Raw genomic sequence first — 241,255 nt, forward strand, 5'->3', positions numbered from 1 at the left:
ACGCCTCTGCAACGGTTGTCGATCTCCTCCTCCGTGGCTTCGACGACACCACAATAGCGCCTCCCTCTACTTCACATCTTCTCCTTATCGCATCACTACCATCACACGCAACCACCATTACGATATCTCTCTCTCTCTCCCACTCTTTCTACAACTGTTGCAATCACCATGATCGTCATCGAAATCTGCCATCACTGCAACCCTCTAGACCAGATCGCAACAACAAGCTCCTCAGATCTAGGGTTTTTGGCGGTGGTGGAGGAGATGGATGAGCCGAGAGAGGGCTTCTTGCAAGCCACGAGCGACGGTGAGGGCTTCTTGCAGATCACTGATGGTAGCTAGGGTTTTGCAAATTTGTAATGAAAAAAAAAAAAAAATTGTTTCAATTAACTTCTATTTAATTTTAAAAAAATCCATTAATATTGAAATAAATTGCACAATTTATTTCACAATTATTGATATAAATTGCACAATTTAAATAAAGAAATAAATTGCACAATTTTATTTCAATTAAATAACTTCTATTAAAAGAATCTTATAATATAAAATTCTTTCGTATTGTAATAAAAAAACAATTGTTGCTAATTGATATTAATGAAAAAAAAATGAAATAACTTATATTAAACGAAATAACATTTGTTGTATTAATTGATACTAATTATATTAACTTCTATTAATGAAATAATTTTTAAAAAAATTAAAACTGAAGAAAATGAAAAAATAACAATTTTTATATCTTATAAGGGCAAAAAGGACATTACATAGCAAAAAACTATTTCACAACTTATTCAACCAACTACTACTTTGCTGATTAAATATATAATCTAACAGTTACACCAAACAAATTAACAGCTTCTGATTAAAATCATAATCTATAATCTGTTAATTTATAATCTGTTTTAACAGTTACACCAAAATGGCCATTCAATTTCAAGGGTTATGTACCAGAAAGACCCAACGCTTTCCAACTTCTAAAACAAAATGAGCATTCATCAATTTCTTACAATTAGGGGCGTAAACAATTCTGTTTGGTTGGTATTAAGAGTATATTTAGCATTGTTAGAAATGGTTTTGGAAGTTTTGAAAAAATCTGATTTTCCTTAACTTTGGTCTGATTTTTAGGTGGGACCCATGCGCCAAAGTTGGTCGGTCTAAGTGGTAACGCGTTTTGTGCCGCGTTTTGATTCACATGGTATATTTGGTTGCTCAAAACCATTATCTGGTGAATGAGAAATTGAAGCCAAAGAGAGCTCCATGGAAATGGTGTTTTTGGTGAAATTTCCTAAAGGTTTGAATAAAGGCTTCTCCTACATTGATTTAGTGGGAAACTTTGAGTGGGTTTATAAGACTTGGGGTTGAAACTTGGGGTAGGCACCCAAGTTTTGTAGAGAGGGAGGTTATGGTCAAAGTGAGCTAGACCCATTGGATCCAAAATAAACACACATGCGTGTGCCGTTGCCGCCACCGTCCGTCTGATCGGTCTGGCCTGGTCTTGGGTACGTTGTTGGGTTGGGCTTGTCCGGCCCAATACCTATCTTTTGGGCTAAAAACATTTAAATTTTATTTTCTAAAATTAAATTCTAATTTTTTGGAATTTGAATTTCGAAAATTAATTTCAAAATTGGCTCCGATTTTATTTTTCCCGCCCGAACAGATTCAAATCTATTCAATATAGGTTTTATCTATTCAAAATTTAAACCCAATAGATTTGTATCTGTTTATTCAAACTGAACAGGTACCATACCTGTTCATTCAAATCTGTACTTGTTTACTTCAAATTAAACAGCCATCACTCCATCCATAAATAGGCAGCCCCTCATTTGATGTTTTTACTTCAGTTTTCGTCCAAAATATTCTGCAATTTCTCTCTACATGTTACTGCATTATTTTCTTATGAGAAAGAGTGTAAACACAAAATGTGTTCGTTGTGCAAACAATGTGTAGTGCTGCTATTGTTTGCTGTTGATCATTTTATCCTAGGAGATAAATGTCCACAATCTGAAAGTACCATGGAGAGGACGAATCGGTCTTAAAGACACAGTGTTAAACACTGGACTTGATCAGAAAATTTGTTCAAGAAATTAATTTGGTAAATAATTAATTTATTTTCTGTTTTGTTATTTTTCTGTTTCAAAATTTCATTTTGTTTTTGTAACAAAATAAAAATCTATTTTATTTTCTGGTTTGATTTTTGTAATCAAACAAACTCTCTCATTTCCTTTATTTCTTCTGTATTTCGTTTGTTGTTAAGTACACAAACAAATTTTATTTTATTTTTTTTAATATACAGTGAAGATTGTCCAACAAGCACCGTACCAATCTTTTCAATTTTTATGATTAAGAAACTAACACAAACCGTATGTTACGGTTCGATTTTGTCGGTTTGATGTAGAAAATCAATTTATATGAAATTTTAAAAAAAAAATTATGGTAGATTATAGAATTTTACATTAAAAATAAATGCAGAAAATATATAAAAATTGCTCTATAAATGTTTTTCTTTCTAATTTTTATCACAAAAGTGTATTATATTAGTTATTTCTCATAAAATGTTACAAAAATAAAAGAAGATTTCAAGGTCTCCTAATGTATATCATCTATAAATAAATAAATAAATAAAATTAAGATGATTCCATAATGGTAACATCTTCATTTTATCATATTTGTCTCTAAAAAATGGAGAAGTATATTTTTAAAAATAAAACATGGGTAAATTATTGATAAATCCCATTTAGAAGTGTTTTAACCCAAGAAGCCCATGAAGGAATTTTTTAACCCATTTAGTCCCATGTATGTATAGTTTTATTCCATAAAGTCTTTTTTCTTGATTTACACTATTTTCTTGGACACTTATGCCCTTATATTTAATTTTGATACCCTTATAAATATTTTTTGAACGGTTAGCAATTTTATGATGTGAACATTCATATTTTAAAATTCACATTGGTAGGAATGTAAAATTGGCCCGTGAGCGGCCCGAAACCTACCCACGAGCCGGGGCGGGCCCGGCCCGTTGACAATGTGAATATTCACATTGACATGTTAACATTCACATTAATAGGAGTGTAAAATTGGCCCGCGTCCCGTGGCGGCGCGAAACCTGCTCACGGTCCATGGGCGGCCTGGGACAGGCCCGGTCCGGCCAGTTGACAATGTGAATATTCACATTGACATGTTAACATTCACATTGATAAGAGTATAAAATTGACTCGCGGCCCGGGGCCGGCCCGGCCCGTTGACAGTGTGAATATTCACATTGACATGTTAACATTCACATTGATAGGAGTGTAAAATTAGCTCACGCCCCGTGGCTTCCCGAAACTCGTCCACGGCCCGTGGGATGCCCGGGGCGGGCCCGGCCCGGCCTGTTAACAATGTAAATATTCACATTGACATATTAACATTCACATTGATAAGAGTATAAAATTGGCCAGCGGCCCAGGGCGGGCCCGACCGGGCCCGTTGATAATGTGAATATTCACATTGACATGTTAACATTCATATTGATAAGAGTGTAAAATTGGCCCGCAGCCCGTGGGCGGCCGAAGCCCGACCGCAGCCCGAGGCGGGCTTGGCCCGACCCGTGACATTGTGAATATTCACATTGACATGTTAACATTAACATTGATAGGAGTGTAAAATTTGCCCGCTGCCCGAAGCTTGCTCGCGGCCCGGGGTAGGCCCGGCCCAGCCCGTTGACAATGTGAATATTCACATTGACATGTTAACATGCACATTGATAGGAATGTAGAATTGGCCCGCGGCCTGTGGGCTACCCGAAGCCTGCCCACGGCCCGGGGCAGGCTCGTTTGGGTCCGGGCTCGAGCCGGTGGGTTGAGCCTCGGGTCGGGCCGATGGGCTGGGCCTAGTCTCAGGCTTGGGTTGGGCTTGGGCGGGCCTGGCCATTTTTTTTAATTCTTTTTAATTTTTTCTACCAAAATTTTATTATTTCCCACAAAAAAAGACATTAGGCCTCGGCGCAGGCCGGGTCTCGGACCGAGCCTTGAATGGGCCTTAACCGGGCCGAGCCGGACCGGGCTTCAAAGTGATGGCCCAGGCCCTAGCCTAGGGTCTCGGACTAGGCTCGAGCCCGGGCCCAAACGAGCCTTTCCCGGGCCGCGGGCGGGCTTCAGGCAGTCTATGTTCTTTTTGACTATTCCATTAAGTCCTATTTGAGGTAAGAAAACCAAAATACCATTTTCATCTACTTATATTCTATTTACTCCACATTATTTTCTTATGTTTCAATAAGTCCTATGGGGACATAATTACCAAAATACCCATAATGTGAATGTTCACAGCATCAATGTAAATGTTCATATCATTAATACGTAGAGGCCCGGGCCGGCCCATATCGAGCCTCGTGGGTGTCTAAAAAAATCCGGCGCGGCCTACGGGCCAAAAAATTAGGCCCAGGCCCTAACTCTGGCACAAAGGTATTCAGGCTTTGGACGGGCCGATGGATCGAGCCTCAGGTCGGGCCGGTGGGCCTGGGCCTAGACTCGAGCTTAGGTCGAGCTTGAGTGGGCCTGGCCATTTTTTTTAATTCTTTTTAATTTTTTCTATCAAAATTTTATTATTTTCTACAAAAAAATACATGGCGCCTCGAGCGGGCTGGGCCTCGGATCGAGCCTTGAATGGGTCTTAAGCGGGCTGATGGGCCGGGCGGGGCTTCAAAGTGATGACCTAGGCCCTAGCCTAGGGTCTCGGACATGCTCGGGCCCGGACCCAAACGAGCCTGCCCCGGGCCATGGGTGGGCTTCGGGCAACCCACGGGCCGCGGGCCAATTCTATATTCCTATCAATGTGCATGTTAACATATCAATGTGAATATTCACATTGTCAACGGGCCAGGCCGGGCCTACCCCGGGCCGCAGGCAAGCTTCGGGCAACGGGCAAATTTTACACTCCTGTCAATGTTAATGTTAACATGTCAATGTGAATATTCACATTGTCACGAGTCGGGCCAAGCCTGCCTCGGGCTTCGGGCCGCCCACGGGCTGCGAGTCAATTTTACACTCTTATCAATGTGAATGTTAACATGTCAATGTGAATATTCACATTGTCAACGAGCCGGGTCGGGCTCACCCTGGGCCGCTGGGCAATTTTATACTCTTATCAATGTGAATATTAACATGTCAATGTGAATATTCACATTGTCAACAGGCCGGGCCGGGCCGCCCACGGGCTGTGGGCAGGTTTCGGGCAGTCACGAGGCGCGGGCTAATTTTACACTGCTATCAATGTGAATGTTAACATTAACATGTTAACATTCACATTGTTAACGGGCCGGACCAAGCCACGGGCGGGCTTTTGGCCGCCCATGGGCCGCGGGCCAATTTTATACTCTTATCAATGTGAATGTTAACATGTCAATGTGAATATTCACATTGTCAACGGGCCAGACCGGGCCCGCCCCGGGCCGCCCATGGGCTGCGGGCGAGTTTCGTGCCGCCACGGGACGCGGGCCAATTTTACACTCCTATTAATGTGAATGTTAACATGTCAATGTGAATATTCACATTGTCAACTCGATTTTTTTCAGGCACCCACGAGGATCGACATGGGTTGGGCCCTTACACATTGACGATATGAACATTCACATTGACGCTGTAAACATTCACATTAGGGGTATTTTGATAATTATGTCACCCATAGGACTTATTGAAACATAAGAAAATAATGTGAACTAGATGGAATATAAGTAGATGAAAAGGGTATTTTGGTCTTCTTATCTCAAATAAGACCTAATGGAATAGTAAAAAAGAATATGGGTTGGATGGAATAAAGCTCTTCGAAAGTGGATTTATCAAAAAAGCTCCCATCTCTAGTCGAGATGAGGAAGGGAGAGAAGCATACCCCAAGCTTATTAATTTCAAGGGTTATATACTAGAAAGACCCAACTCTTCCCAACTTCGAAAACAAAATGAGCATTCATCAATTTCTTACAACTAAGGGTGTAAGTGGTTCGGTTTGGTCAGTATTAAGAGTATATTTAGCACCGCATCAATCTTTTCAATTTTTATGATTAATAAACTGATATGGACCGTATGTTATGGTTCGATTTTGTCGATTTGATATAGAAAAGAAATTTATATGAAATTTTAAAAAGAATTATAGTAGATTATAGAATTTTACATCAAAAATAAGTGAAGAAGATATATAAAAATTGCTCTATAAATGTTTTTCTCTTTAATTTTTTATCATAAAAGTGTATTATATTACTTACTTCTCATATAATGTTCAAGAAATTATAATATAAAAATATTTAAATATAATATTCGATCAGTTCGATTTGCATAAGTACAAAAAGTTTCAAAATCGAAACAGACCGTATATTATGAAAAAAGACCAAAAATTAAAATTTTGGTCGGTTTCGATCGATCAACTCAGTTTTATTGATTTTTCTTACATCCCTACTTGCAACAAGTAGCCACTGGCTATTTGACCGTGAGGGTGTAGCACAACTTTTTTTTTCTTTTTTCCTTTTCTTGGGAGCACAAATTATGAGTCCAACAAAATCTTAATTATTATCTATATATCAATCTATGACCATATGTAAAAGGTATACGCAACAATGAGAGAATAAACATACGTAAATATTTAATAAATAAATGAAGAAAAAATGCTCATAATGAAATTTAATGAATGCTCACAAAATTTGTGTCTAACCCATCCATTACATCCAAAACACAAGATTTTGGAAGCTTCGATTGCCAGCTCGGCGAATTCCCTGTACCCCTGCTCAGTGCCCAAACTTTGGTTCCTCTCTTCTTGGCCAAACCAAATTCCTGACTTTTGCTTATTCCAGGACCCAACTTTTTCCGGTTCATCACTTTTTCCAATAAATTTCTATCTTCTAGTGACAATTGGGCATTGTGGGCCTTTGGGGAATCAATCAGGGATGGGAGTTGTTGCATCATCACTAGCTGCAGATTCAGTCTTTTGCTGGTTGGAGATCGAACTGGCAAAGCTCTGCAGATTCCATTATCTCTGTGTCTTACAACACTGATTAGACGGTGAAGCCTTGTTGCCGTTTTGAGGACGTAGTGGTCTGTCTTGTGCATATCTGTGTGATGAAGTGTCTGGGGGCAAATCACTTTATTATGGGTGTCCTCCTTCTTGCCAAACTCATTACTGCAAGAAAAGAACACATGCGGCTAAATGTCATTGTTGAGGAAAATGAAAATATGAGCACTAAGTAAGAGAAAGGTGAATAACTAACCAGGTGTTCACCCACTCACCAACCCACCCAAAACGTTGATGAGTCCTGTCGGCCAAATAAAAATGAAAAAAGATGTAAATGCATGTATGACCACATTATGGCAGCTAAAATCTTGAGCAAGAAAATATTAATGGATTTCAAATTCAAGCATAGGCAAAGCAGAAAGCTGACAGATTCATTAAACAATCCCATTCAATATACTTGGAAGTATTTGTAGCCACCGGAACAAGCCATTGGAGTGTCTTCTCCATTTCAGCTTTAATTTGAGGAATTGAAAGCTGCATAAAGGCCAAAAGTTGAAGTGCCTAAGTTACTTATGTAAATACACATTGAATTTGTACACTTGAAGAATACAAATTGAATCATTTAAAGAAGTCCATGGAAACAAGCATGCAAAGCATTACAGAAACTACACTATTTTATTTAAGGCATACTTTCTCCTTGGTATCAATTGTTTGACACCGAGAACTTAGAGCAATCTTGATCCTGCTTGCAACCCATGATATAGTTGGTCTCTCATGTTAGGAGGAAGAGAGGTAGGCCGAGATGCCTAAAATAAAAAGAATTTATATTTGAAAATCAACATAAATTTGGTTAGCAACACCATCTATGTGGAAAAAGGGTAAATTATGGCCCTCTTCAGCAATGGCTTTTTTGGCTGAAATGGTCTGTAATGAAAAAATAGGTTAAAATAGTCAATAAGATAAAATATCACATCCAAATCATAAGTCTATTTGGTAACTATTTCGTTTTCAGTTTTCAGATTATATTTATAAAAATTTAAAAAACTGCCATAAAAACTTGTTTGATAATTTTTTTGATTTATAAATGGTTGTCTCAGTTTGAAAATTTGAGAAAAACGTAAACTAAAAAGATGACTTTACATTGGTTTCTAAACAAAAATTTAAAAATTTGATTAACAATTTTTTTTTTTCAATTTAATTTTTTTCCAATTAACTTTTTTTGTTCAATTATTATTTTTTTCAAATAATTTTTTTTCCTAATTAATTTTTTTTCAATTAATTTTTTAATTAATTTTTTTCCCCAATTATAATGTGTATGATCTTATTGTCATAAATAATAAAAAATAAATATAAATATTTTAGACCTGAATAAACATATTTTTTAATTTATGTTTTAAATTTTTTCAAATATTTTATTTAAATCAAACGCGTTTGTAGTTTATGTTTTTTCTAAAAATAAACAAAAATCAATTTATAAAATGTTTGTAAACATAAACAAAAAATATAAACATTACCAAACGCTACCTAATTATTTCACTTTTTCTCTCACAACCATCAAATTAACTACACAAAAAAAAAAACCAACCAACTTTTCAAATATAATTTTTTTAGCCAGACAAAAATAACTAAAAAGCCAACACCCTTGAGGTTTATCAATAACACACTTGCAACCCCTCGTGTTCTGAAAATTTACTCTTTCATGCAAAAACTTCCGTAATAAATTATTTCTTTTTAAAAATAAGACTTCAAAAAAAAAATTCCAACCTCCTGTTAGTGACACAAGCATATTATGATGATATGTGATAAATTATTTAAATGCCTACTTTGCCCTTGATAAATTTGGTCCAAGTCTATATCAAACAAATAAATAAAAATATAAAATTTTTAATCAACTTTTGTGGTGGTTTGGTGGTGGAAGAAAGTGTATTTATTGACTTTGCCCAAAAATTATTATATTTAAATTAAATTATGTTGTAAAAAAACTAAGGGCAATAGCATGCATAACTGAACAAAGTAAATTAACACTGTTACTTGCAAACAAGCAGTAGTGCGGGAGAGGTCATTATAATTTCTAGAACACAAGGGATAGTATATGTAATTTCACCAAAGATCAGGCTAGCCTGTGTAACGCCCCCAAAATTATATAATAAATACAACCCATAAGCGGAAAAATAATAGAAATAATATACGTTTATTCATCAAAGTTCGTATACAAAAGATAACACATGTAATATATATTCACAAACTGTTCATCCTGAATCTACATGTGTTACAATGATAAGAGAACTAAAAACTTAACAAATACTCATATGCCCTATAGGCTTATATCTTTCAAAGTCATTGATTGGTTATAACAAAATGAGCCTAGCTTAATACAGTTAAAGCCCTTAGCTATACAAAAGAATACAAAAGCATACACAAAGAAAGAAGCTTTTGCTCCCAAATATCCCCCCAAACTATTGTCTTGGCGGAGACATATCACCAATAACTGAAAATGATTTTTTCCCAAATAGGGTGAGCTAAAACTCAGTAGAAATAATTTAACACAATATGTGAGATTTAACAAAGATACAAGTACAACGTACATATACAATGTCTATGACAAAACATTCACATCTTTATATAATCATAAAATACCAAGTTCATATTTTATTCCATTTTCCTTCAATTCATGAGCCAATTTCATTATCTTTCAACAACCTAACTGAGACTACAACTCAGTGGTTATCTAATCAACACAATTACCATACAAACATTTCAAACTGTCATTTTACGAAAATTTCGTTCGCGGGATCGACACCCATGTATACGCGCGGCTTTGGGACTTTCACCCAGAACACTGCGGCCAACTTAATTTTAATGAAATCCATCCCCTATCTCCTCCCAAACATGAAATATATTCCATTTCTCCTCCCAACCCTCATACATATACAAGGTATTTAAAACATAATCATATACAATGACAACCAACAATAGATTAGTTTTAATTCCCCTAATCCTCGTGCAATTTCTACAACAATCATAGTTATTCTCCACCGATAGCCTAATACATTTATTTCTAAACAGATATTCAATCTCAAGACAGATAATTTATTCAAAATTTCCAAAGGCGTGAGATAATACATATCCAACTCCATCTATTTTAATAATCGTCCAATTTTATATTTACAACACTAATTTCATTTATTTATACAAAATAAATATTTGAATCACTTTAGGGCAAACTCTCTTTTTCCAAATATCAACCCAAGGCCAAAATCAACTATTTTGTAACCATACCACCTTATATCTAACCTCATAACCATTTCCACAACATACACTTAGAAACCTCTCTTTTGATTTTACAACCCAAACCCTAGGTTTGTCCATAATACACCCAAAGCCCACCATTGTTACACAATCATCAAATAACTAAGTTAAAAACCATATGAAAATCAGACTTAGAAAACCAAAGCAACAAAGGAGAAATTTCAAAGACGTCAAAACCAACTTCTACTCGAATCAAAATGGAGCTCTTGAGACGCTCAACCTTTTTCTCAAAGGCACTAGGGTGAAGATCCCAAAGATCTAGGTGAAATTGTAGAGAGAAAATGAGTTTTAGAGAAACTCAAGATCTAGGTTTTTGGAAAGTTTTAGAGAGAGAAAGGAATGCAAAAGTGATGTGAAATGTCATTTTCGCGATCTGTTATACACACAGTCCGCTCGAGCGTGAGAAGTGACGCTCGAGCGCAGAATACACACTTCAAAAGTTTTGCACACGAAGGACACCCCGCTCGAGCTCAAGATTGGCCATTCGAGCGTCCACCCACTCGAGCGTAGGAAATGCAGCTCGAGCATAGAATACACTCATCTAGGATTTGCAAGTCTGCAAAAATACTAAGAGTTTGCAAAGTCCGCTCGAGCGGAGGAGCAAAAATTTGGCAACAAAAATTTGGAAAAACAAACAACCAACCTGTTCCAAACACACAACTGCAATCCAATAACCAAATTTAAGAGGGATTAAGGGGAAAAACAACAATAAACAACACTCAAAAACTATAAGCCCGAGTTCGAAATGCAACAAGAGTCAAGTCAAAACCGGAATAGCTATAACCAGTGTAATTTACCCTATGAAAAGTATTACCAATAAAATAAATACAAGAAAGAGTTAAACTTACAATGTTGTCTATCTGATTGATTAAGTTGGCATAGTGCAGTGCAAGACTGGCTACACCTAGTCTTTCAAGTTTGTTATCACGCTCTGTGCCAACCCAAGCCAAACCTGCCATGAAATGACCGCACAATGAAAAGTGAATATAAACACCAAATACACTTTAGTGACCAACTAGAACAAAAAATCACAATCTGAAGGCCTAGGTGCTAAATGATAACATTAAATGTCTTGTACAACCAATTAGAATTGGGAAACAGCCAGCAGATTCGCTGGTGTGTTGCATTTGCTTAACGAAATTTCGAGGCTCAAGTGAAATATTCTTCTAGCGTGCATGGGCATTCAATGACCCCATGTCATTGTTTAGGTGCATATAATTAGTCTACATTTTCTCTTTTAAATTATAATTTATCTGGCCATTACAAATTATGAGATACCAAATGAGGAAGCATGCGATGGAACAGGTGAAGGGGCTTGTTTCAAGAAAAAAAACCGTAAAAAGCAAACTATGACGGTGGCTGATATATATATGTATATATATTTAAATATATCAATTCATGCAATTAATATTGATTATTTTGTATTTAGTACTATGTTGCTCATACCATTATCTTCAAATGCTTCTGAGATCTCTTGATGTAACAAAGTAACAATATCAACAAGCTTCTCCACGACCTACAAAAAATATATAGGTTAAAAGAAGTTTTGACTGTAAACATCAAAACCGCAGAAATGCGTTCATTGCACCATATCCTGTGGAACAATTAACGAATAGAATCCAACATATATACACACTGCCATCGGCATCAAGAAAGGCAGTAGAATGTCAGTTCGAGAGATGGAAAGAAGATTAAATCAACCATTGACAGAAAAGACCCTTGATTTATAGCAAAAATCGCTTCAAGATTAAATTATAGAAACAGATCAAGAAATCCAATCCATCTTGAAGATCATCAATACTTTTGCATTTTCAGCCGATTGATAAATAGAAGTGATGCACAATTATGTACCTCCTCCAAACTCCTAGCGCAAAGAGATTTATTTTTCAAGCTCCTCACAAGTTTTCTTTGGTTTTTTTATCTCACTTTGTAAAATCATGACACTCTCTCCTACAATTACAAGAAATGCCAGTTAATCAAAAGAATCCAAAGAAAATTATCATACATGAATTGCATCACAGTCAGTTAATGAGAGAAGCAGATGGACATAATTGAAATGAACATGTATTGTTGTTAATATAAAAACAAAAAATCCTGCGAAGTATGTCTACAAATAGAAGGTGTATGCTGAATGACAAACCCTTCTCGCCTAACATAGCAAAAAAAGAATTTAAAAAATTAAAAAACTAGTTTTTTCTATTAACCAATGCCGTTGAGCATTTACATCTTTGATATAAAAACCTTTCAAAAGATATCCAGAAGTTTCATCTAACTTATAATTTGCACATGGGTTACACTTATTCACAAATGCACCCTAATAATGCAAGCATGCATACCACATCAGTGCCACTATAAATTGAATATCTCATTATATGCATTAGAACACTACCATAGAGTTCTGGGAGAGACAGTAACATGGCCTTGCTGCACTTGTTTGTGAAACAACAAAATCCTAATTTGCACCCTGAATATGCTCAAAAACTTATAAGTGTGCTCCACTACAAATACGGTATATTTATAGCACAAAATGCCACAACCACTAAAAAAATAAAAATAAAAATAAAAACAAAAATAAAAAAATGTGGACGACAGTATCAACTATAGCATGAGAGAAATAGTGAGTCCATTAATCCCTTTTTATTTTATTTCATTTATTTTTGGTAATTATAAAGGGGTGACCATTGGTTCAATAGTAAACCCTTGGGCCTAATAACCTTGAGGTGATGGGTTCAAGTCTCAGGGAAACCACTATGTGCCTTATGCCAATGGTTAGGTGTGTACCCAATTTTTTCTCTCCCAAATACACATTAATGTGTACTAATTTGGTGTTGTCTATGAAGCACGGACATAGTCACGGACACGGACACAAGACACAAGACACGACAATTTCCAAAAAATAGGGACACAGACAAGGCGGGGGACACAACGATTTTTTTTTATTATATATTTTTATGTGTTATGTGGATTCATATTACATTCATCCTAAATCAAAATTAACAAATACTAACATAGTAACATTAATTCAATAGATATAACAACCACATTTAAACAAATTAAGAGATCCATTCACAAAAAAGTCATAATAACCATTATAAATTAACATTAACATTAGAAGGAAAAAACAAAATAGAAAGTTTTACATACTCTTTGTGTGTGTGTGTATATATATATATAAACCTATAATTTTTATAAAAAAATTACAATTTTAGATATATATACATATATATAAACATATAACTACAAAAAAATAAAAACAGTCTTACATACGTATATATATTAATGTAAATAAAAAATAAAAATCAGTTTCCTCTCAAAGTCGAGAGCCACAGAGAGAGAGAGAGAGAGAGAGAGAGAGAGAGAGAGGGGCTTACCTTCGTAGTCTCGTCTAGATGGAAGACGGCTGGATAAAGCACGACTGGATGGAAATCGACTAATAGAGCTCACAATCAACTGATGGAGGTCTTCGATGCTCGACTGGTTCAAGTCGGCAACAGGTGCCCACAATCGCACTCTATTCCTTCACTCTCTCGTTTGTTATGATTAGGGCTTTACATCGGTGTTTTTTTTTTTTTTAACTTTTTAAATATTACACTTTGACCCCAAATATATATATATATATATAACAAAATTCAAAATAAGACCCGCCATGTCCCATGCCGTGTCCCGATATAGACATGCGTGTCCCCTACAAAAAAATTCATTAAATTAATGGGACACGCCATCTAGCATGTCCTGTACATGTTCTCGTGTCCCCTACAAAAAAATTCATTAAATTAAAGGGACACGCCATCTAGCGTGTCCCGTACGTGTTCCCGTGTCCCCGGCATGTCCACTCGTCGGACACCGCCACGGCACCGATTTTGGAGTGTCCATGTTTCATGTTTTTGTTTTTGGTAATTATAGCCCTATACCTTGATGAGATTACTAAATCATGCCATGAAGTCTAAATGGTATATGTCCTCATATATCAAACTATTAATAAACAAACACCATAGGACAACTTCTTACAGTAAAACCAAACCACGAAACTACAATCAATTCCATCTAAAAGTAAAAGCTCTGCACAAAACAACAGATCCAGACAAATGCCATTCAGCATTTCGAAATTGAAATGAGGCTTTGATCCTCAACCTCCAAACTAAAAATAAAACAATTTAACTTTTTGCACCCCATTGCTAGAATGGGCAAACAAAATATAACCAAAAAATGAACACGATAACCATTTCTCATAAAAATAGGACCAAAGAACTACAGAAAAACCTGGCCTTGTTTCATGATAATGTTGAAAAGCAGAGAAACAATAAAGCCAGTGAGGAAAAAAAAATCATTAGTTTGAGAATTTAAAATTATATCATAGCATATCCACTTAAAGACAATTACAAACATGAACCAACTTCTAACAAATATTTTTGTTAGTCAGAAGTTACTTACACAAGTGTAATTAATTAATTAATGTATATTAATATAGCTCAGACAATGTAATTAATTAATTAATAAATATTAATATAATTGAGCCGAGCCTAAATACACACTTATAAAATCTCTAATATTGATTTACTAGTTTTAATAATTATTTTAGTTGTTTAAACTCACTAACCCATCCGACTAAACTATTACTAGTTTTAAAAATTATTTAAACTGTTTAAACCCGCTTCTACCCACCCGACTAAACTAAACTAGTCCCGATGCCTCCTTTTTGACCCCCATTGACCGAGTCATGACTCTGCCACTGAATACAAGTGTCCAACTTTTCTTTCATTCACCATGTGAAGGGCGATTCTTAAATATCCATTATAACTCCAATTTAGACCCCATGATTTCTAAAATTATGAAAAAAATTCTAAACTTTACTTCACCACAACCGTCTACAACAACTGCATGGCAAATCAGCTATTTCATTAGAATCTTCTCCTTCATATATTTGATTGCCAAGAAAATTGAAAATTTTCGGACGAACTTCCATTAGAACCTTCTATTAAAAAACATTTAATAAAAGAAATAAAAAAAGTAATGCAATGTTACCAAATTTTTACAAAATCCATTACTAGGAAGCAATTCCATCTTGGATTGGTGCTTGCTTCAAATTATAGGATCTGGTGTGATGAGTAAGTTGGCTTGCAGGCAAAACACAACCTTCAAGACATCATTGAAATATCGACTAACGGTATATCCATTTGTTTTTGCAATCGATTGTGACCTCTAATAAGGTTATGGGGATACTTAGATAAATACTTTCTTCAAGACAACCTCAATGACAACAAAAGCTATGGCACACAAGGCATGTACTTCTTGCAGTACAGCTTGCAACACTGTATAATTCAAGCTCATCGTTATTCTCATTGTCAAAATCATTGATATTCTGATCTATCTCTATACACAAGAAACCATTTAGAATTACAAATAAATTAAAGAAAGGAGAAAACATAACAACAAATCATAAACAACTATACTAAACAATTGATTACACTCAATAAATGTTTACAATCCACAAAAATTAAAAAATCATTAACAATAGAATTATGACTTTCAATTTATATCCTTCTTTAAAAACAAAGAAAAAGTATGTGATTAAATATCAGGACAATATGATTTTTTTTTTTTTAAAAGAGAAATAAATTGATGTTGTTATAAAAGTAATCCTAATAATAAGCAAAAATTCAAACACATGAATCTAATTGCTCTATTTGATGTTCAATCTGAGTATATACAACATAGATATATATCCATATTAGTCCTTCAAGAACCCATACTAACTGAAACATCATTTAAAAAAAAAATAAACAAACCAGAAACTCGTGCTACTCCCTATTGTCATTCCATAAATCATGCACCAAGCAGCATTAAAAATGCATCCCATAGAAAATCAAAAGCATATGGAGAGCTACTGAATAACTAATACTTGATCAACTATCAGGATACATGTAAAGATGAGGCCAGTAAGATCTTTTTCTCTGTAAACAGAGCATAGATTTTTCATTCCGTACACACACACATACACACAAAAAAAAAAAAAGATTTTTCTTTCTTTAAACAAAAAACAGAGCTAAAAATGGGCTATAAGAATTTTAAATAATTTAATAGTTCTTTCTTTCCATCTACCATAGATCCAAGGTACATAAAAAAAAATATTTAAAAAAAATAAAAAATAAGAGCACGAAACAAGACCCAATGGCCACAGAACATCTAAGTAAATATATATATATATATATATAATAAAAAAAACATTGAGCCTAGATTTTTCTTTTTTTAAACAAAAAATAGAGCAAAAAAAAAGTTGTAAGAATTTTAAATAATATAATAGTTCTCTCTTTCCATCTACCATAGATCCAAGGTACATAATAAATAAATAAAAACAAAGCACTAAATCAATACCCAATGGCCACAGAACATCTAAGTGTGTATATATATATAAATAAATAATAAAAAATAAAAAATAAAAATGAATGAAAAATAAGACTGAAAACAAAAATTAGAACAAGCAAAAATAATCCCTCATATCAAAATGAAAAAATAGTCAAAGGGAAAGAAAAACAATATCATACAAAAAAATCTCTAAATCCCTCATATTGAACAATCAAAATCGAAATAAAAAATAAATAGCAAACAAAATCAAAGATGTAGAATAAGTTTCAAACCTTAATGAAGATTTGATATTGGGGATCTAAAGTTGATGCAAAGGTTCTGCTGCTGTGAAGGAACGAATGTGTTCTCCACTGCTGTGAAAGAACAAATGTGGAAAAGATAAGGAAAAACATATTAAATAGCAGAGGGTTAAAAATGTAATTTGACTATCTAATCCCATGGGATGAGTTATCGCGTCACCCCCCGATAGAACAATCCAATAGATTTGGGATTAATAGTTAGGTGTAAAAAATTTGAATCAAACAATGGTCTATTCCATCCACTAGATTTGGAATCCTATCCAATGGTTGAATCCCTCCAAACAAACACTACCTAAGTGCTTACAAGGAGAGAGCTTAAGTTCAACACCCCTAAATGCTAATCTAACAACTATCATTAAACTTCACCAATCAAAAATAAAAAATAAAAAATCATCACTAATAATACTTGTTCGTCGTACTTAAATCATAACAAACATGAATCTCATATGATCTTTTACTAACTTACATCACTCGTAGATTCAATTAGGTAACGAGGCGCGATTCCATCACTAAATTTATAACATGCAGGTAAGAAGCCCATTCTAGCTTAATAGTACTTATCACACTCAACAAACCTTGGTAAGCATTTTCCCGTCCCGGCCCAAGCGTATGCTAGGCCTAAGTGTGGCTATATCACTCTGCTAGGTTGCAAATGCTCAACCTTGTTGGGCTTTGCCCGGCCCAACACTTGTGCTATAATCCAAGTGTGAAATATCCTGGTATTGCTAGATTGCTAGGGCTAGGCCTTGATGGGCTTTGCCTGACCCACCAATCCGGTGAAAATCTCCCTCTCAACTTTCAATATCTAAATTCACCATTTTGGAACAAAAATACACTATATTTTGGAAGATGTGTAGAGTGTCACCTTCACGTGGTGGAAGTCATTTGATGATATAATCAACCGAAGAATTATGACAATGTTATTCCATCACTAAAATTCATCCAGTCAAAGCAACTAAGAACTTCGAATTGGAGTCGACCCCTTGGACGATAAATGGCAAGAGAGAAGGATTCACCGTAGATATTATCATACTTCCAATTGATTATCTTCCCATATGACCCAACAAATATCATCTATACATTCTCCAAAGTCATCACATATTTCAATCCAACCCTTTGCCAATTAATATCATCCTCTATTCCTTCTAAAAGATGAGAGTAAATGGACATAGGGAGTAAAAGATAAACAAATTTCCAAGGCTTGAACATGGCACACATACACAATGTGCATTTTTTGGATAGTGATTCATAGTTAGGATATTGTTTATGATTTCCATACAAAAGGAAAGAGCAAACTCCAAATAGCATACCACTCTTCACGCCACTTTAATTTATACTGGACACAAAGAAGAAGAAAAACCATTGTGATGGCGAACACATGCGGAAGCCCGAGATTCATTGCACTTACATGAAGCAGGGCAAGATGAATTTCTTTAAGCTTGACTTATTTTGGGACATTTAATTTACGGAATCAATTTTGTGTCCTATACTTATTCAGGATTTCTTTCCTTTGTTATTTCTTTTAGTTAAGGCTACAAATATTGGGATGATGGTTAACTAATTATACTTTTGATATTGAATACAAATAGATAGTTTAATTTTCTATTACAATTTGCTTTAGTTTTGCATTTATTTTTTCCCCACCTTTCACCTGCAAACCGATGGTCAATAATTCTACGGATAAGAGCCCTTTTGAGATCATGACATCATACCAGATCACCAGCACTTGAACCATCATTACGAAAGAGTTCATGGTGGCAGCATTTATTTGCATCACTCAAGCTTGATTTTAGTGAATGGGTAATAAGAACATCCTTACTCTAAATCTGAGCATTTGTAAGGGATGCCACCTTCTCAGTATAAAACTTAAGTTTTTTTTCCATTGGGTGCCTACAAAAAAAGTGTTTCTCCCTCCTACAAGATTTTTTATGTTCCATAACCTTTTGTGAACAATTAAAAGAACATAAGGACATATCCATCCGCACACATGGACTTCATTTAGAATATATAAGTAACACAAGGTATAGCCAAATGGTAGACTAGCGCTACACAAACAAAACTTACCAAACCATACCTTGGGATAACAAGGGCAAGCGTAGGGACAAGATGATCATTTGGAAGAGGGAGTTGCATCATGACCCTCTCACGATTAAAAAAATTTGTGTAGCTAATCTATTTAGGCAACTATAGATATGAATCAAAATGAAAAGTTCTATATAAATACATATAATAATAAATGGTAAACCTCATCATGAGTGTATCAAAATCGAACAACCATTCATTCATAACTAGATGCATGGCAAACAAATACGACTGTCAAACTCCTCTCTCATGTCACGCATGATTCCTACGAATTTTGAATTACAAAAAACTCTCTAAAATTTCTTGTAACCAATTATGACAACTACATGGCAAAACATTTATTCGTTACGTCCTTCATAAAATACATTCCTATTAGACCGGAAGAATTTCGAACCAACCACCATGGTTGCTAGTACCGGTTGAGTAGTCACTGCCAACCTAAGATATTCCTCATTATATTGGGATATTTTGATGAAACCATCAATAGTTTGTTTATCGTATTATTACTATTTCTCAACATTACATTATATATCATTACGAACTCATAACAATAGTCAAACAAACCTCCCCTTCCATTCGCTTTTGCGTTTGGATGAAAATTTATCAAGTCTTGCCAATTTACCACAGATTCAATTTATGCAACAATCCTACCCATAGTTTCAACCGTAGTTGTTGTACTTAAAGCATAGCAAATATGAATACCATTTTAATTTTTTATTTCTGACATCCATGAAAACCAACTATGATTTGCAAGAATAATCCACTTACCATTGTCAACTTTTTGATGCATTGAATTCTGGATAAAAATAATAATAATAATTAAGCAACAAAATAAATAAGCTATAAGTCGTATCTATTTAAAACAAAAGCAACAGAAAAGAAAAAAAAAAAAAAAAAAACTTGCACCAGTCGCTGATTCAATCTATTGACTAGTTACGAATCTATGTTAAATTTATAAAATGCAAATAACAAACTTCTTAGCCTTCTATTATCATTTTGATTAAACTTCTCATCGCACTCAACAAATGCCTTTCGCATTACTTCAGAAATAATAATGTTTCACACTGATGAGATTCTCTTAAACAAACAAGAAGCAATTACTGATCAAAGAGAGCATGTTGAGGTGAAGAGAGGAGAAACAAAACAAAAACCAAAACCTAACCCGTTTGCCAAAAAAAAATAAGGACAAAACCCTCTCTACATCACTTAAACCCTCGCTAGAGACATTGATTGGAGAAAAGGAAGAAAACGGCAAAAACAAATCTTTGAATGAGCAAGACCCTATTCCTTTCTATCCAAAAAGATCCGTTTTTGCTGCTTCCCTCCCTTTCCCCAATAAATGTCAGTAGCGAGGGTCTTGTTGATGTAGAGAAAATTGTCATTTTTTTTTTTTTTTTTGGTAGATGGATTAAATTTTGATTTTTCTTTTTCTTTTTCTCCTCTCAACATTTGAAACTTGAATAGTGCCCTCTCTCATAAATAATTTCTTTTTGTTTGTTTAAAACATGCCAACAATGTGAAACACTACTATTTCTGAAATAATGCGAAAGGCATTTGTTGAGTGTGATAAGAAATCAAATGAAAATGATAATAGAAGGTTAGAAAGTTTGTTACCTACATTTTACAAATTTAGCAACAAATTTGAGAACTTTGTAGGTGGTCAATAGATTGAATCAATGAGTGCACATTTTTTTCTGTCGATTTTGTTTTTAATACATAAAGACTCCTGGTTTATTTATTTTTTTACTTGATTATTATTTTATTTTTTTTATACAAAATTTCATACATTTAAAAGTTGACGATAATAAATGGGTTATTCCTGCAAACCATAATTGGTTTCCATAGATGACAGATGGAAAAAATCATAATGCTAATCACATTTGCTAGGTTTTAAGTACGATAACCACCATTGAAACTATGGGTAGGATTGTTGTAGGAGTTGAATCTATGGTAAATTGGGCAAAACTTAATAAATTGTCATCCAAATGCAAAAGCTGACGGAAGGGGAGATTTGTTTGAATATTGTTATGAGTTCGCAATGATATATGTTGTAAGGATGAGAAATAGTAATAATACAATAAAAAATAGAACCATTGATGGGTTCATCAAAATATCTCAATGTAATGAGGAATATCTTATGTCGATAGTGACGACTTAACCGGTATTAGGAACCATGATGGTTAGTTCGAAATTATTCTGGTCTAATAATGATGTATTATATAAAGGAGAACAACCAAATGAAGCAATTGCTTGCCATGTAGTTGTCATAATTGATTACGGCGAAAAAAAATTTAGAAATTTTTTCGTAATTTGGAATTCATAGGGTACAAAATGGGGGTACAATGGGTATTTAAGAATCGCACGTGACATTGGGAATGAGAGGAGTTGGACAGTTGTATTTGTCCGCCATGTATCCAATTATGAATGAATAGTTGTCTGATTGTAACACAGTCATAATGAGGTTTACCATTTTTTATTATTATATATATTTATATGAAACATTTCATTTTGATTTATACCTGTTATTGCTTAATAGATTAGCTACCCAAATTTATATAATCGTGAGAGAATTGAAATGCAACTCCCTCTTCCAAATGATCCTCTTGTCCTTGTCTCTACCCTTGTCCCAAGGTATGGTGCGGTAAATTTTATTTGTGTGGTGCTGGTCGACCATTTGGCCATATCCCGTGCTACTTATATACTCTAAATGAAGTTCATGTGTGCAGAAACGTATGTCGTTACATTTTTTTCTAATCGTTCACAAATGTTTATAGAACAAAAGTGGAGGTAACTAACCCCTTTTAGGAGAGGGTCTAAATCTAAAAGTTTGTAGTTGTAGCAGGATGGAAGGAGTTAGTTGTGCAGCAAAAAGTATCTTAGCAAGTTGTGTTATTTAACAAATATTAATGTCTAAATGGTTGTTTGTCAATACTCATAAAATAAAATCCAACTTGATCCACTGGCTTGGTAAGGTAGCAAGCTAAGTTTTTGTTTTTCTGGTTGGGGGGTTTCATTTATGGAAGAAATCTTTTGGACAGTAACTTCAGTCAAACTGAATTGACTGCTAATTACAGATTTTTCTAGTCTAATAGGAAAATAAAATTTAACTTGATCCAATTTTTATGTACTCGTATATGTGTCACAATAAATATCTAATTCGAAGATTCCTACTTACACGTGATGCTCTGTTTGTAGTTGACTCACATTCTTCAGTTTGGGGGCAGGGATGGACGCAGACATATCTCCTACATGCAATTCCAAGTTCTCTTGCATATAGTTCTGTAGATTCTATCTGAACTGTTCAATGTTGAGCTTGATTGTAGGAATGTCATCAGGATCCTCATAGAAGCCGTCCTCAATGTCACTTTTTGTTACTTCAGTGGTTTCTGGTTCCGGTGTTGTTGGTTCCTCAACAATAGGTTCATACTTGCTCACAACTAATTGCACATCTTTAGGTTCAGTGCTATCAGCTGGAGATAGTGACATGAGCTTGATTGCCACAGAAGGGCTTTTGTCAGTGGCAAGTTCCTCATTGCAAGTTCTTGGGTCTTGAACACTACGGAGGTGACGATAAAGCTTTTGGTTGTCACTTAAAAGTAGGAATCAATCAAAGCTTTCAATGCATAGCTTGCTAATGATCTAGCAAAGTGTCTACACCCTCCTCTCATTGAACATGCGCTAGTGCAGAAAACCTGTAAAACTATAAAGAATGATTTGTCATGGAAAAGTGCTTATCTTATGGTTAGTCAACTACATTTAGTCAACTACACCCTCTCTCATTTATTTCAATTTTTTTTTTTTTTTTAAATTAAGGATATATCTTGATTATAACAAGTTCACAAGAGTTTTAAGCATGGCTTTAAACCTGCCTATTGGCACAACAAGTGTGGCAGATGAGCCCTTTCCTATTGTGTTCTCAGTTGCGCTCTTGTTTTGATTTTCCCCATTGGTTTTGTGAGGTTGAAAGCTTATTTGATGACACAGGGGGGCTTTCTGTGGCTTTGTGTTGGGGGTTGTGGACGTCTTGTAACCAAGTCATTTTCAATAATGATTGCAGAAATGTAGGGGAAATTGTTTGAATGATAAGTGATTTGCTGATGGAGCTTAGTCATGTGCGTGCTTGTGTTATCGGTGAACGATGGGCTTCTTAGTTGCCCTCAGTAACTCGGTAGAGTGTGCTCTTAGCAGGTTGTTATAAAATTGATTTTGATGGAGTAGTGTTTGGCGGCCATAAGGCGATTGGAGTTGTTCTTATTGTTCACGGTCGGAGTTGGTCTTATTGTTCACGATCTAATTTCAATTTGTGGTTTTTAATAGCTATTGGAGTTGACTTTGAAATCTTATTACAGCTTAAATTTCTATCTGCTATTTTGTTTTTAGTAGGTCAATTTAAATTGTTGATGATGTTGGTTGGACTTTTTTTGGAATGGTCTCAATTGCCAATTGTCAGTATGAATAATCTGCTTTGTCATATAAACAAACTTTGTTTTTCAATTGAAAATTTGTTTTTGTTTTTAAATTGTGTTTTAGTTGCATATATTTTGCTGTAGGGGCACCACTTTTCTATGTGATTTTCTGATTTGTGTACAACTAATAATTGCATTAAACACACTTTGCTGTTTTTTGAAATCACTTCATCTTTCCATTTAATTAATTATGTGTTTTGTGTTTCCCCGTTACGTCATCTCATAGTTGTCAAATCGGAATTTGTATCGTGAATCGAAATAGCCTCATACCGAATCGCGCATTGAATCGAATCGTGAATCATAAAGATTCGGTCACTTTTTTTAAATTACTTAAAAATATATAGCTACATATTTAGATGTTAAATATATCTTATGAATATAAAATATTTAAACTTAAATCAATAAAAATATTATTTTGAATGATAATCACGTAGTTTAAAACTTATCCAAAAAAAAATCACGTAGTTTAATAGATAAGAAGTTAACAAAAGTTCCCATGTAAAATCACCATCTTATCTTTTTTTCTTTTTAGATATTTCTTATCAACCATTCTGAATAAAAATAATAACCAAATAGACAAACTATCAATTTCTAAAGTAACAATAATTATCAACGATATTGATATTTGAACAATAAGCATACATACTTTTCTAAGTAACAGTGAGCAAAAGATAGCAATAGATAATTCACAGTCTAACTTTAAAAGGTATAACTTACCTCACAAATGTAATATTCAATTTAATAAAATAGCAATAGATAATTTATAGTGTAACTTTAATCTTAAACATCTTTAGAAGATATATTACGATTTTTTAAAGGGAAAAAAAATGAGAAGAAAAGTTAAAAACATGTTAGGTCTAACTGAATCTGATTGGATGCTATTAAAAACTCCATGATCACTAAAATAACAAAAAATCATGTATATATGTTGGTTATTTTGGTACTAAACGCTATTAGAAATTGTATGATGTCATTTTCACTAAAAAGATGGAGAAAAAAAGAGTCGAAAATATGTCGGACACAATAATTTCAAAAATTGCATGAATCGTAAAAAGTGAATCGAATCGTGAATCGTGCGATTCATTAAAGACTTCACTTCCAAAATAGATTCACTCATAGATTCGTATCGATTTTGCAAAAATTGCAAATCAAATCGTGAATCGAATAACGAATCGTAAGATTCTAATAACAGATAATATACAAGTTATGTTTGTGTGCATAAGAAAGAAAGAGAAGGGCATGGAAAACTGAGTAGGGGAATTGAAAACCTTGATTCAAGGTGCTAATAAGACAGGATTTCATAGTGGCTGATTAAGGCTAGGTTTGGCATAACCTATATAATCCATCTTTTTATCTTTTTATCTTTTTTCCATCACATCACATCACATCTCTACTTTTCTGCACATTTTTTCGTAAAAAGACAAAAAGTGCACTTTTTTAGGACACCCCAAACCAACCCTAAGATTTCAGCTTTTAAATCGTTGAACGAAACCAAAAGAGGTATGATTATTGGATGGTTGAAGGTTTTTCCTTTTCTATGCCATAGCCATCATCTTCAAAATTGATGGCTTTTTGTCATAAACGAAGCATGATTTTAAAGGGAAATATGCTAATTGAAACACAAATTATCACAATGTGGTATTAGTGCTTGGGCATTATCACAATGCATTTGCAAGCACATGTCACATGCAATTTTCAAAGCGGAAAAACTTTGGCAGACGTGAGCAGTCATACTCGAGTCTCAAGCATGCACACTTAAGAGCAAGTGAAACCTGCTTTTCGAAAAATCAATTAAACATAAGTATTGAAATTTCCAAATCAAATATTTGAATCAATCAATGGATTTTGTTGATATTAATGGTATAAATTTCTCCACTTTGGGATGTTAGTTGCATGCGATGGACTCTTCTCAACCGTTGGATCATAACAGAGCTCATGGATGACAGAGCTAAAGAAAGTAGAAGGAGAATGATTAAGATCAAAGATATCAAGGCACTGCTGCAACCATCAAACCACTGTGGTGATGATGTAATAAATCATTTTTTTTGGTTTTTCATTCTTCCTCATTAAAATAACTCTCAAAATTGATATTGAAGCCTGTTTGGAAACCTTAACTATTAAAATGATTATAGTTTTGATGTAATATTTTATTTTATTAACTATTAACTATTTTAATTTTTTTTGTCTTTATTGACTATTTTAGCCAAACTTTGGATCCCAAATGGGGCATGATTTGATAACATTAGCATAGCTTTATTGTATAAGAGATTAGAAATGCTATGTACTAAACCAAATGTTTAGTAAAATATTCACAATATATAGTGTAGATCTGAATTTAGTAGATCATGGTTATAGTATTTTATGTATGTAATATTATTATTATTGTATCATTTAATTTTAATACCTAGAATGTAAATCACAGGAGCTTTATTGTCTGACTTTCCACCCACGTTATTTCAAGGGTAAATTACACTAACCTCCTGTGAAAAGTTTGGAGAAAATATAATGAACTTCATAATTTTAATATAATTAAATTAGGCTGCCTTACACTTAATTCTTTTTTTATTAATAATTTATTAATCATATTGATAAAGAAAAAATGATATTTTCATTTTTTTTATGCAAACAACCTTAGACTAGTTTGCATAATACTTGGGCTGGGTCTGGGCTTGAAATTTGGATCTTAGCCCACATTTTAGTCTGTGAGTGATCACCTGAAAAGCCCGACCATTAAGCCTGCCATGTTAGCACTTGTTAGTATTATTAGCCCCCCCAAAAACAATAAATACTACTAATTAGCCTTGGCCCCAAAACAAAACAAAACAAAACATATATATACCTTGGCAACCAGATGCCCTTTTCACTTAACCACACCACACACTGTTGTAATTGGAAACACCAACATATTCAGTAAACAAATAATTCACCATCACCATTTCTTTTTGCAAAAATAATGAAATTTACATAAATTTTGTATATAGAAAATTCTTTTGCACACAAATTTCAATGCTTGTTCATATGTTTTTTTTCGAGGTTGAATTCTTTTTTTGTTATTATCTCATAAAATACCTCTCCATCCATGGAGTTGAAAGGAAAAAAATTCCCAAATTAGAAAGTAAATGTGATATATACTAGGGGGTGGTTGTGGTCTCGGAACCCCCAATCCGTCATCTGTCCGAAACTTGACGGATTGAAGAACATCAATCCGCAATCGTCTACCGGATTGGCGGATGTGGCTGTGGATTGAGCGGATTGATGCAAATCGGTTTGGCGGTTTACTATAACACATGTACTACAATAATCAACAAAGACTGGGAAAAAATAGTCTCATCACATGTTTGGGAAGTTTATATATTATATATTTTTTCTGTTTATACTCTTTATATGCTTGAAAATAGTTCATTCCCATTACAAATAATCATGGTGTAGTTCTCTTCAATAACTGTCAATAGAAGAAACTATATTTTCAATAAACTTTCCAAGTACGTTTTTCATAATCATGATAAAAAGCCAAAAACTACACAGAAATACAAAGAAGGAATGATCTCTCTTTCAAAGCATCTCAAAACAGACAAAGAAGGCAAACACATTGCACATGAGGTGTGAAAACAAAAAAAGAAAGAATGATCTCGCTTTCAAAGCATCTCAAAACAGACAAAGAAGGCAAACACATTGCACATGAGGTGTGAAAACAAAAAAAGAAAGAATGATCTCGCTTTCAAAGCAACTCTTTCATTGACAATAACCACCAAAGAGACTCAGAAACAAGAAATCAAATACTACCCAGATAGCAAGTCTCTCTTCATCAAATAAGTGCCAAAATCCCAAAAGATGCAAACTGATGACAAAATTCATATAAACAAGCAGGGGAGAGTAGTAATAAAATAATTTGACACTTCTGAAAGGCAAAGTTATTCATAATAAAAAGATTATCAAGTAAATTTTCAAATACCAATAATAAAGAATATCATAAAATTTTAACACACCAACATGAACTGAAATTTGGGAAAAAAATATCAACAGACATATATATATTCACACCCAACATGAACTGAAAAAATATGAAATAATGATTCTTCATCAAAAATAAAACTAACAGACAAATATATACATTCACACCCACACATTTCTAGTATGTTTGGTTTGAAATAATGATTCTTTAAAATATTGTCACATTGAAATTCTTAATCAGTGAAGGTGAAGTGTTTTGAGTAGATGATAGTGAACTGAAAAAATGGGGATAAATCAACAATGCACAATCACTCACTGCAACCCCTTTCAATATATAATAACTAAAAATCATTTTGATGAACACAACAACATGGCCTGAAAAAATATCAAATAACGATTTTTGAGAAGGGAAGAGAAAAACACAGAGTAGAGAAGAGAAACGAAGAGAACAATACCTTCGATCGCTACTGCCAGCGCTCGCTACAGATCAGAAGCCCTAATTACTGAAAAAATAAAAATAAAAAAAACACAGAACACACTCACAGAACAAAGGTTGGGAAGAGAAGATCCATCAAAGAGAAGATCAGAGAATAAAAGAAGAGAAGAATACCTTCGAATCGATGCTTCGATCGCTGCGCGCCGCCACTGTCGCCAATAGTCGATCGTCGCTCGCCACCACTATCGCCGATCGCCGATCGCCGCTCGCCACCACAGTCGCCAATCGCCGCTCGCCTCCATTCAAGTGCAAGCGAGAGAGAGACTGTTGTCTAGGGCTACAAAACGTAAAATAGAAAAAGGGAGGGGCAGGACATAGGGAAAAAGGAAAAAATCTCTCGGGTGTTCCACAAAGTTTGGAGGGAGGGAATAATATATACACTTCAAAAAATAAAAGAAGATTTTCCGAATTAAAAAGTAAAAAGATTTCAAGACCTCCTCGGGCGTGTTTGGCAGAACTTAAAATAGCTTATTTTAGCTTTCAGTTTAATTTAAGCTATTTTGATGTGTTTGATTTAGTTTATAGCTTATAACTTATAGCTTTTTAGAAATCAGAAATCAGCTTATTCTTTGAGTGGGGCTGGAGATGCTTAATTTATAAGTCAGAAATCAGCTTATGTTCATAGTTATAAGTTATAAACTGTTTAGGCATAAGTTATAAGCACTTTCCCACAGCTCTACCAAATATGTATCATCTACAAATAAAATAAATTATACAAAAAAAAATTAAGATGATTTCATAATAGTATTTTTATTTTTTGATATTTGTTCATAAAAAATAGACAAGTATATTTTTAAAAATAAATATATTTTTTAAAGACAAATGCGAAATAAAATAAGTATATTATAATTATTGAATCAATTTAATTTTTTTTAATAAATAATATACTCTAAGAATCCTAAAAAATGATTAGATAGCACTTCTCTAGTCAAGATGAGGACGGGAGGGAAGCATACCCCAAGCTTATATTACATTCAATTTCAAGAGTTATGTACCAAAAAGACCCAACTCTTCCCAACTTCTAAAACAAAATGAGCATTCATCAATTTTTTACAATTAAGGGTGTAAACGGTTTGGTTTGGTAGGTATTAAGAGTATATTTAGCACCACACCAATCTTTTCAGTTTTTATGATTAAGAAACTAATACAGACCGTATGCTACGGTTTGATTTTGTCGGTTTGATATAGAAAATAAATTTATATGAAATTTTTAAAAAATTTATAGTAGATTATAGAATTTCATATTAAAAATAAATGAAGAAAATATATGAAAATTGCTCTATAAATGTTTTTTTTCTCTAATTTTTATTACAAAAGCGTATTATATTAGTTACTTCTCATATAATATTCTTAGAAGATTTCAAGGTCTCCTAATGTATATCATCTATTAAAAAAAAATTAAAAAAATAAAATTAAGATGATGCCATAATCGTAACATCTTCATTTTATCATATTTGTCTCTAAAAAATAGACAAGTATATTTTTAAAAATAAATCATTTATTTTTTTATGGACAAATGCGAGATAAAATAAATATGTTATAATTATAGAATCAATTTAATTGTTTTTATAAATAATATACTCAAAGAATCCTAAAAAATGATCAGACAACACCTCTCCAGTCAAGATGAGGACAGGAGAGAAGCATACCCCAAGCTTATATTACATTCAATTTCAAGGGTTATATGACAGAAGGACCCAACTCTTCCTGACTTCTAAAACAAAATGAGCATTCATCAATTTCTTATAACTAGGGGTGTAAGCAGTTCGGTTTGGTCAATGTTAAGAGTATATTTAGTACCGCACCGATCTTTTCAATTTTTATGATTAAGAAACTGATACAAACCGAATACAACGGTTCAATTTTGTCAGTTTGATGTAGAAGAGAAATTTATATGAAATTTTAAAAAAATTTATAGTAGATTATAGAATTATACATTAAACATAAATAAAGAAAATATATAAAAATTGCTCTATAAATGTTTTTCTCTCAAATTTTTATCACAAAAGTGTATTATATCAGTTACTTCTCATATAATGTTCAAGAAATTATAATATAAAAATATTTAAATATAATATTCGATCGGTTCAATTTACATCGGTACAAAAAGTTTCAAAACTGAAACAGACCGTATGTTATGAAAAACCGACCAAAAACTAAAATTTCAGTCGGTTTTGATTGGTCAGCTCGATTTTATCAATTTTGCTTACATCTCTACTTGCAACAACAGGCCACTAGCTATTTGACCATGAGGGTGTAGCACAGCATTTTTTTTTTCTTTTTTCCTTTTCCTGGGTGCACAAATTATGAGTCCAACAAAATCTTAATTATTATCTATATATCAATCTAAGACCATATGTAAAAGGTATATACAACAATGAGAGAATAAACATATGTAAATATTTAATAAATAAATGAAGAAAAAAATGCTCATAATGAAATTTAATGAATGCTCTCAAAATATTGTATCTAACCCATTCCATTACATCCAAAACACAAGATTTTGGAAGCTCTGATTGCCAACTCGGCGAGTTCCCTGTACTCCTGCTTAGTGCCCAAACTTTGCTTCCTCTCTTCTTGGCCAAACCAAATTCATGACTTTTGCTTATTCCAGGACCCAACTTTTTCCGGTTCATCACTTTTTCCAATAAATTTCTATCTACTAGTGACAATTGGGCATTGTGGGCCTTTGGAGAATTGATCAGGGATGGGAGTTGCTACATCATCACTGGCTGCAAATTCAATCCTTTGCAGGTTGGAGATCGAACTGGCAAAGCTCTGCAGATTCCATTATCTCTGTGTCTCACAACACTGACTAGACGGTGAAGCCATGGTGCCATTTTCGAGGATGCAGTGGTCTGTCTTGTGCATATCTGCGTGATGAAGTGTCTAGAGGCGAATCACGTTATTATGGGTGTCCCCCTTCTTGCCAAACTCATTACTGCAAGAAAAGAACACGTGCGGCTAAATGTTAGTGTTGACAAAAATGAAAATACGAGCACTAAGTAAGAGAAAGGCGAATAACTAACCAGGTGTTCGCCCACTCTCCAACCCACCCAAAACCTTGATGAGCCCTGTCGGCCAAATAAAAAGGAAAAAAGATGTAAATGCATGTATGACCATATTATGGCAGCTAAAAGCTTGAGCAAGAAAATATTAACGGATTTCAAATTCAAGCATAGGCCAAGCAGAAAGCTGACAGATTCATTAAAAAATCCCATTCAGTATTTGTAGCCATCGAAACAAGCCATTGGAGTGTCTTCTCCATTTCAGCTTTAATTTGAGGAATTGTAAGCTGCATAAAGGCCAAAAGTTGAAGTGCCTAAGTTACTTATGTAAATACACACATTGCATTTGTACAGTCAAAATAAAACACAAAATCATTACTGCACATCAAGTCACTGTTTTTCCCTACCTCCACGACTAGCCTGGTCTACCTATTTGTCTAGCTTACACACATTGGAGTTGTTTGAGAATGTACTAAATGCGTGTACTTGGTTGATAAGTGTATTTATTTAGATCATATTATTTTTTTAATTTTTTTAGACATTTTTTTGTAAATAATTAAAAAATGTATTAAATAAGCAAACTCCAAATAATCTTATAAAATCCTAAGAAAATTTAACTTTTAATTATTATAGTTAAATTCTAATTAATTTTAAATAATTATAATAAAACTCCAAGTTCTTCAGTTTCTTCAATATAGATTTTCATCTGCTATTTTTCTATGCAATTGATCTTTCTAATTTGTGTGTACTGACTTTCAAGTTGACTTGGAACCTGAGAGACCTTCCCACCTAGTAGATGATGTTTAAATAATATACTAATGAATTTGAATTCCCTTAGCTGTTTGAGAATTACAACGTATCAATTGTCTTGATTTGTGTGTATTTAGGCCTGATCTATTTTTTTGAACTGTTAAATTATGTATTTTATTAGTGTGCCTTGTCGCCATTTAATCTTTTGAGGAGAAAATTAGAGAAATCTAACTCTATTTTTATTGAAGCCATTGATCTGTCATAACAAAATATCTTGATTTGGAAGGTTAGGTACAAAAGAAAAAGGCACTGATTGAGCACCATTTTTGCCCAATATTTGATTAACCTTTTATCTTGGTAAGATTACTAATTCTTTTTAAACATTTCTTTTTATATTAAATTTATATTCAGATTAAATTCACCTCGGCTTTAAACTAATCTTAACCATCTATGTGGTTGGTGGGAAATTCTAACATATATTGTTTTAAAAATGATGTACCCTATGTATCTTAGTTATACTATTTTTTTCATTAATTATAACTAATTTTCTTCTTTAATTATGACTCATGAGTTCTTTACTAATGCCTCATACTGTGTTTAGTTATGATATATATATATTTTTTAAATTATGACTCAAAAATTTAAAATTATGCTATTTTTCTTCTTAATTATAAAGTGTATACGATACACCATAATGTTTCCTATGATTGGTTCATAGAAGAATGAGTTTTATCACTTCTTTTATTAGATTGCTTCCATAAAATTCTCTTTGTATTTTTAAAATCATTTAATTTTTTTTCTAAATTTGAAAAGTTATCAAAAATAAAAAAAATTCAAAACTAATTTCTAAAACTCTATTGTTTGAATACATGAGTTTTATCACTTCTTTTATTAGATTGCTTCCATATTGATTGTCTTTTTATTCTTAAAATCATTTTTTAATTTTTTTTTCTAAATTTGAAAAGTTATCAAAAATAAAAACGTTCCAAAAATAGGAAACTTACCAAAACAATTCTAAAACTCTATTTGTTTGAATAAAATAGAAGCAACCAAATTTAAGCAATAAAACCTTCGAACATGGATTTGCACCATAAGAGAATTTTCATTTAAAATTTTTACAAGCATACTATACCCATGTATTAATGTCATATAAAAATACCACAAAATTTTGAGATGTAAAATTATTTAAAATTCGTTGAAATAGGTTTCTAAATCAGGATACACTTGTGTATAGAACTCAAAAAAATTTCTATTTAATTTTCAAATGGCCCACTGAGCCCATTCAATTAAGGGAAAATTGGTCTAACATTCCTCTTCACATACAAAAAATTAAGGTTTTAGAGACCAAAATTGTAGCGATCCCAATTTCGATCATTTTTTCATGTTTTGCCACTTCGACTGGCCCGGTCGAGGATCAAGCTGCCCGTTCAGCTCGCGGGGGTCCAGGGGGCAGCGCCCTGGCGGGGTTGAGGGAGAGTGCCCTCGAAGCAAAAATGCAAAATGCATTCAAAATTGCTTGTCCGCTCGAGCGGCCGTTTATGCGCTCAAGCGGAGAATGTTTGGCTTCAGAAGTTTGACATGTCTGCAAAAGTACTGGGTTAGTGTATTTGATGCTCAAGCGGGGCTTTCCACGCTCGAGCGGACCATGTTATATCAGTTTGTGAATCTGATATTTCAGATCACTTTTTCAGCCCTCTCTCTCTAAAACTCTCCAGAATTCCAAATCGGGAGCTTCTTTCTCTAGAAGTCATCTTCTCTCTTTGATTTCTCCAAATCCATTGGGATTTAGACCCAAGTTCTTCACCAAAGTTGGTTATCATTTCGAAGGTTTCGTTGTGTGCGGTGAAGATCGAGTTTCGACACCGTTGATTTTGGGGGTTTCATCTCATTTCTTCTTCAAAATTTGAGGTAGGGATTTTCTTAGAGTTATATATTCATTTTTGCAAGATCTATATGATTTTTGAAATCATCTTTCGATAGCTTTGAAAATTGATTGTTGATTCAAGAAGTTGAGTGATTTTGAAAGTGGGTTTGTCTCTTGTTCATTTAAAATAATTTTATGGGTTTTGATCTTCGTTGATTGAAAAAAAGATGATTTTGGAAAGTTTTCTTCAAAAAATTTGAGTTGTATAGTTTTGGTGAGAAAACTTAGAATTTGGGATTTTTTTTAAAAAAAGACTGAAAATCCATGAATGATATTGTTATTGTTATTGTTATTTTGTGTGTCAAAATAAATGGATGTTTGGAAAATTTCTTATTTATATTTATATAAATAATGAATTTCAGGGAATATTAGAATTGTTATTCATTTTGAAAATTATTGTTCAAAACGTTGAAACAGTCTAGAAATAGCTAATTGTTAAGGATACTTGAAAAGAGGGAATTGTGTTATTCCTTGGATGATGAATTGGAATAAAAGTATTTATATTTATCTTGTGTTATTGGCATAACAATTCATTTGATTACATTAAACTTTGAAAGTTGATTTGAAAACTTACATTCAGAAAAGAATGTTGAGAAACAAGTTTTCTTGAAATAGTTTTGGAGTAAATACGTTGGTAAGTCTTAATAGGTGGTATAGATGATATTGAATAAGTTGGCCTGAGAGTCCGGGGTGAAAGACCGAAAACCCGCGCTGATAGGTGTCGAGCCTTCCGGTTAACACCAGTAAAAATGACAATTTGGTAGTACTTGTATAGTCTACTCGCAGACACCGGCCTAGGGATTACCAGAGTCGTATTTACTACCCTTGAAATAAATTGTTAAGTTTTGAACAATTGAAATTGCATGACATCATTGAGCATGATGGTTTTCAAACGATGAAAATGTGATTTATCTTCAAAAAGGGCATAGCATGACATGTGCATTTCATCTTTTGAGACTTGTATAAAAATGTATATACTTTGTTAAGGATTTTCTACTGGGCTTTATGCTCATCCTACGGGATTTGTGCAGGAAAAGATGTAGTGATGCCACCTAACTAAAGGCGAGGAAATGTGTGTTAAGAGTACGAGACTCTCATTTTGCTGTGACTCTGTGTGTAAGCCAAGGGCTGTATGTGTGTGGGTTTGAATAACCATTTTGTGTAACTAGACTCAAGCCTTGGAAACTTGTAAACCCTTGGGGGTAGTTATCTGTGTATTTACTTGTTGTTGGATTAATGTATTGTTGCATGAAGAACTATTGTATCATGTGATGTAAGTTTGGAGATTTATATTCGGTTTTCCTTGAAAGAGCCATGATTGTTGTATTATCATTTGGGCTAGAAATTTAGGGCGTTACAAAAATTTAGGGACAATGTGATGACCTGTAGCGATCCCGGGTTTACCCTTGTTGTACAGTGATCCGGACATGTGTCTGTGGATGTTGGTAGTTGTTTATTATCTTGTTTACATCCTTTTACTTCGTGTTTGAGTTATAGGATGTGTTGGGCAGGTTTGTTACAGGTTGGTTGAGTTTAGAAACCAAAACTAGTTGTCCAGATTTTGGCTTGTCCGCTCGAGCGCCAAAACCCCCGCTCGAGCGGGAATTGCACCCATCCAGTATTTTATGTGCAGTGTTGGACGCTCGAGCGTGGTATTGGCCGCTCGAGCAGGGTTGTGTGAGTTCCGCTCGAGCGGGGAGTTGGAAGCTCGAGCAAAGACCTGGTTCTGTAAAAGTTCTGGGAGTGTGTATTCGCCGCTCGAGCGGGTTTGTTGGAGCTCGAGCGGGAGTCTGTGAGTGACGCTCGAGCGGGGTGTTTGACGCTCGAACGGGTCGACTGGGTTTAAGTTCCGTGTTTTGACTTTTCAAATCACTTTTTCATTTTCTCTTCTCTCTCCTACTTTTCCAAAAACACCATTGTTGAGCCTCTCACTCTAGAACTCTACCTTCTCTCTAGGTTTTGATCTAGTAGGAGTGATTTGCTCACCTTTGGCCTTTACAAAAAAGTTGTTGATCGTCGAGGGCTACATTTTAATCTGAAAATTTCGAGACTTGGAGCACGTTGGGTTTTGTCTTCTTCTCCCTTGGAGCTCCGAATTTGAGGTAGGGATACCCTACTCCTCTCTATGGATTTTGTCTTTAAATTTTAGTATTTTGAGATGTTGGGGTTGGTTTGGTAATTTTGTGAAAGTTTGGGGCTTTTGTATTATTATACAAAAGTTGGGGTTTTATTTATAATAAACCTAGATGTATGTTTGGCATAGAGAATTGGAATAAATGTTGAATCATTGATGAAAATGGGACCTAAGGGTTGAAATGGTAATTATGGAAATGACCTAATTACATTGTTTGATTAATTGAGATAATTAATTGTGAGAAATGAGGAAATGAAATGGAATTGTTGAGATTGGGAATATATGGGAAAAAGGGGTGTAGTTGAACTATTTATCACTCACCGAATTGAAATGTTGATTGAATATCCATTGTGCATTTATTTTCTATATAGAGATAACTGCTTTGGGCTATCGGTGGAGGATAGTCGTGATTGTTGTAGACAATGCATGATGATTAGGCAAACGAAAACTAATCAATGGAATGTGTCATGGAAGTTGACGGTTGATAGAATACATTAACTGTATGTATTGAGTGATTGTATATAGAACCAATGTGTTTGTATACGTTATGTGTAGAGGAGGAGATGGGGGATGTACTCCGCGGTTTAGGGGAAGATGGGGGATGTACCTCTAAACCGGATAGTGTTGGGAGAAGATAGGGGATGAACTCCGTAGATACAGCTCATATGCTTGTCTAGAGAAGTGAAGATAGAGCTCATATGCTTATCTTTGTGACGTATAGATATAGCTAATATGCTTATCTGTGAATGTGGGATATTGTTATTATACATATCTGTTGAGAATGTGGATATAGCTTATATACTTATATGTGAATGTGGGATATTGTTGTTATACATATCTGTTGAGATGGTTATAGAGCTAACATGCTTATCTGTTGAAAAAGAGAAAATGAAAAGTAACTTGGACTCATAAGTCGTATGACATAAATATGTGATTTATGTGAATGTATCAGTGTTGGCCATCTATCAATTGCTAATCTTTTAGTCATTGTTCATGGTTGGTTTAGTGTATTTCTACTGGGTTGTGGCTCACCCTATATAGGAATATCATTTTCAGGTACAGGTAGCATGCCACCTCCAAGGACATAGCTTGGGAGGCTAGAGGCGGACATACTTTTGTCGTTTTATTTTTGATGTATTACATGTAAATTCAAGCCAAGGGCTAAATATGTAAATGAGTTAGTACTCTTTTGTTGTAACCAAGTGTTAACTTGGAAAGCTGTAAGCCCGTAGGGCATTTTGCTTTTGTTGTTGACATGTAATGCTTTTGTAATGAAACTCTGATGAATGTAAGGCAGTGGGACTTTTATATATCAATGCATATTTATTTGATGGGTTTAATGTAGTTATTTTGAGGGCGTTACATGACCGGCTGTCCTATTCGTCTTTTTTTCCCCTAGTTTAACCTTGGAATTGTCTCGTTGGGGTGTCGGTTTAACTTACGACTTGTAAATCGTTGGGTTTATTGTGTTTGGGAGTTTTCAGCAAGGTTTTGTTTGTGTTTATTCCGGTGCAGAATTTCTCTTGTTCCGGATAGTGCGAGGTCAGGTCTGAAGTCCCTAGAGTAGAACCAGAAAATTTCTGGGCTAGAGGACCAGGGCCGCACGTGCGGGGCCTTGGGTTGCACATGCGGGAGATGAGGTCACACGTGCGAGGAAGTGGGGATTTCCAGCCTTGCATACTGCATTATATGCAGGTGCGGGGTGACGTGCGGATTGGAGGGCCGCACGTGCGGGGATCAGCGCCGCACGTGCAGGAACCAGGCTCCGCACGTGCAGGACGAATCTAAGTCCGAAAACTCTGTTTTCCTCCTTCTTTTGTGCTGTGTATATCACTTTTGGGATATTTCTCTCTCACTCTAAATATCATTTTGCTCCTCCTTCTCTCTAAAAACTCTCACCAAACACCAAGAACCTTTGATTTCTTGCAATCCATTGAGTTTTGATCTATCATTTTTCACAAATCTTGGAGAACAAAGCAAGAACTTCACTTTGTACGGTGGAGATCGAATTTCTTCAACTTTTGATTCTAGGGTTTCATCAAATCTCTTCATCAAGCTTGAGGTAGGGACTTCTTTGAGTTATATATACATGTTTTGCAAGGTTGATGTTGATTTAAGGGTTTTCTTGAAGTTATTATGTTGGTTTTGATTTTTGGCTCAAGAGAGTAGAGATTTTCAAAAGAGGGTTTCAATATCTCAAATCTTTTTGGATAAATCCTTGAGGGTTCCACTCTCATTGTGTGAGAGATGATGTTTGATGTGTGTGTTCTTTTAAAAAGGTGGGGAGATGCCTTTGTTTTTGAAATGGGTGGGGGTTCAATGAAATTAATCAATTTGTTGTTATGCCGAAAAAGAAATAATGCACGGCATGGAATGTGTGAAACATGGGGACGGAAATTTATAGTTAAAATTGTAGACAAAGTTATGAGATGGCATTCGTAGATTAAACACGAAATGTAAAAGTATTTAATTGTGATGAAATTAGATAGAAGTATGGGTATTATGTTTGATAATGTTGAAAGCGGAATGGAAAGTTCAATTATGACGAAATATCGTTGAGAGAGTTGATGATGGAGAAATGTTATGTAGTGATGATGACTATTGCATGGCATATCCATTTAATTGATTGTTTCAACATTATTATTGAGTTTTGGCATATATATCGTATTGGCATTGCTATCATTACATTGATGCAAGTTGTGAATTGAAATTTGAAAATATTTTCGTTGTGAAAGAAATGTTATGAAATGAAACTATAGAAATGTCTTTGGGGTAAATATGTTGGTAAGTCCAGGTAGGAGGTGTAGATGGAAATGATTAAGTTGGCCTGAGTGTCCGGGTGAAAGACCGAAAACACGCGCAGAGGAGATACCATTTCCCTTCCAGTTAGCAACCGGTAAAGTGGGGTTTTTGGTAGAGCTAGTTAAGCCTACTTGCAGACACCAACCTAGGGACTACCTGAGTCGTATTTACCGTCCCATTAAATTTCGAAATTGTTGAGATTTCAAGCTATTGTTGAACATGGTGACTTTTAAAAAGGCATGAAAATGAAATCTTCTTTTAATTGGCATTGCATGGCATTTGCATTTAATATTGAAAATCTTGCATAACTGTATATACTTTGTTAAGGATTCTCTACTAGGCTTTATGCTCACACCTATGGGATTTTGGTACAAGAAAATATGTGGTGATCTCGCCGAGTTGAGGGTGTGGATATAATTTGTGAAGAGTAAATAACTCTATTTTGTCGTGATTTATCTTGCTAGCCAAGGGCTATTCATGTATTGGTTCGAGAGACCATTTTTGTGTAATCGGGCTTAAGCCTTGGAAATTGTAAGCCCTTGAGGGCATTTTATTTTTGGGATTTGATGTTCTACATGCTATTGATTCATGTATTTTATATCCTTGAATGCATAATTCGCATGTGGGACCTTTTGTACAAACCTTATGGATTAATGATGTAAAGTTTGGAGTATTGCTATTATTTCTTAGTGAATGTTGGCTGAGGTACCTAATTTATGTTGGATTATTTTTGAGGCGTTACAGACAATTATTTTTTAGGGACCAAATATTTTTGTTGTGAAAAGTGTTGTTATTGTATTTTTAGTAACGAAAATTGGACATTAGTGATGAATAATTATCCTTTTGCGACCAAATTTTGTGTCAAAAAATAAACCATTTTCAGACGAAATTATTGTCCTTAAAAGTCTGTTTATTAGTGACATTTTCAAAATTTTGTCGCCAAAAGCCTTGTTTTTGACTTTTCGGGACGACTTTTTAGCGACTATCCTCATGACGATAGAAATTGGTTCCTCAATGTCTTTTGCAACAAAAATTTCACTTTTAGAGACCAAAAAATTTGGCTCTAAAACCCTTATATGTTGTAGTGCCAACTTGTAGTAATGGGAGTGGTCCACAATAATTTTTTTTGTAGCCTAAGGTACCTTACCCACACCCATATATAACACCCACTCTCTCATTCTCTCTCATCAAACACACACACACACACACACACACACACACACACACACACACACACACACACTCTATCTCTCTCTCTCTCTCTCTCTATATATATATATATATAAATGGATGATAACACAGACATCCATGGTGATACACAAGAATAAACAGAGGAAGCAGAGGCACTCTTTGAGTGATTTTCCAATAACCACCACTGATGATCAATCTCACTGTAACGATAGCATCTCCATCTCCAAATCCAAGTAAGAAGATCATAGATCATTCTCTGAACCAAGTAATTTCTTCTTCAACAATCTCACCTCCAAAATGTCTCACCCACTCTGAATCGATCGAGTTATTTATTTCTCGACCGATCGATTGATCGATCTTCGAATCTCAAAAAAAATGAGAGAAATCTTGCACATTCAAGGTGGACAATATGGAAAGCAGATTGGATAAAAAATTTGGGAAGTTGTTTGTGATGAACATGGGATAGATCCAACTGGAAGGTATGTTGGAACTTCATATTTGTAACTAGAACATGTCAACGTATACTACAATGAGGCTTCTTGTAGGAGATTTGCTCCATGTGCTGTCCTCATAGATCTTGAGCCTGGCACTTTGGACAGTGTTCTCACTGATCACCAATCATAGCTCGGTATTTCTTCATCTCTCTGTATCTTATTATTGATTTTTATTGCATTGGATTGGAATCATCACTCTCTTATTTTTCTATACAGTCCAGAGAATTTCTCTGGTAAGAAGAGAAATGATTGGTGATCGAAAGAGAGAGAGTGATGATTTGTGCTAAAATTTCTCTGATTTGGTTAAAACAATTTTCTCTAGTTTAAAATTGTGAACAAACACAGAAAAATTTGTGAACAAAACCAAAGAAATTCTCTGTGAAAAAAGCTAGAGAAATTTCAATTCTCTGTGAATAATGCTAGAGAAATTTGTGAACAAAGTCAGAAAATTTCAATTTTCTCTGGATTTCTCTAGTTTGAACCCAGAGAAATTCTCCTTTTAGTGTGTCTCTCTCTCTCTCTCTCTCTATATATATATATATATATATGTATATGTATATTGGTTGTTGTTGTTGCTTATTTTGGTAGAAAAATTTTCTAGTTTGAACCCAGAGGAATTCTTGCAAAAACCAGAGAAATTCTTTGGAAATCCAGAGAAAATCTCTAGACTAGAATCTAGACCATAATTTCTCTGGGAAGTCCAGATAAATTTCCAGAATTTCTCCAAAGAAAAATTCTCTAGAAAGTGCATAGAAATTCTCTTGATCAAATTTTTTCTGGATCGATATTGAGGGACCTTAGACATTATGAAAATATTGGATGTCCTTTATGTTATAAAATCTTAATATCAGAGACCCAAAAAAAATCTCCTTCAATTAATTCATGCAATTTAATTTAAAACTATTTGAGTTAAATAATTTGGAGAATTCTATCATACACACTTCTTATCACATGCACCCTTAGTTACGCCCTTTTTTTATTTAATTATAGCATTATTTTGAGATGTTTGCTTATGCCTCATGTATTGTTTGTTATAATTTTTATTTATTAATTTATTTATTTTTATAGTTATGACTTAAAAAGTATGTAATTATGTCATTTTTTTTCTTTAATTATAAGGTACGTATAGTACATACTCCTCAAATCATACAGTACACACACCTCGATAGTCTTTCCCTAAATCATATGCTAGATTAATCATTAATAACAAAATATATTTTTTGGGAGAGAGATTGCAATATGCACTCTTAAAATGGTGCTCTTTACAACTTTTTTACAAAATTTTACACACTTTCATAACATAAACCATAAAAATCATAACCTTTTTCACCACAAAAATCATAACTTCCTTGAACATAAAATGTCATAACAAAAATTACATATTTAACAAAGAGCACAAAGTGCCATAATATTATCATCCCTAACAAAACACTCAATAAATTTACTATTTATAATTTTATCACAAAGTGTCATAACACACTACAAACAAATATAATTTTTATCACAAAATATCATAACGTCCTTACAATTTACACAATAGATTTTCGTTTTTGGAAGGTCATTATAAACGTGATATGATTTGAAAACCACTATGGGCACATCCTCTACGATGCCCCTTAAACAACCCTTCTTTATGCATGCAAATATTACAAATCAAAGTCAATCTATATAAATATAACAAAATGAAAAGTTTTATATAAATATAAAAAAATGGTAAATCTCATCTTGAGTTTATCAAAATTGGATAACCATTCGTATATAACTAGATACATAACAAACAAATACTACCAGGGCGGACGGAGGGGGTTCAAGGAGTCCTGGCCTGCAAATTTTGCTAAAGCCTTGTGTTATTGTGTATTTATATAGGAATGTTTATCTAACTTCTCTATACTTGGCCCCTAGGTTGCAAACAAGCCGAACTGAGAAGATTGTTCAAGCTCAAATTGAGTCTAAATAACCAAGCTCGAACTCGACTTGTTGGGTTAAAACAAGACTCGAGCTCAGCTCGGGTGGCTCGATTATACAATGGCCAGCCACTTGAATAACTTCTGTTGTTGGCATTATCCACCTATATAAAGTTTTTGTAACTATTCAAAGCTTTCAGAAAGCGAGAAGCTTTAAGCATTGCAAACATTTTGTGTGAAGTCCATTCAGTGTTTGTCCAGCATCGAAGAGTGAAGGAAGGTTCAACCATTCCCACCCTTCGTATACCTATTTCCATTCTATTGCCTTCATCTCCTTTGAGGATAATTTATTTGCTGACTTGGAGAATGGGTTGCCATTTACTCCTAACAAATATATATTTTTTGATAAATACTCCTAACAAATATTTTTGTTAGTCAGAAGTTACTCACTTAACTAATTAATTAATGTACATTAATATAGCTTAGACAAGTGTAATTAAATTAATTAATAAATATTAATATAATTTAGCCGAGCCTAATTACAAACTTATAAAATCTCTAATATTGATTTACTAGTTTTAATAATTATTTTAGCTGTTTAAACTCACTAACTCATCCGACTAAACAATTACTAGTTTTAATAATTATTTAAGCTGTTTAAACTCGTTTCTACTCACCTGACTAAACTAAATTAGTCCTGATGTCTTCTTTTTGACCCCCAATGACCGAGTCCTGGTTCTGCCACTTACAAGTGTCCAACTTTTCTTTTATTCACCATGTCAAGGGTGATTCTTAAATATCCATTATAACTCCAATTTAGACCCCATGATTTCTAGAATTACGAAAAAAATTCTAAACTTTACTTCACAGCAACCGTCTATGACAATTGCATGGCAAATCAGCTTTTTCATTAGAATCTCCTTCATATATTTTGTAACGCCCTCAAAAAAAATAACATTAAACCCATCAATATAAACATGCATTGATATATAAAAGCTCCACATTCTTCTATTCATCAAAGTTCCATTACCAAAAGTATTACATGTTAACGACAAAAGCAAATGCCCTAAGGGCTTACAGCTTTCCAAGTTAACACTTGATTACAACAAAAGAGTGCTAACTCATTTACACATTAAGCCCTTGGCTTGAATATACATGTAATACAACAAAGAAACTAAACAATAAAAGTCTGCCCGCCTCTAGCCTCCCAAGCTACGTCCTTGGAGGTGGCATGCTACCTGTACCTGAAAATGATATTCCCATATAGGGTGAGCCACAGCCCAGTAGAAATGCACTAAACCAAATATGAACAATGACTAAAAGATTAGCAATTGATAGATGGCCAACACTGATACTTTCCCTTAACATACTTTACGGTTTCATGACATACAAGTCCATGTTACAATCCATTTTCCAATTTATAACCATGGCTCAGAACCTGGCCAAACAACTTATATGAGACAGTAACTCATATTAAGCCCTTTCTCATTTCATAATAGATAAGCATACTAGCTATATCACACACCAACAGATAAACATACAAGCTATATCATCACTTCCATAGATATGCATAAGAGCACTATCACACTTCCAAAGACAAGCATATGAGCACATTACTAGATAAGCATATGAGCTCTATCTATGGAGTCCATCCCCTATCTCCTCCCAACAACATCCTGTTTAGAGGTCCATCCCCTATCTTCCCCTAAACCGTGGAGTACATCCCCTATCTCCTCCAACACGACACAATGCATATAAACAATAATTATACACATCATCACACAACACATAAATTTAATGTATTCTTTCAACCGTCATACTCAATGACACATTTCAGTGACTAGTTTCAGTTTGCCTAATCATCATGCATTGTCTACAACAATCAAGACTATCCTCCACCGATAGCCCAAAGCAGTTATTTCTATACAGAAAATAAATGCAACAATGGATATATAATCAACATTTCAACTTGGTGAGCGATAAATAATCCAACTACACCCTTTAATTCCATACCTTTCCAAATCAATTCCTCATTTCTCATAATTAATTATGCAAATTAATTAACCAATGTAATTAGGGCATTTCCCATAATTAACATTACAACCCTTAGGTTCCATTTTCATTAATGTTTTAACATTAATTTCACTTTTCCAAGCCAAACATGCATCTAGGTTTTATATAGCTAAAACCCCAACTTCTGTAAATTTACACAAGAGCCCCGAACTTTCACAAATTACCAAACCAACCCCAACATCTCAAAATACTAAAATTTAGAGACAAAGCCCATAGTGAGGAGTAGGTTATCCCTATCTCAAAAGATGACTCCCAACCAAGAAGGTGAAGAAGACGAAAATGCTCCAACCCACGAATTTCTCGGATCAAAAGATAGCCCTCGACGATCAACAACTTTTTTGTAAAGGCCAAAGGTGAGGAAATCACTCTTACTAGATCAATAGCTAGAGAGAAGGTAGAGCTCTAGAGTGAGAAGCTCAACAATGGTGTTTTTGGAAAAGTAAGAGAGAGAGGAGAAGTGGAAAAAGTGATTTAAAACTGTCCCACAGCCAACTGATATACGACACTCCCGCTCGAGCGGAAAACAGAACGCTCGAGCGGCAAGAACAAAAACTAGGTCCGCTCGAGCGCAAAAATCCCCGCTCGAGCGCCAAGACACAAGAATAAAGCACATCCGCTCGAGCGCGAAAACTAGTCTGCTCGAGCGTAGATTTCCCCCTCCCAGAACTTATACCTAGAAAGTACTACCCGCTCGAGCGCCAACAGACCCGCACGATCGCTACCGCTCGAGCGTAAAACAAACCCGCTCGAGCGTAAAAATCACATCTGCAAAGTTTTGGAAGAACACGAAATACTGGAGGTGTGCAATCCCCGCTCGAGCGCAAGAAGACTCGCTCGAGCGGATCGCCTAAAAACTGGACAACAAGGAATTGAAACCAAGGCCTAACCAACCTGTAACAACCCTGCTCAAAACATCCTAAAACTCAATCAAGTGGAATTAAAGGACGGCAACAAGATGGATACCACTACCAACTTCACGGAACCGAGTCCGGAATACAACAGAACAGAAAAGGGACAACCGGGATTGCTATAACCTCCCCCCTTAAAGAATTTCGTCCCCGAAATTAAACACAAGTTTTTCAAAAACAGGTTTTCTCCATTCTCAACAATATTACGACATAATATTAAACACTTCGACCCATTACCGGTCAATTCCATCTCTTTTCAAGAGGCAAAACACAACATATATTGCAAATGCATTATCAACATGCAATTTTCTTCCATTTCCAACCATTTCCAACATACATGGTTCACAGTTCATATCATAATCAATATACATGATACAACCCCAATTCTACAATATAGCCAACATATGCAATATCATAATCAACTCCCATATCAAGGTAAGTTCTACAACATACTTCCATTAAACCAAAACATTACCAATATTTTACAACTTAAGACACATATAAAGCTCTTAAGTCCAATAACATTACAAAATCTAAATACAAGATTACTTATCAATAAACAAGTCCGGATATTTCTCACGGACCTCCAACTCACGTTCCCAGTGGCTTCCTCCACTCCGTGATGTTTCCATAAAACCTTTACCAAAGGGATGGTCTTGACACGCCGGACTTGATCCCGCCTATCCAAGACTCGAACCGGTCTCTCCTCATACGAGGCATCCTCATCTACCTCTAAGTCGGTCCAATCTAATACATGCGATGGATCCGGCTCATACTTCCGAAGCATACTCACATGAAACACGTCATGAACTCTTGACAACTGCGGCGGTAAGGCTAAACGATAAGCAACCTTGCCAATCCTCTCAAGGATCTCAAAGGGACCAATAAATCGAGGGGATAACTTCCCACTCTTCCCAAACCTCATCAACCCCCGCCTAGGTGATATCTTCAGAAAGACATGATCACCTATCTCAAATGCCAAAGGTCTCCTCCTACGGTCAGCATAACTCTTTTGGCGACTCTGGGCTGTAACAAGTCTCCTACGGATAAGCTCAACTTTCTCCGTCGTCTCTCTAACCAACTCCGGACCCAACAAAGGGGCATCACCCACCTCGGCCCAACACACTGGAGACCTACACGATCCGCCGTACAAGGCCTCAAACGGTGCCATACCGATACTAGACTGAAAGCTGTTGTTGTAGGCAAACTCTACCAATGGTAAGTGCCTCTCCCATGTCCCACTAAAGTCAAGGACACAACCCCGAAGCATATCCTAAAGGATCTGAGTAGTACGCTCGGACTGCCCGTCAGTCTGAGGATGATAAGCCGTACTAAAGGTCAACTTAGTGCCTAAGGCACTCTGCAAACTCTGCCACAACCTAGCAGTAAAACGAGGATCTCTATCTGAGACGATCGTCACTGGGACCCCATGCAATCTCACTATGTCCCGAATATACAAGTCGGCGAGATGATCTACTGAGTCTCTCACGCGCATGGGAATGAAGTGCGCCGACTTAGTCAACCGGTCTACAACCACCCAAATAGCATCATTACCCCGCTGAGTCCTCGGAAGACCTACAACGAAGTCCATAGTGACATGCTCCCACTTCCACTCGGCAATAGGCAAGGGTTGCAACAAACCCGCTGGCCTCTGATGCTCGGCCTTCACTTGCTGGCAAGTAAGGCACTTCGATATGAAAACAGCCATATCTCTCTTCATACCCCGCCACCAAAACTGGCGACCCAAATCCCGATACATCTTAGTACCTCCGGGATGCACCGCAAGACGTGAATGATGAAACTCTCGGAGTACTTCCTCTCGGCAAGACTCCGGCACACACAGACGGTCTCGGTATCTCACACTCAGGTCGGGATACAACGTCAAACCCTTCTCAGCCTTTCCATTTGAGATCTTCTCTCGGAGGGATTCTACCTCAAGATCACCTCTCTGCGCCTCTAACACTTGAGTCACAAGTGTGGGCTGCGCAACAACAAAAAATAAGGCCGCAGCCTCAACAGATTCGCCCAGATGAAAATCAAACTCGCCAAGTGCACCCAACATCTCCCATTCTTGGATGGCTATACAAGCTACATCACTAATAGATTTTCTACTAAGGGCATCGGCCACAACATTGGCCTTCTCCGGGTGATAGTGCAACTCAAAATCATAGTCCTCAATGAACTCCATCCATCTCCTCTGCCTCAAATTCAAGTCTCTCTGTGTAAACAGATACTTCAAACTCTTGTGGTCCGAGAACACCTCGAACCTTTCCCCATAAAGGTAGTGTCTCCAAATCTTCAAGGCAAAGATCACTGCTGCTAACTCTAGGTCGTATGTAGGGTAGTTCTTCTCGTGTATTTTCAACTGACGTGAGCCATAAGCCACCACTTTCCCCTTTTGCATCAACACACAACCCAAACCCTCTCGTGAGGCATCACAATAAAACGCATAACCCAACCCTCTCTCCGGAATAATCAAAACCGGGGCGGTGGTCAATCTAACCTTCAACTCTTGGAACGACTTTTCACAAGTCTCACTCCACACAAATTTGACTCCCTTCCGAGTCAGTCTAGTCAACGGCGAAGCTAGCCTGGAGAAATCCTTCACAAACCGACGGTAATACCCTGCTAATCCCAGAAAACTGCGGATCTCAAACACACTCTTAGGCCGTGCCCAATCTTGCACTGCCTCAACCTTGGATGCATCAACGGACACCCCTTCCCCGGATACCAAGTGGCCTAAGAATTTGACTTCCCTCAGCCAGAACTCACACTTCCCAAACTTGGCATACAACCTATGGGCTCTAAGCAACTCAAGCACCACTCTCAAGTGTTCCTCGTGCTCCTCCTCTGAAGGTGAGTAAATCAGGATGTCGTCCACGAAGACGACTACAAAACGGTCTAAGAATTCCCGGAAGATCCGGCTCATCAAGTCCATAAATACTGCTGGTGCATTGGTAAGCCCGAATGGCATCACCAAAAACTCATAATGGCCATACCACGTACGGAATGCCGTCTTAGGAATATCCTCCTCCCTGACCCTCAACTGGTGGTAACCCGATCTCAAGTCTATCTTAGAGAAACAATGGGAACCCTTCAACTGGTCGAACAGATCATCTGTACGGGGCATAGGGTACTTATTCTTGACCGTAGCCCGATTCAACTTTCGGTAGTCGATACACAATCTCAAGGCACCATTTTTCTTTTTAGCAAAGAGGGTCGGTGCTCCCCACGGCGAAACACTAGGGCGAACAAAACCCTTATCTAGCAATTCCTGGAGCTGAACTTTCAACTCAACCAACTCTGCTGGAGCAAAACGGTAAGGTGCCGTAGAAATCGGCGCCGTGCCGGGCACTAGATCAATAGAGAACTTTATCTCTCAGTGAGGTGGCAAACTAACAAGGTCTTCGGGAAAGACATCCGAATACTCACAAACCACCCTCGGCAACACAAGCTGGGTCTCACCACACTCACCACTCTCAAAGCTAGCAAGTAGACCACTAAGCTCACTCCGCCCTCGCGAATCAAACCCCGGTGGCAAAACACTACCAACCCAGTCTCCCAAGAAATGGAACCACTCCCCGCTCAAGGTACATAGCGTGACCCTTTGGCGGTAGCAATCGATAAAAGCCCGGTATGACGATAGCCAGTCCATACCCAAAATAACATCAAAACCCTTCATGGGCATGACAACAAAAGGAAAAGGAAGCCTATGGTCGGTGACCTCTATATCACAACCTCTAACACCTTGTTTCAAGATCAACTCACCACCAATAGGCGATACCACACAAATAGGAGATGCTAACTGTGCCAACTCCAATTCCAAAATAGATGCAAATGCAGCAGATACAAAAGAATGAGATGCACCCGTGTCAATCAACACATTAGTAACCGAGTTGCAAAACAGAAAAGTACCTCTCACTACTGATGGAGCCGGTACTAGATCCTGCGCGGTAACAGCATACACGCGCCCCGTAGGCCCCTGATCCACCTGCTCGCCCCTCGGAGCATACGACTGCTGTACTAACTGGGATGACGAAGCTCCCGGATTGGCCCTCGAGGCCTGCACAGCTGACCCCCTCCCTTCTGCGGGCAAACCGAAGACTTGTGACCCAGCTGGACACACGCAAAACAAGTCAAGCCTCCCTGACTGCCTCACCCAAAGCCTGCACTCGGCACCGAAAAGGTCGATCTAGTAACTCCACCCTGAGACTGTTGAGGGTTATAACCCCTCTGTCTCCTGCCATCACCTTGACCCTCCTAGCTTCTCTTGGAGCCTCTGTGTTTCTCCTCGTCCTCCTCCTGCATCATAAGCTCCATATGAGCTGCAGCATCCACTAAATGTCTATACTCTCGGATGTAAGATCCACCAACCCTCAACTTGAGGCCCCGCCTCAACTTCCGTTCAAACTCATAGCAACGGCATTCTTCGGACGCCACCAACTCAAGTGCAAACCTGGACAAACTAGTAAAAGTGGCCTCAAACTCTGCCACAGACATACCCTGCTGATTAAGCCGGCTAAACTGATCCCTTAGCTTCTCCCTAGCCACTGTAGATAAGAACCTCTCCTGGAATGCATTTACAAACGCCTCCCACGTACCACCAACACGAGCCTTCTCGTACTTCCACCATTGACCCGCATCTCCCTTCAGCTGGAAGGATGCTAAGGTCACTTTCAATGCTCCGTCCTCGATGCCAAGCATCTCGAACGTCTTACTCATTTGTTCTAACCACTCGTCAGCCTTCAGTGGTTCCTTCGGATCTCCAACAAACTCGTTCGGATTAGACCGGCAGAACTGCCTCTTCAAAAAAGAAGGCCCTACCGCAGCTGCCTGATTCCCTGCTCTGAGAATACCCAAAGCTCCTGCTATCTCTCGGGCCAAGGCACTCATAGCCAGTTGACCCGTTGGCTCGGCCACATTGGCCTGGCCAACTTCCTCCTGCACTGCCGGAATATCATCCGGTAAAGGTACTTTCTGCCTCGCAGGCCTACCATGCCTAGCACCTCTTCCTCGTCCTGACATCCTAATAAAGGTAATACAGAACGTTAGCACATTCACAAATGTGCCAAAACTATAACACTCGCGTCCTAATGCATGGACAACTGTAATTCATTCCATGTAAGCACATAAACACATAAGCACTTACGAATTTCATTTCCGGATAATGATAGTCCTGAGGCGTTACTAGAGTTCCGGTTAGAAACAGCATTGATCAAGTGGCTTTCCAACAAGACTCACAGAAACCCAAGGATCCAATCAACATCCTAGAAACTAAATCCCATACCCATATAGTCACATAAGCATGTTATCAATTAAGCACATAGCATATGACACTACATCTAAGTCTCTATCAAGCGAGACAAGCCCATTGTGATCCTAATCACTTCCCACGTACCCAAAGTATTCGAACCCGGTACGCTCTGATACCAAGTTGTAACGCCCTCAAAAAAAATAACATTAAACCCATCAATATAAACATGCATTGATATATAAAAGCTCCACATTCTTCTATTCATCAGAGTTCCATTACCAAAAGTATTACATGTTAACGACAAAAGCAAATGCCCTAAGGGCTTACAGCTTTCCAAGTTAACACTTGGTTACAACAAAAGAGTGCTAACTCATTTACACATTAAGCCCTTGGCTTGAATATACATGTAATACATCAAAGAAACTAAACAATAAAAGTCTGCCCGCCTCTAGCCTCCCAAGCTACGTCCTTGGAGGTGGCATGCTACCTGTACCTGAAAATGATATTCCCATATAGGGTGAGCCACAGCCCAGTAGAAATGCACTAAACCAAATATGAACAATGACTAAAAAATTAGCAGTTGATAGATGACCAACACTGATACTTTCCCTTAACACACTTTACGGTTTCATGACATACAAGTCCATGTTACAATCCATTTTCCAATTTATAACCATGGCTCAGAACCTGGCCAAACAACTTATATGAGACAGTAACTCATATTAAGCCCTTTCTCATTTCATAATAGATAAGCATACTAGCTAGATCACACACCAACAGATAAGCATACAAGCTATATCATCACTTCCATAGATATGCATAAGAGCACTATCACACTTCCAAAGACAAGCATATGAGCTATGTCAACACATTACTAGATAAGCATATGAGCTCTATCTATGGAGTCCATCCCCTATCTCCTCCCAACAACATCCTGTTTAGAGGTCCATCCCCTATCTTCCCCTAAACCGTGGAGTACATCCCCTATCTCCTCCAACACGACACAATGCATATAAACAATAATTATACACATCATCACACAACACATAAATTTAATGTATTCTTTCAACCGTCATACTCAATGACACATTTCAGTGATTAGTTTCAGTTTGCCTAATCATCATGCATTGTCTACAACAATCAAGACTATCCTCCACCGATAGCCCAAAGCAATTATTTCTATACAGAAAATAAATGCAACAATGGATATATAATCAACATTTCAACTCGGTGAGCGATAAATAATCCAACTACACCCTTTAATCCCATACCTTTCCAAATCAATTCCTCATTTCTCATAATTAATTATGCAAATTAATTAACCAATGTAATTAGGGCATTTCCCATAATTAACATTACAGCCTTTAGGTTCCATTTTCATTAATGTTTTAACATTAATTTCACTTTTGCAAGCCAAACATGCATCTAGGTTTAATATAGCTAAAACCCCAACTTCTGTAAATTTACACAAGAGCCCCGAACTTTCACAAATTACCAAACCAACCTCAACATCTCAAAATACTAAAATTTAGAGACAAAGCCCATAGTGAGGAGTAGGTTATTCCTACCTCAAAAGATGACTCCCAACCATGAAGGTGAAGAAGACGAAAATGCTCCAACCCACGAATTTCTCGGATCAAAAGATAGCCCTCGACGATCAACAACTTTTTTGTAAAGGCCAAATGTGAGGAAATCACTCTTACTAGATCAATAGCTAGAGAGAAGGTAGAGCTCTAGAGTGAGAAGCTCAACAATGGTGTTTTTGGAAAAGTAAGAGAGAGAAGAGAAGTGGAAAAAGTGATTTAAAACTGTCCCACAGTCAACTGATATACGACACTCCCGCTCGAGCAGAAAACACAACGCTCGACCGTCGAGAACAAAAACTAGGTCCGCTCGAGCGCAAAAATCCCCGCTCGAGTGCCAAGACACAAGAATAAAGCACATCCGCTCGAACGCGAAAACCAGTCCGCTCGAGCGTAGATTTCCCCCTCCCAGAACTTATACCCAGAAAGTACTACCCGCTCTAGCGCCAACAGACCCGCTTGAGCGCTACCGCTCGAGCGTAAAACAAACCCGCTCGAGCGTAAAAATCACATCTGCAGAAGTTTTGGAAGAACACGAAATACTGGAGGTGTGCAATCCCCGCTCGAGCGCAAGAAGACCCGCTCGAGCGGATCGCCTAAAAACTGGACAACAAGGAATTGAAACCAAGGCCTAACCAACCTGTAACAACCCTGCTCAAAACATCCTAAAACTCAATCAAGTGGAATTAAAGGACGGCAACAAGATGAATACCACTACCAACTTCACGGAACCGAGTCCGAAATACAACAGAACAGAAAAGGGACAACCGGGATCGTTATAACCTCCCCCCCTTCCAGAATTTCGTCGCCGAAATTAAACACAAGTTTTTCAAAAACAGGTTTTCTCCATTCTCAACAATATTACGACATAATATTAAACACTTCGACCCATTACCGGTCAATTCCATCTCTTTTCAAGAGGCAAAACACAACATACATTGCAAATGCATTATCAACATGCAATTTTCTTCCATGTCCAACCATTTCCAACATACATGGTTCACAGTTCATATCATAATCAATATACATGATACAACCCCAATTCTACAATATAGCCAACATATGCAATATCATAATCAACTCCCATATCAAGGTAAGTTCTACAACATACTTCCATTAAACCAAAACATTACCAATGTTTTACAACTTAAGACTCATATAAAGCTCTTAAGTCCAACAACATTACAAAATCTAAATACAAGATTACTCATCAATAAACAAGTCCGAATATTTCTCGCGGACATCCAACTCACGTTCCCAAGTGGCTTCCTCCACTCCGTGATGTTTCCACAAAACCTTTACCAAAGGGATGGTCTTGCCATGCAGGACTTGATCCCGCCTATCCAAGACCCGAACCGGTCTCTCCTCATACGAGGCATCCTCATCTACCTCTAAGTCGGTCCAATCTAATACATGCGATGGATCCAGCTCATACTTCCGAAGCATACTCACATGAAACACGTCATGAACTCTTGACAACTGCGGCGGTAAGGCTAAACGATAAGCAACCTCGCCAAACCTCTCAAGGATCTCAAAGGGACCAATAAATCGAGGGGATAACTTCCCACTCTTCCCAAACCTCATCAACCCCTGCCTAGGTGATATCTTCAGAAAGACATGATCACCTATCTCAAATGCCAAAGGTCTCCTCCTACGGTCAGCATAACTCTTTTGGCGACTCTGGGCTGTAACAAGTCTCCTACGGATAAGCTCAACTTTCTCCGTCGTCTCTCTAACCAACTTCGGACCCAACAAAGGTGCATCACCCACCTCGGCCCAACACACTGGAGACCTACACGGTCCGCCGTACAAGGCCTCAAACGGTGCCATACCGATACAAGACTGAAAGCTGTTGTTGTAGGCAAACTCTACCAATGGTAAGTGCCTCTCCCACGTCCCACTAAAGTCAAGGACACAACCCCGAAGCATATCCTCAAGGATCTGAGTAGTACACTCGGACTGCCCGTCAGTCTGAGGATGATAAGCCGTACTAAAGGTCAACTTAGTGCCCAAGGCACTCTGCAAACTCTACCACAACCTAGCAGTAAAATGAGGATCTCTATCTGAGACGATCGTCACTGGGACCCCGTGCAATCTCACTATGTCCCGAATATACAAGTCGGCGAGATGATCTACCGAGTCTCTCACGCGCATGGGAATGAAGTGCGCCGACTTAGTCAACCGGTCTACAACCACCCAAATAGCATCACTACCCCGCTGAGTCCTCGGAAGACCTACAACGAAGTCCATAGTGACATGCTCCCACTTCCACTCGGCAATAGGCAAGGGTTGCAACAAACCCGCTGGCCTCTGATGCTCGGCCTTCACTTGCTGGCAAGTAAGGCACTTCGATATGAAAACAGCCACATCTCTCTTCATACCCCGCCACCAAAACTGGTGACCCAAATCCTGATACATCTTAGTACCTCCGGGATGCACCGCAAGACATGAATGATGAAACTCTCGGAGTACTTCCTCTCGGCAAGACTCCGGCACACACAGACGGTCTTGGTATCTCACACTCAGGTCGGGATACACCGTCAAACCCTTTTCAGCCTTTCCATTTGAGATCTTCTCTTGGAGGGATTCTACCTCAAGGTCACCTCTTTGTGCCTCTAACACTCGAGTCACAAGTGTGGGCTGCGCAACATATAGCGATCCCGGATTTACCCTTGTTGTACAGTGATCCGGACATGTGTCCGTGGATGTTGGTAGTTAACTATTATCCTGTTTACATCCTTTTTACTTCGTATCTGAGTTATAGGATGTGTTGGGCAGGTTTGTTACAGGTTGGTTGAGTTTAGAAACCAAAACTAGTTGCCCAGATTTTGACCTGTCCGCTCAAGCGGGGGTTTTGGCGCTCGAGCGAGAATTGCACCCATCCAGTATTTCCTGTGCAGTGTTGGACGCTCGAGCATGGAATTGGCCACTCGAGCGGGGTTGTGTGAGTGCTGCTCGAGCGGGGAGTTGGAAGCTCGAGCGGAGACCTGGCTCTGTAAAAGTTCTGGGAGTGTGTATCCGCCGCTCGAGCGGGATTGTTGGCGCTCGAGCGGGAGTCTGTGAGTGACGCTCTAGCGGGGTGTTTGACGCTCGAGCGGGGCGACTGGGTTTAAGTTGTGAGTTTTGACTTTTCAAATCACTTTTTCACTTTCTCTTCTCTCTCTTACTTTTCCAAAAACACCATTGTTGAGCCTCTCACTCTAGAACTCTACATTCTCTCTAGGTTTTGATCTAGTAGGAGTGATTTGCTCATCTTTGGCCTTTACAAAAAAGTTGTTGATCGTCGAGGGCTACATTTTAATCTGAAAATTTCGAGATTTGGAGCACGTTGGGTTTTGTCATCTTCTCCCTTGGAGCTCCGAATTTGAGGTAGGGATATCCTACTCCTCTCTATGGATTTTGTCTTTAAATTTTGGTATTTTGAGACGTTGGGGTTGGTTTGGCAATCTTGTGAAGATTTGGGGCTTTTGTGTCATTTTACAAAGGTTGGGGTTTTATTTATAATAAACCTAGATGTATGTTTGGTATAGAGGAATGGAATAAATGTTGAATCATTGATGAAAATGGGACCTAAGGGTTGAAATGGTAATTATGGAAAATGACCTAATTACATTATTTTATTAATTGGGATAATTAATTGTGAGAAATGAGGAAATGAAATGGAATTGTTGAGATTGGGAATGTATGGGGTTAAAAGGTGTAGTTGAATTATTTATCACTCACCGAAATGAAATGTTGATTGAATATCTATTTGTGCATTTATTTTCTGTTTAGAAATAACTGCTTTGGGCTATCGGTGGAGGATAGTCGTGATTGTTGTAGACAATGCATGATGATTAGGCAAACGGAAACTAATCAATGGAATGTGTCATGGAATTTGACGGTTGATAGAATACATTAACTGTATGTATTGAGTGATGGTATATAGAACCAATGTGCTTGTATACGTTATGTGTAGAGGAGGAGATGGGGGATGTACTCCGCGGTTTAGGAGAAGATGGGGGATGTACCTCTAAACCGGATAGTGTTGGGAGAAGATAGGGGATGAACTCCGTAGATACAGCTCATATGCTTGTCTAGAGAAGTGAAGATAGAGCTCATATGCTTATCTTTGTGAAGTGTGGATACAGCTTATATGCTTATCTGTGAATGTGTGGGATATTGTCGTTATACATATCTGTTGAGAAAGTGAATATAGCTTATATGCTTATCTGTCAATGTGGGATATAGTTTTTATACATATCTGTTTAAATGATGATAGAGCTAACATGCTTATCTGTTGAAAAAGGGAAAATGAAAAGTAATTTGGACTCATAAGTCGTATGACATAAATATGTAATTTATGTGAATGTATCAGTGTTGGCCATCTATCAATTGCTAATCTTTTAGTCATTGTTCATGGTCGGTTTAGTGTATTTCTACTGGATTGTGGCTCACCCTATATGGGAATATCATTTTCAGGTACAGGTAGCATGCCACCTCCAAGGACATAGCTTGGGAGGCTAGAGGCGGACATACTTTTGTCGTTTTATTTTTGATGTATTACATGTAAATTCAAGCCATGGGCTTAATGTGCAAACGAGTTAGTACTCTTTTGTTGTAACCAAGTGTTAACTTGGAAAGCTGTAAGCCTGTAGGGCATTTTGCTTTTGTTATTAACATGTAATACTTTTGTAATGAAACTCTGATGAATAAAAGAATGTGGTTATTTCATATGTCAACGAATGTCTTATTTTGAGGGCGTTACAACTTGGTATCAGAGCGTACCGGGTTCGAATACTTTGGGTACGTGGGAAGTGATTAGTATCACAATGGGTTTGTCTCGCTTGATAGAGACTTAGATGTAGTATCATATGTTATGTGCTTAATCGATAACATGCTTATGTGACTATGTGGGTATGGAATGTAGTTTCTAGGATGTTGATTGGATCCTTGGGTTTCTGGGAGTCTTGTTGGAAAAGCACTTGATCAATGCTGTTTCTAACTAGAACTCTGGTAACGTCTCGGGACTATCATTATCCGGAGATGAAATTCGTAAGTGCTTATGTGTTTATATGCTTCCGTGGAGTAAATTACAATTGTCCATGCATTAGGACGTGAGTGTTTAGTTTTGGCACATTTATGAATGTGCTAACGTTCTATATCACCTTTATTAGGATGTCAGGACGAGGAAGAGGTGCTAGGCGTGGTAAACCTGCGAGGCAGGAAGTACCGTTACCGGGTGAGATTCCGGCAGTGCAGGAGGGAGTTGGCCAGGCCAATGTGGCCGAGCCAGCGGTTCAGCAGGCTATGGGGGCCTTGGCCAGAGAGATAGCAGGAGCTCTGGGTATTCTTAGAGCTGGGAATCAGGCAGCTGAGGCAGGGCCTTCTTTCTTGAAGAGGGAGTTTTTCCGGTCTAATCCGGATGAGTTTATCGGGGATCCGAAAGAGCCACTGAAGGCTGATGAGTGGCTAGAGCAAATGAGTAAGACGTTCGAGATGCTTGGCATCGAGGACAGAGCACTGAAAGTGACCTTGGCATCCTTCCAGCTGAAGGGAGATGCGGGTCAATGGTGGAAGTACGAGAAGGCTCGTGTTGGTGGTACTTGGGAGGCGTTTGTGAATGCTTTCAGGAGAGGTTTTTGTCTGCAGCAGCTAGGGAGAAGCTGAGGGATCAGTTTAGCCGGCTTAAATAGCAGGGCTTGTCAGTGGCCGAGTTTGAGGCTACTTTTACCAGCCTGTCCAGGTTTGCACCTGAACTGGTGGCGTCTGAGGAACGCCGTTGCTATGAGTTTGAGCGGAAGTTGAGGTGGGGCCTCAAGTTGAGAGTTGGTGGGTCTTACATCCGAGAGTATAGACACCTGGTAGATGCGGCTGCTCATATGGAAATTATGATGCAGGAAGAGGAGGAAGAGCAGAGGGGCTCCAAGAGGAGCCAGGATGGTCAGGGTGATGGCAGGAGACAGAGGGGTTATAACCCTCAGCAGCCTTAGGGTGCAGTTTCTAGATCGACCTTTCCAGTGCCGAGTGCAGGCTCGGGGAGAGGCAATCAGGGGGAGTTTGCTTGTTACAAGCGTGGCCAGCTGGGTCACAAGGTTTCAGTTTGCCCGCAGAAGGGTGGAGGTCAGAGAGCTGCTTCTTCTTCAGCTAGACCGCAGAGTCAGAGTTTGGGCAGGGGGCAGCCCTTGTCTTGTTATCAGTGTGGACAGCCTGGGCACCTGAAGAGGTTTTGCCCACAGTTGAGTGCCACTTCAGGAGCGTCTGGTTCTAGACAGACGCAGGGATTTCAGCCAGCTCAGTCTGTGCAGGCCTCGAGGGCCAATCCAGGGGCTTCGTCGTCCCAGTCAGTGCAACAGTCGTATGCTCCTAGAGGTGAGCATGTAGACCAGGGGCCTACAGGGCGCGTGTATGCTGTTACCGCGCAGGATTTAGTACCAGCTCCATCGGTAGTGAGAGGTACTTTTCTGTTTTGCAACTCGGTTGCTAGTGTGTTGATTGACACGGGTGCATCTCATTCTATTGTATCTGCTGCATTTGCATCTGTTTTGGAATTAGAGTTAGCACAGTTAGCATCTCCTATTTGTGTAGTGTCACCTCTTGGTGGTGAGTTGATCCTGAAACAGGGTGTTAGAGGTTGTGATATAGAGGTCGCCGACCATAGGCTTCTTTTTTCGTTTGTTGTCATGCCCATGAAGGGTTTTGATGTTATTTTGGGTATGGACTGGCTATCGTCATACCAGGCTGTTATCGATTGCTACCGCCAGAGGGTCACGCTATGTACCTTGAGCGGGGAGTGGTTCCATTTCTTGGGAGACCGGGTTGGTAGTGTTTTGCCACCGGGGTATGATTCGCGAGGGCGAAGTGAGCTTAGTGGTCTACTTGCTAGCTTTGAGAGTGGTGAGTGTGATGAGACCCAGATTGTATTGTCGAGGGTGGTTTGTGAGTATTCAGATGTCTTTCCCAAAGATCTTGTTAGTTTGCCACCTCACCGAGAGATAGAGTTCTCTATTGATTTAGTGCCCGGCACGGCGCCGATTTCTATGGCACCTTATCGTTTTGCTCCAGCAGAGTTGGTTGAGTTGAAAGTTCAACTCCAGGAATTGCTAGATAAGGGTTTTGTTCACCCTAGTGTTTCACCATGGGGAGCACCGGCCCTCTTTGCTAAAAAGAAAGATGGTGCCTTGAGATTGTGTATAGACTATAGGAAGTTGAATCGGGCTACGGTCAAGAATAAGTACCCTATGCCCCGTATAGATGATTTGTTTGACCAGTTGAAGGGTTCCCATTGTTTCTCTAAGATAGACTTGAGATCGGGTTACCACCAGTTGAGGGTCAGGGAGGAGGATATTCCTAAGACGGCATTCCGTACGCGGTTTGGCCATTATGAGTTTCTGGTGATGCCATTTGGGCTTACCAATGCACCAGCAGTCTTTATGGACTTGATGAACCGGATCTTCCGGGAATTCTTGGATCGATTTGTAGTCATTTTCGTGGACGACATTCTTATCTATTCGCCTTCTGAGGAGGAGCACGAGGAACACTTGAGAGTGGTGCTTAAGTTGCTTAGAGCCCATAGGCTGTATGCCAAATTTGGGAAGTGTGAGTTCTGGCTGAGGGAAGTCAAATTCTTAGGCCACGTGGTATCCGGAGAAGGAGTGTCTGTTGATACATCCAAGGTAGAGGCAGTGCAAGATTGGGCACAGCCTAAGAGTGTGTTTGAGATCCGCAGTTTTCTAGGATTGGCTGAGTATTACCGCCGGTTTGTGAAAGATTTCTCCAGGCTAGCGTCACCGTTGACTAGGCTGACTCGGAAGGGAGTCAAGTTTGTGTGGAGTGAGACTTATGAAAAGTCGTTCCAAGAGCTGAAAGTTAGATTGACCACCGCTCCGGTGTTGATTATTCCGGAGAGAGGGTTGGGTTATGCGGTTTATTGTGATGCCTCACGAGAGGGTTTGGGTTGTGTGTTGATGCAAGAGGGGAGCGTGGTAGCTTATGGCTCACGTCAGTTGAAAATACACGAGAAGAATTACCCTACACACGACCTAGAGTTAGCAGCTGTGATCTTTGCCTTGAAAATCTGGAGGCACTACCTTTATGGTGAGAAGTTCGAGGTGTTCTCGGACCACAAGAGTTTGAAGTATCTGTTTACACAGAGAGACTTGAATTTGAGGTAGAGAAGGTGGATGGAGTTCATTGAGGATTATGACTTTGAGTTGCATTATCATCCGGGAAAGGCCAATGTTGTGGCCGATGCCCTTAGTAGAAAATCCATTAGTGATGTAGCTAGTATAGCCATCCGAGAATGGGAGATGTTGGGAGCACTTGGCGAGTTTGATTTGCTACTGGTCGAATCCGTTGAGGCTGCGGCCTTGTTTTCTGTTGTTGCGCAGCCTATACTTGTGACACGAGTGTTAGAGGCACAGAGAGGTGACCTTGAGGTAGAATCCCTCCGAGAGAAGATCTCCAGTGGGAAGGTTGAGAAGGGTTTGACGGTGTATCCCGACCTGAGTGTGAGATATCGAGACCGTTTGTTTGTGCCGGAGTCTTGCCGAGAGGAAGTACTCCGAGAGTTTCACCATTCGCGCCTTGCGGTGCATCCGGGAGGTACTAAGATGTATCAGGATTTGGGTCGCCAGTTTTGGTGGCGGGGTATGAAGAGAGATGTGGCTGTTTTCGTATCGAAGTGCCTTACTTGCCAGCAAGTGAAGGCCGAGCATCAGAGGCCAGCAGGTTTGTTGCAACCCTTGCCTATTGCCGAGTGGAAGTGGGAGCATATCACTATGGACTTCGTTGTAGGTCTTCCGAGGACTCAGCGGGGTAGTGATGCTATTTGGGTGGTCGTAGACCGGTTGACTAAGTTGGCGCACTTCATTCCTATGCGCGTGAGAGATTCGGTAGATCATCTAGCCGACTTGTATATTCGGGACATAGTGAGGTTGCACGGGGTCCCAGTAACGATCGCCTCAGATAGAGATTCTCGTTTTACTGCTAGGTTGTGGCAGAGTTTGCAGAGTGCCTTGGGCACTAAGTTGACCTTTAGTACGGCTTACCATCCTCAGACTGACGGGCAGTCTGAGCGTACTATTCAGATCCTCGAGGACATGCTTCGGGGTTGTGTCCTGGACTTCAGTGGGACGTGGGAGAGGCACTTACCCTTGGTAGAGTTTGCCTACAACAACAATTTTCAGTCTAGCATCGGTATGGCACCGTTTGAGGCCTTGTATGGCCGATCGTGTAGGTCTCCAGTGTGTTGGGCCGAGGTGGGTGATGCACCTTTGTTGGGTCCGGAGTTGGTTAGGGAGACGACGGAGAAAGTTGAGCTTATCCGTAGGAGGCTTGTTACAGCCCAGAGTCGTCAGAAATCGTATGCTGACCGTAGGAGGAGGCCTTTGGCGTTTGAGGTAGGTGATCATGTTTTCTTGAAGATATCACCTAGGCGAGGCCTGATGAGGTTTGGGAAGAGCGGGAAGTTATCCCCTCGGTTTATTGGTCCTTTTGAGATCCTTGAGAGGATTGGTGAGGTTGCTTATCGGTTAGCTTTACTGCCGCAGCTGTCCGGAGTGCATGACGTGTTTCATGTGAGTATGCTTCGGAAGTATGAGCCAGATCCATCACATGTGTTGGATTGGACCGATTTAGAGGTAGATGAGGATGCCTCGTATGAGGAGAGACCGGTTCGGGTCTTGGATAGGCGGGATCAGGTCCTGCGTGGCAAGACCATTCCTTTGGTGAAAGTCTTGTGGAAACATCACGGAGTGGAGGAGGCCACTTGGGAACGTGAGTTGGAAGTCCGTGAGAAATATTCGGACTTGTTTGTTGATATGTAATCTTGTATTTAGATTTTGAACTATTGTTGAACTTAAGAGCTTTTATACATGTCTTAAGTTGTGAAACATTGAAAATGTTTTGGTTTATTGGAAGTATGTTTTGGGAACTTGCCTCATATGGAAGTTGAATGTAACATTATATATGTTGAATATATTGTTGAAATTGGAAAGGAAATGCGTAATGTTGATACATGTTGAAAGTACATATGTTGATTACATATTGTGAAATGTCTCTTGTTAAAGGGATGGAATGACCGGTAATGGGTCGAATTGTTGAATGTTAAAATGTAACATTGTTTAAAATGGAGAAAAACTTGTTTTTGAAAACTTGTGCTTAATTTCGGGGACGAAATTCTTTAAGGGGGGGAGGTTATAGCGATCCCGAATTTACCCTTGTTGTACAGTGATCCGGACATGTGTCCGTGGATGTTGGTAGTTAACTATTATCTTGTTTACATCCTTTTTACTTCGTATCTGAGTTATAGGATGTGTTGGGCATGTTTGTTACAGGTTGGTTGAGTTTAGAAACCAAAACTAGTTGCCCAGATTTTGACCTGTCCGCTCGAGCGGGGGTTTTGGCGCTCGAGCGAGAATTGCACCCATCCAGTATTTCCTGTGCAGTATTGGACGCTCGAGCGTGGAATTGGCCGCTCGAGCGGGGTTGTGTGAGTGCCGCTCGAGCGGGGAGTTGGAAGCTCGAGCGGAGACCTGGCTCTGTAAAAGTTCTGGGAGTGTGTATCCGCCGCTCGAGCGGGGTTGTTGGCGCTCGAGCGGGAGTTTGTGAGTGACGCTCGAGTGGGGTGTTTGACGCTCGAGCAGGGCGACTGGGTTTAAGTTACGAGTTTTGACTTTTCAAATCACTTTTTCACTTTCTCTTCTCTCTCCTACTTTTCCAAAAACACCATTGTTGAGCCTCTCACTCTAGAACTCTACCTTCTCTCTAGGTTTTGATCTAGTAGGAGTGATTTGCTCATCTTTGGCCTTTACAAAAAAGTTGTTGATCGTCGAGGGCTACATTTTAATCTGAAAATTTCGGGATTTGGAGCACGTTGGGTTTTGTCATTTTCTCCCTTGGAGCTCCGAATTTGAGGTAGGGATATCCTACTCCTCTCTATAGATTTTGTCTTTAAATTTTGGTATTTTGAGACGTTGGGGTTGGTTTGGCAATCTTGTGAAGATTTGGGGCTTTTCTGTCATTTTACAAAGGTTAGGGTTTTATTTATAATAAACCTAGATGTATGTTTGGTATAGAGGAATGGAATAAATGTTGAATCATTGATGAAAATGGGACCTAAGGGTTGAAATGGTAATTATGGAAAATGACCTAATTACATTATTTTATTAATTGGGATAATTAATTGTGAGAAATGAGGAAATGAAATGGAATTGTTGAGATTGGGAATGTATGGGGTTAAAGGATGTAGTTGAATTATTTATCACTCACCGAAATGAAATGTTGATTGAATATCTATTTGTGCATTTATTTTCTGTTTAGAAATAACTGCTTTGGGCTATCGGTGGAGGATAGTCGTGATTGTTGTAGACAATGCATGATGATTAGGCCAACGGAAACTAATCAATGGAATGTGTCATGGAATTTAACGGTTGATAGAATACATTAACTGTATGTATTGAGTGATGGTATATAGAACCAATGTGTTTGTATACGTTATGTGTAGAAGAGGAGATGGGGGATGTACTCCGCGGTTTAGGGGAAGATGGAGGATGTACCTCTAAATCGGATAGTGTTGGGAGAAGATAGGGGATGAACTCCGTAGATACAGCTCATATGCTTGTCTAGAGAAGTGAAGATAGAGCTCATATGCTTATCTTTGTGAAGTGTGGATACAGCTTATATGCTTATCTGTGAATGTGTGGGATATTGTCGTTATACATATCTGTTGAGAATGTGGATATAGCTTATATGCTTATCTGTGAATGTGGGATATAGTTTTTATACATATCTGTTGAAATGATGATAGAGCTAACATGCTTATCTGTTGAAAAGGGGAAAATGAAAAGTAATTTGGACTCATAAGTCGTATGACATAAATATGTAATTTATGTGAATGTATCAGTGTTGGCCATCTATCAATTGCTAATCTTTTAGTCATTGTTCATGGTCGGTTTAGTGTATTTCTACTGGGCTGTGGCTCACCCTATATGGGAATATCATTTTCAGGTACAGGTAGCATGACACCTCCAAGGACATAGCTTGGGAGGCTAGAGGCGGACATACTTTTGTCGTTTTATTTTTGATGTATTACATGTAAATTCAAGCCAAGGGCTTAATGTGCAAACGAGTTAGTACTCTTTTGTTGTAACCAAGTGTTAACTTGGAAAGCTGTAAGCCTGTAGGGCATTTTGCTTTTGTTGTTAAGATGTAATACTTTTGTAATGAAACTCTGATGAATAAAAGAATGTGGTTATTTCATATGTCAACGAATGTCTTATTTTGAGGGCGTTACACAACAACAGAAAATAAGGCCGCAGCCTCAACAGATTCGCCCAGATGCAAATCAAACTCGCCAAGTGCACCCAACATCTCCCATTCTCGGATGGCTATAAAAGCTACATCACTTATAGATTTTCTACTAAGGGCGTCGGCCACAACATTGGCCTTCTCCGGGTGATAGTGCAACTCAAAATCATAGTCCTCAATGAACTCCATCCATCTCCTCTACCTCAAATTCAAGTCTCTCTGTGTAAACAGATACTTCAAACTCTTGTGGTCCGAGAACACCTCAAACCTTTCCCCATAAAGGTAGTGTCTCCAAATCTTCAAGGCAAAGATCACTGCTGCTAACTCTAGGTCGTGTGTAGGGTAGTTCTTCTCGTGTATTTTCAACTGACGTGAGCCATAAGCCACCACTTTCCCCTTTTGCATCAACACACAACCCAAACCCTCTCGTGAGGCATCACAATAAACCGCATAACCCAACCCTCTCTCCGGAATAATCAAAACCGGAGCGGTGGTCAATCTAACCTTCAACTCTTGGAACGACTTTTCACAAGTCTCACTCTACACAAATTTGACTCCCTTTCGAGTCAGTCTAGTCAACGACGAAGCTAGCCTGGATAAATCCTTCACAAACCGACGGTAATACCCAGCTAATCCCTGAAAACTGCGGATCTCAAACACACTCTTAGGCCGTGCCCAAACTTGCACTGCCTCAAACTTGGATGCATCAACGGACACCCCTTTCCCGGATACCAAGTGGCCTAAGAATTTGACTTCCCTCAGCCAGAACTCACACTTCCCAAACTTGGCATACAGCCTATGGGCTCTAAGCAACTCAAGCACCACTCTCAAGTGTTCCTCGTGCTCCTCCTCTGAAGGTGAGTAAATCAGGATGTCGTTCACGAAGACGACTACAAAACGGTCTAAGAATTCCCGGAAGATCCGGCTCATCAAGTCCATAAAGACTGCTGGTGCATTGGTAAGCCCGAATGGCATCACCAAAAACTCATAATGGCCATACAGCGTACCAAATGTCGTCTTAGAAATATCCTCCTCCCTGACCCTCAACTGGTGGTAACCCGATCTCAAGTCTATCTTAGAGAAACAATGGGAACCCTTCAACTGGTCGAACAGATCATCTGTATGGGGCATAGGGTACTTATTCTTGACCGTAGCCCGATTCAACTTTCGGTAGTCGATACACAATCTCAAGGCACCATCTTTCTTTTTGGCAAAGAGGGCTGGTGCTCCCCACGGCGAAACACTAGGGCGAACAAAACCCTTATCTAGCAATTCCTGGAGCTGAACTTTCAACTCAACCAACTCTGCTGGAGCAAAACGGTAAGGTGCCGTAGAAATCGGCGCCGTGCCGGGCACTAGATCAATAGAGAACTTTATCTCTCGGTGAGGTGGCAAACTAACAAGGTCTTCGGGAAAGACATCCGAATACTCACAAACCACCCTCGGCAACATAAGCTGGGTCTCACCACACTCACCACTCTCAAAGCTAGCAAGTAGACCACTAAGCTCACTCCGCCCTCGCGAATCATACCCCGGTGGCAAAACACTACCAACCCGGTCTCCCAAGAAATGGAACCACTCCCCGCTCAAGGTACATAGCGTGACCCTCTAGCGGTAGCAATCGATTAAAGCCCGGTATGACGATAGCCAGTCCATACCCAAAATAACATCAAAACCCTTCATGGGCATGACAACAAAAGGAAAAGGAAGCCTATGGTCGGCGACCTCTATATCACAACTTCTAACACCTTGTTTCAAGATCAACTCACCACCAATAGGCGATACCACACAAATAGGAGATGCTAACTGTGCCAACTTCAATTCCAAAACAGATGCAAATGCAGCAGATACAAAAGAATGAGATGCACCCATGTCAATCAACACATTAGCAACCGAGTTGCAAAACAGAAAAGTACCTCTCACTACTGATGGAGCCGGTACTAGATCCTGCGCGGTAACAGCATACACGCGCCCCGTAGGCCCCTGATCCACCTGCTCGCCCCTCGGAGCATACGACTGCTGTACTGACTGGGATGACGAAGCTCCCGGATTGGCCCTCGAGGCCAGCACAGACTGAGCTGGCTGATAACTCTGCGTCTGCCTAGAACCAGACGCTCCTGAAGTAGCATTCAACTGCGGGCAATACCTCTTCAGGTGCCTAGGCTGACCACACTGATAGCAAGACAAGGGCTGGCCCCTACCCTGACTCTGGCCCTGAGGTCTAGCTGAAGAGGAAGCAGCTCGCTGACCCCCTCCCTTCTGCGGGCAAACCGAAGACTTGTGACCCAGCTGGCCACACGCAAAACAAGTCAAGCCTCCCTGACTGCCTCTCCTAGAGCCTGCACTCGGCACCGGAAAGGTCGATCTAGTAACTCCACCCTGAGACTGCTGAGGGTTATAACCTCTCTGTCTCCTGCCATCACCCTGACCCTCCTAGCTCCTCTTGGAGCCTCTGTGTTTCTCCTCGTCCTCCTCCTGCATCATAAGCTCCATATGAGCTGCAGCATCCACTAAATGTCTATACTCTCGGATGTAAGAGCCACCAACCCTCAACTTGAGGCCCCGCCTCAACTTCTGCTCAAACTCATAGCAACGGCGTTCTTCGGACCCCACCAACTTAGGTGCAAACCTGGACAAACTAGTAAAAGTGGCCTTAAACTCTGCCACAGACATACCCTGCTGATTAAGCCTGCTAAACTGATCCCTCAGCTTCTCCCTAGCCACTGCAGATAAGAACCTCTCCTGGAATGCATTTAGAAACGCCTCCCATGTACCACCAACACGAGCCTTCTCGTACTTCCACCATTGACCCGCATCTCCCTTCAGCTGGAAGGATGCCAAGGTCACTTTCAATGCTCCGTCCTCAATGCCAAGCATCTCGAACGTCTTACTCATTTGTTCTAACCACTCGTCAGCCTTCAGTGGTTCCTTCGGATCTCCAACAAACTCGTCCGGATTAGACCGGAAGAACTCCCTTTTCAAGAAAGAAGGCCCTGCCTTAGCTGCCTGATTCTCTGCTCTGAGAATACCCAAAGCTCCTGCTATCTCTCGGGCCAAGGCACTCATAGCCAGTTGACCCGTTGGCTCGGCCACATTGGCCTGGCCAACTTCCTCCTGCATTGCCGGAATATCATCCGGTAAAGGTACTTCCTGCCTCGCAGGCCTACCATGCCTAGCACCTCTTCCTCGTCCTGACATCCTAATAAAGGTAATACAGAATGTTAGCACATTCACAAATGTGCCAAAACTATAACACTCGCGTCCTAATGCATGGACAACTGTAATTCATTCCATGTAAGCACATAAACACATAAGCACTTACGAATTTCATTTCCGGATAATGATAGTCCCGAGGCGTTACTAGAGTTCCGGTTAGAAACAGCATTGATCAAGTGCCATTCCAACAAGACTCACAGAAACCCAAGGATCCAATCAACATCCTAGAAACTAAATCCCATACCCATATAGTCACATAAGCATGTTATCAATTAAGTACATAGCATATGACACTACATCTAAGTCTCTATCAAGCGAGACAAGCCCATTGTGATCCTAATCACTTCCCACGTACCCAAAGTATTCGAACCCGGTACGTTCTGATACCAAGGTGTAACGCCCTCAAAAAAAATAACATTAAACCCATCAATATAAACATGCATTGATATATAAAAGCTCCACATTCTTCTATTTATCAGAGTTCCATTACCAAAAGTATTACATGTTAACGACAAAAGCAAATGCCCTAAGGGCTTACAGCTTTCCAAGTTAACACTTGGTTACAACAAAAGAGTGCTAACTCATTTACACATTAAGCCCTTGGCTTGAATATACATGTAATACATCAAAGAAACTAAACAATAAAAGTCTGCCCGCCTCTAGCCTCCCAAGCTACGTCCTTGGAGGTGGCATGCTACCTGTACTTGAAAATGATATTCCCATATAGGATGAGCCACAGCCTAGTAGAAATACACTAAACCAAATATAAACAATGACTAAAAGATTAGCAGTTGATAGATGGCCAACACTGATACTTTCCCTTAACACACTTTACGATTTCATGACATACAAGTCCATGTTACAATCCATTTTCCAATTTATAACCATGGCTCAGAACCTGGCCAAACAACTTATATGAGACAGTAACTCATATTAAGCCCTTTCTCATTTCATAATAGATAAGCATACTAGCTATATCACACACCAACAGATAAGCATACAAGCTATATCATCACTTCCATAGATATGCATAAGAGCACTATCACACTTCCAAAGACAAGCATATGAGCTATGTCAACACATTACTAGATAAGCAGATGAGCTCTATCTATGGAGTCCATCCCTTATCTCCTCCCAACAACATCCGGTTTAGAGGTCCATCCCCTATCTTCCCCTAAACCGTGGAGTACATCCCCTATCTTCTCCAACACGACACAATGCATATAAACAATAATTATACACATCATCACACAACACATAAATTTAATGTATTCTTTCAACCGTCATACTTAATGACACATTTCAGTGATTAGTGTCAGTTTGCCTAATCATCATGCATTGTCTACAACAATCAAGACTATCCTCCACCGATAGCCCAAAGCAGTTATTTCTCTACAGAAAATAAATGCAACAATGCATATATAATCAACATTTCAACTCGGTGAGCGATAAATAATCCAACTACACCCTTTAATCCCATACCTTTCCAAATCAATTCCTCATTTCTCATAATTAGTTATGCAAATTAATTAACCAATGTAATTAGGGCATTTTCCATAATTAACATTACAACCCTTAGGTTCCATTTTCATTAATGTTTTAATATTAATTTCACTTTTCCAAGCCAAACATGCATCTAGGTTTTATATAGCTAAAACCCCAACTTCTGTAAATTTACACAAGAGCCCCGAACTTTCACAAATTACCAAACCAACCCCAACATCTCAAAATACTAAAATTTAGAGACAAAGCCCATAGTGAGGAGTAGGTTATCCCTACCTCAAAAGATGACTCCCAACCAAGAAGGTGAAGAAGACGAAAATGCTCCAACCCACGAATTTCTCGGATCAAAAGATAGCCCTCGACGAACAACAACTTTTTTGTAAAGGCCAAAGGTGAGGAAATCACTCTTACTAGATCAATAGCTAGAGAGAAGGTAGAGCTCTAGAGTGAGAAGCTCAACAATGGTGTTTTTGGAAAAGTAAGAGAGAGAGGAGAAGTGGAAAAAGTGATTTAAAACTGTCCCACAGCCAACTGATATACAACACTCCCGTTCGAGCGGAAAACACAACGCTGGAGCGTCAAGAACAAAAACTAGGTCCGCTCGAGCGCAAAAATCCCCGCTCGAGCGCCAAGACACAAGAATAAAGCACATCCGCTCGAGCACGAAAACCAGTCCGCTCGAGCGTAGATTTTCCCCTCCCAGAACTTATACCTAGAAAGTACTACCTGCTCGAGCGCTAACAGACCCGCTCGAGCGCTACCGCTCGAGCGTAAAACAAACCCGCTCGAGCGTAAAAATCACATCTGCAGAAGTTTTGCAGGAACACGAAATACTGGAGGTGTGCAATCCCCGCTCGAGCGCAAGAAGACCCGCTCGAGCGGATCGCGTAAAAACTGGACAACAAGGAATTGAAACCAAGGCCTAACCAACCTGTAACAACCCTGCTCAAAACATCCTAAAACTCAATCAAGTGGAATTAAAGAACGGCAACAAGATGGATACCACTACCAACTTCACGGAACCGAGTCCGGAATACAACAGAACAGAAAAGGGACAACCGGGATCGCTATATATTTGATTGCCAAGATAATTGAAAATTTTCAGACCAACTTTCATTGTTGCTAGCTATGGGATTGTAACATGGGCGACTAGCATTTGACTACCAAGTTTTTCTTAAGGGAAGATCTTGGTTTCCACTCAATGAAATAGGAGTAGTGTTGTAATTATTAGTTAGTTAGAATTAGATTTATAAAATTACATAAAAGTCCTTATTGCATAAAAAAAAAGAGATTTTATTGTGTTTGATAAATAGAGAGAAAAATGGACATTTTGCATCAATCCAAGGGGACTGGATTAACAATCCTACCCCTCCATAACTCTTTGAAAATTGCATATAACATGTGCTTGCAAATGCGTTGTGATAATGCCCAAGCACTAATACCACATTGTGATAATTTGCCTTTCAATTAGCATATTTTCCTTTAAAATCATGCTTAGTTTATGACAAAAACCCATCAATTTTGAAGATGATGCTATGGCATAGGAAGGGAAAAACGTTCAACCATCTAAGTAATCATTCCTCTTTTGGTTACGTTCAGTGATCTAAAGGCTGAAACCATAATCAGCAACTACGAAATCCTGTCTTATTTGCACCTTGAATCAAGGTTTTCGATTCCCCTACTCTGTTTTCCATGCCCTTCTCTTTCTTTCTTCGTATGCACACAAAAATAACTGGCTTGTATATTATCTATTATCAGAATCTTACGATTCGCGATTCGATTCGTAATTTTTGCAAAATCGATATGAATCTATGGGTGAATCTATTTTGGAAGTTAGTCTTTAGTGAATTGCACAATTCACGATTCGATTCACTTTTTATGATTCGTGTAATTTTTAAAATTATTGTGTCCGACATATTTTCGACTCTTTTTTTCTCCATCTTTTAGTGAAAATGACATAATACAACTTCTAATAGCGTTTAATACCAAAATAACCAACATATATACATGATTTGTTGTTATTTTAGTGATCATGGAGTTTTTAATAGCATCCAATCAAATTCAGTTAGACCCAATATATTTTTAACCTTTCTTCTCATTTTTTTCCCTTTAAAAAATTGTAATATATCTTCTAAAGATGTTTAAGATTAAAGGTACACTATGTATTATCTATTGCTATTTTATTAAATTGAATATTACATGTGTGAGGTAAGTTATACCTTTTAAAATTACACTATAAATTATCTATTGCTATTTTATTAAATTGAATATTAAATGTGTGAGGTAATTTATACCTTTTAAAATTACACTATGAATTATCTATTGCTATTTTATCTATTGCTATCTTTTGTTCACTGTTACTTAGAAATGTATGTATGTTTATTGTCCAGATATCAATATCGTTGTTAATTATTGTTGTTTTAGAAATTGATAGTTTGTCTATTTGGTTATTATCTTTATTCAGAATGGTTGATAAGAAATATCTAAAAAAGAAAAAAAATAAGATGGTGATTTTACATAGGAACCTTTGTTAACTTCTTACCTATGAAACTACGTGATTATCATTCAAAATAATATTTTTATTGACTTAAGTCTAAATATTTTATATTCATAAGATATATTTAACATCTAAATGTGTAAATATATATTTTTAAATAATTTAGAAAAAGTGATCGAATCTTTGCAATTCACGATTCGATTCAATTCAATTCGCGATTCGATATGAGGCCATTTCGATTCACGACACGAATTCCGATTAGACAACTATGAGATAAAGTAATAGGGAAACACAAAACATATAATTAATTAAATGGAAAGAAGTGATTTCAAAAAACCACAAGTGTGTTTAATGCAATTATTAGTTGTATACACAAATCAGAAAATCACATAGAAAAGTAGTGCCCTTATTGCAAAATATATGCAACTAAAACACAATTCAAAAACAAAAAACAAATTTTCAATTGAAATTCAAAGTTTGTTTATATGACAAAGCAGATTATTCATACTGACAATTGACAATTGAGCTCACTCCAGAAAAAGTCCAAACAACATCATCAACGATTTAAATTAGCCAACTAAAAGCAAAATAGTACATAGAAATTTAAGCCGCAATAAGATTTCAAAGTCAACTCCAAAAGCTACTAAAAACCACAAATTGAAATTAAATCACGAACAATAAGACCAACTCCGATCATGAACAATAAGAAAAACTCCAATCGCCTTATGGCTGGCAAACACTACCCCATCAAAATCAATTTTATAACCTGCTAAGGGCGCACTCTACCGAATTACTGAGGGCGACGAAGAAGTACATCGTTCACCGATAACACAAGCACGCATGCGACTAAACTCCATCACCAAATCACTTACTATTCAAACAATTTCTCCTGTATTTCAACAATTATTATTGAAAATGACTTGGTTACGAGACGTCCACAACCCCCAACCCAAAGCCACAGAAAGCCCCACCCCTGTGTCATCAAATAAGCTTTCAACCTCACAAAACCAGTGGCGAAAATTAAAACAAGAACGCAACTGAGAACACAATAGAAAAGAGCTCATCTGCCACACTTGTGCCAATAAGCAGGCTTAAAACCATGCTTAAAACTCTTGTGGAGTTGTTATAATCAAGATATATGCCTAATTTAAAAAATAAAAAAAATACAATTGAAATAAATGAGAGAGGATTCAACTAATAAAATTAGTAAATAGAGGATCTAAAAACTAACATTGATTTACTTCTTTCACATATTTCTTAACGTATTCCTCTTGAGAAGGCCATTTTTATATTACTAAACAAAGTTCTGAAACATTTTTATAAAAAACTTCTAAAGTAAATTTAAACGTATTACCGAACTAAAAATAAAATAATTTTCACCCATTAACGAACAAAAACAAACTTGGGCATGGTGGAAATAAATATTGTAATCTCCAAATCTCTACTCGACTATTTCAATTTCACTTGCAACATCACATCTTTGTTCCTTGTCACCCGCTGAAGTCTCCACCTCCACATTAGCATTCTCAGTTCTATCACTCACAGAAATTTCAGGTATCTCCTCACATGTATCGTGGTATTCAGTTAGAGGAGTTGGAGAGTGAATTTGGATATCTAAAAGATCATTGTCGGGAGAACTTTCATGAGTCATTCCTCATTCCAAGAACAATATTTTTTTTGGATAAGTAAGACACATTATAACCAAAAAAGAAAGATATACAATGAAGTGTAATAATCCAAGAACAATCTTAGGATTAAAAGACTCAAACACCCAATATATGTGTAATAAATAATCAGGAATGATGGTTTTCATAAGCTCTCTTGAATGTTTGATTAATCATCAAACTATACAACCCAAAATCGGTAGACGGCTTATAGATTTGAGTGTTTAAGAGAACTATGGAACATGAAGAAATTAAAAGACCCACTGTATAGGCTGATGAATAGAAGTGATATGAGGCAAATATTTCCAATCCATTTTCCAAATAGCCCATATTTTTTAGCAATTGATTGATAAATTTCCTTCCTTAGAACATACCCGGCTCCCAAAACAGTTCCCAGTAAGAGATTGTTAATAGTTAGTGTAAAATTCAGTTGGATACAACTAAATTTAGAGAAAAAGTGGAGAAGATCAAAACATGCTAGGATGTGTTTTGATAATGCAGTTCAATCGGCAAGGTATGGATCAGATTGATCCAAGCCCTCCATGGGTTGACGAGCCTTCGTCCTCCTAATCGCACTTCCAACAAGTCCAATAGGAAGGTTCCGAAATGGAGGTGGTTCCTTCCTGTGGACCCTTCGACAACCAAGTTAGATGAGGATATGGTCGGAGTCACAATTTAAGGAGAAAGTTCAAAGTAGATAGAGAGAGTGAATTACTTGTGGTCAAAATGTTCCTCAAAAGCTTCCTTATATCTCTCTTACTAATCATTTCCTTGTCCATTCATGTTGTCTCATTGGCTAAAAGCCTGCAACCTACTCGCCGTCGGCCATGGCGGTTTCATCACGTCCTACAGCGAGAGGTCTTGTTGCATTTAATGCTTTGACAATCTAATTTAATGCTTGGTGCGTGAGCTCAATAACTCTACAAAATCTTTGTCTACCAGGTGGCTAATTCCCTACTCGACACGTGTCTAGCTGCAACTAGCTTGGACCATTGTGGGTTCTTTGTTCTCTGCTAGACTCCCTGTTGGGCCTTATTTGGCAGGCTTTGTAGTGATAACTAGCCAAGTAATTATCTGGGCCACCTAGGGTAACCGTGGGATGGGCCCTCCTGGGTTATGCCCATCATGTTTAATCTGTAGTGTGATTAGTTTGGCTGTTTGGGTAGCATGTTTTGATCTTCTCCACTTCTTCTCTAAATTTAGTCGTGTCCAATTGAATTTTACACTGACTATTAGCAATCTCTTACTGGAAACTGTTTTGGAAGCCAGGTATGTTCTAATGAAGGAAATTCATCAATCAATTGTTACAATATATGGGCTATTTGGAAAATTTATTGGAAATGCTTGCCTCATATGTCACGACCCCAAACCGCCCCTAGTAGTTTGGTGCCGTGATGGCTAGTAATCCGAGATTACCGAAGGCCAACTTACAAATTTCACACACCACAGAGTATAAATAAATGGGGCTCACAAGTGCGGAAGCGATTTATACAAACAGATTAGTCCATAAGAGCTGTGCATAAGTCAAATGAGATAGCAACCATTTACATATGGGTTACAACTTAATTACAAACAAAGCAAGGTACAACTTTCATTTTTCTCATTGGCAAAGGGTTCCACAAGTCGGCATAAACAAATTGAATGAATTACAGGTCCAAGAACACAATCTGCCAGATTGCCGACACCTTCTTTGCCGACATAACAATCATACAAAAACATACATCTTGATCAAAAGGCTTCTCAGCCGACGTATTCGAAATACAATTATTACAAGTCGAGAAGCATGATTTTCAAGACTGCCGACATAAATGCAGGTTAAGCCAACATAATCAAAACCCAAAACAAGCTCCAGAAATCACATCTAGGCGTCACCGCCTTCTTGTTCATCATCTACATATATATATATAGAGAGGGTGAGCTTGGATACTCAGGAATGGTATAAATAACAAAGGGGTTTGCATGAATAATAGCTGAAATCCTTTCAAAACAATACAAGACAAACTCTATATATATAATAAGGAATGGACCACGCCCATCAAGCAAATCTTCGAAGTTTGAAGGGATACTTGCTAGCAGCATATATTACAAATGATAACATTTCGGCAAACATGTCCACGCGGTAAACCGTCCGTGGCAAATCAAGACAAAGCAAAAGGGGCATCTCAAACAAGGGTGCTACAAAAGTTTAGAGTCCTCTAGCACAAGGGACTTTCTAGACAAGATGTGCTGCGAAAGTTTAGAGTCCTCCAGCACGAGGGACCTATGTTACAAAGGCCTGTAGCCCTTTAACACTAGAGTACAAATCAAGGGTGCTACGAAAGTTTAGAGTCCTCCAGCACAAGGGACTTTCAAAACAAGATGTGCTGCGAAAGTTTAGAGTCCTCCAGCACAAGGGACTTTCAAAACAAGATGTGCTGCGAAAGTTTAGAGTCCTCCAGCACAAGGGACTTTCAAAACAAGATGTGCTGCAAAAGTTTAGAGTCCTCCAGCACAAGGGACTTTCCGAGAAGGTCATCCAGACAAGGTCATACTTGATATACAAAACAGGGACAATTATTCATGCTTAACAAACACTTTCAAAACAAAGCAAAGCAAGGTCTTTATCAAAACGTATAACATAGCTTTATTAAAAATACCACTCACCTAGTTCTTCAAACGACGGGGTCAAGGCCAGTCTAAGTCCTGACAACACATGGCAAAGTCCATTGAATGCACTACTCAAAACAAGTCTAGCACACATGCAAATGACCTCGGCATTCCTCAAAACTAAGTCAATCAAATCGAAACATAGTTTCTTATCTTTGGAAAAACTTGCTGGGCAACTACTAGGTCTAGGCCGAGGTCCCACACCTCCTTGCCGAGGTGTAGCCTCGATGGCCACATTCAAAAGCGAAGTCGGGAAAAATCTGGGCTTCCCTCTTGATAAACATGAAGAACATGAGCATGAAGAACTTGAAGAACATGAATATGAGGAAGACGAATGCAAAGATCAAAACTTGCTATTACAACAGCTAGGACTTCATGCTATGAATTCAAAAACATGGACCTGGGTACCCACACTCAAGGATCTTATCAAAACAAACACAAATGCATGAGCCTTAATGCAAACTTTTGGATCAAACGAGGCTTTTCTTCAAAAACACATGAAAACCGTTTTCTCTCTCTAAATCCGACTTTAAATCAATGCATGACGTGCCGAACAGGTTCAATCGTGCAATGCAGCTAGATGATCAATAAGAACAACAAGAGTAGGTTAAGATTCTAACCTCAAAACTCGAATCTAACGGTTCAAGCTCCGACGATCAAGCTTGGAAGTTCACTCTCTCTAGCTCAAACTTCTCCTTCTTCTTCCTAGAGTTTCTCTCTCTAAAAGGCAAGATTGATACAAAAAGACATGCTCCTCACGGCAATCACTGACTTAGTCTCTCTGCTGGGACACGTGGCGTCGGCTGATTGGCTCTAACCAAAAAGGTGATTGACATGACAAGACAAGACCAAAACAAAGTGTACTCAACAAGCTAGGCGGCAAGAACACCGACAAATAATGACATCGGCTAACAACAAGACCCCGACACTCAAGGGGGCAGGGACATCGGCTTGGAAGGACAACACTTGACTAAACTGTGCCACACCTTGGCCTAGATGTGCCGCACCTCGGTCTAGGTCATACCATTCCAGGAACAAAATCACTCACGCAAGGATCAAGGATCTAGAACGCCTACATATTAACATCTCGGCCCAAATGATGCACATCTCGGCCTAGCGACGCACACCTCGGCCTAGATAGTGACATCTCGGCCAATATGTCAGGGTGAAGATGGATGTCAACCAACGGGGTTCCAAGATAGTTCTAAGTGACAAAGGTCTCGAAGGTGTCTAGGCTTAAGATGACCTCAGCGACGCACCAGACAAGAACAAAACATGCAAGCAATCATTCGAGCAAAACAAAACAAGATTTGCAAATGCACATATTAAAACAAGATCATTCATAAATGTATGCAAGTATGACTAAGTCAAAATGAGGGTTGTTACATTCTCCCCCCCTTAAAGAAGTTTGGTCCCCAAACTTGAGTTACCTTGTTCCAAAAACAATTCTGGATGCCGGACCTTCATTTTTCTTCCATTTCCCATGTAGCATCCTCTTCGTAATGCTCCTTCCATTCAATTTTCACCATTGGTATCGACTTGTTTATCAACTGCTTCACTTGCCTATCGACAATCCGTATCGGCTTCTCTTCGTAGCCCAAATCTTCATTAATTACAATTCCGAAATAGTCGATCACATGTAACGGATCTCGAATATACTTCCTCAACATCGAAACATGAAATACATCATGGACTTGGCTCAATCCTGGCGGCAAGGCAAGTCTGTAGGCAGCGAGGTTAATTTTCTCAAGAATTACAAAAGGCCCAATGTAACGGGGTGCTAACTTACCCTTCCTTCCAAATCTTGTAACTCCTTTCATCGGTGAAACCTTTAGGAACACATGGTCCCCGACTTCAAATTCTAACTCTCTTCTTCTTTGGTCGGCATAACTCTTTTGTCGACTCTGTGCGGTTTTGATTCTTTGCTGAACGAGCTTAATCTTCTCGGTTGTTACTTGAATTAACTCGGGACCAAGAAGTGCTTTGTCTCCTACCTCGGTCCAACATATCGGCGACCTGCACTTTCTTCCATACAGTGCCTCATACGGCGCCATGCCAATGCTAGCTTGATAGCTGTTGTTGTAGGTAAATTCCACCAAAGGCAAATGTACTCCCCAACTTCCTTGGAGGTCCAATACACATAGTCTAAGCATATCTTCGAGTGTCTGAATCGTCCTCTCTGTTTGCCCATCGGTCTGGGGATGAAAAGCTATGCTAAACCTCAACTTGGCTCCGAAAGCTCTTTGTAGGCTCCTCCAAAATCTGGAAACCAACTTCGGATCTCGGTCCGACACAATCGACATCGGTACTCCATGAAGTCTAACAATCTCATTCACATACAACAAAGCAAGTTTATCGGCGTTGAAGGTGGTCTTAACAGGCAAGAAGTGCGCTGACTTAGTTAGTCTATCCACGATAACCCAAATCGAATCCATACCCTTTTGTGTCTTCGGCAAACCAACCACAAAGTCCATGGAGATGTGCTCTCATTTCCACTCAGGAATTGGCAAAGGTTGAAGAAGCCCGGCTGGCCTTTGATGTTCCGCTTTTACTTGTTGACAATACAGACACTGGGACACGAACTCGGCTATCTCACCTTTCATGTTCGGCCACCAAAACGTCTGCTTCACATCCTGATACATCTTGGTGTTCCCGGGGTGAACAACAAACTTGGAACCATGAGCTTCTTGCAGAATCTTCCTTTTCAACTTTGGGATGTCAGCCACACACAATCTCCCCTCAAACTTGAGCACTTGATTTTCTATGGTATATCCTGATCTCGGTTTCGTGATAATCTCATCAGCTACCTTCTTGAAGAATTTATCCTCCATTTGTCTTGCCTTTACTTCCTCAACAATAGTCGGCTCTACTAAGATTGCGGTCAGACATGCCAAATTTCCAGCCATCTTTCTGCTCAAAGCGTCGGCTATGGTGTTAGCTTTACCTGGATGATATTGGATCTGCATATCGTAATCTTTCAACAATTCAAGCCATCTTCTCTACCTCATATTCAATTCCTTCTGAGTGAACAAGTACTTTAAGCTCTTATGATCCGTAAAAACCTGACAAGAAGCTCCATACAAGTAATGGCACCAAATCTTCAAAGCAAACACCACGGCTGCTAATTCCAAATCATGGGTGGGATAATTCTTTTCATGTGGTTTCAATTGACGAGAGGCATATGCTATAACCTTACCTTTTTGCATTAATATACAGCCCAGACCCTTATGCGAAGCATCACTGTAGACATGAAACTCTTCATTACCTGATGGCAGTACAAGAATTGGTGCTACGACTAATCTCGTCTTCAACTCCTGGAAAGCTGCTTCTCTATCCTTAGTCCATTCATAAGCCACTCCCTTCTTAGTTAGTTGTGTCAACGGAATTGCAATCCTTGAGAAATCTTTTACGAATTTTCTGTAATAACCAGCCAACCCCAGAAAACTACAAACCTCGGACACATTAGTCGGCCTCGGCCAATTCACCACAGCTTCAATTTTACTAGGATCGACCGAAATACCCTCTTCATCAATTACATGACCCAAAAATGAAATAGTGGAAAGCCAAATCTCACACTTGTTAAATTTAGCATACAATTTTCGATCCCTCAGAGTCTGTAAGGTAAGTCTCAAATGCTCCTCGTGTTCGGCTTTACTCTTAGAGTAGATCAATATGTCATCGATGAAGACAACCGCAAACTCGTCTAGATATGGCTTAAACACTCTGTTCATCAAATCCATAAATGCTGCAGAGGCATTGGTCACTCCAAAAGGCATTACTAAAAACTCGTAGTGGCCATACCTCGTCCGGAAAGCGGTCTTCTCAACATCCTCGGCTTTAACCTTAAGCTGATGATAACCCGATCTAAGGTCAATTTTGGAAAAGACTCGTGCTCCTTGCAACTGATCAAACAAATCATCTATCCTCGGCAACGGGTACTTATTCTTAATGGTTACCTTATTCAGCTCCCGGTAATCAATACAAAGACGAAGGCTTCCATCCTTCTTCTTAACAAACAAAACGGGTGCTCCCCAGGGTGAAGTGCTCGGCCTAATAAAACCCTTATCTAGCAACTCCTATAGTTGAAGTTTCAATTCCTTAAGCTCGGCGGGGGCCATCCTATAGGGTGTTTTAGAGATGGGCTGGGTTCTCGGCATGATGTCAACCGTAAACTCTACCTCTCTATCAACTAGGTGACCAGGCAAATCATTTGGAAAGACGTCGGGAAATTCATTAACCACCGGGACGTCGGCTAACTCAACACTTCCCTTCAAATTACTTAATATGCTACACAGATAACCTCGACACCCTTTTTGGATCAATCTATAGGCTTTCATGGTTGAGATTAAGTAAGGTGGGGATACTACCCCTTTTCCCTGAAACATGACCTCGGCTAGGTTTGGGGGTTTTAACGTGACACTCTTAGAAACACAATTTATGGACGAGTGATTTACCACTAACCAATCCATCCCCAAGATAACATCAAAATGAGTTATGTCCAAAGGCATTAAATCAGCTAACAGTTCAACATTCCCAATCACAACAACACATGCTCGATAGATGGATGCAACATTCATAGATCTCCCAAATGGAGTAGATACAGATAATATATAATCAAGGGGTTCCACTTTCCTATTAATCTTCTCGGCAAACTTAGCAGAAATGAATGAATGCGTAGAACCCGAATCAACCAATACATATGCACTTTGAGAGCAAATTGAAAGCATACCTGACACCACTGTCTCAGCATTTTGAGTGTCCCCTGGTACCAGTGCAAAAACTCTGCCTTGTCTCATCGGTCCTTTCCCAGCGTTACCTTTCTGCACGGAGGCCGGAGTATTCTCATCTTTCTTACTTTCCCCAGCCTTCGTTTTTGGACAGTCCCTCACAAAATGACCTACTTCGCCACATTCGTAACAAGCTCCAGACGCCCGACGACAGACCCCGAAATGTGGCTTCCCACAACTGGAACATATCGGCATAGTACCACTCTCTTGTCTTGGGTTGCTTGAACTGCCGATGTTCGCTTTCTTCTTGGTACCAAACTATGCTTGGCGATTGTCATAACTCTGCTTCTTCCGCTGGCTCTCTCCTGAGCCCTGGTATCTGTTCAAATTAGCTTCGGCCAGAATAGCTTTGTCCAACACTCTGGCATAAGTTGGCATGTTGAGCATGTTAACCCGGTCTTGTATCGGTCCATGGAGTCCACTTTCGAACTTCCTAGCCTTCATATATTCATTGTTGACCATGTGGGGCGCGTACCTTGCCAACTCGGTAAAGGCACGGTCATATTCAGCTACTGTTCTACTGCCTTGCGTCAAAGTCTGAAACTCGGTAGCCTTGCGATTCCGAACAATTCTAAAAATCGGGTCCAGGTCAAGTCTGGATTGCTTTCTTGAACCATCATCCACTATCTGCGGGTGTCGTCATCTAGTGTAAAAGTTGCTAATGTCACCATCTGGGCGTCGATGCTGGGAAAGATCTCGAACAGCTTTTCTATTTCCAAAACCCAAGCTTCGGCTTTCATCGGTTCTATACCTCCTTGAAATCTCGGCGGTTTCATTTTCTTAAACTCTCTAATTAAGGCTATCGTGCCATTCCCATATAAAGCTGGCTGTGGGGGCACTTGCGGTACTGGAGGGGGTGGAGGTGGAACTGCATTCCGGCTGTTTGTCTGCTCGGCCTGAGTCGATGTAGCACTAGTGTACTGCTGTCTTGTCTGCCTTAACTGGTGGGCCAAACCTTCAACTAGCCTTTCCAGTCTGTCTATTCTGTCCTCCGCCTGATCTCGGCCAACTGGAGGTCTACCTCTCCTCATGATGCTATGAGTATGCAAAAATGTGGCTTTAAAACAAAATGAGCAATTAATCACGTAGGCAAGTAACAGTTAAGCATGCCGAGACAATGTACAACTTGTTCACATAGCAGGCAATATGATGCAATTCTAACTTCCTCCTAAGGGGAAATCCTATGCTCTTTAGGACTCAAAGTGTGTGAATAACGTATACTAAGGAACTTGGCTCTGATACCATTCTGTCACAACCCCAAACCGCCCCTAGTAGTTTGGTGCCGTGATGGCCAGTAATCCGAGATTACCGAAGGCCAACTTACAAATTTCACACACCACAGAGTATAAATCAATGGGGCTCACAAGTGCGGAAGCGATTTATACAAACAGATTAGTCCATAAGAGCTGTGCATAAGTCAAATGAGATAGCAACCATTTACATATGGGTTACAACTTAATTACAAACAAAGCAAGGTACAACTTTCATTTTTCTCATTGGCAAAGGGTTCCACAAGTCGGCATAAACAAATTGAACGAATTACAGGTCTAAGAACACAGTCTGCCAGATTGCCGACACCTTCTTTGCCGACATAACAATCATACAAAAACATACATCTTGATCAAAAGGCTTCTCAGCCGACGTGTTCGAAATACAATTATTACAAGTCGAGAAGCATGATTTTCAAGACTGCCGACATAAATGCAGGTTAAGCCGACATAATCAAAACCCAAAACAAGCTCCAGAAATCACATCTAGGCGTCACCGCCTTCTTGTTCATCACCTACATATATATATATATATATATAGAGGGTGAGCTTGAATACTCAGTGAATGGTATAAATAATAAAGGGGTTTGCCTGAATAATAGCCGAAATCCTTTCAAAACAATACAAGACAAACTCTATATATATAATAAGGAATGGACCTCGCCCATCAAGCAAATCTTCAAAGTTTCAAGGGATACTTGCTAGCAGCATATATTACTGTAGACACCCCATTTTTGACCGTCCTCAAGACTTGGACGTCACCGTTTGAACACTCGGTGATTATCCATGTTTGTGTTCGTTTGGAGTTCCCGGAGGTCTCGGCTCGCGCGCCTTGCCTCAGGATCCCCGAACTCGACCGTTTAGTGTCTGGTTTTGCACCAAACACTTGCATCTTGCCCTTGAGAGGCAGGGTGGGGCTTGTAGACCATCCCCACCCACCACCGGCAGTGGCTAGAGGCCACCGGCTGGTTTTTGTCTCCGCCGGCAATATAGTTTGCTAGCCGGCACTTTTTGTTGCCGGTCAGCACTATTTTGTGCCGGTCGGCACTCTTTTTGGCCAAGATGGCATTTTTGGCCGGCCGGTTACTGTGCAGTTGCTTTTTGAGATATTTTTAGGCAGCTGTATTGCAGTGACTTTCCCTCCATACACGTGTATGTCTTTTTAGGCAGCTGTATTGCAGTGACTTTCCCTCCATACACGTGTATGGAGGGATGGCCCTCTAGTTTGGCTTAACTTGTAAGTTTTGCAAGTTTGGTTGGATATATAGAGAGAGGCTCTCTCTTGTTAAAAAGGTTAGAGAGTTTAGATATTTTGAGGGCAAAAATAGCCATTGTTGAGCTCTGGTTCTAGGGTTTGAGTTAGATACATTTTCTATCTCTCTTTCCCTCTCATTTGTGCACTAGGTGTTTTGTGTCTTACTATTGCACACAAACATCTAGTGTTTCACCTTCCTTTGGCTCTTGAGGTTCTAAGGGACTGGTTTTGAAGTTTTGGTGTTGGATCCAAGCTAAAGGAGGCCATTGGAGCACCATTTGTGAAGGGATCATCAAGGGTAAGAAACTTACACCTTTATTCCCCATTTTTGCATTGATTTTCTACCTATCTTAGAGCTGTTTTTGTGCTTATTGTATAACATAAAAAAGTTCTGTTTTTAGGCCCTCTTTATTGTTTATTAAGAGTGTTTTGTTGTTTGAGGGTGGTTGACCCCCCTTAGGCCTTGAAAGGCCTCATTTTGGGCCGTTTTGTGCTAGCTCCGGGATTTTGGTGTTGGGGTCTCTTCACCACTGAAATCTTGAGGGATTTCAGTGGTGAAGATGATGCCTTGAAGTCCCAAGAAGGAGAGGGCCACCCCCTCTCCTTGTTGTCCTTGAAAATGGCATGTTTTGGCCTCTTGAGAGAGCATTATGCTTGAGTGTGTGTTGAACATGTTTAGGCTATTTTTCATGCTTATATATCCATAATATAACATGATTTTAAATTGGTTTTGGTACTCCATGCATGCTTAGCATAGTTGCCATGTAATGCCTTGTTTATGCCTTAATGTGCCTTAGGTTGTTAGCCTTTGTGGGAGCATGTTTTAGGCTTAGTCTTGTGAAGATTATGTGCTTATTTTGCCATGTTCTAGGTCTGTCCTAGGTTGCCTGGGTCGAATTTGGCATGCTTGATATAGCTCCTTTGTATTCGGGCTTGTTGGCCTTGAGTATGTGCATGTGTAGCATGACATCTTTGAATCGATTTGGTGATTTGGGGTCCCCCCACATGTTATTTCAGTCCCATTTCCATGCTTGCTTGATTGCCTTGCATGCCTCTTTAATGCTTTGGAAGCTTGTGTAGCAATGCTCCATGTTTTGGTGTTTGTGCATGCCTTTGTTTTTGAGTCACTTAGATGCCATCTAAGTAGTCCTTAGGCCTTGTATTAATGCCCCAAAACTCTGTTTTTAGTTGATAAGCTCATGCCATGTTTGGTCTTACTAAGTGTAGTTCAATGCCCCATTGGTTTGCTTTCAACACTTGGGCTATTTGTTGCATATTTGGCTTGATATATTGCTTGGTTTGGCACCATGTTTTAGCATGATTTCAATGCTTATGTTGCATGTTAATTAGCCCATGATTCTCCCTTTCAAATGTGTTTGAGGGTTGTTCAATTTGTGCCTAAGGTTTGGACCATAACATGTGTATGTGTGCATGTGTGTTTAGCATCCATTTTGGGCATTATTGGCTACTGTTTTAGGCCTATTTAGAGCTGCCTAATTCATGCATAAGTCTATCTTTGCATCCATTTGCATGCCCCTATGTTTGCTTGTATGCTTGCATAAGTTAGTTGCCATGCCATGTTGCATCCGTAGCTTGTATGCTTAGGTTGCATTGCATTTTGCATGCATTCCTTGTCCCTTGATTCGGTGATAGGGATTAGGACTTTGGTTTGATTTGTTTTGCATGCATTTGAAATCAAAGTTGCATACTTGGTTCTTTGGGCCATCATGCATGGAAATGCGTGATTGGTGGTCCGAGAATCGGGGCACATCCTCCTTCGAGTCATTAACATGATAAGGAATGTGATAGGTGCATAAATTGCTTGAATTGCATTGCCATGCAAGATTTTGCCCTCTGCTGCTGTGAGTTGCAGGTTCTGCAGGAGTTTATTGCCGGCCGGCAGTATTTAGTGCCGACCGGCAGTCAATCGATGGCCGGTGGATCTATTTTGTGCCGGTGACTAAATGCTACTGCCGGTGGGAATTCTGCTCAGCCGATGATATCCCCCAGTGTCCTGAGAGGCATCCTTGAGACTTTGGCAGTTTTCAGAGGAGCAAAGCAGGGAAAACAGAGGCAAACTATGCATGGCAGTGCGATTCCGAGCCAGTCCCAAGCATGTGTTGCATCTGGCCCTCGCCCCGAGGCGGTTTACTGTTTTTCTTTAGCTTAATTTAATTTTTTAATTAAATTAATTAATTTGTAATTATTAATTAGATTGCGTAGTTAATTAATCTGTAATATTTATTTGGTCCCTCCGAGCGAGGGCAAATCTGTAATAAGTGTGTGTGGGTGGTGTGTATGTCTTCCAACCTCACTTCTTTCTTCCCTTTTATTTACCTGCTTACGATGGTAGATTAGGGCACGTTTAAATTAGCATACCTTATGCTATGCATGCGTGCATTCATGCATTTGTACTACATGCATTAGGCTCGGTACATCACGCTAACTGCATTTGTACTTCAATTCACAAATTGAATATGTGATAGTTGTGCATTCTCACATGCCATGTTTAGGATAGCCGAGCCTATTCTAGCAACACTTTGTATGCGATGCATTAGGCACTTAACATGGACTTGGATCATGCATGTTTGCTAACGAGTTCCTTGTTTTGGCACGGAGTATGATGTAAGTATTTCCGCTTTAGCATATCGCATGAGTGTGAATGTTGCCATGACAGCATGCTTAACACGTGGCTAGATGCTTATGTGTTATAAACTGCTTGGATGCCTGTGGATGAAGGTTGGATTGTTTGAGTTGGAAAAACTCGTTGAAATCCGTGTTTTAGCCTACTTGCGAGTAGCAAATTCCAAAACATTTTCCAAACAAACGGATATGCAATGTTTCTTTCCAAATTAGGCAATCTAGTCTATACTTGTTTGCTGCGCGCATAACATAGTAATTCTAGGCTAATAAATGGAATAAGAACACATAACGTTTTCAAAAGTAGAGGCCGGTCTTCAGACCGGGCGAGAGGGGGTGCTCATAGCTGACCTTCCCCGATCGTACCTAAGCTCCCGAGCCGAGACAACTCCGGTGATGACGGACATGTGGCCTTCGGCACCGAGTCAGGGTTTCCTAAATTTCCCCATTTTAAAAAATATTTAGGTGGCGACTCTGTATCTGGCAAAGCAGTGCATGTTTGGCACTACTTTTTTAAAAATCTGTTTCTCAAAACAATTTGCCAGATTTGGACTCTTTGGTTCAGATTAAGAACCGCGACACAAATCGCGAGTCCGAACTGCAGCGTGAGCCCCACGCGGGCGCGACTACAATTACAAATGATAACATTTCGGCAAACATGTCCACGCGGTAAACCGTCCGTGGCAAATCAAGACAAAGCAAAAGGGGCATCTCAAACAAGGGTGCTACAAAAGTTTAGAGTCCTCTAGCACAAGGGACTTTCTAGACAAGATGTGCTGCGAAAGTTTAGAGTCCTCCAGCACGAGGGACCTATGTTACAAAGGCCCGTAGCCCTTTAACACTAGAGTACAAATCAAGGGTGCTGCGAAAGTTTAGAGTCCTCCAGCACAAGGGACTTTCAAAACAAGATGTGCTGCGAAAGTTTAGAGTCCTCCAGCACAAGGGACTTTCAAAACAAGATGTGCTGCAAAAGTTTAGAGTCCTCCAGCACAAGGGACTTTCCGAGAAGGTCATCCAGACAAGGTCATACTTGATATACAAAACATGGACAATTATTCATGCTTAACAAACACTTTCAAAACAAAGCAAAGCAAGGTCTTTATCAAAACGTATAACATAGCTTTATTAAAAATACCACTCACCTAGTTCTTCAAATGACGGGGTCAAGGCCAGTCCAAGTCCTGACAACACATGGCAAAGTCCATTGAATGCACTACTCAAAACAAGTCTAGCACACATGCAAATGACCTCGGCATTCCTCAAAACTAAGTCAATTAAATTGAAACACAGTTTCTTATCTTTGGAAAAACTCGCTGGGCAACTACCAGGTCTAGGCCGAGGTCCCACACCTCCTTGCCGAGGTGTAGCCTCGATGGCTACATTCAAAAGCAAAGTCGAGAAAAATCTGGGTTTCCCTCTTGATAAACATGAAGAACATGAGCATGAAGAACTTGAAGAACATGAATATGAGGAAGACGAATGCAAAGATCAAAACTTGCTATTACAACAGCTGGGACTTCATGCTATGAATTCAAAAACATGGACCTGGGTACCCACACTCAAGGATCTTATCAAAACAAACACAAATGCATGAGCCTTAATGCAAACTTTCGGATCAAACGAGGCTTTTCTTCAAAAACACATGAAAACCGTTTTCTCTCTCTAAATCTGACTTTAAATCAATGCATGACGTGCCGAACAGGTTCAATCGTGCAATGCAGCTAGATGATCAATAAGAACAACAAGAGTAGGTTAAGATTCTAACCTCAAAACTCGAATCTAACGGTTCAAGCTCCGACGATCAAGCTTGGAAGTTCACTCTCTCTAGCTCAAACTTCTCCTTCTTCTTCCTAGAGTTTCTCTCTCTAAAAGGCAAGATTGATACAAAAAGACATGCTCCTCACGACAATCACTGACTTAGTCTCTCTGCTGGGACACGTGGCGTCGGCTGATTGGCTCTAACCAAAAAGGTGATTGACATGACAAGACAAGACCAAAACAAAGTGTACTCAACAAGCTAGGCGGCAAGAACACCGGCAAGTAATGACATCGGCTAACAACAAGACCCCGACACTCAAGGGGGCAGGGACATCGGCTTGGAAGGACAACACTTGACTAAACTGTGCCACACCTTGGCCTAGATGTGCCGTACCTCGGTCTAGGTCATACCATTCCAGGAACAAAATCACTCACGCAAGGATCAAGGATCTAGAACGCCTACATGTTAACATCTCGGCCCAGATGATGCACATCTCGGCCTAGCGACGCGCACCTCGGCCTAGATAGTGACATCTCGGCCAATATACCAGGGTGAAGATGGATGTCAACCAACGGGGTTCCAAGATAGTTCTAAGTGACAAAGGTCTCGAAGGTGTCTGGGCTTAAGATGACCTCGGCGACACACCAGACAAGAACAAAACATGCAAGCAATCATTCGAGCAAAACAAGACAAGATTTGCAAATGCACATATTAAAACAAGATCATCCATAAATGTATGCAAGTATGACTAAGTCAAAATGAGGGTTGTTACATCATATCACTTTATTCATGTTTCATCTTTTGACTGAGAATTCAATCTATACAATGGGTCTCTTCATTTCTTCATGTTTCATGGTTCTTTTAAACACTTAAGTCTATAGGCCCTCTACTGATTTTGGATTGTATAGTTTGATAGTTAATCAAACATTTAAGAAAGTTTTAATGTCGTGGAAACAGTCATTTTTGGTTATTTATTACGCATATATTGGGTGTTTGAGTCTTTTAATCGTAGGATTGTTCTTGGAAGAAGGAATGACGCATGAAAGTTCTCCCCACAATGATCTTTTGGATATCCAATTTCATCCTCCAACTCCTCTGACTGAATACCATGATACATGTGAGGAGATACTTGAGAATTTCTGTGGGTCATAGAATTGAGAATGCTAATGTGGAGGTGCAAACTTCAGTGGGTGACGGGAAGCAAAGATGTGATGTTGGAAGTGAAATTGAAGTAGTCGAGTAGAGATTTGGAGATTGCAATATTTATTTCCACCATACCCAAGTCGAGTAGAGAAGTTTTTTTTATAAAAATGTTTCAGAACTTTGTTTAGTAATATGAAAATGGCCTTCTTGCTTCTAATCAAGAGGAATAGGTTAACAAGTCTGTGAAAGAAGTAAATCAATGTTAGTTTCAAATCCTCTGTTTACTAATTTTATTAGTTGAATCCTATCTCTCGTTTATTTCATTTTTTATTTTATTTTTTAAATTAGGGATATATCTTGATTATGATAATTACACAAGAGTTTTAAGCATGGTTTTAAGGCTGTCGGTTGGCACAACAAGTGTGGCAGATTAGCCCTTTTCCGTTGTGTTCTCAATTGCGTTCTTGTTCTGATTTTCGCCATTAGTTTTGTGAGGTTGAAATCTTATTTAATGACATAGGGGTGGACTTTCTGTGGCTTTGTGTTGGGGGTTGTGGACGTCTCGTAACTAAGTCATTTTCAATAATAATTGCAAAAATGCAGGGGAAATTGTTTGAATGGTAAGTGATTTGGTGATGGAGTTTAGTCACGTGCGTGCTTGTGTTATCAGAGAATGATGGGCTTCTTCGTCGCCCTCAGTAACTCGGTAGAGTGTGCCCTTAGTAGGTTGTTATAAACTTGATTTTGATGGGGTAGTGTTCAGTGGCCATAAGGCGATCGAAGTTGTTTTTATTGTTCACGATCAGAGTTGGTCTTATTGTTCGTGATCTAATTTCAATTTGTGGTTTTTAATAGCTTTTTAGTCAATTTGATCTACACTAAGAGGCTAACTCCTTGATTTGTGTGAACTATATCATGCTTTGGATAGATTTGAACAAGATTATCGGCGGAAGCTTGAAGAATTACAGTCCTTAAATCTCCCTCATAAAGGTTAGAAATGGTTATTGTTTTTCTTTTTCTTCTAAAGTGGTCTTAGATCTAGATGAATATCAATTTTGGAGGTAAAATTGTCATATTATCTTCTTTTCACCCATATATATATATGGTTGCCTAATGAATCAAAGGCTGGATAATAATTGGTGAAAGCATTCATATAAATATATTCTAGGCAACCTACTAGCTACTACTTTTCTATTTTTGTTTAGCTTTCATGAAAATTTTGATTTGGTTCATGTTTGTAGTTGTCTATAAGCGGATATGATATGATATTATTTTAAGTTCTCATACTACGATTTTTTTCCTCACTGGCTCTACTGTTTCTCTACTATTCAACATTTTTATGAAACAGGGCCAGGTTTTTCTGTGGCTCTTCGGTCATGTTTTTATAAGAAACGACTCAACTGGTATTAGCAACCATGGTGGTTCGTTCGAAATTCTTTTGGTCTAATAGGGATGCATTATATGAACGAGAAGATCCTAAGAAAGAAATTTTTGCCATGTAGTTGTCATAATTGGTTATGGTGAAGAAAATTTTAGAAAATTTTTCGTAATTAAAAATTCTTGGGTTACGAAATGGGGGTGCAATGGATATTTAAGAATCGCGTGACATTAGAGAGGAGTTGGGCAGTTGTATTTGTTCGCCATGTATCCAATTACGAATGAAAAGTTGTTCGATTTTGAAAAACTCATGATGAGGTTTACCATTTATTACTACATATATTTATATAAAACTTTTCATTCTGATTTATATCTATGGTTGCCTAATAGATTAGCTACACAAAATTTTATAATCGTGAGAGGGTCATGATGCAACTCCCTCTTCCAAATGATCCTCTTGTCCTTACCCTTGCCCTTGCCCTTGTTATCCCAAGGTATGGTGTGGTAAGTTTTATTTGTGCGGCGCTTGTCTACCAATTGGCTATACCTTGTGTTTTACTTATCTATTCTAAATGTTCATGTGTGCGGATGGGTATGTCCTTATGTTCTTTTAATTGTTCACAATAGCTTATGGAACATAAAAGATCTTGTGGATTGAGAAACACTTCTTTTCTGGGCACCCAATGGAAAAGGAAAAAAACTAAAGAAGTTTAATACTGAGATGGTGGCATCCCGTATAAATGCTCAGACTCAGAGTAAGGATGTTCTTATTACCCATTCACTGAAATCAAGCTTGAGTGATGCAGATAAATGCTGGCACCACGAACTCTTTCATAATGATGGTCCAAGTGCCGGTGATCTTGTGTGATGTCATGATCTCAAAAGGGCTCTTATCCATAGAACTATTGACTGAACTGTTATAAGCAAATTCTGCACAAATAGTTGTAAATTCCAGTTGTCTAACTTACCACCCACAAGACATCGAAATAAAATCACTTGAGCAACAGTTTAATAACCTCAATTTGACCATCAGTTTGAAGGTTAAAGGTGGAGAAAAAATAAATGCAAAACTAAAGCACAAAAGCAAAATGTAACAGAAAATTAAACTATCAACTTGTATGCAATATCAAGTGTAATTAGTTAACGATCATCCCAATATTTGTAGTCTTAACTAAAAGAAATAACAAAGGAAAGAAATCCTGAATAAATAAGGTACACAAAATTGATTACCTAAATTAAATGTCCCAAAATAAGGAAAGAAATTAGTCCTGATTCATCTTGGCCTGCTTCATGTAAGTGCAATGAATCTCAGGCTTCCGCATGTGTAACCCATCACAATGGTTTTTCTTCTTCTTTGTGTCTAGTATAAATTAAAGTGGCGTGAAGAGTGGTATGCTATTTGGAGTTTATGCTTTCCTTTTGCATGGAAATCATAAACAATATCCTAACAATGAATCACTATCTAGAAAATGCACATTGTGTTTGTGTGCCATGTTCAAGCCTTGGAAATTTGATTTAGCTTTTACTCCCTATGTCCATTTACTCTTATCTTTTGGAAGGAATAGAGGATGGTATTAATTGGCAAAGGGTTGGATTGAAATATGTGATGTGTTTGGAGAATGTATAGATGATATTTGTTGGTAGGATAGCTGTGAGACTAGTATGGGTACCTCTCTAACCGCTGCCTGAATCACTTCAACTGCGTCTCCTAGAACTTTAAGTAATATGTTCAAACCAATCAACACCGAATTTTCCCTATTACACTGCTAACCATGCTTTCACACAGGTATCCAGCGCTGGAAACAGTTCAGAAATATGTGTGGCCCAGACTGTCCAAGCTAGATTAGCGAACACTGTAATTTAGAAACTCCCTAAAACCACTCATCTCTATGGATGGCATTTCACTTCCCTTTAAAAATTGAAGTAAACAGAATTATCATTATATTCTTCTGTACATTTAACTGATTTCCATATCATGAACTACAGGTATGAGCTACATTACTAGATGATTACATTTGGAAAGGTACGTTATCATGATCCTGCCCTTGCTAAATGTAGTTGACTAACCATAAGATAAGCACTTTTCCATGACAAATCATTCTTTATAATTTTACAAGTTTTCTGCACTAGGAGCAAACCAAATAGCAATGCATGTTCAACGAGAGGAAAGTGTAGACACTTTGCAAGCGCATTCGCAAGGTATGCATTGAAAGCTTTGATTGATTACTACTTTTAGGTGTCAACCAAAAGCTTTATCGTCACCTCCATCATGTTCAAGACCCAAGAACATGCAATTAGAAAGTTGTACACATATTCCATAAATAACAATCTGCAAATATCAAAGACACACACAAGAATATAATACAAGCAATACAATAGTCATTAGAAGGAGATGATGGTAGTCTAAGTCAACAAATACGGCAACTACTAGTGGAATTTCATAGTAACATTGACAAGCACTAGAGGCAGTGGCTTTAAATCCTATTAGCATGGGTAGAAAATTTGTTGATTAGTTTTTATATCAGGTAAAAATGAAGGGAAACTGAAACTATATTTTACTATACTAGATTAGAAAAATACCAACATGCTAATTGTTTGATAATGTAGCCATCGGAGAAAAGTGAATCTGTTCTCTAAAGAACTTCCTAGCTCACGCCCATGTCCAACAATTGAATACACATGCACCCACTCCGCTTGCACGGGGGTTAGATATGCATACAAATATATACACATATGTGACACTGATACTAAACTCATTTTTTGTAGTGCAAGGCTTGCCCTTCCATTTCTTGAAGAGAAGTATAGTTAGTTCAACGAATTCCCATTGCCACTGACAAAAGCCCTTCTGTGGCAATCAAGCTCATGCCACTACCTCCAACTGATAGCAGTGAACGTAAAGATATGCAATTAGTTGTGACCAAGTATGAACCTATTGCTGAGGAACCAACAACACCGGAACCAGAAACCACTTACATAACAAAAAGTGACATTGAGGACGCATTCTATGAGGATCCTGATGGCATTCCTACAATCAAGCTCAACATTGAATAGTTCACACAGAATCTACAGAACTCTATGCAAGAGTACATGGAACTATATGTAGAAGATATGTCCAAAGCTTTAGTTTCTTTAAATCCAGAAGTTGCATCCATCCCTACACCCAAATGGAAGAATGTGAGTCGACTACGGACGGAGCATCAAGTGTAAGTAAGAATCTTTGAATTAGATATTCACCGTGACACACATAGGAGTACATAAGAACTGGATCAAGTTAAATTTTATTTTCCTATTAGACCATAAATTAAACCCCCAACCAGAAAAAGAAAAAATTAGTTTGCTATCTTACCAAGCCAATGGATTAAGTTAGATTTTATTTTATGAGCATTGACAAACAAACCATTTAGACATTAATAAATGTTAAATAACACAACTTGCCAAGATACTTTTTGCTGCACAACTAACTCCTTCCATCATGTTGCACCTACAAACTTCCAGATTCACACCCTCTCCTAAAAGGGGTTAGTTACCTCCACTTTTGTTCTATAAGCATTTGTGAACAATTAAAAAAAATGTAAAAACATATGCATCCGCACACATGAACTTCATTTAGAGTATAAGTAGCACAAGGTATAGCCAAATGGTAGACCAGCACCACACAAATAAAATTTACTGCACCATACCTTGAGACAGGTAGAGACAAGGACAAGAGGATCATTTGGAAGAGGGAGTTGCATTCTGATTCTCTCACGATTATAAAAATTTGTGTAGCTAATCTATTAGGAAATAATAGATATAAATCAAAATTAAAAGTTTCATATAAATATATATAATAAAAAAAAAATGGTAAACCTCATCATGAGTGTGTTAAAATCAGACAAATATTCATTCATAACTAGATACATTGTGGACAAATACAACTATCCAACTCCTCTCTCATTCCCGATGTCAAGCGCGATTCTTAAATATCTATTGTACTCCCATTTTGTACCTACGAATTCCAAATTACGAAAAATTTTTTGAACTTTTTTTTGCTGTAACCAATTATGATAGCTACATGGCAAATAGTTTCGTCATTTGGTTGTTCTCCTTTATATAATACATCGTTATTAGACCAGAGGAATTTCGAACCAACCATCATGGTTCCTAATACCGGTTGAGTCGCTACTGTCAACCTAAGATATTCCTCATTACATTAAGGTATTTTGATGAACCCATCAATGGTTTTATTTTTTATCGTATTATTTCTATTTCTCAACATTACACCATATATCATTGTGAACTTCTAACAGTATTCAATCAAACCTCCCCTTCCATCAGCTTTGCATTTGGATGAGAATTTATTAAGTCATGCCAATTTACCATAGATTCAACTCCTACAACAATCCTACCCATAGTTTCAATGGTGGTTGTCGTACTTAAAACATAGCAAATGTGAATACCATTATGATTTTTTACTTCGGTCATCAATGGAAACCAACTATGGTTTGCAGGAATAACCCACTTACCACTGTCAACTTTTAAATGTATGGAATTTTGTATAAAAAAATAAAATAATAATTCAGTAAAAAAAATAAATAAACTATAAGTCTTATGTATTAAAAACAAAATCAACAGAAAAAAATGTGTACTCCTTGATTCAATCTGTTGACCCGCTACAAATTTATCGCTAAATTTATAAAATGTAGGTAGCATACTTCTTAGCCTTCTATTATCATTTTCATTGAATTTCTTATCACACTCAACAAATGCCTTATGCATCATTTCAGAAAAGTAGTGTTTCACACTATTGACATGTTTTAAATAAACAAGAAGAAATTATTGATGAAACAAAGCACTATTCTTATTTCAAAGGTTGAGATGAAGGGAGGAAAAGAAAAACAAAAATAAAAATTTAACCCATCTGCCAACAAAAAAAATTAAGGTCAAAACTTTCTCTACATCAACAAACTCACTACAGACATTGATTGGGGAAAGAGAGGGAAGCAGCAAAAACTTTTTGGATATAAAGGAATAGGGTCTTAGCTCATTCAAAGATTTACTTTTGCCGTTTCCCTCCTTTTCCCCAATCAACGACTGTAGCGAGGGTTTTGGAGATGTAGAGAGGGTTTTGTCCTTAATTTTTTTTGTCGACAGATGTGTCGGGTTTTGATTTTTGTTTTGCTTTTCCTCCCTTCACCTCAACATTTGGAACTAGAACAGTACTCTCTTTCATCAGTAATTTCTTCTTGTTTGTTTAAAACATGTTAACAATGTGGAACACTATTATTTCTGAAGTAATGCGAAAGGCGTTTGTTGAGTGCGATAAGAAGTTCAATCAAAATGATAATAAACGGCTAAAAAGTTTGTTACCTACATTTTACAAATTTAGCATGGATTTGTAGTTGGACAATGGATTGAATCAGCGGGTGGTGCAAGTTTTTTTCTGTTGATTTTGTTTTTAATAGACACAACTTATAGTTTATTTATTTGTTACTTAATTATTATTATTTTTTTATACAGAATTCCATACATCTAAAAGACGATGGTAAGTGGGTTATTTTTGCAAACCATAATTGGTTTTCATGGATGTCAAAAGTCAAAAATCAAAATGATATTCACATTTGCTATGGTTTAAATACGGCAACCACTATTGAAACTACGGGTATGATTGTTGCAGAAATTGAATCTGTGGTAAATTGGCAAGAGTTGATAAATTGTCATCCAAATGCAAAAACGAATGAGAGGGGAGGTTTGTTTAACTATTGTTATAAGTTCGCAATGATATATGGTGTAATGTTAAGAAATGGTAATAATACAATAAAAAAATAGACTATTGATTGGTTCATCAAAATACACCAATGTAATGAGGAATATCTTAGGTTGGCAGTGACGACTTAACCGGTATTAGCAACCATGATGGTTGGTTCGAAATTCTTCCGGTCTAATAGGAATGTATTATATGAAGGAGAAGATCCTAACGAAGAAACTGTATGCCATGTAGTTGTCATAACTGGTTACGGCAAAAAAAAAAAAAAAAATTAGAAAATTTTTCGTAATTTGGAATTCGTAAGATACAATGGATATTTAAGAAATGCGCATGACATGAGAGAGTTTGACAGTTGTATTTGTTCGCCATGTATCCAGTTATGAATGAATAGTTGTTCGATTTTAATACACTCATGATGAGGTTTACCATTTATTATTAAATATATTTATATGAAACTTTTATTTTGATTTATATCTATGGTTGCCTAATAGATTAGCTACACAAATTTTTATAATCGTGAGAGGAGCAACTCCCTCTTCCAAATGATCATCTTGTCCCTACCCTGCCCTTGTTATCCCAAGGTATGGTGTGGTAAGTTTTATTTGTGTGACGGTGGTCTACCATTTGGCTATACCTTGTGTTACTTATATATTATAAATGAACTTCACGTGTGCGGATGGGTATGTCCTTGTGTTCTTTTAGTTGTTCACAAAAGCTTATGGAACATAAAAGATCTTTTAGGATTGAGAAATACTTTTTTTGTGGGCACCCATTGTAAAAAAACTAAAAAAATTTAATACTGAGAAGGTGACATCCCTTACAAATGCTCAGATTCAGAGTAAGGATGTTCTTATTACCCATTCGCTGAAATCAAGTATGAGTGATGTGGACAAATGCTGCCACCATGAACTCTTTCATAATGAGGGTCCAAGTGCTAGTGATCTGGTATGATGTCATGATCTCAAAAGGGCTCTTATCCGTAAAACTATTGACTGAATTGTTATAAGCAAATTCTGCACAAATAGTAGTAAATTCCAATTATCTAACTTACCACCCACGAGACATCGAAATAAAATCACCTAAGCTACAGTTTAATAACCTCAATTTGACCATTGGTTTGTGGGTGAAAGGTGGAGGAAAAATAAATGCAAACTAAAGCACAAAAGCAAATTGTAACAGAAAATTAAACTATCAATTTGTATTCAATATCAAGAGTGGAATTAGTTAACCATCATCCCAATATTTATAGTCTTAAGAAATAACAAAGGAAAGAAATCCCGAATAAATAAAATACACAAAATTGATTCCCTAAATTAAATGTCCCAAAATAAGTCAAGCTTAAAGAAATTAGTCCTGATTCGTCTTGGCCTGCTTCATGTAAGTGCAATGAATCTCGGGCTTCTGCATGTGTTCCCCGTCACACCGATTTTTCTTCTCATTTGTCTCTAGTGTAAATTAAAGTGGCGTGATGAGCGGTATTGTCACGACCCCAAACTGCCCCTAGTAGTTTGGTGCCGTGATGGCCAGTAATCCGAGATTACCGAAGGCCAACTTACAAAATTCACACACAATCAAAGTATAAATATATATAGGGCTCACAAGTGCGGAAGCAATAATCTAAAATACAAGTGGTCCACAAGAGCAGTGCATAAGTCAAATGGAATGGCATACATCCTTACATAGCTTTACAACTTGAATACAAATAGAAATGAAGTACAAAAATACATTTTACATCTTGATCAAAAGGCTTCTCCAGCCGACATATGTAAATTACAAGCATTATCAGCCGAGAAGCATAATTTTCAAGACTGCCGACATGAATACAAGTTAAGCCGACATAGAAAAAACCCAAAACAAGCTTGCGAGTCACACCTAGGCGTCACCGCCTTCCTGCTCATCACCTACATATATATATAGAGAGGGTGAGCTTGGATACTCAGTGAATGGTACAAGTAATAAAGGGTTTGAATGTATGACATCCGAGATCTTTAACAAAACAATACATAATCATAGTTTATGACAAACGTGGGATAAATCGAGTTCATCTAACAAATCTGTCGAGCCTCATCAATCAAAGTCTTTCAAGTTTCATGGGTGACATTAACAAAGATTGTGCTACAAATGCTTATAGTCCCCTAGCACGTACGGACTTCCAAGAATTGTGCTACAAATGCTTATAGTCCCCTAGCACGTACGGACTTTCAAGATTGTGCTACAAATGCTTATAGTCTCCTAGCACGTACGGACTTCCAAGAATTGTGCTACAAATGCTTATAGTTCCCTAGCATGTACGGACTTTCAAGATTGTCAAGATCAAAGCTAATACTTGATACACAAATAGGGATAGTCATTCATGCTTAGCAAATACTTTTCAAAACAAAGCAAAACTTTATCAAAACTTTATAACGTAACTTTATCAAAAATACCACTCACCTAGTTCTTCAACGTCGGGGTCAAGCGAGAGTCCAAGTCCTACAAACACATGGCAAGGTCTATTGAATGCACTTTCAAACAAGCTTTACATGGATGCAAATGTTCTCGGCATTCCTTCAAAACTAAGTCGAACCAAGACAAAACACTGTTTCTCCTCTCGGGAAAAACATGTTGGGTACCAACCAGGCTATTGCCGAGGTCCCACACCTTTTTGCCGAGATGTGGTCCCGGTGGCCACGCTCAAGGAAATGAAGTCGGGAAACTCTGGGTTTCCCTCTGCTGAAGAACATGAAACACATGAATGTTCAATCTTAACTTGTCACCACGAAATCTAGAACTTCATGCTATGAATTTAAAAAAACATGGACCTGGGTACCCATACTCGAAGATCCTATGAAAACAAACACAAAAGCATGAATCTTAATGCAAACTTTCGGATCAAACAAGGTTTTTATTCAAGAACACATGAATACTACTTTCTCTTTGTAAAACCAAACTTTCAATCAATGCATGGCTTGCAAATCAGGTTCGATCATGCAATGCAGCTAGATGATTAACAAGAACTACAAGAGTAGGTCAAGAATCTAACCTTAATACACGAATCTAACGATTAGATCTCTAAGAATCAAGCTCCAAGATCCGCTTCTTCACTCTAAAACTCCTTCTAGAGCTTCTCTCTCTCAAGGCAAAGATATGATACAAAATGATAGGTTCTACTTACTGCCGGCTGATTTAACATTCAGCTCGGACACGTGGCAACGGCTGGTTGGTTCTCCCCGAAAAGGTGGCTGACAGACCAGACAAAGTATGGCGAAAGGGTGTTTAACAAGTAAAGCGGTATGGCATTCTGACAAGGTACTGACATCGGGTGAAAACATCGGCTCCGGTAGGTGAGGTATCTATGATCCCGGCTAGGATGGACAACACTTGGCCTAGCTGTGCCACACCTCGGTCTAGGTCGCACCAATCCGGAACAAGATCACTTGGGTTCAAAGATAACATCTCGATCTAGATGATACACCTCTCGGCCTTGATGATACACCTTGGCCTAGAAAATGACATCTCGGCCAATATGCCAGGACGAAGGTAGGGGTCAACCAAAGTAGTTTCAAGGTGGTTCTGGCTTTAAGGTGACCTCGGCCAGGCTCACCAGAAAAGAACAAGACTCAACAAGTAAATTTCACATAAGTACAAATCAAGACAAAAATCTCATTCTAGTTAAGACAAGTCAAGAAAATTCACTACCGCAACTTAGCAAAACAAGATTATACAAATGCTCATGCCCGAGGCTAAGGTGAGAAATGAGGGTCACTACAGGTATGCTATTTGGAGTTTACTCTTTCCTTTTGTATGGAAATCATAAACAATATCCTAACTATGAATCACTATCTAGAAAATGCACATTGTGTATGTGTGCCGTGTTCAAGCCTTGGAAATTTGATTTAGCGTTTACTCCCTATGTCCATCTACTCTCATCTTTTGGAAGGAATAGAGGATGGTATTAATTGGCAAAGGGTTGGATTGAAATATGTGATGAGTTTGGAGAATGTATAGATGATATTTGTTGGGTCATATGGGAAGATAATCAATTGGAAGTATGATAATATCCATGGTGAATCCTTCTCTCTTGCCATTGATTGTCCAAGGGGTCGACTCCAATTCGAAGTTCTTAGTTGCTTTGACTGGATGAATTTTAGCGATGGAATGATAATGTCATAATTCTTCAGTTGATTATATCATTAAATGACTTCCACCACGTGAAGGTGACACTCTACACATCTTCCAAAATATAGTGCACTATTGTTCCAAAATGGTGAATTTTGATATCGAAAGTTAAGAGGAAGATTTTCACCAGATTGGTGGGTCAGGCAAAGCCCATCAAGGCCTAGCCCTATCAACCTAGCAGTATCAGGATATTTCACACTTGGATTATAGCACAAGTGTTGGGCCGGGCAAAGCCCAACAAGGTTGAGCATTTAGAACCTAGCAAAGTGATATAGCCAAACTTGGGGCGGGCAAAAGCATCCCAAGGTTTGTTGAGTGTGATAAGAAGTACTATTAAGCTAGAATAGGCTTCTTGCCTACATGTTATAAATTTAGTGATGGAATTGCGCCTCGTCACCTAATTGAATCTACGAGTGATGTAAGTTAGTAGAAGATCATATGAAATTCATGTTTGCTATGTTTTAAGTACAACAAACAAGTACTATGAGCTATGATTTTTATTTTTTATTTTCGATCGGTGAAGTTTTAATGATTAGTTGTTGGATTCCTTGTAAGCACTTGGGTGGTGTTTGTTTGGAGGGATTCAACCATGGGATAGGATTCCAAATCCAGTGGATGGAATAGTCCGTTGTTTGATTCAAAATTTTTACACCAGACTATTAATTCCAAATCTATTGGGTTGCTCTATCCCGCGAAAGGGGGGGGGGGGGGGCAAAAATCATAGGATAACTTATCCCATGGAATTAGATAGTGAATTACATTTGTGACCCTCTACTATTTAGTATCATTTTCCTCATCTTTTCCCCATTTGTTCTTTCACAGCAATAGAGAACACATTCATTCTTTCACAGCAGTAGAACCCTAGGGCCATTTTTGGCTGAACCTTTGCATCAAGTTTAGATCTCTGATCTTCATTCAGGTTTGAAACTTAATTCTGCATCTTTGATTTTGTTTGCTATTTTTTTTTTTATTTCGATTTTGATTGTTCAATATGAGGGTTTCAGAGTTTTTTTTTTTTATGATATTGTTTGTCTTTCCCTTTGATAATTTTTTCATTTTGATATGAGGGATTATTTTTGCTTGTTCTATTTTTTTTTTTTCATTCGTTTATTATTATTATTATTATTATTATTTATTATATATATATATATATATTTACTTCGATGTTCTGTGGCCATTGCGTCTTGGTTTAGCGTTTTTTTTATTTATTTATTTTTTATGTACCTTGGATTCATGGAACATGGAAGGAAAGAACTATTATATTATTTAAGATTCTTACAGCCCTTTTTTTGCTCTGTTTTTTGTTTAAAGAAAGAAAAATCTATGCTCTTTTTTTTTTTTTGTGTGTGTACAGAATGAAAAATCTTACTAGCCTCATCTTTACATGTATCCTGCTACTTGACCAAGTATTAGTTATCCAATAGCTCTCCATAACCTTTCAATTTTCTATGGGATGCATTTTTAATGTTGCTTGGTGCTGATTTATGGAATGATAATAGGGAGTAGCACATATGAGTTTCTGGTCTGTTGATTTTTGTTTTAAACTGATGTTTTAGTTAGTATGAGTTCTTGAAGGACTAATATGGATATATATATATATATATATATCTGTGTTGTATATACTCAGATTGAACATCAAATAGAGCAATTGGATTCATGTGTTTGAATTTCTGCTTATTAGTAGGATTACTTTTATAACAACATCAATTTATTGCTCTTTTTTTAAAAAAAAAAAATCATATTAACCTGATATGTAATCACATACTTTTACTTTGTTTAAAAAAAAGGATAGAAATTGAAAGTCATAATTCTATTGTTAATGATTTTTTTAATTTTTGTGGATTGTAACATTCGTTGAGTGTAATTAGTTGTTTACTATAATCGTTTATGATTTGATGTTATGTTTTCTCCCTTCTTTAATTTATTTTAATTCTAAATGGTTTCTTGTATATAGAGATGGATCAGAATATCAATGATTTTGATTATGAGAATAACGACGAGCTTGAATTATACGTAGTATTGCAAGCTGTAATGCAACAACTATATGCCTTATGCGCCATAACTTTTTGTTGTCATTGAGGTTGTCTTGAAGAGGTGGTATTTATCTAAGTATCCCCATAACCTTATTAGAGGGTCTAATCGATTGCAAAAACAAATGGAGAAACTGTTGGTCGATATTTCAATGATGTCTTAAAGGCTGCGTTGCGCCTACAAGCCAACTTACTCGTCACACCAGATCTTATAACTAAAGCAAGCATCGATCCAAGGTGGCATTGCTTCTAGGTAATGGATTTTGTAAAAATTTGGTAATATTGCATTACTTTTTTATTTTATTTTATTTCTTTTATTAAATGTTCAAAAAAAAAAAAAATCATAACTACTATAATGTCTCTCGAATTGGTTTGTTTAGAATTGTCTTGGAGCACTTGATGGCACCTATATTAAAGTTCATGTACCTGTGGTTCATCAAGCAATGTATAGGACAAGAAAATGAGAAATTGCTACTAATGTTTTGGGAGTTTGCTGCCAAAACATGAATTTCATGTGTTGCTGGGGTGGGAAGGGTCAATGGCGGACTCTAGGGTTTTGAGAGATGCAATCAATCGAAGATAGGGAATGCTTTTTGGGCATCATTTGATGAGTATGGTAGGGAATGTTTTTTGTTAAGTCTATTATAAACTTGTTGGTAGACTTAATTATTGTTTCTTTTGTGTACAAGCACCCATATTTTGTTAACTATAATTGGGATGCTCTTTATATATTTGGTTATGTAATGAATATTAATGTAACACATTGAATGCTAACTGTTATCCAACCTTTTTATATATATGGTTATGTACTGAATATTAATGTGATGTGTTCAATGATAACTTTTATCTTACCGTTTTATTTTCATTAGGACATTTGGGTATCATATTGTTTGTATTATGTTGATATATTTCTCAAAAAAAATAAAAATAAATAAATAAAATAAACAATAAAAAGGGTTAACTAATTGTATATCTGGGATGATGTTCCTACATTTGTGTAGGTGTTCCAAATTCAGTGTCGGGTTTGCTTTGAAGCCAAAAAAATTCATATTTGATGCTTTCATGGTATTAATTATACTTAGTAAAATAAACAAAATTTTAAATTCTCAACTACAAATTAAAAAAAAAAAATTCTGTAATTTTTACTAATATTTTATTTATTTATATTTTTGAAAGTTTTAGTAAAAAAAATTAATAAAACTTATAGCTCAGATTTAATATTCTTATTATTTAGTAAAACAATTCAAAAGGGCAAAATAGTCTTTTGAGTATTTATCCTTCTCTATAATATTCTAAATAAACATAAGATTCACTAGAATAGTCTAATCCAAACATCTAATCTCATAACTAAATAAACATAAGATACAAGACGTGAGCAGTCATACTCTGAGTCTCAGACATGCACACTTATGAGCAAGTGAAACCTACTTTTTGAGAAATCAATTAAACATAAGTATTGAAATTTCCAAATCAGATATTTGACTCAATCAATGGATTTTGTTGATGGTAATGGTATAAATTTCACCACTTTGGGATGTTAGTTGCATGGGATGGACTTTTCTCAACCGTTGGATCATAACAGAGCTCATGGATGACAGAGCTAAAGGAAGGAGAAGGAGAATGATTAAGACCAAAGAGAAGAAGGCACTGCTGCAACCATCAAACCACAGTGGTGATGATGTAATAAGTCATTTTTATTTTAATTTTTTTTTGTCTTTATTGACTATTTTAGCCAAACTTTGGATCCCAAATGGGGCATGATTTGATAACATTAGCATAGCTTTATTGTATTAGAGATTAGAAATGCTATGTACCAAACCAAAAGTTTAGTAAAATATTCACAATATTTAGTGTAGATCTGAATTTAGTAGATCATGGTTATAGTATTTTATGTATGTAATATTATTATTATTGTATCATTTAATTTTAATACTTAGAACGTAAATTACAGGAGCTTTATTGTCTGACTTTCCACTCACGTTATTTCAATGGTAAATTACACTGACCTCCTGTGAAAAGTTTGGAGATAATATAGTGAACTTCATAATTTTAATATAATTAAATTAGGCTGCCTTACACTTAATTCTTTTTTATTAATAATTGTCAAATACTAATAATAAATATTAGAAAATTTTAACACACCAACATGAACTGAAAATTGGGGAAAAAATATCAACAGACATATATATATTCACACCCAACATGAACTGAAAAAAAATCTACTGATCAACACAGCAACATGAATTGAAAAAATATGAAACAATGATTCTTACATCAAAAATAAAACTAACAGACAAATAAATACATTCACACCCACACATTTCTAGCACGTTTGGTTTGTAATAATGATTCTTTAAAATATTGTCATATTGAAATGCTTAATCAGTGAAGGTGAAGTTTTTGAGTGGATGACAGTAAACTGAAAAAATGGGGAAAAATCAACAATGCACAATCACTCACTGCAACCCCTTTCAATATATAATAACTAAAAATCATTTTGATGAACACAACAACATGAACTGAAAAAATATCAAATAATGATTCTTGAGAAGGGAAGAGAAAAACAGAGCAGAGTAGAGAAGAGAAAAGAAGAGAACAATACATTCGATCGCCACTGCCGCCACTCGCTACCGATCATAAGCCCTAATTACTGAAAAAAATTAAAAAAAAAAAACACAGAACACACTCACAGAACAACGGTTGAGAAGAGAATATCCAGAGAAGAGAAGAGAAGAATACCTTCGAATTGATGCTTCGATCGCTGCGTGCCGCCACTGTCACCGATAGTCGATCGTCGCTCGCCGCCACTCTCGCCAATCGCCGCTTGTCGCTCGCCTCCATTCAAGTGAGTGAGAGAGACAAACTGTTGTCTAGAGCTACAAAACGTTAAATGGAAAAAAGGGAGGGGAAAGGGAAAAATTCTCTCGTGTGTGTTGCACACTGATGCTAGAAGTTTGTTAGAAAAAATTCTCAACTAACTCGAAAAAATAAATTTGGGGGAATAATATATATACACTTGAAAAAATAAAAGAAGATTTCCCGAATTAAAAAGTGAAAAGATTGGGGGAGGGAATAATATATACACTTCAAAAGATAAAAAAGATTTTCCAAATTAAAAAGTAAAAAGATTTCAAGGTCTCCATTTTTATTTTATATTTGTCCTTAAAAAATAGAGAAGTATATTTTAAAAAATAAATCATTTTTTTAAAACACAAATGCGAGATAAAATAAATATGTTATAATTATTGAATCAATTTAATTTTTTTTTTATAAATAATATACTTAAACAATCTTAAAAAATGATCGGACAACACCTCTCTAAGTCAAAATGAGGGGGGAAGAGAAGCATACTCCAAGCTTATATTACATTCAATTTCAAGGGTTATATACTAGAAGAACCAACTCTTCCCAACTTCTAAAACAAAACGAGCATTCATCAATTTCTTACAATTAGGGATGTAAACGGTTTGGTTTGGTCATTATTAAGAGTATATTAAACACTGCACTAATTTTTTTAGTTTTTATGATTAAAAAACTAATACAGACCGTATGCTACGGTTCAATTTTGTTGGTTTGATGTAAAAAATAAATTATGAAATTTTAATTTTTTTTATAGTAGATTATAGAATTTTACATTAAAAACAAATGAAGAAAATATATGAAAATTGCTCTATAAATTTTATTTTCTCTAATTTTTATCACAAAAATGTATTATATTAGTTACTTCTCATATAATGTTCAAGAAATTAAAAAAAAAAAGATTTCAAGGTCTTCTAATGTATATCATCTATAAAAAATTAAAAAAAAAATTAAGATGGTTCCATAATCGTAACATCTTCATTTTATCATATTTGTCCCTAAAAAATGGACAAATATATTTTTAAAAATAAATCAATTATTTTTTAAGGACATATGCGAGATAAAACAAATAATTATAGAATCAATTTAATTTTTTTATAAATAACATATTCGAATAATCCTAAAAAATACTCATACATCACCTCTCTAGTCGTCTTCCCGACTTATAAAACAAAATGTGTATTGGTTTGGTCGGTGTTAATAGTATATTTAGCACCGCACCGCACCGATCTTTCAATTTTAATGATTAAGAAACCGATACAAACTGTATGCTACATTTCAATTTTGTCAATTTGATGTAGAAGATAAATTTATATGAATTTTTAAAAAAATTTATAGTAGATTATTGAATTTTACATTAAAAATAAATGAAGAAAATATATAAAAATGGCCCTACAAATGTTTCTCTCTAATTTTTATCACAAAAGTGTATTATATTAGTTACTTCTCATATGATGTTCAAGAAATTATAATATAAAAATATTTTAATATAAAATTCGATCAGTTTGATTTGCAACGGTACAAAAGGTTTCAACAACGGTACCAAAGGTTTCAAAATCAAAACAGACCGTATGCTATAAAAAACAGACCAAAAACTAAAATTTTGATCGATTTCGATCAATCAGCTCAGTTTTATTGATTTTTGTTACATCCCTACTTGCAACAATAGGCCACTGGCTATTTGACCGTGAGGGTCTAACACATTTTTTTTTCTTTTTTCCTTTTCCTAGGTGCACAATTATGAGTCCAACAAAATCTTAATTATTATCTATATATCAATCTAAGACCATATGTAAAAGGTATATACAACAATGAGAGAATAAACAAATGTAAATATTTAATAAACAAATGAAGAAAAAATGCTAGTAATGAAATTTAATGAATGCTTTCAAAATATTGTATGTAATCCATCCATTCCATCCAAAACACAAGATTTTGGAAGCTCTGATTGCCAGCTCGGCGAATTCTCTATACTCCTGCTCAGTGCCCAAACTTTGCTCCCTCACTTGTTGGCCAAACCAAATTCCTGACTTTTGCTTATTCCAAGACCCAACTTTTTCCGATTCATCACTTTTTCCAATAAATTTTTATTTTCTAGTGACAATTGGGCATTGTGGGCCTTCGAAGAATCGATCGGGATGGGAGTCGCTGCATCATCACTGGCTACAGATTCAATCCTTGGCGGTGTTGGAGATTGTACTGGCAAAGCTCTGCAGATTCCATTATCACTACATCTCACAACACTGATTAGACGGTGAAGCCATGTTGCCATTTCGAGGACATAGTGGTCTGTCTTGTGCATATCTGCGTGATGAAGTGTCTGGAGGTGAATCACATTATTATGGGTGTCCCCCTTCTTGCCGAACTCATTACTACAAGAAAAGAACGCATGCGGCTAAATGTCAGTGTTGACGAAAATGAAAATATGAGCACTAAGAGAAAGGCGAATAACTAACCAGGTGTTCGCCCACTCTCTAACCCACCCAAAACCTTGATGAGCCCTATCAGCCAAATAAAAAGGAAAAAAGATGTAAATACATTTATGACCATATTATGGCAGCTGAGAGGGTAATTTTTGGGAAAAGTTGGGCCGAGCTGCGAGTTGGGCTTTGTGGCCCAAAGTGCGAGGGACTAAGTAAAAAGGCCGTAATGATTACTCCGGCCCAGGAGAGGCAAGGTTACTCCGGCCCAGGGGAGGTAAAGTTACTTCGGCTCAAGAATTATAAAGATACTTCGGTCCAGGAACGACTTAGAGTTATGTCGGTCTTGGAGTCATACCGGCCGAAAGTCATTGGTTCGGTCTAAGACCGTACCATTGGTTGTACATGAGAAAACCGAGATAAGGATAGAGTTAAAGGTGGAACCGAACTAAGAATAATTCGGTTTACTCAGTGGCTCTGCATAGCCAAGCTTATTTTGGTCATATGGAAGTTCGGCCATGATGAAAACCATCCCACTTGGTTTAAGCAGTGGGGGGGGGTGTAAAAGGATAAGCATTATCCTTTAGGAGTATGAATCCTAGGAGGACTCTGCATGGAGGAATAAAAGTCCTACTAGGATTGTGCCACACGAAACTTATAAAAAGCTCACAAACATCACCTTGGAGGAGGTAACAGCACACAACTTACAATTTTGCCTCTTGAATACATTGAGCTTTGTCAATTTGTCAAGTTTTCTGACTTAGGCATCGGAGAGGTTTCCGGCACACACCCGCCGGCTAGCTCACGTTTGTGTTTGCAGGTGACAAAGCAACGTCGTACGGAGGAGCGAGGACATAGTCAACAGGATTATACGAGGAGAATTATTTCTTCCCCGTACAATTGGCGCCGTCTGTGGGAAGGACTGAGAACAAAACCTTTTGACTAAGCTTCTCATTTTCTCAATCAATGGCACATATTGAGGAACTACCGCAGTCCGCCGTCGACGGACTAACTCCAGAAGGGGGCGCAAGGCGTGAAGGATTACCTTCTGTCCCTCCCATGGCGGACTTGGAGCCCCAAAGACATACCTCCAGGAGGGATGCTAGGGGGAGACGGACTCACAGCCCCCATCGCTCTCATTCACAAAGTCCAAACAGGCAAAGACGGAGGATTGACCCTCAAGTTCTGGAAGACCGCGTAAAAGAACAAGATGAATTAATAAGAAAGATGGCGGCGGACATGGAGGCCTTGAAACGACAGATGAAGAAAAAAGAAGTGGCGACAGGAGAGGGGCGCAAAAACAAGACGCCCCCTCGCCACTCAGAAAATCGTAGTAGGAATACTACACCCTCGCAAGGAGAGAGCAGAAGCCTTAGAACAGGCGACACTCAATCCTTTTCTTCCAGAACTCGTCACTCCGGGTCTAAGAGGATGAGATCTGAGAGATCATACACTGAAGGGAGCACGTATTGGCCCTCGCACTCGCACCAAACCAGATCTAGACAGACAGAATTACCCAGATCATCCAACTTACGAACCGTGCTCGAAGAGAAAGCACGATGCAAGGAGGATGCCAGGGCAAGGGATCCACACAGAGTTTCTGCCTTACAGCGGTTGGCTCCTCGGACGCATGGAAGCGTCGAGGTTGGAATGCCAATACCGCGCCCAGCCTACGAACCAACGGACAAAGCATTGGCAAGACTACAAACTTCGCCGTTTGTTCCAGCAATCGAGAACGCTCCCCTACCATCAGGCTTCCTTCAGCCGAAATTCACTACATATGAAGGGAAGACGGACCCGTATTCACACTTGAGCCACTTGAGCCAAGTCATGGCTGTGTACAGGCGAAACGAGGCTTTAATGTGCATACTCTTCCCATCAAGCCTTGGCGACCTAGGCTTGACTTGGTTCGAAAAGCTCCCAGAGGGCAGCATAGCCTCCTAGGCCCAATTGGCAGAAGCGTTCGTAACAAGGTTCCGAACAAACACTAAAACGCCGGTGGAAATAGACCAGTTACTCTCCATCGACATGGGTGAAAAAGAGACCCTCAGATCCTACAACAGTCGCTACTGGGAGACATTCAACCAGATTGGAGACTGCCCCACCAATCTTGCCATTGCACAGTATAAAAGAGGCCTTCCAGCCGGGAACAGACTAAGGGACTCGATCACCATGACGCCACCCCTCACCATGGAAGCCCTGATGGAAAGAGTGCATCAGCACATCAAGGTAGAAGAGGATGGCGCACGTGCCAAAGCAAAATCTAGTGCGACCGCAGTACCAGAAAAGAAAACCTCAGCGAAGGTCAACACGGTAGACCGAAGTAATAGGAACGGACATGGAAAACGAGATAATGGAGAGGACCCAGACAAAAGATGGTTGAGAATCCGCACCGCCATAACCACGGTGTTCAAAAAACCAATATATCGGATCCTGAGCGAAATAAGAGATGAGCCTTTTGTCAAGTGGCCAGCCAAGCTAGGAGAAGCTCAGAAAGACTACGATGACAGATCACGGTGCACCTTCCACAAAGAAAAGGGGCACCGAACTGAGAATTGCACGCCGTTAAGACAGCACTTGGAAGAGTTGGTGGCAGCAGGCCACTTGGACAAATATATTGAAGGAGGGACGCAACCAGCCCCCCAAGATCATAATAACCATCCCAATGGAATGCCAATCGACGCACCGCCTCAAGGTATTATCAATGTCATACATGGAGTTTTTGAACCTGAGCGCGTATGCGAGCTCAGAGGATCAATCAAAAAGGCTGAGCACTTTAGAGAAGTGCTAGGTGCCCAACCTGCCACCAAGAAAGGGAAGACAGAGGCAACAAACGTCATGTCTTTTTCGAATAAAGACTTGGATTGAATATACTGTCCTCACAATGATGCTCTGGTCGTCACTCTCCGAGTCAAGGATTTTGACGTCAAGCGGATTCTGATTGACCAGGGTAATTCATGTGAGATCATATACTACGACACATTCAAGCAACTGAAGCTACAAGACAAAGACTTGGCGCCTGCAGTTTCTCCCCTAATTGGATTTAACTCCATGCCAGAGTGGCCCGTCGGCAAAATAATCCTTCCAGTCAGAGCAGGAAGCGTAACAAAACAAGTGGAGTTCTGGGTACTGAAAGTCCCCTCCACTTACAACATCATCCTGGGCAGAACATGGCTGCATGCCATGAGATCGGTGGCGTCATGTTACCACCAAGTAATGAGGTTCCCCAACGACACCGGTATAATTGAAGAAGTCTATGGAGATCAGATCATGTCAAAGCAATGTTTCGCCACGGTGAATGGCAGCCGCGCTGCCAAAGGATATGTTCATTCGGTGGAAGAACCAGAAAGTAATGAACTATTCGCGGACGTCGGTAAAGAGGCTGATCAGAAAGCGGTGGAGGACTTGGTGGAGGTTAAAATAGATGAAAAGAACCCGGATAAGTTCTTCTTGCTTGGCTCATCGTTGTCCAGCACTGAGAGATTAGAGGTCTTGGAATTCTTGACCTCTAACATCGAAGTGTTTGCCTGGACGCCCTACGACATGCCAGGCATTGATCCAAACTTCATCAGTCACCAACTCAATGTCCACCCATCCGCCAGACCAGTCATTCAGCGCACACGCAGATCGGCACTCCACCACACCGAAATAGTGGCAGAAGAAGTAGGCAACCTGCTGGAGGCAGGAGCAATTAGAGAACTGCACTACCCAAGATGGATCTCCAACACAGTCGTAGTGCCAAAAAAGAAAGGTAAATGGCGTGTCTGCGTCGACTACAAAACTGTCAACAAGGCCTGCCCAAAAGATAGCTTTCCTCTACCAAGGATAGATCAACTGGTGGACCTGACGGCAGGACACAACCGACTTAGCTTTCTGGATGCATACAGAGGCTACCACCAAATCGCCATGCATGAACCAGACCAGGAGGTCACATCCTTTACAACACCAAGGGGATTGTACTGCTACAAGGTCATGCCCTTTGGCCTAAAGAACGCAGGGGCGACATTCCAATGGATGGTCACCAAGATGTTTGAACCATTGTTAGGCAGAACAATGGAGGCTTACATCGACGACATGGTGGTCAAAAGCAAGGATGAGAATGACCATCTTAAAGACCTAGGTGAGATGTTCCAGATCCTTAAGAAACACAAGTTGCCCCTCAATGCGTCCAAATGCGCATTCGGGGTTGGATCTAGCAAATTCTTGGGCTTCCTTGTGACCAACCGGGGTATAGAAGCAGACCCCTCTCAGATTAAAGCAATCCAGGAGTTGGAGAGACCAAACTCAGTCAAAGAAGTGCAGCATCTCACCGGCATGGCGGCCGCACTCAACCGATTCATAAGCAGGTCGTCAGACAGACTACGACCATTCTTTCAAGCTTTAAAAGCCAAGTTTGAGTGGGACGAAGAATGTGACCGAGCTCTGGAAAGCTTGAAGGAGTACATGTCTTCCCCGCCACTGCTTGTTACTCCAGTACCTGGTGAAGAACTCTTTTTGTACCTAGCAGTCTCTCAGCACGCAGTTAGCGCAGCATTGGTTCGTGCAGAAGGAATACAACACTTGCCCATCTTTTATGTCAGCAAGACATTGTTGGGAGCCGAAACAAGGTACTTGCCCTTGGAGAAACTAGCATTAGCATTAATGATGGAATCCAGAAAATTGGCACACTACTTTCATGCCCACACCATAGTCGTCCTCACAGCTTTTCCACTAAAAGCTTTGTTTGAGAGGGCAAACTTTTCTGGGCGAATCCTGAAGTGGGCAGTAGAGTTGGGACAATTCGACATCAAGTTCCAACCCAGAACCGCAGTAAAAGCTCAATCCTTGGCAGACTTCGTCGCAGAGTTTACTCCTGGAAGTCATCATATCTGCCTAGTCGACCTAACTGACACAACCGAACTAGGGATGGAAGTTGACGCCGGAATAGCGCAACCCCTAGCAGAAAGCACTCAGTCAAACTCCAAGGCAGACCAAACTAAAAACAGCAAGGAAGAGGCAAACCAAGCAAACCAAGACTCACCAATAGTCCAATCAGATGGCGAGGGGCAGACTGCAAGCATGGACATGGAAGAAAACACCACTCTTGACCCCACGACATCATCTGATGCTTCCACTTGCTGGAAGTTGTTCGTTGGAGAGATGTGGAAGCTCTTTGTGGATGGAGCATCCAACCGGCATGGTGCAGGACTTGGCATAGTCCTCATCTCTCCAGACGGCCTGGTTGTAGAGCAAGCAATCAACCTTGGCTTCCCAGCATCCAACAATGAAGCAGAGTATGAGGCGCTTCTTGCAGGGCTCAAGTCAGCATACTACATGAAGGCCACCGAACTAATGGTGTACAGTGACTCTCTGCTGGTGGTAAACCAAATTTCTAGCGAATACGAAGCAAAGGATGACAGAATGGCCAAGTACCAAGAACTGGTCAGAACAGAGATCAAGAAATTTGATGTAGTAAGGATAGAACAAATCGGCAGGGAGGAAAACAGCAGAGCAGACGAACTAGCAGGCTTCGCCTCAATGGCAGACACATCCATCCCTCATCCATTGCTCACCGACTACTTACCAAGACCAAGCATAGAAGACCCCGAAGCAGAAGAGGTATGTTGCATAGAATTAGGCCCCTCTTGGATGGATCCCATCATCCTATTCCTAAAAGACGGCATTCTACCAGAAGAGAAAAAAGAAGCCAACAAAGTAAGAGCAAAGGCACAGCGATTTTGGCTATCTCCATCTTTGGCACTATACAAGAAGTCATTCTCAGGGCCCTACCTAAAGTGCGTCCATCCCAGCAAAGTGGAAGCATTCTTGTTCGAAATACACGAAGGGGTATGTGGAAGCCATCAAGGGGGAAGATCGCTAGCTTACAGGGCCATTTCGCAAGGATATTGGTGGCCATATATGCAGGCAGACTCAGAAAAATATGTGAAGAAGTGTGAGAAATGCCAAAAATTCGCACACCAAATACATCAACCAGCTAGAGAACTCCTACCATTGACTAGCCCATGGCCTTTCGCAATGTGGGGCTTGGACATAGTAGGACCACTTCCAACAGCACCTGGCGGCAGGAAGTTCTTTCTCGCAGCAACAGACTACTTCACAAAGTGGGTGGAAGCAGAAGCATTAGCATCAATCAAAGAAAAAGATGTGAAGAAGTTCGTTTGGCAGAATATCATTACTCGGTTTGGCATACCAAAAGCCCTAATCTCAGACAATGGTACTCAGTTCAACGGCAGGATATTCAGAAGCTTTTGTGAGGAGTACAAGATAGAATTCTACAATTCTACACCGGCATATCCACAAGCAAATGGGCAAGCAGAAGCATCAAACAAAGTCGTCTTGGATGGACTAAAGAAAAGGCTAGAAAAGGCAAAAGGCAAGTGGGCGGATGAACTTCCTCATGTTTTATGGGCTTACCGCACCACACCTCTGCGATCAACAGGAGAGACGCCATTCTCCTTAGCCTACGGAATGGAAGCAGTAATCCCACTGGAAGTTGGCCTCCCCACAATTCGAAGCGAAAATTTTGATCCAGACTTGAATGGAGATGCCATAACATTGGAACTTGACCTTGCAGAAGAAAGAAGAGAAAGAGCACTAGTTCACATCGCCGCATACCAACGAGAGTTGATCAGAAAATACAACAAAAAAGTGCGTCCAAGACAATTCAAGATAGGCGATTGGGTACTGCGCAAAGTAATGGGAAACACCATGATCCCAGGAGATGGAAAGTTAGGGCCAAACTGGGAAGGTCCTTACAAGGTGGTTGGGTTAGCAGGCAAAGGGGCATACCACCTAGAAGATGAGGACGGCAAAGCAATCCCTAGGCCATGGAACACGGCCAATCTCAAGTTATTTTACTTTTAGCTTTTCTTTTTTCAAACATATGTAATTTTTTCTTTCTTCAATAAAACAAGCAATTCTTTTCCGCACAAGTTGTTCTTTGTAAAAGTTCGCTTTAGTAACGATTAGGCACATTGCAAGCATTTTATTCTAAGTTAGCTGGAAAAACTAACTTAAAAGTTGGCTGAAATAAACCAACTCCTGTTACTCTTCAGCCGAAGTAAGGGTAAGGCTGAAGAGTGGTTTGCTGGATTAAACCAACACCTTCCTAAGCCCAGGAGAAGGATCCAGGCTGCAGGACGTTCGGTCGAAATAACCAAACATTATTCTAAGTTAGCTGGAAAAACTAACTTAGAGGTTGGCTGGATTAAACCAACTCTTGTTACTCTACAGCCGAAGTAAGGGTAAGGCTGAAGAGTGGTTGGCTGGATTAAACCAACACTGGTTACTCTTCAGCCGAAGTAAGGGTAGGGCTGAAGAGTGGTTGGCTGGAATAAACCAACTCCTGTTACTCTTCAGCCGAAGTAAGGGTATGGCTGAAGAGTGGTTGGCTGGATTAAACCAACTCTTGTTACTCTTCAGCAGAAGTAAAGGTAAGGATGAAGAGTGGTTGGCTGGAATAAACCAACTCATGTTACTCTTCAGCCAAAGTAAGGGTATGGCTGAAGAGTGGTTGGCTGGATTAAACCAGCTCTTATTACTCTTCAGCCGAAGTAAGGGTAAGGCCGAAGAGTGGTTGGCTAGAATAAACCAACTCTTGTTACTCTTCAGCCGAAGTAAGGGTAAGGCTGAAGAGTGGTTGGCTGGAATAAACCAACTCCTGTTACTCTTCAGCCGAAGTAAGGGTATGGCTGAAGAGTGGTTAGCTGGAATAAACCAACTCCGGTTACTCTTCAGTCGAAGTAAAGGTATGGCTGAAGAATGGTTGGCTAAACCAACTCTCGTTTCTCATCAGCCGAAGTAAGGGTATGGCTGAAATCGGATTGGCTGGGTTAAACAAAATATGTGTACTCCTCAGCCGAAGTAAAAATATCGGCTAAGGAGTGGTTGGCTTGTAAGCATAGTGTAACCAGCTAAAACCGAAAAAACAGTTGAAATAATAGAGGGCATCACAAAGTACAGACATACATATCAAAACCGGAACAAGAGTTCAAGCAAAATTTTTCATTCATTGAAAGGTAATTACAAAGAAGGGGCATAGTTCGGTTACAAAGACAGAAAGCAACAGAGAAAAAATACATTATCAAGAGAAAAGTTCTTCAATTTCGGCATCAAAAGCTGCATCAGCATCTGCATGAAGACCGGCTTCAGAAGGGAGCTCACTCACGGTCGGAAGAGTCACTTCGGCTGGAACCACGGCTTCACTAGGAAGATCAATAGTTAGGTCTTCCACAGTGGGCTCCGACCGAACTGATGGCTCCGCTCTGACGACCGGAGTATCTTCAGAAGCAGAGGAGTCGTCAGAATCTGAGTCTTCTAAAAACTGTTGTTGCAAGGCATTAGCATACTCCCCAAGGGAGCTCGGTATAAAATAGGCTGGAGGGTTGAAAACCTCAGTCTGTGAATCATGACCGAGCTTCTCAACAGCCGCCCTCCAGCCGTAGTTGAAGAACAGCTCCTTGGCAGCATCGCACTGTTTGACATAAGCGTCCTCTGCCTTCTTATAACCCTTCTTGTAGCCCTGCTTTTCGGCTCCCTTCACGCTATTTTTCAGTTGAATTATTTCGGTATCCTTTTTCTTTTCAAGATTTACCAACTCACGCAGATATTTGTCTTTCATAGCGATGGCGGCTTTCTGCTTCTCCGCTTCAGCCAAATTAACCAGATCGGCAAGTCGGCCGTTCTCTGCTTGTAGCTCGGCCACTTTCTTTTCGGCTTCATCTAGCTCGGCCACTTTTGCTTCGGCTTCCGCCATTGCTTGCCTCGTGGTTTTTCTAAGCTCTTGGACTTTCTTGTACGTAATGTTATTTTTCTGTAAGGCCTGACAAAACAAAGACATCTCTTGAGTCGAAGTAAAAGTTTGGAAAAATCAGACAGAAAAAGCGGACAGAGCTACTTACCAAAATCATGGACTTTGATGTAGACCGGATTGACTTCATTTCGGTGTTTAATTGCTTTAGGTGGTGCTCCATGTCCTTGGGGAGGCACACACTTTTGGCCAGATTAAAGGCCAATTGATGATCTTTTTCAGCAACAACCGAATCAGAAGCTTTGATGTCTCGATCGTTGAAGGTTAGCTTCGGAGCCCATTTTGCAGATTCTGCTCGGTCAGTTTGCTCCGGTTGAAGAGTAAGTTGAGGACTTTGGGGGATGGATTCAACCTCATCAACAAGTTGCTGTTCGGTTGATGCAGATCGGGCGCGTTTAGAAGGGCGAGATGAAGAAGGCTGCTGAGAAGGGAGGGCCACAACGGCAGGCTGCGTTTGTACGGATGGTTCTACTTCGGCCCTGGTTGTGGCGGTCAGAAGGGCCCTAACTCTGCTTTTCTTTGCCATTTCTTCTTCAGCGGTTAGTGGGACAAGTCGTATTTCGGGCAAGGTTGGGTCCGGTTCAGGTGCTTCTTCAAGAAGGAAATCGGTCACTCGGGCTTTTCGACAACCGCTATATCTATAGGTCGGCTCAAAGTTTAGAAGCTTTGACCAACTTCTTTCTTTAATCCGTAGTGCAGCTCGAAGTGTGTTCAGATTTGGATAACTATAATGGGAAGCAAGATGAGCCGAGTCTGCAAAAAAGATTCAAACTGTCAGACCGGTTGTGAAATCTGAAACCGAAGTAACAGAAAAACATGTATAAAACCGAAGTGACTCTACCAGGTTCTTCTTTCTTCCAGTTTATACTTCGGCCTGGGATTGGGGCTTGCTGATCTTCAAAATTGCCCGATACCCAGAAGAAGTCATCATCATTAACGTCTTTATCCGGTGTATCTTTTATTATCTTTTCTCTACGGCGGTGTATCCTAAGGTAATAAACCCAGCCATCGTCTTTGGAACCTATGGAGTACTGATGAAAGATTTCGGCTAAACCGAGGTTGAGGCCTGTTTGGCAATTTAGCTCGGCTATACCCATTATTATCCGGTATGTATTGGTGGATAGCTGGGTTGGGCATAACCTGGTTTGCCTAAGAAATTCACAAATTAAAGGCTAGACTGGGAACCTTAGTCCGGTCTCTATTATTGAAAGCAGGGTGAAAGGTACAAAGCCTGCTTCGCCCCACGGTATGATGTCCTTCTTGGCTAGGGTAAAGTGTACATCGTTTGGAATGCCATAATCCCTTCGGAATTCGGCCATGCCACCAGGGGTCTCTACCAAATATCTATACTTACCCATTTGTTGTATAATTTATGAATAAGTTATATCGGTGCAAAAATTGTGCTCAGTAGCTCGGCTGAGCGCACGTAGGAGTGCCTGGGTAACCTAAGTCTGCAAAGTAGAAAACAAAGGGGTTAAGCACAGATCGTTGGACCGTGCTACAAATTAAAAACAAGGTAAATGAGCCCTACTTCGGCTTTCTGGGCAGGTTCTGTCTTGGTTCGGCAAAATACTTGGTAGTTCGGTTTGAACTTTGGGTACGCAAGATCGGTTTTTGTTATCTCGGGTTGAATAGTGGGTTTTTTACTTCGGTAAAACCACTAGGGGTAGCTTTCTGAGATTGGTTTAGAAACTTAGAAAGCTGGCTTAGCCCCAAAGGCTTAGCTCGGTTGAAAATCGTGGTTCCTAGCCTAATGTATTCAAACTTCGTTCGGTGATTTTATTTCGGCTACAGTGAATCAGGAGTTGGTGATTTGTTAAAACTTCTACAAGTTTTAGTTCGGTTATTGTCTAAAGTGATCTACCAATATTGGACAAACAGTATCCTAGTTCGATTGCTATCTGATTTTGGATCTAAGACTAAGTTTTCTACAGAAGTTTATACACGCATGGGTTCAGCTAATGTTTTTTCATAAAAGTACAAAAGCGAACCAGAAATGGACAAAATGTTTACAAAAAACATACAAAACAAGATATACAGATTTGAAAGCAAAAACAGAGCAAGAAGGATAGACTGGCTTACCAGATTGAAGGAGAGGAGACTGAAGATGGGAAAGTGGCAGCAAAATCAGTCTTCGGAAGCAACGGAAGAACAGCAAGAGCACAGAGAGAGAAGATGAAGAATAGTAAAGGTGAATGGTTCAAAGGCAGGATGATTGTTTTGTGGAAAAAGAGAGAGGGCGGGAACTGTTCAAAAATTGCGAAACACGAAGACGGCGTTGACAGCTGCCTTCTACGAATGGGAGCGTGCCACGTGTATACGAAAAGGGAAGCGTTACAGTCGTGATTGAAGAGACGTTTTAACCGGACAAAGTAAAGCTCGAAGTAAAATTAGCTCGGCTTAAGGGCCCAAGAGTTTTTGGCTCGGCTGGAGAGGCTAAAGGGTTTTTAGCTCGGCTGGAAAGGCTTAATAAACTCTAGCTCGACCAGTAGACTGGTAATCCCAATCATGTTGCGCAGATGGAATTAAGGGGCAATTGAGAGGGTAATTTTTGGGAAAAGTTGGGCCGAGCTACGAGTTGGGCTTTGTGGCCCAAAGTGCGAGGGACTAAGTAAAAAGGCCGTAATGATTACTCCGGCCCAGGAGAGGCAAGGTTACTCTGGCCCAGGGGATGTAAAGTTACTTCGGCTCAAGAATTATAAAGATACTTCGGTCCAGGAACGACTTAGAGTTATGTCGGTCTTGGAGTCATACCGGCCGAAAGTCATTGGTTCGGTCTAAGACCGTACCATTGGTTGTACATGAGAAAACCGAGATAAGGATAGAGTTAAAGGTGGAACCGAACTAAGAATAATTCGGTTTACTCAGTGGCTCTGCATAGCCAAGCTTATTTCGGTCATATGGAAGTTCAGCCATGATGAAAACCATCCCACTTGGTTTAAGCAGTGGGGGGGGTGTAAAAGGATAAGCATTATCCTTTAGGAGTATGAATCCTAGGAGGACTCTGCATGGAGGAATAAAAGTCCTACTAGGATTGTGCCACACGAAACTTATAAAAAGCTCACAAACATCACCTCGGAGGAGGTAACAGCACACAACTTACAATTTTGCCTCTTGAATACATTGAGCTTTGTCAATTTGTCAAGTTTTCTGACTTAGGCATCGGAGAGGTTTCCGGCACACACCCGCCGGCTAGCTCACGTTTGTGTTTGCAGGTGACAAAGCAACGTCGTACGGAGGAGCGAGGACATAGTCAACAGGATTATACGAGGAGAATTATTTCTTCCCCGTACAGCAGCTAAAAGCTTGAGCAGGAAAATATTAATGGATTTCAAATTGAAGCATAGGCAAAGCACAAAGCTGACAGATTCATTAAACAATCCCATTCAACATACTTGGAAGTATTTGTAGCCACTGGAACAAGCCATTGGAGTGTCTTCTCCATTTCAGCTTTAATTTGAGGAATTGCAAGCAGCATAAAGGCCAAAAGTTGAAGTGCCTAAGTTACTTATGTAAATACACACATTGCATTTGTACACTTAAAGAATACAAATTGAAGCATTTAAAGAAGTCCATGGAAACAAGCATGCAAAGCGTTAAAGGAACTACACTATTCTATTTAAGGCATACCTTCTCCTTGGTATCAATTGTTTGGCACCGAGAACGTAGAGCAATCTTGACACTGTTTGGATACCCGTGATATAGTTGGTCTCTCATGTTAGGAGGAAGGGAGGTAGGCCGAGATGCCTAAAAAAAAAAACTTGTATTTGAAAATCAACATAAATTTGGTTATGCAACACCATCTATATGGAAAAAGGGTAAATTATGGCCCTCTTCAGCAATGGCTTGTTTGGCTAAAATAGTCAATGAAAAAATAGGTTAAAATAGTTAATAAGACAAAATGCCACATCCAAACTATAATCATTTAACTTTTTCTCTCACAGCCATCAAATTAACTACACAAAAAAAAAAAAAAAAAAAAAACAACCAACTTCCCAAATATAGTTTTTTTAGCTAGGCAAAAATAACTAAAAAGCCAATTATGCCAACACCCCTGAGGTTTATCAATAACATACCTGCAGTCCCTCGTGTTCAGAAAATTACACTCTTTCATGCAAAAACTTCCGTAATAAATTAATTAAAAAAAATTATCATAGAATAGTGTAAAAATTTGCAAATATCCACAGAAAATTATCATACATGAATTGCATCACAGTCAGTTAATGTATAGCGATCCCAGGTTTACCCTTGTTGTATAGTGATCCGGACATGTGTCCGTGGATGTTGGTAGTTGTTTATTATCTTGTTTACATCCTTTCTTTTTTTTTTTTGTATTTGAGTTATAGGATGTGTTGAGCGGGTTTGTTACAGGTTGGTTGAGTTTAGAAACCAAAACTAGTTGCCCAGATTTTTGGCCTGTACGCTCGAGCGGAGGTGTTGGCGCTCGAGCGTAGATTACATCCATCCAGTATCTTGTTGTGCAGTGTTGTGAGCTCGAGCGTAGGGTTGGGAGCTCGAGCGGAGGCCTGGTTCTGCAAAAGTGCTGGGCGAGTGCATTCTGTGCTCGAGCGGGAGGTTGGCCGCTCGAGCGGAAGTCTGTGAGTGGCCGCTCGAGCGGGGTGTTTTACGCTCGAGCGGAAGACTGGGTTTAAATCCCGAAATTGTGACTTTTCAAATCACTTTTTCACTTTCTCTTCTCTCTCTTACTTTTCCAAAATCACCATTGTTGAGCCTCTCACTCTAGACTCTACCTTCTCTCTAGGTTTTGATCTAGTAGGAGTGATTTACTCACCTTTGGCCTTTACAAAAAGGTTGTTGATCGTCGAGGGCTTCATTTTAATCTGAAAATCTCGGGTTTTGGAGCACGTTGGGTTTTGTCGTCTTCTCCTTTGGGACTCCGAAATTGAGGTAGGGATAACCTACTCCTCTCTATGGGTTTTGTCTTTAAATTTTGGTATTTTGAGATGTTGGGCTTGGTTTGGTAAATTTGTGAAAGTTTGGGGCTTTTGTGTAATTTTACAAAAGTTGGGGTTTTATTCATAATAAACCTAGATGCATGTTTGGCATAGAAAAATAGAATGATTGTTGAATCATTGATGAAAATGGGACCTAAGGGTTGAAATGGTAATTATGGAAAATGGCCTAATTACATTGTTTAATTAATTGGGATAATTAATTGGTGAGAAATGAGGAAATGAAATGTTGATTGAATATCCATTTGTGCATTTATTTTCTGTTTTAGAAATAACTGCTTTGGGCTATCGGTGGAGGATAGTCGAGATTGTTGTAGACAATGCATGATGATTAGGTAAACGGAAACTAATCAATGGAACGTGTCATGGAACTTGACGGTTGATAGAATACATTAATTGTGTGTATTGTGTGATTGTATATAGAACCAATGTGTTTATATACGTTATGTGTAGAGGAGGAGATAGGGGATGTACTCCGCGGTTTAGGGGAAGATAGGGGATGTACCTCTAAACCGGATAGGTATTGGGAGGAGATAGGGGATGAACTCCGTAGACAGAGCTAATATGCTTGTCTAGAGAAGTGAAGATAGAGCTCATATGCTTATCTTGGTGAAGTGTGGATACAGCTTGTATGCTTATCTGTGGATATTGTTGTTATACATATCTGTTGAGAATGTGGATATAGCTTGTATGCTTATCTGTGGATATTGTTGTTATACATATCTGTTGAGAATGTGGATATAGTTTTTATGCTTATCTGAATGTGAGATATAGTATTTATACGTATCTGTGGAAATGATGATAGAGCTAGTATGCTTATCTGTTGAAAAAGGGAAAATGAAATGTAATTGGGACTTGTAAGTCGTTGACATAAATATGTAATTTATGTGATTGTATCAGTGTTGACCAACTATCAATTGGTCATTGTCCATGGTTGGTTTAGTGTATTTCTACTGGGCTGTGGCTCACCCTATATGGGAATATCATTTTCAGGTGCAGGAAGCATGCCACCTCCAAGGACATAGCTGGGAGGCTAGTGGCGGGCATAGTTTTGTCGTTTTACTTTTGATGTATTACATGTAATTTCAAGCCAAGGGCTTAATGTGTAAACGAGTTAGAACTCTTTGTTGTAACCAAGTGTTAACTTGGAAAGCTGTAAGCCCGTAGGGCATTTTGTTATGAGGTTAACATGTAATACTTATGTAATGGAATTCTAATGAATGAAAGGAATGCGGTTAGTTTAAATGTAAATGCATGTCTTATCTGATGGGTTTATTGTTATTATTTTGAGGGCGTTACAACTTGGTATCAGAGCGTACCGGGTTCGAATACTTTGGGTACGTGGGAAGTGATTAGTATCACAATGGGTTTGTCTCGCTTGATAGAGACTTAAATGTGGTATCATATGTTATGTGCTTAAGTGATAACATGTTTATGTGACTATGTGTGTATGGGATTTAATTTCTGGGATATTGATTGGATCCTTGAGTTTCTGGGAGTCTTGTTGGAAAAGCACTTGATCAATGCTGTTTCTAACCGGAACTCTAGTAACGCCTCGGGACTATTATTATCCGGAAATGAAATTCGTAAGTGCTTATGTGTTTATGTGCTTATGTGGAGTGAATTACAGTTGTCCAGGCATTAGGACGTGAGTGTTTAGTTTCGGCACATTTATGAATGTGCTAACGTTCTGTGTTGCCTTTATTAGGATGTCAGGACGAGAAAGAGGTGCTAGGCGTGGTAGACCTGCGAGGCAGGAAGTACCGTTACAGGGTGAGATTCCGGCAGTGCAGGAGGGAGTTGGGCAGGCCAATGTGGCCGAGCCAGTAGGTCAGCAGGCTATGGGTGCCTTGGCCAGAGAGATAGCAGGAGCTTTGGGTATTCTTAGAGCTGGGAATCAGGCAGCTGAGACAGGACCTTCCTTCTTGAAGAGGGAGTTCTTCCGGTGTAATCCGGACGAGTTTATCGGGGATCCTAAAGAGCCGCTTAAGGCAGATGAATGGCTCGAACAGACAACGAAGACGTTTGAGATGCTTGGCATTGAGGACGGAGCACTGAAAGTGACCTTGGCATCCTTCCAACTGAAGGGAGATGCGGGTCAATGGTGGAAGTACGAGAAAGCTCGTGTTGGTGGTACTTGGGAGGCGTTTGTGAATGCTTTTCAGGAGAGGTTTTTATCAGCAGCAGCTAGGGAGAAGCTGAGGGATCAGTTTAGCCGGCTTAATCAGCAGGGCTTGTCAGTGGCCGAGTTTGAGGCTACTTTTACCAGTCTGTCTAGGTTTGCACCTGAACTGGTGGCGTCTGAGGAACGCCGTTGCTATGAGTTTGAGCGGAAGTTGAGGCGGGGCCTCAAGTTGAGAATTGGTGGGTCTTATATTCGAGAGTATAGACACCTAGTGGACGCTGCAGCTCATATGGAGCTTATGATGCAGGAGGAGGATGAGGGTCAGAGAGGCTCCAAGAGGAGCCAGGATAGTCAGAGTGATGGCAGGAGACAGAAGGGTTATAACCCTCAGCAGTCGCAGGGTGGTGTTGCTAGATCGACCTTCCCAGTGCCGAGTGCAGGCTCCGGGAGAGGTGGTCAGGGGGATTTCACCTGTTACAAGTGTGGCCAGTTGGGTCACAAGGTTTCAGTTTGCCCGCAGAAGGGTGGGGGTCAGAAAGCGGCTTCTTCTTCAGCTAGACCGCAGAGTCAGAGTTTGGGCAGGGGGCAGCTCTTGACTTGTTATCAGTGTGGACAACCTGGGCACATGAAGAAGTTTTGCCCACAGTTGAGTGCCACTTCGGGAGCGTCTGGTTCTAGGCAGACGCAGGGTTTTCAGCCAGTTCAGTCTGTGCAGGCCTCGAGGGCCAATCCGGGAGCTTCGTCATCCCAGTCTGTGTAGCAGTCTTTTGCTCCGAGAGGTGAGCAGGTAGACCAGGGGCCTACGGGGCGCGTGTATGCTGTTACCGCGCAGGATTTAGTACCAGCTCCATCAGTAGTGAGAGGTACTTTTCTGTTTTGCAACTCAGTTGCTAGTGTGTTGATAGACACGGGTGCATCTCATTCTTTTGTATCTGCTGCATTTGCATCTGTTTTGGAATTGGAGTTAGCACAGTTAGCATCTCCTATTTGTGTGGTATCGCCTTTGGGTGGTGAGTTGATTCTGAAACAGGGTGTTAGAGGATGTGATATAGAGGTCGCCGATTATAGGCTTCCTTTTCCGTTTGTTGTCATGCCCATGAAGGGTTTTGATGTTATTTTGGGTATGGACTGGTTATCGTCATACCGGGCTGTTATTGATTGCTACCGCCAGAGGGTTACATTATGTACCTTGAGCGGGGAGTGGTTCCATTTCTTGGGAGACCGGGTTGGTAGTGTTTTGCCACCGGGGTATGATTCGCGAGGGCGAAGTGAGCTTAGTAGTCTACTTGCCAGCTTTGAGAGTGGTGAGAGTGGTGAGACCCAGGTTGTATTGCCAAGGGTGGTTTGTGAGTATTCGGATGTCTTTCCCGAAGATCTTGTTAGTTTGCCACCTCACCGAGAGATAGAGTTCTCTATTGATTTAGTGCCTGGTACGGCGCCGATTTCTATGGCACCTTACCGTTTTGCTCCAGCAGAGTTGGTTGAGTTGAAAGTTCAGCTCCAGGAATTGCTCGATAAGGGCTTTGTTCGCCCTAGTGTTTCACCGTGGGGAGCACCGGCCCTCTTTGTTAAAAAGAAAGATGGTGCCTTGAGATTGTGTATAGACTACCGGAAGTTGAATCGGGCTACGGTTAAGAATAAGTACCCTATGCCCCGTATAGATGATTTGTTTGACCAGTTGAAGGGTTCCCGTTGTTTCTCTAAGATAGACTTGAGATCGGGTTACCATCAGTTGAGGGTCAGGGAGGAAGATATTCCTAAGACGGCATTCCGTACGCGGTATGGCCATTACGAGTTTCTGGTGATGCCATTCGGGCTTACCAATGCACCGGCAGTCTTTATGGACTTGATGAACCGGATTTTCCGGGAGTTCTTAGACCGATTTGTGGTTGTTTTCGTGGACGACATCCTTATCTATTCGTCTTCTGAGGAGGAGCACGAGGCACACTTGAGAGTGGTGCTTGAGTTACTTAGAGCCCATAGGCTGTATGCCAAGTTTGGGAAGTGTGAGTTCTGGCTGAGGGAAGTCAAATTCTTAGGCCACGTGATATCCGGGGAAGGGGTGTCTGTTGATACATCCAAGGTTGAGGCAGTGCAAGATTGGGCACAGCCTAAGAGTGTGTTTGAGATCCGCAGTTTTCTGGGATTAGCTGGGTATTACCGTCGGTTTGTGAAAGATTTCTCCAGGTTAGCGTCACCGTTGACTAGACTGACTCGGAAGGGAGTCAAGTTTGTGTGGAGTGAGACTTGTGAAAAGTCGTTCCAAGAGTTGAAAGTTAGATTGACCACCGCTCCGGTGTTGATTATTCCGGAGAGAGGGTTGGGTTATGCGGTTTATTGTGATGCCTCACGAGAGGGTTTGGGTTGTGTGTTGATGCAAGAGGGGAAAGTGGTAGCTTATGGCTCACGTCAGTTGAAAATACACGAGAAGAATTACCCCACACACGACCTAGAGTTAGCAGCTGTGATCTTTGCCTTGAAAATCTGGAGGCACTACCTTTATGGTGAGAGGTTCGAGGTATTCTCGGATCATAAGAGTTTGAAGTACCTGTTTACACAGAGAGACTTGAATTTGAGGCAGAGGAGGTGGATGGAGTTCATCGAGGATTATGATTTTGAGTTGCATTATCATCCGGGAAAAGCCAATGTTGTGGCCGATGCCCTTAGTAGGAAAACCATTAGTGATGTAGCTTGTATAGCCATCCGGGAATGGGAGATGTTGGGAGCACTTGGCGAGTTTGATTTGCTACTGGGCGAATCTGTCGAGCCTGCGGCCTTGTTTTCTGTTGTTGCGCAGCCTACACTTGTGATTAGAGTGTTAGAGGCACAAAGAGGTGACCTTGAGGTAGAATCCCTCCGAGAGAAGATCTCCAGTGGGAAGGTTGAGAAGGGTTTGACGGTGTATCCCGACCTGAGTGTGAGATACCGAAACCGTTTGTTTGTACTGGAGGCTTGCCGTGAGGAAGTACTCCGAGAGTTTCACCATTCGCGCGTTGCGGTGCATCCGGGAGGTACTAAGATGTATCAGGATTTGGGTCGCCAGTTTTGGTGGCGGGGTATGAAAAGAGATGTGGCTGTTTTCGTATCGAAGTGCCTTACTTGCCAGCAAGTGAAGGCCGAGCATCAGAGGCCAGCGGGTTTGTTGCAACCCTTGCCTATTGCCGAGTGGAAGTGGGAGCATGTCACTATGGACTTCGTTATAGGTCTTCCGAAGACTCAGCGGGGTAGTGATGCTATTTGGGTGGTTGTAGACCGGTTGACTAAGTCGGCGCACTTTATTCCTATGCGCGTGAGAGATTCGGTAGATCATCTTGCCGATTTGTATATTCGGGACGTAGTGAGATTGCACGGGGTCCCAGTGACGATCGTCTCAGATAGAGATCCTCGTTTTACTGCTAGGTTGTGGCAGAGTTTGCAGAGTGCCATGGGCACTAAGTTGACCTTTAGTACGGCTTATCATCCTCAGACTGACGGACAGTCCGAACGTACTATTCAGATCCTCGAGGATATGCTTCGGGGTTGTGTCCTGGACTTCAATGGGACGTGGGAGAGGCACTTGCCATTGGTAGAGTTTGCCTACAACAACAGTTTTCAGTCTAGCATCGGTATGGCACCGTTTGAGGCCTTGTATGGCCGACCGTGTAGGTCTCCAGTTTGTTGGGCCGAGGTGGGTGATGCACCTTTGTTGGGTCCGGAGTTGGTTAGGGAGACGACGGAGAAAGTTGAGCTTATCCGTAGGAGGCTAGTTACAGCCCAGAGTCGACAAAAGAGTTATGCCGACCGTAGGAGGAGGCCTTTGGCGTTTGAGGTAGGTGATCATGTCTTTCTGAAGATATCACCTAGGCGAGGCCTGATGAGGTTTGGGAAGAGTGGGAAGTTATCCCCTCGGTTTATAGGTCCTTTTGAGATCCTTGAGAGGATAGGTGAGGTTGCTTATCGGTTAGCCTTACCGCCGCAGTTGTCCGGAGTGCATGATGTGTTTCATGTGAGTATGCTTCGGAAGTATGAGCCAGATCCATCACATGTGTTGGATTGGACTGATTTAGAGGTAGATGAGGATGCCTCGTATGAGGAGAGACCGGTTCGGGTCTTGGATAGGCGGGATCAGGTCCTGCGTGGCAAGACCATTCCTTTGGTGAGAGTCTTGTGGAAACATCACGGAGTGGAGGAAGCCACTTGGGAACGTGAATTGGAAGTCCGAGAGAAATATCCGGACTTGTTTGTTGTTATGTAATCTTATATTTAAATTTTACATTTTGTTGAACTTAAGAGCTTGGATATATGTCTTAAGTTGTGAAACATTGAAAATGTTTTGGTTATTGGAAGTATGTTTTGGAACTTGCCTCTTATGGAAGTTGAAAGTGACATTATATGCGTTAAATATATTGTTGAAATTGGAAGGATAGTGCATAATGTTGATGCATGTTGAAAATACATATGTTGTTTACATATTGTGATATGTCTCTTGTTAAAGGGATGGGATGACCGGTAATGGGTCGAATTGTTGAATGTTAAAATGTAACATTGTTTAAAATGGAGGAAAACTTGTTTTTGAAAACTTGTGTTTAATTTCGGGGACGAAATTCTTTAAGGGGGGGAGGTTATAGCGATCCCAGGTTTACCCTTGTTGTATAGTGATCCGGACATGTGTCCGTGGATGTTGGTAGTTGTTTATTATCTTGTTTACATCCTTTCTTTTTTTTTTTGTATTTGAGTTATAGGATGTGTTGAGCGGGTTTGTTACAGGTTGGTTGAGTTTAGAAACCAAAACTAGTTGCCCAGATTTTTGGCATGTACGCTCGAGCGGAGGTGTTGGCGCTCGAGCGTAGATTACATCCATCCAGTATCTTGTTGTGCAGTGTTGTGAGCTCGAGCGTAGGGTTGGGAGCTCGAGTGGAGGCCTGGTTCTGCAAAAGTGCTGGGCGAGTGCATTCTGTGCTCGAGCGGGAGGTTGGCCGCTCGAGCGGAAGTCTGTGAGTGGCCGCTCGAGCGGGGTGTTTTACGCTCGAGCGGAAGACTGGGTTTAAATCCCGAAATTGTGACTTTTCAAATCACTTTTTCACTTTCTCTTCTCTCTCTTACTTTTCCAAAATCACCATTGTTGAGCCTCTCACTCTAGACTCTACCTTCTCTCTAGGTTTTGATCTAGTAGGAGTGATTTACTCACCTTTGGCCTTTACAAAAAGGTTGTTGATCGTCGAGGGCTTCATTTTAATCTGAAAATCTCGGGTTTTGGAGCACGTTGGGTTTTGTCGTCTTCTCCTTTGGGACTCCGAAATTGAGGTAGGGATAACCTACTCCTCTCTATGGGTTTTGTCTTTAAATTTTGGTATTTTGATATGTTGGGCTTGGTTTGGTAAATTTGTGAAAGTTTGGGGCTTTTGTGTAATTTTACAAAAGTTGGGGTTTTATTCATAATAAACCTAGATGCATGTTTGGCATAGAAAAATAGAATGATTGTTGAATCATTGATGAAAATGGGACCTAAGGGTTGAAATGGTAATTATGGAAAATGGCCTAATTACATTGTTTAATTAATTGGGATAATTAATTGGTGAGAAATGAGGAAATGAAATGTTGATTGAATATCCATTTGTGCATTTATTTTCTGTTTTAGAAATAACTGCTTTGGGCTATCGGTGGAGGATAGTCGAGATTGTTGTAGACAATGCATGATGATTAGGTAAACGGAAACTAATCAATGGAACGTGTCATGGAACTTGACGGTTGATAGAATACATTAATTGTGTGTATTGTGTGATTGTATATAGAACCAATGTGTTTATATACGTTATGTGTAGAGGAGGAGATAGGGGATGTACTCCGCGGTTTAGGGGAAGATAGGGGATGTACCTCTAAACCGGATAGGTATTGGGAGGAGATAGGGGATGAACTCCGTAGACAGAGCTAATATGCTTGTCTAGAGAAGTGAAGATAGAGCTCATATGCTTATCTTGGTGAAGTGTGGATACAGCTTGTATGCTTATCTGTGGATATTGTTGTTATACATATCTGTTGAGAATGTGGATATAGCTTGTATGCTTATCTGTGGATATTGTTGTTATACATATCTGTTGAGAATGTGGATATAGCTTGTATGCTTATCTGTGGATATTGTTGTTATACATATCTGTTGAGAATGTGGATATAGTTTTTATGCTTATCTGAATGTGAGATATAGTATTTATACGTATCTGTGGAAATGATGATAGAGCTAGTATGCTTATCTGTTGAAAAAGGGAAAATGAAATGTAATTGGGACTTGTAAGTCGTTGACATAAATATGTAATTTATGTGATTGTATCAGTGTTGACCAACTATCAATTGGTCATTGTCCATGGTTGGTTTAGTGTATTTCTACTGGGCTGTGGCTCACCCTATATGGGAATATCATTTTCAGGTGCAGGAAGCATGCCACCTCCAAGGACATAGCTGGGAGGCTAGTGGCGGGCATAGTTTTGTCGTTTTACTTTTGATGTATTACATGTAATTTCAAGCCAAGGGCTTAATGTGTAAACGAGTTAGAACTCTTTGTTGTAACCAAGTGTTAACTTGGAAAGCTGTAAGCCCGTAGGGCATTTTGTTATGAGGTTAACATGTAATACTTATGTAATGGAATTCTAATGAATGAAAGGAATGCGGTTAGTTTAAATGTAAATGCATGTCTTATCTGATGGGTTTATTGTTATTATTTTGAGGGCGTTACATAATGAGAGAAGCAGATGGACAAAATTGAAATGAACATGTATTGTTGTTAATATAAAAACAAAAAATCCTGTGAAGTATGTCTACAAATAGAAGGTGTATGCTGAATGACAAACCCTTATCGCCCAACATAGCAAAAAGAGAATTAAAAAACTAGTTTTTTCTATTAAACAATGTCGTTGAGCATTTACATCTTTGATATAAAAAAACCTTTCACAAGATAATCCAGAAGTTTCATCTAACTTATAATTTGCACATAGGTTACACTTATTCACAAATGCACCCTAATAATGCAAGCATGCATACCACATCAGTGCCACTATAAATTGAATATCTCATTATATGCATTAGAACACTACCATAGAGTTGTGGGAGAGACAGTAAGATGGCCTTGCCGCACTTGTTTGTGAAACAACAAAATCCTAATTTGCACCCCGAATATGCTCAAAAACTTTTAAGTGTGCTCCACTACAAATACGGTATAATTATAGCACAAAATGCCACAACCACTATAACCATATCTCATAAAAATAGGACCAAAGAACCACAGAAAAACCTGGCCTCGTTTCATGATAATGTTGAAAAGCAGAGAAACAACAAAGCCAGTGAGGGAAAAAAAAAAATAGTATGAGAATTTAGAATTATATCATAGCATATCCACTTAAAGACAATTACAAACATGAACCAACTCCTAACAAATATTCTTGTTAGTCAGAAGTTACTCACACAAGTGTAATTAATTAATGTCTATTAATATAGCTCAGACAAGTGTAATTAATTAATTAATAAATATTAATATAATTGAGCTGAGCCTAATTACACACTTATAAAATCGCTAATATTGATTTACTAGTTTTAATAATTATTTTAGCTATTTAAACTCACTAACCCATCCGACTAAACTATTACTAGTTTTAATAATTATTTAAACTATTTAAACTCACTTCTACCCACCTGACTAAACTACACTAAACTAGTCCCGATATAGCGATCCCGGTTGTCCCTTTACTGTTCTGTTGTATTCCGGACTCGGTTCCGTGAAGTTGGTAGTGGTATCTATCTTGTTGTCGTCCTTTAATTCCACTTGATTGAGTTTTAGGATGTTTTGAACAGGGTTGTTACAGGTTGGTTAGGCCTTGGTTTCAATTCCTTGTTGTTCAGTTTTTAGGCGATCTGCTCGAGCGGGTCTTCTTGCGCTCGAGCGGGTATTGCACACCTCCAGTATTTCGGGTTCCTGCAAAACTTCTGCAGATGTGATTTTTGCGCTCGAGCGGGTTTGTTTACGCTCAAGCGGTGGCGCTCGAGCGGGTTTGTTGGCGCTCGAGCGGGTAGTACTTCCTGGGTATAAGTTCTGTGAGGGGGAAATCTACGCTCGAGGGGACTGGTTTTCGCGCTCGAGCGGATGTGCTTTACTCTTGTGTCTTGGCGCTCGAGCGGGCCTTATTGCGCTCGAGCGTGTCCAGATTTTTGTTCTTGACACTCGAGTGTTGTGTTTTCCGCTCGAGCGGGAATGTCGTATAACAGAGGGCAGCTAGGCATTTTTGAATCACTTTCTACACTTCCTCTCTCTCTCCTACTTTCTAAAAAGATATTTTGAGAGCCTCTCTCTCTAGAAATTCCCTTCTCTCTAGGGTTTGATCTAGTTAGAGTGCTTTCCTTCCCTTTGCCCTTTGTAAAAGTTGTGTTGATCGTCGAGGGCTTTGTTTTGATCCATGAATCTTGGAGTTTGGAGCATTTTAGTTTTCTACATCTTCTCCTCTTGGGCTCCAAAATTGAGGTAGGGATTCCTACTCACTTTTATGGTCTTTAACATAGATTTTTGGTGATTTTGATTAAGTGTTGAAGTTGGGAAATTTTGGGACTTAGGGTTTCAAAATGTCAAAGAGGGTTTTGTTATTTTGATGCTAAAATGAGTATTTTGACTTTCAAAATAGTGGTATTGATGTTGATTTTTGATATATGGACCATTGGGTCAATATTGGAAAATAGGGGAGAAAGCCCTAATTCGTTGTGTAAATTAATTGGTATAATTAATTCGGGAAAAATGTTGATATTTGGAATTGAGTTGGAAATAATGAAGTTGACTCATTATATGGTAGAATAGTGGAGTTGGATTTGTTAATCGCCCACTTTGAAAACATTGATATTTTATCTGTTGGAGCTTTCATTATCTGTTTAGAAATAACTGTTTGGGCCACCGGTGGAGGGTAGTTTTGATTGTTGTAGACAATGCATGATGATTAGGCAAACTAAAACTAATCAATTGGATATGTCATAGAGCATGACGGTTGATAGAATACATTAATGTTATGTATTGATTGATTGTGTAAATGACCTTTGTGTATATATGCATTGTGTATATGGGAGGAGATAGGGTATGTACTCCACGGTTTAGGGGAAGATATGGGATGGACCTCTAAACCGGATGTTGTGTGGGAGGAGATAAGGGATGGACTCCACTGATACAGCTCATTTGCTTGTCAGATAATGTGTTGATACAGCTCATATGCTTGTCATTGGAAGTGTTGATACAGCTCATATGCTTGTCATAGGAAGTGCTGATATAACTAATATGCATATCTGTTGAAATGTGGATATAGCTTGTATGCTTATCTGTTGAGATATTGATATAACCTGTGTGTTTATCTATTGTAAAAATGGAAAATGTTTAATATGAGTCTTGGTCTCATATAAGTGGTTGGCCAGGTTCTGAGCCATTGATGGAAATTGTGAAATTGATAAGAAATGGAAATGGATTTATGATTTGGTTTATGGAAATTGAACACTTATCAATTGCTAATGTCTTAGTCATTGCTCATACTGTGTTTAGTATATCTCTACGGGGCTGTGGCTCACCCTATATGGGAATATCATTTTCAGGTACAGGTAGCATGCCACCTCCAAGGACATAGCTTGGGAGGCTAGAGGCGGACACACTTTTGTTGTCTTATTTCTTTTGATGTATTACATGTAAATTCAAGCCAAGGGCTTAATGTGTAAATGAGTTAGTACTCTTTTATTGTAACCAAGTGTTAACTTGGAAAGCTGTAAGCCCTTAGGGCATTTGCTTTTGTCGTTAACATGTAATACTTTTTGTAATGGAATTCTGATGAATAGAAGAATGTGGAGTTTTTATATATCAATGCATGTCTATATTGATGGGTTTAATGTTATTTTTTTTAGGGCGTTACAACATGGTATCAGAGCGTACCGTGTTCGAATACTTTGGGTACGTGAGAAGTGATTAGGATCACAATGGGTTTGTCTCGCTTGATAAAGACTTAGATGTAGTGTCATATGCTATGTGCTTAATTGATAACATGCTTATGTGACTATGTGGGTATGGAATGTAGTTTCTAGGATGTTGATTGGATCCTTGGGTTGCTGGGAGTCTTGTTGGAAAAGCACTTGATCAATGCTGTTTCTAACCGGAACTCTAGTAATGCCTCGGGACTATCATTATCCGGAAATGAAATTCGTAAATGCTTATGTGTTTATGTGCTTACGTGGAGTGAATTACAGTTGTCCATGCATTAGGACGCGAGTGTTATAGCTTCGGCACATTTGTGAATGTGCTAATAGTCTTGGTTACCTTTATTAGGATGTCAGGACGAGGGCGTGGTAGGCGTGGCAGGCATGGTAGGCAGGAGGTACCTGTACCGGATGACGTTCCGGCAGTGCAGGAGGGAGTTGGTCAGGCCAATGTGGCCGAGTCAGCGGGTCAGCAGGCTATGGGCGCCTTGGCCCGAGAGATAGCGGGAGCTTTGGGTATTCTCAGAGCTGAGAATCAGGTTGTTGAGGCAGGGCCTTCTTTCCTGAAGAGGGAATTCTTCCGATCTAACCCGGACGAGTTTGTTGGGGATCCAAAGGAGCCACTTAAGGCTGACGAGTGGTTGGAACAAATGGAGAAGACGTTCGAGATGCTTGGCATCGAGGACGGGGCTTTGAAGGTGACCTTGGCATCCTTCCAGCTGAAGGGAGATGCGGGTCAATGGTGGAAGTATGAGAAGGGCAGTGTTGGTGGTGCATGGGAGGCATTTGTGAATGCTTTCTAGGAGAAGTTCTTGTCTTCAGCTGCTAGAGAGAAGCTGAGAGAGCAGTTTTGCCAGCTTAGACAGCAAGGCTTGTCTGTGGCCGAGTTTGAGGCCACCTTTACTAGTCTGTCCAGGTTTGCACCTGAATTGGTGGCGTCTGAGGAACGCCGTTGCTTTGAGTTTGAGCGGAAGTTGAGGCGGGGCCTCAAGTTGAGGGTTGGTGGATCCTTCATCCGGGAGTATAAATGTCTGGTGGATGCGGCAGCTCATATGGAGCTCATGATGCAGGAGGAGGATGAGGGGCAGAGAGGCTCCAAGAGGAGCCAAGATGGTCACGGTGATGGCAGGAGACAGAGGGGTTCCAACCCTCAGCAGTCTCTGGGTGGTGTGGCTAGATCGACCTTTCCAGTACCGAGTGCGGGCTCAGGGAGAGGTAGTCAGGGAGGCTTGACTTGTTTTGTGTGTGGCCAGCTGGGTCACAAGTCTTCAGTTTGCCCACAGAAAGGAGGGGGTCAGCGAGCTGCTTTTTCTTCAACTAGACCTCAGGGCCAGAGTCAGGGCAGGGGCCAGCCTTTGTCTTGCTATCAGTGCGGTCAGCCTGGGCACCTGAAGAGGTATTGCCCACAGTTGAGTGCCACTTCGGGTGCGTCTGGTTCTAGGCAGACGCAGAGTTATCAGCCAGCTCAGTCTGTGCAGGCCTCGAGGGCCAATCCGGGAGCTTCGTCATCCCAGTCTATGCAGCAGTCGTTTGCTCCTAGAGGTGAGCAGGTAGACCAGGGGCCTACAGGGCGCGTGTATGCTGTTACCGCGCAGGACCTAGTACCGGCTCCATCCGTAGTGAGAGGTACTTTTCTGTTTTGCAACTTGGTTGCTAGTGTGTTGATTGACACGGGAGCATCTCATTCTTTTGTATCTGCTACATTTGCATCTGTTTTGGAATTGGAGTTGGCACAGTTAGCATCTCCTATTTGTGTAGTATCGCCTATTGGTGGTGAGTTGATCTTGAAACAGGGTGTTAGAGGTTGTGATATAGAGGTCGCCGACCATAGGCTTCCTTTTCCATTTGTGGTCATGCCCATGAAGGGCTTTGATGTTATTTTGGGTGTGGACTGGCTATCGTCATACCAGGCTGTTATCGATTGCTACCGCCAGAGGGTCACGTTATGTACCTTGAGCGGGGAGTGGTTCCATTTCTTGGGAGACCGGGTTGGTAGTGTTTTGCCACCGGGGTATGATTCACGAGGGCGGAGTGAGCTTAGTGGACTACTTGCTAGCTTTTTGAATGGTGAGTGTAATGAGACCCATGTTGTGTTGCCAAGGGTGGTTTGTGAGTATTCGGATGTCTTTCCCGAGGACCTTGTTAGTTTGCCACCTCATCGAGAGATAGAGTTCTCTATTGATTTAGTGCTCGGCACCGTGCCGATTTCTATGGCACCCTATTGTTTTGCCCCAGATGAGTTGAGTGAGTTGAAGATTCAGCTCCAGGAATTGCTAGTTGAGGGTTTTGTTCGTCGTAGTGTTTCACCGTGGGGAGCTCCGGCCCTCTTTGCTAAAAAGAAAAATGGTGCCTTGAGATTGTGTATAGACTACCGGAAGTTGAATCGGGCTACGGTCAAGAATAAGTCCCCTATGCCCCGTACAGATGATCTGTTTGACCAGTTGAAGGGTTCCCGTTGTTTCTCTAAGATAGACTTGAGATCGGGTTACCACCAGTTGAGGGTCAGGGAGGAGGATATTCCTAAAACAGCATTCCGTACGCGGTATGGCCATTATGAATTTCTGGTGATGCCGTTTGGGCTCACCAATGCACCGGCAGTCTTTATGGACTTGATGAACCGGATCTTCCGAGAATTCTTGGATCGTTTTGTAGTCGTTTTCGTGGACAACATCCTGATTTATTCGCCTTCAGAAGAGGAGCACGAGGCACACTTGAGAGTGGTGCTTGAGTTACTTAGAGCCCATAGCCTGTATGCCAAGTTTGGGAAGTGTGAGTTCCGGCTAGGAGAGGTGAAATTCTTAGGCCATGTGGTATCCGGGGAAGGGGTGTCTGTTGACACATCCAAGGTTGAGGCAGTGCAAGACTGGGCATAGCCTAAGAGTGTGTTTGAGATCTGCAGTTTTCTGGGATTAGCTGGGTATTACTGTCGGTTTGTGAAAGATTTCTCCAGGCTAGCTTCGCCGTTAACTAGATTGACGCGGAAAGGGGTTAAGTTTGTGTGGAGTGAGACTTGCGAAAAGTCGTTCCAAGAGTTGAAGGTTAGATTGACCACCGCTCCGGTTTTGATTATTCCGGAGAGAGGGTTGGGTTATGCGGTTTATTGTGATGCCTCACGAGAGGGTTTGGGTTGTGTGTTAATGCAAGAGGGAAAAGTGGTAGCTTATGGCTCGCGCCAGTTGAAAATTCACGAGAAAAATTACCCTACACATGACCTAGAGTTAGCAGTCGTGATCTTTGCCCTGAAAATTTGGAGGCACTACCTGTATGGTGAGAGGTTTGAGGTGTTTTCGGACCATAAGAGTTTGAAGTACCTGTTTACCCAGAGGGACTTGAATTTGAGGTAGAGGAGATGGATGGAGTTCATTGAGGACTACGATTTTGAGTTGCACTATCACCCGGGAAAGGCCAATGTTGTGGCCGATGCCCTTAGTAGAAAATCCATTAGTGATGTAGCTTGTATAGCCATCCGGGAATGGGAGATGTTAGGTACACTTGGCGAGTTTGATTTGCATCTGGGCGAATCTGTTGAGGCTGCGGCCTTGTTTTCTGTTGTTGCGCAGCCTACACTTGTGACTAGAGTGTTAGAGGCACAGAGAGGTGACCTTGAGGTAGAATCCCTCCGAGAGAAGATCTCAAGTGGGAAGGTGGAGAAGGGTTTGACGGTGTATCCCGACCAGAGTGTGAGATACCGAGATCGTTTGTTTGTGACGGAGTCTTGCCGAGAGGAAGTACTTCGAGAGTTCCATCATTCGCGCCTTGCGGTGCATCCGGGAGGCACTAAGATGTATCGTGATTTGGGTCGCCAGTTTTGGTGGCGGGGTATGAAGAGAGATGTGGCGGTTTTCGTATCGAAGTGCCTTACTTGCCAGCAAGTGAAGGCCGAGCAACAGAGGCCATCGGGTTTGTTGCAACCCTTGCCTATTGCCGAGTGGAAGTGGGAGCATGTCACTATGGACTTCGTTGTAGGTCTTCCGAGGACTCAGCAGGGTAGTGATGCCATTTGGGTGGTTGTAGACCGGTTGACTAAGTCGGTGCACTTCATTCCTATGCGCGTGAGAGATTCAGTAGATCATCTTGCCGACTTGTATATTCGGGACATAGTGAGATTGCATGGGGTCCCAGTGACGATCGTCTTAGATAGAGATCCTCGTTTTACTGCTAGGTTGTGGCAGAGTTTGCAGAGTGCCTTGAGCACTAAGTTGACCTTTAGTACGGCTTATCATCCTCAGACTGACGGGCAGTCCGAGCGTACTATTCAGATCCTTGAGGATATGCTTCGGGGTTGTGTCCTTGACTTTAGTGGGATGTGGGAGAGGCACTTGCCATTGGTGGAGTTTGCCTACAACAACAGTTTCCAGTCTAGCATCGATATGGCACCGTTTGAGGCCTTGTATGGCCGACCGTGTAGGTCTCCAGTTTGTTGGGCCGAGGTGGGTAATGCACCTTTGTTGGGTCCGGAGTTGGTTAGGGAGACGACGGAGAAAGTTGAGCTTATCCGTAGGAGGCTTGTTACAGCCCAGAGTCGCCAAAAGAGTTATGCCGACCGTAGGAGGAGGCCTTTGGCATTTGAGGTAGGTGATCATGTTTTCTTGAAAATATCGCCTAGGCGAGGTTTGATGAGGTTCGGGAAGAGCGGAAAGATATCCCCTCGGTTTATTGGGCCTTTTGAGATCCTTGAGAGGATTGGCGAGGTTGCTTATCGTTTAGCGTTGCCGCCACAGTCGTCCGGAGTTCATGACGTGTTTCATGTGAGTATGCTTCGGAAGTATGAGTCGGATCCATCGAATGTGTTAGATTGGACCGACTTAGAGGTAGATGAGGATGCCTCGTATGAGAAGAGACCGGTTCGGGTCTTGGATAGGCGGGATCAAGTCCTGCGTGGCAAGACCATCCCTTTGGTAAAGGTTTTGTGGAAACATCACGGAGTGGAGGAAGCCACTTGGGAACGTGAGTTGGATGTCCGCGAGAAATATCCGGACTTGTTTGTTGATGAGTAATCTGATATTTAGATTATGTAATGTTGTTGGACTTAAGAGCTTTAAATGTGTCTTAAGTTGTAAAACATTGGTAATGTTTTGGTTTAATGAAAGTATGTTGTAGAACTTACCTTGATATGGGAGTTGATTATGATATTGCATATGTTGGCTATTATTGTAGAATTGGAGTTGTATCATGTATATTGATTATGGTATGAACTGTGAACCATGCATGTTGGAAATGGTTGGAAATGGAAGAAAACTGCATGTTGATAATGCACTTGTAATATTTGTTGTGAAATGCCTCTTCAAAAGAGATGGAATTGACCGGTAATGGGTCGGGTTGTTTAATATTTTGTTGAAATATTATTGAGAATGGAGAAAACCTGTTTTTGAAAAACTTGTGTTTAATTTCGGGGACGAAATTCTTTAAGGGGGGAGGTTATAGCGATCCCGGTTGTCCCTTTACTGTTCTGTTGTATTCCGGACTCGGTTCCGTGAAGTTGATATTGGTATCTATCTTGTTGTCGTCCTTTAATTCCACTTGATTGAGTTTTAGGATGTTTTGAACAGGGTTGTTACAGGTTGGTTAGGCCTTGGTTTCAATTCCTTGTTGTTCAGTTTTTAGGCGATCCGCTCGAGCGGGTCTTCTTGCGCTCGAGCGGGTATTGCACACCTCCAGTATTTCGGGTTCCTGCAAAACTTCTGCAGATGTGATTTTTGCACTCGAGCGGGTTTGTTTACGCTCGAGCGGTGGCGCTCAAGTGGGTTTGTTGGCGCTCGAGCGGGTAGTACTTCCTGGGTATAAGTTCTAGGAGTGGGAAATCTACGCTCGAGCGGACTGGTTTTCGCGCTCGAGCGGATGTGCTTTACTCTTGTGTCTTGGCGCTCGAGCGGGCCTTATTGCACTCGAGCGTGTCCAGATCTTTGTTCTTGACGCTCGAGCGTTGTGTTTTCCGTTCGAGCGGGAATGTCGTATAACAGAGGCAGCTAGGCATTTTTGAATCACTTTCTACACTTCCTCTCTCTCTCCTACTTTCTAAAAAGACATTTTGAGAGCCTCTCTCTCTAGAAATTCCCTTCTCTCTAGGGTTTGATCTAGTTAGAGTGCTTTCCTTCCCTTTGCCCTTTGTAAAAGTTGTGTTGATCGTCGAGGGCTTTGTTTTGATCCGTGAATCTTGGAGTTTGGAGCATTTTAGTTTTCTACATCTTCTCCTCTTGGGCTCCAAAATTGAGGTAGGGATTCCTACTCACTTTTATGGTCTTTAACATAGATTTTTGGTGATTTTGATTAAGTGTTGAAGTTGGGAAATTTTGAGACTTAGGGTTTCAAAATGTCAAAGAGGGTTTTGTTATTTTGATGCTAAAATGAGTATTTTGACTTTCAAAATAGTGGTATTGATGTTGATTTTTGATATATGGACCATTGGGTCAATATTGGAAAATAGGGGAGAAAGCCCTAATTCGTTGTGTAAATTAATTGGTATAATTAATTCGGGAAAAATGTTGATATTTGGAATTGAGTTGGAAATAATGAAGTTGACTCATTATATGGTAGAATAGTGGAGTTGGATTTGTTAATCGCCCACTTTGAAAACATTGATATTTTATCTGTTGGAGCTTTCATTATCTGTTTAGAAATAACTGCTTGGGCTACCGGTGGAGGGTAGTTTTGATTGTTGTAGACAATGCATGATGATTAGGCAAACTAAAACTAATGAATTGGATATGTCATAGAGTATGACGGTTGATAGAATACATTAATGTTATGTATTGATTGATTGTGTAAATGACCTTTGTGTATATATGCATTGTGTGTGTGGGAGGAGATAGGGGATGTACTCCACGGTTTAGGGGAAGATAGGGGATGGACCTCTAAACCGGATGTTGTGTGGGAGGAGATAAGGGATGGACTCCACTGATATAGCTCATATGCTTGTCAGATAATGTGTTGATACAGCTCATCTGCTTGTCATTGGAAGTGTTGATACAGCTCATATGCTTGTCATAGGAAGTGTTGATATAGCTAATATGCATATCTGTTGAAATGTGGATATAGCTTGTATGCTTATCTGTTGAGATATTGATATAACCTGTGTGTTTATCTATTGTAAAAATGGAAAACGTTTAATATGAGTCTTGGTCTCATATAAGTAGTTGGCCAGGTTCTGAGCCATTGATGGAAATTGTGAAATTGATAAGAAATGGAAATGGATTTATGAATTGGTTTATGGAAATTGAACACTTATCAATTGCTAATGTCTTAGTCATTGCTCATATTTTGTTTAGCATATCTCTACTGGGCTGTGGCTCACCCTATATGGGAATATCATTTTCAGGTACAGGTAGCATGCCACCTCCAAGGACATAGCTTGGGAGGCTAGAGGCGGACACACTTTTGTTGTCTTATTTCTTTTGATGTATTACATGTAAATTCAAGCCAAGGGCTTAATGTGTAAATGAGTTAGTACTCTTTTATTGTAACCAAGTGTTAACTTGGAAAGCTGTAAGCCCTTAGGGCATTTGCTTTTGTCGTTAACATGTAATACTTTTTGTAATGGAATTCTGATGAATAGAAGAATGTGGAGTTTTTATATATCAATGCATGTCTATGTTGATAGGTTTAATGTTATTTTTTTTAGGGCGTTACACCCGATGTCTCCTTTTTGACCCCCAATGACCGAGTCATGGCTCTGCCACTGAATACAAGTGTCCAACTTTTCTGTCATTCACCATGTGAAGGGCGATTCTTAAAAATCCATTATAACTCCAATTTAGACTTGTGATTTCTAAAAATATGAAAAAATTTCTAAACTTTACTTTACTGCAACCGTCTACAACAACTGCATGGCAAATCAGCTCTTTCATTAGAATCTTCTCCTTCATATATTTGATTGCCAAGATAATTGAAAATTTTCGGACCAACTTTCATCGTTGCTAGCTATGGGATTGTAACATGTGTGGCTAGTGTTTGACTATCAAGTTTCTCTTAATGGAAGATCTTAGTTTCCACTCAGTGAAATAGGAGTAGTGTTGTAGTTATTAGTTAGTTGAGATTAAATTTATAAAATTACGTAAAAGTCTTTATTGCATAAAAAAAGAGATTTTATTGTGTTTGATAAATAGAAAGAAAAATATAGACATTTTGTTTCAATCCAAGGGGATTCGTTTAACAATCATACCCCTCCATAGGTATGCTAATCCTACCCCCAACTAAGATTGGTAGTCTCATAGGACTCATAATCCTTTAGCAGGTAGTACAATCAAACATGGGTTTGGTGGGACTTACAGGATTATTAATTCAATCCCACCACCCAAGAGGCTAAACAAACATAGTCTAAGAGTGTGTTTGTTTTAACGGACTGGATAAGGGAGAATGGTAATCCACCGGACTGTTAGTCCAGAGATACATTGTCCCTGGGCTATTTGGTTGGAAGGTTGTTAAAATCGGGATCCTATGTTGGATCATTGGAGGTGTTTATAGGATCGGATTGTAAAATCGGATCGAGGATCGTAAAATCCTACCGAAAAAGACAAATTACATAATAATTTAATTTAAATAAATATTTCTTATAAAGTATACACAAAATGAACCTATATTTTATTTAAAAGAAGTGAAGATATTGTGAAAAATATAATACTCCATGTAAAATGTACATATAATATTATGCAATTGAAAACTCGATGGTAAAAGTTCTGTATTTTATCAAAAAAGAAGGTGAAGAAGAAGAATAATTCTATAACAAATACTTTACAATGTACAATAATGCATAAAAAATGAAGAAAAAATATTTAACAAAATTGGATATGAAAATAGATTAAGAACTCAAAAGAGTAGCTTAGTTGAATGATAAGGTTTGTCGTTAGCATCCCTGGTGGAGCGGATTCGAGTCACAAAAATAATTTCTCCAGAAATTGGGATAAAATTGCAATCATCTTACCCTTCTTAGACTCCGCTAAAGCTAAGCTTGTTTTTCTGACTATTTAATTTTCTTAAATTACCGCAATATTTGAATGTTTGTTTCCTAGTTTGTTTTTCTTAGTCTATTTGATTCAATACTGCTTAATTTTTATTATTTATTTTGACAACATAAATTGGTATTTAGACAACAAACATAAAATTTACAACAAAATATATCATACAATACAAAACAAGGCTTGTAAATTGGATCGGATAGGAGCGGATTCGGATCGAGATTCCACGATCCTATAAGATTCCACTACCAGGATCGAAAGATCCTACCTATAAAGAGTTTTTTACACAATCCGGATCGGTTGTACTCAAATGGATCGTAAGATCCGGATCGGGATTCTGGTTGAACTGTATTTGTATCCTATGTTTGTTTAGTCATGGGATTAAATGTCTGGATTGAACTATTCTATTCAATCTTATGTTTCTTTGGATATTACGGAGAAAGATAAATGCTCAAAAGACTATTTTATCCTTTTGAATTGTTTACTAAATAATTAGAATATCAAATCTAAGCTATATATTTTATTAATTTTTTTTACTAAAACTTTTAAAAAGTTAAATAAATAGAATATTAGTAAAAATTACATAAATTTTAAATTAATACCATGAATGCACCAAATATGAAATTTTTTTCCCTTCAAAGCAAACCGAACACTGAATTTGGAACACCACAAATGTGTGTGTGTGCGTGTGTGTGTGTGTGTGTGTGTGTGTGTTTTTTTTCTGAGATATAGAACAACATAATACAAACAATATATTACCCAAATGTCCTAATGAAAATAAAACAGTAAGATAAAAGTTATCATTCAACGCATCACATTCATATTCATTACATAACTAAATATATAAAAAGATAGGATAACAATTAGCATTCAACATGTTACATTAATATTCATTACATAACCAAAGATATAAAAAGCATCCCAATTGTAGTTACCAAAATACAGGTGCTAGTACACAAAAGAAGCAATAATCAAGTCTATCAACAAGCTTATAATAGACTTAAGAAAAAGCATTCCCTACCATAGACATCAAATCATGCCCAAAAAGTATTCTCTATCTTCGATTGATTGCATCTCTCAAAACCCTAGAGTCGGCACTGACCCTTTGTAGTGACCCTCATTCCTCACCTTAGCCTCGGGTATGAGCATTTGTATAATCTTGTTTTGCTAAGTTGCAGTAGTGAATTTTCTTGACTTGTCTAAACTAGAATGAGATTTTTGTCTTGGTTTGTACTTATGTGAAATTTACTTGTTGAGTCTTGTTCTTTCTGGTGAGTCTAGCCGAGGTCACCTTAAAGCCAGAACCACCTTGAAACCACTTTGGTTGACCTCTACCTTCGTCCTGGCATATTGGCCGAGATGTCATTTTCTAGGCCGAGGTGTATCATCAAGGCCGAGAAGTGTATCATCTAGGTCGAGATGTTATCCTTGAACCCAAGTGATCTTGTTCCGGATTGGTGCGACCTAGACCGAGGTGTGGCACATCTAGGCCGAGGTGTGGCACAGCTAGGTCAAGTGTTGTCCGTCCTAGCCGGGATCATAGATACCTCACCTACCGGAGCCGATGTTTTTCACCCGATGTCAGTACCTTGTCAGAATGACATGCCGCTTTACTTGTTAAACACCCTTTCGCCATACTTTGTCTGGTCTATCAGCCACCTTTTCGGGGAGAACCAACCAGCCGTTGCCACGTGTCTGAGCTGAATGTTAAATCAGCCGGCAGTGAGTAGAACCTATCATTTTGTATCATATCCTTGCCTTGAGAGAGAGAAGCTCTAAGAAGGAAAAAGGAGTTTTAGAGTGGAGGAGTGGATCTTCGAGCTCGATTCTTAGAGATCTAACCGTTAGATTCGTGTATTAAGGTTAGATTCTTGACCCACTCTTGTAGTTCTTGTTAATCATCTAGCTGCATTGCATGATCGCACCTGATTTGCAAGCCATGCATTGATTGAAAGTATGGTTTTAGAAAGAGAAAGTAGTATTCATGTGTTCTTGAATAAAAGCCTTGTTTGATCCGAAAGTTTGCATTAAGATTCATGCTTCTGTGTTTGTTTTCATAGGATCTTCGAGTATGGGTACCCAAGTCCATGTTTTTAAATTCATAGCATGAAGTTCTAGATTTCGTAGTGACAAGTTAAGATTGAACATTCATGTGTTTCATGTCCTTCATGTTCTTCAACAGAGGGAAACCCAGATTTTCCCGACTTCATTCCTTGAGCGTGGCCACCAGGACCACACCTCGACAAGAAGGTGTGGGACCTCGGCAATAGCCTAGTTGGTACCCAGCATGTTTTCCCGAGAGGAAAAACAGTGTTTTGTCTTGGTTCGACTTAGTTTTGAAGGAATGCCGAGAACATTTGCATCCATGTAAAGCTTGTTTGAGAGTGCATTCAATAGACCTTGCCATGTGTTTGTCAGGACTTGGACTCTCGCTTGACCCCGACGTTGAAGAACTAGGTGAGTGGTATTTTTAATAAAGTTATGTTATTAAGTTTTGATGAAGCCTTGCTTGTTTTGGAAAAGTATTTTGTGAAGCATGAATGACGATCCCTATTTTGTATACCAAGTACTAGCCTTGTTTTGAATGACAATCTTGAAAAGTCCGTACGTGCTAGGGGACTATAAGCATTTGTAGCACAATCTTGAAAAGTCCGTACGTGCTAGGGGACTATAAGCATTTGTAGCACAATCTTGAAAAGTCCGTACGTGCTAGGGGACTATAAGCATTTGTAGCACAATTCTTGAAAGTCCGTACGTGCTAGGAGGACTATAAATATTTGTAGCACAATCTTTGTTAATGTCACCCATGAAACTTGAAAGACTTTGATTGATGAAGCTCGATAGATTTGTTAGATGAACTCGATTTATTCCACGGTTGTCATAAACTATGATTATGCATTGTTTTGTTAAGGATCTCGGATGTCATACATGCAAACCCTTTATTACTTGTACCATTCACTGAGTATCCAAGCTCACCCTCTCTCTATATATATATGTAGGTGATGAGCAAGAAGGCGGTGACGCCTAGGTGTGACTCGCAAGCTTGTTTTGGATTTTTGTTATGTCGGCCTAACTTGTATTCATGTCGGCAGTCTTGAAAATTATGCATCTCGGCTCATAATGCTTGTAATTTACACATGTCGGCTAGAGAAGCCTTTTGATCAAGAAGTAATATGTATTTTGTACTTTATTGTATTTGTATCCAAGTTGTAATATTATGAAAAAAAATTGTATGCCATTCCATGTAACTTACGCACTGCTCTTATGGACTAATTAAATTTGTATATTTTGCTTCCGCACGTTTGAGCCCCCTATGTTTATACTCTGATTGTGTTGAAGTTTGAAAGTTGGCCTTCAGTAATCTCGGATTACTGGCCATCATGGCACTAAACTACTAGGGGCGGTTTGGGGTCGTGACACCCTTCCCACCCCGACAACACATGAAATTCATGTCTTGGGAGCAAACTCCCAAAACATTAGCAGCAGTCCCTCATTTTCTTGTCCTCTACATTGCCTGATGAACTATCGGTAGACGAACTTTAATATAGGTGCCATCAAGTGCTCCAAGACAATTACAAACAAACCAGTAAGGAATTTTTATTTTTATTTTTTTTAGTTGTAAAAAACTTTTAACAAAAGAAATAATAAAGTAATGCAATGTTACCAAATTTTTACAAAATCCATTACTAGGAAGCAATTCCATCTTGGATCTTTAAATTATAGGATCTGGTGTGACCAGTAAGTTGGCTTGCAGGTGCAACACAACCTTTAAGACATCATGAAATATCGACTAACAGTCTCTCCATTTGTTTTTGCAATCAATTGGGCCCTCTAATAAGGTTATGGGGATACTTAGATAAATACTTTCTTGAAGATAACCTCAATGACAACAGAAGCTACGACACATAAGGCATGTAGTTCTTGCATTACAGCTTGCAACACTATGTATAATTCAAGCTCATCGTCAAAATCATTGATATTCTGATCCATCTCTATACACAAGAAACCATTTAGAATAACAAATAAATTGAAGAAGGGAGAAAACATAACAACAAATCATAAACAATTAATTACACTCAACAAACGTTTACAATCCACAAAAATTAAAAAATCATTAACAATAGAATTATGACTTTCAATTTCTATCATTTTTAAAGTAAAAGTATCTGATTAAATATTAGGTCAATATGATTTTTTTTATAAAAAAAAAAGAGAAATAAATTATTGATGTTGTTATAAAAGTAATCCTAATAATAAGCAGAAATTCAAACACATGAATCAAATTTCTCTATTTGATGTTCAATCTGAGTATATATAACATAGATATATATCTATATTAGTCCTTCAAGAACCCATACTAACTAAAACATCAGTTAAACAAAAAAAATCAACAGACCAGAAACTCATATGTGCTACTCCCTATTGTCATTCCATAAATCATGCACCAAGCAGCATTAAAAATGCATCCCATAGAAAATCAACAGCATATGGAGAGCTACTGAATAACTAATACTTGATCAACTATCAAGATACATGTAAAGATGATAAGATTTTTTTCTTTGCAAACAGAGCATAGATTTTTCATTCTGTACACACACCAAAAAAAAAAAAAAAAATAGAGCATAGATTTTTCTTTCTTTAAACAAAAAACAGAGCTGAAAATGGGTTTTAAGAATTTTAAATAATGTAATTGTTCTTTCTTTCCATCGACCATAGATCCAAGGTACATAAAAAATAAATAAAAAAACAGAGCACCAAACCAAGACCCAATGACCACAGAACATCTAAGTAAATATATATATATATATATAAAACACTGAGCACAGATTTTTCTTTTTTCAAACAAAAAAAAAGCAAAAAAAGGGCTGTAAGAATTTTAAATAATATAATCGTTCTTTCTATCCATCTACCATAGATCCAAGCTACATAATAAATAAAAACACAGACTAAACCAAGACCCAATGGCCAAAAAACATCGAAGTATATATATATAAACATATAAGAAACGAATGAAAAATAAGACTGACAAAAAAATTAGAACAAGCAAAAATAATCCCTCATATCAAAATGAAAAAATAATCAAAGGGAAAGACAAACAATATCATACAAAAAAATCTCTAAATCCCTCAAATTGAACAATCAAAATCGAAATAAAAAATAAATAGCAAATAAAATCAAAGACGTATAATAAGTTTCAAACCTGAATGAAGATTGGAGATTGGGGATCAAAACGAACAATCCAATAGATTTGGGATTAATAGTCCGGTGTAAAAAATTTGAATCAAACAATGGACTATTCCATCCATTGGATTTGGAATCCTATCCCATGGTTGAATCCCTCCAACCAAACACCACCTAAGTCTTACAAGGAGAGAGCTTAAGTTCAGCTCCCCTAAGTGCTAATCTAACAACTAGTCAATAAACTTCACCGATCAAAAATAAAAAATCATCACTAATAATACTTGTTTGTCATACTTAAAGCATAACAAACATGAATCTTATATAATCTTTTACTAACTCGCATCACTCATAGATTCAATTAGGTGACGAGGCGCAATTCCATCACTAAATTTATAATATGCAGGTAAGAAGCCTATTCTAGCTTAATAGTACTTCTTATCACACTCAACACACCTTGGGATGCTTTTGCCCGGCCCAAGCGTATGCTAGGCCCCAAGTGTGGCTATATCACTCTGCTAGGTTGCAAATACTCAACCTTGACAGGCTTTGCCCGGCCCAACACTAGTGCTATAATCCAAGCGTGAAATATCCTGGTATTGCTAGATTGCTAGGGCTAGGCCTTGATGGGCTTTGCCTGACCCACCAATCCGGTGAAAATCTCTCTCTCAACTTTCGATATCTAAATTCACCATTTTGGAACAAAAGTGCACTATATTTTGGAAGATGGGTAGAATGTTACCTTCACGTGGTGGAAGTCATTTAATGATATAATCAACTGAAGAATTATGACAACATTATTCCATCACTAAAATTCATCCAGTCAAAGCAACTAACTAAGAACTTCGAATTGGAGTCGACCCCTTGGATGATCAATGGCAAGAGAAAATGATTCACAATAGATATGATCATACTTCCAATTGATTATCTTCCCATATGACCCAACAAATAGCATCTATACATTCTCCAAAGTCATCACATATTTCAATCCAACCCTTTGCCAATTAATACCATCCTCTATTCCTTCCAAAAGATGAGAGTAAATGGACATAGGGAGTAAAAGATAAATCAAATTTCCAAGGCTTGAACATGCACACATACACTGCATTTTCTAGATAGTGATTCATAGGTAGGATACTGTTTAGGATTTCCATACAAAAGGAAAGAGCAAACTCCAAATAGCATATCACTCTTCTCGCCACTTTAATTTATACTAGACACAAAGAAGAAGAAAAACCATTGAGATAGGGAACACATGCGGAAGCCAGAGATTCATTGCACTTACATGAAACAAGCCAAGATGAATCAGCACTAATTTCTTTAAGCTTGACTTATTTTGGGACATTTAATTTAGGGAATCAATTTTGTGTATTTTATTTATTCAGGATTTCTTTCCTTTGTTATTTCTTTTAGTTAAGACTACACATATTGGGATGATGGTTAACTAATTACACTCCTGATATTAAATACAAATTGATAGTTTAATTTTCTATTACAATTTGCTTTTGTGCTTTAGTTTTGCATTTATTTGTTCTCCACCTTTAACCTGCAAACCGATGGTCAAATTGAGGCTATTAAACTGTAGCTTAGATGATTTTATTTCAATGTCTCGTGGGTGGTAAGTTAGATAATTAGAATTTACTACTATTTGTGCAAAATTTGCTTAAAACAATTCAGTCAATATTTCTACAGATAAGAGCCCTTTTGAGATCATGACATCATACCAGATCACCATCACTTGAACATACCCATCCGCACACATGAACTTCATTTAGAATATATAAGTAACACAAGGTATAGCCAAATGGTAGACCAGCGCTACACAAATAAAACTTACCGAACCATACCTTGGGATGACAAGGATAGGGACAAGAGGATCGTTTGGAAGAGGGAGTACCATCATGATCCTCTCATGATTATAGAAATTTGTGTAGCTAATCTATTAGGCAACCATAGAAATAAATCAAAATGAAAAGTTTTATATAAATATATATAATAATAAATGGTAAACCTCATCATGAGTGTGTCGAAATCGAACAACCATTCATTCATAACTAGATACATGCCAAACAAATACAACTGTCAAACTCCTCTCTCTTGTCACGCATGATTCCTACATATCCATTGAACCCTATTTCGTAACCCACAAATTTTGAATTACAAAAAACTTTCTAAAATTTTCTTCACCGTAACCAATTATGACAACTACATGGCAAAAAGTTTATTTGTTACGATCTTCTCCTTCATATAATACATCCCTATTAGACAAAGAATTTCGAACCAACCACCATGGTTGCTAATACTGGTTGAGTCGTCATAGCAAACCTAAGATATTCCTCATTATATTGGAGTATTTATCGTATTATTACTATTTCTCAACATTACATCATCTATCATTGCGAACTCATAACAATAGTCAAACAAACCTCCCCTTCCATTCGCTTTTGCGTTTGGATGACAATTTATCAAGTCTTGCCAATTTACCACAAATTCAATTTCTACAACAATCCTACTGATTGTTTCAATGGTGGTTTTCATGGATGTCAGAAGTAAAAAATCAAAATGGTATTCATATTTGCTAAACACTTAAAATACTCATGTCTCACAAGAACATGATAAACGACATTTTTCACTTAAAACAGATTATAACATGAATACCAATAATTTTCTAGGTACCAAGAAAAACAAATAATATGCCACACAGTTCTCAAGGCTATAAGCCCTGTTGGATCCAATACCGAACTAAGAGTCATCCTCAGGGTGGCACCTGGGCCTTTTCTCAAAGACGATCCGATTGAAGGTCACCTAGCATTTTTTTAAAGGTCTTTTCTTTACAATCGTTGAGCACTAGAGTCATCACGGCCCAACCCGGATCTGTTCCTAGTGGCCAGAGTCACCACACACAGTGGAATAATTTCCCTGGACTAAAAACACACATGGTCCCAATAATCAATACACATCAGTTTCGCAAAACATGGTAGTTTATCATTATAAACATGAGACCAAAACAAATAGTTTATAGTATGCCAAGTCCACACATGTTTCAGAAATAATTTGATTCCATTGATAATATAATAATTTATCAAAACAGTTTAGTCTTGAAACAACAATTTAATTTTCTAACAGTTCAGGGTAGGGGAACATTTATAAAAATATGTAGCATGAAACTACTCACCTGAAAACGAAATAATATAATCCTCGAATAGAGTGTAAAAGTCCAACTAGTGCCCTGAACTAAGTATAAAAACAACACGTCACAACTAATTTAAAAATACTAAAAAAATAGGAACTAAGTAACCTCAACTAAAGCGCACTAACACGGCTCAACCAAACTCACCGTTACTCTTAAATATTACCTAAGTTCATGTTCTTCAAGGTTTAAAATCACCCAAGACATGGGTTCCGATCAAAACTTAACTAAAAATAACTTTAACAATAAACAAGTTTTCCCAATCTATTCGCTAACTTTGAAAATTACAAAACCCACTCCACTCAATTCGAAAAATTCCAAAAACCTCCAGATATCAACTAATATATCATAAGTTCCAAACCCAATTGGTTTCACTTGATTTTCTTATCAAAATAATTATCTACAAATTATTATATCCAAACAGGTTATTTTCTGTAGCACTTTAAAGAAATTGACAGTTCTCTTAGTATACACGAGCAATCAATGCAAGGTAAAAAATGCAAGAAACGAGACTCGTAACCGGTTCTAATGACACTAATTTGATAATTTTTGGATTTATACCCAAAGAGAACAATACTCCCGAATTTACTGTATAAAAATAATAATTATAATTAAGTAACAAAATAAATGCAACGCCCTCAAAATAATACATAAAACCCATCACTTTAGACATACATTGATATAAAAGAAACCAACCATTTCTATTCATCAGAGTAGTTCTTACAACAGTATTACATGTTAACAACAAAAGCAAATGCCCTATGGGCTTACATCTTTCCAAGTCAACACCTGGTTACACAAAAGATGAGTACTAACTCTATACAAAATAAGCCCTTGGCTTAATATACATGTAATACAAACAAAATAAACAAAAAGAGTCTTCAACTCTCATCATCCAAGCTATGTCCTTGGAGGTGGCATACTACCTGTACCTGAAAATAATGTCCCATATAGGGTGAGCCAATGCCCAGTAGAGATATGCTAAACATAGTATGAGCAGTAACTAAGACATTAGCAATTGATAAGTGTTCAATTTACACAAAACAATTCAAAACCCATTTCCATTTCATGACCGCTGTGTTCATGTTTCATTTCATTTTCCATTTCTTATCAATTTCACAATTTGCATCAACGGCTCAGAACCTGGCCAACCACTTATATGAGACAGTGACTCATATTAAACGTTTCCCATTTTACAATAGATAATCATACTAGTTGTATCAACATCTCGACAGATAAGCATACAAGCTGTATCCACATTTCAACAGATAAGCATATTAGATATATCAACACTTCCAAAGATAAGCATATAAGTTGTATCAACACTTCCATAGATAAGCATATAAGCTATATCAACACGTTAACTGGCAAGCATATGAGCTGTATCAGTGGAGTCCATCCCCTATCTCCTCCCAAACAACATCTGGCTTAGAGGTCCATCCCCTATCTTCCCCTAAACTGTGGAGTACATCCACTATCTCCTCCCACACACACAACGTATATACACATAGGTCATATACACAATCAATCAATACATAACGTTAATGTATTCTATTAACCGTCATACTTTATGACATATCTAATTGATTAGTTTTAGTTTGCCTAATCATCATGCATTGTCTACAACAATCAAAACTACCCTCCACCGGTAGCCCAAGCAGTTATTTCTAAACAGATAATAAAAGCTCCAACAGATAAAATATCAATGTTTTCAAAAGTAAGCGATTAATAAATCCAACTCCACTATTCTACTATATAATGAACCAATTTCATTATTTCCAACTCAATTCCATATAACCACAATTTTCCCAAATTAATCATACCAATTAATTTATACAACCAATTAGGGTTTTCTACCCCATTTCCCAATATTGACCCAATGGTCTATATATAGACAACCAACAACGATATCATTATTTTGAAACCCACAATACACATTTTAGAATCAAAAAAACAAAACCCTTTTTTAACATTTTGAAACCCTAAGTCCCAAAATTACCCAACTTCAACACTTTATCAAAACAACCAAAAATCTATGTCAAAGACCATAAGAGTGAGTAGGAATCCCTACCTCAAAAGTTGACACCCAACGAAGAAGATAAAGAAAATGGAAATGCTCCAAATCCCGAGATTCTTGGATCAAAAAATAGCCCTCGACGATCAACAACTTTTTTGTAAAGGCCAAAGGTGAGGAAACAACTCTTACTAGATCAATACCTAGAGAGAAAGCAAGATTTTAGAGAGAGAAGCTCTCAAATGGCTTTTTGGAAAAGTAACAGAGAGAGAGGAAGTGTAGAAAATGATTCAAAAATGCCCAGTTGCCCTCTATTATACGACATTCCCGCTCGAACAGAAAACATAACGCTCGAGCGTCAAGAACAAAAAACTAGGTCCGCTCGAGCGCAAGAAGGCCCGCTCGAGTGCCAAGACACAAGAATAAAGTACATCCGCTCGAGCGCGAAAACCAGTCCGCTCGAGCGTAGATTTTCATCTCCCAGAACTTTTCTAAAAAAGAACTACCTGCTCGAGCTCCAACAAGCCTGCTCGAGCGCGACACGCTCGAGCGCAGTAAACCCGCTCGAGCGTAGAAAACACATCTGCAGAAGTTTTGCAGGGACACAAAATACTGGAAGGGTGTAAACCACGCTCGAGCGCAGAATGACCCACTCGAGCAGACCATACAAAAACTGGCCAACAACAATGGGAGCCAAAGCTCTACCAACCTGTAACAACCAAGCCCAACACAACCTATAACTCAAACAAATGGAATCAAAGGACGACAACAAGGTAGATACAACTACCAACTCCACGGAACCAAAGTCCGGAATATAGCAGATACAGAAAGGGAAAACCAAGATCGCTATAACCTTCCCCCCTTAAAGAATTTCATCCCCAAAATTAAATACAGGGTTTTCAAAAAAAAACAAGATTTTCTCAATTCCCAACATTATTACAATGCGAAATTTAACAACTCGACCCATTACCGGTCTTTCCATCTCTATTAAAGAGGCAATTCACCACATATCTCAATATGTATCAACAACATGCTTTTCCCGAAATTCAATAATTTCTACATATATGTTTCACAATTTTATATCATATTCAACATTCATGATATATCTCCATTTCTACAATACATTGAATATATGCAATGTTATAACAAATTTCCATTAACCAAAACATTCACAATATTTTACAACTTAAGACATATATAATGCTCTTAAGGTTCAACGATATTACAAAATTACCAATGCATGGTTACACATCAACAAACAAGTCCGGATATTTCTCGCGGACTTCCAACTCACGTTCCCAAGTGGCTTCTTCCACTCCATGATGTTTCCACAAAACCTTTACCAAAGGAATGGTCTTGCCACACAGGACTTGATCCTGCCTATCCAAGACCCGAACCAGTCTCTCTTCATACGAGGCATTCTCATCTACCTCTAAGTCGGTCTAATCTAACACATGGGACAGATCCGGCTCATACTTCCGAAGCATACTCACATGAAACTCGTCATGCACTCCGGACAACTGCGGTGGCAAAGCTAAACGATAAGCAACCTCCCCAATCCTCTCAAGGATCTCAAAGGGACCGATAAACCGAGGGGATAACTTCCCACTCTTCCCGAACCTCATCAAACCTCACCTAGGTGATATTTTCAAGAAGACATGATCACCTACCTCAAACGCCAAAGGCCTCCTCCTACGGTCGGCATAACTCTTTTGGCGACTCTGGGCCGTAACAAGCCTCCTACGGATAAGCTCAACTTTCTCCGTCGTCTCCCTAACCAACTCCGGACCCAACAAAGGTGCATCACCCACCTCGGCCCAACACACAGGAGACCTACACGGTCGGCCATACAAGGCCTCAAACGGTGCCATACCGATGCTAGACTGAAAACTGTTGTTGTAGGCAAACTCCACCAAGGGCAAGTGCCTCTCCCACGTCCCATTAAAGTGAAGGACACAACCTCGAAGCATATCCTCAAGGATCTGAATAGTACGCTTGCACTGCCCGTCAGTCTAAGGATGATAAGCCGTACTGAAGGTTAACTTAGTGCCCAAGGCACTCTGCAAACTCTGCCACAACTTAGCAGTAAAACGAGTATCTCTATCTGAGACAATCGTCACTGGGACCCCGTGCAATCTCGCTATGTCTCAAATATACAAGTCGACGAGATAATCTATCGAATCTCTCACGTGCATAGGAATGAAGTGTGCTGACTTAGTCAACTGGTCTACAACCACCCAAATAGCATCATTACCCCGCTGAGTCCTCGGAAGACCTACAACGAAGTCCATGGTGACATGCTTCCACTTCCACTCGGCAGTAGGCAAAGGTTGCAGCAAACCCGCTGCCCTCTGATGCTCGGCCTTCACTTGCTGGCAAGTAAGGCACTTAGACACGAAAACTACCACATCTCTCTTCATACCCCGCCACCAAAGCTGGCGACCCAAATCCCGATACATCTTAGTGCCTCCTGGATGCACCGCAAGGCGTGAATGATGGAATTCTCGGAGTAATTCCTCTCGGCAAGACTCCGGCACAAACAAACGGTCTCGATATCTCACACTCTGGTCGGGATACACCGTCAAACCCTTCTCAACCTTCCCACTGGAGATCTTCTCTCGGAGGGATTCTACCTCAAGGTCACCTCTCTGTGCCTCTAACACTCGGGTCACAAGTGTAGGCTGCGCAACAACAGAAAACAAAGCCACAGCCTCAATAGATTCGTCCAAAAACAAATCAAACTCGTCAAGTGCACCCAACATCTCACATTCTCGGATGGCTACACAAGCTACATCACTAATGGGTTTCCTACTAAGGGCATCGGCCACAACATTGGCCTTTCTCGGGTGATAGTGCAACTCAAAATCATAGTCCTCAATGAACTCCATCCATCTCCTCTGCCTCAAATTCAAGTCTCTCTGTGTAAACAGATACCTCAAACTCTTGTGGTCTGAGAACACCTCGAACCTCTCACCATAAAGGTATTGCCTCCAAATCTTCAAGGCGAAGATAACTGCTGCTAACTCTAGGTCGTGTGTAGGGTAATTTTTCCCGTGCATTTTCAACTGACGTGAGCCATAAGCTACCACTTTCCCCTCTTGCATCAAGACACAACCCAAACCCTCTCGTGAGGCATCACAATAAACCGCATAACACAACCCTCTCTCCGGAATAATCAAAACCGGAGTGGTGGTCAATCTAACTTTCAACTCCTGGAACGACTTTTCGCAAGTCTCACTCCACACAAACTTGACCCCTTTCCGCGTCAGTCTAGTCAACGGTGAAGCTAGCCTGGACAAATCTTTCACAAACCGACGGTAATACCCAGCTAATCCCAGAAAACTGTAGATGTCAAACACACTCTTAGGTTGTGCCCAATCTTGCGCTGCCTCTACCTTGGATGTATCAACAGACACCCCTTCCCCGGATACCACATGGCATAAGAATTTGACATCTCCTAGCCAGAACTCACACTTCCCAAACTTGGCATACAGCCTATGGGCTCTAAGCAATTCAAGCACCACTCTCAAGTGTTCCTCGTGCTCCTCCACAGAAGACGAATAGATAAGAATGTCGTCCACGAAAACGACCACAAATCGATCTAAGAATTCCCGGAAGATCAGGTTCATCAAGTCCACAAAGACTGTTAGTGCATTGGTAAGCCCGAATGGCATCACCAGAAACTCATAATGGCCATACCGCGTACGGAATGTCGTCTTAGGAATATCCTTCTCCCTGACCCTCAACTGGTGGTAACCATGTAACACCCTCAAAACAATACATAAGACCCATCACTTTAGACATGCATTGATGAAAAAGAAACCAACCATCTTTCCGTTAATCAGAGTAGTTCTTACAAAAGTATTACATGTTAACAACAAAAGCAAATGCCCTACGGGCTTACAACTTTCCAAGTTAACACTTGGTTACAAAAAGTACTAACTCAATACATATTAAGCCCTTGGCTTGAATTTACATGTAATACATCAAAAGAAAACAAACAACAAAAGCAGTTTGTCTGCCTCTAGCCTTCCAAGCTATGTCCTTGGAGGTAGTATGCTACCTATACCTGAAAATGATGTCCCATAAAGGGTGAGCCACAGCCCAGCAGAAATACGCTAAACCAGCTATGAACAATGACTAAAAGATCAGCAGTTGATACATGATCAACACCGATACACTCACTTATATCACATTCCGATTTCATGACATTTAAGTCCATGTTACATTTCATTTCTCATTTCTTTTTCACCCTTGAATTGAAAACAAGGCACGAAACTTAGCCACATAACTTGATGAGAATAAGACTCATCTTAAAAATGCTTTCGAAATTCATGGTGGATACACATTTTTATGCTGTATCAATAACACATAAGCCACTCCCATACTATACGAACGATACACATTGTGGTACTGTATCAACATGACATAGAAACACTTCTATACTTCACAATTGATAACGATATACATTTTAGTGCTATATCAAATCAATCTAAACACTTCCATAATCAACACTTGATACACATTATAGTGCTGTATCAATGTCACACACAACCCGGCTTAGTGGTCCATCCCCTATCTTCCCCTAAACTGTGGAGTACATCCCCTATCTCCTCCCATACACACAATGTATATAAACATAGATCATATATATAAACAATCAATACATAAAGTCGATGTATCATTCCAACCGCTATATTCGATAGCATACTCAATCGATTAGTTTTAGTTTGCCTAATCATCATGCATTGTCTATAACAATCAAGGCTATCCTCCACCGATAGCCCAAAGCAGTTATTTCTAAACAGGAAATAAATGCACCAAATAGATATATTATCAATATTCAACCTGGATGAGCGATTAAATGAACCCAACTACACCCGTTAATCCCATAATCTTTTCAATTTGAATACTCACAATTCAATTCTTCATTTCTCAAAATTAATTACACAAATTAACTTATCCAACTAATTAGGGCATTTTTCCATAATTAACATAACAACCCCAAGGTTCCACTTTTATACATAATTCATCATTTATATCATTTCTCTATGCCAAACATGCATATAGGTTTAATTAGAAATAAAACCCCATCTTTCTTAAAATTACACAAAGACCCAAACTTTCTCAAAATTACCCAACAACCCCCAACATATCAAAATGCTAAAATGCAAAGACAAAGCTCATAAAGAGGAGTAGGGTATCCATACCTCGAAGTTAGAGCTCTAATGGAGAAGGAGAAGAAAGTGAAAATGCTCCAAACACCACGATTCTCGGATCAAAACGAAGTCATTGACGATCAACACACTTTTTACAAAGGCCGGAGGATAGGGAGACACTCTAACTAGATTGAACCCTAGAGAGAAGGGAGATGTAGGAACCCACATTTTATGTCCTCATCATGTTCATGAGTATCTGTATGAATATGGCTTGTTAAGTTGCATATGTATGTTTGTGACTTGTTTCGCTTAAGCAAGTGTGATCCATGCCTTGTTTTGAAGCCTTGTGATTTGTCTAAGTGTAGTATGCTTGTCTTGTTCCTTCCTTGATGTGAAACTTAGGTCACGCCTTGCCTGAGTTATGCTAGCCGATGTTATTCCAAGCCTAGGTTACGTTACGCCTAGATCATTCCAAGCCGAGGTCATCCTCAGTCTAGAAGCATCTTGGAACCCCTTGTCGACCTCCGTCCTTGCCTTGGCCACATTAGCCGAGATGTTACGTTGCACCCAAGTGATCTCGTCCTGGAGTGGTATGACCTAGGCCGAGGTGTGGCGCATCTAGGCCAAGATGTGGCACAGCTTAGTCAAGTGTTGTCCTTCCTAGCCGAGGTCATTGTCACCTTAGTTGCCGAAGTCCTTTGTTAGCCGATGTCACCCCTTGCCGGAGTGCCATTCCGTGTAGCTTGTTAGATACGCCTTGTTGTTAGCCGATGTCATTGCCCCGTCAGAGAGCCCATACCGCTTTGCTTGTTGAACACCCTTCCACCATGCTTTGTCTGGTCTGTCAGCCACCTTTTCAAGAAGAACCCAACCAGTCGCCGCCACGTGTCTCAGCAAAGGGTTAACCCCAGAACCGGGTAAAGAAAACTATCATTTAGTATCATAACCTTGTCTTGTAGAGAGAGAAACTCTAGGAGGAAGAAGGAGTTTTAGAGTGAGGAAGTAGATCTTCAAGCTTGATTCCTAGAGATCGGACCGTTAGATCCGTGTTCTAAGGTTAGATTCTTGATCTGCTCATGATGTTCTCTATGTTCATGTTATTGCGTTGCATGATCGGATATGATTTGTAAGCCATGCATCGTTTTGAAGTTCGATTTTAGAAAGAGAAGATGACATTCATGTGTTCTTCAAGAAAGTCTTGTTTTGATCCGAAAGCTTGCATAAAGAATCATGTTTTTGTGTTTATTTCCGCAAGAATTCCAAGTACGGGTACCCAGGTCCATGTTTTCAAACTCATAGCACGAAAATCCTAGATTTGTGATGACAGATTATGATTGAGCATTCATATTTTTCATGTTTTCACACTCATGTTTTTCATGTTCATCAGCAGAGGGAAACCCAGAGTTTCCCGACCTCTTTTCCTTGCATGTGGCCCTCGGGAACACACCTCGGCGAGGAGGTGTGGAACCTCGGCCTAGACCTGGTTGGTGCCCAGCATGTTTCCGAAATCAATTGTGTACATACGAAACTTGTTGAAAGTGCATTCAATAGGCTTTGCCCTGTGTTTGTAGGACTTGGGCTTGTCTCGACCCCGACGTGTGAAGAAACTATGTGAGTGGTATTTTTAATAAAGCTATGTTACACTTGCTTTCATAAATCTCGTCTTGCCTTGTTTTGAAAAGTACTTGATCTAGCATGAATGACTATCCCTACTTGTATATTAAACACTATCTTGTTTTGATGACATTTCTTGAAAGTCCTTAGTTGCAGGGGACTATAATGCAACTGCACTCTTGTCTTGAAAGTCCTTAGTTGCAGGGGACTATAATGCAACTACACTCTTGTCTTGAAAGTCCTTAGCTGCAGGGGACTATAATGCAACTGCACTCTTGTCTTGAAAGTCCTTAGTTGCAGGGGACTATAATGCAACTGCACTCTTGTCTTGAAAGTCCTTAGCTGCAGGGGACTATAATGCAACTGCACTCTTGTCTTGAAAGTCCTTAGCTGCAGGGGACTATAATGCAACTGCACTCTTGTCTTGGAATTGTCATCACCCCCCTTGTATTAAGTAGATGTAATAACATCCAAAGGACTTGAAAGGCCGGCAATGAACTTGATTTCCCCCTTGATTGTAAAGTATGCTATGTATTGTTTTGAAAGAAATCTTGGATATCAATCATGTAAAACCTTTATTTCTAATATCATTCACTGAGTATCCAAGCTCACCCTCTCTATATATATGTAGGTGATGAGCAAGAAGGCAATGAGGCCTAGACGTGTAGCCGATGTGTTTTGGGTGCATTGCCGACGTGTTTTGGATTAACATTTTGTACCATCTTGAAGATTATGCTTCTTAGTCTATATTTCATGTGTACTTGTATATGTCGGCTTGAGAAGCCTTTTGGTCAAGATGTATTTTGTATCTCATTTCCTTATTGTATCTAAGTTGTAAGACCTTGTAAAAATGTATGTCATTTCATTGGACTTAAGCACGGCTCTCATGGACTATTTAGATTCTGTATATACATATATTGCTTCCGCACTTGTAAGCCCCATAATTCATACTCTGATTGTGTGTGATTCTTGTAAGTCGGCCTTCGGTAATCTCGAATTACTGGCCATCACGGCACCAAACTACTAGGGGCGGTTTGGGGGCGTGACAGGAGATCCTAGAGAGAGGACCTCTCAAAAGTGTTTTTAGAAAGTTAGAGAGAGAGAGAATGTAAAAAAGTGATTTTAAAACGCCCAACTGCCAACTGATATACGACACTCCCGCTCGAGCGGATAACAGGACGCTCGAGTGTCAAGAACAGAAAACTGATTCTGCTCGAGCGCAAGAATTCCCGCTCGAGCGCCAAGACACAAAGACAAAACACACCCGCTCGAGCGCGAAAGACCAGTCCGCTCGAGCGTAGATTTTCATCTCCCAGAACTTTCACCAACGAAGTACTACCCGCTCGAGCGTAGAAAACACACCTGCAGAAGTTTTGCAGGGACTCGGAATGCTGGAAGGGTGTAAACCCCGCTCGACCGTAAAATGACCCGCTCAAGCAGACCACTCAAAAACTAGGCAACAGCAATGGGAGCCAAGGCTTTACCAACCTGTAACAACCAAGCCCAACACATCCTAAAACTCAAACAAATGGAATTAAAGGACGACAACAAGATAGACACAACTACCAACTCCACGGAACTGAGTCTGGAATGCAACAGAACAGTAAAGGGAATACCGGAATCGCTATAAACCCGATCTCAAGTCTATCTTAGAGAAACAACGGGAACCCTTCAACTGGTCAAACAAATCATCTATACGGGGCATAGGGTACTTATTCTTAACCGTAGCCCGATTCAACTTTCGGTAGTCGATACACAATCTCAAGGCACCATCTTTCTTTATAACAAAGAGGGCCGGTGCTCCCTACGGCGAAACACTAGGGCGAACAAAACCCTTATCTAGCAATTCCTGGAGCTGAATCTTCAACTCACTCAAATTGGCTGGGGCAAAATGATAAGGTGCCATAGAAATCGGTGCTGTGCTGGGCACTAAATCAATAGAGAACTCTATCTCTCTGTGAGGTGGCAAACTAACGAGATCCTCAGGAAAAACATCCGAATACTCGCAAACCACCCTCGGCAATACAATCTGGGTCTCATCACGCTCACCACTCATAAAGCTAGCAAGTAGACCACTAAGCTTACTCCACCCTCGCGGATCATACATCGGTGGCAACACACTACCAACCCGATCCCCCAAGAAATGGAAACACTCCCCGCTCAAGGTACATACTGTGACCCTCTAGCGGTAGCAATCGATAACAGCCCGGTATGATGATAGCCAGTCCATACCCAAAATAACATCAAAACCCTTCATGGGCATGACAACAAAAGGAAAAGGAAGCCTATGGTCGGCGACCTCTATATCACAACCTCTACATCCATGTTTCAAAATCAATTCAACCCCAACAGGTGATACAACACAAAAGGAGATGCTAACAGTATCAACTCCAACTCCAACACAGATGCGAATGCATCAGATACAAAAAAATAAGATGCACCCGTATAACACACTAGCAACTGAGTTGCAGAACAGAAAGGTACCTCTCACAACCGATGGTGCCGGTACTAGGTCCTGCGCGGTAACAGCATACACGCGCCCTATAGGCCCCTGATCCACCTGCTCACCTCTAGGAGCAAAAGACTGCTGCACTGACTGGGATGACGAAGCTCCCGGATTGGCCCTCAAGACCTGCACAGACTGAGCTGGCTGATAACTCTGCGTCTGCCTAGAACCAGACGCTCCTAAAGTGGCACTCAACTGTGGGCAATACCTCTTCAGGTGCCCAGGCTGACCACACTAATAGCAATACAAAGGCTGGCCCCTGCCTTGACTCTGGCCCTGTGGTCTAGCTGAAGAAGAAGCAGCACGTTGACCCCCTCCCTTCTGCGGGAAAACCGAAGACTTGTGACCCAGCTGGCCACACACGCAAAACAAGTCAAGCCTTCCTGACTACCTCTCCCAGAGCCCGCACTCGGCACTGGAAAGGTCAATCTAGCCAAACCACCCTGAGATTGCTGAGGGTTAGAACCCCTCTGTCTCCTGCCATCACCGTGACCATCTTGGCTCCTCTTGGAGCCTCTCTGCCCTTCATCCTCCTCCTATATCATAATCTCCATATGAGTTGCAGCATCAACCAAACGTCTGTACTCTCGGATAAAGGACCCTCCAACTCTCAGCTTGAGTCCACGCCTCAACTTTCGCTCAAACTCAAAGCAACGGCGTTCCTCGGACGCCACAAGTTCAGGTGCAAACCTGGACAGACTAGTAAAAGTAGCCTCAAACTCGGCCACTGACAAGCCCTGCTATTTAAGCTGGCAAAACTGCTCCCTCAGCTTCTCCCTAGCAGCTGAAGATAAAAACTTCTCCTGGAAGGTATTCACAAAAGCCTCCCATGCACCCTCAACACTGACCTTCTCATACTTCCACCATTGACCCATATCTCCCTTCAGTTGGAAGGATGCCAAGGTCACTTTTAGAGCCCCGTCCTCGATGCCAAGCATCTCGAACGTCTTCTCCATCTGTTCCAACCACTCGTCAGCCTTAAGTGGCTCCTTCGGATCCCCAACAAACTCGTCCGGATTGGACCGGAAGAATTCCCTCTTCAAGAAGGAAGGCCCTGCCTCAGCTGCATGGGCCTGTTCCTGATTCCCAGCTCTGAGAATACCCAAAGCTCCTGCTATCTCTCGGGCTAAGGCACTCATAGCCTGCTGACCCGCTGACTCGGCCACATTGTCCTGACCAACTCCCTCTTGCTGTGCCGGAATATCATCCGGTAAAGGCATCTCCTGCCTACCACGCCTGCCACGCCTACCACGTCCTCGTCCTGACATCCTAATAAAGGTAACCAAGACCATTAGCACATTCACAAATGTACTGAAGCTATAAGACTCACGTCTTAATGCATGGACAACTGTAATTCACTCCACGTAAGCACATAATCACATAAGCAATTACGAATTTCATTTCCAGATAATGATAGTCCCGAGGCGTTAATAGAGTTCTGGTTAGAAACAGTATTGATCAAGTGCTTTTTCAACAAGACTCCCAGAAACCCAAGGATCCAATCAACATCCTAGAAACTACATTCCATACCCACATAGTCACATAAGCATGTTATCATATAAGCACATAACAGTGCATCTAAGTCTCTATCAAGAGAGATAAACCCATTGTGATCCTAATCACTTCCCATGTACCCAAAGTATTCGAACCTGGTAGCTTTGATACCAATTTGTAACGCCCTCAAAATAATACATAAAACCCATCACTTTAGACATGCATTGATATAAAAGAAACCAATCATTTCTATTCATCAGAGTAGTTCTTACAACAGTATTACATGTTAACAACAAAAGCAAATGCCCTATGGGCTTACAGCTTTCCAAGTCAACACCTGGTTACACAAAAGAAGAGTACTAACTCTATACAAAATAAGCCCTTGGCTTAATATACATGTAATACAAACAAAATAAACAAAAAGAGTCTTCAACTCTCATCGTCATTCAAGCTATGTCCTTGGAGGTGGCATACTACCTGTACCTAAAAATAATGTCCCATATAGGGTGAGCCAACGCCCAGTAGAGATATGCTAAACACAGTATGAGTAGTAACTAAGACATTAGCAATTGATAAATGTTCAATTTTCATAAATCAATTCATAACCCATTTCCATTTCATGACCGCTGTGTTCATGTTTCATTTCATTTTCCATTTCTTATCAATTTCACAATTTGCATCAACGGCTCAGAACCTGGCCAACCACTTATATGAGACAGTGACTCATATTAAACGTTTCCCATTTTACAATAGATAATCATACTAGTTGTATCAACATCTCAACAGATAAGCATACAAGCTGTATCCACATTTCAACAGATAAGCATATTGGCTATATCAACACTTCGAAAGATAAGCATATGAGCTGTATCAACACTTCCATAGATAAGCATATAAGTTATATCAACACGTTAACTGACAAGAATATAAGCTGTATCAGTGGAGTCCATCCCCTATCTCCTCCCAAACAACATCCGGTTTAGAGGTCCATCCCCTGTCTTCCCCTAAACCGTGGAGTACATCCACTATCTCCTCCCACACACACAACGTATATACACATAGGTCATATACACAATCAATCAATACATAACGTTAATGTATTCTATTAACCGTCATACTCTATGACATATCCAATTGATTAGTTTTAGTTTGCCTAATCATCATGCATTGTCTACAACAATCAAAACTACCCTCCACCGGTAGCCCAAGCAGTTATTTCTAAACAGATAATAAAAGCTCCAACAGATAAAATATCAATATTTTCAAAAGTGAGCGATTAATAAATCCAACTCCACTATTCTACTATATAATGAACCAATTTCATTATTTCCAACTCAATTCCATATAACCACAATTTTCCCAAATTAATCATACCAATTAATTTATACAACCAATTAGGGTTTTCTACCCCATTTCCCAATATTGACCCAATGGTCTATATATAGACAACCAACAACGATATCATTATTTTGAAACCCACAATACACATTTTAGAATAAAAAAAACAAAACCCTCTTTTAACATTTTGAAACCCTAAGTCCCAAAATTACCCAACTTCAACACTTTATCAAAACAACCAAAAATCTATGTCAAAGACCATAAGAGTGAGTAGGAATCCCTACCTCAAAAGTTGACACCCAACGAAGAAGACAAAGAAAATGGAAATGCTCCAAATCCCGAGATTCTTGGATCAAAAGATAGCCCTCGACGATCAACAACTTTTTTGTAAAGGCCAAAGGTGAGGAAACAACTCTTACTAGATCAATACCTAGAGAGAGGGAAAGGTTGTAGAGAGAGAAGCTCTCAAATGGCGTTTTGGAAAAGTAAGAGAGAGAGAGGAAGTGTAGAAAATGATTCAAAAATGCCCAGCTGCCCTCTGTTATACGACATTCCCGCTCGAGCGAAAAACATAACGCTCGAGCGTCAAGAACAAAAAACTTGGTCCGCTTGAGCGCAAGAAGGCCCGCTCGAGCGCCAAGACACAAGAATAAAGTACATCCGCTCAAGCGCGCAAACCAGTCCGCTCGAGCGTAGATTTTCATCTCCCAGAACTTTTCTGAAAAAGAACTACCCGCTCGAGCTCCAACAAGCCCGCTCGAGCGCGACACGCTCGAGTGCAGTAAACCCGTTCAAGCGTAGAAAATACACCTGCAGAAGTTTTGCAGGGACACAAACTACTGGAAGGGTGTAAACCACGCTCGAGCGCAGAATGACCCGCTCGAGCGGACCATACAAAAACTGGCCAACAACAATGGGAGCCAAAGCTCTACCAACCTGTAACAACCAAGCCCAACACAACCTATACCTCAAACAAATGGAATCAAAAAATGACAACAAGGTAGATACAACTACCAGCTCCACGGAACCAAAGTCCGAAATACAACAGATACAGAAAGGGAAAACCGGGATCGCTATAATAAATAAACTATAAGTCGTATCTATTAAAAACAAAATCAACAGAAAAAAAAAAATTTACACCAGTCGCTGATTCAATCCATTGACTAGCTACGAATCCATGTTAAATTTATAAAATTTAGTAATAAACTTCTTAACCTTCTATTATCATTTTGATTGAACTTCTCATCGCACTCAACAAATACCTTTTATATTACTTTTGAAATAATAGTGTTTCACACTGTTTGAGATGTTTTAAACGAACAAAAAGAAATTACTGATGAAAAAAAGAATTGTTCTAGTTCCAAACGTTGAGATGAATAGAGGAGAAACAAAACAAAAACCAACATAAATTAAGGACAAAACCCTCTCTACATCACCAAAGCCCTCGCTATAGACGTTGATTGGAGAAAAGGAGGAAAACAACAAAAACAGATCTTTGAATGAGCTAAGACCCTATTCCTTTACATCCAAAAAGATTCGTTTTTGCTGCTTCCCACCCTTTCCCCGATCAATGTCAGTAGCGAGGGTTTTGTTGATGTAGAGAAAGTTGTCCTTAATTTTTTTTTTTCCTTTTTTTTTTGTTGGTAGATAGGTTAAATTTTAATTTTTGTTTTGCTTTTCCTCCCTTCATCTCAAACATTTGAAACTGGAATAGTGCTCTCTTTCATCAATAATTCTTTTTGTTTGTTTAAAACATGTCAACAGTGTGAAACACTACTATTTCTGAAATAATGCAAAAGGCATTTGTTGAGTGTGATAAGAAATTCAATGAAAATGATAATAGAAGGCTAAGAAGTTTGTTACCTACAGTTTATAAATTTAGCGATAAATTTGTAGCTGGTCAATAGATTGAATCAACGAGTGCATGTTTTTCTTTTTGTTGCTTTTGTTTTTAATACATAAGACTTACAGTTTATTTATTTATTTACTTAATTATTATTTTACTTTTTTATATGAAATTTCATACATTTAAAAGTTGATGATTATAACTAGGTTATTCTTGTAAAACATAGTTGGTTTCCATAGATGAGAGATGTAAACAATCAAAATAGTAATCACGTTTGTTATGTTTTAAGTATGACAACCACAATTAAAACTATGGGTAGGATTGTTACAGGAGTTGAATCTATGGTAAATTGGGCAACATTTAATAAATTGTTATCCAAATGCAAAAGTTGATGGAAGGAGGTTTGCTTGAATACTGTTATGAGTTCGCAATGATGTATGGTGTAAGGTTGAGAAATAGTAATAATACGATAAAAAATAAAACCATTGATGGGTTCATCAAAATACCTCAATGTAATGAGGAATATCTTATGTTGACAGTGACAACTCAACCAGTATTAGGAACCATGATAGTTGGTTCAAAATTCTTCCAATATAATAATGATGTATTATTTAAAGGAGAACAACCTAATTGGTTACGGCGAAAAGAAATTTAGAAAGCTTTTCATAATTCGGAATTTGCAGAGTACAAAATAGGGGTACAATGGGTATTTAAGAATCGCGCGTGACATTGGGAATGAGAGAGGAGTTGGACAATTGTATTTGTCCGCCATGTATCCAATTATGAATGAATAGTTGTCTGATTTTAACACACTCATGATGACGTATACCATTTTTCATTATTATATATATTTATATCAAAAATTTTCATTTTGATTTATTTCTATTATTGCCTAATAGATTAGCTACACAAATTTTTATAATCGTGAGATTATCGAAATGCAACTCCCTCTTCCAAATGATCCTCTTGTCCTTGTCTTTACCCCTGTCCCAAGGTATGGCGCGGTAAATGTTTTTTTGCGTGGTGCTGGTCTACCATTTGGTAATACCCGTGCTACTTATATACCCTAAATGAAGTTCATGTGTGTTGATAGGTATGTCCTTACATTTATTTTCTAATTGTTCACAAATGCTTATAGAATAAAAGTGGAGGTAACTAACCCCTTTTAGGAGAGGCTCTGAATCTGAATGTTCGTACCTGCAACAGGGTGGAAGGAGTTAGTTGTGCAGCAAAAAGTATCTTAGCAAGTTGTGTTATTTGACATTTATTAATGTCCAAATCGTTTGTTTGTCAATACTCATAAAATAAAATCTAACTGGATCCACTGGCTTGGTAAGGTAGCAAAATTATATCACATCATATCCACTTAAAGACAACTACAAACATGAACCAAATCAAAATTTTCATGAAAGCTGAACAGAAATAGAAAAGCAGTAGCTAGTAGGTTGCCTAGAATATATATATATATATATATATGAATGCTTTCCCCAATTATTATCCAGTCTTTGATTCATTAGGCAACCATATATATCTATGGGTGAAAAGAAGATAATATGACAATTTTACCTTCAAAATTGATATTCATCTATATCTAAGACCACTTTAGAAGAAAAAGAAAAACAATAACAATTTCTAACCTATTAAGGATTGTAATTCTTCAAGCTTCCACCGATAATCTTGTTAAAATCATGATATAGTTCCCGCAAATCAATGAGTTAGCCTAGTGTAGATCAAATTGACTAAAAAGCTATTAAAAACCACAAATTGAAATTAGCCTAGTGTAGATCAAATTGACTAAAAAGCTATTAAAAACCACAAATTGAAATTAGATCACGAACAATAAGACCAACTCTGATCATGAACAATAAGAACAACTACCCCATCAAAATCAATTTTATAACAACCTGCTAAGGACACACTCTACCGAGTTACTAAGGGCAACGAAGAAGCCCATCATTCACCGATAACACAAGCACGCACGTGACTAAACTCCATCACCAAATCACTTACCATTCAAACAATTTCTCATGCATTTCTACAATTATTATTGAAAATGACTAGGTTACGAGACGTCCACAACCCCCAACACAAAGCCACAGAAAGTCCCATCCATGTGTCATTAAATAGGCTTTCAACCTCACAAAAAACAAGAAAGCAATTGAGAACACAACGAGAAAGAGCTCATCTGCCACACTTCTTGTGCCAACGGGCATGCCTAAAACCATGCTTAAAACTCTTATGGAGTTATGATAATCAAGATATATCCCTAATTTTAAATAATAAAAAAATTGAAATAAATGAGAGAGGATTCAACTGATAAAATTAGTAAACAGAGGATTTAAAAACTAACATTGATTTACTTTTTTCACATACTTCTTAACCTATTCCTCTTGATCAAAAGCAAGAATGTCATTTTCATATTACTAAACAAAGTTCTGAACCATTTTTATAAAATAAAAAAAAAATCTAAAGTAAGATTAAACGTATTACTGAACAAAAAACAAAATAATTTTCACCCTTTAACGAACAAAAACAGACTTGGGCATGGTGGAAATAAAGATTGCAATCTCCAAATCTCTACCAGACTACTTCAATTTCATTTCCAACATCACATCTTTGCTTCCCGTCACCCACTGAAGTCTCCACCTCCACATTAGCTTCTCAATTCTATGACCCATAGAAATTCTCAAATATCTCCTCACATGTATCATGGTATTCAGTTAGAGGAGTTGGAGGATGAAATTGGATATCCAAAAGATCATTGTGGAGAGAACTTTCATGCGTCATTCCTTCTTCCAAGAACGATCCTACGATTAAAAGACTTAAACACCCAATATATGCGCAATAAATAACCAAAAATGACTGTTTCCACGACATTTAAAACTTTCGTAAATGTTTGATTAACCATCAAGCTATACAATCCAAAATCGGTAGATGGCCTATAGACTTAAGTGTTTAAAAGAACTATGAAACATGAAGAAATGAAGAAACCCATTGTATAGATTGAATTCTCAGTCAAAAGATAAAACATGAATAGAAGTGATATGAGGCAAGTATTTCCAATTAACTTTCCAAATAGCACATATTTTGTAACAATTGATTGATGAATTTCCTTCATCAGAACATACCTGGCTTCCAAAACAATTCCCAGTAAGAGATTGCTAATAGTCAGTGTAAAATTCAATTGGCCACGACTAAATTTAGGAAGAAGTGGAGAAGATCAAAACATGCTACCCAAACAGCCAAACTAATCACACTACAGATTAAACATGATGGGCATAGCCCAGGATGGCCCAACCCACGGTTGCCCTGGGTGGCCTAGATAATTACTTGGCTAGTTATCACTATAAAGCCCGCCAAATAAGGCCCAACAGGGAGCCCAACAGAGAACAAAGAACCCACAATGATCTAAGCCAGTTGCAACTAGACACGTGTCGAGTAGGGAATTAGCCACCTGGCAAACAAAGATTTTGCAGAGTTATTGAACTCACGCACCAAGCATTAAATTAGATAGTTAAATGCAACAAGACCTCTCGCTCTGGGACATGGTGAAACTGCCATGGCCAACGGCAAGTAGGTTGCAGGCTTTTGGCCAATGGACAACATTAAAGGACAAGGAAATGATTAGTAAGCAAGATATAAGGAAGCTTTTGAGGAACGTTTTGACAACAAGTAATTCACTCTATCTCTCTTTCTACTTTGAACTTCTCCTTAAATTGTGACTCCGACCATATCCTCATCTAACTTGATTGTCAGAGGGTCTACTGGAAGGAACCACCTCCATTTCGAAACCTTCCTACTAGACTTGTTGCAAGTGCGATTAAGAAGACGAAGGCCCGTCAACCCGCGGAGGGCTTGGATCAATCCGATCCATACCCTGCCGATCGAACTGCATTAGCAAAACACATCCAAGCATGTTTTGATCTTCTCCACTTCTTCTCTAAATTTAGTCGTATCCAACTTGTCACGCCCTCGAAAATAAACCCATTAAATATATATAACATCAACATGCAATGTTAAAAAGAAAACAGTTCATTATAATATTCATCAGAGTCTTACTAAACAAAAGCATTACATGTAACATCAAATTAAATGCCCTACAGGCTTACATCTTTCCAAGCCAACACATGGACACAAAAGTATGAGTTCTAACTCAAATACAAATAAAGCCCTAGGCTTATGTGTCTACATGTACTAACAAATGAAAGCAAATAACTGAAAATAGTCTTCAAAATCCAAGTCCTTCCAAACTAAGTCCTTGGAGGTAGCTTATCACCTGAACCTGAAAATGATGTTCCCATATAGGGTGAGCCACAGCCCAGTAGAAATATACTAAACCAAATATAAACATTGAATAAAGCAATAGCATTCAATAGATGGTTAACCAAGATAATCGATTACATCATTATCCAATCTCATGACACTATTGTCAACGACACGTTTCACCTTTCAACATTATCGATATGGCTCAGAACCTGGCCAAACTTACAACAGTGAATTATATATATATCATATTCACATTCTTCCAATGTCAACAAACAAATGAGACTCAAGCTCAAATCAAAACACTTCATACTTCCAGATTGATATACATTTTAGTGTTGTATCAATAAAAACACTTTTATATAAATAAGCACACATAAAAGTGATGCTAATGGAGTCCATCCCCTATCTCCTCCCAAACAAAATCCGGTTTAGAGGTCCATCCCCTATCTTCTCCTAAACCGTGGAGTACATCCCCTATCTCCTCCCACACAAAACAATGTATGCAAATGCAATGCTCAATCAATACACGTATTTTCTGTATTAATGCAATAGTCAAAATTAATGACTTAACCAATGTGATTAGTTTCAGTTATTCCTAATCCACATGCAATGTCTACAACAATCACGACTATCCTCCACCGATAGCCCAAAACAGTTATTTCTAGACTGGAAATAAATATAACAACAATTCAATAGGCGAGTGGTCTAAATTATCCCACTACACCATTTAATCAATGAATTCCTCAATTCCATGAATTTAACCATATTTCCCCAATTCCATGAATTAATTATACAAATTAATTTATTAATACAACTAGGGTTTTTCCCAAAATTACCAAAGTACCCCTAACATATCAAAATACCAAAACTTAGAACAAAACTTATAGAATGGAGTAGGAAATCCCTACCTCGAAGAAATAGCCCCAAAAGAGGAGATGGAGATGAAGACCCAAACTCCAAAGTGCTCCAAACTACCAACAATTCAGATTAAAACAAAGCCCTCGACTCACACACTCTTTTTAATGAAGGATCTAGGGTAGAAACACACCCTAAGTGGATCAAATCTAAGAGAGAAGGTGAGCAGGGTGAGAGAGAAGTCGGACCTTAGGGTTTGGAATCTAAAAAGAGGATGAAAACTGATTAAAAACCCGCTGCTGTCTAATTAAACTGGACAGGCTCGCTCGAGCGAAGACTTGGTCGCTCGAGCGACCAGACACAAGAAATCCTCGCTCGAGCGAATAAAATCTCGCTCGAGCCAAGAATGCAATACTTCAGGTCTATACTGGACGCAAACTCTCGCTCGAGCGGCCAAACCCCGGCTCGAGTGAAGAACCAAAAACAACATCTCGCTCGAGTGACCAACTCCTCGCTCGAGCGAAGATCCAAAATTCTGGACAGCAACACTTGGTTTCTAAACCCAACCAACCTGAAACAAACCTGCCCAACACATCCTATAACTCCAAATAAGAAAATAAAGAATGACAACAACAACAATTATACAATGACAGAATCTATGGAACCTAAGTCCGGATACAATAATCAAATGGGAAAAGACCGGGGTCGCTATACAACTGAATTTTACACTATTAGCAATCTCTTACTAGGAACTGTTTTGGGACCCGGGTATGTTCTAAGGAAGGAAATTCATCAATCAATTGCTAAAAAATATGAGCTATTTGGAAAATGGATTGGAATTACATGCCTCATATCACTTCCATTCATTAGCCCATACAGTGGGTCTCTTGATTTCTTCATGTTTCCTAGTTCTCTTAAACACTCAAATCTATAAGCCATCTACCGATTTAGGGTTGTATAGTTTGATGGTTAATCAAACATTCAAGAGAGTTTTAATGGTATGGAAACCATCATTGCTGATTATTAATTACACGTACATTGGGTGTTTGAGTCTTTCAATCCTAAGATTGTTCTTGGATTATAACACTTCATTGTATATCTTTCTTTTTTGGTTATAATGTCTACTTATCCAAAAAAAAAAAAAAAAAAAAAAAAACATTGTTTTTGGAAGAAGGAATGACGTACGAAAGTTCTCTCGACAATGATCTTTTGGATATCCAAATTCACCCTCCAACTCCTCTAACTAAATATCATGATACATGTGAGGAGATACCTGAAATTTCTATAAGTGATAGAACTGAGAATGCTAATGTGGAGGTGGAGACTTCAGCGGGTGATGAGAGCAAAGATGTGATGTTGCAAATGAAATTAAAATAGTCCAGAGATTTGGAGATTACAATCTTTATTTCCACCATGCCCAAGTCTGTTTTTGTTCGTTAATGGGTGAAAATTCTTTTGTTTTTAGTTTAGTAATACATTTAAATTTACTTTAGAAGTTTTTTATAAAAATGTTTCAGAACTTCATTTAGTAATATGAAAATGGCCTTCTTGATTCTGATCAAGAGGAATAGGTTAAGAAGTATGCGAAAGAAGCAAAATCAATGTTAGTTTTTAAGTCCTCTGTTTACTAATTTTATCAGTTGAATCCTTTCATTTATTTCAATTGTTTTTTTATTTTATTTTAAATTAGGGATATATCTTGATTATAATAACTCCAAAAGAGTTTTAAGCATGATTTTAAGCCTGCCCGTTGGCACAACAAGTGTGGCAAATGAGCCCTTTCCCATTGTGTTCTCAGTTGTGTTCTTGTTCTGATTTTCGACATTGGTTTTGTGAGGTTGAAAGCTTATTTAATAACACGGGTGGGGCTTTCTGGGGCTTTGTGTTGGGGGTTGTGGACGTCTCGTAACCAAGTCATTTTCAATAATAATTGCAAAAATGCAAGGAAAATTGTTTGAATGGTAAGTGATTTGGTGATGGTGTTTAGTCACGTGCGTGCTTGTGTTATTAGTGAACGATGGGCTTCTTCGTTGCCCTCAGTAACTCGGTAGAGTGTGCCCTTAGCAGGTTATAAAATTGATTTTGATGGGGTAGTGTTCGGCAGCCACAAGGCGATTGGAGTTGTTCTTATTGTTCACAATCGGAGTTGGTCTTGTTGTTCATGATCTAATTTCAATTTGTGGTTTTTAATAGCTTTTGGAGTTGACATTGAAATCTTATTGCGGCTTAAATTTCTATGTACTATTTTGTTTTTAGTTGGTTAATTTAAATTGTTGATGATGTTGGTTGGACTTTTTCTGGAATGATCTCAATTACCAATTGTCAGTGTGAATAATTTGCTATCATATAAACAAACTTTGATTTTCAATTGAAATTTTGTTTTTGTTTTTGTTTTTGAATTGTGTTTTAGTTGCATATATTTTGCTATGAAGGCACCACTTTTCTATGTGATTTTCTAATTTGTGTATACAACTAATAATTGCATTAAACACACTTGTTGTTTTTTGAAATCACTTCTTCTTTCCATTTAATTAATTATGTGTTTTGTGTTTCCCTATTACTTCATCTCATAGTTGTCAAATCGGGATTCGTATCGTGAATCGAAATGGCCTCGTACCGAATCGTGAATCTTAAAGATTCAGCCACTATTTCTAATTTACGTAAAAATATATATCTACACATTTAGATGTTAAATATATCTTATGAATATAAAATATTTAGACTTAAATCAATAAAAATGTTATTTTGAATGATAATCACGTAGTTTAATAGGTATAAAGGTAACAAAAGTTCCTATGTAAAATCACCATCTTATCTTTTTTTTTTCTTTTTTAGATATTTCTTATCAACCATTATGAATAAAGATAATAACCAAATAGACAAACTATCAATTTCTAAAGTAACAATAATTATATTTGGACAATAACCATACATACTTTTCTAAGTAAGAGTGAGCAAAAGATAGCAATAGATAAAATAGCAATAGATAGTTCATAGTGTAACTTTAAAAGGTATAATTTACCTCACACATGTAATATTCAATTTAATAAAATTGCAATAGATAATTCATAGTGTAACTTTAATCTTAAACATCATCGGAAGATATATTACGATTTTTTAAAGGGAAAAAAATGAGAAGTTAAAAACATGTCGAGTCTAACTGAATTTGATTGGATGCTATTAAAAACTCCATGACCACTAAAATAACAAAAAAACCATGTATATATGTTAATTATTTTGGTATTAAACGCTATTATAAATTGTATTATGTCATTTTCACTAAAAAGATGGAGGAAAAAAGAGTCGACAATATGTCAGACACAATAATTTCAAAAATTGCATGAATCGTAAAAAGTGAATCAAATCGTGAATCGTGCGATTCAGTAAAGACTCACTTCGAAAATAGATTCACCCATAGATTCGTATCGATTTTGCAAAAATTGTGAATCGAATCACGAATCAGAAGATTCTGCTAACAGAGCTTCATCTAATATACAAGTTATTTTTGTGTGCATATATAAGAAGAAAGAAAGAGAAGAGAATGGAAAATAGAGTAGGGGAATTGAAAACCTTGATTCAAGGTGCTAATAAGACAGGATTTCATAGTGGCTGATTAAGGTTTCAGCTTTTAGATCATTGAACGAAACTAGAAGAGGCATGATTACTTGGATGGCTGAAGGTTTTTCCCTTTCCATGCCATAGCCATCATCTTCAAAATTGATGGGCTTTTGTCATAAACTAAGCATGATTTTAAAGGGAAATATGCTAATTGAAACACAAATTATCACATTGTGGTATTAGTGCTTGGGCATTATCACAATGCATTTGCAAGCATATGTTTTATGCAATTTTCAAAGAGGAAAAACTTTGGCAAACGTGAGCAGTCATACTCAGAGTCTCAGACATGCACACTTGTGAGTAAGTGAAACCTGCTTTTCGAGATATCAATTCACTACAAAAAAAATTAAGGTTTTGGAGACCAAAATTTAGGAACAAAATTATTTTTTAGGGACCAAATAATTTTGTTGCGAAAAATATCGTTATTATATTTTTAGTAACAAAAATTAGACATTAGTGATGAATTATTATCTTTTTGGGACCAATTTTTTTGTCTTAAAAAATAAACCATTTTCAGACCAAATTATTTTGTTTCTAAAAATCTATTTATTAGTGACATTTTCAAAATTGTCGCTAAATGCCTTCTTTTTAACTTTTCGGGACGACCTTTTAGCGACTATCCTCATGATGATAGAAATTAGTCCCTAAATGTCTTTTGCAACAAAATTTTCAATTTTAGAGACCAAAACATTTGGTCTCGAAAACTCTTATATGTTGTAGTGATTAAACATAAGTATTGAAATTTCCAAATCAAATATTTGAATCAATCAATGGATTTTGTTGATGGTAATGGTATAAATTTCTCCACTTTGAGATGTTAGTTGCATGGGAACATATAGCGACCCCGGTCTTTTCCCATTTGATTATTGTATCCGGACTTAGGTTCTGTAGACTCTGTCATTGTATAATTGTTGTTGTTCTCTTTTTTTTTTCTCATTTGGAGTTATAGGATGTGTTGGGCAGGTTTGTTTCAGGTTGGTTGGGTTTAGAAATCCAGTGTTGCTGCCCAGAATTTTGACTCTTCGCTCGAGCGAGAAGTTCTTCGCTCGAGCGATCTCTTTGTTTTGGTCCTTCGCTCGAGCCAGAGTAGCTTCGATCGAGCGAGGGTTGCGTTTTGAGTTAGACCTGAGAGCTGAGGTTTTTGGCTCGAGCGAGCTTTTCTTCGCTCGAGCGAGTTAGTTCATTCTTCGCTCGAGCGATAGTTCCTTAGCTCGAGCGTGTGTCTGATTGCAGACCTGAGGGTTTGAGTTCTTCGCTCGATCGAGTTTTCTTTCGCTCGAGCAAGCTTTTGTGTTGTTGGCTCGAGCAAGGCTTCCTTGGCTCGAGCGTAGCTTCTCTGTGTCTGGTCGCTCGAGCGACCAAGTCTTCGCTCGAGCGAGCCTGTCCAGTTTATATACACAGCAGCGGGTTTTGATCAGTCTTTTTCATCTTCTTTTGATCCCAAACCCTAGGTCCGACTTCTCTCTCTCCATACTCACCTTCTCTCTTAGATTTGATCCACTTAGGGTGTGTTTCTACCATAGATCCTTCATTAAAAAGATAGAGGGAGTCGAGGGCTTTCATTTAATCTGAACATTTGGCGGTTTGGAGCACATTGGTATTTGGGTATTCATCTCTGTCTTCTCCATTTGGGTTGTTTTATTCGAGGTAGGGATTTCCTACTCCATTCTATAAGTTTTGTTCTAAGTTTTGGTATTTTGATAAGTTGGGGTTACTTTGATAATTTTGGGAAAAACCCTAGTTGTTTAAATTAATTAATTTGTATAATTAATTTTAGGGAATTGGGGAATTTGGTTAAATTCATGAAATTGGGAAATTTATTGCTTAAATGGTGTAGTTGGATAATGTAAATCACTCGTCCATTGAATTGTTGATATATTTATTTCCAGTCTAGAAATAACTGTTTTGGACTATCGGTGGAGGATAGTCGTGATTGTTGTAGACATTGCATGTGGATTAGGAATAACTGAAACTAATCACATTGGTTAAGTCATTAATTTTGACTATTGCATTGATACAGAAAATACGTGTATTGATTGAGCATTGCATTTGCATACATTGTTTTGTGTGGGAGGAGATAGGGGATGTACTCCACGGTTTAGGGGAAGATAGGGGATGGACCTCTAAACCGGATTTTGTTTGGGAGGAGATAGGGGATGGACTCCATTAGCATCACTTTTATGTGTGCTTATTTATATAGAAGTGTTTTTATTGATACAGCACTAAAATGTGTATCAATCTGGAAGTATGAAGTGTTTTGATTTGAACTTGAGTCTCATTTGTTTGTTGATATTGGAAGGATGTGAACATGATATATATATAATTCACTATTGTAAGTTTGGCCAGGTTCTGAGCCATGTTGATAAAGTTGGAAAGTAAAACGTGACTTAGACAATAGTGTCATGAGACTGTAAAATGAAGTAATTGATTATCTTGGTTAACCATCTGTTGAATGCTATTGCTTTATTCATTGCTTATATGTGGTTTAGTATATTTCTACTGGGCTGTGGCTCACCCTTTATGGGAACATCATTTTCAGGTCCAGGTGATAAGTTACCTCCCAGGAATTAGCATGGAAGGATTTGAAATTTGAAGACTAACTTTACTTGTTTGTTTTTATTTGATAAATAATCAAGCCTAGGGCTTTATTTGTATTTGAGTTAGAACGCATAATTTGGGTCCAAGTGTTGGCTTGGAAAGATGTAAGCCCGTAGGGCATTTAATTTGATGTTACATGTAATGTTTTTTTATTTAGTAATACTCTGATGAATGAATTAATAGATTGTTTTCTTTAAATAATGCATGTTGATGATATGCATATATTGGGTTTATTTTGAGGGCGTGACAACTTGGTATCAGAGCGTACCGGGTTTGAATACTTTGGGTACGTGGGAAGTGATTAGTATCACATTGGGTTCGTCTCGTTTGATAGAGACTTAGTGTAATGTTATATGCTTATGTGATAACATGTTTATGTGATTATGTGGGTATGGAATGTAGTTTCTAGGATGTTGATTGGACCCTTGAGTTTCTAGTAGTCTTGTTGGAAAGGCACTTGATCACTGCTGCTTCCAACTGGAACTATAGTAACGCATTGGGACTATCATTATCCGGGAATGAAATTCGTAGGTGCTTATGTGATTATGTGCTTACGTGGAATGTATTATTGTTGTCCATTGCATTAGGACGCGAGTGTTTAGCTTCGGCACATTTATTAATGTGCTAATGTCTTTGTTTCCTTTATTAGGATGTCAGGACGAGGATGAGGACGCGGTAGGCGTGGTAGGCCGGGTAGGCAGGAGGTGCCTGTGCCAGAGGAGATTCCGGCAGTTCAAGAGGGAATTGGCCAGGCTAATGTGGCCGAGCCAGTAGGCCAGCAGGCTATGGGCGCTTTAGCTCGAGAGATAGCAGGGGCATTCAGGGAGTCAGTAGGCATCCTCAGAGCTGAGAATCAAGCTCGGGATATTGCTGCTGATGCAGGACCTTCCTTTCTGAAGAGGGAGTTCTTCCGGTCTAATCCGGATGAATTTGTGGGTGATCCTAAAGATCCGCTTAAGGCAGATGAATGGCTCGAACAGACAACGAAGACGTTTGAGATGCTTGGCATCGAAGACGAGGGGTTGAAAGTGACCTTGGCATCTTTCCAGTTGAAGGGGGATGCAGGTCAGTGGTGGAAGTTTACTAAGGGGCGTATAGGAGGTACGTGGGAAGCTTTTGTCAATGCTTTCCAGGAAAAGTTCTTATCTCCAGCAGTCAGGGAGAAGCTGCGAGACCAGTTTTGTCAGCTTAAGCAGGCGAGTTCTTCAGTGGCCGAATTTGAGGCTGCATTCACTAGTTTGTCCAGGTTTGCACCTGAGTTGGTGGCGTCTGAGGAACGCCGTTGTATTGAGTTTGAGAAGAAGTTGAGGCGTGGCCTCAAGCTGAGAGTTGGGGGAACTATGATTCGGGATTATGGGCGTATGGTTGATGCTGCAGCCCACATGGAAATCATGATGCAGGAGGAGGAGGAAGGACAGAAGGGCTCCAAGAGGAGTCAGGATGGTCAGAATGATGGTAGGAGACAGAAGGGTTTTAATCCCCAGCAGTCTCAGGGTAGCTTTTCTAGATCGACTTTTCCTGTACCGAGTGCTAGTTCGGGGAAAGGCAGTCAGGGAGACATTACCTGTTTCAAGTGTGGCCAGTTGGGCCACAAGTCTCCAGTTTGTCCTCAGAGGGGAGGAGTTCAGAGAGCAGTATCTTCTTCGGCTCGACCTCAGAGCCAGAGTCAGGGTAGAGGTCAGCCACTCTCGTGTTATCAGTGTGGTCAGCCAGGGCATATGAAGAGGTATTGCCCGCAGTTGGGTGGCACATCTGGTGCATCTGGTTTGAGGCCGATTCAGGGTCAGCAGCCAGCTCAGTCGGGTCAGGCCTCGAGGGCCAATCAGGGGGCTTCATCGTCTCAGTCGGTGCAGCAATCTTATGCTCCTAGGGTTGAGCAAGTTGATCAGAGGTCGTCTGGGCGCGTGTATGCTATTACCGCGCAGGATCTTGTGCCAGCACCATCAGTTGTGAGAGGTACCTTCTTGTTTTGCAACTCGGTTGCTAATGTTTTGATTGATACGGGTGCATCTCATTCCTTTGTGTCTGCTGCATTTGCATCTGTTTTGGAGTTGGAGTTAGCACAGCTAGCATCTCCTATTTGTGTAGTGTCACCTCTTGGGGGTGAATTGATTTTGAAACAAGGCGTTAGGGGTTGTGATATAGAGGTTGATTATCATAGAATCCCATTTTCCTTTGTAGTTATGCCCATGAGGGGTTTCGATGTTATTTTGGGTATGGACTGGTTATCGTCATACCGGGCAGTTATTGATTGCTACCGCCAGAGGGTCACTTGTTGTACCATGAGCGGAGAGTATTTTGATTTTCTGGGGGACCGGGTTGGTGATGTGTTGCCACCGGGGTATGTTCCGCGAGGACGGAGTGAGCTTAGTGGGCTACTTGCTAACCTTTCGATTAGTGAGGATAATGAGACTCAGATTGTGTTGCCAAGGGTGGTTTGTGAGTATTCGGATGTCTTTCCCGAGGATCTTGTTGGTTTGCCACCGCATCGGGAAATTGATTTCTCTATTGACCTAGTGCCCGCCACGGCGCCGATTTCCATGGCACCTTATCGTTTTGCCCCAGCCGAGTTAGTTGAGTTGAAGATCCAACTCCAGGAGTTGCTAGATAAGGGCTTTATACGTCCTAGTGTTTCGCCGTGGGGAGCACCGGCCCTCTTTGTTAAAAAGAAAGGTGATGCTTTGAGACTTTGTATAGATTACCGGAAATTGAATCGGGCTACGGTCAAGAATAAGTACCCTATGCCCCGTATAGATGACCTATTTGACCAGTTGAAGGGTTCCCGTTGTTTCTCTAAGATAGACTTGAGATCGGGTTACCACCAGTTGAGGGTCAGGGAAGAGGATATTTCGAAGACGGCATTCCGTACGCGGTATGGCCATTATGAGTTTCTGGTGATGCCATTCGGACTCACCAATGCACCGGCAGTCTTTATGGACTTGATGAACCGAATCTTCCGGGAATTCTTGGATCGGTTTGTAGTCGTTTTTGTGGACGACATCCTTATCTATTCGCCTTCTGAGGAGGAGCACGAGGCACACTTGAGGGTGGTGCTTGAGTTACTTAGAGCCCATAGGCTGTATGCCAAGTTTGGGAAGTGTGAGTTCTGGCTGAGAGAAGTCAAATTCTTAGGCCATGTGGTATCCGGTGAAGGAGTGTCTGTTGATACATCCAAGGTAGAGGCAGTGCAGGATTGGGCACAGCCTAAGAGTGTATTTGAGATCCGCAGTTTTCTGGGATTAGCTGGGTATTACCGTCGGTTTGTGAAAGATTTCTCCAGGTTAGCATCACCGTTGACTAGACTGACTCGGAAGGGAGTCAAATTTGTATGGAGTGAGACTTGTGAAAAGTCGTTTCAGGAGTTGAAAGTTAGACTGACTACCGCTCCAGTGTTGATTATTCCAGAGAGAGGGTTGGGTTATACAGTCTATTGTGACGCCTCACGAGAGGGTCTGGGTTGTGTGTTAATACAAGAGGGGAAAGTAGTTGCCTATGGCTCACGTCAGTTGAAAATTCACGAGCAGAATTACCCTACGCATGATCTAGAGTTAGCAGCTGTGATATTTGCCTTGAAGATTTGGAGGCATTATCTTTATGGTGAGAGGTTCGAGGTGTTCTCGGATCATAAGAGTTTGAAGTATTTGTTTACACAGAAAGACTTGAACTTGAGGCAAAGGAGGTGGATGGAATTTATAGAGGATTATGACTTTGAGTTGCATTATCATCCGGGAAAGGCCAATGTGGTGGTCGATGCCCTTAGCAGGAAACCTGTTGGTGACATAGCTAGTATAGCCATCCGAGAATGGGAGATGTTGGGTGCACTTGGGGAGTTTGATTTACTTCTGGGTGAATCCGTTGAGGCTGAGGCCTTGTTTTCTGTTATTGCACAGCCTTCACTTGTGACTCGAGTGTTAGAGGCTCAGAGAGGTGACTTTGAGGTAGAATCTCTCCGTGAGACGATTTCCGGTGGGAAGGTTGAGAAGGGTTTGACGGTGTATTCCGACCTGAGTGTGAGATACCGAGACCGTCTGTTTGTGCCGGAGTCTTGCCGAGAGGAGGTACTCCGAGAGTTTCATCATTCACGCCTTGCGGTGCATCCGGGAGGCACTAAGATGTATCGGGATTTGGGTCGCCAATTTTGGTGGCGGGGTATTAAGAGAGATGTGGCAGCTTTCGTATCTAAGTGCCTTACTTGCCAGCAAGTGAAGGCCGAGCATCAGAGGCCAGCGGGTTTGTTGCAACCCTTGCCTATTGCCGAGTGGAAGTGGGAGCATGTCACTATGGACTTCGTTGTAGGTCTTCCGAGGACTCAGCGGGGTAGTGATGCTATTTGGGTGGTTGTAGACCGGTTGACTAAGTCGGCGCACTTTATTCCTATGCGCGTGAGAGATTCGGTAGATCATCTTGCCGACTTGTATATTCGGGACATAGTGAGATTGCACGGGGTCCCAGTGACGATCGTCTCAGATAGAGATCCTCGTTTTACTGCCAGGTTGTGGCAGAGTTTGCAGAGTGCCTTAGGCACTAAGTTGACCTTTAGCACGACTTATCATCCTCAGACTGACGGACAGTCCGAGCGTACTATTCAGATACTTGAGGATATGCTTCGGGGTTGTGTTCTAGACTTTAGTGGGTCGTGGGAGAGGCACTTGCCGTTGGTGGAGTTTGCCTACAACAACAGTTTCCAGTCTAGTATCGGTATGGCACCATTTGAGGCCTTGTATGGCCGACCGTGTAGATCTCCTGTGTGTTGGGCCGAGGTGGGTGATGCACCTCTGTTGGGTCCAGAGTTGGTGAGGGAAACGACGGAGAAAGTTGAGCTTATCCGTAAGAGGCTTGTTACAGCACAGAGTCGTCAGAAATCGTATGCCGACCGTAGGAGGAGACCTTTGGTGTATGAGGTGGGTGATCATGTCTTTCTGAAGATATCACCTAGACGGGGTTTGATGAGGTTTGGGAAGAGTGGGAAGTTGTCCCCTCGGTTCATTGGTCCGTTTGAGATCCTTGAGAGGATTGGCGAGGCTGCTTATCGTTTAGCTTTGCCGCCGCAGTTGTCCGGAGTACATGACGTGTTTCATGTGAGTATGCTTCGGAAGTATGAGCCGGATCCATCACATGTGTTGGATTGGACCGATTTAGTGGTTGATGAGGATGTTTCGTATGAGGAGAGACCGGTTCGGGTCTTGGATAGGCGGGATCAAGTTTTGCGAGGCAAGACCATCCCTTTGGTAAAAGTTTTGTGGAAACATCATGGAGTGGAGGAAGCCACTTGGGAGCGTGAATTGGAAGTCCGCGAAAAATACCCAGACATGTTTATTAATTTGTAATCTTGTATTTAGATTTTGTAATATTGTTGAACTTAAGAGCTTTACATATGTCTTAAGTTGTAAAACGTTGAGTATGTTTTGGTAAATGGGTGTATCTTGAAACTTGCTTCATTATAGAAGTTTAGTATAGCATTACATATACTGATTACATTGCTGAGTGTGTTATATATATTATGCAATTGAATATGATATGGGGATTGCTGACATTGGAAGGAATAATGCATAATATTGATACAAGTTGAAATATATGTTGTTTTATATATATATGTTGTGAGATGCCTCTTGATAAAGAGATGAAGTGACCAGTATTGGGTCAAGCTGTTTATTATTGTTATATAATATCTTTAGGAATTGAGAAAAACTTGTTTTTTTATAAACTTATGCTTAATTTCGAGGACGAAATTCTTTTAAGGGGCGGAGGTTATAGCGACCCCGGTCTTTTCCCATTTGATTATTGTATCCGGACTTATGTTCCGTAGACTCTGTCATTGTATAATTGTTGTTGTTCTCTTTTTTTTTCTCATTTGGAGTTATAGGATGTGTTGGGCAGGTTTGTTTCAGGTTGGTTGGGTTTAGAAATCCAGTGTTGCTGCCCAGAATTTTGACTCTTCGCTCGAGCGAGAAGTTCTTCGCTCGAGCGATCTCTTTGTTTTGGTCCTTCGCTCGAGCCAGAGTAGCTTCGATCGAGCGAGGGTTGCGTTTTGAGTTAGACCTGAGAGCTGAGGTTTTTGGCTCGAGCGAGCTTTTCTTCGCTCGAGCGAGTTAGTTCGTTCTTCGCTCGAGCGATAGTTCCTTAGCTCGAGCGTGTGTCTGATTGTAGACCTGAGGGTTTGAGTTCTTCGCTCGATCGAGTTTTCTTTCGCTCGAGCGAGCTTTTGTGTTGTTGGCTCGAGCAAGGCTTCCTTGGCTCGAGCGTAGCTTCTCTGTGTCTGGTCGCTCGAGCGACCAAGTCTTCGCTCGAGCGAGCCTGTCCAGTTTATATACACAGCAGCGGGTTTTGATCAGTCTTTTTCATCTTCTTTTGATCCCAAACCCTAGGTCCGACTTCTCTCTCTCCATACTCACCTTCTCTCTTAGATTTGATCCACTTAGGGTGTGTTTCTACCATAGATCCTTCATTAAAAAGATAGAGGGAGTCGAGGGCTTTCATTTAATCTGAACATTTGGCGGTTTGGAGCACATTGGTATTTGGGTATTCATCTCTGTCTTCTCCATTTGGGTTGTTTTATTCGAGGTAGGGATTTCCTACTCCATTCTATAAGTTTTGTTCTAAGTTTTGGTGTTTTGATAAGTTGGGGTTACTTTGATAATTTTGGGAAAAACCCTAGTTGTTTAAATTAATTAATTTGTATAATTAATTTCAGGGAATTGGGGAATTTGGTTAAATTCATGAAATTGGGAAATTTATTGCTTAAATGGTGTAGTTGGATAATGTAAATCACTCGTCCATTGAATTGTTGATATATTTATTTTCAGTCTAGAAATAACTGTTTTGGACTATCGGTGGAGGATAGTCGTGATTGTTGTAGACATTGCATGTGGATTAGGAATAACTGAAACTAATCACATTGGTTAAGTCATTAATTTTGACTATTGCATTGATACAGAAAATACGTGTATTGATTGAGCATTGCATTTGCATACATTGTTTTGTGTGGGAGGAGATAGGGGATGTACTCCACGGTTTAGGGGAAGATAGGGGATGGACCTCTAAACCGGATTTTGTTTGGGAGGAGATAGGGGATGGACTCCATTAGCATCACTTTTATGTGTGCTTATTTATATAGAAGTGTTTTTATTGATACAGCACTAAAATGTGTATCAATCTGGAAGTATGAAGTGTTTTGATTTGAGCTTGAGTCTCATTTGTTTGTTGATATTGGAAGGATGTGAACATGATATATATATATAATTCACTGTTGTAAGTTTGGCCAGGTTCTGAGCCATGTTGATAAAGTTGGAAAGTAAAACGTGACTTAGACAATAGTGTCATGAGACTGTAAAATGAAGTAATTGATTATCTTGGTTAACCATCTGTTGAATGCTATTGCTTTATTCATTGCTTATATGTGGTTTAGTATATTTCTACTGGGCTGTGGCTCACCCTTTATGGGAACATCATTTTCAGGTCCAGGTGATAAGTTACCTCCCAGGAATTAGCATGGAAGGATTTGAAATTTGAAGACTATCTTTAGTTGTTTGTTTTTATTTGATAAATAATCAAGCCTAGGGCTTTATTTGTATTTGAGTTAGAACGCATAATTTGGGTCCAAGTGTTGGCTTGGAAAGATGTAAGCCCGTAGGGCATTTAATTTGATGTTACATGTAATGTTTTTTTATTTAGTAATACTCTGATGAATGAATTAATAGATTGTTTTCTTTAAATAATGCATGTTGATGATATGCATATATTGGGTTTATTTTGAGGGCGTGACACAACAGTTGGATCATAACAGAGCTCATGGATGACAGAGCTAAAGGAAGGAGAAGGAGAATGATTAAGACCAAAGAGATGAAGGCATTGCTGCAACCATCAAACCACCGTGGTGATGATGTAATAAATCATTTTTTTGGTTTTTCATTCTTCCTCATTAAAATAACTCTCTAAATTGATATTGAGGCCTGTTTGGAAACCTTAACTATTAAAATGATTATTTTATAGTTTTGATGTGATATTTTATTTTAATAACTATTAACTATTTAAATTTTTTTTGTCTTTATTGACTATTTTAGCCAAACTTTGGATCCCAAATGGGGCATAATTTGATAACATTAGCATAGCTTTATTGTATTAGAGATTAGAAATGCTATGTATTAACCAAATGTTTAGAAAAATATTCACACTATATAGCGTAGATCTGAATTTAGTAGATCATGGTTAATGTATTTTATGTATGTAATATTATTATTGTGTCATTTAATTTTAGTACCTAGAATGTAAATTACAGGAGCCTTATTGTCTGACTTTCCACCCATGTTATTTCAATGGTAAATTGCACTGACCTCCTGTGAAAAGTTTGGAGAAAATATAGTGAACATAATTTTAATATAATTAAATTAGGTTGCCTTACACTTAATTCTTTTTTATTATTAATTATCAAATACCAATAATAAATAATATCAGAAAATTTTAACACACCAACATGAACTGAAAATTGGGGAAAAAAATATCAACATACATATATATATTCACACCCAACATGAACTGAAAAATATCAACTGATCAACACAGCAACATGAACTGAACAAATATGAAAAAATGATTCTTCATCAAAAATAAAACTAACAGACAAATATATGCATTCACACCCTCACATTTCTAGTATGTTTGGTTTGAAATAATGATTCTTTAAAATATTGTCATATTGAAATGCTTAATCAGTGAAGGTGACGTGTTTTGAGTGGATAACAATGAACTGAAAAAATGGGGACAAATCAACAATGCACAATCACTCACAGCAACTCCTTTCAATATATAATAACTAAAAATCATTTTGATGAACACAACAACATGAATTGAAAAAAATATCAAATAAGGATTCTTGAGAAGGGAAGAGAAAAACAGAGCAGAGCAGAGAAGAGAAGAGAAAAAAAGAGAACAATACCTTCGATCGCCACTGCCGCCGCTCGCTACCGATTAGAAGCCCTAATTACTGAAAAAATTAAAAAAAAAAAAACACAGAACACACTCACAGAACAAAGGTTGAGAAGAGAATATCCATCAAAGAGAAGAGAAGAATACCTTCGAATCGATGCTTCGATCGCTGCGCGCCGCCACTATCGCCGATAGTCGATCGTCGCTCGCCACCACTGTCGCCAATCGCCGCTCGTCGCTCGCCTCCATTCAAGTGAGAGAGAGAGAAAGAGAGAGAGAGAGAGACTGTTGTCTAGGGCCAGAAAACGTTAAATGGAAAAAAGGGAGGGGCGGACAGAGGGAAAAAGGAAAAAATTTCTCGTGTGTGTTGCACACTGACGTGAGAAGTTTGCTAGAAAAAGAATCTTAACGTAACTAAAAAAAATAAATTTGAGGGAATAATATATACACTTGAAAAAATAAAAGATGATTTCCCGAATCAATCAATCAATCTATCTATCTATATCTATATATATTGTCTAAAGAAAATGAGCTTTTTAACCCACAAATTTTGTAGGAGTTTCAATATCTCAATCTTGATTTTTTAATTTTTTTAACTCAGTATTTATTGACTTCTCTCATTCCACAAGTATTTTTTAATTCTCTCATAATTACTATAGTACCCTTTTCAACTTCTCTCATACACTATAGTTACTGATGGGATTATTAAATTATTTTTATAAAAAAATCTAAAAAAATAGTAATTAATCCATTTAAAAGGAAAGTTAATTATTCTATTTAAATATTTAAATAGCTTTTATGCCTTGATTTATATATTTCAAAAGGAAATTTAATTAATTCATTAAAAAATTTAAATTTGAAACGAAAGTTAATTAATCTATTTAAAAATTTGAATAGCTTCTATTATAGCGATCCCGGTTGTCCCCATACTGTTCTGTTGTATTCCGGACTCGGTTCCGCGATCTTGGTGGTGGTTTGCCTTGTTGTCATCCTTTAATTCTACTTGATTGAGTTTTAGGATGTATTGGGCAGAGTTGTTACAGGTTGGTTAGGCTTTGGTTTCAATTCTTTGTTGCCCAGTTTTTAGGAGGTCCGCTTGAGCGGGTCTTCTTGCGCTCGAGCGGAGATTGCACGCTCCCAGTTTTTCGTCTCCCTGCAAAACTTCTGCAGGTGTGATTTTTACGCTCGAGCGGGTTTCTCTGCGCTCGAGCGGTGGCGCTCGAGCGGGTACTTTGGCACTCAAGCGAGTAGTACCTGTGGGTGTAAGTTCTGGGAGGGGGAAATCTACGCTCGAGCGGACCGGTTTTCGCGCTCGAGCGGATGTACTTTATTCTTGTGTCTTGGCCCTCGAGCGGGCCTTATTGCGCTCGAGCGTACCTAGTTTTTTGTTCTTGACGCTCGAGCGTTGTGTTCTCTGCTCGAGCGGGAATGTCGTATATCAGTTGGCAGCTAGGCATTTTAGAGTGCTTCCCTTCCCTTCGGCCTTTGTAAGAGTTGGGTTGATCGTCTAGGGCTACACATTGATCCGAGAATATTGAGTTTTGGAGCACGTTGAGTTTCTTCACCTTCTTTCCTTGAGCTCCGAATTTGAGGTAGGGATTCCTACTCACTCTTATGGTCTTTGACCTAGATATTTGGTTATTTTGATAAAGTGTTGAAGTTGGGTAAACGTTGGGACTTAGGGTTTCAAAATGTTAAAAGAGGGTTTGTTATTTTGAGTCTAAAATGTGTATTGTGGGTTCAAAATAATGATATCGTTATTGGTTGTTGATATTTAGACCATTGGGTCAATATTTGGAAATCGGGTGGAAAACCCTAATTTTGGGAAAATTGTGGTTATATGGAATTGAGTTGAAAATAATGAAATTGGTTCATTATATGGTTGAATAGTGGAGTTGTAACAACCCACATTTCATGTCCCAGTTATGTTGCTTGCATTATATGTTTTGCCGTGTTAAGTTACTGTCACAGCCCATATTTATGCCTTAGTCATGTTCATGAGCATTTGTATGATTATGACTCGGGACTATCATTATCCGAAAATGAAATTCGTAAGTGCTTATGTGTTTATGTGCTTACGTGGAATGAATTACAGTTGTCCATGTATTGGGACGCGAGTGTTTAGCTTTGGAATATTTATGAATGTGCTAACGTTCTTCGTTACCTTTATTAGGATGTCAGGACAAGGACGTGGTAGACGAGGCAGACGTGGTAGGCAGGAGATGCCTTTACCGAATGATATTCCGGCACAGCAGGAGGGGGTTGGCTAGGCCAATGTGGCCGAGCCAGCAGGTCAGGAGGCTATGGGCGCTTTAGCCCGAGGGATAGCCGATGCTTTGAGGGAGTCTATGGGTATTTTCCGAACTGAGAATCCAGTTCAGGCTCCAGTTCAGGCCCAGGTTGTTGAGGCAGGGCCTTCTTTCTTGAAGAGGGAATTCTTCGGTCCAATCCGGACGAGTTTGTTGGGGATCCGAAGGAGCCACTTAAGGCTAACGAGTGGTTGGAACAGATGGAGAAGACGTTCGAGATGCTTGGCATCAAGGATGGGGCTTTAAAGGTGACCTTGGCATCCTTCCAGCTGAAGGGAGATGCGGGTCAATGGTGGAAGTACGAGAAGGGCAGTGTTGGTGGTGCTTGGGAGGCGTTTGTGAATGCTTTCCAAGTGAAGTTTTTATCTTCAGCTGCTAGGGAGAAGCTGAGGGAACATTTTTGCCAGCTTAGACAGCAGGGCTTGTCAGTGGCCGAGTTTGAGGCTACTTTTACTAGTCTGTCCAGGTTTGCACCTGAACTGGTGGCGTCCGAGGAATGCCGTTGTTTTGAGTTTAAGCGGAAGTTGAGACGTGGAATCAAGTTGAGGGTTGGAGGGTCCTTTATCTGAGAGTACAGACGTTTGGTTGATGCTGCTGCTCATATGGAGATTATGATGCAGGAGGAAGACGAGGGGCAGAGAGGCTCCAAGAGGAGCCAAGATGGTCAAGGTGATGGCAGGAGACAGAGGGGTTCTAACCCTCATCAGTCTCAGGGTGGTTTGGCTAGATCGACCTTTCCAGTGCCGAGCGCGGGCTCTGGGAGAGGTGGTCAGGGAGGCTTGACTTATTTTGCGTGTGGCCAGCTGGGTCACAAATCTTCGGTTTGCCCGCAGAAGGGAGGGGGTCAGCGAGCTGCTTCTTCTTCAGCTAGACCTCAGGGCCAGAGTCAGGGCAGGGGCCAGCCTTTGTCTTGCTATCAATGTGGCCAGCCTGAGCACCTGAAGAGGTTTTGCCCATAGTTGAGTGCCACTTCAAGAGCGTCTTGTTCTAGGCAGACGCAGAGTTATCAGCCAGCTTAGTCTGTGCAGGCCTCGAGGGCCAATCTGGGAGCTTCGTCATCCCAGTCAGTGCAGTAATCTTTTGCTCCTAGAGGTGAGTAGGTAGATCAGAGGCCTACAGGGCGCGTGTATGCTGTTACCGCGCAGGATCTAGTACCAGCTCCATCAGTGGTGAGAGGTACCTTTCTGTTTTGCAACTCGGTTGCTAGTGTTTTGATTGATACGGGTGCATCTCATTCTTTTGTGTCTGCTGCATTTGCATCTGTTTTGGAATTGGAGTTGGCACAGTTAGCATCTCCTATATGTGTAGTATCGCCTGTTGGTGGTGAGTTGATCTTGAAACAAGGTGTTAGGGGTTGTGATATAGAGGTCGCCGACCATAGGCTTCCTTTTCCTTTTATTGTCATGCCCATGAAGGGTTTTGATGTTATCTTGGGTATGGACTGGCTATCGTCATACTGGGATATTATTGATTGCTACTGCCAGAGGGTCACGGTTTGTACCTTGAGCGGGGAGTGTTTCTATTTCTTGGGGGATCGGGTTGGTAATGTGTTGCCACCGATGTATGATCCGCGAGGGCGGAGTGAACTTAGTGGTCTACTTGCTAGCTTTTTGAGTGGTGAGTGTGATGAGACCCAGATTGTATTGCCGAGGGTGGTTTGTGAGTATTCGGATGTTTTTTCCGAGGATCTCGTTAGTTTGCCACCTCACCGACAGATAGAGTTCACTATTGATTTAGTGCCCGGCACAGTGCCGATTTCTATGGCACCTTATCGTTTTACCCTAGCCGAGTTGAGTGAGTTGAAGATTCAGCTCCAGGAATTGCTAGATAAGGGTTTTGTTCGCCCTAGTGTTTCACCGTGGGGAGCACCGGCCCTCTTTGCTAAAAAGAAAGATGGTGCCTTGAGATTGTGTATAGACTACCGGAAGTTGAATCGGGCTACGGTCAAGAATAAGTACCCTATGCCCCGTATAGATGATCTGTTTGACCAGTTGAAGGGTTCCCGTTGTTTCTCTAAGATAGACTTGAGATCAGGTTACCACCAGTTGAGGGTCAGGAAGGGGGATATTCCTAAGACGGCATTCCGTACGCGGTATGGCCATTATGAGTTTTTGGTGATGCCATTTGGGCTTACCAATGCACCGGCAGTCTTTATGGACTTGATGAACCGGATCTTCTGGGAATTCTTAGATCGATTTGTAGTCATTTTCGTGGACAACATTCTTATCTATTCGCCTTCTGAGGAGAAGCACGAGGAACACTTGAGAGTGGTGCTTGAATTGCTCAGAGCCCATAGGTTGTATGCCAAGTTTGGGAAGTGTGAGTTCTGGCTAGGAGAGGTCAAATTCTTGGGCCATGTGGTATCTGGGGAAGGGGTGTCTGTTGATACATCCAAGGTAGAGGCAGTGCAAGATTGGGCACAGCCTAAGAGTGTGTTTGAGATTCGCAGTTTTCTGGGATTAGCTGGGTATTACCGTCGGTTTGTGAAAGATTTCTCCAGGCTAGCTTCGCCGTTGACTAGATTGACGCGAAAAGGGGTCAAGTTTGTGTGGAGTGAGACTTGGGAAAAGTCGTTCCAAGAATTGAAGGTTAGATTGACCACCGCTCCGATTTTGATTATTCTGGAGAGAGGGTTGGGTTATGCGGTTTATTGTGATGCCTCACGAGAGGGTTTGGGTTGTGTGTTGATGCAAAAGGGGAAAGTGGTAGCTTATGGCTCACGTCAGTTGAAAATACACGAGAAGAATTACCCTACACACGACCTAGAGTTAGCAGCAGTGATCTTTGCCTTGAAGATTTGGAGGCACTACCTTTATGGTGAGAGGTTTGAGGTGTTCTCGGACCACAAGAGTTTGAAGTATCTGTTTACACAGAGAGACTTGAATTTGAGGCAGAGAAGATGGATGGAGTTCATTGAGACTATGATTTTGAGTTGCACTATTACCTGGGAAAGGCCAATGTTGTGGCCGATGCCCTTAATAGGAAATCCATTAGTGATGTAGCTTGTATAGCCATCCGGGAATGGGAGATGTTGGGTGCACTTGGCGAGTTTAACTTGCTTCTGAGTGAATCAGCTGAGGCTGTGGCCTTGTTTTCTGTTGTTGCGCAGCCTACACTTGTGACCCGAGTGTTAGAGGCATAGAGAGGTGACCTTGAGGTAGAATCCCTCCAAGAGAATATCTCAAATGGGAAGGTTGAGAAGGGTTTGACGGTGTATCCCGACCTGAGTGTGAGATACCAAGACCGTTTGTTTGTGCCGGAGTCTTTCCGAGAGGAAGTACTCCGAGAGTTCCATCATTCACGTCTTGCGGTGCATCCGGGAGGCACTAAAATGTATCTGGATTTGGGTCGCCAGTTTTGGTGGCGGGGTATGAAGAGAGATGTGGCTGTTTTCGTATCGAAGTGCCTTACTTGCCAGCAAGTGAAGGCCGAGCATCAGAGGCCAGTGGGTTTGTTACAACCCTTGCCTATTGCCAAGTGGAAGTGGGAGCATGTCACTATGGACTTCGTTGTAGGCCTTCCGAGGACTCAGCGGGGTAGTGATGCCATTTGGGTGGTTGTAGACCGGTTGACTAAGTCGACGCACTTCATTCCTATGCGCGTGCGAGATTCTGTAGATCATCTGGCCGACTTGTATATTCGGGACATAGTGAGATTGCACGGGGTCCCAGTGACGATCGTCTCAGATAGAGATCCTCGTTTTACTACTAGGTTGTGGCAGAGTTTGCAGAGTGCCTTGGGTACTAGGTTGACCTTTAGTACAGCTTATCACCCCCAGACTGACGGGCAGTCCGAGCGTACTATTCAGATCCTTGAGGATATGCTTCGAGGTTGTGTCCTTGACTTTAGTGGGACGTGGGAGAGGCACTTGCCCTTGGTGGAGTTTGCCTACAACAATAGTTTTCAGTCTAGCATCGGTATGGCACCATTTGAGGCCTTGTATGGCTGACCGTGTAGGTCTCCAATGTGTTGGGCCGAGGTGGGTGATGCACCTTTGTTGGGTCTGAATTTGGTTAGGGAGACGACGGAGAAAGTTGAGCTTATCCGTAGGAACCTTGTTACAGCCCAGAGTCGCCAAAAGAGTTATGCCGACCGTAGGAGAAGGCCTTTGGCGTTTGCGGTAGGTGATCATGTCTTCTTGAGAATATCACCTAGGAGAGGTTTGATGAGGTTCGGGAAGAGTGGGAAGTTATCCCCTTGGTTTATCGGTCCCTTTGAGATCCTTGAGAGGATTGGGGAGGTTGCTTATCGTTTAGCTTTACCGCCGCAGTTGTCCGAGGTGCATGACGTGTTTCATGTGAGTATGCTTCGGAAGTATGAGCCGGATCCGTCCCATGTGTTAGATTGGACCGATTTGGAGGTAGATGAGGATGCCTCGTATGAGGAGAGACCAGTTCGGGTCTTGGATAGGCGGGATCAAGTCCTGTGTGGCAAGACCATTCCTTTGGTGAAGGTTTTGTGGAAACATCACGAAGTGGAGGAAGCCACTTGGGAACGTGAGTTGGAAGTCCGCGAGAAATATCCAGACTTGTTTGTTGATGTATAACCATGTATTGGTAATTTTGTAATATCGTTGAACTTTGAGAACATTGTATGTGTCTTAAGTTGTAAAACATTGTGAATGTTTTGGTTAATGGAAGTTTGTTTTAACATTGTGTATGTTAAGTATATTGTGGAAATGCAAGCATGATGATAATGTTGCATGTATTATGGAATTGTGGAAAATGAGTTGAAATTGGTAAATTTCAAAAGAATGCATGTTGATAATGCAGGTTGTTATGAATAATGTGTTATGCCTCTTGAAAAGAGATGGGATTGACCGGTAATGGGTCAGGTTGTTTAATGTTATGTTGTGATAATGTTGGGAATTGAGAAAATCTTATTTTTGAAAAACTTGTGTTTAATTTCGGGGACGAAATTCTTTGAGGGGAGGTTATAGCGATCCCGGTTGTCCCCTTACTATTCTATTGTATTCCGGACTCGGTTCCGCGATGTTGGTGGTGGTTTACCTTGTTGTCATCCTTTAATTCCACTTGATTGAGTTTTAGGATGTATTGGGCAGAGTTGTTACAGGTTGGTTAGGCTTTGGTTTCAATTCTTTGTTGCCCAGTTTTTAGGAGGTCCGCTCGAGCGGGTCTTCTTGCGCTCGAGCGGAGATTGCACGCTCCCAGTTTTGTGTGTCCCTGCAAAACTTCTGCAGATGTGATTTTTACGCTCGAGCGGGTTTCTCTACGCTCGAGAGGTGGCGCTCGAGCGGGTACTTTGGCGCTCGAGCGGGTAGTACCTATGGGTGTAAGTTCTGGGAGGGGGAAATCTACGCTCGAGCGGACTGGTTGTTGCGCTCGAGCGGATGTACTTTATTCTTGTGTCTTGGCGCTCAAGCGGGCCTTATTGCGCTCGAGCGTACCTAGTTTTTTGTTCTTGACGCTCGAGCGTTGTGTTCTCCGCTCGAGCGGGAATGTCGTATATCAGTTGGCAGCTGGGCATTTTAAAATCACTTTTTACATTCTCTCTCTCTCTCTTACTTTCTAAAAAGACTTTTTGAGAGTTCCTGTCTCTAGAAACTCCCTTCTCTCTAGGGTTTGATCTAGTTAGAGTGCTTTCCTTCCCTTCGGCCTTTGTAAGAGTTGGGTTGATCGTCTAGGGCTACACATTGATCCGAGAATATTGAGTTTTGGAGCACGTTGAGTTTCTTCACCTTCTTTCCTTGAGCTCCGAATTTGAGATAGGGATTCCTACTCACTCTTATGGTCGTTGACCTAGATATTTGGTTATTTTGATAAAGTGTTGAAGTTGGGTAAACTTTGGGACTTAGGGTTTCAAAATGTTAAAAGAGGGTTTGTTATTTTGAGTCTAAAATGTGTATTGTGGGTTCAAGATAATGATATCGTTATTGGTTGTTGATATTTAGACCATTGGGTCAATATTTGGAAATCTGGTGGAAAACCCTAATTTTGGGAAAATTGTGGTTATATGGAATTGAGTTGAAAATAATGAAATTGGTTCATTATATGGTTGAATAGTGGAGTTGTAACAACCCACATTTCATGTCCCAGTTATGTTGCTTGCATTATATGTTTTGCCGTGTTAAGTTACTGTCACAGCCCATATTTATGCCTTAGTCATGTTCATGAGCATTTGTATGATTATGACTCGTTGAGCTTGCGTCTGTATGTTTATGACTTGTTTTGCCTAAGTAAGGTCCACGCCTTGTTTTGTGGTTATGTGATTTGTCTAAGTGTTGTGTGCATGCTTGTTTCCTTCCTTGGTGCCTCAAGCCTAAGTTATGTTTAGCCGAAGTCGTGCCAAGCCTAGGTTATGTTAAGCCTAGATCATTCCAAGCCGAGGTCATCTTCAGTCTAGAAGTATCTTGGAACCCCTTTGTTTGACCTCCACCTTCGCCCTGGCATATTGGCCGAGATGTCATTATCTAGGCCGAGGTGTGAATCACCAAGGCCGAGGTGTGAATCACCAAGGCCGAGATGTGTATCATCTAGGCCGAGATGTTACCTTTGCACCTGAGCGATCTTGTCCTGGAGTGGTATGACCTAGACCGAGGTGTGGCACATCTAGGCCAAGGTGTGGCACAGCTTAGTCAAGTGTCGTCCTTCCTAGCCGAGGTCATTGTCACCTTAGTTACCGAAGCCTTGTCCTTATCCGATGTCACCACTTGCCGGAGTGCCATACCGAGTAGCTTGTTAGATACGCTTTGTCATAGTCTTGTCTTGTCAATCTAAAACCTTTTGAGGAGAACCAACCAGCCGTTGCCACGTGTCCGAGCTGAGAGTTAAGTCAGCCAATAGAGAGAGAGAACCCATCATTTTGTTGTATACTTGTTTCGAAGAGGAGAGAGAAGCTCTAGGAGAGGAAGAAGAGTTCTTGAGAGAGAGTGGATTTCTGAGCCTGATTCCTAGAGATCGAACCGTTAGATCCGTGTTCTAAGGTTAGATTCTTGATCTGCTCTTGTCGTTCTTTATGTTTATGTTATTGCATTGCATGATTGAACATGATTTGTAAGCCATGCATTGCTTTGAAGTTCGGTTTTAGAAAGAGAAAATAACATTCATGTGTTCTTCAAGGAAAGTTATGTTTTGATCCGAAAGCTCATGCCAAGATCCGTGTTTTTGTGTTTGTTTTCACATGATTTTCAAGTATGGGTACCCAGGTCCATGTTTTCGAACTCATAGCATGAAATCCCAGATTTTGTTATAAAGAAGTTATGATTTTAGCATCCATGTTCTTCATGATCTTCATGTTCATGTTCTTCCTGTTCTTCATGGGTGGAAACCCAGATCTCCAGACCTCACTTCCCAAGGTGTAGTCGCCGAGATCACTCTCACCTAGACCCCACACTTAGGCCAAGCATCGTATCTCACCTTGGCCTACCTTGCATGATCGCTTACACCTTTAGTTTGTCTTGTGCGCACCTCGGCATGCAGCCGCATGTCGAAGCCTAGGTAGCCACACCTCGGCCAGGAGGTGTGGGACCTTGGCAAAGACCTGGTTGGTACCCAGCATGTCTTCCTAACATGTAAAACATTGTTTTGACTTCCAGCATGTTTTCTTGAGATCATTTGCATGCATGTAAGACTTGTTTTGAGAAGTATGTTCAGTATGCCTTGCCATGTGTTGTAGGACTTGGACCTTTGCCTTGACCCCGACGTCCCAAGAACTAAGTGAGTGGTATTTCTAATAAAGTTATGTTATAACGTTTTGATAAAGCTCTGCCTTGTTTTGATAAAAGTATTTGTTAAGCATGAATGATATCCCTATTTTATGTATCAAGTATAAGCTTTGTTTTGAATGACATTCTTGGAACCGTCCTTTCGTGTTAGGGGACGTTAAGCCTAAGTAACACCGTCCTTTCGTGTTAGGGGACGTTAAACCTATGTAACATAGTCCTTCCGTGCTAGGGGACTTTAAGCCTATGTAGCATAGTCCTTTCGTGTTAGGGGACGTTAAGCCTAAGTAACACCGTCCTTTCGTGTTAGGGGACGTTAAGCCTATGTAACATAGTCCTTCCGTGCTAGGGGACTTTAAGCCTATGTAGCATAGTCCTTTCGTGTTAGGGGACGTTAAGCCTAAGTAACACCGTCCTTTCGTGTTAGGGGACGTTTAGCCTATGTAACATTGTCCTTCCGTGCTAGGGGACTTTAAGCCCAGGTAGCACCGTCATTTCGTGCTAGGGGACGTTAAGCCTAAGTAGCACCCTTGTTAAGATATCAGCCACCGACGGTCTATGAACGGGTGTGCTCGATGCCGAGGTTATGCTTTGTTTTGCCCGGAATGTCATCACCCCATGTTTTAAGATTTGACGCATGTTAAGTATGTAAGTTTTGTAAGATCAAGTTTGATGAACAAGATTTATCTCATGTTTTGTACAAGCTATGATAAGTATGGTTTTGACAAAGATATATTATGTATTGTTTTGAAAGACCTCGGGAATCATTCATTTAACCCCTTTATTACTTATACCATTCACTGAGTATCCAAGCTCACCCTCCCTATGTATATATGTAGGTAACAAGGAAGAAGTCAGCTACGCCGAGATGTGTGTTTTGTATGCATGTTATGTCAGCTTTGAGGATGTCGGCAATCCTGAAGATTTTGTATTCTTGATTTGTATTTCATGTATTATGTTTATGTCGGCAATTTTGATGCTTATGTATTTCGAACATGTCGGCTTGAGAAGCCTCTTGCCAAGATGTAATATGTATTTTTGTACTTCATTTCTATATGCATTCAAGTTGTAAAGCTATGAAAAGATGTATGCCATTTCATTTGACTTATGCACTGCTCTTATGGACCACTTGTATTTTAGATTATTGCTTCCGCATTTGTGAGCCCCCTATATCTATACTCTGATTGTGTGTGAATTTTGTAAGTTGGCCTTCGGTAATCTCGGATTACTAGCCATCACGGTACCAAACTACTAGGGGCGGTTTGGGGTCGTGACAGGAGTTAGATTTATTAATCGCTCACTTTTGAAAACATTGATATTTTATCTGTTGGAGGTTTTATTATCTATTTAGAAATAATTGCTTGGGCTACCAGTGGAGGGTAGTTTTGATTGTTGTAGACAATGCACGATGATTAGGCAAATTAAAACTAATCAATTGGATATGTCATAGAGTATGACGGTTGATAGAATACATTAACGTTATGTATTGATTGATTGTGTATATGACCTTTGTGTATATACGTTGTGTGTGTGGGAGAAGATAAGGGATGTACTCCACAGTTTAGGGGAAGATAGGGGATGAACCTCTAAACCGGATGTTGTTTGGGAGGAGATAGGGGATGGACTCCACTGATACAGCTCATATGCATGTCAGATAATGTGTTGATATAGCTCATATGCTTATCTTTGGAAGTGTTGATACAGCTCATATGCTTATCATTGGAAGTGTTGATATAGCTAATATGCATATTTGTTGAAATGTGGATACAACTTGTATGCTTATCTATTGAGATGTTGATACAACTAGTATGTTTATCTATCATAAAAATGGGAAATGTTCAAAATGAGTCATTGTCTCATATAAGTGGTTGGCCAGGTTCTGAGCCGTTGATGTAAACTGTGGATTGGATAAGAAATGGAAACTGAAATGAAACATGAACATAGTGGTCATGAAATGGAAATGGATTAAGAATTGGTTTAAGGAAATTGAACATTTGTCAATTGCTAATGTCTTAGTTATTGCTCATACTGTGTTTAGCATATCTCTACTGGGCGTTGGCTCACCCTTTATGGGACATTATTTTCAGGTACAGGTAGTATGCCACCTCCAAGGACATAGCTTGGATGATGATGAGAGTTGAAGACTCTTTTTTTATTTATTTTGATGTATTACATGTAAATTCAAGCCAAGGGCTTAATATGTATTGAGTTAGCACTCTTTTTTTTTTGTTAACTTGGAAAGCTGTAAGCCCATAGGACATTTGCTTTTGTTGTTAACATGTAATACAATGTAAGAATTACTCTGATGAATAGAAATGGTTGATTTCTTTTATATCAATGCATGTTTAAAGTAATGGGTTTTATGTATTTTTTTTTTTTTTTTTTTTTGAGGGCGTTACATCTATGCCTTGATTACACATTTTAAAAGGAATGTTAATTAATTCATTTACAAATTTAAATTTTAAAAAAAAAGTTAGTTAACCTATTTAAAATTTTAAATAACTTTTATGCCTTGATTTACACATTTCAAAAAGAAAGTTAATTAATTTATTTAAAAATTTAAATTTAGAAACTGAGAAGGAAAGTTAACTAAAATATAAATTTGAATTTGAATTTTTATACTACTAAAATATATGAATTAATCTACATCTTTCATAGATTTTTTTTCTTAATGTTTAATAATTTTATATGCATCGATATTCCAATCTATATATCTATATTATAGCAAACCAACATTCCATTAAAAAAAAATCATTAAACCTCCAAAGATTAGTGACATAGATAGAATCAAACAAAATGTGTAGGTCTTAGAGTTTTAAAGTAAAAAATTTATGTTAGAATTTGTTCAAATGTAATTCTCTTAATATTTATAAATATTTTTATTAATTGACAAAAAGCACCATAAACATTAAGATTATTATTATTTTTATTATATTAAGTTATTAAAATAAGATGTATTATAGGCTTAATCCAAGAATTGTTGGGAAAAAAAATTGACTCAAACTTAATTTTCTAGACTCATTTTTAATATTTAATCTAATATTAGAACCCATAAACTAACATGTATCGGTTACAAACCGATAAAGATAATTTTAAGCAATCAAGACAATTTTTAATGACTAGGTGAATGTCACATTGGCGTAAATATTCAGTCAACTAACTTTCACGTCACTTCTAATATTTAGTTCAACACCACAAGTCAATTTTAATCCATTTTCACATAAGAGTTATAACAACAATTTTAAGTAAACAAATTTTTAGGCTTTACAAAATAAGAAAAAATTAGTATATTAAAAAATATAATTTATTAATAAAATTAAAATTATGAAACTTATAAAATGAAATGTATTTATATTTTATTATAAATAATATTTTTGTAATTTATTATTTAAATTTTGCCAATTAAATTATGACATGCAGATTTTTATTAAGAACTTAGGAAATACAATTAATGACATTAGAATAAAAGTCTTCTTTTAGTGTAACTCTAATAAAAATTAATAAAATTTAATTGATTATAAATCACTTTTAAAACATATTTCAAATAAATTTTATATTATTATTTTAATTTAAAAACTAATTTTTAATTATTTATTTATACTTGTGCATAGCACGAGTAATATGCTAGTATATTATATAAGAAAAATAAGATTTTTAGTGAGAAAGCTTGAGAGTGCTCCAAAGTTCCATTCCACAATTACTAATTTTTGTGATTTTAAAAATATTTAAAAATAAATTTATTGGCTAACAAAGTAATTATAGATTAAAAAATAAATTAAAAAAACCACCTAAAATTTTGAATTACAAGTTCCTAAAATCTCTCTCTCTCTCTCTCTCTCTCTCTCTCTCTCTCTCTCTCTCTCCCACCCCAATATTTCTCTCTTTCCTAAATCTCATCTCATAACAAAGTAACTATACATTTAAAAAAAAAAAAAAAAAAAAAGCACAAATCTCAATCTCATAACAAAATAATTATATATTTTGTAGCGATTCCAGTTTTGCAACTTCACTGAGTTTGTCGGGGATCGAGCTGCCCGGTCAACTCACGGGGGTCCAGGGGGCAACGCCCCTTAGCGAGTCCTAGGGTAGCGCCCTGGCGGGGTTGAGGGGCAGCGCCCACGAAGCAAAAATGCAAAATGCATTAGAAGTTGCTTGTCCGCTTGAGCGGCCATTTATACGCTCGAGTGGAGAATGTTTGGCTTCAGAAGTTTGACCTATCTGCAAAAGTACTGGGAAAGTGTATTTGACGCTAGAGCGGGCCTTTCCACGCTTGAGCAGACCATGTTATATCAGTTCGTGAATCTGATATTTCAGATCACTTTTGTATATCTCTCTCTTTCTAAAAACCCTTTCCTTTCCCTTCTCTCTACATTTCCCTACGCCAAATTGGATCAAAACCTTGATTTCTCAAGATCCATTAGAGTTCTACCATAAGTTCTTCATCAAAGTTGGTTAACTTCTCGAGCGTTTCGTTGTGTGCGGTGAAGATCGAGTTTCGACACCGTTGATTTTTGGGGTTTCATCTCATTTCTTCTTCAAAATTTGAGGTAGGGATTTTCTTAGACTTATATATATATATATATATATATATTTTTGCAAGATCTATGTGATTTTCGAAATCATCTTTCGATAGCTTTGAAAATTGATTGTTGATTCAAGAAGTTGAGTGATTTTGAAAGTGGGTTTGTCTCTTGTTCTTTTAAAATGATCTTATGCGTTGATTGAAGAAAAGATGATTTTGGAAAGCTTTCTTTTAAAAGATTTGAGTTGTATAGTTTTGGTGAGAAAACCTAGAATTTGGGGATTTATTTAAAAGAGACGGAAAATCCATGAATGATATTGTTATATTTATTTTGTGTGTCAAAATAAATGGATGTTTAGAAAATTTCTTATTTATATTTATATAAATGATGAATTTCAAGGAACATGAGAATTGTTGTTCATTTTGAAAATTATTGTTTAAAACATTGAAATAGTCTTGAAATGACTAATTGTTGAGGATACTTGAGAAGAGAGAATTGTATTATTCCTTGGATGATGAATTAGAATAAAAATGTTTATATTCATCTTGTGTTATTGGCATATCGATTCATTTGATTACCTTAAACTTTAAAAGTTGATTTGAAAACTTGCATTAAGAAAAGAATGTTGAGAAACAAGTTTTCATGGAATGGTTTTAGGGTAAATACGGTGGTAAGTCTTGACAGGTGGTGTAGATGAAATTGAATAGGTGTCGAGCCTTCCAGTTAATACTGGTAAAAATGACAGATTATAGGTGTCGAGCCTTCCAGTCAATGCTGGTAAAAATGACAAATTGGTAGTACTTATATAGTCTACTTGCAGACACCGACCTAGGGATCACCAGAGTCGTATTTACCGCTCTTGAAATGAATTGTTAAGTTTTGAAGAATTGAAATTGCATGACATCATTGATCATAATGGTTTTCAAAGAGGAAGATGTGATTTTCTCTCAAAAGGGCATAGCATTGCATGTACATTTCATCTCTTGAGACTTGTATAAAATGTATATACTTAGTTAAGGATTTCCTACTGGGCTTTATGCTCACCCTACGGGATTTTTGTGCAAGAAAAGATGTGGTGATGCCGCCTAACTAAAGACGAGGAAATGTGTGTTGAGAGTATGAGACTCTCATTTTGCTGTGACTCTGTGTGTAAGCCAAAGGTTGTATGTGTGTAGGTTTGAATAACCGTTTTGTGTAACTAGGCTCAAGCCTTGGAAACTTGTAAACCCTTGGGGGTAATTATTTGTTTATTTACTTGTTGTTGGATTAATGTATTGTTGCATGAAGAACTATTGTATCATGTAATGTAAGTTTGGAGATTTATATTCGGTTTTCCTTGAAAGAGTGATGATTGTTGTATTATTATTTGGGCTAGAAATTTGGGGCGTTACATTCCCGAGCTAAGACACTTTGGTTATGATGGACGGTGGCCTTTGGCATGAGTCACGGGTTTCCTAATTTTTTCAAAAGATTAGGTAGCAACTCTGAACTATGGTGGTGTAGTCCATTTCTGGCAATATTTTGCAATAAAATGAATTTTCTATAAAAGTTGTCAGATTTAGACTCTCATTTTTTGTTTCACATTGTACTAGTAAGACTAGATCAGGAGATCGGGAGTTTGAACTGTTGGGCGTGCTTGGTAACCCTAAAAGAATCCCATAGCTATCAACTTAATGGATAGGTGGCTAAATGTACTCCCTCCACATCCATGAGGACTTGTTACACCTTTATAGCAGCTGCATAATGAAAATAAAGCTTGAATTAAAGAAAGAAAGGGAAAAAGATAATTAAACGTGTGAGAATATAACCTCTTAAAGAGGATGACTTCTCTTGATTTGCAAACTCTCTTTTAATTCCCTCAAATCACTTTAGATGTGTTGTTTAATGTCCAAAAGTCCTAACAAGAAGCCTAGGATCAAGCTTCAATGGAGTTTTAGTGTTCAATGCTAATGGGTAGTAGGTAAGAGGTGAGGAAAAAGGAGAAAGCGAGAGAGGTCAAGAGGCTCCTATGAACCTTGGGCAAAAATTTCCAACCCTATAGAATAAGCTGACAATCTTTATTCATAGAGCATAGGGTGTAAATATCTGAGATATTTGTGAAAAGTGTGTTGGACAAGTTGAAATTCCCGAAAATGTTTTGTACCTAGGAATATTCAGCCGGTCGTTCCCTTTGGTGTTCGGCCGAATGCATTTTTGACTGGCCATCATATGTTGTCCAACCAGTCAAAGAATACACCATCGGATCAACAAGGGAAGGTTAGCCAGAATTGAGAAGAGAAACAGGTATTTCAAAGAATCTCACCCCTTCCATTCATTCCTACTATATCCTTTGCTCCATTTTGTTTGGAAGAATACAACACTTTGATTTTGAAAATACGAGCCTCAGAACATTGTGATAATATTTGGAATTGCACCACTAAACTCATTTTGAAAGAGGTTTCCATTTTGCCCAAAACAGGCATTTGGATGGTTTAAAGTTTGGCCCTTAGGCTTCTTACTGTAGAACTTGTAAGATTAACACATCTCGCCTTTATTATTGGAAATTCAAAAGAGAGTGTCCAAGTCTTAAGGTTAGTAAAAAATGGGATGTCTACAGTAACTAAACAAGTATAAATCAATTTAGTTATTTAAAATACAAATGAAAAACAAATTATCTTGCACATACTTATGCATCAATTGTGATTTTTTGAAAACTTCCTTGAAAAAGAAGTAAGCATTAACTCATAGAACATGTTCACTATGATTCGACTGGGATGCCACTCAAACACAAGACTCTTCTTTTGGGGTCGTGTGAATGTTTAATTAAGGGTCAACCTAATAATCTATCCAAACTTGATATTTTTCTACAAAAAGTCCTAAACCCAAGTCCAATCCGAGTTCAATTTATTGAGTTACAGAAGTTTGAGTTGAGTTGAGTTGAGTTGGCTTGGTGGTTCCTTTTTTATCACTTAACTAAATTTAACATTGGACATAGAAGGAGTGCTCTTTAACATCATTCATAATTTCACATATTTGTTAGCAAAAATTTTGTTAAGGTAAATCAACAGAAGCCAATTCATAGACAAAACTTAGTTTTTACAAAACAAATATAGATCAAGCTTGTGGTTGAGTTTTATGCCTTAAACAGATTAAGGACTTCTTTGGAAGAAAATTACTGAGGAGAAATATAGAAAAAGAGAACTAAATTGGTATTAGACTGATAAAATTATTACTTACTTGAACTTAAACAATAATAAAGAAACAGTAACATTACTAATCAACATAGAGTAATAGTAACAAGCTATAGTTGAACTACTCCTAGATGCCAAGTGACTACTTCTAGATAGAAACTACTCTTAGAATTTACGTTTGTGTGAGATTAGTTGTATGTCTTGTTTGTATCTCTCTTGGTCTATTTATAGGTTTAGTCACATGAGAGAGATAGGAAATCTAAACCCACGACTTCCTCAACAGGTAATCTAAATCCATGAGTTTCTCAACATCATCCATATCCCATGTTCATAGGAACCACTTTGCAGATTTGGTGCTTTGACCTAGTCTTAATTCTAGAACCTGACTTTCAAATGGCTACAACAACTAACTCTTCTAGCCTTCCATTTAACATGTCATCATGCCACATCATTAGCACACTTGTCACGCTATGTTAGCATGCCTTTTGACAAGGATAATAATAATAACAATAAATGTGGCCAAGGTTATATTTTGAAAATAATCAATAGTCTCAATTGATAGACTATAATCTAACTTTGCCACAATCAACAAGCTACAATTGATAGAAACATAAATTATGGTGTCAACAATGTCCCCATTATTTAAGGTAAAAGTAGTTTTTCCTTAAATGATATAAAGTACATAATTTGGACATTCCATACTTGATTTTGAATCTGTCTAGAATATTGGTGGGTACTCACATTTGATTTTGTCGAATAACATAATGAAGAGCCACATCCCTTATTTTCAAATAAAACCTTTCTTTGTTAGCCATGTTTTGGCTAATCAAAGAGAATTCATTGCATATAGCATTTTTCAACCATTGTTATTTTTCAAAAGATTAATTTTTGGTATGATCTACAAATCCAAAGTAGATGTTAGATTCCAAAACTCACATAATTGAATGTTATGAAAATTTAATAAATTTTTCCACCTTGAACAATGTCAAACAATATAAACTCATAGACGAAGGGGTGCTCGTCATTTTTTTCCATGTTTGGCAAAAAATCATGCCCCCTATAATGGAGGCCTAATCTTGTCGATTGCAGGCTCCTCATACATTGGAGGCCAAGTTTGTCCCCCATCTCCCCAGGTATAGGCCTGACCCTATCAATTGCAATCTCCTTATACATTGGAGGATAAGTTTGCCCCTCTCCCCCCCCCCTCTCCTAAGTGTAGGCATGACTCTTGTTTTTTCATAATTTTGTTCAAAAGTTAGGTTATACTGGTGTTTCTTCCATGCTTTCAGAGAAAGCACGAGGTCTAAGGGGTCCATATCGCCCTCCTAGTCCAGGTTTGTTTCCTACTTCTTTGTGAACATAGACTTGGTTTGAGTTCATTTGAAACCTCTCTTGAACTTCTTCTTGGAAGGTTGGAGATCTATAAAAAGAAGTGGAGTCATGAAATGTTTGAACCTTTGCAAACCTAGGTGTGAAGGTCTGGGTTAAAATAGGCGGATTAAAAGTAGGTTGAAATTGTACCTTATTTACCTAGACCTCAGTTCTGGTTAGCTTTGGTGGGCTTGCCCCTCTGCTAGATCCTCCTATTGCTCTGCAAGTAGCTCTTACTTCTTCAGTACTTTGCCGAGGCCTCATCTCCACTATTTGCCTTATCTGATCAAGCATGTCATGCATTTGCATTGGTGTCAAGCCATTAAATTGGCCTACATTTGTTGCTTCATGATCATTCTTTTGGTCTTTTTCAAATTTGGCAGCTACTGATTGGCTATCACCAATGTTATCCTTGACAACATCCATGTCTCCCCCATACTCAAGAATAGGGTCCTCTATGGGTTTCTTGCTAGGATCACCAAGTTCACCCTGTTTCTCTTCACCATCACTCCAAATTAGAAAGGTCTTACTAGACGTGCCAATTTATGTTAGCAAAAATTTTGTTAAAGTCAATTGACATACAAAATTTAGTTTTTACAAAACAAAAATAGATCAAGCTTGTTGTTACCCAAAAGCAAACCCAAGGGGGGGGGAGTGAATTGAGTTTCTAAATGAATTGCTAAATTAAAAAACCCAAATAATAAACAAATAAAAAAATATGAAGAAATAAAGATGAGAGTAATAAATTAAAATTTAATCCAAATGATAAATAAATAAAGAATATGAAGTAAAAATAAATTAAGTAAAGGAAAGAGAGAGCAAACACAAAATTTATAGTAGTTCGGTTCAAACCAAGCCTATGTCCTCAATATCCTCCTTGAGATTTTTTCACTATTCGTCAAATAGTAGTTATATTCTATAGCTTCACATGTGCTAGTGAACCTTAACAATTGATCAACCCTGATCACCTAACCAATTAGTTGTGAATTTAGTGCTAGTCACACTAACCTAAGTGATTTTATCCCAAAAAAATCACTCACAAAAATATAACTCTCTTTTAGAAGAAAAATGATATGGGATTGAAAACCCTTCTACAATAAAGGTCAAATTCTCAATAAACTTTCTTTCAAAAGAAATTGTAACTCAATACAATATTTTAACTTGTGAATATCACCCAAAATTTTTCACCACTTTTGTATATTTTATTTTCTTCACAAAACTTCTTTTATAGACAAAAAAAACAAAAACAAAATAGCCGTTGGAATACATCTCTTAAATTTCGGTGTCTGCTCTTGATCTTAGAAGAAAATTGCACAGGACAATAGGCTTGACTCATGGAGGGAAATTTACACAAATCAAGAAACCAATGCAAAGACAAAAGGAAAGTAAATAAATAAAAAATGGAAACACAAAAACTATACACTTAAGGTTTGTTTGAAAAATCACCACTGTTTTGAAAAAATATATAATATATTTCAGTACATAATAAATTTCATTAATTTTAAATCGGTGTAACATAGATAAAATATATTTTTATATCGTGTCAAATGATTGTAAAATATGTATATTTGAAAAGTCACAATTCGTCCAATAATATTTTAGACATCATCAAAATCAAACCATATGATTAACGCTTGTGGTTGAGTTCTATACTTTAAACAAATTAAAGACTTCTTTGAAGGAAAATAAATGAAGAGAAATATAAAAATAGAGAGTTGAATTGATATTAAACTGATAAAATTATCACTTGTTATAAGCCACATGAACTTAAACAAGAATAAAGAAATAGTAATATCACCAATCAACAAAGAGTAACAGTAACAAGACATAACTGAACTACTTCTAGATGATAAGTGACTACTTCACTACAACATATAAGAGTTTTAGAAATCAAACGTTTTGCTCTCTAAAAGTGAAAATTTTATTGCAAAAAATATTTAGGGACCAATTTCTATCGTCACGAGGATAGTTGCTAAAAGGTCGTCCCGAAAAGTCAAAAACAAGGCTTTTAGAGACAATTTTTTGAAAATGTCACTAATAAATAGACTTTTAGGGACAAAATAATTTGGTCTCAAAATGGTTTATTTTTTGAGACAAAAAATTTGGTCCCAAAAGGATAATAATTTATCTCTAATGTCTAATTTTCGTTGTTAAAAATATAATAATAACACTTTTTGCAACAAAAATATTTGGTCCCTCAAAAATAATTGTCCCTAAATTTTGGTCCCTAAAACCTTAATTTTTTGTAGTGCTTCTAGATAGAAACTACTCCTAGAATTCACGTTTGTGTGAGTTGAGTTGTGTATTTTGCTTGTGTTGGTGAGAATACCAGAAAAAATTATATTTTATTGATAAATGATGCAAAGAAAATGAGATACAAATAGATCAGGCTAAGGCACGAATATCTCGTTTTCTTTAAGGAGATCAAGCCCACTGCGGTAGGAAGAACCCCAATACCGATGCAGCAGTCACAAAACTATGACTTGTCCCCTCCAGGATACAACAACCCGACCACTTGTCGTATGGTTCAGGCCAACTCTGCACAAGATGGTGAACCCAAAGCTCCACCAATAAAACACCATTTTTTGCTAGTAATCTCTCTTGTATAGAAAATAGTTGAGGTGTTAGTGGTATAGAAAATAGTAGATGAGAGGGACTATTTATAGGCCACTAGGATCTTACAATTACATCAAAAAATAATGACCATTAAATAAGAGAAAATGGTTACACAAAAATAATGACCATTAAATAAGAGAAAATGGTTATACAAAAATAATGACCATTAACCAGTTCATGAATTCTATTTAACCTCCATTTATAACCAAGAGGTTACCAAAGTAATGAAATCCCATTTATGAAAAAGATAAATCAATAAATAAATATAAGATATTAAAATGGTCCAACAATCCCCCACTCATTTTAATATCAAAAAATAAAAATAAAAATAAGAGAGATTACCAAACAAAGGTAGACTAGTATGCATCATGAAGGTGTGCTCTGCATTGAACCTTCCTTAGTGAAACAGCAACCTTTACTCCAGAGTCAGTAGTGGTCTCAGACTTGAACTATGACTGCTTAGGGGAAATAAAGTACTACTGCTCACACATAATAGTCCAGGTGTTGACATGAGCTTTAATAGCCAGCACATTACGGCCTTGTGCTAATCCCAGTTTTCATGAGCATATTTGAGAATAAGCCTTGTTCTCATAGAAAGTGGCCCCACTTTCATGCTCACATAGGTGAAATCTATCAAGGATGTTCTTGTAATTTACACACCCCACTTAACAAGAGCTACAGAATTTCATTAAGAGTATAAAAACTCAACCCTCCAACATTACAGGACAAATGCACTTACATCATAGGGATGGATAACAAAATATTAAAGAGTGCATTTTTTACAACCACCATATGATTCGTTCTTCCCATTGAACCTAGTTACAAGATCTCTGGTCCCTAGGTTGGGTATCCTCATACATGGTTTATGATTTTATAGGCTTCAAACCCATCCCCCTCGATGTATTCCAGACTCTGTCTCTCGCCAAGGCCTTGGTTAACGGATTCGCAAGCTAACGCTATAACCTCAGCTTCCATTGAAGAATTAGCAATTATCGTCTGTTTTTTAGACTTCCAACCTATAGCACCACCACCCAAGGAAAAAATAAAACCCGATGTAGAGAGAGAATCACCTGACAAAGTGTTCCAATCGGCATCACTATATCCCTCAAGTACCGCATAATACTTGTTAAAAAGCAAACCATAATTTTTGTTCCAGATAAATATCTCATAATTCTTCACATGGCTAGCCAATGATCTTGACTTGGCTTGCTAATAAACCTGCTAAGTACTCCAACAGCATATGCAATGTCAGGTCTAATACAATCAGTAGCATATCTCAAATTACCAATCATGCTAGCATATTCCTTTTGATTAATCACTTCTTTTTCATTTGTAACAACAGACAAATGTATGCTTGCATCAAAAGGAGTAGCAACATGTTTACACTCTAAAAAATTATATTTCTTTAACATTTTCTCAACATAGTGCGACTGATTAAGAAAAATACCATCATTAGTCTTGGTAATTTTAATTCCCAAAATAAAATTGGCTTCACCAAGATCTTTCATATCAAAATGGCTATTAAGCATATTTTTAGTCTCATTTATAATATGCAAATTAGAGCCAAAGATAAGTAGATCATCCACACATACGCTAATAATTACATGTACATTCTCACAAGTTTTATAATATATGCACTTATCACATTCATTCATCTTATAGCCATTCTCAAGCATGCAAGAATCAAATTTCTCATGCTACTGTTTAAGAGCTTGTTTTAAACCATAAAGGGATTTAGTTAGCTTACACACCTTGCTTTCTTGGCCAGGCTCCACAAAACCTTCGGGTTGGTCCATATAAATCTCCTCATCTAGATCTCCATTTAAAAATGCTGTTTTTACATCCATTTGATGAATTTTTAAATCATGAATTGCAGCCACTGCAACCAACAGTCTAATGGATGTAACTCTAGTAACCGGAGAAAAAGTATCAAAGAAATCAAGATCAACTTGTTGCTTAAAACCTTTAGCGACAAGCCTCGCTTTATACTTATCTATAGTTCCATCCGGTTTAAGTTTTTTACGAAGGACCCATTTACACCCAATAGTTTTACAACCTGGAGGTAAATCCACTAGCTTCTATGTTTTATTTGAAAGTAGTGAGTCTATCTCATCATTTACAGCCTCTCTCCAGAAAATAGCATCAGGTGATGATAAAGTTTCTTGCACCGTAAGAGGAATTTCTTCCACATTGTAAAGATAATAGTTAGGGCCAAAATCTTTTTCAACTCTAGCTCGTTTACTTCTTCTTGGTTGAATTTTAAAATTTTCTTTTTCTTGAAAAACTTGAGAAGGAGTAGAAGAGCTAGGCATAGATAAAATATTTTCAGAAATTATTTGACCCCCACTATTTCTAGATTTGAAAGGAACTTTATTTTCATGAAAAATAGCATCACCTGATTCAAAAATAATATTATTTTCCATATCAAAAAATCTATAAGCTGTACTATGCAATGCATACCCAAGAAAAGCACAGGTGGTAGCTCGTTCACCCAATTTAGGTCATTTAGGATCTGCAAGCCTCACAAAAGCTAAACAACCCCAAACCCTCAAATAACCTAGATTTGGTTTATGCCCCCGCCACAACTCATAAGATACAATTTTAGTCTTTTTGTGTGGCACTCTATTTATCACATGGCAAGCTGTCAAAATAGTCTCGCCCCAAAGATTTGAGGGAGCACCTAAATCAATAAGCATAGCATTCGTCAAGTCAATTAACGTTCTATTTTTTCTTTCAGCTACGCCATTAGATGAAGGTGAATATGGTGGAGTAGTCTCATGAATAATTCCCAATGACTGAACAAAAGAGTTGAATCCAAGAGATTCATATTCTCGGCCTCTATCACTTCTAATTCTTTTAATCTTTTTACCGAATTGATTTTCCACTTCAAGAAGGAATTCTTTAAATTTTTCAAAAGCATTACTTTTATTTTTTAATAAATATACGTTTGTGTATTTTGAAAAATCATCAATAAAATATCAGTTACCACCTCGAGTTAAAATTCCTTCAAACTCACACAAATCAGTATGAAATAATTCTAGCAATTCGTTATTTTTTTCAACACTTCCATGAGGCCTCTTGGTAATTTTTGCTTTACTGCAAACTTCACATTTCTCAAAAAAATTTGTCACTTTGGGAATTAACTCTAAACTACTCATGATTGCCACATATTTACTATTTATATGACACAAGCGAGCATGCCAAAAATTAATAGAAGACAACATATATGTGGTGTCATAGTAATAATTATAAAATTAATCAACAAGGAAATTTAAGAGATAAAAGCAACATTTATACTCATCTGTATTATAGAAAGCCACTTTTGCTTCATGTGCCTCGTAGTCTTCATCATTCATCTCCTCGGTTGGGATTTTGTTTGGATTCTTTTCGGTAAGAAGATATGTAACTTTCAAAAGGCTAAGGTAAAAAAGAACTTTTCCTTTCCACCTCTTAAAATGAACTCCTTTGAACCTGAAAGGCTTGTTGAGATCTCCAATTCCATCATTGGTTTTTTCTGGTACTTGTTCCATGGTTGATCTCCTTAAAATTGTTGGTGAAAATACCAGAAAAAATTATATTTTATTGATAAATGATGCAAAGAAAATGAGATACAAATAGATCAGGCTGAGGCACGAATATCTCGTTTTCTTTAAGGAGATTAAGCCCACTATGGTAGGAAGAACCCTAATACCGATGCAGCAGTCACAAAACTATGACTTGTCCTATAGCGATCCCGGTTTTCCCTTTCGTGCTTAACTGAAATCCGGATTCGGTTTCGTGAGGGTGATGTTGTCTTATCCTCTTTCTATCCCTTTCTCTTTGTGTTCGAGCTTTGGGTTGTGTTGGGCAAGTTGGGAATAAGTTGGTTGTGTTTTAAAACGTAAAATCTTTGCCCAGTTTTTGGTCTCTCCGCTCGAGCGGCGTGTAGACACCCCATTTTTGACCGACCTTAAGACTCAGACGTCACCGATTGAGCACTTGGTGATGTTGCATAATGTGCTCGTTCAGAAGTTTCAGAGTTGCGGCCGTGAGCCCTGCCTCCGGACTTCCGAACCCTCTTCTGTGCCTTGTCTCGGTTTGCGAACCAGGCTCGATTTTCTTTGTTTCTTTTCTTGAGGGGAGGGAGAGGTCCCGTAGACCATCTCTTAGTGGCCGTAGGCTAAATTTGGTGGCCGTAGGCCATTTTTCCCATTTCGGAGTCCGGTTTCGGGTTTTTCGGGACCGTTGGCCGTGTGCCTCGGTTCGAGACCGCCTAACCACCTCCGTTTGTTCTGATTTTTGGCATACATCTTATTTAATCCCTTTTGAGGGACACTGGGGTCTGAGAAACCCACTTCGTGGCCGAATGCCACTTTCGGTGCTTAACAGCCCATTTTCGGGACCCCGAACTGCGCGTATAGCGATCCCGGGTTTACCCTTGTTGTACAGTGATCCGGACATGTGTCCGTGGATGTTGGTAGTTGTTTATTATTTTGTTTACATCCTTTTTACTTAGTATTTGAGTTATGGGATGTATTGGGCGGGTTTGTTACAGGTTGGTCGAGTTTAGAAACCAAAACTAGTTGCCCAGGTTTTGGCCTGTACGCTCGAGCGGGGGTTTTGGCGCTCGAGCGGAGATTACACCCATTCAGTATTTTCCTATGCAGCGTTGTACGCTCGAGCGTGGTATTGGCCGCTCGAGCGGGGTTGTCTGAGTGCCGCTCGAGCGTAGAGTTGGAAGCTCGAGCGGAGGCCTGGTTCTGTATAAATGCTGGGAGAGTGCATCCGGCGCTCGAGCGGAAGTTTGGACGCTCGAGCGGAAGTCTGTGAGTGACGCTCGAGCGGGGTGTTTTACGCTCGAGCGGGCGACTGGGTTTAAGTCCCGAAATTGTGACTTTTCAAATCACTTTTTACTTTCTCAAAGTGCCTTACTTGCCAGCAAGTGAAGGCCGAGCATCAGAGGCCAGCGGGTTTGTTGCAACCCTTGCCTATTGCCGAGTGGAAGTGGGAGCATGTCACTATGGACTTCGTTGTAGGTCTTCCGAGGACTCAGCGGGGTAGTGATGCTATTTGGGTGGTTGTAGACCGGTTGACTAAGTCGGCGCACTTTATTCCTATGCGCGTGAGAGATTCGGTAGATCATCTTGCCGATTTGTATATTCGGGACGTAGTGAGATTGCACGGGGTCCCAGTGACGATCCTCTCAGATAGAGATCCTCGTTTTACTGCTAGGTTGTGGCAGAGTTTGCAGAGTGCCTTGGGCACTAAGTTGACCTTTAGTACGGCTTATCATCCTCAGACTGACGGGCAGTCCGAGCGTACTATTCAGATCCTCGAGGATATGCTTCGGGGTTGTGTCCTGGATTTCAGTGGGACGTGGGAGAGGCACTTGCCATTGGTAGAGTTTGCCTACAACAACAGTTTTCAGTCTAGCATTGGTATGGCACCGTTTGAGGCCTTGTATGGCCGACCGTGTAGGTCTCCAGTGTGTTTGGCCGAGGTGGGTGATACACCTTTGTTGGGTCTGGAGTTGGTTAGGGAGACGACGGAGAAAGTTGAGCTTATCCGTAGGAGGCTTGTTACAGCCCAGAGTCGACAAAAGAGTTATGCCGACCGTAGGAGGAGGCCTTTGGCGTTTGAGGTAGGTGATCATGTCTTTCTGAAAATATCACCTAGGCGAGGCTTGATAAGGTTTGGGAAGAGTGGGAAGTTATCCCCTCGGTTTATTGGTCCTTTTGAGATCCTTGAGAGGATTGGCGAGGTTGCTTATCAGTTAGCCTTACCGCCGCAGTTGTCCGGAGTGCATGACGTGTTTCATGTGAGTATGCTTCGGAAGTATGAGCCAGATCCATCACATGTGTTGGATTGGACCGATTTAGAGGTAGATGAGGATGCCTCGTATGAGGAGAGACCGGTTCGGGTCTTGGATAGGCGGGATCAGGTCCTGCGTGGCAAGACCATTCCTTTGGTGAAAGTCTTGTGGAAACATCACGGAGTGGAGGAGGCCACTTGGGAACGTGAGTTGGAAGTCCGAGAGAAATATCCGGACTTGTTTGTTGATATGTAATTTTGTGTTTAAATTTTGAACAATTGGTGAACTTAAGAGCTTTCATATATGTCTTAAGTTGTGAAACATTGAAAATGTTTTGGTTTATTGGATGTATGTTTTGGAACTTGCCTCGTTTGGAGGTTGAATGTGACATTGTATATGTTGAATCTACTGTTGAAATTGGAAAGATAGTGCATAATGTTGATGCATGTTGGAAGTAAATATGTTGTTTACATATTGTGGAATGTCTCATGTTAAAGGGATGGGATGACCGGTAATGGGTCGAATTGTTGAATGTTAACGTGTAACATTGTTTAAAATGAAGAAAAACTTGTTTTTGAAAACTTGTGCTTAATTTCGGGGACGAAATTCTTTAAGGGGGGGAGGTTATAGCGATCCCGGGTTTACCCTTGTTGTACAGTGATCCGGACATGTGTCCGTGGATGTTGGTAGTTGTTTATTATTTTGTTTACATCCTTTTTACTTAGTATTTGAGTTATGGGATGTATTGGGCGGGTTTGTTACAGGTTGGTCGAGTTTAGAAACCAAAACTAGTTGCCCAGGTTTTGGCCTGTACGCTCGAGCGGGGGTTTTGGCGCTCGAGCGGAGATTACACCCATTCAGTATTTTCCTGTGCAGCGTTGTACGCTCGAGCGTGGTATTGGCCGCTCGAGCGGGGTTGTCTGAGTGCCGCTCGAGCGTAGAGTTGGAAGCTCGAGCGGAGGCCTGGTTCTGTATAACTGCTGGGAGAGTGCATCCGGCGCTCGAGCAGAAGTTTGGACGCTCGAGCGGGAGTCTGTGAGTGACGCTCGAGCGGGGTGTTTTACGCTCGAGCGGGCGACTGGGTTTAAGTCCCGAAATTGTGACTTTTCAAATCACTTTTTACTTTCTCTTCTCTCTCTTACTTTTCCAAAATCACCATTGTTGAGCCTCTCACTCTAGACTCTACCTTCTCTCTAGGTTTTGATCTAGTAGGAGTGATTTGCTCACCTTTGGCCTTTACAAAAAAGTTGTTGATCGTCGAGGGCTTCATTTTAATCTGAAAATCTCGGGTTTTGGAGCACGTTGGGTTTTGTCGTCTTCTCCCTTGGAACTCCAAATTTGAGGTAGGGATATCCTACTCCTCTCTATGGGTTTTGTCTTTGAATTTTGGTATTTTGAGATGTTGGGCTTGGTTTGGTAATTTTGTGAAAGTTTGGGGCTTTTGTGTAATTTTACAAAAGTTGGGGTTTTATTCATAATAAACCTAGATGCATGTTTGGCATAGAAAAATGGAATGATTGTTGAATCATTGATAAAAATGGGACCTAAGGGTTGAAATGTTAATTATGGGAATTGACCTAATTACATTGTTTAATTAATTGGGATAATTAATTGAGAAGAATGAAGAAATGAAATGTTGATTGAATATCCATTGTGCATTTATTTTCTGTTTAGAAATAACTGTTTGGGCTATCGGTGGAGGATAGTCGTGATTGTTGTAGACAATGCATGATGATTAGGCAAACTGAAACTAATCAATGAAATGTGTCATGGAACCTGACGGTTGATAGAATACATTAACTGTATGTATTGGGTGATTGTATATAGAACCAATGTGTTTGTATACGTTATGTGTAGAGGAGGAGATGGGGGATGTACTCCGCGGTTTAGGGGAAGATAGGGGATGTACCTCTAAACCGGATAGTGATGGGAGAAGATAGGGGATGAACTCCGTAGATACAACTCATATGCTTGTCTAAAGAAGTGAAGATAGAGCTTATATGCTTATCTTTGTGATGTGTGGATATAGCCTTTATGCTTATCTGTGGATATTGTTGTTATACATATCTGTTATAGAATGTGGATATAGCTTATTTGCTTATCTGAGAATGTGGATATTGTTGTTATACATATCTGTTAAGCATGTGGGAAGTGCTTATATGCCTATCTGTTGAAAGAGGGGAAATGAAAAGTAATTGGGACTTGTAAGTCATTTGACATAAATATATGATTTATGTGATTGTATCAGTGTTGGCCATCTATCAATTGCTAATATTTTAGGCATTGTTCATGGTTGGTTTAGTGTATTTCTACTGGGCTGTGGCTCACCCTATATGGGAATATCATTTTCAGGTGCAGGTAGCATGCCACCTCCAAGGACATAGCTGGGAGGCTAGAGGCAGGCATACTTTTGTTGCTTAACTTTTGATGTATTACATGTAACTTCAAGCCAAGGGCTTAATGTGTAAACGAGTTAGTACTCTTTTGTTGTAACCAAGTGTTAACTTGGAAAGCTGTAAGCCCGTAGGGCATTTTGTTATGATGTTAACATGTAATACTTATGTAATGGAACTCTAAGGAATAAAGGAATGTGGTTAGTTTATATGTAAATGCCTGTCTTATTTGTTGGGTTTAATGTTATTATTTTGAGGGCGTTACAGCGCGTTTTGGCCCCCGAACATTCGTTTTGCAACGGTTTTCGTTCATTTTTGGCAGGTACCTCTGTTTTATCACCGGGGAGGTCACTGAAGGGTGGGAGGCCAGCAATTGTTGCAACAACTAGTTCTTTACTCCTCCGGCGCCCTCCGACACCCGTTTTTCGCACTTCCGGGCCAATGTTGAACACCTTGGAGCCATTTTCTTCAAACCCAAACCACATATTTGTGATGTACACACATGGGAGGACCCTAAAGTTCATGGCCGGCCACTAATGCTTCTTGACCCTTTTGAACCCCTCCTTCCGAGCCAATGTTGAACACCCTTGGGCCACTTTCTTGAACTTTGAACCACATATTTGTGTTGTACACACATGGGAGGACCCTATAAGTTTATGGCCGGCCATTAATTCCATTTGACCCTTTTGAACCCCTCCTAAAATTGGCTTGTTCTCTCTCCTGTTTTAGAATTTCCAAATTCGAACCACAGGGTTGTGAAGAGGAGACCTGGGAGGCCACCAATATGTGGTGGCCGGCCACTAATTATACTTGACCCTTTTGACCCCTAGCTGGCCGGCTAGGGGGGGTGGCTGGCCGGCCACCTGCAGCAAAAGTAAGGGGCCGGCCTGCTTCCTCTCAACTTGCACTTTACAACTGTGCAGCTGTTTCCCCCAGAAAATATCCCAATCCGGGGGGTATTTTGTGGGGGAAAGCTTACCTCCTTTTTGCCCCACCTTTACACCCTCTTTTTGTCCATATAACCAGCTGGTGGCATCACATTTGGGGGTTGGAAAATTTGTTCTTCAAGCCTCAAGATCCATATCTCCCTCCATCCTTCTCATTTTCCTAAAAAACCTTAAGTCCTACATCTTATTTTCTTCATCACCACCAAGCTCTACCACCACCACTTCATTTCCAGCAACAAGGAGGGCTTCTCAAAGGCAAAAGGAGCTGCAAATTGGTCCAAGAAGCAACAAAAGACTTGTCTCCAAGGGTGAGTTACCATTTTCTCTTTTTTGAGCTTTTCTTTGCAATATTTCTTAGCCTCTCCTTCTTATACATTCAAGCTCCGGCCCTAACTGAAAGTGGCCCCCTTTTGAGCTCATTTTCACTTTTCGTTAAGGGCTCAACCCTGTTTGAGCCCTCCATGATGCACTTGCTTCATTGATCCTCTTATATGTCATAATCTTGCATGCTATTTTTGGCCCATGAGTAATCTGTTTTTGAGCATGATGTAATCTATGAATATGCTTATTTTGGGCCCTTATTCAACATTGTTGAAGGGCCCCTCACCATTTGATGCCTCCATGTTATACTTCCCTTTATATCCCTTATTTGGCCCCATTTTTGCATAAATTGGTAGCCCCCTTTGCTTTTGTTTTTGGCCATTTTACAGTTCTGGAAATAGTCTTATTTTGGCCTATACTCCATGTTTCATTAACATTTTTTTTCTGTTTGGTGATTATTTTGTATACTTCATGTTATAGCACCTTTTGAGCCTCAATCTTGTGCCTTTTTTTAGCATGTTTGTATATTGATTCGAGGCTTGCCATATACTGTAAACATTCATATTTTTGGTCCCTCTTCAATGTTGTAGAAGGAAATTTTTCAGTTTGGATTTTGCTTATATCACTTGCTTCATTACCCCTCTCTTGGCCCCTATTCTTGCATGCCATTTTTGCCATACCTATGCTTGCTTTTTAGCCATGTTTATAACTGTGAAAGTGCCTTTTTTGGGACTGCCTAGCTTCTGTCTTTGCATTACATGTCCATATTGTGCATGTTTGGCATAGCTATAGGCCATTTCGGGTGCCTAAATTCGCATTTCGGGACAATTCCATGCTTTTGGTGTCATTTCGCCTCATTTCGGGACTGTTTTCCCTCATATTTTAGTGCTGAAATTCTATTAGAATGATTGCTTTCCATTTCTATGTCATTGCATCGCATTTTGCCATCGCCTCGGTTTGCGTGCCCGTGTGCACGCATTTCGAGGCACTTCATTTTTCATTCATCGGCATCCTATGTGAGTGTGGCTGAGGCTCACTCATGTTGGTATAAGCCCATATCACATTTCCATGTCATTGCATCGCATTTTGCCATCGCCTCGGTTTGCGTGCCCGTGTGCACGCATTTCGAGGCACTTCATTTTTCATTCATCGGCATCCTATGTGAGTGTGGCTGAGGCTCACTCATGTTGGTATAAGCCCATATCACATTTTCATGTCATTACATCGCATTTTGCCAGCGCCTCGGTTTGCGTGCCCGTGTGCACGCATTTCGAGGCACTTCGTTTTTATCCGACGGCATCCTATGTGAGTGTGGCTGAGGCTCACTCATGTTGGTATAAGCCCATATCATGTTTCCATGTCATTACATCGCATTTTGCCATCACCTCGGTTTGCGTGCCCGTGTGCACGCATTTCGAGGCACTTCGTTTTTATCCGACGGCATCCTATGTGAGTGTGGCTGAGGCTCACTCATGTTGGTAAAAGCCCATATCATGTTTTCATGTCATTTGCATTGCGTATGTCATTGCCTCGGTTTGCGTGCCCGTGTGCACGCATTTCGAGGCACTTCATTCTCATCATTCGGCACCCTATGTGAGTATGGCTGAGGCTCTCTCATGTTAGTATAAGTCCATGTTACCTTTTCCATGCCATTTTAGTCACTTGCATTGCATATACCGTCGCCTCGGTTTGCGCGCCCGTGTGCATGCATTTCGAGGCATCTCATTTTCACAGCATAGTGCATACTAGGTTGTATCTTAGATTGCATTCTGTCATTTTCTCAGTTTGCGCGCCCGTGTGCACGCATTTCGAGGCATCTCATTTTCACAGCATAGTGCATACTAGGTTGTATCTTAGATTGCATTCTGTCATTTTCTCGGTTTGCGTGCCTGTGTGCACGCATTTCGAGGCATCTCATTTTCACAACATAGTGCATACTAGGTTGTATCTTAGATTGCATTCTGTCATTTTCTCGGTTTGCGTGCCCGTGTGCATGCATTTCGAGGCATCTCATTTTCATAGCATTGTGTATGTTAGGATTGCATCTTAGTTGCATGTCATGCATATTGCATCGTGTTCGGGATAGGAGTTAGCCCGGGCACGGGAAACGAGGTGCATTTCGTACTCCGAGTGACGGAATGTGTCTCAATTTTCCAGTCACCGACACTCCGGATCATCCATGATGGAGTTAGGTTCTTGTTGTGTTTTCATGTGCATTCATCCTACATTGAATTGTGCAATTCGACTCCTCGGCCATCATGCCTCGATATGCGTGATTGGTGGCACGAGGATCGAGGCATGCATATATCTGTGAAAATACATTGCTATGCCCCTTTCCTGCTCTCTGTTGCAGCAAAACGAAGAATCAACAACTTTTTGGGGCTTGGCACGCATTTTAAGAACAGGTGTAAACAGAGGCTAATTGGGGCATTCCGGTGGATTTCCGCGCAAGACAACCCGGACATGCATCATCCATCAGAAGCAAGGCAGTCCCTGGCTTGCATGCCAGTTTTATTTGCTTTCTTAGTTAATTCATTAATTAATTAGGAATTTGTATATTTTTCGGACTGTAATATTCTTTTATTTGGGACTGTATTATTTATTCGGACCCTCTGCGCGAGGGCACAACTGTAATAAGTGTGCGTGTGTGTGTTGTATGTCTTCCAACCCCACGTCTTTCTCCCTTTTATTTATCCGCTTACGATGGTTAGATTAGGGCATGTTTCAATTAGCATACAGTATGATAGCATGTTTGCATTCATTCATCTGTTTTGCATGCACCGGGCTCGGCGCACCATACTAACTGCATCGTATTTTCAATTCCAAATTGAATACATGTTAGTTGTAGCATTTCATATGCCATGTTTAGAATAGCCGACCCTGCTATAGTTTCATTTTTGCATGTGTTGCATTAGGCATTTCTGTATATTTAGGATCATGCATGATTTCTAATAAACTTCTTTTTTTAGCTTGGAGTACTCGGTGAGTTTTATGCTTTAGCATCCTTGCACGCGTGTGAGTGACTGCCATGAATAGCATGCTTACCATGAGGCTATGTGCTTATGTGATATAACTACCTGAATGCCTGTGGGTAAAGGTTGGGTTATTTGAATTGGAATAATTCATCAAATGTGTGTTTTAAGCCCACTAGATAGTGGCAAAATCATGTTTTCTAAGCCCACCCGAGGGTGGCAAATCCACGTCTTAGCCTACTTGCGGGTAGCACCATCAAACCACTTTCAAATAAACAAACATGAAATGTTTTGTTCCAATTCGGGCGACCCAGTCTATGCTTATATGCTGTGTGCATCACATAGTAACCTAGGCTAATAACCGGAATAAGGACTCACAATGTTTTCAAAAATAGATATCATGGTTAGTAGAGGCCGGTCTATGACCGGGCGAGCGGGGGTGCTCACGAAGTGACCTTCCCCAATCGTACCCAAGTTCCCGAGCCGAGGCAACTTTGGTGATGACGGACATGTGGCCTTTTGGCACCGAGTCAGGGTTTCCTAAATTTCCCAAAATAAAATATTTAGGTGGCGACTCTATATCTGGCAAAGCAGTCCATGTTTGGCACTTCTTTCAAAAATCTGTTTTCTTAAAACGATTTGCCGGATTTGGACTCTTTGGTTCAGATTTAGAACCGTGACTACAAAATCGAGTCCGAGCTGTAGCGAGGTCCCCCGTGGGCTTGTTACACGGCGCTTTTGACGCTCGAGCGGGACTCTGTTGGTGCTTGTCCGCTCAAGCGGGGGTGTTGGCGCTCGAGCGGGGAAATCACCCATCCAGTATTTCGTCTGCAGTGGTAGACGCTCGAGCGGGGGATTGGACGCTCGAGCGGGAGTTTGTGTCTGACGCTCGAACGGGGAGTTTGACGCTCGAGCGGGAACCATGTCTGTAAAAGTTCTGGGAGCGTGCATCCGTCGCTCGAGCAGGGTATTGGACGCTCGAGCGGGGATCTGTGAGTGACGCTCGAGCGGGGCGACTTTTATATAAAGCCGAGATCCGACCTTTTTGTTCACTTTTCAACATCCTTTCTCTCTCTTACTTTTCCAAAAAGCTATTTTGAGAGCTCCTCTCACTAAAACCCTAACTTCTCTCTTAGGATTGATCTAGTAGGAGTTGTTTTCTCACCTTGGGCCTTTACAAAAGTTGTGTTGATCGTCTAGAGCTATCTTCTAATCTGAAAATTTCGGGATTTGGAGCATTTCCGTTTCTTTATCTCCTTCGTTGGGTCCCATCATTCGAGGTAGGGATAACCTACTCCATCTTATGAGCTTTGTCTTTAAGTTTTAGCATTTTGATATGTTGGGGGTTGTTGGGTAATTTTGAGAAAGTTTGGGCCTTTGTGTAATTTTACAAAAGTTGGGGTTTTAAATATATAAACCTATATGCATGTTAGGCATAGAGAAATGAGATTAATGTTGGAACATTGATGGAAATGGAACCTTAGGGTTGTTTTGTGAATTATGGTAATTTGCCCTAATTGGATTAATTAATTAATGCATATAATTAATTGAAGAAAATGAGGAATTGAATTGAGAATGTTAAAATTGGGAATGTATGGGACTAAAGAGTGTAGTCGGATCTTTTATCGCTCATCTAGTTGAAATGTTGATATATTATCCATTTGTGCATTTATTTTCTGCTTAGAAATAATTGCTTTGGGCTACCGGTGGAGGGTAGTGTTGATTGTTGTAGACAATGCATGATGATTAGGCAAACCAAAACTAATCAATTGGATGTGTCATAGAGTATGACGGTGGATAGAATACATTAACTTTATGTGTTGGTTGACTGTGCATATGGCCAATGTGTTTATATGCGTTATGTGTAGACGGTTGATGGAATGCATTAACTTTTTGTAATGATTGACTGCGTATGTGATTCTGTGTTTATATGCATTACTTGTGTATGGGAGGAGATAGGGGATGTACTCCACGGCTTAGGGGAAGATAGGGGATGTACCTCTAAGCTGGTTAATGGTTTAGGGGAAGATGGGGGATGTACCTCTAAACTGGTCAATGGTTAAGGGAAGATGGGGGATGGACCCTGGGATGTAGCTCATATGCTCACCCGTTGAAGTGTTGATACAGCTCATATGCTTATCTATTGGAATGTTGATATAGCTCATATGCTTATTTGTTGTGATAGCGATATAGCTCATATGCTTATCTATTAGAATGTTGATATAGCTCACATGCTTATCTGTTATGGTAGTGATATAGCTCATATTCTTATCTATTGAAAGGTTTGTTTGATTTGATATAACACTAAAATGTATGTTATCATCGTTTGTGAAGTATGGAAGTAGTTTATGTGTTATTGATACAACACCAAAACGTGTATCCACCTTGATTTTCAAAGTTTTCTAGTGATGAACTACAATCTCATCAAATGTTTGGCCAGAGTACTGAGTCTTGTTTTCAAACCCCAAAGTTGAATAAGAAATGGAAAGTGAATTGAAATATTGAATTGACCGTCATAGAATTGAAATAAGATGAAAATGGAAGTGTAAGTATTGATCCTATCAGTTGCTAATCTTTTAGGTACTGTTCATAGCCGGTTTAGTATATTCCAACTGGGTTGTGGCTCACCCTTTATGGGAACATCATTTTCAGGTACAGGTAGCATGCCACTTCTGAGGACATAGCTTGGGAGGCTAGGGGCAAACTTACTTTTGTTGCCTTATTTTCCTTTGGATGTATTACATGTAAATTCAAGCCAAGGGCTCAATGTGTAACCGAGTCAATACTCTCTTTTGTAACCAGGTGTTAACTTGGAAAGCTGTAAGCCCGTAGGGCATTTACCTTCGTTGTTAACGTGTAATACTTTTGTAATGAAGTACTCTGATTAATTGAGCAAATGTGGATCTTTTGTATATAAATGTATGTTTATATTGATGGGTTTAATGTTATTATTTTGAGGGCGTTACATGTCCCCTCCAAGATACAACAGCCCAACCACTTGTCGTATGGTTCAGGCCAACTCTGCACAAGATAGTGAACCCAAAGCTCCACCAATAAAACACCCTTCTTTGCTAGTAATCTCTCTTGTATAGAAAATAGTTGAGGTGTTAGTGGTGTAGAAAATAGTAGATGAGAGGGACTATTTATAGGCCACTAGGATCTTACAGTTACACCAAAAAATAATGACCATTAAATAAGAGAAAATGGTTACACCAAAATAATGACCATTAACCAAGTTCATGAATTCTATTTAACTTCCATTTATGACCAAGAGGTTACCAAAGTAATGAAATCCCATTTATGAAAAAGATAAATCAATAAATAAATATAAGATATTAAAATGGTCCAATAGCTTGTATCTTTCTTAGCCTATTTATAGGCTTAACTACATGAATAAGGGAGAGAGAGAGAGAGAGAGGTGATCTAAACCCATGATTTCCTCAATAGGTAATTGCCGATTTGGCGCTTTGACCTGGTCTTGAGGTGATCTAAACCCATGATTTCCTCAATAGGTAATTGCAAATTTGGTGCTTTGACCTGGCCTTGATTCTAGATCTTGACTTTCAAATGGCTACAATAACTAATTCTTCTGGTTCTCCATTGTCGACCGGGATAATAATAATCATAACAAATGTGGCCAAGGTTATCTTTTAAAAATAGTCTATGGTCTTATTCAACATACTATAATCGAATTTGGCGATAATCAATAAGTCACAATCGACAGAAAAGTAAATTATGGTGTCAACAATATCATATTGTCCTCAATTGTTTTCATTTCTTATGTTGCTCTCAACATTACATATATTTACATGTTAGCAACCAAACGGTAGGTTTTTGCATCAAGAACAATTTGTCGAACCGATGCCACTGCTCCGACCAATGACAACTGTGGAGATCGTTGCAATGAATGTGTTTCCCCAAAATATTATGCTTTTCTTGGAGGGTTTGAATGTCACATTGTAGAAAATCATAGGCAAAATGAAATCCAAAGGAATGCATCCGAATGGCCCAAATAACACCATGATGTCACCGAAGAAAGGTAACATGGCGGCCAAAAGTGTGGCCATGACAACGGACAATGACCTAAAAATCAACCATGGCACGACATTGTGAATGGAGAATTGATCCTTCTTTGGATCTGCAAACTTGCACTCGATCACTACGTTTGTTGGTTGTAAGTACGTCTGTATTTTTTTTGTTGGCAAAAAAAAAAATTTATTAACTGAAAACTATGAAGTATATTGAGATAATAAAGATGAAGGAGAAAAAAAAAAAATCAAAGTCAGAAGGAATATCCCAACTAATATAGTTTGTATTGACCATGCACTTTAGTGGAAACAATATGCATATATATACATAGTGAGAGACTATGCCATAGCTAGTCAATTTTTGGGTGAAGTTTAGTGATTTATTTTAAGTAGTGACAAATTATCTCGGTAGTTTTTATATTTTGATTTTTGTACTTTCAATTAACTGGATTTTGATTTTAAATTTTATATTAAATTAATCCAATTGACAACCTTTGTCAAGATTTTGGACAAAAAATAGGCATGTGGACAACATATATTGTGTTTTAAGGACAAAGTGGTCAACTTACTAATATGTCATCTAACTTGGTGAGTAACTCTTAGGTCACATGTGTCATCCATGTATGTTTTTTTTGTCAAAAATGCTATCGACTGCTTTCAATTTGACCAAATCAACACAAAATTCAAAGTTAAAATTGATTGAGTCAATTAAACCAAAATGATACAAAGGATGAAGTGCAAAAACTAATGATGTAATTTACTCAATAATTTAATTAAACTCTTCATTAGATAGATTTTTATATATTAGTAATAATTAGAGTAGAGTATTACCAGAACAACAGCTATCACTTGCAAGAGAGTGAAAGCATTAGTCATCAAAAGAAACCCCCTGGGCACCAAAGGCTTCCCATCAACCATAAAATTTTGAAGAATTGATCCCTGAGATTGATTCCCAAATGCCCAATACCCAGATATGGCAACGTTGAAAAATGTCGAAATCACAACAGCGTAACATACCAAAAGTTCTTTGAACATTTTCCCGGTCACTGGGGCTACTATCGTTGCCTACAAAATTTCATATCCACATTTGAATGCAAAACGAAAAATTCATAGGCTATTTTAAAAAAAAAAAAAAAAAAAAAAAAAAAAAAAAAAAAAAAACCTGGAAAACCTGTATTTTGGGAATAATTCCGTCGCCATATGTGGTCGCAATGATTGAAATAGCATTAAAAATGCCAAAAATGCGATTAATGCCAACTCCAGTTACAGAATACTCCTTCGCGGGTGCTTTTTTGGAGTATCCTGCAAGATAATGACTCAATATAAAATAAGAAAAATGGATTAATTGTGAAGAAAATTCTCATACTTGATGGTAATTGTGATTTAATTAATTAATTACCAATGTATATAGCACCAGCTATGGTACAAGCACAGTAAGCAAGACATAGTACTAAGGTGATGAGGTTGATGTGCCTTAAGGAGTGGGAAGATGGCATTTGTGGCTCGAAAAATTACCACGAAGTGGTAGAGTTGTAAATTCCCATTTGGCTTGGAGAGCAAGTAAATAAACTGCAAAAAGACCAAAATGAATTATAAACAACTGTTTCACATCAATATTAAATGAATCGATTTTACACCTAAAAAACACAACACTTGCTACTTATATTCGTATTTTTCTTTAAAAAATCTTAACAATTGTAATCAATTGGGGTAAATTGAGACAAAATCATAAATTCATGATCAAAATAGAGCGAATCAAAATCATGAAGACTAAGATGGTAAAAAACCAAAATACACACACAACTGATGTAATTTGTCCAAAATTTTCATATTTTGTTTTTTGTATTTCAAGAACAACGAGGTGATTATTTTATTGGTATAATTTTGGAATCCAATGAAGTGATTATCGATAATCTATCAATTTTAATTTTTATAAGAAATAATCTTCCTGATGAAGCTTACAAGTTGGGTCATTTGAATTACCGAGATCAACGAACTTAGAAAAATGCATGGTCCACACTGGTAAGTAACTAACCTTGAGGCTCTGGACTCCAAGAAGTATACAAGCAATAACTGGACCATAGCATATTCCCAATTGAAGTGGTCCCACAAAATACTTGCCCCATCCAGGTCCTGTCCAATTCAAACATTCAAAGTTTTGGAGAAACATACAGTACTAAAGTTAAACATATGATTGGTATAAAAAATATAAATCTGTTTAGGTTTAACCAATTTAAAGGTGGCTCGAATATGATATTGGCACATCCCACAATCATAGGGGATGTACATAAAAATATAGGGTGTAGTTTAGTATTTTGCATATTTTGGGTTTGTTTTGGTAATTTAAACCATTTAAATTTTAGTGTCTCTCAAGTAAATATCCCAGATTGATAGTATATCGGTAGTCATATTTTTTTTGATCATATTTGTTTTTGAAAAAAAATAAACTTATCCTCAATATCATATTGACCATTCATTTTAAAAATAATATATATATATATATGATTCAAACATGTTGCTACTAATATGTGATCAATTTGAGTTTTTATATGGATAATCTATACAAGAAGTACAAAAATTTAAACGCTGTGAATCACCGAATTGAACCTAAAAGTACTAAATTGGATCTTCCAATTCAAATTAGAAAACTGAAAGGAAGTCTTCTTATGCAATGTCTCAAGCAACTTACCAAAAATGTCACGTAACTGACGTTTCCCAAGCTGAGCGTGGTGGTCCAGAACCAAAGAGAGAAGATTGTAAGAGTAGAAGACAAGAGCTGCCATGGTCAAGCACACAACTCCACCAACCCAACCCAACAACCCAAATGCAAAAGGAAGGCTCAGCAGCGCCGGCGCAACTATCGCTGTCGTCAAGTGGTAACCACAGTGCAACCATGACCCTACAGATGGAACATGGAATATTGTTGCTAGGTAAATTTACTTAGGTACTCACGTTAAAAACAGGGACACTTTTTCATAATTTTTTTTTTTACTTATTTATATTTCATTTAGTTTACATTATTTTCTTATGTTTCAATAAGTCTTATGGGTGACATAATTACCAAAATACTCCTAATAATATTCACATAAATAATGTGAATATTTCGTGATGTGAATGTTCACACCATCAATGTGAATGTTAACATGCCAATGTGAATATTCACACTATCAATGTGAACATTCATATTCTAAAATATGAATGTTCACATTATCAAATTGCTAACCGTTCAAAAAATATTTGTAAGAGTAGAAATGTCCATAAAATACTTTAAATATGAGAATTATGATTTGCTAAATGTTCAAATAATATGAATTATTGGAATACAAAAACATCTTATGGACTAATTGGATACAAACACTTGAAAAATGATTTTCTAATAAATCTCTCTTAAAAATATTCAGTTTCAAATATACATGCATATTTGTAATGCATCTTACTTAAGGCCATATATGTGCATATATTTTCCTCAATTTGTTTATAAATTAACTTAAATAATATGAAAATTTGTTGATAAGTCCATTTGTAGGAGGGTGTACAGCATTAGGTCTACGGATTGTTTTGTTTTGATTATAAATACATGATTAATTAAATTATTTGATAAGAAATATAAATTATTGTTTTGGAGGATAATTCTTTCCATTTTTATTCATTATCGCTAGATGTCAGAAAATTGATTGGAAAAATAGTCGGAGGTGGGTGATGGCGATATAGACAGATAAATAGTGAGATGGATATATAAGTGACACTAGATAAATAGGTGGATAGATAAACGACATATAGACAAATAAGTGATATTGGACAAATAAATGGAATAGTAAGCAAATAGACAAATCGGTAAGGATGATATTGTCTTTTAAATTATTATTGTCTTTGCAGCGCCAAAAAATTCAAATTGAATTTATAACTTGCATGGCCTAAAGAGTATGGACTTATATATATATATATTCAAAATATCAAAATCAATTTACATAAATCCCAGCAATGGATGAATTTGATATTCTCCATCTTCACAATCTTTTGCTCGAAAATTGGGTTTGCCTCCCTTTCATTCTCTAGTCTAATCATGTATACTTCATAATAATACTATCCACTTTCAAAACGTCACATGTACTAAAGTAGATTCAAGGACTCCACAATTATTCACCTCTACTAAAAAGTATTCGAAGCACATAAAAATTATTTTCTTAATTTTTTTTTTTTTTTGCAGAGTTCCACTTCAGTCCATCGTCATCTTATCTTATATCATATAGGCCCCTTTTTTTTTAATTATTATCGGCGAAAATCAATTATTAATTATTAAATTAACATTTATGAGAATTACCCTCCTGTGCTTAAGACTAAACATTTAAAAGAGTTATATTGAGAGAGAGAGAGAGAGGGTCTTCATCTTACCTCGGGATTTAAGTACAAACAGAACTCCGGCATCGAGTTCTTTGGGAGTGTTGATGCCGTTTTCTCCATATGTTTCCGGTACATCACCGGAGTTGGGTGCCACACTTGCCATCTCGCTCTCTCACTCTATTTTCTATCTCACACACACAAAGTGTGATAAGTCTAAGATATTGGTTTGGTTTGGTTTGGGTGCAAAGATTCAAATTAAATAGGGCGGGGGATTGTATTCACAGAGTAAGTAGCAAAGCTATCTATGGCATCCGTAGTCAAGTCAAGCCTACCTCATTATTCAACTGGTAGCCTTAACATAGACATATATGTTGCACTCCTATATATGCACAAACATAAAATAAGTAATGAAGAAAGGGAGAACTGCATCAGAGAAAAGGAAAAAAAAATTACAAAGCATTTTTTAGTTGAAAACTCTTTTGACTTCTATTGAAAAAATGAATGAAAAAATTCCATGCGAGTTAAAAACTACTTGTAAATTAGTGATAAATTTTATTAAAATTAATAATTAAATTTATAAATTTTTTAATAAATTTATAATTAGTTTTTTGAAAGTATACTGAATTATAATTTTTTTAAAATAAATTATTATGCTAACAAATTTTTTTTTTCTTTTTTTTAACAAACTGATGTGAGAAATACTAATAAAATTTTGAAATGCCAAATATAGGGGTGACCCAAAAAAAAAAAAAAAAAGAAAAAATCGCAAGGCAATTTGATTTAGATCAAATCGTACAGTTTGATTTGATTTTTTTAATGAATGATTCGATTCATAATTTTATAGTTAGAGCAAATTGTAAATAGGTGGGACACTTACAAAATAATTGTACTATATATGAGAATTTTTTTAGGTGCAACTTTAACACACAAAAAGTACTTACACCAAACATGTGAATAAACTTAAAGTATGCACACAAAAGATTTGCACCATCATAAAAATGTAATTATTTTTTCATTGCTCCACTGAAATTCAATTTCCCCTCATAGTATGAATAAACTTACACCATGCACATAGAAAACTTGCGCCATCATGAGAATGCAATTATTTCTTTTTTACTTTATTGAAATTCCCACTCATTTTTTTTTATTAGTAAAAATAAACTTTATTGATGAAGAAAGTAAGAAACATGAAATTCCCACTTATTGTTACGAACTTGATTTGGAATCAAACCAGACTGTTTAAATAAATATATAATATAATTTGTTATTAATTGTAAACACTTAAATATATATATATATATATATATATGTATATAAATTGTAACCCTCTATTTAGATAGTGGTCAAACTAGTTTTAGACAATCATATAAACAATTCTTAAATTGTGAATTATATTTTTTTGATCATGTTGCTAATGATAATAAGATTTTTAAAAATTGGGATTCCAAACTGAATCAAACTGCTTTTTATTAGTTAAGTCAAGTTTGGTTTTAAGATTTTTATAATTTGATTTGGTTCCACGTTTCATGGGAATCATAACTAATGGTTCAGTCATTGGTTTAGTCCTAAATCGAATTAATGCAGATTATGCTCACCCTAAACATAATAGATGCACATCAATTTATTAAAAAAAAAATGTAAAATTTATCTGTTCATATTACACTATTTATTAAGAAAATGCTTCGAGCAAAATTCAGATAATAATGTGTAAATCGCTTATGGAAAAGAAATGATATTCATAATTTATTTATTTTTTATATTTACACGTCTTTTAATAAAAAATAACAAATAAGTCAACTTCGAAATACCCCTAAAAGTCATGTTTTTGGGTTGTAAGATCATGAGAAGATAGCCGGCATTTTTAGCTTATCATCAATTATATGTTAAGATTTCTTGCACGATGTTAGATTTATTAAAGCCCAATTTAATAATCGGTTCCATTTATCTTTAAAGTCTATGCATGTAAATCTTTTATTAAAATATTAGTTTGATCTAATTTGATAATCGTAATTCACTACAAGAATTCACACATTTACCGACCACTTTTGCCGACCAAAAAAAATTTGGTCGCAAAAAAATGACATTTGCCGACCAAATATTAATTAGTCGCAAATGATCATTATTTTTGGTGACCAAATATTATTGGTCGCAGAAGGTTATATTTTGGCGACCAAAAAAAGAATTGGTCGCAGAAAGTGGTATGCTTTTGGCTACCAACTACAAATTTGGTCGCGAAAGGTGACATTTTTTTTGGCGACCAAAAATTTGGTCGCCAAAAACTTATTTTCAGCAACCAAAAAAAATTAGTTGCCAAATTAGCACTTTTAGCGACTAATATTTTAGTCGTCGTTGATTGAGATTTGGCAACTAAAAAAAATTGTCGGCGAAGGGTACCTTTTCTGCGACTAATTTGGTATTTTGGTCGCCAAAAATTTGTGAGGGGAATTTGAAACGTGGGGCGGATTTTGAAATTTTTTATCTTTAGGGTTCTGTTAGCTCACACATTTTCATTTTCTCCTCTCTCATCTGTTTCTCTCAATCAAACAAACAAATATATCAAAATATGCCCACAATGTATCCCTGTTTCTCTCACTCTCTCCATCTGTTTCTGTTTCTCTCTATTATTCACACAAGCACAAACCCTAGACCACCATTCAAAACCACCACCACCAAAAATGTCTCACGCCGTGGTGGCGTCGCCCTATTTCCCCACCGTGAGGTCGGCGGAGAACTGACCAAGGCAGAGGTCAACGAACTGAGGTCGCGGCGAACTGACCAAACCAGGTAGCAGTGCGTGGAGCCGCCTACACTCTACCATTGCTAATCCTCTCGATTTCAGACCTCTTGCATCAGGTAAACACTTTCTCTCTTTCTCTCTCTCTCTCTCTCTCTCTCTCTCTCTCTCTCTCTCTCTCTCTCTCTCTCTCTCTCTCGCTCTCGTTCCCCCAATTTCAAACCCTAACTATAATTTTCAACTTTTCAGATCTTTGCCTCTCAAGAGTTTCTTCACCTTGAATTTGCTAAACCTGTAGTTTTTGCCTCCTGTAATTAATTTGATTGACATGGATTGAAGAAAACCTCTTAGTCGGGTATTGAATTTGGGTATTGAAAAGTGAATTTGGGTAGTTTTTGCCTCCTGTAATTGTTTGAATTTGGGTATTGAAAAGTGAAAATCTCGTTCTAGGTGCAGTGGGATCGGGGTTTTTGGATTCTTGGTTCTCATTTGATGAAAAATCTGTGCTGCCAATACTATAATATATGTTGTGTTTTCTACATTTTTTCCCTGAGCAACTAAATATGGGTTTCTGATTTTTATTTTTATTTTTATTTTTTAATGGTTGATCTTGTGATTTGAACTTCTTAAGTTGGGTTTATTTTATTGGTTGGTCGATTTTTAGAAATCCATAATCATCATTTCTCGCCTTCAACAATGAATTGGAACTGAGTAGGATTTGCATTTGGGTTTCTTCTTCTCATTGTATGTCAATGTCATGTCATCCTACATCACAAAAGGAAGGATTTATAAGATGTTTCAATTTTATGTTGGTTTTTTGTGTGGATGCATATGTAGTTAATAAAATATGTATATCATAGTAATAACAAAATGCATATTTGAATAACTGTTGGAAATTTTTTTTTTTGTTTTAAATTTTTTATAGCAAAAGTGCAACTAGAATACTCTTACCTCACCGTGATTATTGGTAATGTCAGATGGTAAAGGAACTATCCTTTGAATCATAATTTTTTCATTGGATGCAACTGAAGAACCAAAAAAAGATTGGCATTCTTGTTCTATTCAACGTTTTCTTTCCTTTTGTCAGTTTATTACAAGACATAACCAGAGCCCCTAACAGCATTAATATTCATCTAGCATCCTTCTATTACAACTTTGGGCAAAAGCTCATTTTGGTATCAGGAACATATTAATTCAGTCTCTTAATATGCTATAGAGTAACCTCCTTGGCTTAAGAGATTCATGTCCTTGATGAATCAGAGAATTCAATGTTGTGAATTTTCGTGAAATATGCTTCCTTGGCTTGGCATGATTTTCCTTTTAATTTTGTTACTGGGTGGTGGGTTTGAGAAGGGATGGTTTTCTCACATTATCTGCACTTCATTGACATTTCAGGATCTTGATGGTGCATGTCAAGTGATTGAAGGTCTTCAAATTTTCTCTCCTTAGTCACTTTTTAATGCTTGTTTTCTCTTGGTAATTAGATGAAAAGGTGGTAGGAAAAATTTGTATATGTTGCATATAAATAGAGCGTGGGAAAAGCTTTATACTTAATAATAAGATTACTAATTTTATTTTTTTCTAAATGAAGATCAAATGTATCTACCTTGGGAAAGATTTGATTCATTTTGAATTATTTAATTTAGAATTAAAAAGCTTATCTTTATTTGTTAAGAGTAGACAATCCATTTCCTGTATTGTATTATATCTCATCGTATCATATTTAATTTAATTTAATTATGCAATATTTAATGTTAAATTTAATAATTATGATAGTCTTTGTTGTATTGTTTATTATATCCCCATTATGGTGTTCTTTCTTAACTTGGTTAGTTATTAGATTGGTTTTTAGAGTTTTTACAACTATTGGACTATAATTCTGAATGTAATTCTTTTCATATTTTTCTACCAATTAAAAAAGAAAAAAAATATTCCATGAACATTCATGATTTGTTCTTTAGATTTCATAAGCATTTTAATGTGATAATGGGGATGCATTTAAGATTCACAGTCACATATAGGTTCCATGAATCACATAGCAGAGATTGATATATACGAGCTTTTTGCTTTCAAACATTGCAAGGGAAGGAAGGTTAAGCTTGCTCTTTGTGAAGGTAATTTCTAATCTTTGAATACGCAAGCTTGCATTGTTAGGGAAATTATCTTTGTGAGTTTTTGGTGTAGGCTACGGATAAGAAATGATTGCTGATATTTGGTACTTTCATGTTATGTTAATTGATTGGATCTTAATTATTATACACCGAGATGACTTGGTAGCGAAAGTAATAAAGTACTATTGATACTTGTATGTGCTGATTGTTAGTTGATATTGATATTTGTGTTTAGATTTTTGGGGGTTGGCTTGAGGAACCATGAACTAGAACAAGAGACAAAAGAGGGACAATTAATCAATAGTATTTCGAAAACCCACAAGACGAGAGAGATAGCCCTTTTAAGTTGTAGGAGAATAGGGCTGGCTTTGATATGGAATTAATGGTCCCATAGGGGGCAAGGAAGCTCTATTAGAGAACTTTGAATCTCACCTCCTACAAAAAAAAATTAAAAAATATAATATTGTAAACGTGTTTGGAGAGAGTCTAGTCACACATGAGTGGGCATGTTGAAGAGAATAAATTTGGAGTAATATTGCAATGACTATCTACTTTAACCATCTTATCTTATCATTTGATATGTTAATCTAATTGACAATATATATATATATATATAATTAATATGATATAGAGAAATATGATGATTGTAATTTATTGATAGATTTGTGCTTTGCAGGCAATTTGTACATTGTAGTGATTGCTTTATCTAAATCTCCAATATGTTAGCTGACAAATAATTGAGAATTGAATTTTTGTTGGGAGAGACAAGGTTGAAGTAGAGCATGTTGGCCAGGTAGTTAAAGAAAAGGCCAACCTATTTCTTTTCATTGATCATTACCCAAATTTTATTTGTTCTTTATTAGACCATTGCCAACAGTAATACTATTATTTGTTATATTATTAACAAAGATTTTAGCTCATCCAACCATTATTTTCCTTTTTCAAACTCATTTTTAAATAGTTTTTTGGAGATCAATCATAATTGTGATTTAATCTTTGTTTGAAAGGATAATATTGGAGAACTTGCCCTTTTTTTTTCTAAACTTTATTTATTTGTGTTTTGGGCTTGCTAATATGCCAAAAGTTAACCAACGGGCTAATTCGATTGATAGAGAAGTTGACGTTATCTGTAAGACTATTAATTGCGAAGATCTGGTGCTACTAATCGTTGCTGTCAACCTACCTCACAAAAAATCAATGTAAAACATATGGAGCATAACCTACCCCAAAAAAAATGCCACCTTAGTTGGAGCCTTAGACCCAAACTCCTTCCCAAGAAAAAAAGAAAGATCAATGTTGACTGCTCAAGACTTTATAATAAGTTATTACTTTAAAGCTTCCAAATTTTGATCTCGTCCAATGCATCCCATCCTCTTCCCCTCCAATGTGGAGAATGGCATAAAGGCAGCCAAGAATATCCACCAACTCCCCACAGAAAGTAATATCCTAGAAAATTTGAGTTATCTTTTTTGAGCACTGAGGTAGTCACTAATATCACTTGTCCAGCTTATTATATTATGGGGCAATAAACTTTTTTTTTTTAAAGAACTGGACATGTCAAAACAAAATGACCTGGGTGAGAGGCTTCAGTCATATCAGCCAAAAAATTATTACTAGATTTGATTGACATTTCTCGCATATCCTGCAGGTATTGTTTAGGTTGATTTGATGCAGGATTGAACACTATCTTTTATTGCATTCTCTACATCATGAGCAAACCAGTCTTGTCTAATTGTAACTTTTTGGTACTAAACTGCCTTGTGCTTAGAGGCAGCTACCTAATACATATAGAATCCTTGTTAAAAGTTTATTGAGCACTGAGAATTTCATATTTCAGATCTCTAATTGAAACTTTTTTGTATTGAACTGCCTTATGCTTTAGTTACTATATCATTCATTGTTGCTTGTAGGTCAGTGATCCTCTTGAGAAGGCTGCACTTAAGGGAATAGAATGGAGTTATAAATCTGATGAGAAGGCTATGCCGAAAAAGTAAGCAGCAACATTAGTTGTCACTATTTAATTAGTACTCAGTTGTTGTTTGTCTTGGTCTTTACATTATATAAATTGTTCCAATCTTTAATCTCTCTTGCACCCTCGATTTCTTCTAACTAATGTTATTTATCACTTTTCTTATTGTAGTTAGGTATCTTCAATGCTATACTTATAAAAAGAAAATGACGAGGGAAAAAATATGCTAATGGACAATATGAAAGGCGAAATTTTATCTTCACTTGTGAAACAAATTTGAATCAAAGGCCGGCTGCCCTCATTGCTAAGCCATTTGCTCATGTAGGATGGTCATGACCACCCAATGCATAAGGTCCTTTTTAACCTTGATATCTGTACAGGACATCTTTTTTCTGCCGTTTGGGTTATTTTGACAATCATGACAAATGTCTTTCAGAGAGACCTCTCTGACGTGCTCTAGGATGCTTCAGGCCAAACATTTTAACTGAGCGTGAAGTGAATTCCTATCTTGGACCACTGTTATGTCCATATATAATTTTATGTCTACTTGATTTTCACTTGGATATCATCTCTTATTATGTAACTTTTCTTAGTTACTCTGCTTTCGAGATTGTGGAAGGAGTTCCATGAGTTCTGTTTTGTTCAGAATGTGCATTTGCCTGACCATGTTGAATTGTATGGCATCTTTTATGGGTGGACTAGATTACAAATGACTTTCCTTAACCAAACTGACAGCTCGGTGCGAGCTCTGTGGCAAGCGGGTTTTTTTTACCTTAAGGAAGACTAATGAGACAAAGACTGAGCTAATTGGTGGTTCTGATGTCTATATGCCTATCTGCCGCCAGCACTATGTCAATGGGCAGGTTGTCATCGAATCAGCACGGGATACTCTGGAATCTTGTAGTAAAGCACAAACGGACTCTTATCAGGAGGAAGTTGCAGTTGCTTAGAAACATATCTAGCTTATTCACAGCCTAATAGTTTTTTTGGCTTTGTATTTTAGTCAAGGTGTTTGCATAACATCTTGAATTTGGAATTTGCAATGTTTCTATGGTGCCTTCTCATATGTATATATAGAAAGTTTGTTTTATATTGTATCAATATTTAGCACTTGAGTACTTCTAGTTTGTGTTTTAAAGATGGCAAAGAAGATGGTGATGCAGGCATGCAGCTGATCTGTGATGAATGTGAATAGAAATGTTATTAATAGATAATTGTGCATTGTTTTCTATCAAATATTTCAAAGATTACAGGGATGTGATGAATCATTGTGTCATTCACATCATGGATGATGCTTTAAAATTATACGTTTATTATGGATTGAATGAATTATTAGGAATTACAGGTGTATTGTTTTCTTGCTTTTGGCGACCAATTTATTAGTCGGGACAAAAAAATAATTTTTTTTTGCAAAAAATGACAATTGCCGACCAAGAGTTTTGGTCGCAAAAAATACATCTATTGCCAACCAAAACAGCTCTTGGTCGTGGAATCTCAATTTTGCTGACCAAAAGTTTTGGTCGCGAAAAGTAGCAAATGGCGACCAAATTTTTTGGTCATGGAATGTTACAATTGGCGACCAAACTTTTTGGTCGCGAAATGTGTCAATTGGCGACTAAGATATTTGGTCGGGAAAATATCACTTTTCGCGACCAAAGTGTTTTAGCGACAAAATGTGTGGGAACCCACATTTTATGTCCTCATCATGTTCATGAGCATCGGTATGATTATGACTTGTTAAGCTTGCATGTGTATGTTGTGACTTGTTCCGCTTTAACTAGTGTGATCCATGCCTTGTTTTGAAGCCTTCTGATTTGTCTAAGTGTAGTATGCTTGTCTTGTTCCTTCCTTGATGTGAAAACTTAGGTCACACCTTACCTGAGTTATGCTAGCTGATGTTATTCCAAGCCGAGGTCATCCTCAGTCTAGAAGTATCTTGGAACCCCTTGTCGACCTCCGTCCTCGCCTTGACGCATTAGCCGAGATGTTACCTTGCACCCAAGTGATCTCGTCCTGGAGTAGTATGACCTAGGCCGAGGTGTGGCGCATCTAGGCCAAGATGCGGCACAGCTTAGTCAAGTGTTGTCCTACCTAGCCGAGGTCATTGTCACCTTAGTTGCCGAAGTCCTTTTGTTAGCCGATGTCACCCCTTGCCGGAGTGCCACTCTGTGCAGCTTGTTAGATACGCCTTGTTATTAGCCGATGTCTTTGCCCCGTCAGAGAGCCCATACTATTTTACTTGTTGAACACCCTTCCACCATGCTTTGTCTGGTCTGTCAGCCACCTTTTCAGAAAAACCCAACCAGTCGCCGCCACGTGTCTCAGCAGAGGGTTAACCCCAGAACCGGGTAAAGAAAACTATCATTTGGTATCATAACCTTGCCTTGTAGAGAGAGAAGCTCTAGGAGGAAGAAGGACTTTTAGAGTGAGGAAGTAGATCTTCAAGCTTGATTCCTAGAGATCGAACCGTTAGATCCGTGTTCTAAGGTTAGATTCTTGATCTGCTCATGATGTTCTCTATGTTCATGTTATTGCATTGCATGATCGGATATGATTTGTAAGCCATGCATTGTTTTGAAGTTCGATTTTAGAAAGAGAAAATGACATTCATGTGTTCTTCAAGAAAGTCTTGTTTTGATCCGAAAGCTTGCATAAAGAATCATGTTTTTGTGTTTATTTCCGCAAGGATTCCAAGTACGGGTACCCAGGTCCGTGTTTTCAAACTCGTAGCATGAAAATCCCAGATTTATGATAATAGATTGTGATCGAACATTCATATTTTTCATGTTTTCACATTCATGTTCTTCATGTTCATCAGCAGAGGGAAACCCAGAGTTTCCCCGACCTCTTTTCCTTGCATGTGGCCCTCGGGAAAACACCTCGGCGAGAAGGTGTGGAACCTCGGCCTAGACCTGGTTGGTGCCCAGCATGTTTTCCGAAAACATTTGTGTACATATGAAACTTGTTGAAGGTGCATTCAATAGGCTTTGCCATGTGTTTGTAGGACTTGGGCTTGTCTCGACCCCGACGTTTGAAGAAACTATGTGAGTGGTATTTTTAATAAAGCTATGTTACACTTGCTTTCATAAATCTCATCTTGCCTTGTTTTGAAAAGTACTTGATCTAGCATGAATGACTATCCCTACTTGTATATTAAGCACTATCTTGTTTTGATGACATTTCTTGAAAGTCCTTAGTTGCAGGGGACTATAATGCAACTGCACTCTTGTCTTGAAAGTCCTTAGCTGCAGGGGACTATAATGCAACTGCACTCTTGTCTTGAAAGTCCTTAGCTGCAGGGGACTATAATGCAACTGCACTCTTGTCTTGAAAGTCCTTAGCTGCAGGGGACTATAATGCAACTGCACTCTTGTCTTGGAAATTGTCATCACCCCCTTGTATTAAGTAGATGTATTAACATCCAAAGAACTTGAAAGGCCGGCAATGAACTTGATTTCCCTCTTGATTGTAAAGTATGCTATGTATTGTTTTGAAAGAAATCTTGGATATCAATCATGCGAAACCTTTATTTCTAATATCATTCACTGAGTATCCAAGCTCACCCTCTCTATATATATGTAGGTGATGAGCAGGAAGGCATTGAGGCCTAGACGTGTAGCCGATGTGTTTTTGGGTGCATTGCCGACGTGTTTTGGATTAGCATTTTGCACCATCTTGAAGATTATGCTTCTTAGCTTATATTTCTTGTGCACTTGTATATGTCGGCTTGAGAAGCCTTTTGGTCAAGATGTATTTTGTATCTCATTCCCTATTTGTATCTAAGTTGTAAGACTTTGTAAAAAAATGTATGTTCATTTCATTGGACTTAAGCACGGCTCTCATGGACTATTTAAATTCTGTATATGTATATATGTTGCTTCCGCACTTGTAAGCCCCATATTTTATACTCTGATTGCGTATGATTCTTGTAAGTCGGCCTTCGGTAATCTCGGATTACTGGCCATCACGGCACCAAACTACTAGGGGCGGTTTGGGGGTGTGACAGAATGGTATCAGAGCTCGAGATCCTTATAGTACGTTAGTCACCCACCTTGAGTCCTAAAGAGCATAGGATTTTCCTTAGAATGATGTTAGGATTGCATCATATTGCTTGCTACTTGACTACGTGTGCATCATTTCGGCATAGACATTTGTTACTTGTATACGTATTATCTGTTCAGTTATTTTTAAAAGTCTCATCTTGCATCCTCCTAGCATCATGAGGAGAGGTAGACCTCCAGTTGGCCGAGATCGTTCAGAAGATAGATTGGAGAGATTGGAAAGGTTAGTCGAAGGCTTGATTCGTGAGCAGAGACAACCTAGGCCACAGGATACTGGTACGACTTCCACGCAGGCCGAGCAGACGAATGGCCGTTATACAGCTCCACCCCCTCCAGTGCCACAAGTGCCTCTACAACAGGCTTTGTATGGAAACGACACGATAACCCTAATCAGAGAGTTCAAGAAAATGAAACCGCCGAGATTTCAAGGAGGTATAGAACCAATGAAAGCCGAGGCATGGGTTTTAGAGATGGAGAAGTTGTTTGAGATCTTCCCCAGTACAGATGCCCAGAAGGTATCTCTGGCAGCATTCACATTAGACGACGATGCTCGTAGGTGGTGGATGATGGTCCGAGAAAGCAATCCGGGTTTGACTTGGGCAAAATTTTTGGAGTTGTTCTTCAACAAGCATTTCCCCCTTAGCGTCCGAGACCGAAAGACCACGGAGTTTCAGAATCTGATGCAAGGGAACAAGATAGTCGCAGAATACGATCGTGCCTTTACTGAACTGGCGAGGTATGCGCCTCATATGGTTGACGACGAATACCGAAAGGCGAGGAAGTTCGAAAGTGGGTTACGCGGACCGATACAAGACCGGGTTAATATGCTCAATATGCCGACATACGCTGGAGTACTGGACAAGGCCATCCTGACTGAAGCTAATTTAAACCGATACCAGAGTTCAGGTGAAGGTCAGAGGAAGAGACAGAATTATGATAATCGCCGAGTTCCGTTCAATGCCAAGAAGAGAATGAGCACAGACACTTCCAGCAACTCAAATCAGGAAGGTAACGCCAAGCCGGTGTGCGCGAGTTGTGGAAAGCTACATTTCGGGGTTTGTCGTTGGGCAACAGGAGCTTGCTATGAGTGCGGCGAGATAGGTCATCGTGTGAAGGACTGCCCGAAGGCAGGGACTGACAATGGAAAGAGGAATGGAAGCACCTCGGGCTCTGCACAGAACAACAACGTCGGGAGAATACAGGCAAGGCAAGGCAGAGTTTTTGCATTGGTGCCCGGAGACGCCCAGAACGCCGAGGCGGTAGTGTCAGGTACCCTTTCAATTTGTTC

The 241,255-nt window shown here is 39.0% G+C and overlaps 4 pseudogenes across 2 annotated transcripts; all 4 read right to left on the reverse strand.

Annotated features, from left to right (window-relative positions):
* Positions 1–6,578: 6,578 nt before the first annotated feature.
* Positions 6,579–15,606, reverse strand: LOC145797993 (protein PSK SIMULATOR 2-like; annotated as a pseudogene). The gene is made up of 7 exons (XR_014339185.1): positions 15,511–15,606; positions 11,725–11,794; positions 11,127–11,230; positions 7,660–7,775; positions 7,427–7,503; positions 7,226–7,270; positions 6,579–7,137 (listed from the first exon to the last, which is right to left on the reverse strand). The product of XR_014339185.1 is annotated as a protein PSK SIMULATOR 2-like (transcript).
* A 6,704-nt stretch (positions 15,607–22,310) lies between these two features.
* LOC145797994 (protein PSK SIMULATOR 2-like) lies at positions 22,311–31,236 on the reverse strand (annotated as a pseudogene).
* Positions 31,237–106,684: 75,448 nt separating this feature from the next.
* LOC145797995 (protein PSK SIMULATOR 2-like) lies at positions 106,685–206,109 on the reverse strand (annotated as a pseudogene).
* Positions 206,110–224,439: 18,330 nt separating this feature from the next.
* LOC114274481 (GABA transporter 1-like) lies at positions 224,440–229,255 on the reverse strand (annotated as a pseudogene). Its single transcript, XR_014337150.1, has 7 exons — positions 229,144–229,255; positions 227,441–227,650; positions 226,787–226,884; positions 226,151–226,320; positions 225,923–226,053; positions 225,583–225,816; positions 224,440–224,907 (listed from the first exon to the last, which is right to left on the reverse strand). The product of XR_014337150.1 is annotated as a GABA transporter 1-like (transcript).
* Between the last annotated feature and the right edge of the window lie 12,000 nt (positions 229,256–241,255).

This window comes from Camellia sinensis, chromosome 8, assembly GCF_055761805.1.
Source record: "Camellia sinensis isolate YWXY chromosome 8, ASM5576180v1, whole genome shotgun sequence".
NCBI lineage: Eukaryota > Viridiplantae > Streptophyta > Magnoliopsida > Ericales > Theaceae > Camellia > Camellia sinensis.